General features: G+C 41.0%; 1 protein-coding gene and 2 non-coding genes across 8 annotated transcripts; 2 read left to right on the top strand and 1 right to left on the bottom strand.

Annotated features, from left to right (window-relative positions):
- Positions 1-19203: 19203 nt before the first annotated feature.
- Positions 19204-231384, bottom strand: map4k3b (mitogen-activated protein kinase kinase kinase kinase 3b). Of its 6 annotated transcripts, none has more exons than XM_052011028.1 (34): positions 230919-231382; positions 189534-189591; positions 141372-141462; positions 134392-134456; positions 132999-133054; positions 132128-132175; positions 120921-120963; positions 119079-119151; positions 115311-115442; positions 109784-109846; positions 109620-109701; positions 109422-109532; positions 75606-75684; positions 75321-75379; positions 74515-74577; positions 69060-69118; positions 65018-65056; positions 64691-64741; positions 63091-63133; positions 54137-54308; positions 51878-51999; positions 50485-50526; positions 45991-46075; positions 45827-45906; positions 45519-45579; positions 35514-35631; positions 34951-35009; positions 28625-28728; positions 26671-26842; positions 25820-25888; positions 24046-24138; positions 22668-22738; positions 21913-21968; positions 19204-20868 (listed from the first exon to the last, which is right to left on the bottom strand). In XM_052011028.1, the coding sequence occupies exons 1-34, from the start codon at positions 231018-231020 to the stop codon at positions 20781-20783; spliced, it is 2709 nt and encodes a 902-aa protein (XP_051866988.1). In that variant the 5' UTR covers positions 231021-231382; the 3' UTR covers positions 19204-20780. The 6 variants fall into 6 exon arrangements, with proteins under 6 accessions (XP_051866988.1, XP_051866985.1, XP_051866990.1 ...); XM_052011025.1 differs by having other exon boundaries at positions 54035-54308; positions 230919-231256; XM_052011030.1 differs by lacking the exon at positions 74515-74577 and having other exon boundaries at positions 230919-231384.
- Positions 149318-149431, top strand: LOC127568978 (U5 spliceosomal RNA). Its single transcript, XR_007956111.1, has one exon. It is a non-coding gene; the product is annotated as a U5 spliceosomal RNA (small nuclear RNA).
- Positions 150192-150390, top strand: LOC127568973 (U2 spliceosomal RNA). The gene has a single exon (XR_007956108.1). It is a non-coding gene; the product is annotated as a U2 spliceosomal RNA (small nuclear RNA).
- Positions 231385-264374: the final 32990 nt, after the last annotated feature.

A 264374-nucleotide genomic window follows, 5' to 3' on the forward strand; every position in this document is an offset into this window, starting at 1 on the left:
CATTGTATCAGCCTCTACCACCACCCCCAGCAGTGTGTTCCAAGCACCCACCACTCTCTGTGTAAAAAAAAAACCTACTTCTGACATCTCCTCTAAACTTTACTCCTGACCTTAAACTGATGTCCTCTGGTGTTGGCCATTGCTGCCCTGGGGAAAAGGTGCTGTCTATCCACTCTATCTATGCCCCTCATAATCTTATACACCTCTATCAAGTCACACCTCATCCTGCGTCACTCCAGGGAGAAAAGCTCTAGCTCCCTCAACCTTCCTTCATAAGACATGTTCTCTAATCCAGGCAGCATCCTGGTAAATCTCCTCTGCACCCTCTCTAAAGCTTCCACATCCTTCCTATAATGAGGTGACCAGAACTGAACAGAATACTCTAAGTGTGTCTAACCAGAGTTCTGTAGAGCTGCAACATTACCTTGTGGCTCTTGAACTCAAGAATGGTCAGATTAAAGACCTTTGACCTGAAACATTAACTTTGTTTCTCCTTCCACCATGCTGCCAGGCCTTCTGAATCTCTCCAGCATTTTCTGTTTTTATTTCAGTATTCTGGGTCTATACTCTCTGGAATTAGCAAAAATTTTACAGAGCTTGTCAGGATAGATGCTAGGATTGGGGTATCTACAACTAGAATTCAGTCTCTAAATAGGGCCAGCCATTCATCTCTGACATGAGAAGAAATTACTTCACTTAGAAGGTGGTGAATCTTTGGAATTCTCTATCCAAGAGGCTGAGTCACTGAGTATAGACAGATATTAAAAGATTTTTGGATATTAAATGAATCAATGGATATAGGGTGAGTGAAAGGAAGTAGCATTGAGGTAAGGGTCAGCCATGATCTTAGTCAAGGGCAAAGAAGGTAAATAGGCCAAATGGCTAACTCTTGTTTCTATTTCTTATGGCCTTAAATATTTTAACTACTTGAAAGGGTCCCAATTTGGCATTGTGGGATTAAAAAAATCACATTATCCCTGGAAGTGCCCAGAGTAGTACTATACAAGAAACAGCATCATCATGCCATGATGATATGGGTGACTCACAACAGGAAGGGTCTGGTCCAAAGTCACCAGTCATATGATTTGACCCAAAAATGGTTGCAAACACAACTTACTCCAGGTGAAATTGCAGTGCTGAAAATAACCCATGTCATGTGACCCAATTTCTAGGCAAATAGCTCCTCCTCTGGTTCAATATCCATTTTTGTTTGAATACAGTTCAATGAAGCCCACAGAAATCCTTTTTATATTAGAGGTGCTGTTTGTAAACTGATAAATAGGCTAGCCACAGTATTCTCTGTATAAAATTTCATAGCACATCTTTAGTAAAATTCCATGTTTAGTGTTAGTATTAGTGCTGAATGGCTAACTGTGTGACTCAACCCAAAGATAAAAGGTTTACACTCTCATCTCGATTGAGGTAATCAGTTGTGGTAGTGTTACAATAGCAAACCTTAGCCAGAGCTATTGCTGATTGCCATTTAGTGGTTTTGCTGGTGGAGAATGGTGGAAGCTGGACTTGATTACAACACATATCTGGTAACATAAGAAGATGGGACATAAAGACATAAGGAATAGGCCATACAACCCTCAACCTGGTCTGCCATTCAGCAAAATTATGGTTGATCTGACCTTGGACCATAAAATGAGATAAAATTTAATTTTATGGTCCAAGGTCAGATCAAATCTGAGATAAAATTTAATATTTGACTGTAAAGTTCTTTCATGTTATTTAAATTTACTTCTGTTTATTAACTTTTCATTTATTTTTGTATAATTGATAAACTGGCCAATGTATACTTGTTGTCTTTTTTGATTCTGGCCATCAAGCCACTGCTTGGATTTCTCATTTTCATCTCGATATACATCAAAATAGGGGTTTTCAATCAACTCTTCACAGTTACATCTGTCCACTGGATCCATTTTCAACCAACTCTAAATTAAAATGAACTCAGTCATTTACTGCCACAATAAACAATTTTGTAAAAGTAATGCCTCTGTAAAATGTAAAAGTAATAAAAAGTAATTTGTAAAAAAAAACAATGTTGATAAATGTGAGGTAAATTTGGAAAGAAAAATAGACGATCATATTATTATTTAAATGGTGAAAGATTGCAGCATGCTGTTGTGCAGAGGGACTTGGGAGTGCTTGTGCATGAATTGAAAAAGGTTGGTTTGCAGGTGCAACAGGTTATCAAGAAGGCAAATGGAACATTGACCTTCATTGCTAGAGGGATTGAATTTTCAGAGCAGGGAGGTTATGCTGCAACTGGACAGGGTACTGGTGAGGCAGCACCTGGAGTACTGCATGCAGTTCTGGTCTCCTTACTTGAGGAAACATATACTGGTCTTGGAGGCAGTGCAGAGGAGATTCACCAAGTTGATTCTAGAGATGAGGGGGTTAGCCTATGAGGAGCGGTTGAGTCACCCAGGACTATATTTGCTGGAATTCAGAAGAATAAGAACGGTTCTTATAGAAACATCTATCTCTTTCACAATTTTATATAAGATAGAGGCAGGAAGGTTGTTTCCACTGGTAGGTGAGACTAGAACTAGGGGACATAGCCTCAAGATTCAGGGGAAAAGATTTAGGACAGAGATGAGGAGAAATGCTCTTCCCAGAGATCAGTGAATCAAGGAATTCTCTGCCAGGGAAGCAATAGAGTCTACCTCATTAAATATATTTAAGACACAGTTAGATTTTTGCATAGTAGGAGAATTAAGGGTTATGGGGAAAAGGCAGGTAGGTAGATCTGAGTCCATGGCTGGATCAGCCGTGACCTTATTGAATGGCAGAGCAGGCTCGACAGGCCAGATGGCCTACTCCTGCTCCATTTCTTATGCTCTTATGATCCAGGATGTTTCTTCTGCATACAACCACGGAGCAGGAGGTAGGCCTTCAAATTATTCAATAACATCATGGTATATTTCTATTAATGCATGGTAATCTATCACCGCTTGCTTATAAAGTTTCCATCTAACCCCACCAAAACATATTCAAACACTCTGCTTCCACTGCTCTTTGATGAAAAGAATTCCAAAATCAGAAAAATCCACCTCACCTCTATCTTAAATGGGTGACACTTTATTTCTAAACAGTGACCCCTAGTTTTGAAATCTCTCACAAGAGGAACCGTCTTCTCCATATGCACCCTATGGATTTTATCCCTCAGGATTTTATATGTTTGAATCATTTCACCTTTCACTCTTCTAAATGTAGACCTGAATCTAATCAGTATTTTCTCACTGCTGCTCAATCTCCTTATCAAACCACTTTCACATTTTATCTTCCCTATCAGCACTATCTTTATTTTCTTTGAAATATTTTATGTCATAAAAAATCTGTATATAAATACTGATTGAGCAGACATTCTAAGATATACAAAGTATAATCCCATTTTTGTTAAACACTTCACAAAGATTATGTCCTTTCATAAAGCATGTTTAACACAGGTTTGTAAGGGGTGGCATTATACTGAAGGCTTCCTTTGTCCAGGTTGCACTTTGCTTGAGTGCTTCATGTGCTCAAGCAAAGCACGTACTCCTGGATTTTGAGTGTGCTTGTCAGCAACATTCACCTGAACTGCCCAACATACAGCTAGATGGATCCTGGATAGTAGTAAGTAAGGCCCTCGTTGTGTGATTCTTCCAACACACAGAACCTAAGCATGACTGCAAGCTGTCTTAGAGGCCGTGGAGGCTATACAGTCAATCTTCTTGAAATACTGAAATGCTCCAGGGACCCTTACGATTTTTTTTGACAAAGACATTCGACTTATAAAGATCGAGCCCCAGGTCACGAAATGCACAAATGGAAAGACACAAACAGAAAATGTAAGTTTTTAATTGTGTATAAAAGGCTTCAATTAATATCATCTGAAATGTTCTTCTTACAGGATTTTGCAGTCAATGATGTGCACCGCCAACTTGCAGTTGACAACAAAATATATTCAAAACGACCTTGCAGTGAACAGTAACTCATCACCTTCCCTCCACCATTTCCTCCACAATCCCAGCAAGGAATTCTGGGAACTACTAAGGGACCCCTCTTAAGCCACATCCGCAATTTTCTGGCAGTAAATTAATGTAAGTGTTTCACAGCCAACATACAGAGAAGTTTGGGTGGAAGATAATCAGTGTTGCTCAATGTGCACCAAGGCTGGCCCACACCATGCCCCGTCACAAAAGCTATCTTTCACTTTGTCAGGAAGTCCAAGGTAGAATGCAGGACATTAGGCCTAAGGTGCCAGATAAAGGAGGAAGAAGACTTCTCCCTCTTTACTTGATATAATATAGCTGCTCCTATCTGGGAATCTGGAAAAAAAGAGCCTGTACAAGTAAAAGTGACTTCAAAGCCCCACTGAATTGTAAAAACTCAATTATGTCTTTCAGGGAAGTAAGAGTAAGTGAGAGCAGAGGCATGGGAAATAGATAAGATACAGTCAAGGAAGGGCTCAGTCAACTATTGGCAGAGGGAAAGCCATCACTCAGGAACTTAGGTTGCGGGGGTTTCAGTGAGGTTCCAGACTCTCAAGTGTGCTATGATTGGGAAAATTTAAGCTGTGACCTTTCCTCAGAGAGCTTTGTGGTGGCTGTACCAAGCTGCAGCATGTACCCCAGCATTGTCACCCTTATCATATGCAGCATTCACTCATGGACAGCTCCTTGCATGGGAAGACCACTGCGTCTTTATCCAGAAATTCCTGGATAAAGATGCAATGGCACACTAACAGTATCTGAAGGATCTCACAAGGAGAGACCAACTCTTCACCAGCCAAGCAATGTCTTGTTTTTATATATATCAGCATAAATGTCACCTGATCGATGCAACCTTGCAACTAAATACACCATGCAAATACTTCAGGCACAATGGAATCACTAAGCTAATTAGCACATCATAAAACACAAAAAATTCTGCAGATGCTGGAATCATAACACCCTGAAATGCATCTATTTTGATGCTTAAGAATAAGTCCTTCAGAAGAAGGGTTAAAATTCCACAAAAATTCCATTCAAACTCTCAATGATTCCTTCACAGAAACCTTTAATAAAAAGTAAAAGATTTAGATGATCTGAAGAGAAAGCTCAGAACACTGAACTTACAAATCTCAGCTCCCCGCAACTAGCGAGGGATTGTGGAGGAAAGGTGATGAGTTGCTGTTCACCGCAGGGTCGGTTTAAATATATTTTGTGGTCAACTGCAAGTTGGTGGTGCACATCACTGACTGCAAAATCCTGTAAGAAGATCATTCAAATGATATTGATTGAAACCTTTTATACACAATGAAAAACTTACATTTTCTGTTTGTCTTTCCATTTGTGCATTTCTTGATCTGGGATTCAATCTTTAAAAGTTGAATGTCTTTGTCAAGAAATTGCCTCTGCTATACAGGATCTGTACATTACTTCCTTAATAGAATGGCTAAAATGTGGTCCCCTCACAGGATTAAGTTTAGCTTTGTTTTCATTATTTTATCATTCCTGAATGTTATTGACTTTTAGTTTCCTTGTAAACAACTAGGTTCAGATTTTCTTCTTCCCAATTCTACAACTCACCTATGCACTAGGGGCAAATTACAGTGGCCAATTAAACCACGAACTCGCACACTTTGCAATGGGGTCTTGTACTGTGGAGGGTCGTGGCTGTCACATGACAGTGACAACACTGACCCCATCTGGTCAGATGACAGCACTGCACCCACCTGGTCGGAAGACACACCGCTGTCAATCAAGGTTTGGCTCCACTCCCACCCATTAGTGCACACCTAATTATTGGATCTTTGAGCACCTTTGTTCCTGGCACACTTGACCATTGGCCCTTTTGAACTACCTGGGCTGGACCACCCCCAGCCCTCCAGCACTATAAAGAGTGCCGCATGTGCTTGGTTCTCTCTCTATATTGTCTCCAGGGGACGCTGAGGTAAGCTGTGCACTGCTTAATAGAAATTAGTTAAGGATCCCTGGGACCATAGATCCGATGCTTGCACAGAGTCACGGGGTGGCAGGCACCGTATTGCTTCTTCCTTGATTTAAATTTAAATTTTATTTACAGCCTGGTAACAGGCCCTTCTGGCCCAACGAGTCCACGCCGCCCATTTTAAACCCAAATTAACCTACCCATACATCTTTGGAATGTGGGAGGAAGCCAGAGCACCCAGAGGAAACCCACGCAGACACGGGAGAACGTACAAACTCCTTACAGACAGCGACGGGAATCGAACCCCGATTGCTGGTGTTGTAATAGCGTCACGCTAACCGCTACGCTACTGTGCTGCCCGTGTTTGTACCCAGTTTGCTTTGCGATCACCCGTGTACGTGTAAGTGTGCGTCTGTTCCCGTTCATCCTGTCCCACATTTGTCTTTGTGAATAAATCATTTCTAACTCCAAAGACTGTGTCCAGAGTCCTTGCCCTTTGAGACCTTACGAACTTGTCTTACAACAGATCTCTGGATTGCTCATCCAATAATTTAACTGCTGTACCACCATACATACAGGTTTATGTGCATCATTCCTTCTTGAGAGAATCTGGCTATCATTATCCATGTCCTGCATTATTGCCTTATCCCTTCTCTTTAACTTCTTTAATTGTCTTTCAGTTGAACAGCCACTCATCTCACTTTGGTTACTTGTTGTTCATTTCTTCATGTCACACTAACCGCTGTTTGATTCAACTGTAGCAATGAAACTGCTCCAATGAAACAGGGCCCTCTTTCCCCAGTAGCAATTTAACATTCTACATTGTACACACTCCAGAGGAAACCCACATGGTCACAAGGAGAATGTGCAAACTCCATACAGACAGCATCTGAGGTCAGGACTGAACCCAGGTCTCTGGCACTGTGAGGCAGCAGCTCTACTAGCTGTGCCACCCTATGGACAATTCAAGTAATGCAATTCAACCCACTATTCACAAGATTAATTTTTTATATTGCAAAGATAATCAACAGCCCCAAACTTCATAAAAAATAAGAAATAGTAGGTAAAGTAAATATAGGATTACTAAACAAGATATAGAAATGTATTCTAAAGGGATCAAAGGTATAAATGAAGATAATAATTTGTCATTACTGTTTCTCTATCAAAACCAATACCGGTAATTTGAACATAATGTTGAAAAAACTGCACCAATAAACTCCTTTTTAATGATAACAACTAAATCCATAAACTTTATTTGAAAACCATACCTTTAACATGCGGATTTCTCTCACAACTGTCACCAATTTTTGCAAGCTTTTCATACTTTTCCATTTGTTCCCAATAAATATTTGGGTATATTATTTAATTATTGTGCTACTGTAACCTTAAGTGCAATTCAAATTAAATTGATCCATATCTTGCAAATTAAAGCACAACATAAAAACAAATCTGATATTTAGTAGTGAAGCACGTCAAATTGTTTCCAAAGATGGGGTAGTTACCTGTAAATAGGGAAAAAAATACATATGAAATCACTAGAGTCTGCAGATGCTGGAATTTGGAGCAGAAAACAAACTACTGGAAGAACTCAGCAGGTCAGGAAGGATCTGTAGAGGGAAATGGACTCTACAGAGACTGTCTGACTCACTGAGTTCCTCCAGTAGTTTTTGTTTTGCATATGAAATCGCTGTAGGCTTCAATGCATCCACTGTTGGTGGAGAGCATACAAAGTAGAATGTTAAATTTCTATTTAGGAAAGAGGGCACTGTTTCATTCGAACAGTTCCATTGCTACAGCTGAATCAGGCAGGGGTTATTGTGACATGAGGAATTGAACAACATGGGCTGTAAACGAGTTTCTAAACTAAGTAAACAAAGTGGGATGAGTGGCTGTTCAACTGAAAGGATATTAAAGAAGTTAAAGAGAAGGGACAAGGCAATAATGCAGGACATGGATAATGATAACCAGACTCTGTCAAGAAGGAATGGTGCATATAAACATGTATGTATGGTGGTGCAGCATTTAAATTATTGAACAAACAATCCAGAAACCTGAGTTCAAGTCTCACCATATCAGCTGTGGAACTTTTATTCAGTTAATAATCCAGAATTTACAACAATAACTAGTCTTGGGAATGTTGACCACAAAAACTATTGGATTCTTGACAAAACTCATTTGGTTCATTCATGCCCTTCAGGGGAGGAAATCTGGCTTATATACGACTCCAGACCATCCCATGTTTTGACTCTGAAATAGCCTAGCAAGTCACTCAACTGTACTGGTACTGCTTCATTCAAAGACAGAAAGAATAAAAACCACTTGGTGTCATTCTAAGGCACAGAATTTGGACACAGCAAAGTCATACCCAGTCCAACTGGCTTTTCAAAGTCCTCCTCACAAACATGTGGAAATTGGTGTTTAACTTGGGACAACTGTCCCACAGATGAGTCTAGGTTCAACCTTACTTAGTCATGCTCACAGAATCATACCTTATAGACAGGTATAGGAGTTTCACACGTGACAGGGGGGGAAATATAAAAGAGGAAGGGAAATCAAACTGCTGATTAGGGAGAACTTAAGGGCAGTACCTATCCTGGAGAGATCTTCCAATGAGGCCATACAGGTAGAACTTAGAAATAAGAAAGGGCAATCAATTTACTGGGGTTATAATATAGGCCTCCCAATAATCAGTAGAAATTAGAGGAACAGTTATGTATGCAAATCGCAGAAGAGTGTAAGAGCAATAGGGTATAATGGTGGGGGATTTTAACTTTCCCTATAATGATTGGGATTTGTCTCTGCATGCTACTGTATCTAGGTCCCTATGAACATCAACATTTTCCAATCCATCCCCATTTAAAGACTATGATGCGTGCTCCAAAATGGATGGCCTCCCTTTTTCCACATTATATTCCACCTGTCACATTCTTGGCCACTCACTAAGTTTGTCTCTATCCAAATCAGAAATCAGATTTAGAATCAGAATCAGATTTATTATCACTGACACCTGACATGCTATTTGTCATTTTGTGGCAGCAGTACAGTGCAAAGACATAAAAATCTATAAATTACAAAAATAAATAAATAGTGCAAAAAAAAAGTGAGATTGTTGTTGCGACACCACCCAACCAGCCGATCTATCTCACTCCTGTAAGCCTCCTCATTGCCATCTAAGATTCTACCAACAACAGTGGTGTCATTGGCAAATTTATAGTTGGTGTTTGAACTGTGCTTAGCCACACAGTCATGAGTGTAGAGAGAGTAGAGCAGTGGGCTAAGCACACATCCTTCAGGTACACCTGTGTTGATAGTCAGCGAAGAGGAGGTGTTATTAATGACCCGCACTGACTGTGGTCTCCCTATAAGGAAGTCAAGGATCCAGTTGCAGAGGGAGGTACAGAGGCCCAGGTTTTGAAGCTTGGTTATTAGCACTGAGGGAATGCTGTTGCTGAATGCCGAGCTGTAATCAATAAACAGTAGCCTGACATATGTCTTGCAGTTGTCTAGGTGCTCCAAAGCCAAGTGGAGAGCCAGTGAGATTGCGTCTGCTGTAGACCTGTTGTGGCAGTAGAACTGCAGCAGGTCCAGGTCCTTGCTCAGGCAGGAGTTAATTCTAGCCATGACCAACCTCTTGAAGCACTTCATCACAGTAGATATTGGTACTGGTATTGGTTTATTATTGTCACTTGTACCAAGGTACAGTGAAAAGCTTGTCTTATAAACTGATCATACGGGTCAATTCATTACACAGTGCAGTTACACTGAGTCAATACAGAGTGCATTGATGCAGTACAGGTAAAAACAATAACAGTACAGAGTAAAGTGTCACAGCTACAGAGAAAGTGCAGTGCGATAAGGTGCAAGGTCACAACAAGGTAGATCGTGAGGTCATAGTCCACCTCATTGTATAAGGGAACCATTCAATAGTCTTATCACAGTGGGGTAGAAGCTGTCCTTAAGTCTGGTGGTACGTGCCTTCAGGCTCCTGTATCTTCTACCCGATGGAAGAGGAGAGAAGAGAGAATGTCCCGGGTGGGTGGGGTCTTTGATTATGCTGGCTGCTTCACCAAGACAACGAGAGGTAAAGACAGAGTCCAAGGAGGGGAGGCTGGTGTCCGTAATGCACTGGGCAGTGTCCACAACTCTCTGCAATTTCTTGCGGTCCTGGGCAGAGCAGTTGCCGTCAAGCCGTGATACATCCAGATAGGATGCTTTCTAGGTGCATCGGTAAAAGTTGGTGAGAGTCAAAGGGGACAAACCAAATATGTTTAGCCTCCTGAGGAAGTAGAGGCGCTGGTGAGCTTTCTTGGCCGTGGCTTCTATGTGATTTGACCAGGACAGGCTGTTGGTGATGTTCACTCCCAAGACCTTGAAGCTCTCAACCCTCTCGACCTCAGCACCATTGACGTAGACAGGTGCATGTACACCGCCCCCTTTCCTGAAGTCAATGACCAGCTCTTTTGTTTTGTTGACATTGAGGGAAAGGTTGTTGTCATGACACCATTCAACTAAGCTCTCTATCTCCTTCCTGTACTCCGACTCATCGCTGTTTGAGATACGGCCTACAACGGTGGTATCATCTGCAAACCTGTAGATGGAGTTAGAGCAGAATCTGGCCACACAGTCATGAGTGTATAGGGAGCAGAGTAGAGGGCTGAGTGCTGCTGGACGATAATCATTGCTAACCCTGCTCTTATTGGGCACTGGAATGATTGCTGCCCTTTTGAAGTAGGTGGGAACCTCAGATTGCAGCAGTGAGAGGTTGATGATGACGACCTCAAATACTCCAGCCAGTTGGTCATCACAGGTTTTCAGTACCCAGCCAGGTACACCTTCAGGGCCTGACGCCTTGCGAGGGTTCACACTTTTGAAGGATGTTCGGACATCAGTCTCCAAGATAGAGATCACAGTTATCGGATGCTGTGGGGATTTGCACAGGTGTAATGTTATTCTCCTTTTCAAAGCATGCATAAAAGGCATTGAGCTCATCAGGGAATGAAGCATCACTGCCATTTATGCTGTTAGGTCTTGCCTTATAGGAAGTAATGGCATGCAAACCCTGCTACAGCTGTCTCTAGCTTCACTCGGAATTGCCTTTTCCCTCTCGTGATGGCTTTCTGTAGGTCATACCTGGACTTCTTGTAGGATTCTGGATCACTGGTCTTGAACGCCACAGATCTAGCCCTCAGCAGACTGCAAATCTTTTGGTTAATCTAGGGCTTCTGATCCAAAGATGAATACCTGAATATGGTCCAGTCCACAGATTCAAAGCAGTCCTGTAAATGCTCCTTTGCCTCCCTTGACCATACCTTCACAGTCCTCACCACTGGTGCTGTGGTCCTCATTTGTGACCCCTTCCATTTGCAAATATACTACCCAAAGAGTTGTTGAGAGGTCTATTTTGAACTCTCCATTGGAGTAATGCCTCAGCATGCTTGGGTTTCCACAACAATCCCTGATGCAATGAGTGACAATCTGCAGCAAGTTCTCCAGGCACTCATGGTCACTCTCAACTTCCTAAGTGGCAGGATCAATCCAATGACTATTAGAACAGAATATACAGCACCTAGTAGACCCTTTGGCCCACAATTGCCAGTGCCAACCATGATGCCAATTTAAACTGTATATCTGCTTGCATATAGTCTCTATCACCCCCATCCCCTACCTGTTCATGTGTCTAAGTGCCTCTTGAATGCTGCTATCGTATCTGCTTCCACCACGTCCTCTAGTAACATATTCTGAGCTCCTAACACCCTTTGTGTAAAATACTAGCCTCGGAAATCTCCCTTAAACTTTCCCCCTCTCAGTGCCAATCAATAGAAAACTGATATTTAGCAAGATCAGCAGTCAGGCTGTTGGCAGGCTGTTCCCCTTCCCTGGGTGTTTGTCCAGATATCCATGATGGATTCACAAAAGAAGCCCTCAACCTTCTTGAGCAGCATCAGACTGCAGTCCTCTGCCACCTGAAGCACAGTCTGGAATTACTGAGCAGTATGGGTGAGTCTGTTGCCTGAGCATCAGTGGTGGAGGGGAATTACTGACCTTGTTAGGGAGATGGAGACACACAGCTCCTCCGTGCTAATGGTCTTCACAAGGAACTGTAGAGACAACAGTGTTGCAATTTGTTGCAACCCACACTGCACTACTTTTGATTCAATTTCTAACATGTTGCAGAAATGCTTCTATTTCTGGGGCAACAGAGAGACAGAGCAGGAAATGCTGATTTCTCATAGTTCCAGCAACCCACCAATGGTCCTGTCCTGTGAAAAGTTTACACCACCTTCGGGTGACTGCATGGGTTTCCTCACATGCTGATTGTAAATTACCCCCAGTTGTAGGCAGGTGGGTAGGAGAATCAGAGTGCAGCTGATTGGCACGTGAGTGAACAGATTACAGGTAAATAAGTAGGGCAATGGCACTGATGGGATTGTTCTGAGAGTGGCATAGATCCCATGGTCCCTATGGCCTCCTTCAATGTCATAAGAAAGGAAGAATATGAATAACTGCTGGTATTTAAAATAAATTTTCTTGACAACTTTGATCTGCGCCTATCACTGTCATTCTGTTTCTTCTCTCCAGACCTCCTTTCCAATGAAAGATCACTGACCTGAAAGGTCGACTCTCCACAGTTCTGCCTGGCATTAGCTACATGTGGAGCATGATGGCGCCGGAGCATGGTGACTCGTTGCAAGCTGCTCTTCTGCCGATCTACTCATTACTTTTACTATAATCCGGGATCGGACTATAATCTATATAATATAATATACACTATAATCTGGGAATGTCCCACCCGGGACATTCTCTTTTCTCTCTTCTTCCATCAAGTAGAAGATACAGGTGCCTGAGGGCATGTACCACCAGACTTAAGGACAGCTTCTACCCCACTGTTATAAGACTATTGAACAGTTCCCTTATACGATGAGATGGACTATGACCTCACGATCTACCTTATTGTGACCTTGCACCTTATTGCACTGCACTTCCTCTGTAGCTGTGACACTTTATTCTATACTGTTACTGTTTTTACCTGTACTACATCAATGCAATCTGTACTAACTCAATGTAACTACACTGTGTAATGAATTCACCTGTACGATCGGTTTGTAAGACAAGCTTTTCACTGTACCTCGGGACAAGTGACAATAATAAACCAATACCAATATAATCATTCTACACTTTAAAATTTAAATTCTGTGTCACTAACTATTACCTCAATGCATTGTGTAATGAATTCATCTGTATGAACGATATACAAGTTTTTCCACTGTACCTCAGTACAAGTGACAATAATAAACCAATACCATTTCTTTTGGCACTTTATGTTTTTGAACCAGACTTCCAGGACCTGCAGTTTTTTTGGCCCAGCTTACAGATGTCTGGTTGCTGCCTTCTTCAGTATTCTCTCATGAATCTATCCAAGCAAGTAATTGCTCAAGGTAGAGAGGTGTCTGAAGCCCAGGCAGGACATCCCTCTGCTCATGGAGAGGACATAAGATCATGGATAGCATTTCTCTGTTCCTGAGGGACAGCAATATGCTCACAGGTGCAACCTCTCTGTTCTGTCGGAGAGCATCTGGCTGAAAGACAGCATTCCTCTGACAATGGTGAGCAGCAAATCTCAATGCTCGATTAAAATAGCAATCTGCTGATGACTGGCATCTCACTGTCCCTGAAGGACAGCAATATGCTCTCAGATGGCACTGACCAGAACTCTGCTTGGATCTAAATGAAACTGCATAAATCTAAGCTTTATACAGACTTCACAATTTTGTGACCAGAAACGGAATTAAAATATTGCATATATAGCTTTTCATAATGTCAGGTACCTTCTGTACTTGCTGTGGCACTTGAAGTATGACAGAAATGTGTTGGCTAGGAAATGTAGGCTAAAGTATTATTCTTATACATTACCAGTGAACACCAGGTGGCATTGTGTTATGGAAAACAAAGGACACCAGAAGGTCATTCAGCCTATCAAATCTGTTCCAACGTTTGCTTTACCCATGTTAGGCACAATTAATTATTTTGCTGCTAAGTATATCCTTGTAAAGCTGCAGGATAAGATTGTCCTGTGATGCTGAATTCAGAGGTTGGGTCCTTCACAGGCCAATATGGAGTTTTTCCAAATCATTGCTTAATATGGGTTCAAAGGTCATTCATAGATTAGATATTTATTTATTAGTCACATGTGCATTGAAACACACAGTGAAATGTGTCTTTTTGCGTTGCTGAGAGTGTGCTGGGGGCAGCCCACAAGTGTCGCCACTCTTCCTGCGCCAACATAGCATGCCCACAACTTCATAACCTGTACATCTTTGGAATGTGGGAGGAAACCCAAGCAGACATAGGGAGAATGTACAAACTCCTTACAGACAGCAGTGGGAAACGAACTCGGATCGCTGGCGCTGTAATAGCGTTACACTACCATGCCAGCCCACCATTTGATCAGAAAACTAAAAAGTAAAATGCTCATCAGTTACAGTTTACATCTGAAAAATGCACATTATTTTGCATGTGGTCAGCTGCTGCATTCTCTGATGTTACCAGTAGTCCACCTCCCAGCAAGTAGAAGAAGGGAGGAGAAGCAGAAGGAAAATTCCTTGATGATTAAAGGTTCAAATGAAGGTAGCATTCCTCAGGTGTTCAGACCTGAAGGTGAAAGGAACAAAGGATTGGTTTGACCAGCTGCCAAAGAATATGGCTTCACATTGGCCGCAATTGACTCTGGCCACCACATCAGTCTGTGGACCAGCAGTGAGTCCCAGCAGATAGCTCCACTAACTACAACCATCGCTTTTCTTATACTGGCATCCTTACTGATGGACTCAGCAAAAAGATGTACGCAACACACAAACCAGAGTGAAGAGAGAGGGCAGCTTGGCCCAACTCCAAATTTGATGAGAAAGCATTTTGTTTCCCACTCATTGATTAGGGCTGCGTACGAATGTCCTTGCAGAGTAATTTTATTGAAATTTTATTAATCCATTTTCAAAAAGTGGATAGCACTGGCAAGCCTCACATTTATTGCCAATCACTACCTGCCCTTGAGAAGATGGTCGTGGGCTATTTCCAAGGAAGCGTACTGAAACAAACATGAGCTACTGCTGGAAAACCATCCACACAGTGAAACATGCCTTCTGACATGCCCAAAACTCACTTGTGTTCTGGAGCAAGGTGTTCTCTATAACCAAGTCCTACAAGCTGGTACACTCCAAGATGCAGGACTACATGCTGAGCAATACACTGAACCTGGGTGCAATTACTGCAAAGGTTCTGTAGGGAACTGTTGCAATTAAGGGCCCTCCCATCATTACACTCTAATTAGTGGGAATCTGTGTTAAAACCCCCAGAAATATGTTCTCAAGAGTTTTAAATAAATGATGATGTGCAAATATTAAGTAATTGGAATAACATTATTTGTGATGAAAACATTGATGTGAATGTTCTTAAATGTACAAAGACTTCCAAATATATTTGAATTAGGACTAAAGGAGGCAGTAGTGATGTGCATTAGAAATTGGGTAAAGTTCAGAAAACAGAATATTTTACAAAAAAAACCATCTTCCCTGCCAAAATCATGATTTCAGTATCAGGCCAGCATTAATTTCGTTGTCTGTCGACACATCAGTGGTGAATGTAATGATGACACGTGCTGACTAGTTGTTTTCCCTCCCTGGAACAAAATGCATGCTTATGTTGCGAGTTAATTTATGGTAGTTTGCATGACTGAAAGCCAGGCTGCATCTCTGAAAGTCATCAGCCTCTATGGTCAACAGATCATCCTACTCATTTCTGCCACCTTCAACAAGATACCACCTCCAGGCACATCTTCCCGCCCCACCACCCACCTACCAGCGTTACAGAGAAACTCTTCCCTTCATAACTCATATTTCCGCTCTTCCATCTCCACCAAATGCCCCCCTTCTCACCACCCCTTCCTATGCAACCACAGGAGATACACCTGCCCTTTCACCTCTTCCTTTCCCACCATCCAGGGACCCAAACACTCCCTCCAGGATGAAGCAGCCATTGACGTGCACTTCTTCCAATTCAGTATACTGACTGCATTCTGCGCTCACAATGCGGTCCACTCTACACACAGATTGGGTAACTGCTTTGCAGATGCACCTCCAGCCTACTAGGGTGACCCTGAACTTCCAGATGCATGTCAATTTAGTTTGGTCCCAACAAAAAGCTCAAAGAGTTGCACCTCATCTCAAATCACAACACTTAGTAGCCCTTCGGGGCCCCAATACTGAATTAAAGTATTTCACATCACCAGTCAGTCCTGTTCCGATGTCCATTCACCCATTATCCCTCTCTGCCCAACCTGGTGAGTATTTGGCTTTTATTTCTGATTTCCAGCAGCTACCGTGTTTCAGGTGAATCCACTACACCGCACTGATGCAAGATAACTAAAGCTGGAAAGTAGTCGGTCTGGGGATATACAACTTTACCCGACTCTGAAGCATCCACCCGAAGCAGCAGTAACGCCGGCGCGCAGCCAGGCGGAGTGAGCCGGCCCTCCGCGCCCGCCGCCAATCGGCGACCTCCCCCATCATGAGCCGTACCGTGTACCGAGACCGGCGATAAAAGCAAACGGCCCTCAAGGGCGACGCCTGCGCTTTCAAATGCGCCGATCACATTTTAAATGGTCGCGCCCGCGGACGAATACAAGAAAGGGAACTGTTTGTGGCCTTTACCCAGTGAAGCGGCCTACTGGCGTTTCCATGGAGACGGCAACTGCCGGAAAGCGAGGAGCGGCGGTTACTGGCGGCGGCGGCGGCGCCGGGAGGAGCGGCGGTTACTGGCGGCGGCGGCGGGGCCGGGAGGAGCGGCGGTTACTGGCGGCGGCGGCGGCGCCGGGAGGAGCGGAAATCCGAACTACCGCTGCTGGATTCAAACAAGAACAGAACGTGCTGGAAGAGCTGCGCCAGTTAACTGGTTGCTCTTTCTACAGACGCTGGTTGACCAGCCGGGTTCATGCAGCAGTTGTGATTTTGCTGCAGTGTTTGGGCTGTAGGACAGAGCGAGCAGATGGAGAGGGGAGACATTGGGTCTCAAACCAGCCCTGCCATTCAATTGATCATGGCTGATCCAGTCTTGCTCTCAACACCACTCTCCTGCTCTTTCCCCATAGCCCTTGACTCCCTTGTAGTTTAACCGTATGTCTGTTCCTGCCTTGACTATTTTCAATGACCCTCTCTGGGGGAAAGAATTACAAATATTCCTAGACCTTAGAAGAAAGTGCTCATTAATGTCGCTTCTCTTTCTACTATACTCCAATGTAGGCCCATTTCTTCATACATCAATCCCTTCAGCCCAGGAATCAACTTCGTGAACCTTCTGTGCAAATATATCCTTCCTTATAAACGATGGCCAAAACTGTAGGCAGTACTCCAAATGCAGTCTCACCAATACTCTGTAAAGTTCCACCCACACTTGCCTACTTTTATATTCCATGCCCCTTGCAATAGACCAGCATTCCATTCACCTAATTACTTGCTATATCCTTATGCCAGCTTTGTGTTTTATGTGCTAAAACCCCTAGATTACTTTGTACCAAAATATTTTATAGTGTCACTCTATTTAAATAATTTGCTTTTTCATTCTTCCTTTTACAGTGAATACATTTTCCCACACTCATCTACCAACTTCTTATTCATAAGGCCATAAGAATTAGCCCATTGGGCCCATCGAGTCTGCTCTGCCATTCAATCATGGCTGATTTTTTTTCAACCTCTATTCTACCTTCTCCCACCTTCTCCCCGTAACCCTTAACCCTATTACCAATCAAGAACCTATCAATCTCTGCCTTAAATACACCCAATGACTTGGCCTCCACAGCCCACTGTGGCAACAAGTTTCACAGATTCACCACACTCTGGCTGAAGGAATTCCTCCTCAGTTCTAAAGAGACTTCCCTTTATTCTGAGGCTGTGTCCTCAGATCCTAGACTCTCCTACTAATGGAACCATCCTCTCCACGTCCACTCTATCCAGGCCTTTCAATAATGTCCAGGGTAGAGGGAGAAAGTGAAGAAAGTAGATGTATAGAACTTGAGGACTAGGTAGAAAAGTTCTATAATATAATATATCATAAATGATGCAAGTTCAAATTAAATAAAACCATTCATATTTCAGATGGGGTTTATATCAAATACCTACTCAGATTCAATTATGACAGTTCTTAAGTAGTCTGGCTGTATGCAGCAATCAGATGTAGGGAACTAAACAATAAGCACAACATACATAAAATGAAGGACCATGTATTGTCACAAACTTGCTCTGTCATTCAGTAATATCAAGTTGATTCTGCACTTCAAATTTCCTGCCCCATTTCCTCTAATTACCATTTGTGTTCAAAACCTATCTACCCCAGCCGTGAGTAAGTATTACTGAAGTAGGGAATTCCAAATATTTGCATCATTCTACATTAAGAAATTGCGACCAAAACTATACACAGTACTTCAAAGGAAGTTTCACAAAGGCTTTCTAAAATCTCAGCAGGACTTCTTTACTTTCATACTCCAAGCCCCTTTTAATAAAAACTTACTTTCTGCATAATGAATTAGCCCATAAACATTTGCTGGTCTCTCAGCATTTAAAACATCTTTTTTCCCCAATCTTCACACTACAGTGAATTTTCCCAGTTTATACTCTCCCACCACTTATTTGCTTAACTTGTTTAATTTGCAGACTCTAGAGCAGGCAGCAGCCAGTGGAGAAGTCCAATGTGCAGAGCCACAAGTGGCCCAAGGATAATTCTATGACCCAGAGTGCATTCTTCAAAACCACAAAGCAATCCATGATCATGTTTTTTATGACTCAACATAGCAAAGTTTGTATAAAATAGTATGTTTGCTGCAGTCCTATATTAGGACATGCAAATCTCCATTGCACTGTTCACATTCCTTCCAGTCACTACTTAATGAAATGGATGCCAGTCATTGAAAAGTAGATTCTATTACTCAGTATTAAAAGATAAACTATTGAACTGACTTGAACATTGTTCTTTCTTAATGTTTTCACTGCACTCTGATCATCACCACACTGGGGCCATTTGAGGTCATGGTAAGTAGGTAGGTAAGTGCACAAAGACTTGCACTAGAAAAATAGAGTATGTTGGTAGGCAGTTGTTGATTAATTCTTTATATATTGCATGGTAGTCAGTATGGAAGTGGTTTCTGATATTTAGGGCTGCAACTAGGACAATTTTTAGCAAAAAGTAACAAATATAGAAATTGTTTCAGCCAGCATACTTTAAAAAACTTAAGTGTAACCCTTCAATGTAAACCCTTCAAATTTATTTTACAGTATATACATAATCAGAAACAATAGAATGAATCATGTCAGTAATTTGGCTAATCAACACAAATCATAGCTTTTGTTCCCAATGACCATAATCAAATGAAAACATGGAAATGTATAAAAAAAAGTAACATGCCTTACTGTGCAATTATGTTGATAATTTATACAAATATTAGACACTTCGAACTGACTGAGTCAGCAGAAAATCTCTAATACCAATAATGCTTTTGTGCTGAGTGTTTCCCACAAAAATAATATCTACATGAGGTAGAAACACTTAACTAACTTTTGTTGTGTGTAAAGGAGCATACAAGAGTTTGGGGAGAAATGCTGATGAATGCATGTAGATTTGGCAGAATGAGGCTTACACAAGGAACAGTTTCAATTAATAAACTGAAATCGGATGTTTCAAACCCCTACCATTTAGAAAAGTTAAGTCTTTGTTTAATTACAAAAGTTATTGGCAGCTGAACATGTATAACTGGATGATATTAATGCAATGGTATAGTGTTACATCAAAAGTTGTGTATAATTTTATGAACAAGACTTTCTGAAGATTTTGCATGTTGGTACCTTAGTTAGTTTAAGCTTTTTACAGTGTTTTCATATTCCCATATACAAAAGATACAGTTGTATTTGCTTTTGAAGTCATGCCAACATAGGCAGCATGACTTAAGAGCAGAAAAAAAACGCTACTATTGTATTTAATTTTCGCTCTGTAAAATGCAGATGTTATTGGGATAGTAAAAGTTTGCCAACCCAATCCAAATTTCTTTGTATATTTAAAACATGATAATATAAAAGACATCAACAGCCATTAAACAGTGGCACTTCTTTGCTACTTTTGAAAATAGGACAATTAGATCCAAATGGATGCCCCACAGATCACTAGATAACTACGTGAGTAAAATACATCACATTTTCTCAGCATTACTGTGCAAACTTAATACCAGTGTACTTGCAAGAAAACTGTTAAAACCAACAAGCAAACGAATGAAAAATTTGGATTACAACCCTTCAAGATTATTCCAATTCATATCTAAATTACACTTTAAAATACAACAGTGTTAGTCAGATGATTACATGGGTATACTGCTCGTTTCTTGCTGCAAAATATATACTAATCTCAACAGAATAAAGTAAAACCCAAATAATTCCTTAAAAGCAGTACCCATATTAAGTTTTGCATCATGCAAACCTTTACACATCTGTACAGTAAAGATACTTAACTGTACATCATATGCACTACTATCTACATTAAGAGTTAAACTGTGCAACTTCAACAAGATGAAGGATGCACTGGAAAAACTACACATTTATGTACAAAGATTACATACGGTAAACCAAGCACTTGTGTAGCATTTTGAAATTAAGGTGGCTGTGGCACTTAATGTCCCCCACGTTTGATACCACAATAAATAAACCATTGATTTTTTTGTCTATGACATAGACAGTACTGTGATTTCTGATCATTCTCAAACATTCTTCAATGCTAAAGAAACCAGTCATGAATTTTCTTTTGTGCACTCCCATGCAAAAATCTGACACCAATCAATAGCTGTTTTCATGGCCAGCCAAGATGTACAAGTTGCTATTGGCAGTCGGGTTGTCTGTTGGTCTACTTTCCAGCACCACAACTCTACAAGGAAATAAAAATCATAGTTTATTAAACCTTATTGAATCAGCATCCAAGTCAAATTTTATTCAGAAAAAATAAGTATAACTTCCCAGTGGCTTGTCCTTTGATCGCAGGCTTAACAGACATGGAATAATCTCTCCTGCAATGCTGAGTTTATATATCATACACAGTGCAACAGTGACAACCAACAAATAAACAGAGTATCTTCAAGCCCAATACGTGAGGGCTAGAGGACAGCATGAGAAATAGAAAGGTTCTTTAATATTTACTACGCAGCAACTCCAGAAATGCCATGTAAAGAGTGAAGACACAATTGTCTGTATCATTCTAGGTTCAATCAGACATGACTTATTTAGCCTTGTCTGTAATTCAAGTTATCAAAGGATCTTTTACAGTAAAAGGTAGAAAAATGCAGATCAATCTAATCATTATTAAAATTATGCATTAACTAAATGAAGGGTTAAATGCTAATCTCAATTTATGTTGATAGTCAGGTCGTAATTAAGGGAGAAGTCTACTGTTCATGGGCAGTTCCACTTCACTCCTTGGTTACCCCAGTAAGAGATGCCATTATACATGAGAGGAGCGAGAGAGAGAGAGACTCTTCTGAACTTAATTGCATCGAAGATGGAATATATTTTAGATTATTTACTTTTAACTCAAATAAACTATATTCCCAGTGTAAATCAAATTTTCAATAATAACCCACCTCATATTCCTATCTGCTGCATTATTCTAATTTTGCTCATCTATGCATCTGAGTATGCTTATCCCTACAGCACAAAATGATCTATAAAATCTTAAAGTATGAAATGCATTAAACATAACCCAGTGTAACTATTATTTGAGGCTTTCTTTGTTATCTGACAGTGTGCAAAAAACCTACATTTTATTTGAAAGTGTTATGTCTCCTTCACACATTGCCCAAAATTAAAATATCAATCTGTTCTGAAGAAGATTCAATGCAATGTATATCTAAATTATTTTGAAATACGGAACAAAAAATGTTTCTGCAGCATTATCAATGTCAGTACACTGGCTCACCTGTCAGAGCCTAAAAGTTTGAAGATCCTTGAATTGTCACAAATTTCTTGTGTTATCTAGGGGAAAAAAATCCAGCATTAACAGTAACTCTTGTAACATATTAACTAGATCTCTGCAATAAAACACATTTTACTGCTTATTAAGAGTAGTTAACAAACCTCAGTTTGTGTACAATTAATCCATCATTCTTTAAGTACAAAGTCTTGTTTTGAGAATGCACTGTATCTAATGTATTAAAGTGTTAGGCAATGTTTAGTGAGGTGACAAATATAAAAGAAAGTATTATTTCATTGTTCCATCTGGTTAAAATATGCTAGGAAGTTAACATATCCAATAAAAGCATTACTCAAAGCCCACTGGGAAATCAGTGGTAATTACAGAAGGGTCTACAGAGTTTAATGATGTTAACTGAACAGTACGATGTGGCAATGCACAAGAAGTGCTGGAGGAACTCAGCAGGTTACTGAACCGCTCAGTAAGATGTGGGTTCAAGTTTCCATTTCCATTTTGCCAGATCATTTTTTTCAAGTGCAGTTCAAGAGTAGGGTAAAGTACAATAAGTAACAAATAACAGAAACAAAAGGACTGCAGATGCTGGAATCTAGATGAAAAAACAAGATGCTGGAGGAACTCAGCAAGTCAGGCAGCAGCCGTGGAGAAAAGCAGACGAGTCCTGAAGAAGGGTCCTGACCCGAAACGTTAACCCCTCCAGCATCTTGTTTTTCTCAAGTAACAAATGAGAATGTTTTCATTACCTCATTTGACTTAAAACTTCTTCCCTGCATTCCGTGTTTCCAAAAAGCAAGCACACTATCCTGCAAACAAACTAACAAAGGAAGAAATGACGAATTATTGTTTGCTGAGTTTCAGCTTTTCAAAATCAGTTTAAATCTAAAATGTCAATAACAGATAAGACTTCAACAAAAAAAAAATTTTTACTTCAGGATTTGAAAGGCTGATCTGCAATGTTAAGTTAAACAGAAATGTATTTTGAAAAATAATTAAACCAATTTCACATTCGAATAAACTTAGGCACAATGATGGATTTTCTCCTCATTGCAAGACCTGTATTCCATGTGCCACATCTGGCATGGTAGTGTAGCGGTTAGCGTAACGTTATTACAGAGCCAGCGACCCGGGTTCAATTCCAATCACTGTCTGTAAGGAGTTTGTACATTCTCCCTGTGACTGCATGGGTTTTCTCTGGGTGCTCTGGTTTTCTCCCACAATGCAAAGATGTACAGGTTAGGAAGTTGTGGGCATGCTATGTTGGAGCCAGAAGCGTGGCAACACTTGCAGGCTGCCCCCAGAACATTCTACACAAAGGTGCATTTCACTGTGTGTTTTGATGTACATGTGACTAATAAAGATATCTTAACCAATTAGCAGTGGGAACAGATAAGCTAACCTAATCACTGTGCAGGTCATGCATCAAAGTAAACAAGGCATGAAATACAGATTACCATAAAGAATATTCTCACTCCACTCTTCATTTTGCACTTTCACATCATAATTAAAAGGTGCTTACTCTGGGATGACTCAGAACTATCAAACTAAAACTCTTCATGGGCCTTCGCCTCCTCCTCATTTTCCTTTTTTTTAAAACTCTGAACAGAAGTTTTCAAAAGATGGAATTACCAAACACGATGAAAAACTGTAGCTACTAAACATACATAGTTCAGATTGTGCCCAATTGTTCCATTAGTGACAGAATAACTAAACTGTTGAATGCAGACCAGATCGGCATAGTATCAGCAGATGTATCCTAGCACGGCAGGTGGATTTCTGAAGGCATAGTGAATAGGAATAAAGGGAATCCAGTATGAGCTCTCAATTTTCCCCACGCAGAAGCCTAATTTTAAGGGCATGCTTATGGTGGGGATGAAAATTGTATTTCATGTTTCATTTGTTTGGTGCTCATAACTGAAAACATTTATATTAAAAATGATTGAATACAATTGGTAAATAGCTCTAAGTGATTCCTTTTGATTAAAATGGTTCATCGGATATTAACAATGCAATATGATAAAACTGTGCTGAATTAGCTATAAATCAATTTTCACACATGTACTTTTCCACATTGTTTCACTGTGATGTTATTGTTCTCACAAAGGGTTAGCCAGAATCTCTTACCTATCGACTCAATTTGAAAAGTGAATGTCAGCTCTGAAGACAGTTTTCTGCTGGATTTCAATCTACCTCGAAGATTTACAATCTTTAAGCATCCTATAATGTTGAAATAACAGTATCGCATAAGCATCTGAATAACGTGGTTGAGATTTCCAAAGATAAAAGTATAAAAACAATTCCTTTATATATTCTGAGTACCTGCAAAAAGAAACCTTATTCCTGGCAATTAACTAATTAAGGAGATACTTACACAAGTAGACATTTCACCCACAGAATTAGAATTCTTTTTAAAATTTCAAATTTATGTTCAAAGTATCTTAGGCTAAAATCAGAATTTGCCTAATCTCCACTACATTTTAAAATGACTAAACTAAGATCATCTGGCTATTGGCCAAATTAGCAATATATAAATATCCCTCTGATTTTAAATATTATGGTCTCTATGAATGGAAGGTAAATGCACTTTATTATAGGAAAATAAATGTTGAAGTTTATCTTTGGCTCATCTGTTTAGTAAAATGAATTCTGTCATGTATGATGATATTTGATGTCAAATGTTAGGTCTGGAAGTCTTACAATGTCTCGTCTGATCAGAAGGTATGGGAAAATTGATTAATTTCCTTTGTTGGATACTCCCATGGGTTCTACAAAACTAACTTCAGTAGATAATATCAAGCTGAACACAGCACTACATTTGAGTCCTTTTAATAAAAAGCATCTTTGAAAGTTTCATACAAATGAATTTATTTATTTAAATGCTACGTTTTTGCATCTAATGTACACAATCAGACTATTAAGAACTATTCTTGGAAGAAGCTCAAAAAGAATGTTTCTTGCACTTATGTTCCAAAATACTTAACCAATTTTGTACCGTTAGATATCGAAAGAATAGCCCTGGGGCAGTCAAGGAGTTAGAAAAAGAGAGAGATTTAAAACAAAATTCAAAAACCTTTAAGGTCAGAAAGTAAAAAGCAAAATTGGTGTTACAGAGGATTACAACACTGTACTTCAACCTCAGACTTGAATCCAACATTAGGCAGCACAGTGGCACAGCTAATAGAGCTGCTGGCTCAAAACTCCAGTGACCTAGGTTCGATCCTGACCTCTGATACCGCCTGTGTGGAGTTTGCACGTTCTCTTTGACCACATAGGTTTCCTCCCACATCCAAAAATGTGCAGGTTGGAAGATTAATTGGCTACTGTAAATTGCCTTTGGTGTATAGGTGAGTGATAGAATCTGGGTGGGGTTGATGGGAATAAACTGGGATTAGTGTAGGTTGAATGTAAATGGGTGCTTGATGTTCAGCACAGAGTTGGTGGGTTGAGGGGCCTGTTTCCATTCTGTATGAATCTGTGACTCTGTAACTCAGGCTAATTAGATGAAAGATTTCATGTTAAGGGCGAGTATCTTGGATGAAATGAATTTGAGCAGTCTCAAAGCAGTGTCAATAGGAAAATATGGCTACAACTCAGAACAAACTGGTACTAAAGTTTTGCTCAGAAAGACCATTAAATTAACAGAAATGGCATAGCATGGGACACTGAGGATTGGTAAAACACACTTAATGGTGAATAATTCTCAAAAGTAGATCCTTACACCTCGTCACAGAATCACACAGGCCATTCAAGCTTTTACATCTGCAGTACCAATTCACTCAAAAATATTTACAATAAATAAAGAGATAGTTTTAACATTTGCTTTGTTTTTCAATACAGTATATGCGTTAAGGACAAAATTAAGAAATCAATTTAAAATTATTTTGCTTTGGAAACTTACGGTCCATGCAGACTATTATTGTATCTCTTTCAAGCTGGGTCACATGGATGACATTTGCCTGTGGTGTATCTGAAAAATATTATCAAAGTAATACACATCCACAGTATTTTATTTTAAAGAGGTTTCTTTAAGCATTTATTTCCTCTATGAAACAGACTAATGATGGCATCACCCAGGCTTTCCGGGGTGTTTCTGACCGTTAAAATTGAAATTTCCTTCATGAGCAATGTTATTTTTCTAAATGATTGCCATTTAAATTGTGCTAATAATTGAGTTAAACAAACATACTACATTAGGTTCTAGTTTAAAAAAAAGACAAGCCACAATTCTGAATCTTTAATAGAACAAATACAGTAAACTCTCAGTGAAGTTTCTTAACTCCTCTGGAGAAAGATGATAAATTATGCAAAGTAGCAGATAATTTATTTAATCCTAAAATTTACATAATTAAAACCTATCCATTTTTTCAATAAATAAAAGCTTGGTGAGCCCATGCAGAACAAGGCCCAGCATGTTCATAAGTTTTCCTCATTCCAATGGGTTCTGAGTGCACAGTTCAGTTTTTATTCTGCACAGAAAATTATAGAATGATTTTGAAAAGTAAATTTCTCTCTTCAAAATCAAAGTGATCATAACCTCAAGAAAATAAGCCATGCGCAACTCAAGTCAAATGTAATGGGTAGCAATCTGGTCCACTGCTCTGCCAAAAATGACACAAGAAAATCCCTCCAATTTCCTTTTCATCTTGAGTATCATCTGAACTTTGGTTGGTAATTTCAAGTAGTACAGAAGTGCGTCATAAATAATGATGTTTTTGTTTACTTATGTTCATCTATCCAGAACTGACATACCTGTTTCCGTAAACCAGGATGAAGTAGAGTTTGGATTGACAGTTTCAAATCGCACAACTTGATTAAGTTCTGTTCCTTTACTGACAGCAACACACAATAATGGGTATTCCTGTTCTGGAACCACCAGCAATTCAAAGACTTTCAATGGATTTGGCAGAGGAAAGTCAACATTCTAGGGCAAAAACAAAAGGCAAAATACATTTTTTCCCCAAAAGTTTCAATCTCAGTTCAAGGCATTGTATAATACATATTGTCTTACAATTGAGGGTACTAAGAGTAAAATGAATTGAAATTTTGGTGAAAGGAGAAACTGATGGGGAAAGTGAGCAGTTTTCATGCATAAAATCTTTTGACCCAGAACTTAAAATACACAATGCACTCTATTTTGTGATGGACCGCTTGATATGCTAGATCTCCTTTTATAGCATTAACTTCAACTATTTAGATTAATACCAGTTTATTTAGATTAATAATGGCTTATTTATACCCCTGTTTATTAGCTAAACAAACCAGGTCAGATGAAATGATCTTTCAAGATAATAAAAAAAGACCTGTTTATATTTGAGTATAGCCTATAGAAACTGTCCACTTCTGGTAAATGCACCAAATTTGAGGAGTGAAAGCAAAAGTTAAACCAAGACAGACTTAAAAATGGGATCTGAAGAAGGTACAAAATACGTTTGATAACTGTTGAAGGATTTTCCTTACCTCAATTATTTTTATTTCCTGATTTTCAATTTTGTGATAAAATAGAAATCAGCCTGAAACATTGGGTCCATTTCACCCGCCATAGCTGCAACTGGGACTGCTGAGTACTTCCAGTACTTGGATTATTTTTCTCAATTTTCTATGTTTACAGATGTTTAGCTGTCCACAAACTAACTACAGATGAGAAAAGGTGGGATTACCCCATGACAGAAAGACCCAACAGTAGCCCTTTCTTCCAGCATGGCTCACAAGTCATCGCGACTCTCAGCCTTTGGCACATGCAGCCACCCTGCCACTACCCAGGGATGAACCATCATTATTCCTTAAAATTCTGACCATCCAGGTTTTTCATTAGTTTCCCTCGTTTAACATTTCACATCCAAAGAACAACAATCATAAATTTATGTGTGATTTTCCATGTATCATGTGCCAACTGATAATGGAGATCAAGTTGTTTGAAAAAGAAGTTGGAACAACATAATAGTTCTATTTGGTACACAAAACTTCTGTCTTTGGCAAATATTTGTCATTTTATCTTTTTTGTCACAACCAGGTGGAAAGCCCCGAGGGCTCTTCCATATTGTCAAGTATCTGTATTTCCATATTTCATTATGTCCTTATGACACAAGAGGAGGTCGTTTCGGCCCATCAAGTCTATCCTGGCTCACAGAGCAATCCCATTCCCTACCACTTGTCTCTGCAGCCTGTTCTTCCCCACATTCCCATCAACTCTCCCCCACATACACACTCGGGCCAATTTACAGCTAACCTGTACGTCTTTGGGATGAGAGAAGAAACCCATGCAGTCACAGGGAGAATGTGCAAACTCTATACCGACAGTACCCAAGGTCAGGATTGAACCTGGATCACTGGCACTGTGAAGTGGCAGCACTATTGGCTGTGACACAGTGCTGTCCCATTGGGAAAAAGGGAGGATAATTTTCCCAGTAACAATAATTTTTAATGAACTATTTCTGTTGCAATGCAGAATTATTAAATGGTGAAAAATAGGCTCCCTGGAGACAGCTTAAAGTTCCTAATTATTAGGTTTATGCAAACATGCAGTTTCATAGTACAGATTCAAAAGTATCCATCAAAATAATAACCCATCCAACTCTTGCTGTTAGATCTCTTATACTGCAGTCCCCAGGTAAATTTCAATTGCATTTGACAGGGGAACTCACATACTAGAGCTTAGACTAGAATAGCAATGTGAGCTGCAATGTTTGTAACCTATTCCACTTACTTTGATCAACATAAACTTCTGCATTTGTTCAACCCACTCCAACAAAACGATGCTGGATTGCAATGCACCACAGAGATACTTGTGTCCTGTGTAAGGATTCCTTACTGTAACAAATAATATGAAATTGTATTTTTCCATTGCTGTACATAATTTACTGCATTAAGCAATCAACTAACATAATACTCTGCAAGAGATTACATTATCTTATCACCACCTTGTTTAAGATATCAAACAGTACTACTATGAAGATTTCAATTAAACAATATGCAGATGACCTTCATGAAGGAACTAGTTAGGGTTTCAGTAAAGCATAATAATGAATATGTAAAATTCATGTAAAATCTTTTATGATATGTGCTTGAACTCTGAAATGCAATTATAAATATATTTTTTAATTCTGGATTTGTTTAGAGACTCATCCTGGAGTAAATTCTCATTGTACCTTTGGTGGAAATGATTGGGGTAGTTCTAGATGAACAATAGAGAATAACATCCCAATTTTCCCAGATGGCTCAGCAAGTGTTCCCAATACCAGCTGAACCAGAGAGCAAGGTGGTCTTTTTTGATTCCCCATTTTTGCTGCCTCAGAAGGGAAATGTTAATTCCTGTTAAAATAGTCTCCAAACCATGGACTAAAGACATGCAATTCTTAAACATGCATGTGTGTGTATGGCAGGTTAAAATATGATGGGGTTTGGCTGTGTTCCCAAACTGATGACATTTAGCTGCCAGGAATAATCAGCATCTTCAAGTACAAAAAAATGGAGAAAACTAGCAGAAAAGAAAAACCTCATGCAAGTAGTTAAAGCATCTCACTGTTTTTAATACACAAAGCAAGCCTGATGAAATAGAATTTGGGGAGATGTACTATTCAAACAGCAAAACCCTGTAATAAATGTCAGTCATAATAAACACAGCATCAATTGAAGTGTGAATAGCTGAAAGGCAGGTTAGGGTCTCAGCACAAGATCGAACCAAGATGCTAAAGTCAACCAACTACCAGTATAACTTGCACTCTTTAAATTTTAAAAGATGTAAATGTTTTCATGAAAGTGATTATATGTTAAAAATATGTACAACTGTTTATAGGAATTGGAAAAACTGGACGTCCCCCACCACCCCCCCCCCCAAAAAGTGCCAAGTGCCTCTCGTCGTTGCTTTGACACCAACACTTCAAGTACCCACATATACTGTAGGTCCTCCTTCCCCACTCTCACATATGAACACCTAGCAAAACTGTCTTGGAGGTCCTGCCTTCTGGAAACCGTATTCAGCCTTATTAGTCCAATGAGGTCAATAAATATTTAGAACAAAGATCCAGAAAACTTCCATATGGTTCTGTGTAGATTGTATTAAACTACCAAAGAGAAAGGATTCTGCTCTTTTAACAGACAATTTAAGAAGGGCAGTAGGGCTAAGCCAGGAAACTAGAGGCCAGCGAGCCTTATGTCAGTTGTAAGGAAACTACTGGAAAAAGTTCTTAGGGATAAGATTTATGATCACTTGGAAAGGCAGGGACTGATTAGGGGGAGTCAGCATGGTTTGGTACATGGGAAATCCTGGCTCACAAATCTGATCAAGTTTTTTTTGAAGAGGTTACTAAGAACATTGATGAAGACAAGGTGGTAGAAGTGGTATACACGGACTTCAGCAAGGCTTTTGACAAGGTCCCGCACTGTAGGCTGGTCCAGAAAGTTACAGAAAATGGGGTACAAGCTGTTTTGGCAAACTGAATCCAAACTTGGCTTGGTGATAGGAAGCAGAGGGTAGTGGTGAAGGGTTATCTTTCTGACTGGAAGTCTGTAACCAGTGGTGTACCACAGAGATCAGTGCTGGGACCTTTGTTTGTCATATATATAAATGATTTGGACGAGAATGTCTGTGGTCTGAAAAGTAATTTTGCTGATGACACAAAGATTGGTGGAGTTGTAGATAGTGAGGATGGTTTCCCAAGGATACAGAGGGACACAAATCAGCTGGAAAGTTGGGTGGAGTAGTGGCAGATGGAATTTAATCCGACAAGTGTGAGGTAATGCATTTTGGGTTGTTTAATACTGGTCAGACATACAGTGGCATGCAAAAGTTTGGGCACCCCTGGTCAAAATTTCTGTTACTATGAATAGCTAAGTGAGTAAAAGATGACCTGATTTCCAAAAGGCATAAAGTTAAAGATGACACATTTCTTTAATATTTTAAGCAAGATTAATTTTTTATTTCCATCTTTTACAGTTTCAAAATAACAAAAAAGGAAAAAGGCCCGAAGCAAAAGTTTGGGCACCCTGCATGGTCAGTACTTAGTAACACCCCCTTTGGCAAGTATCACAGCTTGTAAACACTTTCTGTAGCCAGCTTAAGACTCTTTCAATTCTTGTTTGGGGTTTTTTCGCCCATTCTTCCTTGCAAAAGGCTTCTAGTTCTGTGAGATTCTTGGGCTGTCTTGCATGCACTGCTCTTTTGAGGTCTATCCACAGATTTTGGATGATGTTTAGGTCGGGGGACTGTGAGGGCCATGGCAAAACCTTCAGCTTGAGCCTCTTGAGGTAGTCCATTGTGGATTTTGAGGTTGTTTAGGATTGTTATCCTGTTGTAGAAGCCATCCTCTTTTCATCTTCAGCTTTTTTTTTACAGACTGTGTGATGTTTGCTTCCAGAATTTGCTGGTATTTATTGAATTCATTCTTCCCTCTACCAGTGAAATGTTCCCCGTGCCACTGGCTGCAACACAAGCCCAAAGCATGATCGATCCACCCCTGTGCTTAACAGTTGGAGAGGTGTTCTTTTCATGAAATTCTGCACCCTTTTTTCTCCAAACATACCTCTGCTCATTGCAGCCAAAAAGTTCTATTTTAACTTCATCAGTCCACAGGACTTGTTTCCAAAATGCATCAAACTTCTGACGCTGAATTTTGTGGTGAGGATGCAGGAAAGGTTTTCTTCTGATGACTCTTCATGAAGGTCATATTTGTGCAGGTGTCAGTGCACAGTAGAACAGTGCACCACCACTCCAGAGTCTGCTAAATCTTCCCGAAGGTCTTTTGCAGTCAAACGGGGGTCTTGATTTGCCTTTCTAGCAATCTTACAAGCAGTTCTCTCGGAAAGTTTTCTTGGTCTTCCAGACCTCAACTTGACCTCCACCACTCCTGTTAACTGCCATTTCTTAATGACATCATGAACTGATGAAACAGCTACCTGAAAATGCTTTGCTATCTTCTTATAGCCTTCTCCTGCTTTGTGTGCATCATTTATTTTAATTTTCAGAGTGCTAGGCAGCTGCTTAGAGGAGCCCATGGCTGCTGATTGTTGGGACAATGTTTGAGGAGTCAGGGTATTTATAAAGCTTTGAAATTTGCATCACCTGGCCTTTCCTAACGATGACTGTGAACAAGCCATAGCCCTAACAAGCTAATGAAAGTCTGAGACCTTGGTAAAAGTTATCTGACAGCTTAAATCTCTTGGGGTGCCCAAACTTTTGCATAGTGCTCCTTTCCTTTTCTCACTCTAAAATTTTACAAAACAAAAATAATACACTAATCTTGCTTAAAATGTTGAAAAGAATGTTTCGTCTTTAACTTTATGACTTTTGGAGATCAGTTCATCTTCTACTCACTTAACTATTCACAGTAACAGAAATTTTGACCAGGGGTGCCCAAACTTTTGCATGCCACTGTATACAGTAATCAACAGGGACCTTAGAAGCTTTGATGTACAGACGAACCTTGGGATGAAAGTTCCTAGCTCCCTGTAAAAGGCGACACAGGATAGCATAGTGAGGAAGGCCTTCGGCTTGCTTGCCTTCATAGGCAGGGGATTGAATACAAGAGTTGGACGTCATGTTGCAGCTGTATAAGACATTTTAGGCCACACTTGGAATATTGTGTGCAGTTCTGGTCACCACACTATAGAAAGGATGTGGTAGTGCTGGAAAGTGTGCAGAAGAGATTCACCAAGATATTGCCTGGAATGGAGGGCTTTAGTTAAAAGGAGAGATTGGATAGGCTGGGATTGTTCTCACTGGGAGGCAGGAGGCTGAAGGATGACCTTAGAGGTTTATAAATTTATGAGAAGCAGAGATGGGGCAGATAGCCACAGTCTTTCTAAGTAGGGGAGTCTAAAACTAGAGGATACAAGTTTAAGGTGAGAGGGGAAAGATTTAAAGGAGATCTGAGGGGCAAGTTTTTCACACAGAGTGGTGGGTATACAGAACAAGCTGCCAGAGGAGGTGGTAGAGGCAGGTAAAATCACAATGGTGAGGAATAGAGGGATATGGGCCAAGTGCAGGAAAATGGGATTAGTGTAGATAGGCATCTCAGTTGGCATAGAGGAGTTGGGCTGAAGGGCCTGTTTCTATGCTGTATAACTCGATGTGAGAGAGAAAGAGAGAGAGAGAACAAAAAATGGGAGGAAAAATGTTGCAGAGCTATGGGGAAAGAACAGGGAAGTAGCACTGGTTCATAGCATTACCAGAAGACAAACACCGGTGCAAGGGGCTGATTGAATGATAGAGCAAAGGGGAGGCCAATGATTTTAACTGGATAGTAGAGTATCAGCAGAGCTCAGTGTTGGATAAATACTGGGGACATAAATGAATTAGGGAATATACAGCTAATGAACAATGAACATTGAAGACAGTCAACTCCACTCCTGTATTTCTAATGTTTCCAAACTTTCCCCTTTAAAATGGGGCAATTTCTATTTTACAGAATAATAATTCATCCTGCTTCTATTTCCCACAAACAGGAAATGGAAACAGAAAATGTTGGAAATACTTAGGTCATGCAGCATCTGTGGAGACAGAAACAACTTTAACGTTACTGGTTGATGACATTACATCAGAACTGGGAAAAGTTCGAAATCAAACCTGTTTTAAGTTGCAGAGAAATGGCGAGGGTAAATCAGGGAAATGTCTGAATGGAAAACCCGCAAGTATTTCCAGTATTGTTTTAGTTAAGATTTTCATAATCTGCAGTGTTTTGTACCTTACAGTTCCAGCATTCATTTTTTACCCCCTGCATTTCCCATTCACACCTCCTCCAAACAGAATAGTTGTGATTAACAAGCCTTCACCACCCTCTCTACAGTGGCACCATCACTTGGGTCATTCAGTCTTTCTTGATCTCCACCACATCACAGATATTCCCTTGGCTGTTTCTAACCCTCCCCTTCTCTGCAACAATAAAGATGTTTGAACTTCTCCCACTTCTGAAGTCATTGACCTGGATAGTTAACTCCCATTCTCTCCACAGATGCTGAGTGTTTCCAGCATTTTGTTTTAATTTCAGTTTCTAGCATCTGCAGTTTTTTTCTTATTTTTACTACAGATAGGAAATTTGGTCTATTACATATCATGGAAAATTAGTTTAAGATGGTCATTCGGTCTGGAGTTCAGAAACATCAAGAGCTATTCTAAATTTGCTTTTGTCTTTTCAACCCCTGCACTTTAATCATCTTATTTTATTAAATAATCACCATGACACTGTCTATAAAGAAATAAGTTTGTGCAAATAGAATAAATAATTTATACAGAATATATATTTTCCTAAAGATCATTTGAGATAACTTTTCATGATTTAAGCTCATCTCCTTGACATTTTTTTTCCCTTGTAACATCATCCAGCTCTTTATTTTCAAATGTCAAATGATTAGCAAATATTATTTTGCAGAGGGATTTTGGTGTCTTTATTTACAAATCATCAAAAGTTCAGAGACAAGTACATTTAGCAAAGGAAAGCAAATAGTAAGTTGGCCTTTTCTACAAAAGGAATGGAGTATAAAAGATAGGAAACTTGGCTAAAATTTTATGCACTTTTGATGAGATATCCTCAGGAGTACTGAGTAAAGTTTTAGACTCCTCATCTCAGGTATAATGTACTTCCCTGAGAGGGCTGCAACAAAGATTATCAAGATTGATTCCTGGGGTGAGAAAACAGTTAAAGACAGATTGAGTAAAACTGCACCTGTATTCTCTTTTAAGAAGAATCAAAATGGATCACATTGAAAAGTACAACATTTTTAGAAGCAGGGTTTCTGCTGAGATCCCATTTCTCTCAGCAGAATGGGAGACCGGCCATTTAAGACTAACATGACAAATTTTGCTTAGAAATTTTTTGGAATTCCTTATCTTAAGTTGCTTAATCATTGAGCGTATTTGACCAGATCTGAGAATCAATGGACATGAGTAAGTACAACTGAAGATTAGACAGGAACTTACTAAACAATGGAGCAGGCACAAAATGGAATATTGCCTACACCTTTTTCTTATTTTCATATCCTCTACTTGACTAAAAACAGCATAGTAAATGGAAATATTTAAGTTAGAAATGTCCTTACCAACGCAACATTTTTGGCAGCCTTTTGTATCTGGAATTTTTGTAGATACTGCAAATTTCCTACAAAATAAATGTAAACATTTATACACAAATGTTACTATCAAATAGAAAAATATCAAATTCTATCATGCTATTATCACCCTTCCTCAGAGGAACCTTCAAGTCCACTGCATACGCAGATGTAACGCACCAAGTGCACCAATTATCTGGTACTCTTTCTGCATCTCTTCCGTCATCTCCAATTACAGTTTCACTGTGTTTAATAAATACAGTTGATAATTGTGGAACTCATTTCCCTTAGTGTTTCCTTCACTGGTGAAGTTTGGGCATTAATCAAGCTCAACTTTATTTCATCATTTTGCAATTACTTCATTTTTAAAATCAGCCACTGTTTGTCAGATTCTCTATATCTGATCTATTCAAGTGTGTGTTTGTTTGTTTAATAAAGGTACATTTTAACCCACTCATCTCCAAATCAGCTTGAAGGGTTTGCTGCAACAACCCAATATTTCCTAATACATCATCTGGAGAAAAAAAATAATTACAATAGGAGTCCCCTCTTACCTTGGAAGTATCCTGTCTGGAAGTCTGTATGCAGGAATAGAGACTGGCAATTTTTGCATTTGTCTAGCATATTCAAAAAGACCCAACAAGTTGTGAGAATAAAGTTGTGAAGCTTTTCCTAAAAAGCCAAAAAAACAATACTGTCAGTGTACTTGAAAAATATTAAATGCCATCTATACATTTCCTCAGGTAACACGATGGAAGCTCATTAAGGAATATTTAGGTTTTATATTTCTTTTGATTTCACACTTACAAGAAAATTCAAAACCTGTGATGATTTTTTTTTACAAATTCAGTTACAGGATGTGGAAATCAATGCCAAGACCAACATTTAATCCCTAACCCTAATTACCCTCGAGAAGGTAGTGAGCTGGTTTCTTGGACCACTGCAAATTGTGTGGTGAAGATATTCCCAAAATGCCCTCGGATGGGGAATTCCAGGGTATTAGCTCAGCGACAATGGGATAGAACATAGAACAGTAGTGCAGGAACAGGCCCTTCGGCCCATATCTTCACCAACCATATAACTAATCCCACCTGCCTGCACACGGTCTGTATCCCTCCATTCCCTGCCTGTTCATGTGTCTGTCTAAATGCCTCTTAAATGTTGCCATCATATCTGCTTCTGGCAGCGCAATCCCAGGGCAACTTAGAGAGCATCTTGCAGGGCGGCGGCCTTCCCAGGATTCCTCTATCTTCATCTTCCTTGTTGGTAGAAAGGATGGGTTGGGGACGTGCTGCTTGAAACTTTAGCAAGTTTCAGCAGTGCATTTGTAGATGGTATGCATGGCGCTCACAGGTGTGCTAGGGATGGAGGAAATGAATGTTTAAAGTGGCAAATTTGGTGCCGATTAAATTTATTTTTTATTGTGTTGTTCATTTTTTTCATGGAGACTTTCTTAGCTGTACCTATATCCTCTTGCAGTAAGTTTATATCTGATCGGAATTTATAATAAAAGCAGACAATGATGAAATGGTTAAAGGGAACAGAGAAACTGACTTGGGCCAGTTGCCAAAGGTCATGGCTTCACTTTCCTGCGATTGACTATGGCCCAAGACCAGTTCCAAACTGGTCACAGATCCTAATGGTCTGCAGACGACCGTGGATCTGAGCAGCAGAAGACAGTGACGTTGTCTATGTAGAGGGAAGCTTTGATCTGAGGGCCCCCCACTGCCTGGCATTGTCACCCTTCTTATGCCTGGTGTCCTTCTTGATGAATTTGTCAAAACAGTTCTATGCATCAAAAAAAACAAGACAAGGGAAGTCGGAGGTTGAGTCCCCAACTAAGTGGGTGACCTTGCCTTGACTCCATACTTGTTGGGGAAGCTATTTATTTCCCACCCATTGATTTGGACTGTGCTACAGATGTCTGTGTAGGGCAGTTAGATCCAATCCCTGATTCCCTCCCCATAGACCATTTTGGAGAGCACATCCATTATGCAGCAACATCAACCTGATGGAGGAACTCAGCCAGTCAAGCAGCATCTGTGGGGGTGGGGAAGGAATTGTTGACGCTTCTGGTTGAAACTCTGCATCAGGACGCCCCTGCCCCCACCACCACCTCCACATATGCTCCCTGAGCTGCTGAGTTCTTCCAGCAGATTGCTTTTTTATACCCCAGACTCTTGCATCTGCAGTCTTTTATGTCTCTGCACGTCCATCAAGTACGTGTGTGATATTCTATCAAAGGCCTTCTCTTGGTTACTCCCAAATCTTTTGCTACTCACTTTGAACTCATGTCTTCTGGCTATTAAACCTTCAGCCAGTAGAAACAGTTTATTTTTATTGAAGCAAAGGCAAAATGCTGCTGATGCTGGAAATAAAAAGAAAATGCTGCAAAAACTACAGGTCAGGTAACATCCATGGAAAGAAAGTGTCAATGTTTTAGGTTGATGAACTCTCGGCATTGACTAGAAACACTTTCCATTCACAGATGCTACCTGACCTGCTGAGAGTTTCTTGTTTTTTTTTTAAAATGAACTCTATTTCAATCTTTCATGACTTTTAGTATTTCTCCTCAAAGGAGAACAGGTTCCCAGCTTTTCCAGTCTTTCTACATGACTGTATCCCTCATTGCTGGAACTGAAAACCCTCTTCAAAACATTCCTAACATGTGGTGCCCAGATCTGAACACAGTACACCAGCTGGGGCCAAACCAATACTTTATATAAGTTAAATCTATTGCATTAAGGAATAAAGCAGCTATTGTACTTGAAGTCCAAGATACCAAATACCTTACTAACTGCTTAACCTGCCCTGTCATCTATAAATATATGTGTACAACACAGCTTGCTCTCTATGTTCTTACACCTCCTCTTCTCATTCTTCCCATGAAAATGTCTTGCATTACACTTCTCTGTATTTAAGTCCATCTCACGTATGTCTTTTCCAACATCCTGATTTCTTGTGGTCCATTAATGTCCCCCTTATTGTTTACTAAAATTCCACATTTCATTTCTTCTGCAGATGTTAATATTATATCTTATATCCCATCCCTTACTCCAGTCCAAACAAACAGATATTCAACGCAATGTTGTGGTCAAGAAATTTTAAGGCACATGATAGCATGAACTAAAAAGTTGTAGGTGTGTAGGTCTGTTCCAGTATCATAAAAACAAACAAGATAATTTGCTTGAGAGTCAGAATTTTGAAAACTCTGCTATGAAGAAAGCAGTTTTGGAAGGGAGAGAGGCAAAATTGTACATGGGATGGTAGGGGTTAAATGAGCAAGTCTGGAAGATAGAGGAAATGAGGGACTGAGAGAGAAAAAGAAGTTTTTGACATGGCTTAATAACTTGCACTTAATGTATGGAGTGTGGGGAATAAAGACGATGAAGTGAAGCCACAATCTTGACACGTGGGAGGATGATCCAGCCATTATCGGCAAATGGCTTAAAGATGGGGAAGCTAAACACTCCTGGTTGCAGAGTTTTCAGATGATATAGACAAGAGGGCAAAGGAGGAGGTGGTGGTGTTGGGCCCATTTCTCTGCTGTAAGACTTAGAACTATAAGTACAATGAAGGAACAAAGAGACATGTTATTTGCATTGATGACAGTATCTAAAGGCCCCATAAGAGTCAGAGGAAGATTGAAAAATACATAAGCAGGCAGATATTTAAGGTGCAAAGACAAACAAGGTAGTGATAGTTGGGGATTTCAGACACCCTAATACTAATGGAAACTGTAGCAGAGGAACTGGTATGGCAGGAGCATAAGTACTGAAATGCATTACAAAGAACTTTCTTATTCAGTACAAAGCAAGCCCAACAAGAGAAAGGACGATATTAGCTTTAGGGAATAAACCTGGGTAGTAAGACAGCAGTCACAATCAGTTAGATTTAGCATTGTTGTGGTTAGAGACAAAGTTAAGCCAGAAGTAAAAATTCCAAATTGGGGCAAGGTCAATTTTATCAGGCTGAAATATGACTTAGCAGAAGAGGACTGGAACTGACTCCCTGAAGGCAAATCAGACTCAAAGCACTGGGAGACATGCAGGGTTCAGGGAACGCTATGGTGTTCAGAACAACTGTGAGCCCGTATAAAAAAATTCCAGAAACCTATACGGGTGGCAAGGAATACACAGAGCAGGAAAAAGCCAAAAAAAATGGAAGCTTTAAACGAAAAGGTACCAATGGGCTCAACACAGACAAAAAGCCTGGAGTAGTGTAGAAGCAACAAAGGTGAAATTAAAAGGGAAAGAAGGTGCTTGAAAAAGTATTGGTAAATAAAGTCAAACGAAAAGCACAACATTTTGCCTAAAAGTATGTGCAGCAAAGGATTAGAGAGGAGATTGGCTTCAATTAGAGATCAAAACAGCAGCCCGATTGTGGAGGCAGAATACATGCAAAATTCTGAATTAATTCATGGCAAAGGGGGAATGGCATAGGCATGGGGATTGACATTCAGGATGAAAATGTGAAACACTGGGACAAGGAACATTAAGGGATTTAACATCTTTAAAATGGATAAATTTCTGTTCCTAGAGCCATTCCGTACCAGAAACAGGCCCTTCGACCCCAACCAGTCCATGCCAACCAAGCTAGTCACATTTGCCCGTGTTTGGCCCATAACCTTCCTAAACCTTTCCCTATTCACATGTCCGTCCAACTGTCTTTTAAAAGTTGTTATTTTACCTGCCTCAACCACTTCCTCTAGCAAACTCATTCCCTGTATGTACCACCCTCAGCGTTAAAAAACAGTTGCCCTTCAATTTCCTATTAAAATCGTTCCCCTCTCACCTTAAACCTATGCCCTCAAGTTCGTGATTCCCCAAAGCCTGGTGGGAAAAAAATGTGTGCATTCACCCTATCTATGCATCTCATAATTTTATACACCTCTATAAAGATCACCATCCGTCTCCTACACTCCAAGGAATAAAGTCCTAAGCCTGTCCAACCTCTCCCTATAACTCAGTTCCTCAAGCCCTGGCATCATCCTTGTACATCTTTTCTGCACTCTTTTCCAGTTTAATAACATCCTTCCTATAGCATGGGTGACCAAATCTCTGGTATAAATTTTATTCTAAACTCTGAAAAGAAGAAAGTGAGGAAATAGCCAAAGTCAACCTTTCATTTTCCAATATTTTGGCTATACATATGGTGTCAGAGAATTGGAAAGCAGCTGATATTTTTAAAAGCAAGATGGGGATTGACTGAGTAACTACCTTGCTTATTCCATCAATCCCCATCTGACATTGACAATAGTAAGATTATTGGAAAAATTTCCAAGCGAGAACATAGATCAGTGTTTATAGAGGCACAGAATAACAACATATTAGACAATCAATATGGTTTTTGTTAAGGAATTGGGCGTGTGACAAAATTAAATTTTATGTTAACAAGAAGCACAGAAGAAGATGGAGCATTTGGCGTAGTACACATGGATTTTAGCAAGGCAATTTATAGAGCCCCACTTGATCAAGGAAGAAAAAGGCCAAAGGATCCTGGGGAAAGTGGCAAGGTGGATTAAAAATAAATCCCAAAAGGGAAAAAACAAATGGTAATGATTAAAAGGAACTTTAGTGAATCGAAGGTTGTGTGTCATTGGGCTCTGCGTGGCTCAATAGTAGGGCCTTGTTTTTTGTGGTATATATAAATGAATTAAACTTAAATATAGAAGCCACTATTAAGTTTGTTGACAATATTAAAATCAGCAGCATGGTTAATAATGAAGCAAGAAAGTTCTAGGATACAGAAAAAATGAACTGGTTGAATGGACATAAAAGAAGGCAAATGGAATTCAGTCTGGAGAATCAAGGGGTAATGCATTTGGACAGGGCAAACAAAAACAAGGGAATCATCATAAAGGATAGGTAGATAAGGTGGTCAAGGCAGCATATAGATACTTACTTTTTCTTAGCAGAAGCATAGAACATGAGTGGGGAAGTCACGTTAGGGCTGTGGAAAAACATTAATTAGGCCATTCCGTGCACAGTTTTGGTTACCACACTATGGGAAGGATGTTTTTAGTACTAGACAGGATATGGAAGAGGTTTATAAGGATGTTGTCAAGGTTGTAGAATTATAAATGAGAAGGGCATTGCCTAAGTTGGGATTGTTTTCATTGGAACACGAAACCAATTATGTATTGTGCTTCAATTGCCCCCATCTATCCAGTAACTTATCCTTCAACTTACCTCATTAAAACACAGAAATGTACAACATGGGAGGAGGTCACTGAACCTATCCTGTTTGGACTTGTTTCCCAGCTCTTGGTCCACACCAATGCAGCTTATGATTTCAAGTGCTCACCCAGATAGTTCTCAAGTATGGTGAGGGTTTCTGCCTCAAGCAACTTTTCGGGCAGCGAGTTCCAGATGCACAGCACTCATTGACTGAAATAATTTTTTCTCAACTCCCCTCTTATCTTCCAACAGTTAACTCATTCTATGCTCCCTACTTACTGACCCTCCCTGCTACTTGAAATAAAGACCTTACCAAGTCAGCGAGGATGACAACGTCAAGCTGTTGCTTGACTAGTTTGTAGGACAGCTAACAAAGAGACCAGCCGCAGGCGTTTGTGAGGAGGACTCTGCAGGGTCAAAAAGGCTGGGAATAACTTCACTGTATCAGCATTATGCCCAGTCTTAATGCTTTTATGCTAGTCTGGAGTCACATACAGGCCAGGCGATGTAAGTATGCCGTATTTCCTTCCCTGAAGGAGATTAGCAAACCAAATGACTTTTTTCCAATCCAATAATTTCAAAGTCATTGATATTATATTTTTAAAATTCCAATTATTAACAGGATTTAAACTCCACAGCTGCCATGGGGGGGGGGTGGGTTAGATATAAAACTCAGTTAATAATTTGCATGTTACCATTACACCACCACTAACCACTAACATAACACCTTTATACTTAGAGCAAGACAAAGCTCCTGGCTCCAACAGGCTCTCATGCCACACAGAAAAGGTGAAAGTACCCTGAAAACATGTATTATTCAAATTAAAACTTAAGTATTTGAAATTAGTGGCAAAAGAGTCATAGAATCAGATATCTTCTTTCCTCTGCCCACACAGAATGTCTGCTTTTAAGCTGTATAATCCTTCTGGCACAGTGGGATAATATGGTTACTATTGGGAAGAGGTCAACATCTACAGGCTTCATAACAACTTCACACAGGAAGAAAGGAAGCCACTAAGTTGGCACATATATCTATGCTAAAGCTCTGCCAGGAATGTTATTTGGAGCAACAAGAGAGAACATGCCCTGGAGATCAAAAGACCTTCCCCAGAATTCTCTGCAAGGTTCCAGTTGCAAAATCTCTAAGCACAAAGCACACTATCCGGACCATGCCACCTTCTCGCACCTACCATCGGGCAGGAGGTACAGAAGCCTGAAGTCCCACACCACCAGGTTCAAGAACAGCGACTTCCCTTCAACCACTTTGATCACTTTTGCACTAAAATGGACTTTTTTTTGTTCTAATTGTGTTTTTTCTTGTAAAAATTGTGTTTAATTTATGTTTTTCTTGTGAATGCTGCCTATACGATGCCTTATGCCTGTGATGCTGCTGCATGTTTTTCATTGGACCTGTGCATTCATAGACGTGCATATAACAATAAACTCGACTTTGACTTTCATCAGACTGTCTGCCATCTGAATACTAGTTAGTATTAAAAATACCAGGTAAGCCACCAATACCCAGAAGAATTTTGTGCAGAACCTAGGACAACGTAACACAAAACCTCTTCTGTCATTTGTTACCTTGGCTATATTAATCAAATATCTGTTAATTGTCTATGAAAGCATGCCCCAGTGTCCCTTAAACACAGTCACCCTAATGCCTTTTGATGTCAAGACTCCCCATTCTGACACATAGATATGGTAAAACAACACAATTCTTTTTTGTATCATCTCACATAGACTGGAACCCTATGCGATATCAAGGAGTCAGAAAAAAGTGCAAGAGAAAAACAACGTGAATAAGCACTCCAAAAATTTACACAACCACCTCAAAAACCAATCTTACAAGTCACCATGATCCAGGTCACAGAATCATAAAGAGATACAGGACAGAAACAGGCCCTTCAGCCCACTGAGTCCGTGCTGATCGTCAACCACACATTTACATTAATCCCACTCTCCCTACATTCAATCAAATTCCCAGATTCACCTACGCACTAGGGCAATTTACAATGGCCAATTAAACTACCACCCGCACATCTTTGGGATGTGGGAAGAAACTGGAGCACCCAGAGGAAACACACACAGTCAGAAGCAGAACATGCAAACTCCACAGACAGCAATGAAGGTCAGGGGGAGGAGGGCAGAAATTTACCTCCCTCTACGTATATGACCCATCTTAGTCCCAACTCCGTGAATGCATCCCAAGCACCAAGCAAGTTATTAGTATACTTTTGTTGTGATGTTTGTTACTTTAAAAAATGCCGCAGCCTTTCTGCAAATAAGATCATATAGTGTGGCCTCCAAATACAATCAAGTTATTTCAGAGGGGCTCCATCATTCTTTTTCAATCTTTTTATTAGTTTCCAAATTAATACAGATTAATATATATCGATGATTGTACATGTAATACAAAGAGATCAAGAGAACAATCATGGCATAGATAATCATAAAGAATAATAAAAAATAAAAATCATAGACAAAAGTATGAGGAAATGGGGCAATCCACCAAAAAGCTCCATCTTCTGGGCACAACCCCCAGGGCCCAGAACAACCATTGACTAGCAAGCTGCCTCAGTTTGTTGGTCACACTGCATCAGATTTTGCTATACAGCGCCAGGGCCTTTTTCTACTTGGGGATGGTGGGGGGGGGGGAGGGGGGTGGAAGGGGTGTGGTGCTGGGAGGGGTGGGTTGAGTGTGTGCAGACCAGACATTACAGGGAGGGTGGAGGGGGGCTGGTGAGAGAGATAGACAGGGCATTGTACAGGAGGATGGGAGAGAAAACAGACGAGGTAGACCAAGTGTTAGTGCCCTCTAGGTTGCTGGTGGCAGGGACCCATCTGCCAAAGTGAGTACCAGGAACTACCGCAAGGGAACTAAGTTTATAGGACAATGCCGTGGCAATTACTGCGGTAAATGTTGGCAAGACTTTGGTTAATATGGCCCCTGGTAGATATACAAATGCTGATTTCTTCTCCCACTAAATGGTACAATATGTGGAACAAACAAAGCAGCGCGAGGGCTTGAACCTGTCTACCTCACTGAACCTCGCTACATGTGTCTGCTTCAGACCAGATGTACGTTCTGATGAAATATTTGGTCAGGACGGGTAGTGCCCAACCAGGCAGCATTCTGGGAGAATCTCTCCACAGGTGCAGCCTGACTTGATGAGTATTTCCAGCATTGTCTATTTCGAGATGCATAACTATCGTAAAGAATCACCTTTTGCCTCTCTTTATGCATGTCAGAACGGGCCCATCAGGAAAAAAAATGTTGTCAATTCAAGTCAGTTTCATATTGGTTCCAAGGGGTTTAATTTCAAACAGATCTGAATATAACCTTTTGGAGTTATGCGCCCTTCAGTGTGTAATTACATTAATTGTGGACACAATGGCTGCTCCAACACAACATAAAGAAACAAATACAACTAATAAATCCATAAAGTTAGTGATGAGAACTTGTCGCTACATGGTTGAGAGGAAATTCAGGTTACTTAGCTAAATACATGATTAGCAAGGTAGTAGAAGGATATGTTAATAGGGCAAGGAGAAGGGAGATGGAACAAAACGATTGGCATAGACTTGTAAAATTCTGTTAATTCAATAAATGCTCCTTTCTTCTATAAAAACGAATCATAGATACTCAACTAGATTGGCTTTTCCCAGTAAGGAAAAAGCCTCCAGTAGCAAAGGGAGATCTAAAGCACAAGAGAGCAACTCTAAATGGTACACAGAGAAAGGACAGGTGAAGTTCACTGAGCAATACTATTCTCAGAGCATGGGTGTCATCAGGAAGGCGATGACTTTACTGACCATCTCTAAAAGACAGTCTTAATAGTGAAGGAAAGTACAGGCTTACTTTCATGGCTCAGGAAGTGTGTACAGTGAGATATGACCAATAGTTCTTGGGATGTGTAAAATTCCTTTCCTTGTGAGAACTGCATAAAAGGTGTATAATGTAAGGGAATGTATTCTGTTGGAAACCGGAATGAAGGGGGTCAGACTAGATGAGTCCTATGAACTCTTTCTCTTGGCAAACATTTTGGAGGTCACTTCGAGAATTCTGTATGCAAAGATACATACCTCTGCAAGTAGCCCTGAAGCAAGAGTGCTTCAGACCAAATGCTACAAACAAGCTGTCTAAAGTTCAGTAAGCAAAATACAGAAAATGCTGACATAATGACAGAAAATGCTTGAAACATACAGCAGGTCAGACAGCATCTATGTCGCACCTCTCCTTTGGTGTTTACTTCAAGGTATACAAAGGATGTTAAATTGCAAATAATTTTTGCCAAAGAAACTTGAAAAGAAAAGTTGCTTAAGAACAGTTAAAAAGATTAAAACATTTCAGATATGAAAAAATTATATTCAACTTACCAGATATCGATAATAATGAATTGTTCATTACATACAACCATGTGCACCTTCTCTGGACAAGCTAGAATGAAAATACAAGCTCACTGAAGTAACAGATTATGTGATTTAGAGGTTAAAGTGTGTAAAATATACTTCCTTCCATCACCACCCCCACAGTAAAGAAAACCAATTTGTCTACGGGCTAGTTCAGCACACCATTTAATTTTTCAACTAAGATTCTAAAGCATCTACTAGGAGCTCCTCCATTGCAGTAAACAACAAGTTAAACGCTTAACACTAAAAATTTAATTTTAAGACTATTTGTTTACCTGCTCCATTGATGTTTCATGCAATTCATTAAGATTTAAAGTATAAATGCCTTCTTCAGCACCAAATATGAGGTACTGATCTACAAAAGGGAAAAAAATATTAAATGCAGAGAAGCAGAAAACAAAAGTAAGAATTGTTATTTAATTCTAGAAATAATAAATACCTCTTGTGTCTGGATTAATCCATGATGTTGCACAGTGAATTTTCAGAGGGCAACCATTAAAAACCTTAGAGAAACATGCACCCATCTGAAAAAGATTGATTTGATTTCCATTTTATTTAAAATTTTCTTGCACCAGCCACTTAAAATAATGTTTTCATTTGCAAATATATTAAGGTACCCCCACCAGACATTTTCTATTTGTTTGGCTCCTACACAACTAGATAATTAATATACTTGTGTAAGGCATACTTCACAGTATTTGATCTTTTCACCTACCATTATGATTCTAGACATTTCACAAGGAAACACAACAATAGGTACTGCACAACTTTCTGAAACAGCAATCACAATGTTTTAATTTTGCAATTAGTATAGCCCTGGGAAAAAGTACAGGAAAAAATGTTTACATTACAGCCACAGCAAAACTCTGTTGCAATTAGTGTTTAATTCTCATCCACCATGCTAGGTCCATGTACTACATCATGTTATTTGTTAAATGATCTAATTCTGTATTTGGATTCCTATAACACCTAATTCCAACTTTTACCTTTGTCTGCAAACTTATTTCATTATGTGGTATTACTACCTAAAAAATCAGAACAAAATCATATGAACTATATTCCAAGCTTGTAGAATATATTTCAATTCCAATTAATTTTATTTATAAATGTCATACATTTTGATAATGCCATTACTCTTGAAATTACCATCATTTTGGAGAGAGGCTGCCACCATACGTCACTCAGTTATCATCTTATATACATCTACCAAAGCAATTTTCATGGCTTTCTAGTTTCTATTCCAATTATTTTATTTGTGCTATTGAAACACAAATTCCTAATTCACATAAATGGTCTCACTAAATTCAGTACTGATCCAATCAGATCACAATCCTTATTGCAAACTAATTCCAGCTTCTCATCTATGAAAGTTCTTAGTCTATCTTCCCAGACTTCCAATCTCTTCCACTTTGCTGGTTTCCAGCACTGAAGGCCTGGACACTCAAAGTCGATTCAGAAAAAATTCACTATTATTAACTGCTCACTTTTGGGCTAACTTCTGTATATATTTTTTTAATTGGACATGGAGCCTAGAGAAGCTGTTTCCCATTTGTAATATTTTGGAAAACTTCATGTCATGGATTTTATAAAATTATTTTTACAATTCAAAACTCAAGATAACTACGGTAACACGCAATGTGTTGAAGCTGGTTGAATCTAATTGGAACAGTGAAACAAAGATGTCAATTTACAAATGTTTCATTCACTTGTGAAAGCGTTTTGTTTCAATACAGGATCTGCAGTACTGATCATGGTATGGCATGGCCCAAGAGGAGTATATTCAGCAACATACTTGAACCAGCTTGTTGCTCCAGGAATCCAACGCATCCTGCTTTTTCCCCACAGCCCTCCATCAGGTTCCCCCTTCCTACAATGAAATCTGAACTAGATTAAACTACTGCAAAAAAAATCAAAGCATTCAGAATTTGTGGCAGTGGGCTCCCAATGATTCAGCAAGCAAGTCATATAAGTGTTAAGGCAAAGGAAAAGCATTTTCAGAACAATGTGTTCCAGGCCACATCGAGTTCATGCTGGCTCCTTGTAGAGCAATCTACATGGGCCACTACAAGTTGTAACAGTGAATTACTTGGATCAGCAGCATTACAGGATCAATCCATTGAGTTATTTGGTCTTAGATGCCACCATAGTGGGACACTCCAGTTGACCAATTTTTCTTCCGGTATGGAATCCTGTTCCTGATTCTATCCCGACCATTGCTCGAAAGTCCGCATGTGATCATTGGGAGGAGGAACTAAGTGGATGGGGAGCACCACCAGAAACAAGAAGAGCTATGATTTTAGATGCAAGTTACCAGCCATGGGAAAAGCATCCAGGAAGGCTGTTTGTAATAGAAGCTGAGGCATTGGAATGGCATCATAGAACATCTATGAGTGGGTAAGAGTGGGGAAAAAAAGACAAGTTTAATGTGGCACCACATATGGTGACTTGAATAAATGAACTTATAGGTACTGACACTTTAAGACGTTAGACACTGAAATGCACTAGTACAAATGAAAAGGGCATTGCTAAATGTTTCATCTGATGTTAAATTAGGCGACAGTGAAATGCACTCTTATGGAAAGTGCCCTGCAACACGATGGTCCAGAGAGTGCATAGAGTTGTGGACACAGCTCAGCACATCACAGAAACCAGCCTCCTCTCCATGGACTCCGTCTACACTTCTCGCTGCCCCAGTAAAGCAGCCAACATAATCAAACCCCACCCACCCCAGACATTATCTCTTCTCCCCCCTCCCATTGGACAGATTATTTTAAAATTTCAAAAATAAACCTTATGCATAAAAAATATATACAGAGCAATAAACTTTTACATTCATGGCTGTTACATTGAGTAGTCTAAACTTTTTAAGAAAACAAACAAACATAGCACCATGCCACTCATGTGCCCCCTGGGGTGATACCCCTTTCATTGTTCGAGGAGCTTCCCCACATAACACACCCCTCCATCTGCAGTAGCAGAAGGAATCTATACTGTGGTCCTTTTCCACAGACACTTAGCATTGGCTGCACCGAGCTTCAGTGCATCCCTCAGCATGTAATTCTGCACCCTGGACTGTGTCAGTCTGCAGCATTCCCTTACAGACATCTTTCTGTGCTGTAAGACCAGGTTTCGGGCAGACCAACGGGCATCCATCAGGCAGAGGATACAAAAGCCTGAAAGCACAAACCACCAGGCTCAAGGACTACTTCTATCCTGCTGTTATAAGACTACTAATGGTCCCCTGGTATGATAAGGACTTTTGACCTCACAATCTACCTTATATGGCTTTATTCTGTATTCTGTTTTTGTTTTCCCTTGTACTACCTCAATGTACTGTTGTAATTAAATGATCTGTATGGATGGCATGCAATGCAAGTTTTTCACTGTACCTCAGTACATATGACAATAATAAACCAATTCAATTCAATTCAGAAATTCTGGAATTCAGATGTCTGGAAAGGCATCTTAAAACAGTGATATGAGGTAAACCAACAAGTGCTTTTTGTTTGAGGGCCTATGGCGACAAAATTCTGAATTCTAGAGAGGGATTGAATTTAAATTCTACTGCTTCCATGGTGGAATATGAACTCTTGCACTCTGGATCGCTAATCAAGCAATCCTGTGGCACTACTTTATCTGTTCTGTGGCATAATTACTGACGTCAAAAGAAGAAAGTAGTTTGATAAGTGGAGCACATCGCTCATTATTTATTATTCTGTTTCTGTGTTGAAGCTGCCAGTAAGATGGACTACTCTTTTACAGTAAAATGAACACATCCTGTGGTTAATTTATGGTAATTATTGTTCCATAGACTGGCAACTGCTCATGAATCACTGGCACCACCCAGCATCATAAAGACCAGCAGGAAATAGGTAGCTTTCTTTCTCTGTTTCCTTCATATTCATAAAAATTGATTGGTATCCCTCTAATGTTTGACATTTGATAGATACAGCAGTTTAATACAGAGATAATTTTAAAACTATATTTGGGAAAATATTTGTACCGAAATGATTTCTGTTCCCTTTTAAATGTTACATCAAGCAATTCTAAAAGTGCTATCCAAGACACTGCTGTCAAAATAACAGCCAGACTAATAACTCACAGTGTTATTTATGCAAAAGAGGTACAGCAACTTCAGGGTGGGGCAGATGCATGGTTAAATTAAATCAAACAGCTGCTTCCCCAGTTGTTCCACTCCATTAGCTTAGCTCATTGTTTACTTCACCACTGAAATGCACTGAATGGTATGGTCAGTGTACTTCCACACTGGATACAAACAAAACTCACCAAAGAAAGTTAGGTCAAGTTATTTCAAGTCTACAAACCATCTTAATGTGTTAAATACATCCAGAAATTCCCATTAGCACTGAAAATGATTGTAAATGCAGAATCTCCTTTCTTCAGGTTTTAGTTATTGTTAGTGATTACAAAACCAGTATTTAATGTTTGAATTTAAAGAAAACGTTTCACAAACATTTTGTTTCCACTCTTTCTACAGCTGATTGACATTCACCCACTCTAATTTACATTTCCTTTACAATAGTTGCACTCTTAACTTCAATTCTTCAGTGTGACTGGAAATACACAGTTGCTTGGTCTGTTCACTCAGGTCCTGAATGCTGGATTCCCATACCAAAATGTGTTACCATTGGCAAATATCATTAAATCCCCTGCTACATGAAATTATGCCCTTCAAAGTATCAACAATCCAAACCATTTGGTAATTTTGTAGTGAGCAAAGAAAACACCTGGAGATTGAATGTAAAGAGTTTTGGTAGATAAAGGCGATGCATTCATCAAACTCAACTCTGGGGTTCTTTCACCAGTTTCAAGTTGTAACAAGATACAGATCCAATCTACATCAATTTAACAATCCCTTCAACCAACCAGAACCAATTCCTTCTATCATGGTGCTTAATTATTGGACACTCACATGCACTTTTGGGGTTGGAGGAAGACCATTACTAATAGGTTTCTGTAAGGAAAGAGAGAGAAAAAAAGTAAGTACAAATCAGGAGTAAGAGCCACTTTCTGACAGCACGATCACACTAAACTACATCATAAAAGGGTGAGAATCTTCAGCAGTGAAAATTTTCAAGTATTGCTTTTTATTGCCCCATGCAGATTAATGGGCAACACATTACTGATGTTCAGATTCAGTTGCAGCTGACCTTCAACAAATCAACTTAAGAACTCTGGATAACGGTATTAAAGACTAGTTAAATAATGCATATTTCATGAGCTCAGGGAGTCCCTAAATGCTGATCAAAAGTCACAATTGAGATCTATTTGTGACTGAGACATTAGTAAAACTGCTACCATTTTTCCTTCTTGATCCGTCTGCAGGCTTTGACATGGCTCAACAGAAGATAAGAGAAATGATAATAAAAACTAAAACCAAAGAACTACTCAACATTGATTCAGACATAACAAGGGATCAGTGGGTGTTCAACCTTGCAAAGTCCTCCTTGGAAATATCTGGTGACCAACTTCTAAATTGGGAGAGCTGTCCGCTCTCACAAATTAGACAAGCAACAGCCCAACACAGAGTTGTACTCTGTATCTTACCTTCCAGCCAACATCTCAGGCTCTCTCCCATTAATCCATAACGTTAAGTTTTTAGCCAGAGTAAAATCAACTTGTCATGACTCTACTTGAACTTTTAAAAAGCTTCAAGCTTTTTATTACATGAAACTTTTAAAAAGCTTCATGTAATAAAAAGCTAGGTCTCATGACCCTCCAATACTATTTAGCCTAAGCACCATTTAGCACAGGTAATTTCTCTGTGTATTTCCTCATTATTCTTTTAAAGTAGGTTGCTGTTATTTTCACAATCTGATCTTCAAAAGAGCCAAAGATCATGGGTGTGAATCTCAACCTCAACCAATCATTACTGGGTAAGTTGATATCCCAAGATCAATCCGATGCATTTCACAATGGGAACATTTTGCAGTAGCTAAACACTCCTACTTGGCGTGGAAAACTACAGAAACTCTACCACACAGAAAGTTTGTGCACCACTCTTCCTGAGCCAATTAATCATAGCGTAGTGGGGAGTCAACAGTGAATCCGAAGGCGGAAACAGAAGTTGAAAAGAGGAGTACGAGGAAGGAAAATTGATATGCTGCTTTCAAGGAAATATCACAACATTTACTGCTGTGGATGTAATATTGACCTTTGTATGGATTACATACTTCATTTTCTCACTAATAAGGAAATACAAGGATATATTGCAAATGTAATTGTTCCATTATTGCAACGACTGAAAAGTGCAAACCCTTCCATTAATGCACATAACAAACTTTACAAAGTACTGAAATACTCACAGGGAGGTCCTTCTTATCCTTCCTTGGAGGAAGCCCTGGTGGATAACTACTTCTGTTTTCATACTGCTGTTGAGGACTGCTGTCTTTCTCCCCATTCACCTGCGTGGAGTTTACTCCATTTGCTGAACAGAGAAATACATGCTTTCAGTAAGCATCAACATAATGTCAGAAATTAAGTGTCCTGATGGTTGAAACACAAACATCCAAAAAATTTTAGATGATAAACTCATGTCCAAAGTAGCAAAACTACATTTTTGGCTTGCACAGGTCTATTGAGCCCTCCAGCTGAGAAACATCCTCTGACGGGTTTGCAGTTTACCTTCAAGAATGTATACAGCTGTTGAAGGAACTTTGAAAAAACACCTGTTGAGACAGTATTTCAGCAGCCACACATATGTTCATATGTAGGTGCCACACCCAAGAATGCTGCGATTAGGGTAACTAGAACTGTTTCGGATCTTAGCCTTTTTTTTTGTACCACGTCTTTCCATCGTCAGGGTTTCATGGCCCAGGGTGATCAGGCAGTTAGCTGGTGGGCGTCAATTCAGTAGAACATGCAACTAAACTTTCTCATTGCATGGCACAGAAAGAAAACATGCAGCGACAGCAAAGCAGCACTCAGAACATATTGGCCAACAGCTTCTGCATAATGTCAACTGATCAGAGAGTAAAGTACAATGATTGGAAGCAGAGGTGGCAGTATCCTGTTCCCAGTGTCAATATCTTCAGCAACACACAAAGCGCTGGAGGAACTCAGCAGGTCAGGCAGCACCTATGGAGAGATATGGGCAGTCCATATGCCTGACCTGCTGAGTCCCTCCAGATTCCAGCATCTGCAGCCTTTTGTGTCGTCAATATATTCAATTCACAGTTTGACAAAAATCAGTCACTTCTCCAATACAGGTAGATATAAGGTTGTGACCAACAAGATGCGGTAATCATACTTGAAGGCATGAGAAAATTTAAATACATTATCTTTGAAAATACAATACTTCTGAAAGCCTAATAAAAACTCAAGGACAGAGGGAAGTAGAAACTACCACGTTAAACATCTTTTGGTTTTCGATGTTGAAAAATGCATCTGTTTGGATTTATATTTATGACACAGTTCATTGAATCATTAAAGGTAATTAGGATAATTTACAAAATCATTTTTATTTTGTGGCTTAGAACTCTTTCAGTTCATTTTGATCTTCTGATCACGTTTCTCTCCACTCCTGAAGGCAGTGACTTTTTACCAGGGTAGGGCTGTATATGCACAAGTCATCCTCCTGTAATATTATCAATGTCCATTCAGTCTTAATGGCTTTGTAATACTCTGGTCCTCCAATCTGTCATATTCAAATTCCTTCATTGCCTCAACAGTCCATCTTTCTGTAGTCCCATCTCCAGTCTACAACCCTCCCACAACTGTGTAATCTCCAACTAAATTTGCATCTACCAATCCTCTTCAACACTGAACGAGTTCTGAAATTCCCTCCTTGAATCTGTCTGCTCTTCTCTCATCTTTTAGGATATTAAAACTCACCAGTTCAAGGAAGCTTTTAGATGTTCATCCAAAATCGTATTTGGATTTATCTAACTGCACTTCTCTGATGTTCATCTAATGGAAGGCATTATCTGAATTCATGTGAATACAGCCATAACGTGCAAGTCTCATTTCTGAACACTAATATCAGAGCCCGATATATCCCTACCTAGATGTACCACTATAATCTTGGATCAGACAGAATGAAAGACCACTTTCATTAGATAAAGGGGAGCCCTGGGCACCTGTTAACCGTGGACCTGCAAAAGTCTGTAGTCCCAGGAGAGGAGAGAACATGAAACAAAATTTAGGCCACTATATTGCTATTAAAACAAATATCAGAACATTTGACTGGTTTCTCAATATAAAATTCATAAAAGTAGAAGACAATTTTGCATCATTAATACTGAATGGAGAAGCAAGTTGTGGGTTATTCCAACATAACCAAATTATGCGTCTTTTACTGATGCAAAAGGAAAAGGAATTTTGATATGATGGGAAGGATGATGGAAACTAGGCTCAAAAGTATATATTTCAGCTGTATCTAGTTATGTTACATGAAGGTGAAGAGCTGGCTTAATTCTCATTACTTTGCAGAGAGGTGGTAATTGGAAATGCCTTACTCTCACCAGCCCTATCATGTAAGTCTTCCAGCCACCTCTTGAATAGCTTAAAGGCTCCTGTATACTCCTCTGCGTCACTCGAGCTCTCGTTATCCTTGTTGTCATTACCTAGGGCAGTGTTTCTGGTATAACTGCTGTTAGGAGGTAACCGGGGAGGGGGAGGTCTTGGTGGCACTTGTGTGCTTGGTCGTGCAGGACTGTCAAGTGGACATCTCTTGATTGTTCCTTGATTCTCCTCTTCATTATAACTGCTTTCCTGTGGTATGTAGATGGACTTTGGCTGAATATAATAAAAGGAGAACATTTGGTTAAAGAAAGAGTTCTTGCTTTCAGGTGCAAGGATAACAGAAAGAATATGAACAGGTGCACTACAATGCGCAGAGAGGGGCTATGTCAAAGTACAATGGTCCATGCAGAAAGCGCAATTGCATGTGTATACACACTACAGCTAACATTAAGAAATGTTAATGCAAGAATATCAACAGAAGATAGAATTAGGCTGACATACACAGTCCAGCCTCAAATGTGATAGATTTTCATTCATGCAAGGTGCTATAAATGGTTAATTTGCCTTTGGATTTATACCTCTCATAACTGTCTGCTGGAGATCAGCAGAAAACAGAGTGAGAATGTTTGACAAATAAAAAACAAGAACTTATAATTCACCTGTTTATCACCAAGTGGACATATTTATTTTGGTGTCTTTAAGATTTTATTTTTGGTACTGAAATACCACTAGGGGACAGCATTGTCTATTTAATGATTTTACCTTTAAATTTCTATTGAAATACTTAAAGGTAACAAAACAAAAAAGTTGCAATTCTGACAATTAAGGTATTTTTATGTTCTGCACATGCCATACTGTAACAGACTGTGCAGCATCAGTGAAAACATGCATGACATAAGAATGACATCATAAGACATTAATCAATGAGTTAATTGGATGTTTTGCTTTTAAAGTGTGCCCCGTCCTCCCTCCCTGTCGGTTTTAGCAAACTATCTCTGCTTTCAATTATTTTGGAATCATAACAATAACTTCCTTCTCAACTTGAATTAAAAGATCTTTGTGCATGACCCTGACAGACAACTTCTCAATCATCACTGCACGGATCAGGCTTTTGCTTCAACCATCCCTGTTGTTACTCAACACAATATGTGATCTCAGCATTCCTTTTCACCTAGCACTGATCTTAAGCTCAAAATCCAGTTAGCCAACAAATACAACTTTCTGCTTCTGGAACAATATCTACGTCTGTCCTCTTCTTCTATCCAACTGTTTGGAAAACTGGTTTTGATTACTCTCATCATCAGCATCCCTTTCCTAAAATCACTGTGGCTTACTGCTGCTCTCGATTAATCCATAAAGACACTCAAATAATTAGAAAATGTGTACAACTCAAATTATAATTTTTTATGAAAACTAAATTAAATATATCTACCAAGTTTTATCAATTATTACAGCTGCATTATTTAATAGAGAACTCTGCTATTGCAAGCTCTGCTTTCCAAAAGCATAATCAAATTTGACATATTGCTTTGGGCCATTTAAACTTGGTTTAAAAAAATCATAAAAATACAGTAACACAAAAAAATAGGAGTAGAGTAGGCCACCATTCAATACAATCATGGCTGATCTACGCCAGGCCTCCTCTTCTCTGCCTCCCTCCCCTTTAATTATCTCCAATGACTTAACCTCTACAACCGTCTGGGCCAGAGAAATCCAGAGATTCACCCCCCCCCCCCTTTGTGAGGAGTTCCTACACACCTCAGTTTTAAATCATTGACCCTTCACGTTGTAACTATGTCACCTTGCTGAAGATTCTCCCACTAGCAGAAACACCTCTATATCAATCCTGTCATGCTCCCTTGGGATGTTATATGTTTCAATAAGATCTCATTTGTGTGACCTCATTTGTACTCTGTACCATTTACTACCCTTTTTCCAAACACCAGCTCTCTTGCAATAAAGGCCAATATGCTGTTTGCCTTCTTAACCACTTGCTGCACTTGGTTGCTAATTTTTATGATTCATGCACAAGATCAAAATCCCTCTGTCTTTTGCTCACCTGCAATCTTTCTCCATTTCATAGAGTCACAGAGCATGGAAACAGGCCCTTCAGCCCAACTGGTCCATGCTGACCAAGATGCCCCATTTGCCAGCATTTGGCCCATAACCTTCTAAACCTTTCCAATCCATGTACCTATCCAACTGTCTTTTAAAAGTTGTTATTGTACCTGCCTCAACCACTTCCTCTGGCTGCTCATTCCACATGGATACCACCCTTTGTGCAAAAAAAGGTGCCCCTCATGTTCCTCTTAAATCTTTCCCATCTCACCTTAAACCTATCCCTTGTAGTTCATGATACCCCAACTCTGGGAAAAAGACTGAGTACATTCATCCTATCTATGCCCCTCATGATTTTATACACCTCTATAAGATCTTCTCTCAATCTCCTACGCTCTAAGGAATAAAGTCTTAGCCTGTCCAACCTCTCCTTCTAACTCAGTCCCAGTTTAGATAATCCTCATTTAGATAATACTCTTCCCTTTAGATCCCCTTTACCAAAGTGCATGACTTCACACTTTTGTACATTAAACTCTACTTGCCCAGTTTTTGCCTACTCAGTCAACTTATCTATATCCTGTTGCAGAGTCCTAAAATCCTCATCACAAACTTGCCCTTCCACCTGTTTTCATGTCATTGGCAAACTTGGATACCTTACACTCTGCCCCCTTCTCCAGAGCATTAATACAAATCGTAAATAATCGAGGACCAAGAACTGACGTTTGGGACACTTCACTAGTTACATCCTTCCAGCCTGAAAAAGACTCATTTGTTCCAATTCCTTGTCTTCTATGCGATAACCAATCTATGATCTGTGCTAACGCACTTCCTCCAATACCATGAGGTCTTAACTTATGCACCAGGGGGATCTTGACCTTATGCATGCATTGCATGAAGTTAGCAGACAGGTGCAGCAAGTGGTTAGGAAGGCAAATGGCATATTGATGCCTTGTCAAAAGGCATATTGGCACCTTGTCAAATGCCTCTAATAATCCAAATACAACACGTCTAGCAGATTCTTGTCCACTGACTCTGCTTGTTACATCATTGAAAAACTCTTGCAAATTTGTCAAACATGATTTACCCATCATAAAACCACACTGATGATTTGATTACATTAAGCTTCTTTAAATAACTAGCTATTTCTTCCTCAATTACAGACTCCAGCATTTTGCTAATAACAGATGTTAAGCTAACAGGCCTATCACCACCTGCTTTTTGTCTTCCTCCCTTCTTGAACAAGGGAGTCACCTTTGCGGTTTTTGAATCTGCTAGCATCTTCCTGGAACTAGGTGAGTTTTGAAAAACTTCAGCTAGTGGCTCCACTATTTCTTCAGCTGTTTCCTTTAAAACCCTCAACTGCAGGCCACTGGGCCCTGGCAATTTGTCTACAATTAGTCCCATTAGATTTCCCAATACCTTTGTCTCTCGTGGTAGTGATTGTTACATGTTCTCCCATACTATTTGAAACTAGTCAGTCAGATATCTTCAGGGTATCTGCATTGCCCTCCACCATGCAAAATACTGATTTAACTTAACCACATTTCTTTTTTTCCCCGATATCAAAAGGTCCCACACTTAACCAGTTACCCTCTTCTTTTTCACATACCTATGGAAACCCTTGCTGTTCGTTTCAATATTACTTATCATTTTTCTCTCCTGAACAATTTTCTCCCTTCTTTTTAGTTTCCTGTTGCTGTAAGATTCCCAGTCCTCTGGTCTATCACAAGCTCTTGCCACTTTCTATGCTCTAGTCTTTGACATTATTTTTGTTGGTCTCATTTACTAATCTCAAGTAATCCCTTTTTCTGATTGGGATACATTTCTGCTGAGTGTTATGAACTAGCTGTTAAAGTATCTGCTACTGCTCTTCCACTGACCTATCGCTCAGCCTATTTACCCAGTCTGCTTCAGACAACTCATACCACTGTAATTGCCCTTATTTTGTTAATAGCTGATTGGCTCACTAGCTAGTTAACAGCAGCCAATAAAAAGAAGCAAGGGTCAAGCAGAGTGGCCATTTTGAGAGTGAATACCAGGCTTCTGTGAGGAGGCTGAGCAATATGAAGGTAAGGTGAGGGTTGGTTCTTATTCATTTTTTTTCCCTGTCTCTTTATTTTCCCTCAAAGCTTTTTAATCATGACAGGTGAGCTCAGACCTGTGTCATGCTCCTCCTGTGCAATGTGGGAACTTGGGGAGGCTGCCAGTGTCTCTGATGACTATGTGTGCAGGAAGTGTGTCCGGCTGGAGCTCCTGACAGACCGCATGATGGCAGTGGAGCTGTGTGTGGATTCACTTTGGAGCATCTGTGATGCTGAAAATGTTGTGGCCAACATGTTTAGTGAGCTGGTCACACTGCAGTTTAAAGACCTAGGGAAAGATAGGGAATGGGTGACCAACAGGCAGAGCAGTAGCAGAAAGGTAGTGCAGGAGTCCCGTGCAGTCATCTCCCTCCAAAACTGATATACTGTTTTGGATACTGTTGGGGGAGGTGGCTCATCAGGGTAAGGCAACAGTAGCCAGGATCATGGCACTGAGTGGCTCTGCTGCACAAGAGAGCAGGAAAAAGAGTGGCAGAGCTATAGTGGGAGGAGATTCCATGGTAAGGGGAATAGACAGGAGCTTCAGTGTCCACAAATGGGACTCCTGGTTGGTGTGTTGCCTCCTGGGTGCAAGGGTCAGGGATGTCTCAGAGCAGCTGCAGGGCATTCTGGAAGGGGAGGGTGAACAGCCAGCTGTTGTGGTGCGTGTAGGTACCAACTATATAGGAAAAAATTGGGATGAGGTCCTACAAGCTGAATTTGGGGAGCTAGAAAATAGATTAAAAAGTAAGACCTCAAAAGGTAATAATCTCAAGATTACTATCTGTGCCATGTGCTAGTCAGAGTAGGAATAGCAGCATAGTTAGGATGAATATGTGGCTTGAGCAGTGGTGCAGGAAGAAAGTTTCAGATTCCTGGGGCACTGGAACTGGTCCTGGGGAGGTGTGACCAGTACAAATCAGATGGTCTACACCTGGGCAGGTCTGGGATCAATGTCCTGGGAGATTGTTTGCTAGTGCTGTTGGGGAGGGTTTACACTAATATGGCAGGGGGATCAGAATCCATGCAGTAAGACAAGGAAGCAAAGAAGAGACCAGAGCAAAATTTAGATAACAGGAAAGTAAGAGTGGTGTACAGAAAAGTCAAATGCAAAGGACACAAAGGTTACAAGATTCTAAAAGGACAATAAGTGTAAGGGCACTTTATCTGAATGCCCGTAGTATTCAAAACAAGGTCATGAACTTGTGGCACAAATCAGTACAAAGGGGTATGATTTAGTGGCCATAACAGAAACATGGTTGCAGGGTGGAGATGAGTGGGAATTAAATATCCAAGGGTATCAGGTAATACAGAAGGATAGGCAGGAAAGTAAGGAAGGTGGGGTAGCACTCTTAATTAAGAATGAGATCGGGGCGACAGTGAGAGATGAGAATGTAGAGTCCATCTGGGTAGAGATTAGGAAGAGTAAAGGGGAAAAAAATAACTGGTGGGAGTTGTCCATAGGCCACCAAATAATAACATTACAGTGATGCATGTAAGAATGGAGTGGCAGTTGTCATGGGGGACTTTAACTTCCACAAAGATTGGGTGAATCAAGTTGGTCGAGGCAGTCTTAAGGAGGACTTCATAGAATGCATCCACGATAGCTTTCTTGAACAGCATGTTAGAGAACCTACAAGGGAAATGCTCTCTTTGATCTGGTCCTGTGCGATGAGGCAGGTAAAATTGACGATCTTGTAGTTAAGAATCCTCTTGGAAAGAGTGCTCATAATATGATTGAATTTCACATACAAATGGAGGGTGCAATAGTTCAATCAAAAACCAGTGCATTATGCCTAAGCAAGGGAGACTACAATGGGATGAGGGAGGAGTTGGCTGGCGTAGACTGGAAACACAGGCTATGTGGTGGGACAGTTGAGGAACAGTGGAAGACTTTCAAAGAGATTTTTCAGTGCTTAACAAAAGTATATTCCAGTTAAAAGCAAGGAAGGGAGAGCTAGCCTTGGATAACTAAGGAAATAAAAGAAGGCATCAAGCTAAAAGCTCATGCATACAAAGTCACCAAGAATAGTGGAAAACTGAAAGAATGGGAAAACTTTAAAAAGTAACAAAGAACCACTAAGCAAGCAATAAGGAAAGGGAAGATAGATTATGAAAGTAAACTAGCATGAAATAGAAAAATATATAATTATAAAAACTTGTTATCTGAAGTAGAAAAGGGTGGCTAAAGTGAATGTAGGTCCCTTGGAAGATGAGAAGGGGGAATTAATATTGGGTAATGTGGAAATGGCCGAGGCCTTGAACAATTATTTTGTCTGTCTTCACAGTGGAGGACACATCTAACGTGCCAGAGAGATGCTATGGATGCGATAGGAGGTAAGGACCATGATACAATTGTCACTAGAGGCAGTGATGAGCAAACTAGTGGGCCTAAAGGTAGACAAGTCCCCTGGTCCTGATGGGATGCATCCCAGGGTACTGAAAAAAAAAATGGCGGAAGTTACAAGCAGAGGCATTTGTGATAATTTACCAAAATTCACTGGACTCTGGGCAGGTCCCAGCAGATTGGAAGACGACAAATGTTACACCACTGTTTAAAAAAGGATGTAAGCAGAAGACTGGTAACTATAGGCCAATCAGCTTAATGTCTGTAGTTGGGAAAATGCTTGAAGCTATCAGATGGAGTACAATGTTGGTAAATGTGAGGCCTTCCACTTTGGAAGGAAAAATAGAAGATAAGATTATTTAAATGGTGAAAGATTGCAGCATGTTGTGCAGAGGGACTTGTGAGTGCTTGTGCACAAATCACAAAAGGTTGGTTTGTAGGCGCAACAGGTTATCAAGAAGGCAAACAAAAGGTTAGCCTTCATTGCTAGAGGGATTGAATATAACAGCAAGGAGGTTATGCTGCAACTGTACAGGGTACTGGTGAGGCAGCACCTGGAGTACTGCATGCAGTTCTGGTCTCCTTACTTGAGGAAGGATATACTGGCTCTGGAGGCAGTGCAGAGGAGGTTCACCAGGTTGATTCCAGAGATGAGCGGGTTAGCCTATGAGGAGAAATTGAGTCGCCTGGAACTATACTTGCTGGAATTCAAAAGAATGAGAGGGGATCTTATGGAAACATATACAATTATGAAAGGGATAGATAAGATAAAGGCAGGAAGGTTGATTCCACTGGTAGGTGAGACTAGAACTAAGGGTCATAGCCTCAAGATTTGGGGGAATAGATTTAGGATGGAGATGAGGAGAAAGTGCTTTTCCCAGATTAGTGAATCTGTGGAATTCTCTGCCCAGGGAAGCAGCACAGGCTACCTAATTAAATATTTAAGACAGTTACATTTTTGCATAGTAGGGGAATTAAGAGTTATGGGGGGGAAAAGGCAGGTAAGTGGATCTGAGTCCATGGCCAGATCAGCCATGACCTTATTGAATGGCAGAGCAGACTCAGTGGGCCAAATGGCCTACCCCTGCTCCTATTTCTTATGGCCTTGTGTTCCTGAATAACCTGGAATATTGAGTTCCCAGTCCTGGTCATCCTGTAACCACATCTATTATAGCCATGAGTTCAAACTTGTGTGTTGCCATTTCCGCTCATCGATTCAACTATCTTGTTCCAAATATGCAGGCATTCAGATAAAGAATGTTAAGCTTTGACTTTTTACAATCTTTACTTCAGATTTATTTTCTGCTGCATACCTGTGCTTATATTTTCTGCCTCTTCCTGTCACCCTTTTTTTCCCCTTCACCATCCTGTACCAATGCTCAATCCTCTCTTTTTGATTTATTAAACTTCTGACTGTAGAACCCTCCTATTATTAGTTAAGAGCCCTTTCTATACAAGGATTGATTTCTCCTCTACACAAAATAACACCATTTTCAGGAATACCAGAACATTACCAAATGTTATATTCATCTCCTTCAAGATCCTCACAGAGCAATTTCCTGGTCTTTGCTGGCAAGGCAACATGTTGGGAGTGCCTGCACATGCTTATTGAAACCCAGGGGTCCTGAGTTAGCACTAGTCTCCAGTTTATCTCCACCAATGTACTCTTGACTCCAGCAGTGCAAATAATCCCTGCCGAGATTCCTCAGCATTAATGTGGAGGAAAAATTGTTCTTGGATCCTATGCCTGGTCATATTTGGCATGGGATCTGTTAGTCCACTTATCACAAGGGGAATGTAGGGCTGCAGGGTAGAAAGGCAAGACAATGTTCCTCTATGTTAAACAAATTAGTTGGGGTTTTTTTTTTGATTTGTTAAAATCAGTCCTAAGGTTTATGGCTCCTTTTCCAGAAAGTTTATAATAATTTTCAGGTCTTGATTTAATGTCTTGTATTCTTTAAATAGCAATTGGAAACATTTGACAACTGACAGTACTGGCAGCTGGAACAGTTGGGGTTTCGTCAGCTACTAAGGAGAATTTTGTGAGAAGGGGTTGGTTCTTTCCTGCATCATTAAATGCCCTGCTGTCACTCAGTTCAGGGATGCTTCACACCAAAATGAAAGGCCTGCCGTACTAGACTCAGTAAGTTCAGGTGATTGCAAGCAGAAATCCTGGCCTTTTAATAAGATCCACTGTACTCTTATGAACATTTTAGCCTCACAGTATCCTCAACAGTCTTGAGTGATACATCAATATCAGGCTAAATATAGTGTCAGGTTTCTTCACAACCAGAATGGCTCAGCCAATGCATCTTTCAGCTTAGGCTTTTGAAGATAATCCATTAAATAATATGAAATGTGAAAATAGAAATATCTTGCATTTAGAAAAATTATATTCACAAAAAATCACATTTTACAAGTGCCGCTGCTAGAGCACTGTCTGGTTTTGTTTTCTTACCATGACAGTGATATTGCAGCCACTGATGATTTTCTGCTATTCTAGGGCTACCATAAGTTCTAAATTTGGGTTGTGACATAAGACATAGTATGTAAGAATGTACCAACTTACCTTGGGAGGAAGAGGTGGTGGCACTCTGGGTTTCATTGTTGAACTAGAAATTCAAAATAAAACAAGTCTTAAGCAAGTGAGATAAAGTATTATATTCAACAGTTCATAGATTTTGCATGTCAAGATGTTCATTACTGTGAAAATGAATACGAACATAAGCTCAACTTCTGGTTCCACTAGATAATGAAATCCACATTACAACAGACAATCAACTATTGTTACAGCACAAAGTCCTCTTGTCCACATGAGACTTTGACCTACACTTGCTTATCTCAAATGAAATACCTGCCCCTCCATCACCTCTGCTGAATTTACAATATTTCTGAATCTTTGTTCAATGGCAATCTGCTCTTTCTGCCATACAAGACTAAATAGCTGAATTTTTTTTAAAATAAGCTTTTGTCTAAAAACAAATGTTTTCCTATCTTAACAAAATGTCAGCCAATAACAATTTATTTTGTCAATTAATTTTGGAAAAATGCTTTCATCCTCCTTAGTAGAAACAATTTGTTAAATTTCTTCTTGAGTAATGCTGAGCTTGTGTGGTATATTTAGAGTTTCTTTAGTCAAATAATTACTCTTAAGTAGTGCTTATTATGAAGGGCAAATTAAACATTTCTTTTCCTAATTCTCACAAGACTTGAATATTCTGGCACACACCATGCAGCCCAGCTACACTGGTAAATACAGAAAAAGTTATAGGACAATTGAGAACCAGATTTAAATTGTAATGAATAAATCCAGATAATGCTACCAGGGAGGCTGGTGTCAACATTCCTAAATCTAAATCATGAGAATTAAAGAACAGTTTTGGATTTAGTCTAATTTAAAATTCATTTAGATTGCAATCTTCAATCCAGATTATTGCTTCACTCAACATGCACTCCAATTATAGCACAGCAAGGAAACAGAGTAGCTAAGTCTCAATGTAAACCAAAAACCTTTGAAACTGAGAGTTACATCCATATCAAGCTAATTAATTCTATTGTCAGGTTTGTTCACATTGTAACCAGAATCTACCTAACACAACCCATTTATGATAGACAATTTTCCATCAGTGACCAATATTTTTTTATCAAAATATTTTATTGTCAGGTTATTACAGGATGTTTTTTTGAACCCTGGTCTCTGAAACTGAACTGAGAATTCTCTATCCCACTAAATTCCTGTCAAATAATGTAATGGTGATACTGGCATGCTTTTTTGTTGTTCTTGGTTCATTTGATTTTCGCCACACAGCACAAGCATTCTGGAAACTGAATTCATGTTTACATTGAACATAAGAAAAATCTATCAACTAATTCAGTTTTCAGGAGGCTACAAATGTTGCAGTAATAATATAAAGCAAAACAACAAACAATCTTGCAAAGTGATGAATATATTTTGAATGGTAATACAGCAAGGCCACCACACCATCAAAAGAAAAATATAGCCAAGCAAGATGGCAATGAACTATTAAGTTAACTAGACCATAGGTTTAGTTAGTTTGAATGTTTATTTTCAGAATGCCACACAATTCAAGAGATCATTCCAATTTAGCCTCTTACTTCCATTCAAAGCAAAACCTAATTCAACTAAACTAGAACAAGAAAAGACTTACTGTTCAGATTCATCATCATCACCATCATCATCTAAATGTGCCACGTGTCCCCTAAGGAGATGAACAAGGTACTTATGGCTCAGTGGATTTCAGTGGAATTATTTCAGCTATAGCAGAAGAATTCTGGCATGCACTACCTTTAGGGCTTGCTCTATATGGAGTCATCGTTGTATTTTATGTTTTTATTCATTTGAAGGTCTAAAAGTTAGACTTCTAAATCAATTTGACAAGCACTCAAGCAAGTAGTTATCTTTGGGTCACAATATGAAATTTTTAACAAGTGGAAGAGGATTTTCTATTTTAAAAAGGCAATAAGAGAAAATTTACCGCTGATGCAATTCCTCTTCCACTGACTTCAGAAGACTCCTTTAAATTTTAAAACAAAAAGGATTTTAAACATCATGGAATAGACAATAAAATATGCAGTTTTAAAATGAATATGCACCATATAAATTCAGAAAAAATTCATATGCAAAAATGGTACAGAATATCAAAGTTAGTGTAAAATATTTTGGTAACAAACAATGCTTAATGCTGCTATTTACTGTTATATTGTAGCATAGCCCTGATCAGAACAACTCATCTTCCAGAAAGAAAAAACAATTCAAGTGATTACAGTAACTATTTTACCTAGCCAATCAAGGAAATACAATTTGTCAGTGGAGACCAGGTTTTGATACTCAATAAATCAACTGTAAGACACTCTAATGGAACAAGCTAAGCGTATCCTATTGGCAGATAATGGATTTTCACTCAATTTCCCTTGCAACAAATCACTATAAACAAAGTTAATCTTCAGCATTTCATACCCTTTCTAGTTATAAGAAACAAATATTTTATAATTTTGCACAAAGTAATGTTCTTGAACTCGAGCATCAATGTACTGGGAACAAAGGGTCAATTCTCTCTTTTCAGAGAATACAGCAGAATATAAAAATAGAAAATACTGGAAAAACTCTGCAGATCAGGTGGCATCTGTGAAGAGGGAAACAGTTAACATTTCAATCAAAGATGCTGCTAACCTATTAGGTGTTTCCAGCATTTTCTGATATCCAGAATCTGCATTTGTTTTTATCTTCACAACAATGGTACAATTTGATTCAAAAGTGGAGTGGGAAGTGATCTCAAATTAAACTCCAGATGAATCCAAGGACCACTCTGCCAGAATGTGTATTCACAGATACATAATCAGCAGCTGAGGCTTCTAGTTCGTTAACTCTGGCACGCCAGATATGCCATTTCCAAGCTGGAAACTTAAGTATACACTGAATACATTATTTGTTGTGAAAGCTTGTGTCCTTATTAGGAACCAGCTTGCTTAAAATAGTTCAATAAGTAACCTATTAACAATACAAACAGATCCCAACCATCAGAGTAAAATCCAAACAGAACCAGATGTTGGAGATATGCAGATCAGACCGATTATCTGCAAATAAAACCTGATTAAGCTCCACAATGGAGAAAGCCTCCATCCCACCTCCCACCCTCCTTCCCCCCCCCCCCCCCAACATTTTGCAACTTAAAATGTTTTCATAAGTGATTCAGGACTTTGGCTTTTTTTTAAACAGTGCACGCCATGCTTTGACCTAAAGTGGAAAACTATTTTCTGAAATCAGTCTGAAATTTGTTTTTCACTAGTTTTAACCAATGTTCCACTCCAAAATGTTAGCCTCAAGTAATTTTCAAAATCCATTAGTTTCACACCATCTGATGTTATAGGCTCACTTCTCAGTCACCTCTTTTCAAGGTTGAGTAACTCATTTCCTGTTGTTCCTCATGTTTTTATGTGACTTCATCTAACATGTCATTTACTTCCAAATGGCTCTGCATTCCATTTATTTAATTTGAGCACTCCAAAGAGGTTGGTGCACTTTGCACTAAGTACAAGTTAGTAAATTATTTTAATTTCACCCTCACCTATTCCAATTATTAATTGAATGTTTATGTTTCCATTTTCCTTTTGTGTTCAGTTCTTTATAATTGTCTGCATTAAAGAATGCTTTGGGATTAAATCAATCTTCCCATTAGGTTTCAAATACAAACAAATCTGAAATATTTTCACTGCAAATCTAAAGTCGAATTATTGAATAGAAAGCAGAAACAACAGGAATTCTGACAGCAACTGATAGGGAATCCAAGCTCCTCAGTGTAAATCCTCTAAATAGTACTTTTAGCTTTTTACCTTCAGCTAATTATTCATGTTCAAGATTTTTTTCCTGAATTAGTACCCTTTCAAACTCATATCAGTGATTGGTAATTTGTAATTGGTTTATTATTGTCACCGGTATCGAGATTCAGGGAAAAGCTTTGGTATAAGTACTGCATATAAGATCATCATTAACTAGGAATGTAGCTCAGGCACAAGGGGCTGGTTCAAACCCCAGTATCTTTTGCATAAAATTGGGGAAAGATTCTCAAGGGCTCTGAACTCAAAGACACGGGCAACAATTACTTTTGTCTCATGATTGTTTGTCTGACATGCAAGAAAGCAACTGACGCTCCGGAAAATAAGTTTACTTGCTCATTTGCAACACGTGCTGAGTAGGCAATAACAAATCAGTATCCCGTCCCACATCACACTCCAGTTTCTTCTTTGTTGCAAGTGCAACAGCTCATAAAATTAACACTACTGAAACTAAATCCCTTAATACAGTGAAATAAAATCATAAATGCAACAAAATGTTTATAATCCTGTCATTAGGTTCATGTTTCAAAAACACAAACATGGTGGTTGGCACTCAATTTTTCCCTGATCTTAATTACAGATGATGCATCATTAGTTTGAGAGAATCTAGTTCCTTTATCACAAATGATTGCAAGCCACATCTTCAAAAAAAAATCAAAAGCAAATATTCATGAGACAAAATACATTTTATATCCAGACTTAAATCTATGAACATAATTCTGAACAAAAATAGTAGCAGATCAGAAAAAACACAGCACATTTAGTTAACTCTGGGTTTTCAAGAGTTGCTACATCAAGTACAATACTCCCAACTTTCATTGGAGCACTCTCCTTTGAATGATGCGGCAGAGCAGGATGTCATTCAACCAATTGCACCTTACTCCTCACTTTATCCAGTTAGTGCTCTAAATACTATAGCTATTTACCACATTAAATGCAAATGCAACACACCAAAAATAATTGTGCAAGATTGTGCCACCAAATCCAAAACAAAACACATTAACAAATTGCAAAAATTGAAGCTGATATCCAGTTTAAACAACTGAACACTAGTAAAGAACCTCACCATGTTTTCCCAGGTTTTATGGATATTACAAATAAACTTGCAATGTTTCATACATATTTTGCATTTAAATTAGGCCTGATTACATCCTGGCTGCCTCCTCTTCTGTTCACCAATTATTCCTTGCAATTATCATGCAAGCTGAGACTTACCAGGCACTGATCAGTGGGCTAGAGGAAATCAGGGCTCACATGCCTACCTTTTTTCCAATCTATTAACTATAATATTCAACTTCACAAACAGAAAGTTATAAATTTAAGAGTTAATTAAGTATAGTTCCAGATATAGAAACACATCAGGAATAATGATAATGGAATTTCTTAGTTTTTTTTTAACTGATGTGTGCTGATTGTAAATCATCTGAGTGAACCACTAATTCTTATGTAACACAAAATTGTACGGTTCAACTGTCAAATGCGTGATCCACATTATCAAATCATCAGTGCTTTTTTCGCTAAAGCAGATTACAATTAACATCAGTTTGACTCGGTGGGAATTTCAGCTGAGTCATGAGCCCAAGGATCCAAGCCAAACTCCAGAACTTGAACAATATATAAAACCTGCCTATAACATTGTGGTAACACTACACTGTCGGATACTCCAAATTTCAGATCAGACATGAAACCGTACCCATCTGTCCTCTCAGATGGATATAGAAAATCCCACAGCAATATTTAAACAGCCCAACGCCCTGACAAACAATCACTCAAGCAGTGCTTTCAAAGCAGATAAAATGATCACTTGTTGCTGTAAGTTGAGGACTTGCCACATGTAAACTGGCTGCAAGGATGGCCTACGCAATAAGTGACCACACTTCAATACAATCCATTCAAGCACTCTGGATTAGTACATAAATAAAAGCTCATTTCTGTGTGCTAACTATAGAGGTCACATGAAAGCACAACTGTACTTTCCTGCTCGTGACTTAGGAAAATATACATTTCCTCTGAAACATAATCATTGGTGCTCACCTATCCAATGTATAAAAAGAAAAAAATGGGGTATATTTGTATATACATTCTTCCATGACATTTATAAATGATGTACAATATCCATTTTTAAAATAACTTAGCCAGGCATAACACATTACAGTAAAGCAGAATTGACTGTATAATGCTTACTTATTTCCACTAAAAAAATAACTGCTTTGGGGTCCTTGGCCATATTCTAGCTGTAGATCCTGCAGTTTAAAGAAAACAGAAATCATGTAAATATGATTTATGTCAATCATAATGTAAAACACAAAGCAGCCTTACACAGCTTTAGCAAAGACAAAAAATAATGGAAGAATGATTCTGTGTTAGACAGGATAGAGTTGCAAAAAGACTGAAGCAAAGAAACTGAAATCCAAACTTTACAGCTATTAGAACAATTCACTGGCAAATACGTTACATTTGATTTGTTCACAATTTATGTACAATAACTAATATTAGGCATATTGCTCTAGTGAACCTCAAGAAGAAATCAACCACAAAAGAGAAGTTTAGCTATGAATAGGGCAACTGATTCACAAGGTACGGTGTCCAATAACAAAATGCCCAATTTTCATAGGTAAGTGCAACTTTCCCCAGCAAAATCGTTTGCTCAGTAGCACTTCAACCTAAACCAGCAGAACATTTTCTAGCGCCTTCATTCTACCTCGTCCAGCTCATTCAAGAATTAAGGATGTTTCTTGCAGCCTACACTGGTATTTGGCTGGGTAATACACCTGCCAAGGACAGAAGGCTGTAGGTTCCATTCGAATTCCAAAGCATTCAATTGAGCCTAACAATCCACTGCAACACTGACAGAGGCATATTGTGTCAGATGAGGTATTCAACTTAGGTGGACTTTAATTACCCTATGGCATTATTTTAGCGACAGTGGGGCAGTTCTTACAAGTATCCTGCCCATCATTTTTCTCTATCACCTAAATCAGATCAGGTCACTTATCTCAGCACGTTTTGCAGGACTTAACTGTGGGCAAATTGTTTGCCTTGGCCAGAGATCATGAACTCCATTATAAATATAAGTCTTTTGTTCTCCCTTTTTGTGCCACTTAAATGCTGACTAATTTTCACATGCTGTGAACCACGACAATCAGCTTGAGTCTTCACTTTTACCCCCAAATTCAGAAAGCTGGCACATTAAAACATCCTGCTGATTGATGAGTTAGTTACAGGGAAAAAGCTGAGAGAGGATGCAAAACAATTCCAATAACCCAACCTATCAGCCATCCCACATCACGTCATTTGCCCTAGCCATGAGCCAGATCATCACAAAGATTTTTAACAGAATTCATACCTAAGCATTTGAAAAGTGAGTACACAAACCTGCAACTTAAGCAATACTTTATTTTAAGGGGACATCAACATAAATACAATTGTTGGTATCGCATTGTGACCCAAGGAAAATCAGAAGGAAAATGCTTGATAACTTTAGCTCCATCTTTCTCAATTTTGTGTGCATTCTTTCACAAAGGCCATTAGTATTTTTGTCCTAAGAACTGTAAACAATTTAAAAACGTAAGTTCTCAGAAAGGAAGATTCTATGGAAGCAGTGATGCCCAAACTGTTAATTTTATTTTAAATTATGCTGCATTCTACACCATCTTTGGTTTGTTATTTTCATCCCGAAATTTCAATCCTTTTAACACCACAATACCCATCCTTGCAAAATTCAAATTTCTGCAGTAGGGATGTGGATAAATGGAGAGCAGTTACCTTTTTATGCCTTACTCTAATGAGCTCAGTCAGCAATAACCTCAGGCCACTCAAGAGCACAAGATGACACATTTAAACTCAATGCAACCTTTCATAGTATCACTAATTAAGAGTATCAAATCATTAACCTGTGTAGTGAAAGCTTACTAAAAAGTAGGGCTCATTTCAGCATCAAAGTCACTGAGCTCAGAGAAAAAGATTCTTCCCTGAACCTGCCATCAGTCTTAAGATTAACAGCACTACATTTGAGCACTGGAACATTAAATCTATAGCTTTAAAACAACTATTGATGTTTGCTGCCTTCCCCTTTAAATAAAGCATTACTGAATCATGACCTTACATCAGAGAAAGAATACGAACAATGGGACAAATGAGACCTGCAACTTCTCTTGAATATGGTGATAGGATGACATATCATTTCAACACCATTTAGCTCTTTTGGTAATAATACTTATTTTATTTTGCTTTATACCATGCTTATTTAGTATTTAGGTAGTTAACAGAGAAGATTAAATGCTTAAAATGTTGACTTTTTTTTCCTTTGAAGAGTAAATGAACTATCCCAATTGAAGCTTCAGTCATTTTTTTTTAAGTGAATGCTGATATGTTGAAGACATTTCATCCAAATTATTTGTTAATGTAATACAAGCTATTTAAAGGAAAGCAAAATTTGTTTAAAAACACAGGTATTTCCATTTTTTAAGCAGACGAGAATGGCAATTTCACATCAAAAGATGTGCATTCTTTAGGGATGCCTAAAATATATGGGCAACATAGTGCACAGCGGGAAATGCTTCTGCCTCACAGCTCCACCAAGCTGGGTTCAATCCTGAGCTCAGCTGCTGCCTGTGTGGGAGTTTGCATGTTCTCCCTGTAACTACATGGGTTTCCTCCGGGTGACCCTGTTTCCTCCCACAAGCCAAATGTGCTGGTTGGTAGATTAGTTGGCTACTGTAAGTCGGTTACTGTGTGTCGGTGGATGACAGGAGAAACAGAGTGGAGTTGATGGGCATTAGAGAGAGGATGCATTGGAGGTAAATAATTAGAGGAAGTTGATTGATGATATTCCTCTGCAAGCTGGTACAAACTCAATGGGCCATACATTTCCCGTGACATAGGAGGAGGAGATATGAAACTTAACGCAGCAAGTCGTCTAAACTGCTGACTCTTAATTAAATAATTATTTGTGTTCTTCCCTATTCCCACTCCAATGTTTTATAAGTCCAACAGTTCTAGTACTGTGTGGCATTATGTTCTCACTAAACTTAAGATTACTAAACGATACAACTGATTTTAAAACATTCAATTGTTGGCAAAGTCACTCTCCCAATCAGTATAACCACTCCAATTAACTTTTACTTAAAAGCACAGTATGAACCCTAGAACTTGCATTATACTAATTTGCGATTACAGGAATTACTCTGGAGAGTGCATTAAACACTACAAGGTGAAGACTCCAATTTCTATATAAAGTTTATGCTGTGATGGTACTTGATGCATCTCAGGTTCAGCCTCCTTCCAATGGATCATGATATAGCTCAGCATCACTGATCACTACTCAGTGATTATTCAGCTGCACTGAATGGCACCACCACAACCAACATGCATCTGTCTCACTGTATTTATAACGATTTGTAGAGTTTAGCTGTATTGATAGGATTAGCAATACCAGAATATTAACTGGCTGATTACTTAAAAAAACAAAAGGAAAACAAATATTGCCATTGTCAACAATAGGCATGGAGTCAAGTCACAAAGAGCTCTCTGCTCCTAGTCACTCATCTAATCGTAGATGAAGTTTGAAACATTGGTGTTCTGCAATCCGCTGAGAAACAGTTGCTGTCGAATACACACCAGTAAGGTGCACTACATTCTGGCATAGTTCAAGTGCGTGTGCTGAGCACATGGTCACATTTAAAATGATGTAGGCTCTGAATGTTTGAAGTGGCAGTGAGCAGAACATGTTGCTCAATCAAATACCATCTCTCTTCCATATACCCAACACATATTCTACTCACTGACAAAAAGTTTGCAAACTGATGTACAATAATCAGCTGATGCTTTATTCAGCAGTTCTGCTCATCTATAGTCATAGAGCAATAATGAAATCAGAGAAGTGTTAGAGTAGAAAACTTGAATGCAGAGATCAGTTGGATTTTCTCAAATTTATTATAACTCTAATACAATATATGGTGAAAGCCATATAAAAAAGTAACATTTAATGGTCCATAGAATATCTACTACAAGAAAATTAATGAAACAACTTTGCCTGTCCTTGGTATTCCAATCATGCATTAAATAATGGAGTAATAGTTGGTGTGCAGATCATCACTAGAGATAGAAGATTTCTGAGCAAATGATCTTCCAAACCAATTTATATGTCTGAAAATGTACTTGACAACTTTACTAATAGTGTGCTATATGTCTGCAGGGACATACATTACTCTTTCCAGGTAAAGATTAAATAAATATAAAAGGAAATCAAAACATAGCCATGTGAGTCTCTCCGGACAGGCTGGAACGCATTTACATAAGCACTCAAAAGTGTCTTGTATACTAGCAGGTCATAAATTAGAATTAACTGGTTAATATTGATATAGAAATGCAATGATTTCTAGTCACATCCTTGGTGAGTAGAATTGCCTCATGCTATGTATTCAGATAAATAATTGCACAATTATGATTTCAACCATAAATTTTAAAATTTGTCTTAAGTTCAATTTATCTAATGCTCAACTTACTACCAGAAAAAAAGATGATGTTCCCTAACCAATTTTCCAACCCTTTCCCTGGTAAGTTTCTGAGATTGAACCAGATCTTTCTCAACATTGATGATGTCTTTAACACTGAGATGGACTTTCATCCACATAAGCTGAACTGTGCAATATTTCAGAGGCAGGCGCAGGTAGCCATGATGATGGAGCTAAGTATCTGGTACGCATCCGCACCTTTGTTGCCTCAAGACATGGATATTTCAGCACTTTCTTCATTAACCTCCCATTTTCTATCCCTATAAAACTAAACTTATTCAAATTCTGCCACTTGTTTCCAAAGCTGCACCAGGCAACACTCTCCCATCATGACTGCTTGTTGATTTATCCATCTCATCTAACACCTTGCACCCTGATCTTCAAACCCCTCCATGTCATCAGCCCTTCCTATCTTTGTAACTTCCTCCAGTCCTACACCCCCTACAGATCATTGTGCTCTTCCAATTCAGGTCTCCTGTGCACTTACGATTTTAATCACTCCACCACAGCCGTCTGTTTCGCTATGTCAGTGACAAGTTTTTAGTCATCTGTGCTAACATTTCACTTTATAGTTCAGTCCCAATTTTTACTCAATAATGCTCCCAGATGTTGAGGAGACCGATAAGTACTAACCCAGGCAAAGGATTAAATTCACCAAGATAAAAGCACTAGACTAATGACAGCTCTCCCTTCCAAGTGTATAAATATAATGTATTTTTAAAGGCAAAAGAAATGTAATAATAAAGATTAGTAAGAAAGATTTTTTCAGCAAACATAATTTGTTCACCATTTTCAAATCTATTGGATAGGTTATTCCTGCTGAATAAAACATCAATACTGTACCACAAAAAAAAGATTCCTGTCAAAGACAGCGGTGAAATTAAATCATAAATAAGCATGGTAATGCAAGTACATGGATGTTCCCAAATGCAAATTCTAAACATCAGTTTATAAAAGTTCTAACAGCTTTACATTAAAAATTAAGAATTGCAGGATAGCAGTTGAATAGGTTTTATGTTGCCTTGCATGACCTATGAAAGAACCACAAAAGATGAGGTTTAAGAGAGAATGATTGACAGGAAACAGAGACACCTGAAAATGACACACAGGAATGTGAAAAATACCAGATTAGATCTTGCTGTGTAGTAGATCTCTTCTGAAATGTCGAAAAAATCATCACAGTTGGGCTGTTCAGCAGACAAAGACCAAAAAATCTGTTACTTATATCAAGCCCAAGAAACAACTAAAAGGAAATCAATTTGTATCAGATTTCCCTTAAATATAACCATCCAACCACAGAAACAGTGATATTAAGTGCACAGGTACGTGAATAGGAAAGATTTAGAGGGATATGGGCCAAATGCAGGCAAATGGGACTAGCTTCAATGGGAATCTTGGTGGGCATGAACCAGTTGGGCCGAAGGGCCTGTTTCCACACTGTATGACTCTATTAAGAACTGTGTTTGAGGTATAAAGGTGGATATTTCCAATTAAAAACATATTTAGTTTTAGCTTAGTAGACCAAGATATTTTGAGCATGATTACTGTTTATGAATTAGAAAGTATTTCCTGATTTATAATTATTCATAAGGATCCATGTTTGAAGGTTTACACATAATGCAATTCTTCATTGGATTGAATCTTAAAAATAAAGTTGCAGTACAAACTTGAGTGTCAAATTTCATTTAAAATCAAACTGACTCCTACTTTTGGGAATTCAGAAAATATAATCTTTTATTTCCATCACCACTTTAAATGCAACTTATCAATCCTTTATAAGCTTCAGAAAACACGAAGCTGTTTTCATCAGTTAAGATAGGGAATTAAAAACATCTAAGTCCCATAACATTTGTGAATATGGGTATGTGCAATTTTTCAAAACGTTCATTTAGTTGCTTAAACAGTGTCAAAGCCAGAGTGCCTTACTTACAAGTTCATGATGAGGCTCGGTTTCCTTTCGCATTGGTGGATCAAATTTTATTTGTCCAACTGCAAATAAATCCATAGTAAGACCATCATTCATTACACAAAAGTAGAAATGCAATTCAATGCAAAAGAATGGGGAAGGGAGGAAAGCAGCTCAAAGAAAATGGGGGAAGAGGGAGTAGATAGAGACAATAAGTTTAAAAAAAAAACTGAATTTCTTAAATTTCCAAAAAAATGTAGAGAATGCATCTTTTCTTCTGAATCCTCCATTGGGAGATTTAGAACTTACAGTTAATCTCTGACCGCGTCCTTTCTTCCCTCACATTTCTGCTAGTGGACTGAATTCGATGAGGAACCGATATTGGAGGCTGAAGAGAAAAAGCACACAGTTAAAGCTCTTTTTGTAGCTATTACTAAATCTGCCCCTACAAATCTTTCCACTGAAAAAAATTAACTGAACTTTTACTTCATGTTACACATAGCACAAATTCAAAACAGGATTATCAGGCCTAACCTAATTTTTTCTTAAAATCTGCTTTTCTGAAAAAACACATGCAGTTAGTTATTGCAGAAAACAGGCATGCATGGAATGCAGATTCCCAACATTGGGTCATGTTCATAATATGCATTTAATATCAACCACAAATGTGTTGCATATTTACTAAAGAATTGATAAAAGCTTGTTCCGCCATCACTTTAATTGCTCCACTTTTGATTTAAGCCATTTATTTGGAGGCCACTTCTTAAAAGGAGAAGGTATGATGAAAAACTAGCATGTTTCCACATCAATGTTCCCTTTATAGTTAAAACCAGCTGCCTTTAATCAAAAATTTACTTATACTTCACTTTTTAATAAAAATAGAAAAGGGCAGTTGCTGGACCTCAACATTTCATTTGCTTATGTCATGGCAAGTGTTTGAAATACAAATCTACGCTGTAACATGCTGCTTTAGAATTGATAACCAGTTGAAATACTGATGAAAAAGCTTAACAGTTTTAACTTTTAGCATAATTTTACAACACTGCATTGTCTTTGACTGATTTCACATCAAACTTAATGAAAAATAACCAAAAGATTCTGAGAACCTCTCTTTGATTTAAAAAAAAATTTAAAAAAAAGAGGAAGCACTACTGTCCAATTGGTTAAGATAGAGAACCAGCTAAGTTTAAGGTTTGATATCTACTTTGTGCTGTTTGGTTGAGTGACACCAACGATGAATGAAGATGAGTGAAGGATGGTACAATGGACTTCAGTCCCCAAGGTTAAGAAGGGAGAAAATGGTTATCATTTCCTGGAAAACCACATGTAGGTGGTAGAGTATTATGACTGGATTGAACATGGCTACTTAAACTGCTGATAATCACTGACTATGTTTACAGATATGGTAATTAAATTTCAACTAACGAAATACAATTTTTAATGAAAACAAGAAATTAGTCTGTTTTAATATTTTAGTACACCCAGTCTTCTGTTAAGTAGAATTGCAAGTGAATCAAAACGTATTAGGGACTACACCATACACTCACGAACAGGTTTCACACAAACAATCTGCTATTGATTTTAATTCATAATGACTCAGTACATAATAATGCAAACAGTTTAATATCAGTTGGACTCAACAATTTCTTCCAGATTTGCAGCATCTGCAGTTTTTTAAAAAATTTTCAGCATTTTAATCATCCCTGTTAAATAGCTTTTCATCAAAAGAAGAGAATATCAAACACGTAAAAGCAATAGGAAGCCAGCAAGTCACTGAACACCTCTCTCAAAATACAGGCAGTAAACGTTGACAATATATCTCTAAAAACAGGTCACACTGGGATAAAAACATCAATTCAATCTGTTACTTTACTCTGGCTCAACATACCACAAAATTTTACCATGTTAAAAGTGGATTTGTCTGCACAAATAGATTTAGATCCATCCAATGTTTCCATAATGGAGGAAGGAATCTTAAATATGCAAACAACCTACTGACACAAAAGCATTAGCATCATTGTATACAATTCATGCACAACAGCAATGCATTTAAACTGTATTTTAGAGAATAGTGGGTGTGACAATTTCCCAAGGACATTATTAAGCAATGCAAAAAACATGTTAAGGTACAACATAAAATACACAAAAAAGTGGAGTCAAATTTAGTAACGTACATACAAGCTAGCATTTGGTATAACAAATTCTCAAAGCAAAGAATTAGGTTAAGTTTCACTTCATTGCACAAATGTCTGAATTTGCCTACTGATGTGCATTCATCACAATTAATGCAGGCAAATTGGTATGACACTGTTCACTGCGTTTATTTTGTTAAGCATACAATTGATTCCAGCCTCACTTCTCCATTATTCTTGAGGAGGAACCTATTCCAGAAATGGCTGTGTTCAATACATAATACAGCAATTTATTTTTTAAAAACTCTTTAAAGAACAAATATTTGGTAAATTGGTACTTGGGAACTCATTCTCCCGTAACCGTTATAAAGAAAAACTACATGCTTGTAAGAGCATTAAACACATACATAGACACATCTGTGCATTCTACTATATCTTCCAAATTTATCCCATCAACTTCATTGTAATGAATTTCAGAGATAGAGAACATGCTGACACAACTATATTGCACGTTGACTGCTACTGACTGGAGATGAATTTCCAGGCAAGAGTAAATGGCTTTCCAAGGACCTCTGAATTAATGTGCCAGAACCAACACAAATTACAAATTTTAATTTTCAAGCATTTGCAATAACCCTGCACACCTTTATTGTGATTCTGAATGATTAAAAGATCACAGATTTTTCACAACAGCAATTCTACAGCACTTAATCTTGAATAAATGAAATATGAATAGTTTGAAAGAATTAACAATCCCTTCACAGAAGTGGAAGCATTTGGAATACCAGATAACGTGCAGCTGGTCAAGGTAACAATGAGGACTGAAATTTAGTTTGGTGGGGGGGCAATGGTGAAGACAGAGAAATACAAACAGTGGTACAAGCCACTATCAGCTGCCAGGAGCTCAGTTAGAAACTGACTATAATTAAAGCTCTCAGCCTGAGTTCATCTATGCAAGGTGAACAGATAGCTGAGTTAAAGTGACAAAACAGAGCAACTGCATTGTTTGGACCTTTGTCTATAGTTTTGTGCATGCAGATGTGCTTGGAGTATATGAAGCCTGGTGATATAAATGGACAATTTCCAGAGGACCAGCTGATTAGTTTTATATCCAAATCACGAGCTGATTAGTTTTATATCCAAATCTCCATTACTCACAGCTGCTTGTTCAGATATTTCAATTATATAGTTAATGTAATCAAGTGTGGTACAGCAGCAAGTAAGAGTGTTTTATTTGGCCACGCAATTACAGAAATAGGACAAGAAAAATCCAATACTGCCCAGTTGATCCTATCTAGCTATATCAACTTCCAATTGATCAAGATCATAAATACAGAAACATTTCAGACTCCAAAATTCACAGCAATGTATATGGAACTGTTTCAGATGGGTGAAAAAAAGTTTTATACGTACATTTTGAGCCTGATAATAACAATTTGGCTTTATAATTATTAAAATGTTTTAGTCATTTTTTTTAGAAACTTAGATGGCATGCCTTGCAATTAATTCTAATAACAAAATTGCAAGTAGCCATATTCCACGCACAGTAATTGATTTATTGAGGTTAAGGATAGCTGTTACAGCACATTTCTACTGAGCTGACAAGTAGAGAAATACTTCCCCAACAAGTTTTCTTTATTTTTAATCACAAAAGATTACTCCATTACTTCTCAGAATGTTTTAAGTCCACAGCCTTCAAGAAAAGGTAACATAAAAGAAGAAAAATAGAGTACAAGGATACCATAACATTATCTTATACCCAATACTTTGCCACACATTTTAGTGCTTATTAAGAAATGCGAAAACCTAAGACATCACAGAGATCTTTAACAAGGTGATGTCATAGATCAAAAGATTTTTGTTCTATCCCTTAAAGATTAGTCTTGAGATGGAAAAAATGTGCCAGAATTTTACTCCATTAGACCAATTCCAATGCATCTTAATAAATCTTTAAGCATCATAAAAGCCTAGTAGTTTTTTGCACAATTAGCCATATGCAACATATTTCAAATGTATGCAGTAGAATGGTTACAAACTTTAATACAAACTTATATTTGAGCCCTGGTTAAACCTTGATATAAAAATTTTCTGATTAGAAATGTTTTAAGTTTGTAATAAGGTTTGATTATTTGCATTTTTCTAAACAAAGTATTAAATTTGCAGTAGCGTTATCAATGGCAAGCTTTCGTTTATAAGAGTTTTGCTGCAAACAAGCTAGTTAAAAGCATAATTATAATTTTATAACTGGGAGGACTATCAAATGAGTTGATTAGAAGACTGATCTTTTTAAAACAGCTGTATATCTGCAGCAATAGGCCAGCTGCAGTAAGTTTCAAATAAGCAAATATACAGCCGAGGTTAATGGAATGCTTTGCTGGATATCAACAAAGTACCTTATTACGAGCAGCAAAACGTGGGGCTCGGCGTGCAAGAGGAGAAGCAGGAGAAAAGATCCCCAAAAATTTTAGCTGAGTTGGGAGAACAGAAAAAAAACAGAACAATCACAATGAAGGAGGATGTGAATTCATCTACGAATAAAGTTAATTATGTCAAAAATGAGTGGAAAAGACATTGTAATTCAATTTTTAATTTAAAGAGACTTGAGTTTACCAAATAGAAAATATTAACCACATATAAAACCATATAAGAACACCAGCACTCACAAACATTTAAACAGACAAGTTGAATTAGACTTGAACATCTTATTTCTCACACAAAATATGGTTTAAAACCATCATCTCAGATTTTAAAGTATCTGAACAGAACAGAGGGACATCAGGTCAGAGGGATCTGATTTTCAGCTTTGCTGCATCAAAGCAGCATAAGATTGAGTGAGGCATTCTACTTTAATTTATTCCATTTTCAAGGGACAAGTTAGGTTACATCTGAAGTTAAGATATTCGGCGTGAATGTTTACAGCGTGAATTTTGCAGTCAGTAGTTCTTGCTGACCTATAAAAGAAAGCTGCCTACAAAAGACCCAGCGATGTTTGTGGCAGAGATTTCCCTTTTCTGATGTCAATCACTGTCAGGCTTCAGGTCACAAGAAATACGAATTACCATGATGTGATCGAACAGCCAATCACTTAATTATCATAGCAAACTAAGAAAAAACAAATACAACTTTTTACCAACTTCTTAATGATTTTGGAGCACTAAATAAAGAATGGAAATTGCACAAGATTAATGTAAAAGCTAAAAAGGTAATTACTTTAAAATCCATTATGTTTTGAAATACTTAAGTTTTATTTACAGCATGGTAACAGGCCCTTCCAGCCCAACGAGTTCGCGCTACAATCTATCTATATATTATACACATCATTAGTTTTCTTCAGGGCCAGAATTTAAGCACAAGTACATAACTAGGAGCAGCAGTAAGTCACTTAGCCCTTTAAGCCTGCTCTACCACTCAAGTTCAAGACTGATATACTTTCGATCCATTTTCCATTACCATCTCCATATCCTTCGATTCTCTTTGTATCCAGAAATCTACTGATCTCTGTTTTGAACAAGTTCAATGACAGAGCTTCCACCATTCTCAAACGTAAAGAATTCCACAGATTCACCACCTGAAAGCAAAAATTTCTCCTCATCTCAGTCCTATTTGGCCTCTCTCTCATTCTCAGACTGTGACTGCTGGTTCTGCACACATCAGCCGGGGGAATCATCCTCCCTGTATCTGCCCTTCTAACTTTTAATAAGACCACCCCTTATTCTTCTAAATCCAGAGAGTACAGGCCTGTTGACCCAATCACTCCTCAAACCCACTGTTCCAGGAACCAGTATGATCAATCTTTATTACACTCCCTCTATGATACAGATATCCTTTTGTTTTAAGATAAAGGTAAGACCACCAAATCTGTACATAATAGTCCAAGTGCTATCTCACCAAGTCCTTATATGATTACAGTATGACATCTTTACTCCTGTAGTCAAATCCTGCATGTGCGCGTCAGCTTTCAGTGAATTGTGTATGAGAATACCTTGTCCCTTTGAAAATCAACTTTTCCCAATCTGTAACCATTTGGAAAATACTCCACTTTCTGCTTTGTGCACCAAAGTGGATGAATTCAGTTTTCCCACATTATATTTCATCTGCCATGTGTTTTCCCACTCATTCAGCTTTGTTAGATCCTATTGAAGCCTCCTTACAGCCTCCTCTATGTTCACAATCTAATTGTATCAGCAACAAGCTAAGTAATATGACATAACATTGTAAACTGCAAAGATGATGGTGATAAATTGCAACAGGCTGCTGGAATAGGTACATGCATGGCAGATGAAGTTGAATGTGGAGAAATGTGAGATGATGCATTTTGGTAGGAAGAATGAGGAGAGGCGGTACAAAATAAAGGATGTTGTTCTGGGAGGGTGTATCGATGTCCGAGTCATTGAAAATGGCAGGGCAGCTTGAGAAGGTGCTTAATAAGGCACACACAATTCTGTGCTTTACCAACAGTGATAGGACAAAAGGTAAACGTGCTGAGAGTTTATAAAACAGCAGTCCAGCCTCAGCTGGAGTACTGTGCTCAATTCTGGTCACCTCATTATAGGAAAAATGGAAGGCATTAACAAGAGACCAGAAAAGATTTATGAGAGAGGTTCCTGAGATATGGGATTGCAGTTACAAAGATAAATTAGATGGGCTGGAACTGTTTCCTTTGGAGAAAGCAAAGGGGAGATCAGATAGAGGTATACAAAATGCTGAGGATCTAGACAGAGTGGGTACTGGGAGGCTGCTTCTTTTGGTGGAGGGATCAAGGACGAGTGGTCACAGGTATGAGATGAAGGCAAAGAGAATTAAAAGTTACGAGGAAAAAATTTTCTCTTTACACAGTGTGGTTGGAATCTGTAATGCAAAGCCTGCAGATTTTGTGGAGGCAGATTCCACTGCAGCCTTCAAGAAGGATTTGGATAAATCTATAGTGTGGGAAAATTTGCAAGGCTACAGAATTGTCTCGATGGTTCGGGGGCGGGGGGTGGGGGGGCGGGGGGAGATGGAACTAGTGAGTCCCTCTGGTAGAGAACCGGTACAGAGATCAGGGCCAAGTGGTCTCCTCCTGTGCAGTAGCCATGCTATGATTCCATGGTCCCTTCAGCCAATCTGTTGATATAGATTATGAATAGCTGGGGGTCAAGAATCAATCCCTGTAATACCCCACTAGTCACAGTCTGTCAATCCAGGAAAGACTAGTTTATTTCTCATCCTTTACCTTCTGTCCGACAATCATTCCTCAACCCATGCCAATCCATTACCCCCAATTCCATATGCTCTAATCTTGCTGACCAACCCCCTTTTATCTATCCCTAACAATCATGTTCGCTCAAAGAAATCCAAAAGATTACTCAAATATGATTTCCCCTTCATAAATCCATGCTGTCTTTGCTCAGTCCTATCATTCTTTTCTTGGTGTTCCTTTGTTATATCATCCAGCATTTTCCCTATTAGTGATGTTAGGCTAACAGATCAGTAGCTGCAGGTTTTGTCTCCCATGCTTCGTAAATAGTAGCGTCACAGTTGTTGCCCTCCAATCTGCAGAAACCACTCCAGAAGTACTAGTAATTATGGCTTAGTATGTCACTAAAAATTCACTTAAACCTTGCGCAACAAAATAAAACATTTTCAGGGAATTTTTACAGACAGCCCAATTCATAAATGCCTTACATTCTCATTAATTCAACCAATTTCCCTCAATTCTAGTAGTGGAGACTTCAAAAGAGATCAGCCTGTGGTGAAGAGTTTAAAGATGAATTAGCAATTTGAGGAATTTGGACTAAATTACACATCTGTGGAAATCCAGAAATTACGGTACCTTTCAAGGTGAAGAAAGAAAATGAAGACAGTAATTTTGCTGGTCAATTTAAGAGCAAGTTCAGGCCAAATTATTTTTAACCTCATGCCCAAGTCACTCGATTTCCCCCCTTCTGCCCTTAGGTAGGAAGAGAAAACTAAGCAAGCAATAAATTCACACTTCCCTGGAAGTGAGGAATTGGAAGTAAAAACACTCCTGTGTACATTTTAATAAGAGGTTGTATTGCCATCATGTGAAAGGAAGCATCCTTTGGAGAAATATACACTTTAATTATAGAGAGCTAATTGATATCACTAAATCATTCACTCTAAGCACCCAATGGGACATATTATTTGCACAAATCTGGGAAAAAAACAACAGATACTAAAGCTCTCCTACTTTGTCTTCCAACTATTTCAGACATTTGAAAGCCTACTCTGAATTGTCAGAGGGCCATCCTGCAAACAGTACATACCATAAATTCCAAATCCACTATAATTCCCATGTTTGGAGATATTTGCTCTATGATTACTCAAGCAGAGAGAAGGAAAAAAAATCAGTCCTCACTATTCTGCATTAATCTTGTCAATGAATAAAGGCATAAATCACAATCCACACATTCAAAGCAGTCAAGATCCATCAATGATTAGCAGCCAAGAGTCATTAACTTCTGAAAAGCAATCGGTTGATTTATTTTTGATGAGGCGATGGTGTCAGTAGGCAGACCCTGGTAAAACCATTTAGGGATTGAGGAGCCAGTAGGCAGTCAGTTGCGAACAAAGGGAAAGCAGTAAGTAAATCCAGGCAGAAGAAGCAGAGGATGGCAGAGGGCATTCACTTAGGCAAAAGAACCTTGAATTAGGAAGTATCAATACCTTCAATTTATGGGGGGGACAGGAATATACTGATAAGAAAATGAAAGTGAATTCACGAGCTTAAACAGTATATATAAATAATCTGATGGTCGAACACATATGCTTAAAGGTAAATTATCCAAACTAGCAGGAAACACAAAAGGAGCTATTAGAAAACTCCTCAGGACAAAATATTTTCTGACATAGCATCTTCAGGTATGTACTGGTTAAGTAACTGAATCACACATATATTTATGTATCATAATGGCACAGATTTGATCTACAATCGATCCTAATCTGGTTTACATCACTAACCCAGGCAACAGACAAAAGGAGGTAAGAAAATAAATTTACACCTGATGAATTCCAGCAAGCCCTAAGGTGCATAAACACGCTTAATCAGTAGGTGTGCATAGAATCCACTCATGCCCTCCATGGTCAAACTCCATGTTTGAGAAAGCCTGTCAGGGAATAGGATCCTTGCCCGATATTCTTCCCTTTGTCTAACTTCAGGATACTAAACCTCATTATCTGTCACAATGCAAGACTATGCAAGACCAACCACCTCATACTAGGCCAGGATACAACACCTTACCAAATAAGTGACTGGGACCACCAAAGGGTTAAAATTTGGGGGAAAAAACCTCAAAGCCAATACAAACATCGGTTACAAGTAGCATGAAAGATACAGGAAGTCTCCGGGTTACGAACGCCCGACTTACGAAACAACCTCCGTAAAGCCTATTACTTTAAAAGAAAAATCGAGTTACACACAATGGTTCATACTAACGAACGGGCGGACTACTTTGCGCAACACTCAAAACACTGTGCATTTTAAGCGGTCCGTTGGCCCAAGGGAGAACTGTTACTGCATTATTATATTTATGATGTTTTAGGTAAAATATATACTATATACTAAGACAAACATTTGACTAATTGACGCTAGATGTGAACTGTACGTAACTGTTCCGACTTACATACAAATTTGACTTACGAACAGACTCAAAAACGGAACTCGTTCGTAATCCAGGGACTTTCTGTATATCGTTTCAGAACAGAAATCTCATGCTTCCTAACACACTATTTTTTGGGGGTGGTAATGCATCTCAAAAATAGAGGGATAGAGGCGGAGAAATGGATCGGATAATAAAAAAGATTTTAAATGGTTTAAGAAACAGTATTAATTATGTTTCCCTGAAAGCCAATCCAAACTGAAAATTTAATTTTTAGGTATAGAATGTGGTAAGTCACCGGCACCTCCTGTCACAAAGAAATGAAGGTAATATTAACAGAATAGTCCTGCTCTGTAAATAACTGAATTACATGCTTGGTTTAAGTGCTGAATGTAGAATCAGTAAGCTATCAAGACACTCAGAAAATGAAAACATTTTCTTTAAAGTTAGGTGCTCCTTCATGCCTTCATTTCCACTGAGCCAAAGTAGAAGGGGTAAAAATTTCTTCTCAATCCTTGTACTACCTCAATGCGCTGTTGTAATGAAATTATATATATGATGGCATGCAAAACAAAGTTTTCACTGTACCTTGGTACATGTGACAATAATAAAGCAATTTACCATTGTCTAATGCAATAAGGATAAACTTCTAAACAAAGCCAGTGGAAAATTTGGGGAGAACTGCAAGGATTATGCCACATTTTCCTCACAATCAAAGGTTACTGTGATTGATAATTCTCTTTGCTTAAATTATTGTCCTTTAAACACCTGCATCCCAGTTTTCTCACCTTTCTTTCCAGTTAATGGTGGCACACCCCCTTTCCTTTCCTCCCACACAGGGCTTGGACCAATAATCCAGAGATAAAGATTCAAATGTGAGCCAGCAGCTGATTTAAATTCAGTTAATAACCTGCAATTTTTTTTTGAAAAAAGTAATCTTAAAAATGATCATGGAATACCAGATTGTTGTAGAAAAACTATCTAGGTCACGAACATCCTTTCAGGGAGAAAAGCTGCTGTCCTTGCCCATTTTGGTCTACATACATCTCTAAGCCTTCAACAATGTGATTGATTCTTAACCATTCTCTATAATGGCCCAAAAAAGCTGTTTAATTGGATCATAGCCCCCAGATTAAAACAGAACCTGGGCACTGAACTCAGACCCATCAAAATCTTAGCCATCCCAGCCCACCTTGCAAAGTTGTCCTTTGAAACATCTGAGGACTAGTGTCTAAATTGGAAGAGCTGTCCCATAGACAGCTCAACTGCAATATCCCATTGCAGCATGCTGTTGTGCAGAGGGACTTGAGAGTGCTTGTGCATGAATCACAAAAGGTTGCAACAGGTTATCAAGAAGGCAAATGGAAGGTTGGCCTTCATTGCTGGAGGGATTGAATTTAAGAGCAGGGAGATTATGCTGCAACTGGACAGGGTACTGGTGAGGCCACACCTGGAGTACTGCATGCAGTTCTGGTCTCCTTACTTGGGGAAAGATATACTGGCTTTGGAGGCGGTGCAGAGGTGGTTCACTAGGTTGATTCTGGAGATGAAGGGGGTAGCCTATGAAGAGAGATTGAGTTGCCTGGAACTATACTCACTGGAATTCAGAAGAAAGAGAGGGATCTTATAGAAACATAAAATTGTGAAAGGGATAGATAAGATAGAGGCAGGAAAGTTGTTTCCACTGGTAGGTGAGACTGAAACCAGGGGACATAGTCTCAAGATTTGGGGAAATAGATTTAGGACAGAGATGAGGAGAAAAAATGCTTTTCCCAGAGAGTAGTGAATCTGTGAAATTCTCTGTCCAGGGAAGCAGTGGAGGCTACCTCATTAAATATATTTAAGACACAGTTAGATAGATTTTTACATAGTAGGGGAATTAAGGGTTATGGGGAAAAGGCAGGTAGCTGGAGCTGTGTCCACGACCAGATCAGCCATGATCTTAATGAATGGCGGAGCAGACTCTATGGGCCAGATGGCCTACTCCTGCTCCTATTTCTTGTGTTCGTATAGAAAGATCAAGGAGCAACCTCACATGGAGACACAAGAGACTGTAGATGATGGAAATTTGAGCAACACACAAAGGAACTGGAGGAACTCAGTGGGTCAGGCAGCATCTATGGAGGGAAATGAACAGTCTATGTTTTGGGTCAAGACCCTTCATCAAGACTGGAAAGACAGAGGGGAGATAGTCAGCATAAAAAGGTGGGGGGAAGGGGTGGAGCAAGAGCTGGCAGGTGATAGGTGGATCCGGGTGGGCTGGGGGGGGGGGAGGGGGAGGGGGAGGGAGGGAGGAGAGTAGGAATGATGCAAGAAGCTGGGAGGTGATAGGTGGAAGTGACAAAGGGCTGAAGATGGAATTTGATGAGAGAGGACGGTGGACCATGGAATAAAGGGAGGGAGGTGGTGAGGGGAACCAATGGGAGGAGTGTGTGGGTGATGGGCAGATGGAGAGGGTGGGGGAGGAGAAACAGATAGGGTGATGGGAGCCAATGGGATCAAGAGGAAAAAACAACAACCTAACATATATAATTCTACAAGCACACCTCTTAAAGGCATCCCATAACAATCCCTGGGTATCTCCTGTCCCAAGTATAGGTCAGACACTGGTCCACAGGCAGGAAGGAGTGGCTCTGAAAACCCTGAACATTAACTCCTGATCCCAGGAAATATCATGGCATCAGGTCAAAAACAGGTAAAGAAACCTCCTCATGATTACCACCTCCCGTCCTCCCTCAGATGATGAATTAGTATTCCTCCATGTTGAGAAACACTCTAGGAAGAAGCCAGAGCACAGAATGTATTCTGGACATGGAAATCTGAATGTCTGTCACCAAGAGTGGCTTAGCAGCACCAACAAAGAACTAATGAACAGACTCCTTAAGGGCCAAACTGTCAGATTGGGAATGCCACAGGTAGTGAGTGAACAGACAGATAATAGACTTGACCTTGCCTTCACAAATCTATCCATGGTGGATATATATGTCCAGGGCAACACTTTTGGGGACGACCATCACATCATTCCTTCCAAATCCTGGATCCAACCTGAAACTCCTTACCCAACAGCACAGTGCGAGAGTATTCATTAGAAAGACTAACCATTCAAGAAGATGGCTCACCACCACTCTCTCCAGGGAAGTTAAGGATAGGCAATAAACACTGACATTTTAAACAATTTTTAAAAAATTCCCTATTTATGAAGCACTCTTTGAACACCCCCAACAAAGCTTCAGTATTGGCAGGAGCTCAGCTGACTGCATCTTCACCAGAGTCAGAAGGTTTAATCCCACTTCAGACTCAAAATCTAGGCCAACATTCTGGTGCAGATTTACAGCATGTTGCACTGCCAGAGCTGCTCTTTTGGATTAATCGGAAGCCTCATGTGACCTCTTGCCTCATCTGCCCTCTCATGTCGATGTAACATCATCTTTCTCGGAGTACATCATTGACTACACTTCAAAATTATTTCATTGGCTGTAAAGTGATATAACATGTCCTGAAAGGGATGTAAAAGGTGCTATACAAGTTCAAGTCTTCCTTTCTTTCTGTCCATTTGACACTGCTGTTGCTCAGCATGAATAAAACAATGCAGACCTTTGTGGGGCAGTATTCATGATCTTGCAAAACTATCCACCATTATGCAGCCTAAATCAATAAAAGCACACTATTCTCTTTGAAGGGAGATTCTTGTGTGATTGCAAAATACAGTTGCCAATTGACACATAGTGAGATCCTAAGAACAATAAATGAAAAGTTTTTGGTAGCATTGGTTGACAAAAGATTATGGGCCAGGATAACAGATGCACTCTCTAATCATTTAAAAATAATTGTCATGGGTTCTTTTGCATCCAATCATACAAGCAAACTGATTCAGCTTTAAACCACCTTCAAAAGATAGCAACTCAGAGCAATTCTCAATTTAGCTTTAACGAGACAGCGAATGTTACACACAAGTCCTGGAATTGTGGCTTTGATTCAGAGACAAGTGTTAACACTGAGTCACCCTTGGACTTATGTACCCCTGCCCAAGATATATCTCAATATCTGTATTGTACAACACAGTCAAAATTAAGGAACCTCACGGTAAGTTTATACTACATAAGTACACTCGGGATCTTGGTGTGCTGGTTCATGAACCACTACAAGCTAACATGCAAGCACGGTATATTCAGCAAGTACTTTGGCCTTGGCTGCAAAAAGGCTGAAATACACAAGTAAGGAAATGATAATGCATTGTTAAGAGCACACCAGGAAGAAGGCGTGCAGACTTGGTTTACCCCACTGATACTTGCCTTGAAATCAATGCCGTGTAGATTCAATGAGTTAATTCCTGGGATAAGAGGTTGATGAGGATTGGCCAAAACTCAATGAAGAATGAGAGGATCTCACTGAGGTGTACAAGATTCTGAGAGCAAGTGGCAGGCTGAGATTATGATTCCTTTGGCTGAAGAATCTAGAACTAGGAGGCACAATTTCAGAAGAGATCGAGTGCTTAGGAATGAGGAGGAAATTCTCTATTGAATGGTTTGTAAATTTTGGATTTTATTTTACTTGAGGGCTGTGAATGTTCTTTCATTGAGTATTCTCAAGGGTGAGATCAAGAGATTTTTGGATTGAAGATAATCAAGGAATATGGGGATTGAACAGGAAAGTAGACAGGGTACAGGATCAGTCATGATTTTATTGAATGGTTGAGCAAGCTCAAGGGGTTAACTTTTACTTCCATCTCTGATGTTCTTAAAATATACATTCACAAGGAAACTTGTATAATAAAAATTTTAAATCTAACTTTAAAGCAGTCCTATCAAATGTATAAATGTACAATCCTGCATGCCATAAAACACATAAATAATTCAATACTGGTCAAACACAAAAGCTAAGACACATAAACAAAACATTTCTTCAGATTTGCTACACATCAACATTCTTATATCATCAAGTTACAGTCAACAGTAGGGTGACTGCAAACAGGAAGATGAGGGGTTACAACCATATTCTCCAGTTCTGAAGATATCCAAAAGTCACAACATTGTGTTACTTCATAAGCCACCACCTGGACTCCCTGTGTGCACAGCAGGCCTCCCCTTTGACCACATGAAAAATAATAGTTACGATTCCAAGCCTGTTTACAAAAATGGATCTTAGTTACCTACTTAGCTCATGACAATCTTTTGAGCGTAAAAATAAATAACATTTTGAAAGTATGAAAAATCGTGGAAGACATTCCCTTTAAAAGTGTGGCTCTGGTGAGGTGCTATCTTGGGAGTGTTATTCTCATTTCCAACTTCTGTCACATACTCAGCTCCTTCAGCAAAAAAGTCTGTGCAGAGAGGATGAGGAAGTTTATAAACACAAAATTCAAGTTGCATCATATCAGGACTTGCAAGTTCTTTTGGAGAACAATGTATACAGGGACTGACGACAACTATGAAGTGGTCAGACAATGAACATACATGATCATTCGCCAAACTTCCCCATCCAAATAAATTCAGCTAAAATAGCAAAAATTGTTCCAATTTAACATCCAGGCCCACCCGGTATACTGCAGTAATTAATATGCAATTGGTGTTAGGAGCCAACTGCACACTTGCCCTCTGCAAGGGCAGAGACAAGTAGAACGAGTTTTATTACTTGTTACGAACCAGCAACAAAAGTAACACACCGAGTCATGTATAAGTGTTAAAAACTACTTTATTAATAACTATTTATGATAATAAGAAAAATAAAAGTAAAAATGTTAGAATATTAGGAGTAAAAATGTTAAATCATAAACATTAACCCCAAAAACTAAACTCGTAGTGTGTGTGGCAAACTCCCAAACTCCAAGTCCAGAAATAGTTTTCAAAGTTCAGTTCAGTAAGCCCTAAGGTGAAACGTGAGCAAAGGCTTCTTCAAAACCACTGTTGACTGAAGACAAAACGTAGAGAGAAAATAGAGAGTAATTACAAAGTCCAAATGTTCCACTTTGGAACTCATACGACACCTCAGTCTACTCAGCAGCGAATACTCCACCACTTTCTTCCGAAGCATCTGCCACCCCGAAAGGCACTCAAATCGTGGCCGTCCACACAAATACCTGTTTCCTTCTACAGGTCAACAACAAAGTGAACTCCACTGCTTTGTTCCGAAGTATCTGCCACCCCAAAAAGCATCCGAGATGTGGCCTTCCACACAAATACTTGTTTCCCTCTACAGGTTAACAACAAAGTGGACTCCACCGGATTACTCCAAAAATCCATATGTGGATTGTACTGACAGTCACAGTTATTGTTTCTCATCAATCGATAGAGACTAGCAGGCTGGTGTCTCTCTCTCCCTCTCTCCACTGACTGCTTCAAAAACGTCATTACGTCCTTTGTCTTCTGTTGTCGTAACCACGCCACACACACACACACAATGCTCTATCTTAAAGGGACATTCACCAATAGTAACCTAGACTGTAACATACTATTCTTGATGATCCTGACCAGCTGGGAAACACTAAGTAATCACAAATTGCTAGAGTGATGTGTAACCAGAATCAATTGCCTAAAATGCTCTTGGTTCTACTCTTCATATAAACTAAGCTCCTCCTTCAAAATAAAGCCAAATCTTTTCTGTACTGTTATCTCCCAAGGAAGATGCAACTTTGAGAGTATAGCTTCATTACTGTGGACCCCTCCTTCCTCCTCTCTGCCACCTGTGACAACATATATGAAGTATGTGATACAGCAAGAACTTGCTCAAATTCAGTTCCAAAAATTCTGAGGCTATTAAGTCACCACACCAAAAACAAGCTTTAAGGAAGGATGTCATTAAGCTGGAAAGGGTGCAAAAAAGATTCACAAGGATGTTACTGGGACTGGAGGGCTTGAGTTACAAGAAGCTGGAACTTTTTTCCTTGGAGCACAGGAGGCGGAGGGGTGACCTCATAAAGGTTTATAAAATCACAAGGGGCATAGAAAACATGAATGGCCACATTCTTTTCCCAGGGTAGAGGAGTCTAAAACTGGAGGGCATAGATTTAAGGTGAGAGGGGAAAGATTTAAAAGGGATGAGTGGTGCAACCTTTTCCACTCAGAGGGTGGTGGGTATGTGGAAAGAGCTGCGAGAGGAAGCTATAGAGGCAGGTATGATTACAACGTATAAAAGACATTTGGGCAGGTACATGGATAGGAAAGGTTTAGAGGGATATGATCCAAACACAGGCGAATGGGACAAGCTCAGGAAGGCACCTTGGTCGGCATGGACGAGTTGGGCTGAAGAGCCTGTTTTCATACTGTACAACTCTGACTATATAGGCTGTAAAAAAATATTTATAGTGAGAAGACAGTGGTACCTTACTGTCCATGAAATCGAGCCATTCCTTGGATTGTATAGCTGAAGTAGCTGGGTGCTAATCTATCAAAGGTTTTTGTATTGCGAAGTTCAGCTGCTGGCAAACAGCAATTTCTTACACAAAGGTGGCATCCATTTAGGTAGGCAGCACTAGCTCACAATCTTTGAGTAATGAAATGGATTACTCCAAGGGCAGACTGGTTGACTACTTTGCAGAACTCCACTGCTTAGTCAGCCTCGATAACCCTGAGCTTCCAGTTGCCTGTCACCACCATCATATGCCTTCCCTTTTGTTTTCTTTCCTTCCATCATCACCCTCTTACTGTCACATAGATATAAGGTAACAAATCAGCAGTACTACAAGTAAATCATTGCTTCACCTGTAAAGTGTTTGGGGTCTTGGATGTGACTTAGACAGGATGTCTGGGACTTTTGATGAAAGGGAGGGAGATAAAAGGGCAAGCATGACATCTCTTGTGTCTGCACAGGAAGGTGCCATGGAAAAGGTGTTCGCTGCTGGAGATAGAGTGTAAGTTGTATAGCGCTTTGGTGCCACCATAGAGGGAGTACTGTGAACAATGTTTGGTCCCCTTATCTCAGGAAGGATGCAATTGTCTTAGATGAAATTCATCAAAATTATGCTAGTTTATTTCCTGCAATGAGAAACCTGTCCTGAGAGGAAATATTGAGTGAGCAGAAAGGGGAAGTGTAGGGGAACCTGTGTATGTTGTTGATATCACATTCAAGGTATTGGAAACCAAATTGGTAAATTGGTTTACTATTGTCATATGTACCGAGGTAGAGTGAAAAACTTTGTTTTGCATGCCATCCCTACAGATCATTTCATCACATCAGTAGGTTGAGGTAGTACAAGGGAAAAACAATAACAGAATGCAGAATAAAGTGTAACAGTTACAGAGAAAGTGCGGTGCAGGCAGACAATAAGGGGAAAGGTCATGACGAGGTGGATTGTGAGGTCAACAATCCATCTTATCGTACAAGGGGACCATTCAATACTCTTAACAGCAGGATCGAAGCTGTCCTTTAGCCTGGTGGGATGGTAGAGAGGATGATCCTGTGATTGTGTAGACGAGTAGGGTGTAAGAAAGGACAAGTGAACCCTATCCTTTTTCATTATGTTTGTCCCATTTCCATCACATCTGCTCTGACCCTTCCTTCTGCCAAAGAATCAGGATAGTGTGTTCCTGATCCTCATCTTCCACTCCACCTGAGACATTAACTCTTTCTCTCTCCACAGATACTGCTAGCCTGAGTATTTTCAGTATGTTGCTTTATTGCATATTTCCAACAATTGCATTATTTTATGTTTGGATTATTGAAATTTGGAATTCATATAGATTTGGGCATCCTCAGGCACATATCACTAAGAGTTTGCACAGAGATATGTCCAACAAGAGGAAACATTCTGGACTTCACCAAAAGGAGGTTAGAGTACAAGAGTGAAAAAAAAGGTCTCGCTAAAAATATATGGGGTTTGAGTGACACCATACCTGGAGCACTGTGCAGTTTTGGTCCTTGGAGGCAGGGTCCCAGCCCTGTGAGGACAGACCAAGTAGGGTGGACTATACTCGACAGAGTTTAGAAGATTAGAAGAATGAAAGGTAATTGCTATGAAACATACAGGGTAACTGCTGACAGACTGTTTCGCTTTGATGGAGAATCTAGAAAAAACAGCATAATGTTCAGATGTGGCAGATTCAGAGGTTTGTGAATCTTTAGAGGGCTATGGATGTTCACTCTGAGTGTATTCAAAGACAAATCATTAGATTTTTGGGAATTCAGGAAAAATCAAGATACATGGAAATCCAGTGGGAAAACAGAATTGAGGATGGTGATCTCGTCAAGTGACACAGCAGACGAGAAAGGACCTTCTTGCCTACTCCTTTTTAATTCTTATGCCTTAAAAAGATGGGTGTCCTTGCAAGGTCAATCAAGAACAATTAGAGCTTTTAATACTGGTCTCTGCAGCAATGCCCAAATCAAGCAAATTAAAAATGGAATTTATTTTTCAAAGACCTGAGCATACACAATGGGCTAAATAACTTCTTTTGTACTGTACAATTCCAACATTGGATTTAGTCTCTTATCAGCAACAATACAGCTACACCCAAAACAATAATAAAAATCTTAGAAGTTAATGGTCAGTAACAAAGTTAGGAGGGACTTTGGCTCAATGCATCAACTTTTAAGATAAAAATAATTACCAAATTGTTGTTTAATGAAGAAAGTACTATGAATAACATTTTTGAAATTAATCCCATTTTAATCTGTGGTCAAACAAGTAATGAAGATACCTAATGAAAGAATATGTTCCATTGAAAGTACTAAGTAGTCACTTGGTGGCAGGTTGAGCCTCTGTTCTAGATTAACTTCAGTGAGCCTATAGAGATCACTTGCATCCTGAGAAAAAACTTTAGATGTTGCTGTTCAGTCAGCATTTTGATTCCTATTTTACTGTCTTGTTTTCCCTTTTGTCTTTTGTCTTGCATTTTTCAACATTTCCCTCATTTTTTTTTCTTGTTTGGCTATCCACTTTCTATGGTTTTTCCATTTAAAACAGCCAAATAACTGGATTTAATTATTTCAGCTGTCCCATTTTTCATTGTATAGTTGTCAATGGCCTGGATAGAATCACACCTCTCCTGAGTACGACGAAGCCAGTGATCCCCAAAATTGTACATTGCACAGGGTACTGCTCATCTACAAACTATGACAATGGATAATCACATCTACAAAATATGACAATGGACAATGGCAAAGAAAGGGAGACACCAGCTGTTAAACTTAGGAAGAAGTGGAAGGTTGAGTGCAAGAGGCAGGGTTTGGAGTTGGGAAATGAAAGGTGAAAGTACACGGAATTGTAGATGCACTGAAGAAGAAATGTGGCAATAAAGGAGAAAGAAAGTTGGATGACATTAAGGGAGAGAGTGATGGATGATACTAAAGAGAGTTACGGAGCATGAAGTTGGCAATGATAGAGAGAGAATAAATAACAGCATAGCAGAACAGAGAATAAAGAGTGTTAAGGGAGATCTGGATGACACTGAAAGGGCTCCCAGGTTCATTGTTGACATCATTTGTTTTTGGAGCCAAGAATGCAGAATGAATCTTGTTTACATGATTTCAAAATGATAGTCTAGTCTCAAAAAGGAACCAAGATTAGGACAAAGCCTCAGAACTCGAGGACCTGGAAATAATTTCTTTTGTTCTCTAACCTGATTGGAAGGTGAGCTTTACAGGCAATGCCTACAAGCATCAACGACTGTAAAGCATGAAGGTAAATCCAGCTCTGAATGAGGGTAAATCAAAATCGATACAAGACCTGAGCAAAAGTAACTGCTTTTAAATAGGACAGCATGGAATACTTTGAAACAGTTCACAAGAATTATTTGGAAGTAACAGAGGTATCAGATCTGGATTTGTTTCATGGGAATAACAGTGCAGCAAAAGCATGCTCTAATACCTCACTGTGCGCTCATTCCTGGGAAGGCATCAGTGCTAAATAGGAGAGATACATTACTGACAACAATGCAGTGCCAGGAACCTGCACAAACCCTGCTCTCCCCATGCTGTAAGTTGCCATACTGGGAACCTGGTGCAAATCCAGCAATGAGTTCTCCCCTACAGCTCAAGTGCAGAGAAACTGCCAACGAGGGATAGCGTGGAGCGAGCTAGGGAGAACAGTACAGCTGCTCGGGCTGCACCCTGGCCAGCATGGTGAGTGTGGGCCATTACTGAGGACCCAGCCCCTGCTCCATGTGTTGACTGTTCTTCTTCAACTGCATGTATCGGAGGTGATGGATGTCTCTGTGTGGCTACGTAACTCTCCCTGGCCTAGAGATTTCTCTACAGTAAGTTTAACTGAAGGCGGGAAACAACAGCTTCCAACACGAGGTGGAGAGATCATAGGATCCAGGTAGTCTGTCAACACCTGCAGCAGCTGCAGTCAGACACCAGCATAGTCCACATTCGCCAGCCAGAGTGCAGCCCTGAGCCCCCATCTCAGCACCCAGTGGTCACATCACTCACCCCAGCTCACCCAACATCATCCTTCACAGACACCTCTCCACCAAGCCAGGAGATGACTCATTACTGGATTTGCAGCAGGTTCCTGGCAAGGCAGCAAGCCACTGAGAGGATGCCCTTTTTTTTAAGAAAGCACAGTGCAGTACATACCTCTGAGTGTTATAACAACTCAGCCCTCTGTGGGATAGGGCTAAATAGAGTACCAATTGTTTCATTCACCAAGCACCAGTATTTTCATTCTAATGAAAACAAAGTGCACTTGGAGTAGGAGGGAAATTAACATTACTTGTTTAACCAATTTAAGAATTTCCAGCTAACTTCTTAGATGCCGTAACTGTTACTTTCACTAACGTCTGACGCAACTATGCAAAAAAAAACCAAAAAGCATTGCTTCCTCTTTAAAACAAGACTGCTGAATCATTCCGTTTCTGGAACTGCTCTTCCAGCTTCTCTAGTTTTTCAAACAGTACCAACAGGTCTCTCACCAATCATGCAACATTCTTGCCACTGAACTAACATCTAAAACAGTAGAATCTGAGCTACAACAAACAGCATTTGATTAGGGTTGAGTTAAAACAACAAATGTCCCTCAGTCTAGGTTTGCAGAGATTTTCTGCAACCCAATATTGGACAGAATGAAGTCAGTGTTTTTGAACCTCACTACCAGCTCAGTTCCCAGCCATCTATTTCATCACTCTCCTTAGCAGTTGTCCAAAACTGACCCAGAACTATTAGCCATCGAGTTGTGATACTTGATAAGCTTCAGACCATATCTGCAACATCACTACGATAGTGTATTTCAACTTCTATTACACCAGCCTGCTCCACCCTGTTTCAGTTTATAAGCTGCTGAATACCTCATCAATGCATTCATTACCCCCATACTCCACTAATGTAATACTCTCCTGGCCAGCCTCCTTCATTCCACTCTCTCTCTAAGTTTAGGGTTATCCAAAACTCAGCTTCCTACATTCTAACTTGCACCATTCCTCCACTACCTCTGTTCACCAACCTTCATTGGCTTCCTCAGGTAAACAATGCTTCAATTTTAAAATCTGTTGTTACCCATCTCTACAATCTCCATACACCAGAAATATCTGCATTCCTCCAATTCCTTTTGATCACCCCGAATTTAACTACCCTACCACCAGCACCTATATCTTGGATAGCATGAACTTAAGTCAGCCTTAACTGTTATTTTCCTTAAATTTCTCCATCATTCTATTTCTTTCTCCATTAAAAAATATAGCTTTGAATATAGCCAGGACATCTTACATGGTGGAATTGCAAATTATGTTTAATAACAACTTTGTGAAACATCATGCAACATTTTGCTCCATTAACCAAGGCATATGGAGCATCCCCAGTGATGCAATTACAGCGATTGATCTTCAAATAAAAAGTGACTGGAACAACACAAGAAAGTGTGCTGTCCTTCACTTTTAACAGAACCACCAATGGTGAAATCTTGTTTGAAGCTGCATGTTTCTCCATGCTAGGTGATGATTTAGAAGGGCCATCTTGTTCCCAGTTACTATGTTCACGCAAAGGATGTTTCATTTTACATCTACCACACAATTTCTATTTGCTACTTGTTTTAATTAGTTTCCTTTAGTTATACAGCATATAATTGTTTACATTGCCTAAACATTCACAGCTGCCAAATAAATTAATGAAAAACAATTTTCTTCAAATGAGATCAGGCAACAACAAATCTGGCTTGGATACTTTTGGCTTTATAGTTTTCTTCTCCACTATTCCTGCATGCCGGCTGATTATATGCTACCTAGGCACAGACAGGCTCACTTGCATTTGTTAATAATGCAAATACACACCATAGTTTATCATCCTTGTCAGTTGAAAATTACACTTTGGTTTTAAAGGTTCATAATTATATAAACCAACCAATGAACAGCTTTGATGAATTGAAGCATTAGCACCAATTCCAATACTGGAACAGATTTAACTAGGATAAATCAGAATGCAATTGCTAATTTATAAGTATATTACCCATTATCAGTGTACTTAATCAATTGGAATAAACCGTTCAAATACAAGTTTTATTTGCAATTGGTTCAATAACCAATTGTGATGTACAGTAAAATCCTCAACTTTCGCAGGCAACCTCTCCATGGACAATCAAATGTGCCAGTTAACCCAATGTCGTACCAGGAGTCAAATGCTGCCCCAACATCAGTCCCAGGAACTGAGCTCTGTGCTGATGTCGGTCTGTGAATTTCCTTGGAGCTTTCCCAATGTCGGTCCGGGTTGCTGCCCCAGTACGAGCTTTGATGTGCCAGTCAGTGAAGTGGATAAGCTTATTAAGAGTGTTACATTATTAGTTATTATACTTTATATACGTACCATCTCTTTTTGCGTGTATGCAAAAATGGTAGTCATGGTTATTTCAGTTTCTGGACATGTCCCTCATGGAAGTTAAAGACATACAGTATATCAATTTATAGGATGAAAAAATTCATTGATACTATTAAACAACTGTTCAAAATGAACTGTGTATATTACCACAGACACTCCATCAAGATAATTAAGGGTGATTTTAACATGAAGATGGATTGGAAAAGCCAAGAAGGTATTGGATCTCAAGAAAGAGAGTTTGTGGAATGTCTACGGGATGGCTTTTTGGAGCAGCTTATTGATGAGCCCACCAGGGGATCAGCTGTTTTGGATTGGGTGCTGTGTAATGAACCTGAGGTGATTAGGAAACTAAAGGTAAAGGAACCATTAGGAAGTAGTGATCATAATATGATTGAGTTCAGTTTCAAATTTGAAAAGGAGAAGCTGATATCAGGTGTATCAATATTTCAGTGGAACAAAGGAAATTGCAGAGGCATGAAAGAGGAACTGGCCCAAATTGATGGGAAAGGTAAGCTAGTTGGAGGGACGGCAGAGTAGTAATGGATGAAATTTCTACAAGAAATAAGGAAAGTGCAGGATAGATATATTCCAAGAAAGAAGAAGGTTATGACTGTCAAAATGGCACAAATGTGGCTAACGAGAGAGGTTAAGGCTAAAATAAAAGCAAAAGGGAGGCATACAAGGAAGCAAAAATTAGTGGGAAAACAGAAGACTGGGAAACTTTTAAAAACACAGAAAGAAACTAAGAAGGTCATTAGGAAAGAAAAGGTGAATTATGAAAGGAAGTTGGCAGATAATATACAAAAGGATACTAAGAGTTTTTTTTAAATATATGAAGAGTAAAGGAGAGACACGGGTAGATATAGGACCAATTGAAAACAGTGAGGGAGAGACTATAATGAATAACAAAGGGATGGCGGAAGAACTAAATGAGTATTTTGCATCAGTCTTCACTGTGGAAGACAGCAGCAATATACCTGATAGTCAGGGGTCTCAGGGGACAGAACCGAGTTCAGTCAAGATTACTAGAGAGAAGGTGCTCGGGAAGCTATATGGACTAAGGACAGATAAGTCTCCCAGACCGGTGGAGCATTGGCTGATAGGCAGAAAGCAAAGGGTGGGAATAAAGGGATCCTGTTCTGGTTGGCTGCTGGTTCCCAGTGGTGTTCCGCAAGGGTTGGTGTTGGGGCCGCTTCTTTTTACACTGTATATCAATGATTTAGATTATGGAGTAAATGGTTTTGAAGCTAAGTTTGCAGATGACACCAAGATAGGTGGAGGGGAAGGAAGTATTGAAGAAACAGGAAGGTTGCAGAGAGACTTAGACAGTTTAGGAGCGTGGGCAAAGAAATGGCAGATGAGATTCAATGTTGAGAAATGTGTGGTTGTACACTTGGGAAAAAGAGATAAACGGGCAGATTATTATCTAGAAGGGGAGAAAATTCGAAGTACAGAAGTGCAAAGGGACTTGGGGGTCCTCGTGCAGGATACCCTAAAGGTTAACCATCGGGTTGGATCGGCGGTAAGAAAAATGAATGTTATGTTGGCATTCATTTCGAAAAGTATAACGTATAAAAGTAAGGATGTGTTGATGAAGCTCTATGGGGCACTGGTGAGACCTCATTTGGAATACTGTGTGCAGTTTTGGGCCCCTTATCTTAGGAAGGATGTACTGATGTTGGAGAAGGTTCGGAGAAGGTTCAGAGAAGATTTACGAGGATGATTCCCGGAATGAAAGGGCTTACATACGATGAGCGATTGTCGGCTCTTGGACTGTACGAGTACAGAAGAATGAGAGGGGACCTCATAGAAACATTTCGAATGTTGAAAGGACTGGAGAGAGTAGGTGTGGCCAAGTTGTTTCCCTTGGTGGGTGAGTCCAGGACTAGAGGGCACAGTCTTAGAATTAGAGGGTACTCATTTAGAACAGAAATGAGGAGAAATTTCTTTAGCCAGAGCATCGTGGATTTATGGAATTCGTTGCCACATACAGCTGTGGAGGCCCAATCATTGGGGGTGTTTAAGGAGGAGATTGATAGGTATCTAATTAGTCAAGGTATCAAGCAGGGATATGGGGAAAAGGCCGGGAAATGGGGATAGATGGGAGAATAGTTTAGCTCATGGTGAGGTAGCGGAGCAGACTTAATGGGCCGAATGGCCTACTTCTGCTCCTTTGTCTTGTGATCTTTTGGTAAAAGAGAGGAAGGGGAGAAGATTCTAAATATGACTGAATTTTTCTTATGTTGCACCCTATCTCAATATTAATTGTCATTAGCTTGCTCAATACACAATGTCATAGAGCCAACAGTACAGAACATAGAACAGTACAGCACAGAAGCAGTTCTGATTATCAAATGACAACTCTGCATATTAAGTACAAATGATGAATTAGCAGGTTACGTTAAACTCAGGTAACTAGGTGGCAAAAGATAGAATATTGGAGCCATTATAAGTTGTTTAAAAGCTTTTATTCACATAGACACAAACCCCAGATGAAAAAGTAACTGAGAATGTAAGGGTTAATGTTGACCAGCTGCTGTGGCCTAACCACAGCATGAATATAGTAGAGATGCATGATGTCCAGGTGTCTTGTGTAAATCAAAGATGTAGTTAGTTAAGGAGTATCCGACTTTGCTAGCTGTTTGCAATAAGCAGTTATCCTTGGAGCTTGGAGCTGTCTGTGACTTCAGATTGTAGCATGATGAACTACTGCTGAGTTACAGAGTGCTTAAAGAAAAGAAAATAATGGATAATGAAGAGAAAGTAAATCATTATAATTAAGCAAAAAATAAATCGTTAGAATAGCTTGGTATGTGAAACTTAGCATGTAGGCTTCTTTGTTTTTAGTATAAAAGAGGGACCCTGGCATGTGAAACGTTGAGTGAGGTTCAGTACAGAGCCTGGGTTACACTGTTTACTCTTTCTCTGTATCCCTCACTCCTGCTAGCGAAAGAAAAATAACGTGCTTGTTGTATGCTCCTTGGTTCTGTTTGTGTTTGCTTTATTACAGCGCAGTTCAACTCTCACATTGGCGTAGTCGGCAGGATCTTGCTGGGATACTGGGATAGCTCCGGACTGAGTATGTGGCAGGCGGCGTTCGGAAGGTCAACAGGAGAAACAAAAGCGCCTTCAGACCCCTTGAGTCAGACTCCTAAGTTGACCTCCGGGAACACTGTGGTCCCTCATCCGAGGTAGATCTGGTTCCCTGCCGAGATCCGAAAAAGAACCAAGTAAAGAAAAGAAGGAAGCGTACAGGTTAGTAAACGTTCATTTGGTGATGTGTAACACTGGGGCACAGTGCTGGTGAGAAGAGGTCTAAGTACTTAAAGTTCATATGATATAAGTTCATTCTGAATTAAAGTTTGTTTGGTATAAATAAGGTTGTATGGAATAAGTAATAAGTTTGTTTGGGATAAGTTTGTTTGGAAATAAAGTAGTACTACAGAGTTCATTTGGAAACATAGTCTGGGATAAATTGTAATTCGACCTGTGGCAGTGAGGCCAGGATAAGTTGTGATTCAGACATCAGACATTTAGTAGAATGGGACAAACTTTAGATAAAAGCGATGGGGGCGCACGAATGTGTTATCTGCACCCAGAATATCAAAAGGAATATAGACAACTGTCAGCAGCATTAAGTCATTTGTTTAAAAGACATCAAGAGAGATACTTAATTTAATTTCTTTTTTTAAGGCTCTAATTTCATGTAAAGTGCACTCTTTAATTTCAAGACTGCTTTTCTGTTTCTGGCAGAAATTTATGTTTTTTAAATTGATACTTTAATGTATAAGTCTTTTTGAGTTATTTTTGTCTTTCATATTATGTAAAACTTTTTGAGAATTGAGCGCCATTGTTTTGAATAGTTAATGAGCAACATTACATACTAAGGAGGGCGCACTCAAAGACTGGGAGGTGTTAAAAGCTGGGAGTGAATGGTATGACAACAAAGAAGCGCAGAGATAACGAAGTCCAGGCGCAGCGCCAATTGATTAATAAAATGGCTAAAGGCAGTAAGACCAATAATGACCCCAGGGACCCATTGTCAGGCACAGTGACCCTATTCTTGCAGAATGATGAGGATGAGGAATTGGAAGACTCCTTGTGGGTGAGACCACCCCCCATATGCCCACCAGGGAGCCCAGACTTTACCACCACAGGAATTGGCACAAGCACCCTGTGGTGTGGAGCAATTAAAGACGCCGAGGGAGAAAAACCCTGATATTAGAATGTACCCTGTTCGAGTACTCCCCAATCCCTGAGCAGCTGTTCAGGGCCAACCAGATACTGTGCAGATTTATACACCATGGAAAACCTTAAAATCTCTTTTCCCTCTGTCATGCCATATTGAATCCTGAGGAGAATATTAAGTGGAAGGCAGTAATGCTGCCTCCTGGAGGAGGAGGAGGTCCTATTGCTACATATGATGATTTAAATCAACAAAATAATGATCTGAACAAGTTAATGTTATGTTAACGGCCCTCCCGGAGAGTTTGAAAAGACCCATTGATATGAGTAAGGTTCTGGAATGTAAACCTACTTCTAAAGAGACAGCCCAGGAATTTTGGGAACGTTTTACTACAGCATATCAGACATGTGCTGGAGGTCAGGCATACAAAAGGGTTGCTCAAATATTTTTAATGAACTGCCACCAACAACCCCTTCAGACAGTGACCCGATGTCATAGGAAGGGCTCTGCCGTTAATAGAAAAAGGGGGAAGTGAAGAGCCCATTGTAATGATGAAGGTGCAGGGTGTCTCTCTTCCATTTTTGATTGATGCAGGGGCAACCTTATCCACCCTGGATCAGGAACTTGTGGAGGAATATGGATTCCCTGTAGCTACTTGTACTGTTCGAATGTCTGGACTGGAAGGTAATCTCAGAGACTATCCGACCACAGCATCCTTACAAGTGACTTATGATTACACTACTCATATGTTACCCTTCACAATTACATCAAATTTGGGTTGCAATTTGGCTGGAAGGGACTTGCTCAGAGGACTTGGAGTGGAAATATTGTGCACCGATAGGGGGCTCTATGTGAGTTCACCCTCTGTGCAGCCACAAGCCCTAGTGGCAGTCAGCCCTCCCCAATGGTGATCAGTGGACCTTCTCCCAGTGCCACTCTTCTCTGACCTGCCTAACCCTCATATCACCCTGTGCTATGATCCCACTGGTCACGACTGGGAGAAGGAGCACTTCTATAAGCCGTATGAAGGACACACGGTTAATGTACGCTTGACAGGGAAAGTTGAGGGACAGCAAGGAACAGCCCTGATTGCAGAGGTGCCAGATATGATATGGAAGCAAACTGGATTAATCTATCCACGTGTTACACTCACTGTTAATAAGGGACATATGGCTAAGGAACTCAGTGTTTTGACACAATGTCTGGTGAATCTTGCTGATCCTAATTTGACTACTAAGCAGGAGTTCCCTCAAGGTGTATTGACCTACTGGACGACCACTCAAGAAGTTTTTGGCACATTGAAACATTACCGGTCACAGGACAAGACGGAGATTCCCGATAAGGTCTGGTCTGCATCTCTGTATGAGGTAGGAAAAACCAACTGTGCGCCGGTACACGTATCAGTAAAACCCAACATCCAGCTACCGTCCATACCACAGTACCCTTTGAAGCCGGAAGCACGTGAAGGCATTAGGGAACTGGTGGACTCGTTGGTATGTCAAGGCATCCTCGTACCCTGTCGCTCCCCCTGCAACACACCAATTTTCCCGGTCCCGAAACCTAGACGTTCTGAGTGGCACCTATTATAGGATTTGCGTGCTATCAATGACATTGTGATACCGATGCATCCTATCGTGCCAAATCCAGCCACTATACAGAGTCTCATTCCTGCGGCATCTACGGTGTTTACGGTAATCGATTTACAGCATGCCTCCTTCGCAGTTCCTCTGCACCCAGGCAGCCAGTACCTTTTTGCTTTTACGTATGAGGGACAGCAGTATACAGGGACGAGACTGCCGCAAGGCTTTATTCATTCACCTACATTATTCTCACAGACTCTTCGTAAACAGCTGACATCATTAACTCTTCCCGGTGGCTCCATCATCATCCAATATGTAGGTGACCTGTTGCTGCCAGCCCGGATAGAGCAACCAATGACAAATATACTGAGTCACTTGTGAAGGCACTGTACGAATGGGGATATGTCATTCCCTGACAGAAGGTAACACAGGGTAAAGAAGAGGTAAAGTTCTTAGGAATCATGTTAAGTGCCACTGAAAGAAAACTCACCCTGGCTCGTACTACTCCCATTACTAATTACCCTGCCCCTCAAACACCGAAGCAAATGCGGGCCTTTTTGGGATTGGTTAACTTCTGTCGACAATGGATTCCTAACGCAGCGACATTAACTAAGGAACTTTCACCCGTGAACTCCGTTAATGCGCCACAGCGTTTTACTCTGTCTGATCAACAGCTTACAATGTTTAAAGAGCTGAAAGAAGCCTTGCACTCTGCTCCTGCACTTGGACGACCTCTTTATGACTGCCCATTCCAACTTTATGTTACAATCACGCAAGGGTGCGCCACCACTGTACTTACCCAACATCATGGCGATGTCCAGAGACCGGTTGCCTACTTTTCTGTCAAACTAGATCCTGTGGCACAGGGTGTGCCACCATGCACCCAGATTTCGCCAGCTTTAAATGACATTGTTTATGCAGCCACTAATACTACCCTACACCAGCCGGTCCAAGTTTACATGCAGCATTCGGTCGCGGCCCTCTTGACATCAGAGCAGACCCGCCACATGACTCAAGCATGACTGGGTAGATATGAGGTCTCCCTGTTGGCCAATCCATACCTGACCTTGCACAACTGCACAACTGTTAATCCAGCCTCTTTTCCGACACACCCACCCTCTGAATTGCCAGAGCCGGATCATGATTGTTTGCAGAGAAATCATCTCCTAACCTCAGCTCATGAGGACTTAAAGGACCGTCCCATTAATGGAGCCACAGCCTGGTTTGTGAATGGCTCAGCCTTTGTAGATTGACCAAGGCCAGCGACGATCTGGTTATTCTATCGTACAGGGTACCGATACAGTGATAGAGGCTGCAGCCTTCCATCATCCTCTCTCCACACAACAAGCTGAACGTTTTGCTCTGACACGTGCCTGCATTACAGGAAAGAATATTTCCCTTAACATTTACACTGACTCACGATATGCGTTTGGAGTCGCCCATGATTTTGGCGCATTGTGGCAACATTGTGGATTCCTGACCTCCTCGGGTGCCCCCTATTAAAAATGCTTTGTTTGTATCTAACCTTTTGGCTTCCTTGTCCCAACCTTCCCACCTGGCGATAATTAAGTGTGATGCGCATACTAAAGCCCAAGACCCCATTTCCCTGGGAAATGCCTATGTGGATGCTACTGCAAAGGCTGCTGCTATTCATGAACCCCTCACTGTCTATTCGGATAGTGATAGACAACTCTTGAATAGAACGGCCCTGCTTGACATGGGGAGTGTAGCGAAACTTCAGGGGGACGCCCCTGCAAATTAAATTCAATTATGGAAACAGCAGGGGTGCACTAAAGATCCTGACACATGGTTATGGACCACCCCTGCTGGACAAGTTTGTGTACCAGATAAATTTTTTACCTATGTTACTTAACTATATACATGCAATGACACATTTGGGTACGGAGGGAATGGTAGGAGTGGCACTACAAACGTGGTGACACCCTAATCTGAGAAAGGAGGCACAAAAACGGGCACAAGAATATAATATTTGCCAGAAAAGTAACCCTGGTAAAGCAGTTACGTGTCCTCCGGGTAAGACAAGAATGCCTACGGGCCCATTTGTGTGCATACAGATTGATTTTATAGAATTGCCTAGAGTGCACAGCTATAAGTAGATGGATGGAAACAATACCAGCAGTAAATGCTACACCAGAAGCAATGGCAGGAATTACAATGCAGGAAATAATACCTCGGTTTGGGCTCCCTACCATTATTAGTTCAGACAATGGGCCACATTTTACTGCCAAAGTAAATAAGGAATTATGCCAGCATCTTAGAAGAAAACAACAATTCCACTGTGCTCATCACCCACAGGCAGCTGGAATTGTGGAAAGAGCAAATGGTACATTGAAAAATAAGTTGGCCAAATTAACTGAGGAGACAGGGCTAAATTGGTTGAAGGTACTCCCCCTGGCCCTCTTTGAAATTAGGATTACCCCGCACACTAGCACAGGACTAACCCCAGCGGAAATATTATTTGAAATACCACTGTGCACACCTTGGGCTGCAGATAAAAATATAGAAGTGTGTCTTGACCTACATGCCCTTAGTGAAAGAATGATTAGTTATGTACAAAAACTAACCAAAGTTCTTGAGACTCTACATTCGCAGATACATAACACTCAGAGAAAAGTTAAAGGACAACCACGTTGGATACATCACTCCAATTGTAAGAAGATTGGCCCTGGAAAAGGACAGCATGACACGACAGAGGACAAGCGAGACCCCTGATGAGACTTCCAAGTGGCGAGAATGGACAATTTGTTTTGGGCATCCTTGTAATGAATACCTTGATGCAAGGGGGAAAATGTTCAAACCATGTAGCTAAATGGGAATGGCATGACAATACTTATCTATGCATGTCCTTAATGTATGCATATACCAACTTATAGTGGTCAGGGGATCCCTATGGTAGCAATACCTTTTAACAACACTGAACATAAGGCATGGAAGTGTCACACTAACAGGACCCAGATGAGCACTGGCACAGAGGCATGTCAGCCTATGGCACACACATTTACTAAGTGGTATAAGCCCAAATATAATCAGTCCAGAGAGCCCCTGCATTTTACACTGACCAAGTTTACCAGGGGAGGAACATGTGCAGAATATCACCCATTTAGCAAACCACATCAAGGAATGGATAACCAAGGTATGGGAAATAGGAGAACAGTTTCACAATTACAATTCCCTGGGACCATCTTAGTGGCCTTTTAAGGGGTGGTGAACAAGATTTATCCAGGGTATATGCATCCTCGCTGTTATTCTGTTGATAATATTGCTTTTACGGTGCTTTTGTATGCTACACTCCTGTCTTATGTCAAATTTGCTATAAGTGGTTATCATGGAATGATAAAAGGAGGGAATGTAAAAGTAACTGAGAGTGTAAGGGTTAATGTTGTCCAGCTGCTGTGGTCTAACCACGGCGTGACCATAGAAGAGATGCACGATGTCCAGGTGTCTTGTGTAAATCAAAGTAGTAGTTAGTTAAGGAGTATCCATCTTTGCTAGCTGTTTGCAATAAATGGTTATCCTTGGAGCCTGGAGTTGTCTGTGACTTCAGATTGTAGCATGATGAACTGCTGCTGGGTTACAGAGTGCTTAAAGATAAGAAAATAATGGGTAATGAAGAGAAAGTAAATCATTATAATTAAGCAAAAAATAAATCGTTAGGATAGCTTGGTATGTGAAACTTAGCACATAGGCTTCTTTGTTTTTAGTATAAAAGAGGGACCCTGTCACGTGAAACGCTGAGTGAGGTTCAGTACAGAGCTCGGGTTACACTGTTTACTCTTTCTCTGTATCCCTCACTCCCGCTAGCAAAAGAAAAATAAAGTGTTTGTTCTACCCTCCTTGGTTCTGTTTGTGTTTGCTTTATTACAGTGCGGTTCGACTTTCACACAGATGATGCACCTGAGAGAGGCTCACCACCATCACACTCCTCCCAAGCTTGCTCCATGTCAATGGATACAAGAGGAGATCCTGCTGAGATTCTGCTCTTTAATCAGTCTCTCAGGATTGAGGATGATGTACCCACTCTAGTTCTGAGGAGTGGAAGATGCCTGGACACAAATACTTTTAACCTGGGGTGGTCATTGCACTCCAGCTACCACACAGTCCTAACAGAGTGAGGTCTTGCTTCAATGGCAACAAGGGCCAAGCCGATTTTACACCAGGCTCCGCTGCACAGATGTCACGCAACCACATATGCAAGCACATCGTGACCACACACAAACAGACGTAGCCGCACAATTTTTCCTCACACCCTTTTCCTTAGCCCCATTTCCTTCAAACCCCCACCCACCCCACCCTAATCCCCTCCCATCTTCAGTCTAGCACGACTCTCCCTACCTGTTCCCCTGCATCGACCTCCTCCCTCAGTTTAGCCCCATTCTCAACTCCTTTCCCGCCTCCCCCCTTCCTTTCCCTCTCGACTCCCATTCCCCACAATGCCTGGCTCCTCTACTCTCCAGCTGTGGCTGCTCACTCTATCCCACTGACTGGCATTCCCCACTTGTCGATCCCTCTCCCTGACCAGCTGAGTACACCAACACAAACGACAGGTTACTCTACATAACAAAATTAAATTACTTTCATCAGAAATCACTTTCTTAACTGGGACATTACTATTCAGTCTTTTTTAAAAAATCATAAGTAAACTTCCACTCAGCGCTTAAGCACATCTGTCTTTAGTTAAATATGCACCTTGGTTTCAATGTGCACAAAACAAATCAAATAGCAACAATTGCACAAAGGACTTTACTCAAAGATAGATTTCTATTTTCTTTAACAGCTTGTAATAATCTTGCTTTACAAATTAGTCCAAAGCCTGCTATACAGATTACAAAAATAAAAAGTCATAAGTTTCATCAAAAAATATATTTTACCTCAGGATCATCATCATCAAAGTCATGATAACTGGAATGATCTGGGTTGTTCAATTTATCAAGCAATTCAATAGCAAGGGTACGACTCAAAGACTGTGCCACAAATGGGTGCTGAAACACAATTCAAAAGTACAGTATAAGGAAATTATTGAAATGTTAATGCACTCACAGTAATGTAACAAAACATAATAAACTTGCCTGCAATAATTTCTCAGCAGTCGGTCTTTTCTTAGGATTTTTCGTAAGTGCCAGTTTTACAAACTGATGAAAATTAGTAGACCTGAAACAGCAACATTTTGTAATGAACCAACTTGGAAACAGTAGATCTATAAAAGAAAGACAAACGTCTAAATGGTGCCTACCATTTTATCTTGTCCTTCAACTTTGGGGGCTGGAAGTTGCTTTTTGTCATCAAAAACAAAGCCCTAAAATAAATAAGACAGCCCTGAGTTATAACTTTGTACATGTACATCATTTCTTGACAAGAAGAGGCTAAATATGTAATTTCTTTGTTTCGAATGGTGAGGGTGGGGGGGTAGGAGAAGAACAAAAAAGGTCAGGCAACTACCTTTGTAACCAAAAAGGTTACCAGAAAGTAACATCTGAAATATTAAAAGGATTTAATAATCTGCAATTTAGGAGAAGATATTTGTTCACTTAATTTCACTTCAATAATGCCACTACATTTCTGCACAAGATACTTATCCCCGTGAGGTAAATCCAAAATTAACTGGCCAAGGGGATACACTTAATTTTCTGCTTTCATTACAACACAAAAGCAGTTACAGCTTGAATAGTCAGAGATGAGAATACAGACTCAATATGGAAATGATTTATGTTTCAAAATTCAAGGATTGTGCTGAAGCATTTTTATCTTCAGCCATTTCAAAACTGAACTGACTCACCCCAGGTGGCCAACCCCTGTTATCCAGATAAACTAGCAGAAAGTGTGCTTACCACATGTTTAAGGGTAATAGGAATTATTAAAGCCAGAGAGCAATTTAATTGAAGATGCATGTAGTAGGTGTAGTATTTTTCTAAAAAAGACATTTGTTCCTCTGCAACAGTAACATTAAAATTGAAATAACCTGTTAGTTAGCCCATACCTATGAGGAATGAGGCAATATAGGTCAAAGACAAACCAGGTATGTTTTACTTGAGTCAGATTCATCAAATTACCAAAATGTTTATTCTTGAGCATATAACATCAGGTTGGTGCTTACATATTTCAAACTGATCAGTGTCATTATTCCACATGATATCTGGTTTCAACAGGAAATAGCACTTTTGTGGATTTGATGAAGCAAAGAGGCTATGAACAAGGCTTTAACACCAAAGGATCTGTATGTACACACCCTGAAAAAATGATGCTTTCTGCAAGCTGAGAAAACGATGACAACGTTAGCTTTCTTAGGCCATTCAATGAAAGTACATATTTCTTCAACTAAGATTAAAGTGTTTTCAGTTTTGCTTTGCTTCTAGGACTTTACAGATTTGAAGGATAACCCTTTTATCCTTCAAATGTAAAAAGTCAAGAACCAACTTTAATTTCTCAGTGGAGGATAAATGCTTTGAATCAACCAAGTACACAAGCTCCTTAAATAATCTGGCAGCTTTTAATTAAAGTCCTTCTGCACAAATTCCAGGAATGCTTGTGAATACAAGAATAGGAATTCCATCCTTCAAGCCAGTCTCACTAGTTGGATCAAGACCAACAAGAGCTTCACCTTCCTTTGCTCTCCCAATGAAAATTGGTTGCCTTCAGTTCTGAAGATTTCAAATAACCCAGAATACACAACTATCTGGGAATGGAAAGTTCCAGATTTCCACTAAACCTCTGTGGAAAACTGCTTTCTGATTTCACTTGTAAATATCCAAGTTGAATTCTAGCCACCCAATCAAATTCCTTTATCGTTTCAAACACCTCAAAGAAATCACTTCTCAATCTTAAACTCATAAATGAATGTATGTAAACGTGGTTCATACTTTAACCTTTTAAAATTTGAAAATATTCTGATGGATGTGCTAGTGGACAGGTAAAAGTGCTAGTGGACAGGTAAAAGTACTGTCTGCTCACATCAGGGAAGTGAAAGATCATTCCTGATTTTAAAGGGTTAAAGTATGAGCTACGTTTACATACATTCATTTATAAGAAAATTACATGTTTATAATATGTGAGCAGTAAGGTCATGTTATGGGCATGTAATTCTATTAGTATTTTATTTTTATGTAATTTTGTAACTTTTTCAAGACATGCTTATACATGTCACAGAGTAAACTATAAACCCCATGTAAAAACAATGGAGCAAATGGAATAAACCTTGTGGGTCAGGAGATCAAATTAATATATCACAATTGATGAAGAAGTTTCATATATTGGTTCAAAATGGATTTTGTCGATTTAGCACACGCTGGAAAAAGGCACGTTTATGGATGCAAACAGACTTCGAGCTAAATTTATCACAGAAGGCAAGTGTATCCCTTCAGATTAGTTCAATAATTTATCACTGCATTCCATTTGCTCACTGTAATTGGCCTTAGCAACCCTGGGACACTATATACATCTTTTATTCTTTCTGAAGAAACATGTTCATTACATTTCCTGCATTCCAGATCTAGTCCCTTCTCCCTCCTTTCTAGCACCCAGATCCAACTTCCACATCCAATGGATCACCTCAAGCATTTCCAACACTTCCAATATGATGTCATCAGCAAACACATTGTCCTTCACCTCTCAGTGTTCTGAAGAGATCATTCTCACCATAACAACCTTCCCCACCCTGCCTTACCAAGGCACTTCCCTGTACAACCCTTTAAACTACAGGATATGCCACAACTACCCTTGTAAACTTTCTGCAACCGAGGAAAACCCCATTAGTATGAAATAATGATTTACTTGCAACTTCCCCCAATTTAGTACCTTACATTCAGTACTAACAACATGGTCTTCTCAACAGGTAAGTCACTAAACACACATTGAGTGACTGAACACAGAACAGTACAACACCGTAAGGGCCCTTTGGCCCACAATTTTGTGACGAACTATATGAACACCTCCTCCATGATCAATCTAAACCTTCCCTCCTGCACAGCCCATAACCCTCCATTTTTCTTACTTCCATGTGCCTATCTAAGAGACTTAAGTGTCCCTTTTGTATCAGCCTCTACAACACCCCCAACAGTGCATTCCAGGCACCCACCACTCTCTGTGTAAACAACCTACCTACCTCTGAAATCTTCCCTAAACATTCTTCCTCTGACCTTAAATGGATGTCCTCTGGTATTGGCTATTGCCGCGCTGGAGAAAAGGTGCTGGCTGTCCACTCTTATCTATGCCCCTCATAATCTATACACCTCTATCAATTCACCTCTCATCCTGCGTCGCTCCAAAGAGAAAAGACCTAGCCCATGTCCTTTCCTCATAAGACATGTTCTCTAATCCAGGCAGCATCCTGGTAAATCTCCTCTGCACCCTCTCTAAAGCTTCCAAATCCTTCCTATAATGAAGTGACCGGAATTGAACACAATACTCTAACAGTGGTCTAACCAGAGTTTTATAGAGCTGCAACATTACCTCACGGCTCCTGAACTTAATCCCCCAACTAATGAAGGCCAGCACACCATACACCTTTTTAACCACCCCATCAACTTGCACCGCAACTTTGAGGGATCCATGGACTTGGACCCCAAGATCTCTCTGTTCCTCCACCCTGCTAAAAATCCTGCCATTAACCTTGTACTTTGCCTTCATGTCCATTCTTCCAAAGTGTATCACTTCACAATTTTCCAGATTGAACTCCATCTTCCACTTCTCTGCCCAACTCTGCATCCTGTCTATATCCCGTTGTAACCTACAACAACCTTCTACACTATCCATAAACCTTCCAACCTTGGTGTCATCCACAAACTTACAAACCCTCCACTTCTTCATCCAAGTTATTTATAAAAATCACAAAGCGTTGGGGTCCCAGAACAGATCCCAACAGAACACCACCAGTCACTGACCTCCAGGCAGAATATTCTCCATCTACTACCACCCTCTGCCTTCTGTGGGAAAGCCAATTTCGAATCCACACAGCTATTTCACACAGTTCAATTCCCGCTGCTGTCTGTAAGGAGTTTGTACATTCTCCTCGTCACTGCGTGGGTTTCCTCCAGGTCCTCCAGTTTCCTCCCACATCCACAAGATGTACTTCAGGCGTACTTCAGATGTACTTCAAAGAACTACAGGTGGCATGGGCTCGTTGGGCCAGAATGGCCTGTTACCGTGCTGTATAATTAAAGTTTTAAAAACTTTTCCATACTGTCTACTTTGCAAAACGTCTCCATTCAGTCTGCAAATATGACCAAGCCTCTGCCAATCTGTTAATTTTTCTCTCCATTCCACTCCCACTCTTACCCTCGTTCTTTGGTCCCTGCACTGTTGTCAGCCAGCTACTTTGCTCAAATGAATTAAATGCGAGTTCAAGGAATACCTTCTTCCCACTAGACTCAACACAGCCTTCCAACTCAACATCAAGTTAAAATTATTTCAGACCGTGATGCTTTCAACACTGTAGTTTTAGTTCAGATTTCCAGCAGGCACACCATTTTCCTTTTGTGATTTCAGATAATGATTCTGTTTCTTCTATTAGGCCTATTGTTTTGTTTCTCTCCCTGTCCCATTACCACCTGTTTTTGCTTTGCATTCTCAGCCCTTTTCTCATTTGATTTCTCCTGCCTTCCAACCCATTATAGTAAAACTCCAATAGTCTGCAAGCCAACTATTTGGAAATCCCAATGGTTCGGCATCTGTCTCATCAGGTGGTACTTGCTGCACTCCCTTGACGCTCACTGGACCCTGATCCCCAAGGTCTCTTTCAACTCACCTGGTTCACTGGAAAACTTATAACAAAACTGTATAACATCTAAAAAAGATTAATAGTGTGTTGTGGTATTAATAGAAATAACATCCAATAGTCTCTCACTCTGGTATCTTGGTCCCAAGCATGCCAGATTGTCAGAGTTTTATTGTACATACTTGCCTATATTAATCTCCTCCCATCTCCCTAATCTTCTTAAAATGTTTCTAACTTCATTTAGTTATGAAAAACCAGTGACTGTGACATTAACTGTTCTTTATCAATACTGCCTGACCCGCTTCCAGCATTCAGTAATTCATTTTTGCAAAAGATTACAAGTCAACAAGTTACTAAATTATTTCCAAAACCAACATATTCTATATTATAAAAAAAAATTCACTAAACTGCTAAACATTGGGAGTCCTGTATTTAAGATCAACATTTTCATCAAATTACATAATTTTTCTGCTGTATGTACAAACATACATATTTCATTCTTCATTTCAACCAAGATTTTAAATTTCCAACACTACATAAATGTGGACTAATAAAATGTAGACAACATCACCAGCACTTTTGTCTATTTCCCTGTAAAGAACAGTGGAGTCCAATCACAGGATACTGTAACACAAGCTAATACAATGATCAGTTTTCTGCATAGAAGCACCTTCCTTTTATAAGTAAACTAAATTTTTGACAGTTTTAATATTACAAATCTCAGACATGCCTTCACATATGACAAATCATGCATGAAATTTCACTTTTATTACCAGTAATACCGTAGCCTAAATAATGCATTACTAGTAAAGTGGCTACACCATGTCGATTTAAAAGAGGGTCAATAACACTGTTCCAATCACTAAGAACAAAACTTGCATTTGCTTTGCTGCAGAGATTATGTTTATTACAATTATACTTTCAGAATCTATGACTTCTCAAATCAAATTGCCAAAAAAAGTTCATTACAAATCAATATTCAAGTTACTGAAAATATTTTGCCAGTGTGAAGATAGGGTTGAAAATCAACAAGGCTATTTTCAGTTCTCACCTCATTGGATGCAAGTCAAACATTGGTGGCTGAAGTTCAGCGAGCTCAATACCAGTTATACCAACTGCCCAGATATCACACAGTTGATTATATCCACCTTTCCTCTCCACAGCTGCAACTTCTGGGGCCATCCTGGAGAACAAAGTTCACACATGAATTTGTTCTGTATGTTTCCACAGAAAATTAAATTAATAAACAAAAGAAATCAGTATTTCAACAACTAACATAATTTCACTTACTATTTGATATTTGCCATAGAAAATGTTTCATGAACTTACCTCCCAAGTAAATACTACAGTGGTGGGTAACATTACAAGATCAATTCCACACTTTTTGGTAATGATGCATATTTCAGTGATCAGTGAAATAATGCTATTTTATGTATCACACATCCACTTCAATTAACATCAATGGAGTTGTTAATGACATACAACTTCCAATGCTAGTTCTAATCAACAACTCACCTGGCCCTTCTGAAAGGCTCTAAGAGTCAATTTCACCCAGAATGAATCGGAACCTTAGGCAAAAGAGCAGTGATTTTGTTTTCTCTGCACAGCTATGCCATTTTCTGTGATACACACTGCTTAGGATTCAGAAGGATCTAAAATGTCATGGTATTTCAGATACATTTCAGATAAACAGGCGTCAAATCTACACAGACAGCAACGGAAATAGCCGACGTTCATTGGCAAGCATAAAAAATACAAGTACATTACAAGCCTTTAATCGAACAAGTAGACATGCAGAATATCAATAAATAGTATCTCAAAGGATAACTAATAGACCTCCTTCATACAGTTGAGATTATGTGAATAATATCGAATAAAAGCAAAGTTTAACATTTTTTCTTCCATGATGGGCATATATACTTGGCAAAACCCCTGAAATGTGAAGAATATGAAGTTAAGACTGCCAGGCAGAGGATTCAGGATTTTTTTCAAATAACAGCATCCTTTAAGGTGCTTTGGGGGAAATTGAGATGTTGTGACAGTACAACACAAAGGTCACCCTCCTATGATCTCCTCATACTCCAACAATGTATAAAGGTCCAAAAGTTGATTACTTGCATTGATAAGCTAAATCAGCCTCCTAATCCTTACAACCATGCAGTAAAGCCCACAGAGCTATTACAAGGGGATGATAAAATGGGACGGATGCAAACACTTCCCCAATACTGCAGAATTTCCCCAATACTGCAGAATTTCCCCAATACTGCAGAAACTATAACAAAATACCACATTAAAAGGATGAAGGCCCTATTTCAAACATGCTAACTGCTGCTCAGAGATCTGCAAAAAACTTTAATGTGTTAAACACCAAGGCATGAGCCAACTCCCAAAATCCTCAGCTAAACCATAACAAAGAATACATTTCACTATCCTTCCGGTTATATCACTGGATTACCTAACATCTACATCAAACTGACCACCAAAAAGGCATAAAGTTCCTGGGGTGCAGTGAACAAATATTTAAAACTACACTTTGCACTTCCTTCATTATAAAACCTACAATCTCACCCAAATGAAGAAGCAATGCTTAAACAGGGTAAAACATGCTCTTTACTTAAATAAAACAAAGGGGAGAACCTGTCCTTTCACCTCTTCCCTTCCTACTATCCAGGCACCCAGACTGTCTTTCCAGGTGAAGCGGCAATTCACCTGTGCACCTTCCAATCTAGTGTACAGCACAATGTGATCTCCACTACATTGCAGAAACCAATGGCAGACTGGGTGATCACTTTGCAGAGTACCTGCACTCAGCCTGCAGGAGTGACCACAAGCTCCCTTACCTGCCACTTTATTTCGCCATCCTGCTATCACTCAGACCTATCTACCTGTGGCCCTGCACTGTTACAACAAGGCCCAACACAAGCTTGAGGAACATATCATCTTTCATCTAGGCAAGCTGCAGCCTTCTGAACTCAATATTATATTCTCTGCCTTGAGGTAACTTGCTTTCTTTCTACCTGTATCAGAACTGGCCATTGCTGCCAGTCATCCACCTATGATCCTAGCTCAGTTTTTCTCTTTCCATTGGTGTGGAACTGGGCACATCCCACATATGTTAGCAACACATAAACAAAGAAGCATTATGTGCTTAAACTGCCACATTAATGCATTTGGTCTCACCCAATCAGAGATATTCCCTTTGTCCTACACATACCTCCACTACCTTTCCTACTACTGAAAACTAATTTTTTTTCTCTCTTTCCTCGGACCTGAAGCATTCCCTCTGTTTCTCTTTCCACAGATGCTGCCTGATCTGCAGAGTGTTTCCAATATTTTTCTGTTTTTATTAAAGGAAAAAAATCTTGGGCTTGTCCAAAGAATCACTCTTTCCTCATACCAAGGCTCATCAACAAATGCAAATGGCATCAAATACATCTTGTTGCAGATACGGTTCATTATTTTGTAGAATATTTCATTTTGTTAACCCTTACACATACTGAGAACCAATCTAGTTGCATAGAACAGAACAAACTTCCATGCTTGATATTGGCACAGAAATCACAGACAGCATTTAATTATTAGGGGATCAGTTGAATATATTCTGGCTTTGAGTGCAAAAATCTGGACCTTGGTCCCCTTCTGACAAGCTTGGTAACAAGGGATAGGAAAAAAAACACACAAGGAAAAATGCAAAAAGAAAGAAAGCTATGAAAATCCATATGAAAATCTATGCAGATAAAGGAATGACTATCTCATCTTCACAGGATGTGGAAACCAACTTATCCATTTATAGAATATTCCTTGAACTAAAGATTCAAGGAATACTCCTGTAGGCCACACATGCTGACAAGTTTCATACTATCAGTTTGATTGCACATGACTTACAGATTATGGAAAATCACTTAAAAGAACAAAAGCAATGTCCTGCTAAAAGTACAGTTTGGGTTTTGCAAAAAAAAGTCCTTTTAAACAATGTCTGCCTGTTCAGGTAATTGCACAAGACCCCACAGCACAACTTAAAGCAAGGAAAATGTCCCAGTATGTTGAGCAACTGGCCATTTATCTCATTGCGGCACTAGCCATCCACTAGAGTAGCTTGTACATTGTCTTCATTGGAACAGTTAATAATTCCTGATTCATTGATTACAAAGCTAGTTGGGATGTTCTGAAGGTGAAGGATGCTAAATAAATTAAATTGCCTTCTATGAATGCATTCTGATTCATTGAAGAACACTAGGAAAGTCAGCGGGCCAGAAAAATGAAGACTTCCCTGGATCTGCTGGCAGTCTAAGATCTCACTGTCTTGTGTTTTGTTAAGATAATTCAGGTTCAAGTGTGAACAATTATCTTAAAATAAACAAGATTAACAAACATTTGACCTACAAGAGAGTCAGGGGATAGGGGGAAAGAGTGGAAAAGTGGCATCCAGTTTAGCGTTGGATCAGGCACGATATTATTAAATAGCGGAGAGGGTTCAAGAAGCCTGCTGACCTACTCCTGTTCCTCTTTCTTACATCCTTATAAAGAGGGAATGTAAAAACGCATGGTGACCAGCTGAAGGATGACTTTGGTTCCAGATTATAACAAATAGCATGACACAGATGTTTAAGAACAAGGAAGTACTAAAATGATTAAATTAAATTATGAAATTTGAGGTCAAACAGTGGGATATATGAGAATCTATAAAATTCAAGAGACATTAATTTCTGTATTCAGCTGTAGATTTTAATGATATCTCCTGTGCTTATTAATCTCTTCAGTATCAACACACCATAATCACAAATAAAGAAACCATAAAAAAAAGGGAAATCAACATTACCAATATGGAGTACCAATAAACGATTTTCTTTTTGCTATAGTTGCAGTGATCTGCGCAGAAACTCCAAAATCAGCTGTAATGCAAATGGCAGAATATTTATTGCATTAAAAAGATGTTCCATTTTATGTACAGTATGGAGTATCAGAACTACTTTTAGCCCTTTCACTCTTCCCTGATGGGTCATCGCCAAGAGCTTGTATCTTAAATGTAACACTCAGCTCCTTACTGCAACCATGATGACATCAGATTATTGTGGTGCCTCTACTTGCTCAGGAGGCAACAGAAATTTGGTATGTCCCCTTTAACCCTCACTGATTTTTATCGATGCACCATAGAAAGCATCCTATCCAGATGCATCACAGCTTGGTATGGCAACTGCTCTGCACCAGACCACAAGAAACTGCAGAGAGTTGTCGAGATAACTCGGCACTAGCCTCCCGTCCATGGACTCTGTCTGCACTTCTTGCTGCATCGGTGAAGCAGCCAAAATAATCAAAGACCCCACCCACCCCACACATTCTGTCTTTTCTCTCCCCCCACCCCCACCAACCAGGGAAGATCAAAAACCTGAAAGCACAAACCACCAGGCTCAAGGACAGCTTCTATCCCACTGTTATAAGACTATTGAATGGTCCCCTTGTATGATAAGATGTACTCTTTACCTCTCAATCTACCTCATTATGGCCTTGCACCTTCTTATCTGCCTGCACTGCACTTTCTCTGTAACTGTAATATATTATTCTGCATTCTGTTATCATTTTCCCTTAGACTACCTTGATATACCCGGGTACATGTGACAATAATAAACCAATTTACCAATTTAGTTCACCAATTTGTGATGCAGCAATGTGCATTAAAAAAAAGTGAGAAATGCTTTTCCATTCACTTCTGATTAAGAAACCCAAGTCACATTGAACTGTATATATGCATTGTGATTCATGCTTTTTAGAATAAAAACAACCATGAACATCTGGGTTATGAAGTTAGACACACTGAGCACTTGCCTAAGAATTAATGATCAGCAGTTTGTTTTACTGAAAATCTCCCACTGAGTCTTCACATTATTCCACATTAGAAAATCCACTACTTACAAAATGAAAAGCAGAAATGCTCTCAACTCATGAGAAACTCGTGCTTAAAAATAATCATCACTCCAGTCATCAGATTTCAATTGATTAGCCTACAAACATTTTAAAGGACTCTTAAAAACCAAGGTCCTTCATTAAAAGCTGTTTTTATCAATGTTTCAAAATTATATGCAGCTGCAATAGTTACAGTGAAGCAAAAAAGCTCCCCTTGCACAGTAAGTTTAAACAGGGAATTACTGGGCCAGCTCCTACTAAGCTGGAACTAATCGGTATTCAGACTCATATCTGGAATTTCATCCCTTAACCTTTCTCTTTTTGCCTTTAAGCATGTCCACAATACTTTTGGTCATCTGGCCAATATCATGATATTTCACTCAGTGTCCAATTTAGTAAACATTCCTGCAACTATAAATGCTTTACAAATAAAAATCGTTACATCGTAGATTTATAAATAAAAAGTTATATCTCTTTTTCTATCCTGAATTGGTTCAGAGCTTTTCAAAACCTGATTTTGACTTCTGTTTCACTGCTGGTGATCTGCTTTACAATTAAGAAAATTCTGATTTTCCTATTTTCCTTTCAGTCCTCAATTTATTTACTCTAGTATTTAAACCGTGCACTTGGAATAACTTTCCTGAATATGAACAAGCTACAATATGAAAACCTCAATTTAATTTGCATAAAAAATTTGCGACAGCCAGCAACAATCATTCATTAACAATTTAATAATTCTGAAAAGAGAATATATTCTTACCTAATTTCACATGGCCATTATCTGTCAGAAGAATATTTGCTCCCTTTAATGGGAAAATGTATATTAAAATTCAATATACTGAATACCTTGCTTACATATTTAACAATATCATATAGTCAGTTTCCAATTGACATCAAGAAAGTAAAGGTATTGTAACTAAGGTTACACATTTTATAGCTATCTCTGGATGTTAATTGTTTGATAGTTTGATGATTCATGGAAACAAACTCAATGGACAAAGAATGTACATACTGTATCATATTCTAAACGCTGACTTTTTCTCTTTCCAGACATTGCTGCCTGATCTGCTGAATTTGTCTAGCACTTTCTGTTTTTGCTTCAGATTTCCAGCATCATTTTTTTTTTGATTTTCGTATCATATCATTTGTTCTTAATGCAATTCAGGAATGCAAAACAAATATAAATGGAAAGCAAAAACACTGCAATTGTTGGATATCTAGAACAGACACAAAGAGTACTGGAAACAACAAGTTAGACAGCAATAAAGAGATTCCAATTTGGACAGAAAAATCAGTGAAAATTTAACTGAGAAAATCAAAACATCTCACCTTAATAAAATACAATATCATGACTAATATGGATGAGAAATGTATGCGACTTCAACATCCTGATAAGGTCGACCATTGAAATAATTTCTATTTCACAATATAGTCTGGCTCTTTTTAAGCTTGGTTACAAAGCCAAGGCCCTTCCCATCCATATTACTGCACTATCATGGCACTGATGAAAACGTGGTTCACAGGGGAAGAAATTTCCCTCTACTGAAGTCTCCCTGCTTGACTGTACTACCTATCCAACCTGCCATGTTGGTTGTGTGGTCCATACCAAAGTAATCTGGTGTCCTCTCCTCTGAGAATTTGTGTTTCACTCTTCAAAATCGTTAAAATCTAAAATCCACTCAGCCCCACCAAAGTTCTCTCCAGGTACTCATTCCTTTGCTCACATATTCTTCTTCCTCCAAAATTTCAAACTCCACATCACACCTTGCGACTGTTCCCCTGCATTCACTGCTCTAATGTCTGCCTTTAATATCCCCCTCTATACAAACTCTGCTAACGGCATTCACAACCACCCAATCTTTGCTATCTCATGTGGCTTTGATTTCCATCATCTCAATCACAGACAAGACGGTCTCTAACTCTATTAGCATTCACTTCCTACTCCACATTCTTCCATGCCCACTCTTATGAATCTTTCTAATATCCCCTATAATGCCACCTTCAAACTGCTACCTAGCCAATCTTTGGCCTTCTACTCACCAGGAAACTTCTGCACCTACTGATCAATTCAATTTCACCCTTGATCTCCACCTAAGACTTGGAGGTCTACATCACCAGCCAAGTCCATTCTCTTCCCTAGCACCCAATGTTCCTCCACCTTTATTGTATTAATTCACAACTAGCCATACAACCCAGATTTGCTGGACTATATAAAGCATTACTTGATGCTTCTGGCAAAACAGCTCATTACTCCAAGATCATTTTGAAAAGATAACCCCTATCTACTTTTCTTCCCTCTTAACCGTCTGCGGAAAGCACTCTCCCTTGACCTTTTCACTGTCATCACAACGAGAAGCATGGGACTTCTTGGACTGAGACCATCTGCCCAGTTACCTTCTTGGCATCAAGAGATTGCTTGTCTTAAATGTGTATTTTCTCCAGTTTCTCACTTATCCCTCATTCCTCCCCATCCCCATCCCATGGCCTTTCCAAGCTCAATTTCCCATGACATACACTTCCTGCTCTCCATATCCCACAACTAAGCTGATCATACAACTTTCTTTCCCGACTTCCACGTTATATGATTTTGTTAATGGTTCATTCTGCTCAAATTAGTAGTGCTTCTTCTCAAATGTAGCATCTTCATCCATTCTCTTCCGACCCTTTCACCTGTGCAATCTACTGCTTCATTTCCAACCTGCTTTTCTTCTCCAAAGTCTTTGGAAGTATTGTTGCTTCTCAGATCAGTGCTCACATTCTCTGCAATTGTCTGCAATGTTTGAACCTCTTCCTCTCTGCAACCTTTAACACAGTTGATCATACGATTTTCCTCCAATGTCTTTCCTTGACATCCAGCCAAGTGAAATTGCCATGTCATGGTTCCACACTTATCTATCTAGTTGTAGCCAAAAGATCTCCTGCAACTGCTTCCATTCCCCACACTCACAAAATTCTGAAATTAATCAAATATCTATTCTTGCACTCTCCCATTTCTAACCTACATCCTAACTCTTGGCAGCACTATCAGAAAACAAAACTCCAGATTCCTCATGAACATCAATGGCACTCAGCTCTACCGCACCACCATCTCTCTCCAGTATTGTTAGCAGACTGCTTGTGCAATATCCTGCGCATGAGCTGTAATTTTCTCCTTAGTAATCAAGACCAAGACCACACACCATACTCCCTTCTCATCATTCCCATCTACTTGTCTGGCCACTGTCTCATCCTGAAACAAATTTTTTGCATCTCAGTTTCTTTGAAATTCCTGCACAATCTATGCTTAATTTTAAATGGGTTGTTAGACTCTTGAACTACTTGAAAGAGCCAAGACAACAATAGCAGTGAAAAGGGATTAATAAAATTCAGCGGTTTAAAAAAAACAAATTTATTCAGTGAGCTTCCACTGTGTTTGCTGAAATGAAACAGAATTCCCTAAATATAGCGCAACCGTGATATAACGTGCCTCATTATATTGTTGTGTCGGGTACACCGTAGGTATTACAATCTCCCTCAAGACAGTGCATTTTTATTTCTGGGTCACAGAGAGGCCATAATATTCCCAGCAGAATGCAACAGACCTTTGTTTGTCACAGTTCCTCTGACAACGGCAGTGCTGAGAAACAGATTTTGGAAAAGGACCGAGTGCTGGGGAACTGTTCTACAAAGTGTTGCTCTGAGATTCGGCAATGGAGATTGAGTGGAGAGAATGGGGATGGGCACTGGAGAAATCTGTTCAAACTGCTGGTGTATGTACTGTGGAAGCTTAAAACATGGGAGTTAAAGTTGTCCCCCAACTTCAGCATTATTATAAAGGTTGTATGTACAAAGTTTAAGATTTCTGTGATAAGATACTATATGGTTAGCTAAAACATCCACTGTTCACAATTTTCCATGGTTGGCAATTAAAGTGTAATAATTACAGTTCATCCAGGTCAGGTCTGGTGTATAATATTACTACATAACAGACAACTGACTTAGACCTTAAACAACTTTTTTAAATTTCAAAAATAGACTATTCTTAATACAAAATATATAAAGGAGGAAACAATGCAAAAAACTTTTACGTTAATGGTCGTTACATTCAATGCTGTAAACTTCTAAAGAACAAAACACAAACAAACATAGCACCATTGCCACTCACGTGGCTCCCTGAGGTGATACCCCTTTCATTGTTTGAGGAGCTGTCCCACCCAACTCCACCCCTCCATGTGCGGTAACAGACCGAGCCTACACTGTGGTCCTTCCCCAGAGCGCCTAAACACTGATTGCACTGAGCTTCAGTGCATCCCTCAGCACCTACTCCTGCTGCCTGGACTGTGCCAGTCTGCAGCATTCCCTTACAGACATCTTGCTGTGCTGGAAGACCAACAAGTTTCGGGCAGACCAAAGAGTATACTTCACCGAGTTGATGACCTTCCAGCAGCACATGTCTGTCTCGGTGTGTGTCCCCAGGAACAGCTCATAGACCAGAGAGTCCTCTGTTACACAGCTGCTGGGGATGAACGGGGACACGAATCTTTGCATCCATTTCCACAGCTTTGCAGACCCACAGTCTGCAAAGAGATGGGTAACCATCTCTTCCCCACCGCAGCCATTCTGAGGGCAGCGTACATTGGGGGTGATGTTTCTTCTGTAGAGAAAGGCTGTAATTGGGAGGGCACCTCTCACTGCCAGCCAAGTGAGGTCTTGGTTGATCAGGTCTCGTGTTGAGGCACTCTGCCAGATTTTATTTTATTCAAAATAAACTTTATTCATAATAAAAGACAAACTATATACAATTACAAAACAGTGCAAACCTTCACATTCTTGTACAGATCATTCATTGGTGTTACCTTTTTATATAAAAAACAGCACCGATGCCACACATGTGGCTCCCTGGAAGCTACCCGGTCCCATATTTACAATATTTAGGGGCTTTCTCGCCTGTCCCCGCCCTTCCCTCTCCAGTGGCAGAAGAACCCTAAACTGTAGTCCTTCCCCACCGAGCTTTTGCGTTGGCTGCGCCCAGCTTCAGTGCATCCCTCAGCACGTACTCCTGCAGCCTGGAATGTGCCAGCCCGCCGCATTCCGCTACGGACATCTCGCAGTGCTGGAAGACCAACAAGTTTCGGGCAGACCAAAGAGCATCTTTCACCAAGTTGATGACTTTCCAGCAGCAGTTGATGTCCGTCTCTGTGTGTGTCCCCGGGAACAGCCCGTAGATCAGAGAATCCTCTGTTACACTGCTGCTGGGGATGAACTGTGACAAGGACCTTTGCATCTTTCACCACACCCTCCTCGCAAACCTACAGCCTGCAAAGACATGGGCGACCGTCTCGTCCCCAGCACAGTCCTCCCAGGGGCAACGCGCGCTGGGAGTGAGGTTCCAACCATACAGGGAGGATCTGACTGGGAGGGCCCCTCTCACTGCCAGCCAAACGAGGTCTTGGTGCTTGTTGGTGAGTTCTGGCAATGAGACATTCTGCCAGATGGTCTGGACAGTCTGCTCAGGGAACCACCCCACAGTATATATTGAGTCCTTCTGCTGCAGTGCCTGCAGGATGTTCCGTGCTGACCACTGCCTGATGGACTTGTGGTCAAAGGTATTGGTCTGGAAGAACTTTTCCACGAAGGACAAGTAGCACAGCAGCGTCCAGCTGACTGGGACGCCATGTGGCCATGGGACCAGACCTATCCTTCGCAACAGCAGGGACAGACAGAACCTCGGTACGTAGTGACACTTGGTGCCCACATACTTGGGTTCCACGCACAGCCTGATGCAGCCACAGATGAAAGTGGTCATCAGGAGGAGGGTGACAATGGGGACACCTTTACCCTCATTGTCCAGGGACTTGTGCATGGTGGCCCGTCAGACCCGCTCCATCTTGGATCCCCAGATGAACCGGAAGACAGCTCGGGTGATTCCCAAGCCGGAGGAGTGAGGAACAAGCCACACCTGCGCCAAGTACAGCAGCCCTGAGAGCACCTCACACCTGATGACCAAGTTCTTCCCAGTTATCGACAGGGAGCACCGTTCCCACAGTCCCAGTTTCTGCTTCACCTTCCCAATCCGCTCCCGCCAATTTTTGTTGCACACCCCAGCCCCTCCGAACCAGATCCCCAGCACCTTCAGATAGTCAGGCCTGATGGTGAAGTTGCCCAAGAGCATGGTCTCGCTCTTCGCGTGATTGACTCTGGCCCCTGATGCCAACTCAAACTGGTCGCAGATGCTGGTCAATCTGTGAACTGACCTTGGGTCCGAAAGAAGACGGCGACGTCGTCCACATACAGGGAGGTTTTCACCTGGGTGACCTCACTGCCTGGCAACGTCACCCCTCTGATGCTCTTGTCCTTCCTGATGGATTTGGCAAAGGGTTCTGTATAGCACACAAACAAGACAGGGGAGAGAGGGCAGCCCTGCCTGACTCCAGACTTGATGGGGAAGCTGTCTGTTTCCCACCCATTGATTTGGACTGCACTACAGATGTCTGTGTAGAGCAGTTGGATCCGGTTCCTGATTCCCTCCCCAAAGCCCATTTTGGAGAGCACGTCCAGCATGTATGTGTGTGATACCCTGTCGAAGGCCTTCTCCTGGTCCAAGCTGACCAGGCAGGTGTCCACCCCTCTGTCCTGTACATAGGCGATGGTATCCCTGAGCAGCACAAGGCTGTCAAAGATCTTTCTGCCAGGTACAGCACAGGTTTGGTCCGGGTGGATCACCTGTCCCAGAGCAGACCTGACCCTGTTGGCGATGGCCTTGGACAGGATCTTATAGTTCACATTCAACAGTGAGATGGGTCTCCAATTTCTGATGTCCGCCCTCTCCCCCTTCTGATTGTAGATGAGGGTAATGGTGCCCTTCCTCATAGATTCTGACATACTGCCAGACCGAAGCATAGCATTGTACACTTCCAGCAGGTCCGGGCCCATCCAGTCCCACAGAGCCAAGTACAACTCCACCGGTAAGCCGTCACTTCCAGGAGTTTTATTCGAATCAAAGGAACAGACGGAGCCAGTCAGCTCCTCCAGGGTCAGTGGTTGGTCCAGACTCTCCCGCTTGCTGTCATCTAAGACCTCCGTGATAGAGGACAGGAACTTCTGGGAGGCGGTGCTGTCTGTGGCCTTTTTGTCGTACAGACTGGCATAGAAGGATCTGCAGATCCTTAATATGTCCGTCTGTGAGGATGCTACTGAGCCATCCTCTTCCTTAAGGCAGTGGATCACAGAGCTCCCCCTGTGCAGCTTTTGGAAGAAGAAACATGAGCACATCTCATCCTACTCCATGGAGTGAACCCTGGATCGGAAGATAATCTTGGAGGATTCAGAGGTGTGGAGCTGGGCTTGCCGGCTCTTCACCTCTCGGAGTTCCTCCCTCACATCCACCCCCCTCGACTGCAGAAGGAAGAGTTGCTGCAAGTCTGTCTGGAGTTGGCACAGTTCCCTCTGACTCTGTCTTGCTTTCTGGACCCCCCTGCAGATGAAGAACCTCTTGATGTTCTCCTTTGTCGCTTCCCACCAGTGCACAGAGAAGTCAAAGAGGGGTTTCACAGTTCTCCAACCTGCGTAATCCCTCTTTAGTTCCTCCATGCTCTCTGGGGTCACCAGCTTGGCGTTCAACTTTCACGTCCCCCTGCCTGCCTGCCTTCTGGTCCTCCTGTAGGTGACAGGAGGCCCAAAGGAGACGGTGGTCAGAGAATAACACCGGCGTGACATCGGTGGATCTGACCATGATTGGCTCCGACACAAACAGGAAGTCGATCCGGGACCGGGCTGAGCCGTCCGAACTCGACCAGGTGTGTTGCGGCTGTGCTCCGCCTGCAGGGGTGCTGAAGGCATTGTGCAACTTGGCATCCTTTACCATTTCCATCAGGAGTCTGGAGGTGCCATCCAGTCTGCTGTCAACTCTGCCAGATCGTCCAGCCGCATCGATGATGCAGTTGAAGTCACTGGCCAGAACGACCGGGCGGGATATCGCCAGCAGCGGTGGAGCTGCTGGAGGACGACCAGCCGCTCGCTCCGCACGGGTGAGGCATACACATTAATTAGCCAGAGCAGAGTGTTCCGATACATCATATCTGCCACGAGGAGCCACCCCCCCACCACCTCTCTGACCTCGGTGATTGAGAAGTTGCACCCCCGCATCAGAATCCCCAGGCCAGAAACGCGACAATCATTGCCCCCCGACCATACTGACAGTCCATGGGACCACCATCGCGACCACCTCCGATAGTTGCGGAGGTGTGGTAGCCCGCACTCTTGTAAGAAAGTCACATCTGCCTTTACCTTGGCGAGGAACTGCAAAGCGTTAACACATCACGCGGTGCTCTTCACACTGCTCACGTTTAGAGATGCCAGTTTTATCTCCATGGCTCTTTTGGAGTTCAGTTCCAGTTACACAGTCCATTTTCATTTGTCCTGGGCCCTCACGCCCACAGCTTTGGTGAACTGCCTCACTGATTCCAGGCTCAGATATTGAGAGTGGTCTTCCCCTGGGTGTGGGGTCCCTTGTGGCGAGGCTGGTGGTGCCGCTGGGAGGGGATCCGCCTGTGCCCCTGTTCCTTTCACTGGTGGTCCAGAATCTTTCCTCTCCTGGTGCTGGGTTGCATCAGATGCAATGCTGCTCCCAGTCTCCCGGAGCTGGGGGTCAGCAGGCAGGGTTGTTCCCTCACTTGTTCCTGTCTGTTGGTTCTCGTCCATGTTCTCGCCTCCATTTTGCCATTTCCTCTGCCTCCGTCGTCAGCTTCTGCTGTTGCTTTCGTCCTCTGACAAGAAGAGGTTGCTGGTGTCCATCTGTTGCATTACTCTTTTCTTTCCGGTACCCTTGTTTTCTGTGGCCCGTTGTCTCTTGGGTGGTGTCTTTTGTGCTTTCTTCCTCTTCACAGTCTGCCATTCCCTTTCCTGTCCCTCCTCCACTCCCTCTTCCATTGACTCCTCCTCTTGGGGAGAGGGCTGGGAGTTCACGGCTGGGGGTTGGGAGCTCGAGGCAGTTGGGCTGTCCTCACCCCCCCACCCCCTGGTCTCGGCCTCTTCTGAGGCCCCCGTGCTGGTGGGAGGGTGTGTCAGTGTCCCCCGGCGTGTTGGTGCTGACACCCCCTCTTATCGCCTGTGAGTAGGTACAGACCCGTTTTGGGCAGGCCTTGTAGAGGTGGCCTGCTTCCCCACACAGATTGCAGGTTTGCTTTCTTGACAGTCCTTTGTGTGGTGACCTTCCTGCTTGCAGTTCTTGCAGATGACTGCGCTGCACTGGGCCGCCAGGTGTCCAGGTTTGTTGCAGTTGCGACACACCCTGGGTTGTCCCGTGTACACCATGTATCCACGGTTCCCTCTGATGGCAAACGCTGGGGGGGGGGGGGGGAGGGGGGTGGATGATGGATCCATTTGTGTCAACTCTCAACTTGACCTTCACCTGGCGCTTGCTGGTCTAGATCCCAAACAGGTCCTTGACGTCGACGCAGCTTCCCGCTCTGTCAACGTAACGAGCCAGGAAGGTGAGGACATCCACCACGGGCACATGTGGGTTAAACATGTGCACCGTTACCACACGTTCCTTCTGGGTGGGAAGGCTGAAGAGAGGCTGCACCTTCAGCAGTGACAGTGGAGCTTCATTCCCCTTCTCCCGAAAGTCCTCCAGCAGCTTCTGCCATCCCACCGGGTACTTGAAGGTAATGTCGAAGTACCCATTACCCGTGAAGTCCTGGAGGCAGTACATGTCCTTTGCCTTGAACTTGCACGTATCCAGCAAGACCTTCCTGATGAAGGGGTCCCTTGTGAAAGGGTTCCCATCGCTGAGGTCCTTCACCGTCACTCTGACAGTATTGCGGATTCCTCCTCCCGAGGTGCTCGTCGCTGCCGCCATCCCGATGTGGTTGCTGAACAGAGGAGTTAGACTGGTTTCCCAGTCAGCATTAGGATCCTCCTCTGTGTCAGCAGGTTAAGCTCTCATCAGGCGGCTGCTTAATCACGAAGAGTCCTCGATATCTTCTCCTCAATGTTGGTGTCTGCAGAGATCTGCCACGATCCACCACGGTTATTATAAATGGCATTATATTTTGCATTTAGGTTCTCCCCAAGAACTCAATTAGTAACCAGTTTACTTCCACATCACAGCAAAGGTGCTTCCAACATTAAAAAATTTATTTAAAAAAACTCTAAGTGAGAAATGTTATATATCAACCTTTTGAAATATCATCTTTATTCACAAAACATAAAGGCTGTGAACACCAAGTTTGACCCTAGACTATCCACGCTCTTGTTCCCTAGTATGCTTATTTAGTTTACCTTTGAATAAAGCAAGATCACTTGTCCCAGTTACTCCTTGCAATTACGAGTTCTCCATTCCTGTCACTTCTTGGTTTAAGAAGTTTCTTCTACATTCCTCATTGTAATAATCATTACAATGCTTATGTTAATGGTTCTTAATTTAGATCACACCTACACGTGGAAAGATCATCTCCAAGTGTACCCAGCAAATTATTTCAAACCTTTAAATTATTCAACCAGGACACCTTGCAGCCTCTCTCATCTCCACATAAAAAGAGTCCTAATAATGAGTCAAATATCACCCTTGTAAACTTCTCACTTTTTTCCTTAAACAATTTATTCAATGCTTTTGGTCTGGTCTATAATAGAGGGAGAGCAATAAAAGTTCACAATCTCAAAATAAGGGACTGACCAATAAGCCAAGACAAAATTCTTCACACACAGCATGGTGTATCTTTGGAATTCTTTACCCAAGGGAGCTATGTGGAGGCTCAGTCACTAAGAACATTCAAGACAGTATCCAAAAATCTATTGCTCTCTCGGGGAATAAAGGGATAAGAACTGGTGTGAGAATACAGCAATGAGATAGAAGAGTAGCCATGATCTTATAAATGGCCTACTCCTCTTCTACATAGGTCCTATTTCCCTTTCATAGAACGAAGATCATGGATATGCGCAGTTCTCCAAATACAGTATAACCAGTGATTGATACATTTCAGTTCTATCCCCTGAGAAATGAACTCTAGTTCTTTGTTGTTTATGAAAAATTGCAGTAAGAATCTATGCTGTTACTTTCCTGACTTGTGTAACTATATGTCAAACCCCCTTCCACCACATAATCTAAGCAATATGTGGCCTCCTCAATCTTCCTACCCTAATGTAAAATGCACAATTGTCTATTTTGAAATTCCTTTGATAATAACACTAAGCAAGTTTACCAGTAATCATTTTGTATTTTATTGCTTTCTTCCTTAGCAAGAACTAAACCACCAATTATGGTACTAAATACAATTTTAAATTTGCTCTGATTCCAGAGTCAAGATTGTTTTTGTAAATTGAAACTGACTTTGTTACAGATACAAGTCCATGCATAACACCATTTCAACTTTTTCCTGCCTGAATTGCTACCTTTAGCACCTATTCTTTCTAGTTTGCTTTTCATTCTGTGAGAGGACTACCCAGGATGTAAGAAGTGACTTGAATGAAAGAAAAATAGCCTGGACTTCTGGGATGAAGGGATTCAAGCAACTTAACAAGTATTATGGACCAACTATTTTGGGATCAGCCCTGCCATACAACTGTGGCTCAAATTATTTGATAAACCCTTAGCTGGAACTGAAAGTTCAAGGACAAAGATTAAGTGGCCAGCTCTGAGAACATTGGAAGTGTCTAAACTTGTGATACCCACCTATATTCTGAGCAAACTTTGAGGTCCAATATTGAATATTTATTTTGGCTTGGCAAGGGAGGAGTGGAGGAGGAGGAGACAGTCAGGGGCAACATTATTCCACAGAATTATGGAGAATCACGGGCAGCAATCCAACACCAAAGGTTTTAAAACTATTACTCTTGCACTTTTCTCACTAATCAGGTCAGCTGTACACAGAAATTATAGAAATGAAGGAAAATAGCTTGGCATGTCTCTCAAAGTTCAATGTAAAAGTGTTCAACAAACAATCATTCAACAAAATAATCAAAAATTATCAGCAATTCAATTAAAGTTACCTTTATGTCTCTGTGCATTTTTCCTTTGCTATGAAGATAATATAAACCCTAACAAAAAAAAAGAATACTTATTGAATAATGTTTAGCTATCAGCTTCAGCTAATCAAGCAAATTTCAAGATATACATGAATATATTTTTCTGTTGAATGGAAATGCTAACTGGGGGTATTTGCTGCTCTATTTAAGAGACTCAAGAAAGCCCTGATCAATATTTATTTCAATAAAGAATCCACAGGAAGTGGAGACAAATCCTTAAAAATAGACCAGGCAGTTTAGGAGTGACAGTAGCCAATACCTTCCCACAACTAGCTGAAATTTAGAACAATCATACGCCACTCCCCAAAAAAAGCTATTTCAGTTTGATCAACATTTCACAACCAAAGCTGTTAAGTTTTGGTTAGATGAGTGCATTAAAATCACAGAGGTATGAATGGTAAAAGGAACAGCAATGATCTAATTGAGGCCAAATAGTCTCTTCCTATCCTGTTACAAACAATCAAGATTTTGTTTGACTGTTCTATAATGCTATAGTAATATTAAGTACCAGCTTAAGTACTTTGGAAAACTATAGGAACACAGGGAATTAGATATGCCCAATTCTCCCTTCAATGGAGTCTTGGCATACCAATGTTGTAGGCAGGATATCAGGTACATAAACCATATCCCCTAGTTAAATGAAGCCAATTACACTGGACACCATCCTAATCCCAAGCACACTAACAGATAATAATCAAGCCTGGAACCTTCCAGGCTGTAATCACCATGTGAGATCAAAACTAAACCCTTGACCAATGTTCCAAGTGAAATTAGGTTACCTACATAACTCTCAGGAACTTCACAAAATATTTGCAGAAAGACTGAAACAACTTACCTGCAATGTTTCTCTGCACACATAAGCTATCTGTAGTTCTGATAAAGGTCCTGTCACTGTTCAAAACAAAAGCATTTAATCAAGGTATGATACTAGTTTAGGTCCATAAAACATGTTCAACAACTAAATTAGATCTTCTCTAAAAATTATAACAGTGCATAAAGGATAAGGCTGCCAATTTAAACTATTTGCTTCATTTAACTTGGTCCCTTTTCAAGATCCAATCTGCCAGCTTTTCCATCTTCTTCTACCCCTTATCTCTCCATTTTAAATGAATTAGAAAGTTTCATCCCTTTGTGAACGCTTGACAATGACCATTCATTGAGTGCTTTAAAGTTAGAATGAAAAAAAAATCTTTTTCAGGGATCATATTGATGCATCAATAGATCTGTTACACCCACTTCTGCAAAGACTTTGGCACCCAATGTTTACATACTGCCTCCAACTCCTACCCAGAAGGTTTTATGTGTTGCTTTCAATTGTTCAATATCTCTAAAGCACATACAACTCACCATAATAGAATATAGAGACAACCTATTATTTGGAATGTCAATAGCACACTAACTGGCTCGAAGAATGTGCACAAGAACTCAGCACATTTGTCCAAATTATAAGATGTTCACTTGGCAGCTTGTATGCCCAAAAATTACATCTCATACAAATGAAACTAAGACCCATAAGCTGCTTCAATATCTGATGGGAGCAAAAATCCAAAGGATTTATGAAGATTTTTATTAAATCACAATAAGTTGTTGTGATCTGGAACACATTGCCTGAACATGTATGGAAACAGATTTAACACTGGCATTCAAGAGAACTAATCAAATGCATGAAGGGAAAACATTTACAGTTATAGAGAAAAAGAAAACAGGAATAAGTCTAATTGGATTGCTGAACCAAAGTACTAGTACAAGCTCTTGAAAATGTGTAAGAATTGGGGCAAATGTCATCCTTCTGCACTGCACCATCCTACAAACCCATGCTGCACTGTAATACTGAAACCCTCAGTCTGTGATGTCAGACTATCAGCTCCATAGCCCTTCAAGCAGTTTTCAAGTAATAAGGTTTATGAAATTGAGAGCCAAATTTGTAGCAATAGCAATCACTTGCTAATTTACTAAAAATACTATGCAGCATTACAATATATTTACTAAGGTTAGAAAGTGGCTCCCAAGTCAACAAAATGTAAATGTATAAAGGAATACACAAATTACACCATATTGTTACATTTGATAAAAATTGTTATGTTTCATAAAAATGATATTAGAGTCTATTATGAGTGAAGAAATTAGTAAAACCATAAATGCCATGAATGTGGTTTTCATTTGTAATTGTAATTTTCACACATTTCTATTTTTCAAACACCATTTTAAAAATTGATTTGCATACTCACCATGATAAATATCTTGTAATGACCCACCACCACAAAACTCCATACAGATCCATAACTTGTCGCGCCTGAATTAAAGGAAAAAGACACTTCCATTTCCCAATTCTTAATAATCATATGTTTCATGGCATTGCACACAGTGGTAAAAACAGGACTTTTACTACAACTTTCAGGAGCACTTCTAGTACTGGGGTCAAAACAGTCTGGCATTTCTTTGAAATAGTTTCCCAGGTCTAAGAATGCAAAAAAAGTGACAGCACCCTCTCCACCGTTCAGCTGCAGTAACATTACAAGGGCAGCTTCTAAACACACAAAAGCAGGATCATGGTACTGAGGAGAATTGGAGCGGGAGATCACATGGTCTGGAGACATTAAAAGCCAGTCAAGGGATTAGGAAGCACTGGAAAGATACAATGGGGACATGTAATGTGTTCCCTTAGATAGTCATAAGATCTCACAGCTGGGTTTAGGAAAGGAATGCTGACAGAGATCATGAAATTCAGGCAAAGGGGAGTGGAGAGGGGAGGGCAGGGGTAATCATCAGCTTGTCTGTGTTTGGGAGGTATAGGGAAGCTGGGCTCTACACCTTTTTCAGAAAGCAAATTCCAAAATGTGACTGGCTTCTTTCAAAAAAATTAGACTCCAAAACCTCCAAGTAGTAAAGCACATCAGTTCCCCACAGGATCACTGCCGTGTGATTCTGGACTTCAGATTCTTGCCTTCACGCATCCAAGCATTAATTTTAACAAGCTGACCAAATATGTGGACAGAAAATCATCTGCTGATACATGCATTGGTTTAGTGACTTATAATATTGAATAAGCACATTTTCATAAACATACAATGTCACCCTCACAAAAATACTCAATGTTCATCTGCATGCAATTCCCAATTTTTATATACAATTGGCTCGGGTAGATTGTTTGGTTGTCCTGTTTTCCATAAACAACAGCTTGTACTTGTATGGTATCTTTAATCTGGTAAGACCTCCCACGGCACTGCACAGAAAAAATTAGCAAACATGATATTTAAGAGGCCAGAACTGGAAGAACACACATCTTGGAGGGCTGGAAAAAATTGCAGGAATGGAGAGGGCAAGCATACAGGCAGTTCTGAAAACAAAAAAAAATTATTTTAAAACCAGCTGATGCAGATCCAGAAGCACAGGCATGATTATTGAATAAAGTGACACAGGCAGCCAAGTAGAACTAAAGGCTGAACAAAGGAGACCTTTGCTGAGGTAGTCAAGTCTCAAGGTAACAAAGTATGGGTGAGGGTTTTGGCAACAGATTGGCTGAGATAGTGTAACAGCAGGCAGGTGAAAAATCAATGGTTTTGGTAGTGCCCCAGATATGTAAGCCGAAGGTTAAGGTCAAAAGTTACGCATTCTGAAAGTTCAGACATACTGTATCAACTAGTTCCTCTTTTACCACTTGGGTGGTTCCATCCTCAAGATATGTCAAACACAACTTGCCCTTCATAAAGTCGTTCCTAATCATAATGATTTCCAAAGTGCCTTGCTGCACATCTTTAATAATGAATTTTACCTACAGATTCTGTTCCCTGTGATACAGTCTTTTTGGACTGTTCCAGAATCCAGGCAACTTTGAAAGATCATCACTAATCATTCAATCATATCTGCATTTGCTAAGAGCGCTGGAATGCAGGCTATTAGGGGATTTGTCTGATTTTAATCAACTTAACTTCTCTAGCAGTTTCTCCTTAATTACTGTCATTAAAACCTTATTTCCTTTCCATTTGGCTACAATTATCATGTATTCTACAGTAAAGACAGCGATAGATTTCTTCCACTGCTCTGTGATTTCATTCCCATTATTCTCTCCGCCCTTCTCTCCAAAGGAGGCACGCTTATGTTTACTATTGCATTTTCGTTTTGCTATTTCTTGCTAATTTATTCCCATAATTCATTTTCTTTCCCTGTATCAACCTTGTTGTTTCCCAAAACTCCCCTTAACTTAAATGTTATAAGCTTCTTCTTTTAAACTATCATCCTTAACCTCCTCAGCTGGTCATGCTCTGATCACTCTTCTACAAATAAGACCATAAGACATAGGAGCAGAATTAGGCTGTTCGGCTCATTGGGTCTGCTCCATCGTTCAATCATGGTTGATTTTTTTTCAACCCCTTTCTCCCGCCTTCTCCCCATAACCCTCAGCTCCCTTACCAATCGAGAACCTATCTATCCCTGCCTTAAATATACGTAATGACTTGACCTCCACAGCCCTCTGTGGCAATGAATTCCACAGATACACAACACTCTGGCTGAAGAAGTTCCTCCTCATCTCAGTTTTAAAGTGACATCCTTTTTTTCCTGAGGTTGTGCCCTCAGATCCTAGACTCTCCTACTAATAGAAACATCTTCTCCACATCCATTCTATCCAAGCTTTTCAGTATCCAGTAGGTTTCAATAAGATCTCCCCTCATCCTTCTGAACTCCATCAAGTACAGGCCCAGAGACATCAAACGTTCTTCATTGGTTAAGCCTTTTATTCCTGGGATCATTCTTGTGAACCTCGTCTGGACCTTCTCCATGGCCCGCAGATCTTTCCTTAGATACAGAGCCCAAAGATCCTAAACTGTGAAATTACTTTTTAACCTCTCCCTGATTGCACAAGCCAAAATTTAATGTATTTGGTTCCCTATTAGGTTCCAAGTCATACTATTCATAAAGCTGTCATGAACACATTATATTGTCCTCCAGGTCACTTTTGCCAATCACCACACACATATTTCACCATTTTTCCTTCCGTTAACATGATTTACTTATACACCATTACTATTAAACATAGAACATAGAACACTTAACATAGAAAACCTACAGCTCAACTCAGGCCCTTTGGCCCACAAAGCTGTGCGGAACATGTCCCTACCTTAGAAATTACTAGGCTTACCCATAGCCCTCTATTTTTCTCAGCTCCATGTACCTAACCAAAAGCATCTTAAAAGACTCTATCGTGTCCGCTTCCACCACCGTTGCCGGCAGCCCATTCCACGCACTCACCACTCTCTGAGTAAAAAACTTACCCCTGACATCTCCTCTATACCTACTCCCCAGCACCTTAAACCTATGTCCTCTTGTGGCCACCATTTCAGCCCTGGGGAAAAGCCTCTGACTATCTACCCAATCAATGCCTCTCATCATCTTATATACCTCTATCAGGTCCCCCTTCATCCTCCGTCGCTCCAAGGAGAAAAGGCCGAGTTCACTCAACCTGTTTTCATAAGGCATGCTCCCCAATCCAGGCAACATCCTTGTAAATCTCTCCTGCACCCTTTCTATGGCTTCCACATCCTTCCTGTAGTGAGGTGACCAGAACTGAGCACAGTACTCCAAGTGGGGTCTGACCAGGGTCCTATATAGCTGCAACAATACCTCTCGGCTCCTAAATTTAATTCCACGACTGCGGCTGCTTTGAGCGTCCTATGGACTCAGACCCCAAGATCCCTCTGACCCTCCACACTGCCAAGAGTCTTACCATTAATACTATATTCTGCCATCATATTTGACCTACCAAAATGAACCACTTCACACTTATCTGGGTTGAACTGCATCTGCCACTTCTCAGCCCAACTTTGCATCCTATCTATGTCCCACTGTAACCTCTGACAGCCCTCTGTACTATCCACAACACCTCCAACCTTTGTGTCATCCGCAAACTTACTAACCCATCCCTCTACTTCCTCATCCAGGTCGTTTATAAAAACCACAAAGAGTAAGGATCCCAGAACAGATCCGAGGTACACCACTGGTCATCGACCTCCATGTAGAATACGACCTGTCAACAACTACTCTTTGCCTTCTGTGGGCCAGCCAGTTCTGGATCCATATTGCAATGTTCCCTTGGATCCCATACCTCCTTACTTTCTCAATAAGCCTTGCATGGGGTACCTTATCAAATGCCTTGCTGAAATCCATATACACTACATCTACTGCTCTCCCTTCATCAATGTGTTTAGTCACATCCTCAAAAAATTCAATCAGGCTCGTAAGGCAGGACCTGCCCTTGACAAAGCCATGCTGACTATTCCTAATCATATTATACCTCTCCAAATGGTCATAAATCCTGCCTCTCAGGATCTTCTCCATCAGCTTACCAACCACTGAGGTAAGACTCACTGGTCTATAATTTCCTGGGCTATCTCTACTCCCTTTCTTGAATAAGGGAACAACATCCACAACCCTCCAATCTTCCGGAACCTCTCCCGTCTCCATCAATGATGCAAAGATCATCATCAGAGGCTCCGCAATCTCCCCCCTCGCCTCCCACAGCAGCCTGGGGTACATCTCATCCGGTCCCGGCAACTTGTCCAACTTGATGCTTTCCAAAAGTTTCAGCACCTCCTCTTTCCTAATATCTACATGCTCAAGCTTTTCAGCCTGCTGCAAGTCCTCACTACAATCACCCAGATCTTTTTCCGTAGTGAATACTGATGTAAAGTATTCATTAAGTACCTCCGCTATTTCTTCCGGATCCATACACACTTTCCCACTGCTGCACTTGAGAGGCCCTATTCTTTTGCATCTTATCCTCTTGCTCTTCACATACTTGTAGAATGCCTTGGGGTTTTCCTTAATCCTGCCCGCCAAGGCCATCTCATGTCCCCTTCTGGCTCTCCTAATTTCCTTCTTAAGCTCCTTCCTGTTAGCCTTATACTCTTCCAGATCTCTAACATTACCTAGCCCTCTGTACCTTTTGTAAGCTTTTCTTTTCCTTCTTACTAGATTTATTATAGCCTTTGTACACCACGGTTCCTGTATCCTCTCGTGACTCCCGTCTCATTGGAACATGCCTATGCAGAACTCCACACAAATATATCCTGAATATTTGCCACATTTCTTCTGTACTTTTCCCTGAGAACATCTGTTCCTAATTTAAGCTTCCAATTTCCCACCTGAGAGCCTCATAATTCCCTTTACTCCAAGTAAACGCCTTTCTAGTCTGTCTGTTCCTATCTCTGTCCAATGCTATTGTAAAGAAGATAGAATTATGATCACTATCTCCAAAATGCTCTCCCACTGAGAGATCTGACACCTGACCAGGTTAATTTCCCAATACCAAATCAAGCACAGCCTCTCCTCTTGTAGGCTTATCTACATATTGTGTCAAGAATCCTTCCTGAACACACCTAACAAACTCCACCCCATCTAAACCCCTCACTGTATGGAGATGCCAATCGATGTTTGGGAAATTAAAACTTCCCATCACAACAACTCTGTTATTATCACACCTTTCTAGGATCTGCTTCCCTATCTGCTCCTCGATATCCCTGTTGTTATAGGGCGGCCTATAAAAAACACCCAATAAAGTTATTGACCCCTCCCTGTTCCTAACCTCCACCCACAGAGACTCCGTAGACAGTCCCTCCATAACGTCCACCTTTTCTGCAGCCGTGACACTGTCTCTGATCAACAGTGCCACTCCCCCACCTCTTTTGCCTCCCTCCCCGTCCTTTCTGAAACATCTAAAACCAGGCCCTTGAAATAACCATTCCAGTGCCTGAGCCATCCAAGTCTCTGTAATGGCCACCACATCATAGCTCCAAGTATTTATCCAAGCTCTAAGCTCATCCGCCTTGTTCACAATAGTCCTTGCATTAAAATAGACCCTGTCCCTGTTTCATTCTACTGATAATTATCAAGTTCACTTCTTTGCTCCATAGGTTTGACCTTTTCCTTTAAACCTATAATTTTTCCCACAACTGACCTTTGCTTCTCCTTTCCCCCACTTTCTTTGTTTAAAGCCCTGTCCGTAGTCCTACTTATCCAATTTGCCAGGAGACTGATCCCAATCCTGTTCAAGTGGAGCCTGTTAGAAAGGAGTGCTGTCATGCACCTCACAACTAGTGCCAGTGCTCCACAGGTCAAAACCACTTTCTACCTATGACTCAAGTGTGTTTCTTTCCTTCTCTCATTACTTCCCAAGTCCAATGAAGCTTTCTGCTCTTCCTGAGCTACAGTAATATTACCTGAAGATATTGGAAATGCAGGCACATGTAAGAAAAGAACAAAAACACTCTGCCACTACTTTTCATCCTTTCTTCCTCCATCAATGTGGCCCCACCACAAGTTTTGCTCCTTTACCACAGAGTCCATCTCTTAATAAACTCAAAATCAGCAATTCCCCCAAAGCTGCCCACTTCTTGAACTTAAGACTCACTCACTTCTTGAACTTAAGACTCACTCACTTCTTGAACTTAAGACCCATTCCTCCATAATTAAAATTTCTTGCATACAAGTTACCAACAAGCCTCAATCCACCCTATACCAACAACAATCTCCTTCAGGGTGATGGAAGCAACTACAGATGCTGGAATCTAGAGCAAAAAACAAACTGCTGGAGGAACTCAGTAGGGGGAGCAGCATCTGTGGAGGGAAATGGACCGACAACGATTTGGTCAAAACCATTCATCTGGACATGGATTACAAATGAAGGGTCTCAACCTGAAACGTCCCCTGTCCATTTCCCTCCACAGATGCTGTATGACCCTCTGAGTACTCCAGCAGTTTGTTTTTTGCTACAATCTACTTCAGGCTCATTCGCCCCTGCATCAAGACACAACCTCAAAATTCTCTTCTCCGCTCAAAGCTTTAAAATCCTTCTCAAAAATCTTCCAACAAGCTTTTGGTCACTCTTCTATACTCTAACTTTTATTGCTTTGTGTTTACTTCCTCAACTTAGTTTATTAATGAGGAGCTTTGGGATTTTTATTGAATTATTTTGCTGTTGGACACCCAAATTTGAAACTGAGGTTCATTAACAAAACAACTGCAATAAAATTATTTGTAGTTATAATGCATACAGTTTGCTCTTTGCTGAAACATGACCACACTTGTACCAACTGTAGCATTAAAATAACTTCAAATGCAGGTACGTACCAAAGCATAATATAAAACAATAAAGATAGTCATTACATAACAAGTGATGAGGAACAATATGAAATATGTAGATTGCTGCACATACCTGAGGTAACTGCCAAAATACGCGACAATGTTTGAGTGTTTACAATCTTTCATCATTATAATCTCCTGCTGTACAATGGCAAAGTCTTCACCTGAAAAGGAAACATTTTGGTTAAATATCAGTAGACAAATTAATGTCAAACTTCCACTGGAGTATACAAATTAGAAATCAATAGGTTAATATCCATTCCATACAAAGAAAGTAAGTATAATTCTTACAGCTAATCCATGCCTGAAAGATCAACTTGTCTAGACTCTCCATTTGATGCTAACTGACCTGGGTAACTATGAGGCCTACAATGATTCCCACTTGGCCAAACGATCCATTTTGCTTAAATGGAAGCATCCAATACCCCCTACTACTTTTCAATGGTTCTCTCAAACTATATCATGTTTAAACTTAGAAAAAGTTAGGAGTGGTACTGTTGATCCTTCGCTTAAATTTGAAGATATTTGGCGTCCATTTACTCAATATTTTCACATGATATAGATCCCCTTTCAATAACTTTCCAACTTAGAGGAACGGAGTTGATGACATAATATTGCCCTGTTTCTACTGAGAAACTTTAGTCCAGATTTTTTTTCTTTTCTTTTTTTTTGTTTGTTTTTTTTGAAATTTTTCTGTTTAGTTTAGTTTGGTATATTGTTTATAATTTTTCTTATTGATTTGGTTTTTTTTTCTTTTTTTTAATTTATATAATAAATCTTTTTCTTTCCTTTCTTTTATATTATATTAATTTACTAAGAGATCGTTGGATCTACAGATTTTTTATATTTTATTGTTCTTTATGATTATCTATGCCATGATTGTTCTCCTGATCTCTTTGTATTACATGTACAAACATTGATGTTATATATTAATCTGTATTAACTTGAAAACTAATAAAAAGATTGAAAAAGAAAAGAAAGACAATGATTCCCACCTTGTATAATTTAGTGCTTTTTATTTTCAAATAATACAGGCGACCCCAGCATTAAAGCAGTTCAAATAACGGATATTCACCCTTATGGAATTCACAAATCGCTACCAAAAAATCTGGGATACAGAATAAAAATTCGCTCTCCCAAAAGTTATGTGAAATAAAAACCCATAAAATTTATTTTTTACGACCCTCATTTCTTGACATATGCGCAGATGATGCTGCTTCACATTACGGAAAATCGTGATATGGACCACTTTCTAAGAACACAACCCCCCACCCCCCCCCCCCCCCCCAGAGTAATGTGGTGGTCACCTGTACAATAGAATATTGATTCATGACTTTTGCTGTCATTAATAATCTGTTTCACCCTATACTTTTGAAAGGAGTTTTAACAGTAAAATATCCCAAGGCACTTCAGAGGGTTGAAATCGGACAAATGCAAAGAAAACAGTGATCAAATGTTTGATCAAAAAAGTGGGTTTGAAAGAGCATCTCAAAGTAGATAGCTGAGGGCACAGTTCTCAAAAGTGGGAGGAGACCAGTGCCAAAATTACAGTACAGCAAACATCTCCAAATGGGCACAAGGTTGGATTGGAGACATTAGCAACCTGGAGCAGTATGGTTCAGCAAGCAAAGGAATGGCAAGTGATTTAGGATTCAGGCAATAGAGTTTCAAAGAAGCTCAATTTTAGGAAGAGTTAAAGATAAAAATAAGCATTGGAACATTAGTAAGCGACAAAAGCACATATGGGCATTTCAGCAGTCGGTGAACTAAAATGGGGAGGGGGACAAGGAGAGGTGGAATCAATATGAGGAAACTACTGCTTTTATACAGCTCTCTTTACACCATACTTGGATTTATACAGATCTTAGAACAGTACTGCACAGGAACAGGCACTTCAGCCCACAATGTTGTGCTGAACTAACTAAATTAGTAACCAAATGCCCAACTAAACTAATCCCTTCTGCCTACACAATATCCATATCTTTCCATTTCGTGCATATTCACGTGCCCATCCAAGAGCCTCTTGAATGCCTCTATCATATCTGCCTCCACCACCACCCAGGCAGCACATTCCAGGCATCCACCACTCTCTGTGTAAAACAACTTGCCCCGCACATCTCCTTTGAACTTACCCCCCTCACCTTAAATGCATGCACTCTGGTATTAGACATTTCAACCACAGGAGAAAGGTACCACTGTCTACTCTATCTATGCCTCTTATAATCATATAAACCTTTACCAAATTTCCTCTCAGCCTCCGCCGTTCCAGAGGAAACAACCCACCTTGTCCAACCTCTCTTCATAGTACATGCCCTCTAATCCAGGCAGCATCCTGTTAAGCCTCTTCTACACCCTCTCCAAAGCCTCCACGTCCTTCCTATAATGTGGCAACCAGAACTGAATGCACTACTCCAGGTGCAGCATAACTAGAGTTTTATAAAGCTGCAACACAACCTCCCAACTCTTGAAATCAGTTCCTCGACTAATAAAGGCAAGGATGCTATATGCCTTCATTACCACCCTATAAACCTGTGTAGCCACTTTCAAGGAGCTATGGACTTGGACCCAAGATCCCTTTGCACATCACTGTTAAGGTCTCTTTACATTTGATCTCCCAAAGTGCAACACTTCACATTTAGCCAGGTTAAACTCCATCTGCCATTTCTCCACCCATATCTGCAAGTAATCTATATCCCACTGTATCCTTTGCCAGCCTTCTACACTATCCACACCACCACCAATCTTTGTATCGCCTGCAAACTTACAAAACCAACTATCTACATTTTCATCCAGGTCAGTTATATATATCACAAACAGCAGAGGTCCCAGTACGGATCCCTGTGGAACACCACTTGTCACAGACCTCCAGCCAGAATGAGTCCCATTGACCACTACCCTCTGTCTTCTACAGGCAAGCCAATTCTGAATCCAAATGGCCAATTCACCGTGGATCCCACGCACCTTAATCTTCTGGATGAGTCTCCCATGAAGGACTTTGTCAATCACCTTACTAAAAGCTATGTAGTCATATATTAATAGATGCAGGTCTAGGTTTGGAATTATGCAACATACAAGTGCTAGATGGCATACACTCAAACAAGTGACACATTTATTTCCGAAAAAAATCATCTTTCCAACTGAATAGAAAAGAATGAAGTCCAAATGTCACTTTTGATCTCCATTCTTCCAAAGGGATTGTCTCAGGAACATGTAATTTCCCCTCCATGACTAAAAAAGTAATTCATCTGATGTACTACTTTGGAAGGATTGGAGTTTGATATTGTGCTGTGAAGGAACAGTGGTCCTTTAAGCAGCTACAAGGTACTATATGCCAAGGTTCTACCTGTCCCTGGTGTTGCAGAGGATGGGTCTGGCCCCATTGCCACACAGCATCCCAATCAGCTGGACATTGCTGCACTAACTGTTCTTTGTGGAAGAGTTCTTCCAAGCAAACACCTTTAACCACAAGTCCATCAGGGTGCAGTAAGCACGGAACGTCCTGCAGATACTGCAGGACAGGGACTCTATGGAGACTGTGGGGTGGTTCCTCGAGCAAACTGTCCAAATCATCTGGCAGAATGCCTCATCACTGTCCTAGGGACAGCTGCAGTGGGGAAGAGACAGTCACCCACCTGTTTGGGGACTGTGGATTTGCTAAGAGGTTGTGGAGAAGAATGCAAGGGTCCTTATCTAGGTTCATCTCAAGCAGCTGCACAATAGAGGACTCTCTGATCTAAAGTCTGTACCCAGGGTCACACACCGAGGCAGACATCAACTGCTGCTGGAAGATCATCAACTCGGTGAAAGACACCCTTTGGTCTGCCCGAAACTTGTTGGTCTTCCAGCAAGGGAGTGCCACATGCTATGGTCTCAAAAATAATGAACACCTCTAAATGTATTGACCATGAACGTAAAAAGTTTTGCGGTGTTTTTTTGTATATATTTTTTATTATGAATATATAGAGCTTATTTTAAAAATTTTATTAAAAGCTTATTTAAAAAAAACAAGTCCTACTTGTTGGTCTTCCAGCACAGCGAGATGTCCATAAGGGAACGCTGCTGACTGGCATATTCCAGGCTGCAGGAGTACATGCTGAGGGATGCAGTGAAGCTCAGTGCAGCCAATGCAAAGCTCTGTGGGGAAGGACCACGGTCTAGGGCCCTTCCACCACCAGATGTGGAGGGGCTTCCCCACAATGGGGGCGACATAAGCGGCAATGGTGCTATGGTTTTTCAAGGAAGTGTTAACACCACTAAATATATTGACCGAATGATACTAAGGCCGTAATAATTTTTTGCAGTTTTTCCTTTTGTATATATATTTTAATATGAATAGTTTATTTTTGACATTAAAAAAAGTCCTAATTAAAAATACTAATAATTCAGGAAAAATAATCCCACAAATTCTGTCCACTATCCAAGTAACAACTGCTATGGATTGTTAAACACAGGATATCCTTCTGAATTTATTGGAGTAGCAGCCAATAACATATATAAAAAAAAGAACCAGTTTTTTCACTATTTCAAATATGGCACTTATCAATACTTTAAGACCACTGAAATCAGCCGTAGATAATATTTGTTCTGTCAATCAATGTTTGAGGCGTTTGTGCATCTAGAGAACCATCCCTCAATATTGGTATTGGTTTACTATTGTCACTTGTACTGAGGTACAGTGAAAAACTTGTCTTGCAAACCGATCATACAGGTCAATTCATTACACAGTGCAGTTACATTGAGTTAGTACAGAGTGCATTGAGGTAGTACAGGTAAAAGCAATAACAGTACAGAGTAAAGTGTCACAGCTACAGAGAAAGTGCAGTGCAATAAGGTGCAAGGTCACAACAAGGTAGATCGTGAGGTCATAGTCCATCTCATTGTATAAGGGAACCATTCAATAGTCTTATCACAGTGGGGTAGAAGCTGTCCTTAAGTCTGGTGGTACGTGCCCTCAGGGTCCTGTATCTTCTACCCGATGGAAGAGGAGAGAAGAGAGAATGTCCCAGGTGGGTGGCGTCTTTGATTATGCTGGCTGCTTCACCAAGACAACGAGAGGTCAAGACAGAGTCCAAGGAGGGGAGGCTGGTGTCCGTGATGTGCTGAACTGTGTCCACAACTCTCTGCAGTTTCTTGTGGTCCTGAGCAGAGCAGTTGCCGTACCAAGCTGTGATACATCCAGATAGGATGCTTTCTAGGTGCATCGTTAGAAGTTGGTGAGAGTCAAAGGGGACAAACCAAATTTCTTTAGCCTCCTGAGGAAGTAGAGGCGCTGGTGAGCCTTCTTGGCCGTGGCTTCTACATGATTTGACCAGGACAGGCTGTTGGTGATGATCACTCCCAGGAACTTGAAGCTCTCAAGCTCTCTACCTCAGCACCATTGATGTAGACAGGAGCATGTACACCGCCTCCTTTCCTGAAGTCAATGACCAGCTCTTTTGTTTTGTTGACATTGAGGGAAAGGTTGTTGTCATGACACCATTCCACTAAGCTCTCTATCTCCTTCCTGCAGCCTGTTATGGCATGTAAGCCCTGCCATAACTGACGGCTGGTCAGGGACTCTATTTTGAGTCAATATTGCCTCTCGGCATCCCTGATAGCTTCCCAAAGGTCATACCTCGATTTCTTGTACAGATCAGGATCACCAGATTTGTGTGCAGCAGTCCTCTCCTTCAGTAGGGAGTGGATCTCCGGTTCATCCATGGTTTCCTGTTGGGAACACCCATATTGTCTTATAGTGGTAAAGGCAAGCTGTTTTGTATTCCCAAAGGTACTTAAATATTCAGAGGTGTCTTGTCAGTTGAAATGCATTCCTGTTGTAAATAGGTAATTCTATGGAACCACTTGACTATACTCAAATACTGAAGTAAACTATGTAATAGTAGATATTGAAACTGCATTTAATCACCTTCTGTTATCTTCTTACTCAAAGAGTAAAAAACCTCACTGTTCTCAGAGAGATTCTAACACCATGGGCCAAACGATTTGCTTAAAAGTGAGATGATTTATCCATGGCTAAGAATGGCATAGACAAGACAGCAAAGTAGGCCAAAAGGCTTGAAACATTTTAGGAGGAGGAATTTCTTTTTTCAGAGGCCAGTGAATATTTAGAACTCTCTCAGAGAGCTGTGGAGACTGCATCATTGAATGATGAAGAACATGGGTGTTTGGGCTACAAGTGAGTGAAGGTTTACAGGAAAAGACAGGAAGGAGGATCCAAGGTCAAGATCAGATCAGCCATGAGCCTGTAGCAAACCTAGGCATGGAATGGCCTGCTGCAAAGCAATCATCTGCTTAAGCTGTAGTTCAGGATCAGATTTATTATCACTGACATATGACGTGAAGTTTGTTGTTTTGCAGCAACAGTACATTGCAAAGACATAAGAATCTATAAATTACAAAAATAAATAAGTAGTGCAAAAAAAAGAATAATGAGGTAGTGTTCATAGATCGTTCAGAAATCCGATCATGGGTAGGAAGAAGCTGTTCCTGAATCATTGAGTGTGGTTCTTCAGGCTCCTGTACCACCTCCCTGACGGTAGTAACGAGAAGAGGGCATATCCCGGATGGTGAGTGTCCTTAATGATGGCTGCCGCTTTCTTGAAGCACCGCCTCTTGAAGATGTCCTCGATGGTGGGGAGAGTTGTGCCCGTGATGGAGCTGGCTGAGTCTACAACCCCCTGCAGCCTCTTGCAATCCTATGCATTGGAGCCTCCATACCACGCTGTGATACAACTTGTCAGAATGCTTTCCACTGTACATCTATAGCAATTTGTGAAGAGTCTGCAGTGACATAACAAATCTCCGCAAACTCATAATGAAGTAGATGGTGTGCCTTCTTCATGATTGCATCAATGTGTTGGGCCCAGGATAGATCCTCTGAGATGTTGACACCCAGGAACTTGAAGCTGCTCACCCTTTCCACCACTGACCATTTAATGAGGATTGGTGTATGTTGTCCTGACTTCCCCTTCCTTAAGTCCACAATCAGTTCCTTGGTCTTGCTGACGTTGAGTGCGAGGTTGTTGTTGCAACACCACTCAACCCACTGATCTATCTCACTGTTGTAAGCCTCATACCCATCTGAGATTCTGCCAACAACAGTGATATCATCAGCAAATTTATAGATGGCGTTTGAGCTGTGCTTAGCTATACAGTCATGAGTGTAGAGAGAGTAGAGCAGTGAACTAAGCATGCATCCTTGAAGTGCGCCTGTGTTGATAGTAAGGAGGGGATGTTATTGCTGATCTGCACTGACTATAGTCTCCCCATAAGGAAGCGGAGGATTGCCGAACTCTCAACAGCCAGGAAGCCAAATGCTGCAGACCTGTTTGGGGAGGCCAGTCACCTCTAAAAATCCTACCCAAAATACAAAGGCTTGACAATGAGACAAGGGGAAACCTTTGGGAGGAACAATCTTAATAATTTTCTGCCTGAGATGTGTTGAGGCCACATCATTGCATTCCAGGGTGAGGGAGATGTATTTTTGGTCTACAGGAGAGTGAAAGGAGGCGGGGTCAGATCAACCATGAGCTTACTGAAGGGGATCAGGTGGGAGGAGCCAAATGGTCTTTGCTTGCTCTTGTTTTGTGGTCTGAGTGTTGCCAGCATTTTCCATTTTTATTTCTGCAATTTTTCTCTGCATCACATGCTAACCCTGGTTTTGTTTCCCATAACATATTAGAAAGAGAACTACTTTGACTTCAGTCTGTACTTGATCATGTTCCATCAACCCTCTGATATCGAAAAGTTTCAGGGTCGGTTTCTTGCAGCAAGCGAGTGCTTCCAGTGAGGCCCCACCCACCTATTTACATACCAGACTGCTTTGCGCGGATGGAAATGACTAACTCCTTCTTGTTTTCCACTCTGAGAGTTATAAGTAACTTTTTAAATGTTAAAATAAAATCTGTTAAATCATGTTCCCGCTGCTGTTGTGGTTTTAATTATGAATGAAGCTGGTCATATTTACCTTAGAGGGGTAGGTGTATAGTGAGGGGAGAGTGGAGAAGATTATTATTCAGTACACTCTGGTTTCTCTTCAGATCGTATAAATCTTTCGCCTTTTACTAAAGATTTCCGTGGGGAGGAACATTCAGAGTTTTAACTAATTTTTTGATGCCCTGCTTAGGTAGGGCTTGTATTAACTGAAAAACAGAAATAAACCTTCAATATTTTTCAATTAGCATGTTTTAATTTGTGATAGTTATTTGAATTTATTAATTCCTGTAAGCTGTGAATTCCTGCACTGCTGCAGTTGTGTCCTCAAAGGTTGTGTCGTGCTGAAAGGTGGATCATGCAAGTGGCTCACACCATAAATTTAATGAACTGATAATACAGACTGAATGACACCGCTTAATGTTAGAATTCAAGAAAACTTGGAAGTTACTTAATTAATTGAAATATTTGCCTATTTTTATAAGAAGTTTATTTTTGAAATTGTCCTCAACCTATGGCCAGTGCCAGAGAATGCAAACACAAGTATCACACTGCAAAGGTCTTTGTCGAGGTTCGTCCCAAGCAGCTGCACAACAGAGGGCTCTCTCATCTATGGCTTTTCCCAAGAACACATACCGAGACAAACATCAAATGCTGCTGGAAGATTATCAACTCAATGAAAGATGCACTTTAGTCTGCCCAAAATGTGTTGGTTTTGTGAGGAAGGACCACAGTCTAAGGTCCTGCTGCAACTAGACATTGGGGATCTAAGCCCTAGGTAGAAGCTCCTCCAGCACTTAAAGTTTGTATCATTCAAGGAGGCCACATGAGTGGCAATGGTGCCTTATACATAGAAGGTGCTAACACTACAACTGTATAGCCCCAATAACACTGAATGTATAGACAACATCGTTACAAATATAAAGGTGGCTATGTGCTGTTTTCTTTTATACTCTGGTACACATTTTTTTATGAATAAAGTTTATTTTCTTAAATAAAGAAAATCTGTTCTTATCAGTTCAATATCTGACATATGCCTTATCAAGGAACCATGTATTAAATGGATTTTTGGAACAGAGTGATGGAATATGGGCTTGCTCCATCCACTTCACTCCACAAGTTCACCCAGTATTGCAGTGCCTCTAGGAATAGCACTCTTCCCGCTTGGGAGACTTTTTTTAAAAAAAAAGACTGAACTCCAGCAGGACAGTAGTTTTTTTTACAATAACTGCTGCTGCCATCTGGCTCTCAAGGCTGCATTGCTTACAGGATACTTACTCCAATGTCATTTCAAAGGCTTTGTGGGGAAGGACTGCAATCTAAGGGTCCTGCCATCACTTGACACTGAGGGGCTAAGTCCAGTGTACCAGCCCATTAAACAGGTGCATTGTTCAGAGGCTACATGTGGCATTGATGCTTTTAATTGACACTTTGGCTGTAAAGACAGACATGTACTCTTTGTATTGTACTTCCTGTGCATATTTTTTTTAATGAGTAAAATTTATTATTGAAATAAGAAAAAACATTACTTCATGGTGAGGTTGTGCCCCCAGTGTTGCAAAGGATGGGCTTGCTTTGTTGCCATTAAATGCTCCATTCAGTTGGACCTTGCTACACCATCTGAATCAGAATCAGATTTATTATCACTGACTTATATGATGTGAAATCTGTTGTTTTTCAGCAGCAATACAGTGCAAAGACAAAATTACTATAACAAATTACAAAAATAAATAGTATAAAAGGAATAACAAAGTAGTCCTTGTGGGTTAATGGACCATTTAGAAATCTGATGGTAGAGGGGATCGTTGTGTGTGGGTCTTCAGGCTCCTGTACCTCCTCCCTGATGGTAGTAATAAGAGGGCACGTGCTGGATGGTGAGGGTCCTTAGCGCTGGATGTCACCTTCTTGAGGACCACCTTTAATCTCAGACACTTGCTTGCATTTGTGTCTGGGATGTGCGTGTGGAGGTTTGTGGTCTGCCTTAGCTTAATGGATGTCTTTTACCTGTGGCTACCTCTACTACAACCACTTAGATAAGTTAAGAAAAGATATCTTTATTAGTCACACGTACATCGAAACACACAGTGAAATGCATCTTTTGCATAGAGTGTTCTGGGGGCTGCCCGCAAGTGTCACCACATTTCCAGCGCCAACATAGCATGCCCACAACTTCCTAACCCGTACATCATTGGAATGTGGGAGGAAACCAGAGCACCCAGAGGAAACCCACACAGACACAGGGAGAACATACAATTTCCTTACAGACAGTGGCTGGAATTGAACCTGGGTCACTTGTGCTGTATAGCATTATGCTAACCACTACACTACTGTGCCTGCCCACTCTTTGCTCTCTGCCAATCTCTCACCAGCTTAGGATACTATTGCGGAAAATTCTGGATCCCACTACTAACAACCAAGTTCAAGAACTCATGGTAGACTGAGCTCAGGCATTCCTTGAGCATTTTCAAGACCACTTGGATTGTCTGCCCCGAGTATGCCGCATAGATCTGATAGTTTTGCTTGCATATTCTTTGGCAGACTCTTCAGCTTTCTGAATTATCATCATTATGGGAAATAACATCAGTTGCTGTCTCATTTCCCCGTTAAAAATCTGATATCTCTTCTCATTATTGGCATATTCCCACTTGCCAGTCTCCCAGGCCAGTGCTTCCCAAACTATCTCATTGCCTTCCTCTTTGGCCATTACCATTGCCACTACCCTGTGAGCACACCCACCTGTTGGGCGCTTTCCCTCTCAGTGCCAGCCAAGCAAGGTCTTGGCCCTGATGCTAACAGGTGAATTCTGGTGATGAGACATTGTGCCAAATGGTTTTGACTGTCTGCTTGTAAACCAATTCCTCGGGATCCACTAGTCCTTCTCTGCAGAGCCCGCAAGACATTCTGTGTTGACCACTACCTGATGAACTAGTTGAAGGTGTTTTTCTGCAAAAACTTCTCTGAGGGACACACCAGTCCTCAATGAGGGATCAATGGTGGAAAGGGTGAGCAGCTTCAAGTTCCTGGGCATCAATATCTCAGAGGATCTATCCTGGGCCCAACACATTGATGCAATCACGAAAAAGCATGCCAGTGGCTCTACTTCATTATGAGTTTGAGGAGATTCGGTATGTCACCAAAGACTCTTTACAAATTTCTATAAATGTACGGTGGAGAGCATTCTGACTGGTTGCATCACAGCCTGGTATGGAGACTCTAATCCACAGGATGGCAAGAGGCTGAAGAGGGTTATAGACTCAGCCAGCTCCATCACAGGCACAACCCTCCCCACCATCGAGTAGATTTTTTTTAAAACTTTATTTACACCACAGTAACAGGCCCTTCCAGCCCAACGAGTCGGCGCTTCCCATTTAAACCCATGTTAACCTACCTGTACATCTTTGGAATGTGGGAGGAAACCAGAGCACCCAGAGGAAACCCACGCAGACACAGGGAGAGAGTACAAATTGAACCCCAATCACTGGCACTGTAATAGCGTCACACTAACCAGCACACTACCGTGCCCACCATGAAAACAGATATTTTAATTTTTGTAAAGTGGGACACCTTGCTGAGGAACTGCATGACAAACATGTGGTATCGCCCAAGTGATATCATAGATCAGAGGTTAGAATACGAGGAAGATTGGAAGACAGTGGAATTTTAATTGATGTGGGGATGTTGGTATATTTGCCTGTCCCTGTTCAATGACTTCCAGTGTGGGATATCCTTCAGGATTATGGGGATAGCAGCAATAAGAACCAGTTTTCTCATTATTTCAAATACAGCACTCATCAATACTTTAAGAGAAATGAAACCAGCCATTAGGCATGTGTAGTATGAAAGCACATGGCTGTCACGTGACCGTAACAACACTGACCCCTCTGGTCGGAGGGCAGCATTGCTTATCGGATTGGAAGTGGCACCACTGTCAATCAAGGTTTGGCTCCACCCCGCCCATCAGGTGCGGGCACAGGGATTGGCCTTGGAGAGCACCTTTGTTCCTGAACCTGCCTGACCATTGGCCTTGGTAAACACCTTTGTCCTTGACCTCCAAGTCATTAGCCTGTCTAAATCACCTGGCAGGGCTCCACCCAGCCTCCCAGCACTATAAAAAGTGTTGCGTTCCCCTGGCCCTTTCTCTTTCGACTTCCCCAGGAATAGTGAAACAATGCTGCAGAGACCACTGGTAAGAGTGTGCACCACCATGTGGTTTGGGAACGTCTTAGTCAGATTTCAGGGAGTGTTAGGGCCAATGCTTGTCTGGGTCAAGGAGTTCAGGCATTGAAGTGTTTATCCCTCGATAAGCTGTACCTTGTTTATTGTGTGCTTGTGTGCGAGTCTGTATGTGTATCTCATCCTCGTTGTGATTCCCCCTCACATTCGCGGTCTCCTGCATGTGTGTGTGCGAGTGTGCATCTGTTCCCATTCATTCTGTCCCCGCATTTGCCTTTGTGATTAAACTATTTTTAAAATCCAAAGCCTGTGTCCTGAGCCCTCCATCTTTAAGATTCCAAAAGAACCTTTTCACACAACAGCATGGGACATCCTCATTGTAAATCATGCAGGGAGACAATAGGAAAATATTTACGTTAATCAGACAACAAGTGGGGAAGGGGTCCAGTCTGGCTATCCTACCACTTAACATACCATCATAGACGGAATTGTTCTATCAAACAGTAGTTGGGGTGCTTATGCATCTAGAGAGCCATCCTTCAATATAGTAGTGGCCATTTTGGGTGTCTGGATTGCCATTAAAAGATACTTGAATATTCAGAGGAGTCTTGAGAGTTGAAATTGCTCCCATTGTAAATATGCAAATCTACTTGTCTACACCCAAAATATTGAAGTACACAACTGCTAAAACTATTTAATCACCTGTCATTATCTTTGTGCTTAAACAGTATAAAACCTCAATGTACTTTGAGTTCTGAGAGATTCCTCTGGGAGATCGCTTGTCGTTCTGAATAAAGACCCGTTATATCTACAGTCCAGTCTCATGTGGCTCATTCAATATAACATTAACTAACTTGCCTTATGCACTATTTTGGAAGAATTGGAGTTTTACATTGTGCTATGATAGAACAATGTTCCTTTAAAGCAGCTACAAGTCCTAATTAACATTAATATTTCAGCAAAAAAAATTAAATAGTGTTAATCATCCAAGTAACAACCTTTACTTATCCATTTCTAATGTTGCCTAAAAGGTCTTTTCATAATTAGAATTTGAGACAGCAAACCATCTCATCAGGTTACAAATAAACAACCATTAACATGCTTATCAAAGCTTCAACTTAAGTCTAATTTTGTTCTAAGCAGTAAACATCTTTGAACATAGCATTCAAATTTCTTCAAGAAAATATGACAACAATCCAAGGGTGCATATTTCAACATCCTAAGCAACAATAAACATCAGTAGTGCTCAGTGGTGAGAGCTCCCCCAAAGAAAGCAGGGATCAAGAAAAAACGTTTGGCTTTAGTTTGAATGTTAGGTTGTAAAATTACTCAGGCATAGACTGATGAATTTCAAAATCTTGTTCCCTTGGGGGAAAAATTATAAAACAACATTCATCAACAAATTCGCCTTCACTGAATGGTTAGCGTGATTATGCAGCTGAATTGTATTGCCACATTGCTTTTGGCTCACTGCAGCATTCTCGGCAAATGTCTTTAACTCTTTCTGCTTGTCTGATTTAAACACTAAAGCCACCATTGTCATTCTTGTGAAACATTTCAGTTGTGTCATGAAACAGTTGCCTCAAATCCTCAAAAGGGAAAAACTGCACCAACAACAGACCCTCCCAAGCTGCAGATTCAACCATTACTAACGAGTAAGTCCACTAGAAGAAATTTAGTACAAGAATGAGCAAGAAGTCAAATTACAGACAAATTCCTGGGCCATAAATAGCCTTTTCCCAGCCTCACCCCAGACCAAGGCTATATACAGAACAGGCTGGTGAATGCAGTGAAGTAGATGCCATGTACAAAGACTTCAAAAGACAATAAAGCATTCATTTAACAGACATTCAATAAATGGATGCACATAGCATTGAAAAGATGGTGGCAACTTGGATGTGAAATTGACTAACAAGTAGGAAGCAGACAGAATTATATAATGGGGCATGGTTAATCAATAATCATATTGGAAAGGATCTTCTATGGAAGAGTGAGCATTCCATCACTAATTTCATGTCCTACTTCATTTCTTGGGTCTTTTATTTAAAGACAATACAGAGGAATGACAGTCAAGTTAGCTATGGTGGATTAAAAGAAACTAGTTGAGCTACGGCAAACATTTGAAGGTTCATAATTCTCAGTCAAAAAAAAAATATATATTCAATTGAGGAATTAACAGCACTAATGTAAAGATGATACAACCATATCTAACTAGAGCTGTAAAACTTGCAATTGTATTTAAGAGACTTAAAAAAAGGAGTAACAAGTTTGAGTATTAGGAGGGCTTGCTACTAAATCACCAAAGGGATACAAGAAATTGATAATGATAAAGAAAATACAACAGTAAACTATAAATAAAGACTGCAAAAGAAATAAAATCAAAAATATGGCTCCTTTACATTGTAGAGTAGTTATAATATGGAACAGGAAATGACAAACACCTTAAAAATGCTTGAGTCCAACTTTACTGTAGCAATGACAAAGAATGTACCATAAGTCATGGCAAACCAAGGATCTAACAAGACTGAGGAATTTAAAAGTAATTAAATTAAGTACCAAGAAAATGATAGGGAATGAAAGCCAACAAATTCACAGAAGCTGATGGTCTACAACTATGTTTTATGTTAGAAAAGACAGATTGCTGTGGAGACAGTGAGTACATTGGTTATGATTTTCCAGAATTCCCCACATTGTAGATTCTTCATGTGGATTGGACAACTGCACGTGTACCAATGCTACTCTAGAGAGGTATGATAAAAATGGAGATTACAAGATTACAAGTCAGTTAGCCTAATAAGTAAAAGGAAATGATAATTGAGCACTTCTTGGGGTGGTGGTGGGGGGGGGGGGGGGGGGGGTGGTGGAGGGAATAGAATTTATGGGGCATCCATTCAAATGGCAGCATAGATAGGAAACAACCAGAAAATATTGTATTGGGATTGTTGAAAGGCATTTGTTAAGACTGTACATAAGAGGTTATCACAATATTAATGGACAATTTAAATAACTAAGTATAAATGAATCTGTAAATCTTCAGTATAACTAGTGGAATCCCTTGACCTCAACTATTTACAATCTACGTCAACAACTCGATGACAGGACCAAACGTGATGTTTCCAGGTTTACCATTAAAACACAGATAAATGGGAAAGTAAGCAGAGAAGGAGCCAGAGAGGGTGCAAAGACTAGTTCAGAGATTCCGCAAGAATGTGGCAGAAAGAACTGGAAAAACATCCCAAAGCAGTACATAATGTGGACATTGGGGAGATTATTCTTCACTTGCCTCAAAATAGTCCATGAGCAACGTCTTAAATTTTTCCACAGAAGTCTATAATTAGAGTGGAAATTAAACCTTGTTGCAAACATCAAGTTTGAATATCTAACTCATCACAAAGTGAAACAGAGAGAGAATTCTCACCAATGTTTGAGCGATGCAATAACACGGTCAGAATGTTTCTTTTATTATTTTTCTTGCAATGCGGGTGTCTTTATTCTCCACCCACAATCGTCCATGAAAATATGCTAAAGGACCACCTGAAATGTCGTTTTGATACCATTTTAGTACAGCTCACTGGCTTGTACCTCAGAGCCCAGTTATGAGTAAACCACATTCATGAGAGACTGACATCACACAGATCAGAACAGGTAGCTACAGGTTTCCTTCTCTAAAGGGTTATAGTGAATCAGTTTGTTTTGTTACAAGAGGATTTTTGCTTCCAAATTTACAAAATGATAATTCAAATTCTCATTGTCAGTGTGAAATCTGAACTTTTTCTGGATTATTAGTCCAGGTCTCTTGATTAATAGTCCAGCAACATTTCCACACTAAATGTTGGTAATTAATTGATTTATTTGGAAGTGGGGGAAATCATGAAAAGATTGGTTAAACGACAGGTCCACTCCAGATTACGGCAGGGTTCCATTCCCCCACAGCAAAAGATGCCTGCAGCCCCACAGCAGCCGGTAAATTCATCCCACCAGTCTCCCAAACACTCGCTCATCTGTATGGGCTGTACATAAGTCAGGCATTCACATGCTCGGGAGGTCCAGTATATAATCATGATGGGTAAAACAAATCCAAAAGATGGTCTGATTTTTGTTGTTTCAAGTTGGTGTTTTCTGCACAACTATTATGATATGGAGCTATTGTTTACAAGAAACACATCTCACAGTAAGACAAAATAGATGACAGTAATATGTTTGTAATTGCAAAAAAGCAGAAACCTCTAACCCAACTTACTTGGTATCAGATACCTTTAAACTCTGAAAAAATATTCTATTTTAGGCATGGATGCCACATTGTAGGTAACTGAATCAAATGCAAAAGAACTGACCAGCTTGGATGATTGTTTTGATTCACACAAAAAAAAACACATTAATACTGGAGAGACTGGAGTTTTTGCATTGCTATTACACAGGGAGTTTCCCCATTTCATTGACCATGTATTGCTGATGCCAGACAACTGAAATTAACATTTTCTCCCAAGAAAATAGTGGCAACCATTTGGCTCACCCTTTCAGAATAGATACAGAAGTCCCTCTATTGTACAATTCAATTGGTCTTGGATGATTCCCAAGTTTTCATTTCCTCCACTCTATCTGGGAATGTCGATCACATTGTATGACATCCCAAAATTAAATCCCACATTTTACTTTTGCTATTATAGAACTGTCGCTTCTAAAAGCTTTCAGGCTTTTTTCCAAAGACGTCACATGTAAATGCCTCCAAGATCTCTTTTTAGATGCCTTTTAATACTGAAAAAATTTAAATGATTCCCATCCTTCCTCACAACTTCAACCTCTCAAACTAGAAACCAATTTCATGGCTCTTCAGACAGTATGAACACCTTTGTGTGTGGGGAACCAGAAGCGAACACAGTCCCCTAAAGCACAGCACAGTATAATGGTATCACTGATTATTCATTGAAAATTGAAAGAAGGGTTTTCCCTCCTTTGTCACTTAAATTTTCCAGAACCTTTGGTTGTTGTTATTAATCTATTAACTACTTCAAACTTACTTTGCTGGAACTCTAGGATTGGCCAACCCCAAGCTGATGCACTTGAAGGAACAGATCAGCCAAGTTATTCTGCCTGACTCGTGCTGCATGCCCTTCAGAATCAGCACCCACATATCCACAGAAACAGTTAAGATGACATATAAAACAAAAAAATGCAGGAATTACTCAGCAAATTAGGTGTCTTTATAGAGAAAAAGGGGTAACATTTGCAACTGATGATCTACCATCAGAATAGCTTAAAATCATTTACTTGAAAAGTTAACCTTCTTCATAGATGTGTCTATGTAATTTACAGCATTTTCTGTTGATATTTCAGAGTTCTAGTATTTGCATTATTTTGCTTTTATGGAATTGCCAAAAAAGACTGCAACTATTCAAGGGTAAAGATGGCCAAAAGCACATATTGAGGCAACAAAGTGCACCCTATAATGGAAAAACTCAAAGTAGTTACTATCCACAACCCAATACAAATTCTTCTTCATTTTCCAATATGCAATCAGGTTCCTTGAATTCCCACCTCTAACCTTAATCTTCAAGAGTTAAGAGAGAGCAAGAGACAAAGCTGGGTGCCATCACAAAAATACAGAAGCTCATCTGCCAATAATCAAATCAGGTTTATTATCACTGACATCTGTTGTGAAATTTATTTTGCAGCAGCAGTACAGTACAAGACTTAAAAATTACTACAAGTCACAAAAATAACTAAATAGTTCAAAAGAGGAATAACGAAATAGTCTTCATGGACCATCCAGAAATCTAATGGCGGAGAGGAAGAAGCTAGTCCTGAAACGTTGAGTGTGGGTCTTCAGGCTCCTATACCTCCTCCCTGATGGTAGTAACGTGAAGAGGGCATGTCCCGGAAGGTAAAGGTCCATAATGACGGATGCTGAATTATTGAAGCACCACCTCTTGAAGTTGCCCTCGATGGCGGGGAGGGTTGTGCCCGTGATGGAGCTGGCTGAATCTGCAAACCTCTGCAGCCTCTTTCAATCCTGTGCATTGGAGCCTCCATACCAGGTGGTGATGCAACCAGTTAGAATGCTCTCCACCATACATCTGTATAAATTTGCAAGTCTTTGGTTACATACCAAATTTCCTCAAACTCCTAATGAAGCAGAGCTGCTGGTGTGCCTTCTTCGTGATTGCATCAATGTGTTGGGCCCAAGATAGATCCTCTGAGATGTTGACACCCAGGAACTTGAAGCTGCTCACCCTTTCCACCGCTGACCCCTCAATGAATACTGGTGTGTGTTCTCCCGATCTCCCCTTCCTGAAGTCCACAATCAATTCCTTGGTCTTGCTGATGTTGAGTGCGAGGTTGTCGTTGTGACACCACTCAACCAGCTGATCTATCTCACTCCAATGCAAGTGGAATCTGAAAGTTTTGGCAGGAAGAGGCCATTTGGGACCCCTTAACAGTACAGAAACTATACACAGCATGGGATTCCACAAACTCGTTTAAAAGCATTTATTCCTTTGTCTTCTTTACTCCCCCCCCTCCCCCGAGTGCATTTTCTCACATTTCCATAGACTGAATTGCGTTGGTCACTTTTGTGCTCACTTGCTCAGTAATATCTTCCATTAGATGACTTCTTCACAATCTACCACAAGGTCAATTTTAATATCTTTAAGTTTCTTAATTATGATTCTTACATTTATCTATATACTACAAAAAAGGCCTGACATTGAACCCTGGAGAAATATAATGCAAAAGCCTTCCAGTCATAGAGGTATCCTTTCCTTCTGCAATTAAGCTCGAAGTACTGTCATAGCCATAAAATGTTAAAGTTCCATCAATCAACCTCACAGCTACAGTGGACCCAAGACTTGTGTGCAGTTACATAGTAGTACCACTAGGTGACAGCAGAGCAACTGACGATCCTCGGCACATGACATTCATAGGATGACAAAAGGTATCAAGGAAATGTAATTATAATTCAAGAGAATCAGAATCGTTACAATAGAGGTGATCATTCGGCTCATTTAGCCCTTGCCACCTTTTTGCAAGAGCAATCCAGTTGGTCTCGTTCTCCGTTTCTATTTCTGCAACCTCTGCAAGTATTTTCCCTTCAAGTTCTTGTCCAGTTCTTTGTTGAAGCCTTAAAGCTTTCAGACAGTGATATGCTCCCATCATGCTTTCAGGCAGTGAATTTCACAACATCATTATTCACTGCATGCAAATTACTTCTGCCGTAGGTGAAAATCATCACCTTAAATCTAATTTTCAGCCCATCCACCAATAGAAGAAGTTTCTCCATTTACTTTCACCAGGCCCTTCATGATTCTGAACACTACCAACCTACTCTGCTCTAAAGCAATTCCAGTTCTCCAGTCGTCACCTTATAGAAGTCCTATTCTAATAAATCTTCCTTGCAATCTCTTAGGCCTTCATATTGTTCTTAAACAGTGGAGCCCAGAAATAGACTGCATTACTCAGAGAATCTAATGTCATACCACCTGAACTTCCAGAAATCAAGATACAACAAACCCTATACAATTTAACATCTGAATTATTTCAAACAAAATTTCAATTTGGGACATCACATTACAACTGTATAGGACATTGCTGAGACCGCACCTGGAATATTACATGCAGTTCTGGTTGCCATACTATCGAAAGAATGTGGTTAAGCTAGAGCGGGCGTAGAAGGAGGTTGCTAGGACTGCGAGGCGAGTTATGAGGAGAGACTGGATAGGCTGGGACTGTTACTCTGGAACTGCAAGTAAACTGGCTCAAATTTAAAATACCAATTCTTGTTGGCAAAAGATTCCATGGTCCCACCCCTCCTGATCTCTGCAATTTTGACCTCTGCATTCCTGCCAACTCTCTCGTCTTCCTTGGAAGCAGTCTTTTAACTGCTTAAGCTCCAAGTTCTAGAATTTCTTCCTGCAATATCTCCACTCCTCCCATATCATGAAAAAAAATGCCCCTTCAAACCCAATTCTCCAACTTTTTTTGTTTTAGCCACTTGTCCTTGCACCACCTTCTGCATTGTGCATCATGTTTCGTTTTTGTTTTGGAGATGATGCATCCTAGGATGTTCTACTTTAAGGACTGGATATAAATTCAAATTGTTATAGAAAGGCAAAATCATGAGCTGAATTAAAGCAAATTATGTTCACCATTATAAACTAGTGCAAGATGTTTCAGATCTGCGCACAGAAAGCAGAATTATCCATTGCCCAATGAAATAATTAACATTTTGCATAACATTCCTGATCTCAATATAGCCTAAAGTTCTTTATAACCCATTAAGTATTCTGAGTGCAATTGCTTGTGATTAGGGAATGTGTCAGTTTATTTCCATACAGCTGACTCCCACAATCAGAAATGAAATAAATGACCAGGTTCTGATGACAGATCATGGACCAGAAATGTTAACCGCTTCTCTCTCTTGCCATAGAATGCTGCTTAATGTACTGTGTATTTCTAGCATTTAACTAGATCAACTGGTTCAGGTGTTGGTTGAGAAATAAATTTTGAAGGAGGTCACTAAAACTTCCTTGCTTTTATTTAAATAGTGCTATGGAACCTTTGGCTCCACTGACAGGAAGGCATTGCTTCATTTTGACATTTCATCCAACAGATGATACATCCAACAATACAGTAAGTCTGTTATAATTGTACAATGACAAAATTTCCTGGTATGACTTTTCTCCTACACAGCCATTTAAATTGAAGTTGAAATCATTTCAAGAATTCTGGTCAAGCCAGTTAATGCTGCAGCAGATTATTCAAAATCCCTAATGGCTACTGATTAAGCAGGTTCTCACTTGGAAGTGATCAATCTGAAAGAAGTTTAAATATGAGCGGTACAGTAGCATAGCGGTTAGCACAAGGCTATTACAGCATCAACGATCAGGGTTCCATTCCCACCGCTGTCTGTAAGGAGTTTGTACGTTCTCCCCGTGACTGTGTGGGTTTCCTCCGGGTGCTCCAGTTTCCTCCCACATTCAAGAGACATATGGGTTAGTAGGTTAACATGGGCAGCGTGGGCTCATTTCATCTCATAAGAGTGTTTGATTATTGCTGACATGTATCGTGTGAGAACTACACATCAATACTACTTTTCATTTGATTTAATGTATTCCAATTTTTATTCTTTCTGTTGTACATGGAAGAAGATCATATCTGTTCTGAAATGTTACTGCAAAGCAAATGTCAAGAAAATGGTGAAATAAAACCCATCAAACATTGCAACTGATACTGTGACTATCTATACTTTGTGTAGAGGAGATACTTTTTTTTTATTGTTGTTGTTAAGAACATCACCAGCATTCCAGTCATAGAATCAGAGATTCACAGCATAGAAACAGGATCTTCAGCCCACTGTGTCCATGCCAACCATATCTATCCATACGAATCCCACTTGCCTGAATTAATTCCATATCCCTCTATGTCCTGCTCATTCAAGTACTTGTCCAGATGCCTCTTAAGTGTTGATACTGCCTTCCCACCTCCTCTGGCAGGTCATTCCAGATACCAACTACTGTGTGAAAATTTACCCCTCAGATCCCCTTTAAACCTTCTCTCTCCAGCTTTAGACACCCCTACCGTGGGAAACAAACATTGTTTATCTACCCTATCTATGCCTCTCATAATTTTATATACCTCTATCATGTCACTTCTCAGCCTCCTTCACTCCAGGGAAAAGAGACCCAGCTTATCCAATCTTTCCTTATAACTCAAGCCCTCCAAACCAGGCAACCTCCTTGTGAATCTTTTCTGCACCCCAGCTTAATCATATCCTTCCTGTAGTGCAGTGATCAGAAATGCACACAATATTCCAAGTGCAGCCTAACCAACATTTTGTACAACTGTAACGACTCTCATACTCAGTACCTTGGCTGATGCCATAGACCTTCCCCACCACCCTGTCTACCCGTGTTGCCACTCCCAGGGAAATGTGCACTTATACCTCAAGGTCTCTCTGTTCATCAACACACCTGCTATGCACTGTATATATCCTGCCCTTGTCTAACTTCCCAAAATGCATGACTTCACACTTGCCCGAGTTAAATTCCATCTCATTTATTACCAGATGTCACTGATCCTGATTTTGCAGGGTAATGACTGTTAGCTTTTGCTGGTATTTCTGTGTAACTAGCAGCACTTTGGATTTCTACATGAACACATATATAAATACAGAAATCCAGCAGTTGCCATCAGTAATTTGCTAACAGATAGCAAGTTGCTCTCAGGTATTAGACTTCTCATGAAGTTCAACACAGAAGAGGGAATCTGGGCCAAATGAGTTACTTGTAGAGCATTGGTCCCCAAACTTGTTTTTAAAACCAAGGGCCATTAACAAGCATGTGCTTGCTCTCCTAGGCCTGATGGAGAAATCATTCTCCAAAACCCTCAGTGTAATTTATGTGCTTGTTTCTCACCAAATAAACAGCCAATGTCTGGGGTCATACTGGAGGCAGCAACGTGCATTTCCAACAGGCAGATGATCATTAGATAGTCTTGATCTGAACCTTGATTTGGCAATTCTGTTCACAAATTTATGTGCTACTGCTAAACATGGTAATAAAGCTCTGCACAATTCTTTTCAGACATGAAAATGTGTCACTTTGGGTTGCTTGTATTATGCAATCAAATTGCTTTCACTGTAGTTATTCTTCAAAGCACTGTTTGTCTGAACATTAAGGAGTTCTATTTGTACAGATTCTGGTACTGGAATTAACAATGACAGGAAACATACTTTCTAAAAGCTGTAATCAGCATCACATCAGTGGAATCTCTCTGAAAACTGCTCTTTTAGCAATGTAAACTTTTGCACCGCCAGGTCACTTGGAAATTCTGTTCCTAGTGTTTGGCCCTGTTTTGAGAGCTGCACAAGCTGGAAAATGTTACCCTCAGCTAAGTGCTTACTAATCAACTGCAGTTTTATCTCAAATGTTTTTACATTGCTTTATAAATTGAAGATTTGTTTCCCTTTGCCCTGCAATTCATGTTGAGATCATTTGTGTGCTGAGTCAGATCAGTTAGAAAAGTGAGCTTTTATAGCCACTGACTATCAAAAAGTTCTTTCTGCCTTTGTCAGCCCCCATGAATGTTTCAATTTCAATAGGCTGTTCCAAAAATCTTTGGAGGCATTGCTGTGATTGAGCCACCAAATCTCACAGTGCTCCACAAGTCATCAATTTCTTTCAAGTAGCTTTGAAACTGTGGTGGAGTACACAAAAGCAGATGGAATTTACCAATGATATTAAGATTTTCATATCCTTACTGAGCTCTAGTGCCTTTACCATCCGACTGATTTTGCTATACCCATTGATTCCACATGGCTGTTAATTCCACCCATCAAATGGCACTTTCCCCATCATGTTCCCTGCCCAGTCAGTGGTGATGCACTTCAATCCAGGTTCTCTCTAAATCCAGGTGTCAAAATGTCTGCCCCTTTAGCAGTCTTCTTCATACTTTGCAGCCCTGCCAGTTCCTCAGCAACATTAAACTTGTCGTAACAGTGAATAAGTACAAGCAACTAAGCTGTTTCAATACTGTCATTACTCTCATCCAAATCAAGAGAAAAAAAACCATCATTTTGGGCATAACCTTGTAAATGTATCAATGATATCACCACCCAAGTCCTATACTCCTCTAGTAGCTCTGCTTGTTGACAGATTCGCCACTTCAGGGAGATCATTTTTCCTTAGCTACTTGTAGCACTGCTTGATAGACTCTTCCTCTGTAAAAAGCTTGCCACCTGCTGCTATCAGCTGAGACACTCAGTCGCTGGCTCAGAGTAATGCTTTCCTCCCATTTCCTCTTGGTGGTTTTGCTGGCCTGTGATGGACTCCTTTTCCCCAACTGCTCACATTTTCGTCCTGCGTTCACCTATATATTCAAATAACTTGTCCTGGTCTCATAATGCCTTCTAAACTTATAATCCTTGTAAGCAGCAATGGCTCCTTGGCATCTTATGCAAACAATTTTTATGTGAGGGACATAGTAATATTTGTCTGACCACTTTACATTAAATTTGCAACACTCTGCATTGATCCTTTATTTTAGAACAGCTAAAAAAAATTGAAGTCTGAGACAGAGTGGAACTAATGAAATGAATTATTTTCAATAGGCTAATTTGCTACTTGCTTTTCATTGGCTGGACGTAATAGTTATGCACCTTACAACTGAACCAATGAGAATAGAGACATCAATACATTATGGGCTGGTTTTTGTTTCTGCTGTGCTGTCAATTTTTTTTTACCTATTTCCACTGGCTAACCCTTAATACTCACTAAGTTGATCTGTGCATTCAATCTTCCTTTAAGCATATGTCAGGGAACCACTAGAAAAATTAATTGGGCTTCATTTGGTTCACTGGCCATACCTTGGGGGGCCCCCTACTCTATAATTAAAGGTGCAAGTGTTATTCTACACCAGATCTGCTCAGACAGAAAGGGTATTCTCCTTTTGATTTTGATGAAAAAATAGATTTTCAAACCAAGTTATTAAAATCTCAATTAGCTTGTTGATTTATATTAAGTTTTAAAGTGTTTAAGGATTTTTCCAGTCTAGTATACTGCATTCAATGTTCACAATGTGGTCTACTCTCCACTAGAGAAACCAAACACAGATTGGAAGATTGCTTTACAAAGCACCTGTGTTCAGTCTGCAGGGGTGACCCTGAGCTTCCCATTACCTACCACTTCAATTCCCCATCCCACTCGACCGTGGCCTCCTAAACTGTCACAGGGAAGCCCAACACAAGTGTGAAGAACAGCACCTCATTTTCTGTTGGGGCATATCACATTCTTCTGGATGCCACTGAATTGTACAATTTTGGGTAACTTCATTTTGCAGTCTGTATCAGTCATCCATCTGTAATCTTAGCTCAGCTTGTTTTTTTTTCCTTTTTTTCCCTCTCTGGGAGTGGAGGACATGCCAGCCTGACCTTCTGGGCGTGTCCTCCCCTGCATTTCACAACTCCCACATTCATTTCTCTATGTTCTTCTTTCTATGTTTTCACTCTCTGACTGCTCCCATTCACTCATTGACCAGATAACCTTGTTTACAGCTTATCCCCATGGATGTCCCTGTTGACCCGAACCAATTTTTATAAATGCACCTTAGAAAGCATCCTATCTGGATGCATCATAGCTTGGCATGACAACTACTCTGCCCAACACAGCAAGGTAATGCAGAGAGTTGTGGACACAGCTCAGTTCATCACAAAAACCAGCCTCCCCTCCATGGACTCTGTCTACACTTCCCACTGCCTTGGTAAAGCAGCTAATATAATCAAAGACTCCTCCCACCCCAGTCATTCTCTCTTCTCCCTCCTTCCATCGGGTAGAAGATACAAAAGCTTGAAAACACACATCACCAAGCTCAAGGACAGCTTCTGTCCTGCTGCTTTAAGACTCTTGAATGGACCACTTGTACAATAAAGATAAACTCTGGGCCTCACAATCTACCTCATCATGGCCCTTGCACCTTATTTGTCTACCTGCACTGCACTTTCTCTGTAATTGTAACACTACATACTGAATTCTGTTATTGGTCTTCCTTTTGTACTACCTTGATGTACTTGAGTTTTGAAATGATCTGTATGGATGGCATGGAAAACAAAGCTTTTCATTGTATATTGGTACATGTGACAATAATAAACCAATTACAAAGACATTCCCCCTCCCCACAGCTTTACAGGCTTTTGTCTCTTCAGTTCTGATGAAGGTTCTCAGACCTGAAACACTGACTCTGTTTCTCCTCCCATAGATGCAGCCTGACCCACTGAGTAGTTTCAGCATTTTCTGTTTTTATTTTAGGGAACTAGCTGAACACAAATGGTCCAGTGCATCAATCCTCCAGTTGGTAGTCCCCTGCATGATCTGTGCAGGTGTTAAGACCCTGTCATTAACCACGTATGCAACAGAATATTGCATTTGAGATGAAGAGGAGGGAGGTGGGGAGAGATAAAAATGAAGTATACCCAAAATATGCTCCACTGCATAACCTCAGTGTGAAAATACATTAACCTTGTATTCAATCCAAAGGACACCTTTTTCAGCTGTGGGTTCCACAGAACAAATGACATTGAATAAAACTATTAGAAAATAAATTTTCCAGCTCTTAAACTTAACTGGCATTGGCCATCATTTGAGTGCTGTGGGCCAAAGCACACAGCTTTGTCAAACATGATTAGCCTGACTTTAAGTTTTCAAAGCAAATTAATGATTATCGCCTTCAATACAACACCTGATCAGAAACTTATCTGGATTAACGAATAAAAGTAATAGAAGCCTGAGCAGGCCATTTGGCCCTCGTACCTGCTCCACCACTTAACAAGATCATGGCTGATTTTTTACATTAGTGCCACTTTTTCCTGCATTAACCCTGTCACCCTCGATTCCCCAAACATCTGAAAACTACTAATCCATTTCTTGAATGTACTCAGGTCAGAGGCTGGATATCCTACAGCAAGTGACTCATCTTCTGCCAATCCAGCACCTTTCCATCACCTATAACGCAGGCAGGAGCATGAGCTCCACTTGGAAGGATGAATGCAGCTCAACACTATCCAGGGCAAAGTAGCCTACTTGAGTGGCACCCTATCCATCACCCTACCATTCATCCCCTACACCACAAGTGCACTGATTCTGCAGCATTTACCAACTGCTCTGACTGCTCACCTCAGCTGCTCCAACAGTACCTCCCAAACCTCTATGCCTTTAAAAATGAGGTGCTAGCATTGAAACAGATGCATGCTAAAGAGCATGCAGCACACAGAACTATCTGATCCCACAACCAATGGATCAAAAGGTATGTAGTCATGCCAAATCTGGCCAAAACAACAGCTTCTCCCCCACTGCCATCAGATTCTTGAATCAACCTGAAAAACCCTAACACTACCTCGCACTATATTTCTTTTTTCTCCCTCAACTAATGTCATTATGTTTATTTTGTTGTGAAAGTTATGTATAATTTATTTTGATTTAAATTTATGTTAACTTGTGCTTATCATATTTGTAATGTACTGCTGCAAAAAAAATATAGTTTATGGGTATGTATGCCTGTGACAATAAATTTGAACTTTAATATTAAGGGAGATTAAAGAAGTTGAGGGATTTTTTTTCAGATTAGCTACAAAATCAGCACATTCCACTAGTATTACAATGAGTCTTAAAAATAAAGTATTCATTTCCATTTCTTTAAATAATACTCATTGCTAACTTGAATCATTTTATAGCAGAATTACTTGATCATTCTTTCATTTTAAAGACAAAACTGGCCATAAACAGCAATAATAGATTCTCAGTATGGGTCAAGAAGCTTAGTTACAATGTTACACTACCTCAGATTCATTAACGTGCTTCAGAATCTCTTTGTGATAGCAAACAAATCTGCATGCAATCACAATGCTCTTCGTAAAATTACAGCATCATGCCAATTTCAGTAGCTGAAATAAATTCAGATGTATAAGCTGCTAAATCAGATTTCAATGTGCTCCATCAATGTCAAATTAAAATATTTTTCATGATTCGCTGAATAAGCAGGATAGCATCATTCCCAAGGTGCGACTAGAAAGCGAATTGCAGTGGGGTCCCACATGGCCCAGTGCTGGGTTCCTTGTTTTTCATGCCAATAATTCAAGGATTTAGACTTAAATGTAGGGGCACCATTAGTAACTTTGCAGATTACAAAGTTGAAGGCGAGAAAACAAGCAACACATGGAATTCAATCCATAGAAGTCATACGTTATGCACTTGGGAGGGCAAACAAAGCCAGGGGATGCGTAATGCACAGTAACTGAGAAATATAGATGAGCAATACATAGGAGTGTGTGCCAAAAGTAGGAAGCAGGCAGGCAGAAAAGGTAATCACGAAGACCTGAAGGCTACTTCCCCTTGCTAGCCGAGGCAGAAAGCAAATTGCAGAAAGGTTATCCTGCATCTGTATAAACATTAGGCGACAGCTGGAGGACAGTTTTGTTCTGATTACATTACAGGAAGGACGTGAAAGCACTTGTGATGTTTTAAAGATGTACAAGGATGTTACTAGGAATGAGGTGTTTAGTTAGGAGGAAAGATTGGATTGGCTGAGATTACTTTGAAACAGAAATTTATGGTGGTGCGTAACAGTATGAATTAAGGGAATTAATGAAGACCTTAATTCCCTTACCAGAGAGGTTTATAATTGAAGGGGTACAAGTCCAGGGTCACAAATGGACAAGATTAGAGGGAGCATGTAAAGTTTCTTTTAAACCCAAAGAGTGGCGAGAGTCTGGAATTCACTGCCTTAAGTAGGGAACTGAGACAAAGCTTTAAGAAACAGCTGAAGAGCACTTGGTATCAAAACCTAAAAGGACCTAGACCAAAAGCTGACAAGTGCATTTAGAGTCATACAAGCACTTTAGCCCAATAAGTCTGTGCCAGCTATCAGGTACCTATCTATACTAATCCCATTTTCCAGTCTTCTACACTGGCATTTCAAGTGCTCAAATTAATTTTGAGAGATCACCTGCTTCCACCATCTTCTCAGTCATGATTTACAGATTTCAAACATTTAGTAGGTGAAAAATTCTTCTTCAAATCCCCTTGAAATCTCCCAGCCCTCACCTTAATTCCATACCCTCTGTTACAGACACCTCTGCTAAGGGGGAAAGGTTTCTCACTAATCAACCCCACCCATGGCCCTCATCATTTTGTATACCTAATTACTTTTGATGGCTATTTTTGGTTGTTATGGAGCAATTAGAAACAGGGATGATCAAGAGACTAAAACTGAAGGAGACGTTGCTCAACTGGGTCCACCAACATAGAAGTGATGGGTGAAAGGGAAGTAGTGCAAGTTAGGACACAGGCAACAGCATTTTGAAGTAGAAGTTTGAGGACAGAGAAAGGGAAACAGGCCAGGTCTATCAGAATTCTACTTCTACCAAAATCTTTTTCTCTAGTCAACCTCTCTACTTTTTCTCTTTCTGTTCTTAACATATTTTATTCATGCGCAAAGTAACTAACTTGAGGAAAGTGGCCTTTGGCCCTATTGTGCTGGTTTTGTTGCATTAGGAAGGTTATTTTAGATGCCCAGATTTTCAAACAACTATTGGTGAAAAATGAATTCTATTTTTTCTTCAAAACAATAATAAAGCCTCAGACCTCTACTTAAGTGGTCTCTCAGGATCAATTGTGACTGCATCCACTCCAGTTCTGTGAGCTTTGAAGTGGTTGATGTAGGACCTGCAGATTCAGCTACAGGGAAAGGAGTGATGGGTGTGGGACAGAGGAGCTTGATGGGGCAAGCAGCCAGGTGAGTGTTTTGGAAGGTGGTGCAACCCTTCCACTACCAATGCTGGAATTCGTGAGCTCCTGGTGCACGGACAAGGTTTTCAATGCCATTCAAAATACACCATCTCCATCTTAAGTGGTCATGGGACAAGGATTCCCAGGAAATGTTGCACATTTTTAAGGAGGCTTCAAAACATCCTCTAACCGAGCTGGTAATATTTTATCATGACAGAACTTGGAATAGAGCATCTGTTTTGGGAGCCCAGTATTGGGCATGCAAGCTATACAATCTGTCCAGCAGAGATGACCACGTGTAAGTAGGGGCTCAATGTGGGAGATATTGGCTTTGAAGAGGATGCTCACATTGATTCACTTATCCTGCCAGTTGATTTGGAGGATTTTGCAGAGACAACAATTGTACTTCTCCAGTATTTTGAGGTCCCCACTGTATTTAATCCACGTCTCTGAAGGGTTGAGGAGGATGGGAATCAGTGTTATCCAGTTCAACCATGAATTAAGTGTGGGGTTTGAGGTCTTCATCTACGAACTCCCTTTTCCTGTGCTGGCAGACAGAAGGAAATGGTGAATTATCATCATCGATGTCTACCTCTGCTAAGAAGTGGCTCCTGAGATATGGGAAGTTGTCCAAAATTTCCAGGGTGTCATTGTGAACCTTTATTGTCACAGAACAGCATTGTAGAACAGGGGCCAGGCTGGGAGAGGACCTTTGTTTTGTGACCGTTAATTGCATGGCCCATTCTCTTGCAAGTTTCAGTTGAACAAATTGACAAAGACATGGAGCAAAGCCTCCCAATATAGACATATTCAAACATCATTTGCATACCACAGTTCAGCGATTACATTTTGCCATATTTCCTTACAATACAAAAGGAAGCTACTTCAGCCCATAGTCGAAGCCAGCTCACAGAGCAATCCCATTCTCCCACTAGTTTCTTCAGTAACCCATTCTCCCCACATTCCCATCAACTCCCCCCCAGATTCTAACACTGACCTGCACAGTGGGGGCAATCTATGGTGTTCAATTAACCCATCACCCTGCACATCTTTGGCTTGCGAGGGGAAACTGGGACCCAGAGGAAACTCATGCAATCACAGGGAGAAGTGCAAACTAGACGGTACCAGAAGTCAAGATTGAAGCTGGGCTGCCTGTTGCTGAAGCTGGGTGACCTTGGTTCTGGAGTGAAGACAATGTAGGTTAAACAGTTTCCTACTTGTCCTGTAGATTATCTTCAGTTCACTTTGTTGGAGGCAGGTGCAATTTTGCAGCATGAAAGATTGAGAAAAATGTTGAGACAATGAACAACCTTGACACCAATCTACACTGAGATTGGTTTAGTTGTGGACCTCTCAGTTAAGATCATGGCTGTGTGCCATCATGAAGCAGGTGCACAATGGAGACAAGTATCAACATGCAGCCAAATTTGAGAAGGATATTCCACAATCCCTCTCAACTAATAGAGTTTTACAAGATTAAAGAAAAGCCCATGTATAGTAGTTGATGCTGCTCCCTGCATGAAGTGTTGAGCAGTGAAGATCATATCCACTGAGCCTCAGATTTTAGGAATTCACACTGGAATTCAGGAAGCAGTTTTCCGGCCACTGGAGAAAGATGGTAGAAGACGATCCTGGCAATGACACTATCTGTTACAGACAGCATCAAGACCAACCCCCCACCACCCCCCAAACCCCTGGAGAGACCACAATCAGATGTCTTTCTTGAAAATGGTCATGATTAGCAAGTCCAAGGTCCCCTGACATGTTCTCCTCTTCCTGGCCATGGGAGACAAAGCTGTGAACTTGTGACTGACGTTCCTCTCCGCCAGGGATGCGACATGTTCCTGAGCCCTTGTTTTTCCAGTGGGCATTCAGCTTTGACTTCATGTTGGTAAAGGCTGATGACAAGGATAGTCTACATTGTTTGCTATGGGATGAATTCAAAAGCGCATGTACAGGACAGAGTTATGGTTGAGAAGTTATTTGAAATGTTCCTTCCAGCAGACACTGACTGATTCTCTGTTCTTGACAAGTTCATCTGCATTCTTGGATCAGGATGGGTCCTTGAGTGCATGTGGTGTAGACTCCCTTACAGCACTAAAGAATCTGCACAATTGGCGGTTATCAGCAAGTTGCTGGAACTCCCACACTCTTTCCATCCACAATCTGTTCTTTGGATCACAGGTTTCCTGTTGGACATTAACCTTCTGGTAAATATCTTATAATTAGCAATAGCTGTCCTCAAAGGAGTTAAGAGTGTGCAACTTTCTACCATAAGGCAATGTGAACAGTACATATGCATTTAAGAGCAAGCTGGAGGTACACAAAACAGAAAAAAAGAGGCAAGAGGAAAAGAGATCAGTAGAGGACATTGTGACACATAAGCATGGTTTTGACTAGTTTGTCCAAATGAACGACATCTGTGTTGCAATTCCTACACAGTCCTATATAACATCGTGACCACTATTGTAAAGCACTTTAACATTGAGGAAACACACCCAGGCAATCACAGAAGTGTCATCAAAAGAAAAATTAAATGTCAAACCACAAAGGGCAGCTGACTGAAGACTTGTCAAAACAGGTAAGAAACCTTAAAGAGGTAGAAATGTACCTTGGCATTTTTTTTTAAATGCCATGGTCACCACTGGTGAAGCATGAGCAAGAGGATAGAATTAGAGAAGCAGTTATTTAGAGGCTTCCGGTTTGGAGATTATAAAGATAAGTAGGAACAAGACCTTGAATTGAAAACAAGTTGAGAATTTAAGGTGTTGCTTGACCAGGAGCCAATGTAGGACAGCAAACAGAGGAAAGTTCAAGAAAATGAACTTGATGCAAGTTAGGGTGTAGGCAGCTTGCATGTGGGCAGTCATTTGAAACATTTGAAGGAAGAAATTTAACAGATGAAATACAGGTAGGAAAGCAAACAGAAGCAAATGTCAAGGAGCTCTCGGCAGCCTCTTAGTCCTTATGCTGACACAGATTTCCCTTTTGCAAAACTCTTAGGTTTCAAAACAAAATCAATCATTACTGATAAGGAAATTGAAAATGCACTAATAAAGCAACAAAAAGAAAACTTTAATCCAGGGGAACTTAGCTTAAAAAGTTTGTAAACCACTGCATTAACCCCATTAAACTGGATGTAGCTGTTACAGATAAACAAAACTGGTATCATTTCAGTCTCATGCAAATCAATCTACCCTCCAATGCAATACTAGAGTGTTAACTTTGGTGGATAGATGCAATTTCTAAACCACTGCTTTGAGTTACCATAGTTCTATAACAAATTCTATCACACTGAATAAATTTGTATTCACAATGACTGCAAATTCAGTTCAATTTTAAGCATAAATATTCAAAACTTTATGGAGATGTTTGATTGTTTTAAAAGGGCAAAATCTGCGCATAGAAACTCATACCCCATCTCTATTTTGGGGGTGATTGACAGTTAAGTTGTAGAAATGGATAATTTGTCACACTGACTCTAGCTTTGCCTCTACAACAGAAAATCAATTTGCATTGGTACAATGAGCTGCCAACTTATTGAAATTGGAGATTCAGAAAATATTTTGTAAGGATATCTAATAGGCAGCCAGTGACAGACCATTAAGTGATTCATTGCTACACCTAAGCCAACTTTTGTTCTTGATAAAATAAGGTATAAGCAGAGGAAAAACAACCTCTCTCAGTGGATTGCTCTTAGACCACGATAATGCCCTTGCCCTTTGCTGTGTCCAAATCTTCACGGAACAGGATCAGAGTTGTCTCCAAGATGTTCAAGGTGTTTTACAACAACCTGGAGTGCCACTTTGAGTTCCCTGCAGCCAGCCCAAGAACCAAATATACCAGGATGTAGATAGCCAATCTCATGGAGCAAACAAAAATCATTCCTTTAAAAAAAGTTGTGAAGATAGGCAGTGATAACTTCAAATTTTAATGTATGGCAGCATACACAACACATTGTGGGTCAACCAAGAAAGATTGTGATTCAAACTGGTCAGCAACTTGGAAGCTTGTAATATATCTGAATTCAAAGAAAATTTAATTCCCCTTGGTAAATTCAGAAACCTCCAAGCATGTCAAAGATTGTCCACAGTAACAAAGACAATTCTCCACAGAAACCACTAGTTTATCTGAAAAGTGACATTTGGCTCTAGAACACTACAATGCTCATTGGTATGCAAGTTAAGAAAATGCATTGATGAAAAAAATATTAGAAATGCCCATATAGTCATTATGAATTAACCATAATGATATTACATACATATTATACACCTTTACCATAGCAAGAAATTCAACACCTTTTGTGGCTTTTGATTGATACCAAAACCTTGCTGATGTGAGTACTTTTAAGGAATGGTAAGGAGGTACAGTGTGAAGAAGAGAAATTTAAACAATTATTTTGTATACATCTTCATGGAAGACAAAACAAAAAGCCTTCTGAAATAGTAGAGGGTCTAGGAAGAACGAAAAGATGAAAATAACTAATTAGTGTAATAAAACATACCAGAGAAACTTATGATACTTAAAGCCAATTCCCCAAGGTTTTCAAAGATGTGGCTTTGAAGATAGAGGATACACTGCTTATCATCCTGCAAAATGCCACAGAGTCTAAAACTGTTCTCACTAAGGTAGAAAATACAACTCCACTAGTTATGAAAGTGCAAGAGAAAACATGGAACTATGGATGAATTAACCTGACTTTGAATGGGATAGGGGCATGAACTTCCTGGGGAATAACAAAACAAAACATTGTTACCACTAACACATGCTTGGTACCCAACACACTCCCAAATTCTAAAAGCATCATCATACATTAACAAACATGTCAAAATGTTTCAATACCTAAAAGGCAATTATTTTATGTAACAAACTGTTCTATTTAGAAGCAGTGATCAGTTTTGAAATCATATGATGCAGCTCTTATGGAACAATACATAGCTGGGAATCATTCAACACAAGTGGTTTGGAAATTGATGACTATATTTATAAGGAGAATGCTTGGTTACTCAATATGTACACATACATAGACAAATCTGTACAAGAAATTGAAATGAGGCCGAGGCTGCACTCACAAGCAAGCAGATCTGTGGATAATTAGAATAGTCTAATTGGATGGGGAAGAATTAACATAGATTTATCAACATGGAATCTGGAGCAAAAAACAAACTGCTGGAGAAACTCAGCAAATCGGACAGCATCTGTGGAGGGAAATGGACAGTCAACGTTTTGGGTCAAGACCCTTCATCTGGTCCAGATGAGGAGTCTCGATCCGAAACATCGACTGTCCATTTCCCTCCACAGATGCTGCCTGATTTGCTGAGTTAATCGAGCAGTTTCTTTTATGTACACAAAATAATTGTTTAATTTCTCTTCACACCATACCTCTCCTTTTTAAGTCATTCCTTGAAACCTACTCACATGAGCAAGATTTTGGCATTAATGAAATGTCACAAGAAGTTAAGGCTATTGAACTTTTTACTGCAGTAATGGTGCTGTATTTATGGTTAAAGGTGTTTATCAACAGGAAATCGTGTTTGACAAATTGGTCAGTTTTCTGAAACTGTAACTAACAAGTGAAACCAGTGGATATGGTGCTTTTAGACTTTCAAAAGGCCACGTGCCACATGAATAACATGCCACACAAGAACTTGCTAAACAAAATCAGAGGTATTGTACGGCTATGGATTAAGGACCGGTTAACTGACAAAGGAAAGTAGAAATAAATGAGTCAACGTCTGGCAATAAGTGGGTGCTGCAGTGTTTAGTGTTGGGAACCCAATGGTTCACAATCTACAACAACAATTTGGATGAGGGGACCAACTGCAATATATATCCAAACCTGGGTGGGAATAAAATGGAATATTATCTGGAAAAATGTGGTCAGCTATTTTAGCATAAAAAAACAGAAAAGTATTGTATTTGTTTAAATACTGAGGGAATGGAAAACTATTGGTGTTCAGGGAGACCTAGATGTCCCTGTACATAAATTACTGAAAGTTAATATGCAGATACAGTAGCCAATTAGAAAAGCAAATCATATGTTGTATTTTACCAACTGATGATTTGAGCACATGGGTAAAGATGTATGACTACAATTAGACGTGACCCTAGTGAGATTACATCTGATATATGGTGTATGGCTTTGCTCCCCCTATCCCAGGATCTATTTAAAGAGTCATAGAGCAATACAGCATGGAAACAGGCCCTTCCACCCAAGCAGTCCTTGCGAATCACATCGTCCACCAAGCTAGTCCCATTTCCTGCGTATGACCCATCTCTCCAGGCCCCTCTCCTCCAAGTACCTATCCAAGTCTTCTTAAATAATACTATTGTACCTGCTTCTACCACTTCCTCTGGAAGTTTGTTCCATATACTCACCATCCTCTGAGTGAAAAAATTCCCTCTCAGGTCCCTTTTAAATCTTTCCCCTCTCACCCCAAATCTGTGCCCCCTAGTTTTGGACTCCCTTACCTTAAGGAAAAAACGGTTACCATCCACCTTATCTATGCCTTAATAATTTTAAACATTTCTATAAGGTTGCCGCTCATTCTCCTACATTCGAAGGAATAAAGACCTAGCCTGGCCAACCTCTCCCTATAACTCTGGCCTTCTAGTCCTGGCACATCCTCAAATCTTTTCTGCACTCTTTCCAATTTAACCACTTCTTTCCTATAATAGGGTGACCAAAACTGTACACAGTACACCAAGTGCAGCTTCACCAGTGACTTATACAACTGCAACATTATGTCCTAACTCCTATACTGAATGCCCTTACTCGAAGGCCAGCATGCTAAACACCTTTTTCACCACCCTGTCTATCTGTGATGCTGCTTTCAACAAACTATGCATTTGTACTCCTAGGTCCCTCTGTTCCATTACACTCCCTAGTGCTCTACCATTCATAGTACAAGTCCTATGCTGGTTTGACTTTCCAAAATGCATCACCTCACACTTATCTGTTTTGAAATCCATTTGCCACTCCTTGGCCCACTTCCCTAACTAATCAAGATCCCCCTGTAATCTACAATAACCTTCTTCACTATCAACCTAATTTTGCGTCATCTGCAAACTTGCTGATCAAGCCTTGTGCATTCACGTCCAAAGCATTCATATAAATAACAAATAACAAGGGTCCCAACACCAACCCCCGTGCCACACACTAGTCACCAGTCTCCATTCCGAGAAACAATCTTCAACCACCATCCTCTGCTTCCTACCTCTGAGCCAATTTTGAATCCTCTTAACTAGCTCTCCCTGGATTCCATGGGACCTAAGCTAACAGACAGCCATGCGGGACCTTGTTGAAGGCCTCGCTAAAGTCCAAGTAGACAACATCCACTGCCCTACCCTCATCTACTTTTTCAGTTACCTCTTTAAAGAACTCTAAATGATTCGTCAAACACTACTTCCCATCCACAAAGCTATGCTGGCTCCTCCTAATCAGACTCTATCCAAATGTTGGTAGATCCTGTCCCTCAGAATTCCCTCCAGTAACTTCCCCACCATTGATGTCAGGTTGACCGGCCTGTAGTTCCCTGGCTTGTCCTTGCTACCCTTCTTAAACAATGGAACAATGTTAGCCACTTTCCAGTCTTCAGGAACTTCACCAGTGGCTAACGATGAAGCAAATATCTCCGCAAGGGCCTCTGCTATTTCTTCTGTAACCTTCCACAAAGTCCAAGGATGTACTCATCAGGCCCTTAATGCTACCAGGGGGAAGGCTGCAAATACCTCCTCCCTGGTAATATGGATGTTCTCCAAAACATCTCCACTGGTTTCTCTTATCTTTTGAGCAATCACGATTTTCCCCTCAGTAAACATAGAGGAGAAACATTCATTAAAAATCCTGCGGCTCCAGACAAAGGTGGCCCTGCTGATCTCTAAGGAGATCTACTCTCTCCCTAGCCAACTTTTTACTCTTAATATATCTGTAGAACCACTGGGGATTTTCTTTATCCTTACCTGCCGGATCCAACTCGTATCCTCCTGATTTCCCTCTTAAGCGTATTCTTAATCTTTTTACAGTCATCCAGGGATTCACTCATCCCAATCCCCTAAACCCAATACATACTTCCTTCTTTTTCTTGACCAGAGCCTCAATATCTCACATCAGCCAGGGCTACCTAACTTGGCAGGTTTACCCTTCAGCCTTACAGGAACATGCTGCTTCTGGACTCTTGATATCACACTCTTAAAAGCCTCCCACTTGCCATTTGTTCCTTTCCCTTCAAACAGGCTCACCCAATCGACCTCTGCTAGATTCTGTCTAATTCCCTCAAAATTAGCCCTGCTCCAGTTTAGGACCCAAACCTGAGGACCTTTTCCATCACTATCTCAAAGCTAATAGAATTATGGTCACTAGAGCCAAAATGTTCCCTGACTGCCACCTTAGTTACTTGCCCTGCCTCGTTCCCCAAGAGGAGGTCCAGTATTGCACCCTCCCCAAGTAGGTCCCTCGATGTATTGACTCAGAAAAATGCCCTAGACACATTTCACAAATTCCACCCCTGCCAGGTCCTTAACATTCTCTGTGGGCCAGTCAATACCGGGGAAATTAAAACCTCCCACTAATACAACCCTGTTATTCTTACAACTATGACTAATTTCTCTACACACCTGCTCCTCAAGTTCCTGCTGTCTATTGGGGCTGTTACATCCTCCCTTATCAAAAAGACAATACCCTCTCTGCACTTATCTGTACCTCTGTCACACCTGTACCATCTGTATCCTGGATCACTAGCTGCCAGTCCTGCCCTTCTCTCAGCCATGTTTCTGTTTTGGCAATGATATCCCGGTCCCCAGAACCAATCCATGCTGAGTTCGTCTGCCTTACCCGTTAATCCTCGTGCACAGAAATAAATGCAGTTTAACTGGGTATTCCTTTCCCTGCCTTTACTGTGCCCCTGGCTATCCTGATTACTAAACCTGTTCTCACAGGCTACTGCTTTATCCATGACTTGCTCCTGCTCAGAGTCCCACCCCTTGCCAATCTAGTTTAAATCCTCCCCGTGTAGCACTAGCAAATTTCCCTGCAAGGATATTGGACCCTCTCTGAATCAAATGCAACCTGTCCCTCTTCTACAGGTCGCTTCTATCCTATAAGAGATCCCAATGGTCCAAGAACCTGAATCCCTCCCCCTGCACCAGCTGCTCAGCCACAAATTCATCTGGCCTACCTTTCCATTTCTGACCTCACTTGCACGTGGCACCGGGAGTAATCTGGACATCACTACCCTCAAGGTCCTGCTTCTTAACTTCTTACCCAATTCCCTATACTCATTCTGCAGAACCTCATCCCTTGTTCTATGTCATTGTATCAACATGTACAACAACATCCGGCTGTTCACCCTCCACTTCGAAAATGTTCTGCACCCGCTCAGAAACATCCTTGACCCTGCCACCCAGGAGGCAAAACACCATCTTGGCTCTCTTCTGCAGCCACAGAATCTCCCGTCTGTCCCCCTAACTATCAGAATCAGGTTTATTATCACTGACATATATCGTGGAATTTATTGTTTTGCGGCAGCAGTTCAGTGCAAGACATAAAAATTACTGTAAGTTACAAAAATAAATTAATAGTGCAAAAGAGGAATAATGAGATATTGTTCATGGACCATTCAGAAATCTGACGGCAGAGTGGAAGAAGCTGTTCCTGAAATGTTGAGTGTGGGTCTTCTGTACATCCTGTCCGATGGTAGTAACGTGAAGAGGGTCATTAATGATGGATGCTGCCTTCTTGAGGCGCCACCTCTTGAAGATATCCTCAGTGGTGGGGAGCATTGTGCCTGTGATGGAACTGGCTGAGTCTACAACCCTCTGTACCTCTTTTGATCCTGCATATTGGTGCCTCCATACCAGGCTGTGATGCAACCAGTCAGAATGCTCTCCATCATACATCTGTAGAAATTTGCAAGAGTCTTTGGTGATATACCAAATCTCCTCAAACTCCTAATGAAGTAGAGATGCTGGCGTGCCTCCTTAGTGATTGCATCAATGTGTTGGGCCCAGATACGTCCTTTGAGATGTTGACACCCAGGAACTTGAAGCTGCTCACTCTGTCCACCGCTGATCCCTCAATGAAGACTGGTGTGTGTTCTCCTGACTTGCCCTTCCTGAAGCCCACAATCAATTCCTTGGTCTTGCTGACATTGAGTGAGAGATTGTTGTTGCGACACCACTCAACCAGCCAATCTATCTCATTCCTGTACACCTCATCGCCATCTGCAATTCTGCCAACAGTGGTGTCATCAGCAAATTTATAGATGGTCTTTGAGCCACACAGTCATGAGTGTAGAGAGAATAGAGCAGTGGGCTAGGCACGCATCCTTGAGGTGCACCCGTGTTGATTGTCAGCGAGGAGGACATGTTACTGCCAATCCGCACTGACTGTGGTCTCCCTATAAGGAAGTCAAGGATCCAGTTGCAGGAGGAGGTACAGAGGCCCAGGCTTTGATGCTTGTTGATCAGTACTGAGGGGATGATGGTGTTGAACACCAAGCTGTAATCAATAAACAGCAGCCTGACGTACGTTTTGCTGTTGTCTAGGTGCTCCAAAGCTGAGTGGAGAGCCAGTGTGATTACGTCTGCTGTAGACCTGTTGTGGCAGTAGGCAAATTGCAGCAGGTCCAGGTCTTTGCTCCAATCCAGCCAGTTGGTCGGCACAGATTTTCAGTACCCTGTCGGGGCCTGACACCTTGCAAGGATTCACCCTCTTGGAGGATATTCTGACGTCAGTCTCTGAGACAGATCACAGGGTTGCTAGATGTTGTGGGGATTAGCACAGATGTCGTGTTATTCTCCCTTTCAAAGCGTGCATAGAAGGCGTTGAGCCTCTTATCATTATCACCCTGTCAGATTGCACCCTTTCCCTCTGAGCCACAGTGCCAGAGATATGACTGCTGATGCTAGCCCCTGAAAGATCATCCCCCTCAACAGTATCCAAAAAGGTATACCTGTTAGTGAGGGGAATGGCCACAGGGGAATCCTGCACTGACTGCCTACTCCCCTTGCTTTTCCTGGTGGTCACCCATCTACCTGAAGCCTATACCTTGGGTGTGACCAGCTCAGTAAAATTCTCATTTATGATGTTCTCAGATTCCCAGATGATCTTGAGTACATCCAACTCAATCCCATTTCTCCAATTCCTTGACGCGGTCCGTCAGGAGCTGCAGTTGGGTGTACTTCTCACAGATGTAGTCGTCAGGGAGACCATGAGGTTCCCTGACTTCCCGCATCTTGCGGAAGCAGCATTCCACTGCCCTAACTACCATCCTGTCTACACTGAGTCAAGTGCTAAGGATGAATAAAGAAATTTTAAAAAATCCTTACCTGCTCCTCCCCACCGAAGCCTCTCTAGCCAAAGCCTCAAGTGTCCACTCTTACACTGGCCCAATCTCTCAATGACCACCCCACTTAACCTCATCTTCCTTTCATTGGTTAAAGTCCCCTCCAATTAGCCAATCAACGAGACTTGGCTTTTTCCAAGTTCCTGCTCTCACTCTCAGCTCCCAACTCTTATCAAAGTGAAACTAACCATTTGTGACAGAGGGAGTGCAACAGATTCTCATTCCTGGGATTGGGATGAGGGATGGTTAAGTGGAAGGGAAGGATTAAACAGGCTGGGTTTATACTCTGCAGTTTATAAAGAATGAGAGATGCTCTCACAGAAACAAAAAATTCTTACATGGCTTGACAGAACAGATGAACCCTTGGGTGCCTTTAACCAGGAATCTGCTGTTCAGGATAAATTAAAAGAAACCTCTCCAACCAGAATCTTTGGAATCCTCTACCCAAAATAGTTGCGACAGCTCAGTCTCCGAAGAAATTCAAGACAGATCAATAGATTTTTGGACATTAAAGGAATTAACAGATATGGGGTTAGCAGAGGATAGTGATGCCAAGGTAGAAGATCAGCTATAATCTTATCGAAGACCAGAAGAGGTGCAAGGGGACAAATGAACTTCTCTTGCTTCCATTTCTACATTCTAGGAAGAGGTTTGGGGAGGAAGCAACAGAGCTCAGGGCTAAGCAGTTGAAAGAATGGCTACCAAAGGCAGAGATTACAATTAGGGATCAGAAAGGTTTGGAGGACAAGGCTTGTAGGACTGAAGAAAATTAGAGTTATGGGTGACTGGGGAGCATTAGTTTAATACCATCAAGGGATTTGAAACTGATAAGATTATTAAAAAAAATAGCCACCAGACTTGGAATCAATGCCTGTCCATAAGCATATAGGCAATGATGGATGAGACTCTGAGTTCGATACAGACAGGAGTTGAGGGTGATCTCAAGTTTATATACAACTTAAGGAAATATAGTAATAGTAAAATTCAGAAGTAACAACCAGCATATGACTGCTTTAGTGGCAAAATGACTCATCATGTGTTGTAACAGATGTCCATGTTAGAGGAAGAAACAAATTGTCCTGAAGCAAGTGCAGTCAGGACCTCAGCTTAAGTGTCAAAAGCATCAAGGTTGCAAACACAGTCTGATTCAGTCTCAGCCAACTGTCAGCAAGAAGGGTAGAACTGTCTGATATTTAGGGAATAGAATTTGTGGTGGGAAAGACAGACAGTTTCCAGTTTTCAATTTGTGGAAACTCCTGCTCATCAGCAGTGAATGTCAGAGAAACAATATGACAAATTGGAGATAATGGAAGAATCAAGAAAAAAGTTGATGAGACAAGGGTGAATCTTGTTGGTGCAACATGATAACCAATGATGCAGTCATGAGGCAGGGTCTCAACCTGAAACATCAACTATTCCTTTGCCTCCACAGATGCTGTCTGACCCACTGAGTTCCTCCAGCAGCTCGTTTTTTTGTTATAGATTCCAACATCCAGTGTCTTGTGTCTCTGTGATACCCAATATTTTCAGTTTATTTCAATGAGGGGAAAGCACACAGAATGTAATGAGCAGTAGAATGCCATCCAGCCTCTTGAGTTTACCATACAATAAGGTACTAGTTGATCTATTCTGACCTCAACACATCCCTGCCCAGTTCTCATAAGCACGGTTCACTGGTGTATGTAATTACCAAGAGTTGCAAGTCACAGAGAAAAAATTCTGACTCATCTCAATAAAGAAACCAACCCCTATTCCTGAGATTATTGCCCCAAGTTCAGGACTCTTCTCCCCTTCTCAGAGAACCTTAGAAGTTTCAATGAGATCACCTCTTATTCTTTTAAGCTCTATATACAGACGTTGGATATGGGAGATGATAGTGCAGGAGCAGGAAAAGAAGCCATTTCAGGCAATTCTCTCACCATAACTGGAAAGCTGAGAATAAAACCAGGCAAGGGTGACCTAAAATAGAGGAAAGGCACTGCAGGAAGATGGCAGAGTAAAATCTGGCAAAAGCTGTAGCCAGAATAGATGCATTGAAGGAATAATTTATGACGATCGCAATTAAGATATCATTTGTATCTTTTCAGTACTGTGTGGAACAGAAGCCAATGAATACAAAGGAGGAACAGAAAGTCATGAAACAGTTCTCACTAAAGTATTTGTTCCTTCTTAAACAATAGTACATTTTCTCCAGGGAAAGTGAAGAACTCGACACCATTGATCTTGCATGTAAAACAGTGCAAACAGTGTGATGTATTTGAATTGGATCTGGACATTCAACCAAGTACAAAAGCAGGATGAACTATGATTTAGAGTCCATAAGTGAATTTCAGAAATCATTCCTTCCACTTCGTCACATCTTCTTGTCAACAATTCGTCGTGGTCAGTTGACAGTGGTTTGACATTTATGTTGCAAGTATATTTAACACCAAATAGGTTTCTTTCACCAATGACTACAATTTTTTTTTACAATAATTCTTGCCTTTCTGAAAAAAGCATTTCAAAACCAACAATACATTTCATAATTTGTCCTTTCAACTACCTAAGACCATAAAACATAGGAGGAGAATTAGGCCATTCAGCCCTTTGAGTCTGCTCTGCCTTTCGATCATTGCTGATTTATTTTTCCCTCTCAACCTCATTCTCCTGCCTTCTATCAACCTCTGCTTTAAATATACCCAAGGACGGTCTCCACAGCCGTCTGTGGCAATGAATTCCACAGATTCACCACCCTCTGGCTAAAGAAGTTCCTCCTCATCTCTGTCCTAAAGGGATGCCCTTCTATTCTGAGCTATGCCCTCTGGTCCTAGACTCTCCCACTGCTGGAAACATCCTCTCCACATCCACTCTATCCAAGCACTTCAATATTCAGTAGGTTTCAATGAGATTTCCTTCCCCACCACCCCCCCCCCAACCTTCTAAACTCCAGCAAATACAGGCCCAGAACCATCAAACACTCCTTGTATGTTGACCCTTTCATTCCCAGGATAATTCTTGTAATCCTCTGGACCCGCTCCAATGCCAGCACATCCATCCTTAGATATGAGGCCCAAATCTGCTCACAATACTCCCAATATGATCTGACCAACCCCTTTTAAAGCCTCAGCATTACATCCTTGCTTTCATATTCTAGTCCTCTCAAAATGAATGCCAACATTAAATCTGCCTTCCTTATTACCAACTCAACCTGCAAGTTAACATTTAGGGAAGCCTGCACTAGGACTCCCAAGTCCCTTTGCACCTCCGACTTCTGAATTCACTCCCCATTTAAAAAACAGTCTACACCAATATTCCTTCCACCAAAGTACATGACCATACACTTCCCTATGCTGTATTCCATCTGCCACTTCTTTGCCCATTCTCCTAAACTGTCCAAGTCCTTCAGCAGACTCCCTGCTTCCTCAACACTACCTGCCCCTCCACCTACGTATCTTTGTATAATCCGCAAACTTGAGCACAAAGCCCTCAATTCAGTCATCCAGATCATTAACATACAACATGAAAAGTAGCAGACCCAACACCGATCCCTGCGGAACACCACTAGTCACAGGCAGCCAACCAGAAAAGGCCCCCTTTATTCCCACTCTCTGCCTTCTGCCAGTCAGCCAATCTTCTATCCATGCTGGTACCTCTCCTGTAATATCATGAGCTCCTATCTTGCTTAGCAGCCTCATGTGCAGCCCCTTGTCAAATCCAAAGATCCAAGTAAACAACATCCACTGACTCTCCTTTGTCTATCCTGCCTGTTACTTCCTCAAAGAATTCCAACAGATTTGTCAGGCAAGATCTCCCCTTAAGGAAACCATGCTGACTTCGGCCTATTTTATTATGTGCTTCCAAGTATCCTGTAACCGCCTCCTTAATAATGGACTCTTAACATCTTACCAGCTATTGAAGTCAGGCTAACTGGCCTATAATTTCCTGTCTTTTGCTTCCCTGTCTTCTTAAAAAGTGGAGTGACATCTGCGATTTTCCAGTCCTCCGGAACCATTCCTGACTCTAGTGATTCTTGAAAGAGAAATTCTACTTCACGCACTGGGTTAAAAATCAGAACTCTAATGGATTATCAAACTTCAATGGGACAATATCAATTGGTAAAATGTAAGCTCTTGTATACCAATGGCAAACTGGAGACCAAAGGAAAGAGACCTACTCTGTTCCAGAAAAAATGACTTGCTCTATTTCAACGGAAAGAACTTGCGGCCTTTTCAAGTATTTTTAGACAGATCAAACCTACTTTGTCTTTTTCCATTTTTACTAGAACTTGACATTTTTGTAATACTTTATAATACAATCATTCTTCAAAGTGTACTTGGAATGATTAATCATAGCACTGCAGTAGAAAATTTCATTTCAGTATCCATTTATCCATTTTTTTTTCAAATTTTCCCTTTTGTCAGTTTTTTGTGTTTGACCTTTGACTTTATTCAGTTTACTCCATCGAGATTTCTGTTTCTAACTTCTTTATTTTGACGAAAAACACTATGATGCTGGAGGAACTCAGCAGGCCAGGCAGCATCCGTGGAGAAAAGCAGGTGGTCAATGTTTTGGGTCGGGACCCTTCTTCAGGACTGTTCTTCATCTAGATTCCAGCATCTACAGTGCTTTGTTTTTCTTTATTATTTTGACTTTTATCTTGAATTGCTTGCTAATCTGGCAACAGTTTAGACTTCAACTCCATTTCAATCTTCAAAGATGTTCACTGTTACAATCTCCTACAATCACTATTTCTTCAACAGTTTGGAAGTAGCTTTTCTGTTTTAAGCTCAAGAGATTGAACCTGGAAAGTGCACGGTTTCTTTTTCAGAATATGTGCATTCCCTGGCAAGGCCAGCATTTACTGACCATCCCTCGGCAAAGCCAGCATTTACTGACCATCCCTCATTGCCCTTGAGATGGTAGAGGAGAGCCACCTTCTTAAGCTGCAGCAGTTAAGGAAGGGAGTTTCAGGATTTAAGCCTAGCAAAGGTAAAGGAAACACAATGCTTTCCAACTGAGAATAGTGTGCAAATAGCAGGGAATGTGCACCAGCTGCCCTTGGCCTTCTTACTAGTAGATGATGGAGGTTTGGGAAATGCAGTTGGAGTAGCCTTGGCAAGTAATTGGAATGCACTTTCTAAATAATACACATCACAGCCACTGTGTGGAAGTGCTGGTGGAATGAATGACTTAGGTGGCGAAAAAGGAGCCAGTCAAGTAATTTGCTCTCTCCTGGATGGTGTTGAACTTCTTCGGTGGTGATGGAGCGACACTCATCTGGGAAAGTGGAATTACAATCCAGACATGTGCCTTGAAGACAGTCTAAAGAACTTAACTACCTTATATGAACCTGATGATACCCAACCACGTATCAGAATCGGGTTTTGAATAAATTGAAATTTGTCAGGCTTGAATGATATTGGACTGGCTTGGGTCCTTACTCTGTGTTTGGTATCAAAAAAATTAGATGTCCTTCGGCTCAAATGGGCTGGTTCAGTGGAGCTTTAATTATACACTCATGCAGACATTTAATGGATAGGCTTTAGAGTGTCAGGAATTTCAAGAGGAGAATCTGGGCTAAGAGTGGATTCAAATTGAGTGCCTGGGTTCATCCAATGTTATCCTTATTCTGTTACAATGTCAACACAGTGTAGTTAAACACACAAGTCTGGAGTCACACACTGATCCCATGAAGTGTACTGGCATCAGGTCAAACATGGGCAAAAGTAAGCTCCCCTTTGCCATCTGTTGATGAATCAGTGCTCTTCCATATTTAAGAACATTTGAGTGGGCCAGACCAGCAAATTTCCACCCCTGAAGGACACCTGTGAACTAGACAAATTTTTACAAAAATCCAGTAGTTTAGTGAACACCATTACAGAGCCTAGATTTAGTTTTAAATTCAAGATCATTAAATTATTTGAATTCACATCCCACAGCCGCCGTGACGAGGCTTGAACACACACCTCTAGATTTTGGTCCAACTCTCAGAATTACACAAGTAACTTAACCACCTGTGAGTTACACTTTCAATTTTCATTACAAATTACTTCCAAAATTCACAAACAAGAACTTTCACAATCCCCTACAATCAGGCAGGAGAAAAACCTCTTTTCTTTCCACAAAACAGCATTACTCTGGTGCATTTTAATGTGACACAACTGAAAATGGATTGTGGCCCAAGGAATGAGTGCAATTTCAAATCTGGCTTAAAGAGCGCTAAAAATAGGATCTTGTAATTGGAACACGGCACTGCACCAGTTTTATCGGCAAGGTCCAATTCATTGATCTTCTACACCCATTTGTTCTATTTTAGTTGTTGTCAAGTAGTAGAAACACAACCTCTTCATCGCTACAATGGTTTATATCTTTTTTAAAAATCAGTTCTTCCAAGTACAGATTGCAACACCTTTCTTTCTTGTGACTGCACCACAAGATTACATATTATACATGTGTAATTATTAGTAATTAAATCATTTAAACTTTGAAAGGCAACCATGGGGACCTGTCATTGTCAAAAGGGTCTTGGAGATAGTGAACATTGTTTTGGATCTCTACACAGAGAACTTTGATTTAAGGAGGGAAGGTGGGAGTGGGAAAGTGAGAAGTAACTTCTTCATGTAGAGAATGTTTATGACTTGGAACTCATTGCATGTGGATAAGGACATAATCAGGGCTTTCAAAAAGCAATTAGATAAGCACAAGAGAAAATATTTAGCATGTTGTCAAGAAAAGGAACCTACTGGATTGCTCTACAAGGACCTGGCAAGAACTTGATGGGCCAAATGGTCATCGGCAGTGTAAATCATTCTATTTTATCTGTTTTAATTGAACCTTTTTAGCTTTTAACTTACAATGTGTCCCTCTATCATACAGTCATATTTCTTTATCCAGCTCTTACAGGTCCTTGCTGATTGCTCATTTTCCTATTATTCTATGTGAATAGATGTTGGAATTTGACAGGAGGAAGGCAAAACAACCATGGAGTAAGAAAAAGCCACCTGCCTATTTAACCCATTCCTTCCACCAGACAGACGGGAAACTACAATAGCAGACACTGTAATCTTTGGTACCACGTTGACTGGTGTAACACTGCTGGATATTTTTCCATTGATCCAGGGAGCACAGAAACCACAATTTTAACAGAGGATTTGACCATCAGATCTTGTGCTTAAATATCTAAATTCCTGTTCTTGACAACTGATATTTGGATTAAAACACCGGTGTTATTTATGCAACAAACTAAATGCAACCATTAATGAAAACATTTATAGAACTGCACCACTGGAAAGATGGAGATAAAAATGAGCAGAAATACAGTATATACACAAAATATGCTTTACTAATAGTACTAGTAAATTATACAGTATTTATCATTTTTACATCTAAAAAATTACTCAAGGAAAAGGTTTGCTAAAAAGGTACATAATCTTATGAATGCCCACCAATATTCACAGCTAATATTATTCTTCCTGGTGTTTTGTGAGAAGCAACTTAAAATACAGTTTATTACTTCCAATCAGAGTGATTACTTACCAGGCTCCAGCTTAATAACTTTTATAGCTGCTAGCTCTCCAGTATTGACATTCCGAGCCTAAAATAGAATACAAGAAACAAGGTTTTGAATATACAGATTAACAATCCATGTAAATCTTCAAATTACAGTTACAATACAACATTGGAATTTCTGCAATTGGGATGTCATTCTTCAGGCCAAAATAAGGCAAACAATTAGTAACAAAAAGAAAACAAGAGCAGTAGGGAATCAGTCTCCTCACTATGCTCAACAAAGTGTGCAAACCTAATCTGTATTTCAATTCCATACCAAAGTTGGAAAATTATACCAAGAGCAAGAGTTCTAAATATCTTCCTCCTTTTGAGTTAGCAGATTTCACCCATCAACTCCAACCTGTATACAAGCCAACATTAACATTAGATATTTTGACAAGGAAGTTCCCAACTGCTCCAAGTTTTTCTCACCTTGATAAAGGTCAGTACTTCTCACAACAGAGGGACAGGCCACCAATCCATATCTCAATCCATTTTAACTTTATAATTTATTTTTGTTGAAGACAATGAACACTTGCCCTTGCAAGTCTTAAGCACTCCAAGGTATAGCAAATTTTTATCCCGACTATGCACTTATTCTCCCACAAGAACAAATCTCAGATCATTAACATTCTGACTGCAGTAACCATTTTGTTGAACAGACTATTTATTGCCAAATGGAGATTGATAAAGAATTTTTAAGTGCCGTAATTCCATAAATGACATAACCTGAGTTGAGACCATCCACACAAGCCCAATAATGTGAATCCAATCCAATTTATACACATTTCCCTCCAAAGCATTATTGCAAAGAAAAACTAAGATTAAACTTATAAGATGTAGATATTATTGGCATATAATAGTAGCTATGAGTCAAAGTAAACAAAATTGTACTTGTGATCATTCTGATTCAGTCTTCATTAACTAAGTTTTAGTGGTTCAGCATTTAAACTGGCAGTTAGAGTAGCTCACCTTTTATGACTACGTTGGCAGAATTACTAATACAGTAATTATTTTAATACCCAGTTACAATGGCTTGATCTTTAAAACAAAAGGTATGTACTTTTTTTTTTGCAGTCAGCAGCACATATTGCTGACTGAAAGTTGCCTAGAAAGGCTGAAGACAAAGATTTCATCTCCCATATGCAGCTGCGGTCAGGCATCAGGTGTCAGTGTTCTGTGGCATACAGTCAGTGATGTTATCTACTAGGTCAAGGCCTATCAAACTGAAGAATTATCACACAGTGATACAAGCTGCGTTGTAATATTTTTTAAGAAGGCATTTTACTCAGCCCAAAATCAAGATTGAAGCATACTTAATGATTAAGTGCTGATACTTCAAACTTGAACTTTTTAAAATTTTTAAAAAAATTTAAAATACTTATGAGATAACACTGACACATGCAAAATCATCTCAGGGCCAGAAAGACTGTTATCACTAACTAAGGCCGAGTACAGTTTTAAAAACTCAGTTGAAGCTCATACAAAGTGTAATTTAAAAAACAGTAAGAATAGTTTGTATGTACGACATTCTCTTCTACCGATTCTGAAGAAAACTGCAAAAACCCTGTGGAAAAGCACGAAATTGCTGCCAGAAACTTCTGGATTTCGTTTTGTAACTGTGCACACATATACTCCACACATTGCTGCCACATTTCCTCCACAACAGGTATATTGCTGGAAGCCTTCCCATTAATTTTCACACCAAGAACTAAGGGGCAAAATACAGTGTTTATGTATTTTTTTAAAAACGTATAGCTTTCCAGTTAGGACCACTCCCTGCTTCTTTGCCACTAACCATACAACCTTCCCCTTCCCGTTTATCTATTTCCTTTTTGACAGTTAATACTGAACCCTGCTTGATTCGTCTGCCTACTATGAATGGAAACAGGTTTTGTTGGAATAAACAGAAACTTGCATGATTTTGAATAATTAAAATCAAGTCTCTTAACCCTTCTTTACCTTGAGAGGATAACCTCAGCCTCTCCACTCTTCAAATAAAAATACCTCATTGCAGATACCATTTTCATAAACTTTTTTTAAAACACATCTTTTTCAAACCAATGGCACATTTCCTAAAACTTAACATAATATAACTGGCTCTATTCGGAGGCACAGAGCACACAAGCAAAGCTGTTTAGCATAATTTCTTTGCTTTTCTGCTCTTTGCCTCCTAATAAAGTCACAGAGTTATGCAGCACAGAAACAGGCCCTTCAGCCCAATGAGTCCATGCTGGCCTAGTTGTCTACCCGAGCTAGTCCTGTTTGCCCGTGTTTGGCCCATATCCCTCCAAACCTTTCCTACTTATGTACCTGCCTTTCAAACATTGTAATTGTACCCACCTCCACCACTTCCTCTGGCAGCTCGTTCCATACACCCACCACCCTCTGGGTGAAGAACCTGCTCCTCAGGTCCCCTATAAATCTTTCCCCTCTCACCTTAAACCTGTGCCCTCTGACTGTGACCGTCCATCTTATCTATGCAACCCACCCCCCCCACCCCCAATAATGTTATAAACCTCCATGAGGTCACCCCTCAGCCTCTTTCGCTCCAGGGGAAACAGTCCCAGCCTGTCCACCCTCTCCTTTCTTCAGTAATCAGTCCTCCCCACCCCAGTCAGGTGGGTGCACCCCACCAACCCCTTCCCCTCCAAGACACCCTCTCCTCCATTCCCTCCCCACCTCCCTCAGACCCCCTCCCCCCTGCCAACCCCCTCGGACCCACTCCCTCAAAACCCCTCCCCCTGCCAACCCCCTCAGACCCACTCCCTCAGACCCCCTCCCCCTGCCAACCCCCTCGGACCCACTCCCTCAGAACCCCTCCTCCCTACCGACCCCCTCAGACCCCTCCTCCCTACCAACCCCCTCAGACCCACTCCCTCAGAACCCCTCCTCCCTGCCAACCCCCTCGGAACCCAAGGATTCCTTTTTTAAAGAAATAAAATGCCTTTCCAGCTTGTCCTACCATCTCCAATGTTCTGTGATCAAACAAAAACACTATGTCCCAAGCACATTATTTAAGTTGGGTATACGAAATTGATCAAAAGTTCTTTTATTTAATCACTCCTACATGAACTAATCGGCAGAAACACTAAATCAGTTCTGTAAAAAAAAAACAGTAGATGGGCAATGCGACAAGATGGCAGTGGGCAGCTTTTGAGCGGTTAGCATAACACTATTACAGCGTTAGTGACCTGGGTTCAATTCCGCAGCTGTCTGTAAGGAGTTTGTACGTTCTCCCCATGTCTGTGTGGGTTTCCTCCGGGCACTCCAGTTCCCTCCCACATTCCAAAAAAAGATGTACGGGTTAGGAACCGTAGGCATGCTATGCTGGCGCCGGAAGAGTGGCGACACTTGTGGGCTGCTCCCAGCATATTCTCAGTAACACAAAATGATGCATTTCACTGTGTGCTTTGATGTATATGTGACTAATAAATATATATCTTATCTGTACCTGAAGATCATCTCAGGCTTCAATGGAATATTAAAGGATGCCCAAGTTTGGCTAGTTCAGTCTTAGACAGTGGAAAGGGAAAGTGGTATAGGACCTGCATTCGTAAGAGGTATTAAAAACCATGCTGGTGGTCTACTTCATATTTATTTGAAAGAAATTTCATCTATTAGAGTATATGATATGCAATAATGGAGAGAGACAGTAATGCGTTGAGAGAGAGTGATTTGGGACAGCTAAGTTAGCAACTTTGACCTAAATGCCTTGCAGTGTGGTGCGAACCCAGAATACAAAACTTTTTGAAGTTGTAAAAATAAATGCAGCACAATAAATTGCTCAATAAAATAACACAAATAAATTACTTTTAATAATTCTCTTTTCTCAGCTCACTAAGTATTCCCACATGTAATTCTCTCACATTGTATTTTTAAATGGTTTTCCACCAGGTACAGAAACATTATTCTCTGGGTTGTACTTTCTGCACTATATCCACTGAGAAAAAACTTTGGCTTGTATTGACTACTTAAAAAATTTAAACTAGCATCCCTAAGAGTTTCTAAATGAGTTTTAGACCATTTAAAACAATGCAGTGTGCAGTTGATCTATCTGCTGCACATCGGGAACCCCCAGATTGATTTCCCATAAAATGAATGATTTTGCCTGATGTATAATTTATTAGAAATTCTGTCAAATACATAGCTAATTTGATTGTTGACAGACTTGAATCAGTAATAGGAATGACATCATTAAACTGGAAAGGAAGAGGAAGAAACTTAAAGAAGAAATAGTGACACACCTGGATAGAAATAGTTCCATCAGGCAGACACAGCATGGATTCAGGAAGGGCAGGTCCAGTTTGACAAACTTGATAGAGGGCAACAGGTGGATGTTGTATACATGGATTTCCAGAAGGCATCTGATAAGGTGCCGCATAAAAGACTTATCCATAAGATAAGGATGCATGGAGTTGGAGGCAATGTATTAGCATGGATAAAGGATTGGTTAACCAATAGAAGGCAAAGAGTTGGGCCTCTCTAGTTGGCAATCAGTGGTGAGCAGGGTGCCGCAGGGGTCAGTGCTGGGCCCGCAACCATTCACGATATACATTAACAATTTGGAAGAGGGGACCAAGTGTAGCATATCTAAGTTTGCTGATGACACTAAATTGAGTGAAAAAGCAAATTGTGCAGAGGATGCGGAGAGTCTGCAGAGAGACACAGATAGGTTAAATGAGTGGGCAAATGGAGTACAACATTGGTAAATACGATGTCATTCACTTTTGAAGGAAAAATAGATCAGATTATTATTTAAATGGTGAAAGATTGCAGCATGCTGTTGTGCAGTGGGACTTGGAAATGCTTGTGCACGTATCGCAAATGGTTGGTTTGCAGGTGCAACATGTTATCAAGGCAGCAAATGGAATGTTGGCCTTCACTGCTAGAGGGATTGAATTTAAGAGCAGGGAGGTTATGCTGCAACTGTACAGGGTACTGGTGAGGCAGCACCTGGAGTACTGCGTGCAGTTCTAGTCTCCTTACTTGAGGAAACATATACTAGCTTTGGAGGTGGTGCAGAGGAGGTTCACCAGGTTGATTCTGGAGATGAGGAGGTTAGCCTACAAGGAGAGGTTGAGTCACCTGGGACTACATTCGCTGGAATTCAGAAGAATAAGAGTGGCTCTTATAGAAACATATAAAATTGTGAAAGGGATAGATAGGATAGAGGCAGGAAAGTTGTTTCCACTGGTAAGTGAGACTAGAACCAGGGGACACAGCCTCAAGATTCAGGGGAGTAGATTTAGGACAGATGAGGAGAAACTACTTCCACCCCCCCCCCAAAGAGTAGTGAGTCTGTGGGATTCTCTATCCAGGGAAGCAGTAGAGGCTACCTCATTAAATATATTTAAGACACAGTTAGATAGATTTTTGCACAGTAGGGGAATTAAGGATTACGGGGAAAAGGCAGGTAGCTGGAGCTGAGACCACGGTCAGATCAGCCGTGAACTTATTGAATGGCGGAGCAGGCGTGACATGCTGGATGGCCTACTCCTGCTCCTATTTCTTATGTTCTTATGAAAGAGTGGAGAGAAGATTTATGAGGATGCTGCCAGGACTCAAAGGACTGAGTTACAGGGAGAGGATGGGCAGGCTAAGACTATATTCCTTGGAATGTAGGAGATTGAGGAGTGACCTCATAGAGGTATATAAAATCATGAGGGGTATAGACTGGGTGAATGCACACAGTCTTTTTTCCAGGGAAGTGGAACCAAGAACTGGAGGGCATAGGTTTAGGATGAGAGGTTAAATATTTAAAAGGGACCGGGGGGGGTAATTTCTTCACACAGAACGTGGTGTGTAGATGGAATGAGCTGCCAGAGGAAGTAGTTGAGGCAGACACAATAAAAACATTTAAAAGACATCAGGATAAGTACATTTAAGAGACGTTTTCAGGAATATGGGCCAAACGCAGGCAAATGGGACTAGCTTGGTGGGCACCATAGTCGGCATAAATGAGTTGGTCCATGGGGCCTGTTTTGGTGCTATATTACTCTATGACACTAATTAAGGAATTCTGAAAAATTTGTCTCACTCAAAGACAAGAAGCACATAAAACATCAGTTAACTTAGGCCAGAGAGATTGGATTGAAGGTTAGGATGCTAAAGTTGCATCTGTACCACACTGGAACCGGAGAGTCTCGATCTGATACCAACAAAACCAAATTTTCAGGAATACTCTGCATGTACATTATTGCCCCAAACCAGGAAATCCTAAATGTCAAGCTCCACTAGAATCTACAATTTTAATTAAACAGAAAATGACAGACTAGCTATAGCAATTCATCTTTTTATTGATATCTTTAGAACACTGTAAGTAAACATTTACAACCAAGATAAATTCTGAGCAAAGAAATTCAAAGTGACTACAAATAACTATAAAAGCAGCCTTACTAAATGAAGGGCAATTTTCTTTGCAGCAAGTCTACCCAAAGACTGAAGCCTGGATTTCTCATTTTATTTAACTGGTACTATCCAGTCTGCTTATAATTATATTTTGATCTCTAAATTAACAATTATATGTACTTTATATATTTAGAAGAAATTTTATTTTACTTCATAGCTTTCAACTTTCAATGCAAAACTACATGGGCATTGACACTAGTATCACGGTTGATTCTAAGAGAAAACCATAGCCTAGCTGGAGAAGGGCTATGTAGACCATAAATCACTCAAAGACCAGTTGGCCTACAAAGCCAATTTCTGTGCTGTTAGTTCTACATTACATTGGAAACAAGGATAGATTACTTGCTATTCAAATGACAGAACTATATATAGCCAATCTTGCTGGAATAACTCACTTGCATTAAACCAGAAAATGCTGCAAATAATCAGCAGGTCAGGCAGCATTCTGGAGAGAGAAACTCAGGTCTGACAAACCCAGTGAGTTCTGGTGATTGGTCATTGACTCATAACATTAACTCTTGTTTTTCTCTTCACAGAATGCTGCCTGACCGATTGAGTATATCCAGCACTCTGTTTTTACTTTAAGTTTCTAGCATCTGAAATTTTAATTGTGGTTTTCAATAATCAATTTGCATTCTTTGTTAAATGAATCACTTCACCCCTGCCATAAAATGGGGATGTAATGCTGACTAGATTGAGTTTTATATGTAAATCTACATTTAAAAAAAAACTTTAAATAATAGATTTAAATCTCAATTCCTGCACATTGCCCATTTTGTATCATGAAGAAATTGAAAAATTGCAGCATCTCAAACTTCCTTAATCATTTTTGTTGCCAAAACTAAGTTACACATCGGTGATTTAAGATTTTTTTTTAAAAAGTTTGTTGCAAAATTCAGCTGAAAAAATACAGCCACATGTATGAAGGAAATTGGTAGGACAGTGCGTGGAACAAACACAAAACAGTAAAACTGTTGGAATGCAATTTCAGTACTCATACCAACTGCTGAAGAACTGCTAAAGTAACAATAGAAGCTCTTAGCACAAGCAGCAAAACAGCACTGGATCACACACCAACTTTTTTTAAAACATTAAATACCATTTTGAACAGTCCAGACGTAGGGTCTCAACCCAAAACTTTGCCTAGCCATTTCCCTCCATAAATGCTGCCTGACCTGAGTTCCTCCAGCAGTTTTTTTTTGCTCCAGATTCCAGCATCCGCAATCTCACATCTCCAGTCTACTTTTCCCAGTTCCTGCCTAACATTGTTGCAATCAGCCCCCCCCCAATTTAACACTTTCAATGAGGACCAGTCTCATCCTTACCCTACAAGTCTAATACTTGTAGACTTATGATCACTGTCCCCAAAACGTTCCCCGACTGAAACTTTAGTCACCTGGCCAGGCTCATTCCCCAGTACAAGGCCTAGTATGGCCCCATCCCAGTCTTCAACTTCCTATAGTTTCTGGCGAAAATTGTCAGATGGATTAAATTGTTCAATTTATACTGCAGCAAAGGCATATTTTCTACAAAGTATATAGTGGAACATAGACTAAAGTACCAATTAATCACTAATAACAGGAGTTACTTAAAAATTAATAGATACACTCTGTTCCAATTTGGACATCAATCTGGCCTTCAACTAAAAAGTAGTTTCTATAACCAGATGAGTACAGGTTTTCATTCAAAATAGACTTTCCACATACAATGCAATGGTTATTGTGCAGTTTAATAAGTAACCTCTACACAATGAATATGAATTACAGGAAAATGTGCCTCAGCCAAAAGATTAAAAATGATATACACAGCCATCACATCAATTTACAGGTTACATACATACATACATACACACACAATTAAGTAGCCAAATAGCACAAAGATGGAAAAACTCAGCAGGGCAAACTGCATCAGTGACAGAACATTGTGGGCCAAAGGGCCTGTTCCTGTGCTGTACTGTTCTATGAGTTTCTATGAGTATAACTGAAGAAAGGGTTAGTAAAGAGGGAGGAGAGAAACAAAGGCAGTGTAGCGGTTGCTACCGCGGAATAAAACAAGACTCACTCGGAGGATTGCCAAACAGAACTGGTTTATTTTCCCGCCTTGCGCGGGCCCTTTAAGGGAGAAAACTCCCGCCCAAAAAACCGGCAATGATGTAAGTCCTACGTCATCAGGACTTTCCCGCGCGCGGGTTCTCCCCGTCGCTCGGAAAGACGAGGCCCGCCGCCATCTTGGGCCTCGTCGCTCCGACACCGTGCGACCCGACTGCCGAGCCGGTTCGCCCGACTAGACGGTGAGTCGCCACACAACCCCCCCCAGAACCGGCGAGACAGTCCCCAAGGTCCGTGGGCTGTGCCAGCTGCCGCTTAGGGGGGGCGGCCTCTGCGTCGCGGCGTGGCAACCTCGACAGGCTGTTGCAGATCCAAATGGGCCGGTTTGAGGCGGTCCGCCGTGAAAACCTGTTCCCTGCCTCCAATGTCCAAAATAAAAGTGGATCCGTTATTCCGTATGACTCGGAACGGTCCCTCATATGGTCGTTGCAATGGCGCCCGAGGTGTGCCCCTGCGAACGAAAACAAACTTACAGTCCCGTAGTTCCTTGGGCTGGCAGGATGGGGCTTGACCGTGCCATGAGGTGGGAATTGGGGCCAAGGCGCCAAGCTTCTCGCGCAGTCTTTGTAGGACTGCTGGGGGTTGTTCCCCTTGGTCCCGAAGGGCAGGTATGAAATCCCCGGGGACAACTAGTGGCGCCCCGTATACAAGCTCAGCTGACGAAGTGCGGAGGTCTTCTTTGGGGGCAGTGCGTATGCCGAGCAGGACCCAAGGCAGCTCGTCAACCCAGTTAGGACCCTTCAGGCGGGCCATCAAGGCCGATTTTAGATGGTGGTGAAAACGTTCCACCAACCCGTTTGATTGAGGATGGTAGGCCGTGGTGGTGTGCAGCTGCGTCCCTAGCAGGTTCGCTAATGCAGCCCAGAGACTGGAAGTGAATTGGGTGCCTCTGTCTGAAGTGATGTGGACCGGAACGCCAAAACGTGAGACCCAAGTTGTGAGCAGCGCTCGGGCGCAGGAATCAGTTGTGATGTCAGTCAGGGGGGTTGCCTCAGGCCACCTCGTGAACCGGTCCACGATAGTAAGGAGGTACCGGGCTCCTCTTGAAACCGGCAGAGGGCCCACGAGGTCGACGTGTATGTGGTCGAACCTCCTACGGGTAGGCTCGAACTGCTGTGGTGGGACCTTGGTGTGTCGCTGGATTTTTGACGTCTGGCAGTGCGGACAAGTCCTGGCCCGCTCACTGACCTGTTTGCGCAGGCCATGCCAGGCAAACTTGCTGGCGACCAGTCGGACAGTAGATCTGATGGACGGGTGCGCCAACCCATGTACCGAGTCAAAAACGCGTCTCCGCCAGGCTGCAGGGACTATAGGGCGGGGCTGACCAGTCGCAACGTCGCAAAGTAGGGTCCGCTGACCTGGACCAACCAAGAAATCTCGGAGCTGTAGACCCGAGACTGCAGTTCTGTAGCTGGGCAGTTCGTCATCGGCTTGCTGTGCGTCAGCCAGGGCCGTGTAGTCGACACCCAAGGATAGGTTGTGGATGGTTGGTCTGGAAAGTGCATCAGCAACAACATTATCCTTTCCGGAGACATGTTGGATGTCAGTTGTGAACTCGGAAATGTAGGATAATTGTCTCTGCTGACGAGCTGACCAGGGATCGGAGACTTTGGAGAAGGCAAAGGACAGAGGCTTATGATCGGTGAAAGCGGTGAAAGGCCTGCCTTCTAGAAAGTATTGGAAATGCCGGACCGCCAGATACAGCGCTAGAAGTTCCCGATCAAAAGCGCTGTACTTCAGTTCGGGCGGTCTAAGGTGTTTGCTGAAAAACGCCAAGGGTTGCCAGCGGCCTTCGAGTAGCTGTTCCAGTACCCCACCCACCGCGGTGTTGGACGCGTCTACCGTGAGGGCAGTCGGGACGTCAGTCCTGGGGTGTACCAGCATCGTGGCGTCTGCCAGGGCATCTTTGGCCTTAACGAAAGCAGCCGCAGCCTCGTCAGTCCAGATGATGTCCTTGCCCTTACCAGCCAGCAGCAAGAACAGAGGGCGCATGATACGGGCTGCTGCAGGGATGAAACGATGGTAAAAGTTGACCATCCCAAGGAATTCCTGTAGGCTTTTGACTGTGTCAGGGCGGGCAAAATGGCGGATAGCATCCACCTTGGCGGGTAGGGGTGTTGCCCCGTCGCTGGTGATTTTGTGGCCGAGGAAATCGATAGAGTCAAGTCCGAATTGGCACTTGGACGGGTTAATCATGAGGCCGAAATCGCAGAGGCGGGAATACAGCTGGCGGAGGTGGGAAAGGTGCTCCTGGCGGTTACGGCTGGCGATCAGTATGTCGTCCAAGTAAATGAACACTAAGTCCAGGTCTCGGCCTACCGCGTCCATCAGCCGCTGGAAGGTCTGCGCAGCGTTCTTAAGGCCGAACGGCATCCGAAGGAATACGAACAGGCCGAATGGGGTGATAATCGCAGTTTTGGGGACATCATCCGGATGGACCGGGATTTGGTGGTATCCCCTAACGAGGTCCACTTTGGAAAAGATGCGGGCCCCGTGTAAGTTCGCTGCGAAGTCCTGGATGTGAGGGATGGGATAGCGGTCCGGGGTGGTGGCGTCATTCAGCCTGCGGTAGTCACCGCAGGGCCTCCACCCTCCATGTGCAGGAGGGACCATGTGCAGGGGGGAGGCCCAGGGGCTGTCTGACCTGCGAACAATCCCCAGCTCCTCCATGTGACGGAACTCTTCCTTTGCCAGGCGGAGCTTGTCTGGAGGTAATCGCCGTGCTCAGGCATGAAGGGGTGGCCCTGTGGTAATGATGTGGTGTCGTACCCCATGTGTGGGCCTAGAATTTGTAAACGAAGGTGCCAAAATCAATGGGAATTCGGCTAGGAGCTTGGCGAAATCGTCGCCAGAAAGGGAAATGGAGTCCAGGCGCGGGGCTGGTGGGCTGATTTCTCCCAGGGGATAGGTCCGGAGAGTGCTAGAGTGAACTAACCGCTTCCTTCGCAGGTCGACTAACAGGTTGTGGGCCCGAAGGAAATCGGCTCCTAGGAGTGGTCGGGCGACGGTGGCAAGGGTAAAGGTCCAGGTAAAACGGCTGCCGCCAAAGTGTAATTGAAGGGTACGGGTGCCGAAAGACCGTATCGTTGTACCGTTGGTGGCATTGAGTAGAGGACCTGGTAGCCTGTCACGAGTGTCGCGGCCTGACAGGGGCAAAATACTGACCTCCGCTCCAGTATCAACGAGGAAACGCCGTCCAGATTTCTTGTCCTGAACGAAGAGGAGGCTCTGTTGGCGGCCAGCCGCCGTAGCCATCAGCGGCGGCTGGCCCTGGCGTTTCCCTGAAACTTGCAGGGTGGGCGGCATCAACGGGCCTCCGCACCCCACCTCTGATGGTAGAAGCACAGCTGGTCACCCGTGTCGTCGTCTGCGTTCCTGGGGCGTGGCTGCTCGGTTGCTGGGGCTGGGCGAGGCAGGCGTTGGGCTCGCGGCCTGGTGATTTGACTGACGGACGAACCGCTCTCGCGCTTGGCCCTCCACAGGACATCTGCCCGGGCGGCCACCTCACGGGGGTTGCTGAAGTCGGCGTCAGCTAACAACAAGTGAATGTCATCAGGGAGCTGTTCGAGGAAGGCCTGTTCGAACATCAGGCATGGCTTGTGTCCCTCGGCCAATGCCAGCATCTCATTCATTAGGGCGGATGGGGATCTGTCCCCCAGGCCATCCAGATGAAGCAGGCGGGCGGCGCGCTCACGACGGGAGAGGCCGAAGGTCCGGATCAAAAGGTCTTTGAAAGCCGGGTACTTATCTTCCTCCGGAGGCGACTGGATGAAGTCTCCAACCTGGGTGGCTGTCTCCTGGTCCAGAGAGCTAACCACATGGTAGTACTTCGTGGAGTTGGAGGTGATCTGCCGAAGGTGGAATTGCGCTTCGGCCTGGTCAAACCAGACGCTGGGCCGAAGTGTCCAAAAGGTGGGCAGCTTGAGGGCCACTGCGTTGGCTGCTGCGCTGTCGTCCATTTCGCGGGTCCAAAAGCCATTTGGACCGTCGGGGTCACCAATGTAGCAGTTGCTACCGCGGAATAAAACAAGACTCACTCGGAGGATTGCCAAACAGAACTGGTTTATTTTCCCGCCTTGCGCGGGCCCTTTAAGGGAGAAAACTCCCGCCCAAAAAACCGGCAATGACGTGAGTCCTACGTCATCAGGACTTTCCCGCGCGCGGGTTCTCCCCGTCGCTCGGAAAGACGAGGCCCACCGCCATCTTGGGCCTCGTCGCTCCGACACCGCGCGACCCGACTGCCGAGCCGGTTCGCCCGACTAGACGGTGAGTCGCCACAGCAGACAGACATCAGAACTACTGGACATCTTCTGCTTTTATTCCAGATTTTCAACATCTGGAATATTTTGCTTTTATACATTTTAAACAGCATATTTTTAAAATAAAAATGAGTCCACAAAATATAATTAAATTTTAAAACATGTTTTTAGGGGTCTAATAAGCAAGAATGCTCTAGGATGTCACTAGTTTACCTATGGGTAGACCTACAAGTTGCTGAAAAGAAACGTAGATGCCAATGCTGAGCAACCAAAGTAATTATACCAAAGGACACTTTTTGCATTTCTTTGCAATTGATACCAAAATCAGAATTAACCTTTCAGAAATAGCAACTCAAAATAATGAGATTTGGCACCAATGAGATGAATTTACCTCAGAAACGAATGCCAAAAACCTAGTAGCATTTGAATGTTGACAGATATAATCAGTAATTAAAGAACTTTGAAAAATTTATCCAACTCAGAAAATAGACACAGAAAATTAGTTATTTTGAGCCAAAGAGATTCGATAGGTTAGGATGCTGAAGTTGGATCTGCATCACCCACTAGAACAAGATAATCTCCATTTGATACTAACAAAATCAAATTTTCAAGGGCAGTATTGCATCGAACCAGGAAATATCACATTCCATTGATTCCAATGGAATCTGTAGCCTTAATTACCATCAGCAAAATGGCCCTTAATCTTGAGCTGTCAAATCCTCCAAGGTACAGCTGGCTGAGTTAATCCTAAAATTCCTAATCATTAATAAAGTTCTATTTCAGATATTTTTATTGATGTATTCTTAAGTATTAAGGTTCCTTTAATGAAAATTTTTATACAGTGGAAATGCAGCCAGAGTTTTTACATTGAAACCAATGGGAAAGCCTTTTCAATTTACATATTTTCTCTCACAAAACACATTCCAGGGACATGACATTTTTGTAAATTGTCAAATAGCTATATGGCTGGAAAATACACTTCACGCAAGGATTGCTACATGTACAAATGAAAAACAACAATAATCATGATTTAAGCCAAGAAAAGGAATTCGTCTGTTAACCCACATCAGAGCAAAATAAGTAGCTAAATTCAATAGAAAAGAAGAAATATTAAGGATCAAAAAAATTCTGCATCGAGCAGGTATTCAAATGAAATAACTACTGCCTCAAGTAAATCAATTCAAAGTGCCCTGTGTTTTGAGCATGGTATCAACTATACTTAAATAAGTGAAGAGCAAAATGGTTACAGATCACATAAGTAATAATATTAAAACACCAGGATCACAATTAAATGGAAAACTAAAAATAATCAATCAAATAACAAATTACATTCAAATGAAAAGGATAAAACTTAGATTTGGGGGACTAAAATCTTGGTACAACTTTGACAAAGAAAAAGGCATTAAGATAGCTTTGTTCCCAAATTGTTTCGTTTTCCTAAATTCAGATTCATAAACAAACTTGTTAACAATAAAGTTTGACCCAAATATCCATTGCTTTGCAGATAAGCAATAGAAACATTTCTTTCACACTCTAAGTGCCATTTAAAAAATGTATTTCTGCACAATTAACCAGCACATAATTCCTTAAGCCTGGTTCAAAATTCTGTTCATAATAACAAATTCATTTAAGTTGGCAAGTTTCCCTCAAATTTTTCCTTGGATTAGTGGAAGGGGGTGGGGAAGAACACAAAAGTAAATGAATCACTGAGATAGATTACGTAAAAAAGAGTAGAAAACAGATGTAGGAAATTAACTTGCAATACCAAAGGAAGAAAAACAGGATAGTTTTCTGCTTTCTTTTGCTGCTTTGTACCAATATCCTGCATCCCCTTTAACTTAAGATCCTGATTAGATACTGGGGTTTCTAGTACTCCAGCATCTCAGACGTGCCCCCAAACAACAAAAATGAGTAACATAATCAATTCAAGGATACAATCAAACATTCACCCAACAACACATTCATAAACATTGGAAAGCCATCTAGATCAACCACAAAGATTGGTGGAAAGCACATTTTTCCCTCCTAATTCACCACTGTGTTAACTGTCAACGGTAAAATGCCCTTGGCGTAGGTGAGTGATAGAAGGATCAGTGGCGTATTATTGGGTAAGCATGAAAGAATAGGTTACAAGGAAACAAGTAGGAGAATGGGATGGTTCCAATAGCTGGCACTGACTTGATGGGCAAAATGGCTTCCTTCTACATCAGGAAATATATAAAAGACAGCATCCCTACGCAACACAAACAATTCCAGATGTAGAGAAAGTTCAATTAAAATTGAATTTTTAAACCACAACTAAGTGGGAATGCATCTTAAGAAATGGTTAATATTTCTTCCCCACCAAAAAAATGGCTGATGTCCCATGCTGCATAAAATACAACGCAGAGGGCAAAGAGAAGGGAGTATCAAATTTCTATTGAAAGTAAACTATCCAAATGACACGTCAATAAAGGCACTGAAATCAAATTTAGCTGAGTGTCTCATGACAAAATGCCATAGACAATTTAAAATACCTGCAATGTATCAATCACGTAGCTCACAGTTTTCTGTTATATGTTGGTAAATATATAACAACAATAATAATGCTTTAGTGAAATATTTTAAAACACAAGCCACATTTGTTCTGGCATTTCAAAGTCTGGCATAACTTCAATTTCAAGTTCTCCAGAAGACTAATGTTTTTCAGCATTATCACTAAACACATATTTGAGCTGATTTTGACGCGAAAAAGAAAAACATTCCACTAGTTCACAAATATGGTTGGCAGTATGGAAGCAGATTTCAAATCACCGAACATATTTCATGAAACAGCTAAAGCAATGAGAAATTTCAACATCACTGATTCAATAAGAGTTGGGATGTCATGTTGCAGTTGTACAAAACATTGGTCAAGCCACACTTGAAGTACTGTGTACAGTTCTGGTCACCACACTACAGAAAGCATGTGGTAGCGTTAGAAAGAATGCAGAAAAGATTCACCAGAATATTGCCCAAAATGGAGGGCTTTAGTTATGGCGGGATTGGATAGGCTGGGTTTATTCTCATTGGAATATAGGAGGCCGAGGGGTGATCATACAAGGGTTTACAAAAGTACAAGGGATACAGTCTCTTGGCTAGGGTGGGGGATAACTGGAGGGTATAGATTTAAGGTGAGAGTGAAGAAATTTAAAGGAGGTCTGAAGGGCAAGTTTTTCCACACAAGACTAGGGTTATATGGAACTGCCAGCCAAAGGAAGTGGTAGAAACAGAGATAGTTATGTTTAAGAGGCATTTGGATAGGAAAGGCAAAGAGGGATATGGACCTAATGCGGACAAATGGGATTAGCGTAGATAGGCATCGCAGTCAGTATGAATGAGTTGGGCCAAAGGGGCTGTTTCCGTGCTGTACAACACTAATATTTTCATGCTTGGAGGAGAAGTACAAACTCAAATTGTTACAGATAAAAGTATTACTATTTTCTTCCCAAATTTTGCTCCATTTCTCGTACTGGAAGCTTTTAAAACCACTAAAACAAAACAAGGGGATTATAAAACAATGCAAACATATACAAAAGCTGCATTACTTGAAATTAGCCCTTAACTGTCTGCTGACTATACCGAATGTCATATGAAAAAGGCTCAAAGCTACACATGCTCAAACAGAATCAAATCATGGATTTTGAACGAATTAGAGGGAAGACATTTCAGACCCCAGTATCATCCATGTGAAAATAAATTCTCATTTCCTGTATTCCTTCCCCATATATGTTAAGTATGTGCCATCTGGTAACTAGCCTCTGTTAAATGAAATAAGTCCTTCCTAATTGCTTCGTCTGGGGCCCTCAATTTTATCCACAATGAAATCCCCCCTCAGCTTCTTCCATTTCAAAATACATGATGAAACAGCCTTTCCTCATTGCTTATTTTCCAGTCCATGCTCATGAATTGTTCTTGTAATCAATATTGCAATCATACTTCACATATTGCAGTAGCATTATTGGAGTCAATGTTCCTAAACTATGCTTTAACCAACACGTTATACCATTCTTTATAGCATACGTAACATACCTGCTCTCTTTATGTATCAGCCAAAAAACAAGTATCCTGACTGTCACAATAAGTACTGTATTTACCAGTCCTGCTACCTTCAGGTATCTGTGGACTTCCATTCCTCTACTCTTCTCAGTATCACTTATTTTGCATTCCCTTGCCCTTCCCAAATGCATTATGTCACACTTCTCCAAAAGGAATTCAATTTTCCCAATTGCCTGCAATTCTATATCTTGCTCACCACACAGCCAATTCTGGTGCCATCTGCAAACTACTTCATCATGCCCTTTACACTTAAGTCTAAATACATGTGAGTAAGCACAGAGGCCTACAGCAATTTTGTTGCAAGCAGCCTTCCATAAAACACAAAAATCTTTATTCCCCATTTCCTGTCACCAAACTAATTTTGGATTGAATTTACTATTTATCCTTGATCTTATGGGCTGTTATTATACTGACTAGTGGGCCTCTGTCAGAAGTTTCTCCGAAACTTGCCTCTCCAAAAATAAAATCAGGTTCATCAGGCATAAATCTTCACTTAACAAATTCATATATTATTCTTGATTAATCAATCTTTTCCTAAATGACAACTACTGTGGTCCTTCAGAATCTTTTGCCCAGTTATGTAATCAGCACTAAGATTCCTACAACTTATCTATAATTACTCTCTCTAGTATTTTAATAATGGTTCATTTTTAAGCAGTCCTCCAGTATCTTACCTGTGGCTAAGGGATTGGAACAAATCTCTAGTATTTCCACCACTGAATCAGATGTAGTTCATTTGGAGGCACCCTAGACACAGAAGTGGAAAGTCCCACTTTACATTCTAGATGCTTGAGCACAAAATCTAGGCTGATACTTCCAGACATGGGAAGCTCCAAAATGGCAAAGATATCTTTTTTTTTTGATGAGGACCTTATCTGCTCTCTCAGTTGGACAAAGGATCCGATGGTACCCTTGAAGATAAGTAGGGAGTTCTCCCTAACATCTTGGTACATACTTATCCCTTAATCAATAATATATTATAGGTGGGCGATTACGATGTACAAATTGGCTGCTGCATTTTCTATATTATAACTGTGGCTTTGGAAGTACCTAACCATCTGTAAAGCACTATAAAACATGCCAAAGGCACCACACAAGTACTTGATTTTTTATTCTTATTCCTCCCAACAACCAGATATACATTTTTTCTAGGCCTGGAAGTTTTACTTTCAAAGATACTAAATCTTCACATTCTCATCATTTCTTCCCTCATTACATTTATCTCAGACAACAATTTATATTCTTCCCCAACTGCAATTTCAGCATCATCTCCCTTTTCTGTCAATAGAAACCATACCTATACCTTACACTTAACTTTTACGGTGCAATGCAATCTCAAAACAACTTGCCATATTACCTTGCAATTGCAGATGTGCAAGAGGTATCTCCATGTTCCCCATGGTAATGTGAATTTTAATTGCTAGGTCACAGGAAGGCAATAACAGTCCCAGCAGAAATGTAAAAGACTTTTGTTTTTGGAAGTCCCTGTGATAACAGCCTTACTAAGGAGGGAATAGCAGATGAGGATTGGCAATCCAGTTCCAAGGATGTGTTTGACAAATTGTAGCTGTAAACCTGGGAGGAGAGAACGAGGGCAAGAGTAATGCAAATCTGTTCAGTGTATGTAATGTACTATATATAAAAAGAGGGGTTCCAAAATTAAGTAAATGTTAATTTCATTTATAACAGAGATGGCTTATAGTGTGGGTATTAAAGTTGTCCCCACACCCACTATAGCAAGGTTGCACTGTATCAAATAGAGCCTGCTCTTTGTTTAATTCTCATCCTTAAGTGGAGGAACTCTACACCTCAGTGACTCAGGCAAATATCATTGGTTGCATCGCGTCTTATATGAATCACCAAGACCCAATTCCTCAAGGAGGAATCAAAACATGAATGAAGAGGAACAGAACTTGCTCAAGTATTTTGAAAGTATTTTGAGGGTAGGCACGGTAGTGTAACGGTTAGCAGAACACTGTTACAGCGCCAGCGACCTGGGTTCAATTCCAGCCGCTGTCTGTAAGGAGTTTGCACGTTCTCCCTGCGTCTGCGTGGGTTTCTTCCGGGTGCTCCAGTTTCCTCCCACATTCCAAAGACATACAAGTTAGGAAGTTGTGGGCATGCTATGTTGGCGCCAGAAGCATGGTGACACTTGCGGCCTAACCCCAGAACACCCGACACAAAAGATGCATTTCACTGTGTGTTTCGATGTACACGTGACTAATGAAGATATCTTAAAAATCACTTCATGTTCCAAGAGCTGGGGGCGTGGGGGGGAATGCAATCATTTATTTTGCACTCTTTATACAAAGAATGGTTTACACCCATTTTTTGGGAAGGGCAAGGAAAATGAAATCTTCATCAGAGCCCAAATCTACATTCTTTCTGAATTTGTCAAAAAAGTCAAATCAGTTTTTGGTTGAGACAATAAATCAAAACGCAACATAAAATATTCCACAGAACCACCCAATGATGATTGGGGAGTTCTACTGGTATCCTGGCCAACACAAAAACCAATCTGGTTATTTACCTTATTCATGTTTGCAAGATCTTACTGAGTGCAAATTAGCTTCTACATCTTCCCAAAAGAAACAATATTTCAAAAGCAATTCATTATCTATAACTCACTTTGGGATTTCCTTAACCACCTGAAAGGCAATAAAAGTTATTTACTCTTGATCAAAAAAGATATATTTGTATTAAAATATACACCTGTCCATGGACCAGAACGAAAAGCCAGGAATAGTTTTCAACTTGGTTCGTCTCCGATTTTCTGGACATCTTTGATCTTGTCAAAGAGCCAGTTACTGTAAAAATAAATACCAAGTCTTGCAGATTAACATTAATGGCTAAGCACACAGGAAACTTATGTGCTTCAGAACTTTAAAGGCAACAGACCCGCAAATGATCTTCAACTAAAGTCAATGTCTTTACCAATTTGTACTGACAGAACAGCCATTGTACATACAAACATACAATAGGCTTCAGTCAAAATAAGATTCATTAAATTCAGTCACAAAGCAATATGCAGCTGAAGTTTTCATCTGTAGTTCTGAATGAGAAATTCAGGGCTTTACAATACGGTACAATTTTCTCCTCTTCTGAGCAATGAAATCTGATGACATCCTAAGATTCATCTGACCTGGTTTATCTGCCACAGCTAGCTCAATATGTGGTCCCTCCATTTTCTCAATTCTTTAGACAGATTACTTGTTTGGAAACCTAGCAGCTCAGGCAACTTTAACAACTTTGTGACTCCCATAATTGAATCACACAGCTCGTTGTCATATAGCTCATCTCCACATTATCTCAATTGAGAGAGATCGTAACCAGCATTCAGATTTAAGCACAAAGTCTAAACTTTATAGTTTCATCATACAACACTTCCATCTTCCCTCAGTCATTTGCTGAAATGCTGAAGGTCAGCCAGTAATTTAAAATAAGGTACTCAATTTCTACAAGAACTTGTATTGTGCAAAACAATTTTTCAGTTGTTTTATCAACAACACTGAGCAGTTGCTCTTATGCTACAATTCTTAAAATGGTCCCAACCAAATATCCAACATACATGACAAATCTGTTTCCCAACATTAGTGCTACTTTCACTTCTCAGTCAGATTACGAACAATTGATCATGTTCTGGGGAAGATTAGTGAACATGTCTGGAGTTAAACTCAAATATGAACAGCAAACAACTACAGAAGAGAAGTAATTTTAATTGCTGGCTACATTTACAGCAGCTTGAGTCACTACTGGGTCATCTCTTCCAAGGCAAACACTCTGATCAGAAGACAGATTTCTCAATACAAAACGTAAAACTCATTGTATGTTTTAAGGAAACAGCCCAACCTTTTCTGATAAGATAATCAAACCTCAATGAAATTTTCAGATCACGTCACTCAAGTTTTAGGAAAATGTCAATTCAATTGTTAATTGCTTTTCAGGCCTAAAAGGCCTAGAAATAATCACATTATTGGCTCACAGATGAAGTACTGCTGCCATGTATGAAATTAATGTTGTTAAAGCTTTAATTGGTGCTACAAAGCAGTGAGAGAGAAAATCACCTACATTGAACTTGAAAACTTCTTGCACCAATGCTGAAATGCAGCAGCATGGGGACCCAACAAGAATATCTTGCAGGTCAAATTTAAGATCTTGCACCTAATTCTGGTATTAATCTGCAGTTCTTTTCCTTCAATGTTACAGACACATTCAAGATGAGGACCAGAATGTTTTTATTAGATACATGTATCAAAAGATATATATATGGGGTTAGAAAAATGGTGCTAAGATATAGATTAATTATTTCCTTAAAGAACAGGAATCAGGTTCAATAAACCAATTGACTACTTCTGGTCCTGTAGCCCTCCTTAAAGTACAATTTATTCTGGGATGCACAAATTGAAGAGACCATCTTAAGGCTTGAAGTTCTGACTTTAGGATGAAAATGTTGTGCTCTCCAAGAACTCAATTCTGAACCAGTGCACAATGTTATGTTATATTAACGCACTTAGCTATTTGAAGTCCTAATTAAAAATTAATGTTTGGCATTAATTATACCCCCTTGGTAAACCACAGCTGATGGGAGCACCAATATAAGCAGCGGCTGGGCAAAAAACTAATTAGATTTACAACTTCTTTTCAGTGGTCAAAATCAATCTCAACTGGAAAATGAATGCCCTGACTTCACAGGCAATGCTCCATGTGGAGACAGTTGAGCAGATGAAACTGCACCCCAAGATAATTTACCGAAGCAAGAGTTTTTTTAATTTTGTATCCTTAGTTTTGACAGGTTCCTACACTTTCTCAAAAAGTTTTATCACTTTTTTTTTAAAAACTTGACTATCATTCTTTTTTCTCAGTTCACCTGTTCCGCTATCAAAGTGTGTACTGGGATTATCCATTTACTTCCTCAACATTATTCACACAGTGGGCAGATATGGCGCAAAGAAGGATTAATAAAAACATTTCAACAGCACTGAAACACATTTGTGCATTTATATATTGCTTTTAGTGCAGAAAAAATAAATTCCAAGGTGGTATACAAATAGAATGAAAACAGGTGCCAGAGAACAAACAAGAAATTTGTGGGCTAGCTGAAGGTGGCAGCTTTCAGGTTCTTAAAAATGGAGAAAACAAAAGACCTCAAGATCACAACAGAGGCAACATAAGTGTCTGTCACCAATGTGAGGAATTTGTTGAGGTAAATATGAAAAGATAAAAGAAACAAAAGCAGAGCTATGGTGGGATCAACAGGAATGAATTTGGAACGTGTTGACAGGTAAGCAGAAGTTTGAGAAGTACTTGTGGTGTGCTCAACCCAGAGTTAATAAACATTGGCAATTTTGAATGAACTTGGAGTGCAAGGGGGTAGGGGAGGAGTGGGGAGACAGGATGTTTGCAGCAAAGCAGCAATGGAGAAAATAGATTCTAATTGACGAAGTCACTTGACCTACAAAGAAAAATTATCCAGCTAAGAAGCCAGAAATAGCAATAATTAATCAAGAGGCCTACAAAGTTGATTTTCTTTTCACTCCACAGATGCTGCTTGGCCTGTGGTGTATATATTGTCTACAAATGCACTGGAATTACTTGCCTTGGCTACTCTGACAGCACTATCTAAGCTTGAGATTGCTATCACCAAGAAGGGAACATCACCACTAGCAGAATCCCCTACAAATCATACTTCCAAGTCAGGATAACATATCACCATTCCTTCACTATCACCACTCCTTCATTATCACTAGGTTCAAATCCTGAAAATCCTTACCCAGCACTGTGGTAGTACTTTCTATTAGATTGCTGTGGTTCAAGAAGATGGCTCACCACTACTTCAAGAGCAAGTAGGGACAGGTAATTAATTCAGGCCTTGCCAGTGATGCACAGATCCCATAACAAAAATCAAATTTAAAAAAAATTTTAAAATTCAAGTTTTTGGAACAGGGCTTGACTGAGCTCACAGGCCTTCGATGTAGAGACAAAGGTGTGATCCAGGCTGACACAGGAAATAATTAAGTGTACTGCAAAAGTATCTTTTACTACAACATTCTTCATCCACAAAGGATGCACCCATACTTTTGTAAAACAACTCCCCTGATCCTACAGGCAAAATTCACATATCACTACACAAATAAACAGAAAACCAAATCCTACCACTTTGCTGTACAGCAAGGAGGAACATCAATGTGAGTATTATGACATGCTAATGACAATTTCAAAGGGATAATAAGCTGTCATGAGATGCAAAAATTCCCTTATAAAAATTTAAATGATGCAAAGAGTAAATTTGCAAACATTCTTTTGTCAAACTTGTCATTTCAATACTGCAACACCGGGAAGTCTATATTCTCTGCCGAGTAGATAGATGAATTTTGAAACAGAGTCACGGAGTTGCACAGCACAGAAACAGACCCTTAGGCCCATGCTGCCGATTTTGCCCATCTACACTAACCCCATTTGCCCACATTAGGTCAATATCCTTCTGTACTTTGTCTATTTATGTGCCAGTCTAAATGTCTCTTAATATAGCGATTTTATCCCATTCCACCACCTCCTCTGGCAGCAAATCCCAAATATCAACCATTGTAAAAAAAAATTTACCCCTCAAATTCCCTTTAAAATTCCTTGCTCTCACCTTAAATTTATGATACCCTATTCATAGAACATAGAAGACTACAGAGTACAGGCCCTTCAGCCCACAATTGTTGTGCCGAAATCTTATCCTGCTCTAAGATCTATCTAACCCTTCCCTCCCACATAGCCCCCTATTTTTCTATCATTCACGTATCTAAGAGTCTCTTAAATGCCCCTAATGTATCTGCCCCCACAACCTCTGCCGACAGTGAATTCCACGCACCCACCACTCTGTGTAAAAAAAAACTTACCCCTGACATCCCCCTTACATCTTGACCAATTAAAAATTCAGAGTTCCCTCCCAATATATTATTCAATAACAAGATGATTAGGAAAGAAACACAATCCTTTATCTCAGCAATTAGTAAATTCAGACAAATCCAAACTAATTAAATGACAATATTCAAAACTAAACATTAAAAAGGCAAATGCCTGCATAGTTCACTGCATTCCCAACTACATTTCAACAGTATTAATGGTTTATGGAATTATTATTAAAAGCTAAAATGTCAGAGCCAAAACAAATTAGGTTCCTCCAAATGGACTAATGTAATGGTATAAAAGACCTGAAGGAAACTATTTTTCTCATGAACACCACAGACCGCCACTGGCTTATAGTCAAGTCAGAGGAAAGACACCTTGGAACTAATAACAACATTTGATCTCAACATAGCAGATCTCTCTTGGCATTACCGCAAGGGATAGAGTAGCAATGAGAAAGAATGCTACAGTCCACTGAAGAATGCAATAGCAGATACACCAAGAAGAATTGAAATAAATAGCTCATTCGGTAAATCAACTTGATTGACTGGTTGAATGCTTCCAACATTTCTGCATTCATTGCAACAATCTGATGCCTGGTATCAAAGATCTGAATAACAAGTTGGAGCACTTCTCATGATCAAAAGAAATATCAGATTTATAAGAAATCAAATTATCCATAAAATTGGGAATACTATTAGCATGTTAGACTGCTAGAATAGAACAAAAATGCATGGATTAATTTATGCAATGAGGGTACTTGGCTCAGAAGATTTATGCTCCACATAAGCTCCTACTGCACTTCATTTCCCTCCAACAAATATGTATTTCAATTCCTTGCATCCTCATGTATTTCTCTTTAAATGTATAAAGAGAGAGTAGCGCACATTATTTGCAAGCATGAGATGAGATCACACGTAGTCCGGCTAAAATAGAAATTAGAATGATACACTAAGTGTTTCAGGGTATGATCAATGATAGAACTGGACTCAGTGATAAATCATCAACAGTGGAAAGAACTTGAAATAATTAAAAGAGTGAAAATTGCTGAAAATGCTATTAGTTCCATATCAAACCACTGGCATTTCTTGCTGTTAAGTCCAGCATTCCTGAGCAAACTCTGAAATCTTGAATTTGCTAGCCATTGTTCAAGAGCAATTCTCCAACAGCACGTTGATGTTGGACTCCACAAGGAGGTCATTGGCAGAATGCTACAGTTCCCCACCAGTTACAGTGAAGAATCTGCCAATTGAATTTGCATTAGATTAGGCTTTGCATAGGAATAGTCACCTATTCATTTGAATTCAGAATTATGGCTTCAAAGTGAATAGAAAGTAACTTATTTAGATGTATTTAGTTCCCAAGGGTTTCTAGTATATTTCATTGTATCCAATCTTTTTTTTAAATTGTGTGATAATTTTTGATATTTACATACATTGAAAATTAGTCAAAGACAGTCTCAGATATTTCAAACCAACAATTTAGAGCAGTCAGCCTGGGAGCTTGACTTTGTGTGGTCAAAGCCTTTCTGGGGAAGGAGTCATCATTTTCAATAATGAAGGCGTGTAGAGAGATGCCCTGGATACCCACTGCAACATCACAGATTTATCTATGCTCACAAATCCAAAAACTACAGACCATCATGACATCAACCACACAAGGATTTGTTTTAAATAACAGTTGGGCCACACATTCAATGTGCTTCCCCAAGTTCCTTTGTCTGATGTTTGATGCAATAAGGCCTTGCTGCCTAGCAAGTGTAGACGTGAGAGCACACAGTGTGGGCTGTTCACCACTCACCGAGGCAGGCTGGGCTAAAGCATCCAGTGGATCAGATGCAGACATTGGCCATATGTTGTGCACCACTACTATAGTTAGAATGGCCAAAAGAGGATGGGATACCACTAGAAAGCAATCTCTAATGCATATGACCAGGATCAACTGACACCAATGTACATAAGAGCTTTTGAGGTTGGCAGGATATCTCTTGGAGATTTTCCAAGTACACCACTAGTGCTCCGACAATCATGCACACAAGCAACATTGAGTTTACATGAATTGCAGCCATTAGGAGGACAAGCAAATGGAAGAAACTGGAGGACAGATATTACTGATTGATTCATATAAAAAAGCTCAACGATTCAGAAACAAACCATCTCTGCACAAGTGTGGAAAGGAATTTGAAAAAAAGAAGCCCCAAACAACTATTCATATCACAACACAGCAAAGGAAAAGTTAACTATTAAGGTGTGTTTTAATCCTGTGTAGTATCATTGAAACAATATGAATCCTTTTCAAACTTTTAAAACCACAATCTCACCCTTACAGGAATGGGCTGGTAAGCCTGTTCTGCAATTCAATGTAATCATGGCTGATCTGGGATCTAAATCTTCCATGTGTTTATTAATTTCAACCAATAGATGACTTGGTTATGATTTTTAGTCTTTGCCCCTTTGTTCTAGACTCCCCAGCCCTACCAGCTCACATTATTATCTTAAAAACTTCAAAACTTATCAAATCAATCGTTCTAAATTAAAACTAAACAACACCGTGTCTCTAAATACAGTGATATTTGACTGCACCACCTCCTCTGGCAGCAAGTTCCAGATATCAACCACTATGTGTAAAGAAAAATGTGCCCCTCAAAACCCATTTAATTCTCCTTCCTCTCACCCTAAAACCTATGCCTTCTTGTTTTTGATACCCCTACTATGCAAAAATGATTCTGACCATCTACCCTATGCCCTTTGATAATTTCATATACCTTTATCAGGTAACCCCTCAGTCTCCTTCACTCCAGGGATAACAAAACCCAGCCTATTCAATCTCTAGTAATTTCTAGGTCTCATGTTCAGCACAACTTTGTGGGCCGAAGGGCCTGTATTGTGCTGTAGGTTTTCTGTGTTTCTATAACTAAAGCCCTCCAAACCAGGCAACATTCTGGTGAATCTCCTCTGCATTCTCATCAGCGCAACCACATCCTTGCTATTGTGTGGCAAACAGAACTGCACACGATACTCCAAGCACAGTCTAACCAGTGTTTTGTGAAGTTGCAACATAACATCCCAACTTTTACATTCTATGCCCTGACCCATTAAGGCATCTAACACAATCTCCTTAATACTGACCTACTCCGGGTTATTCACGTACCTCTCCCCAAACTCACTACTTTATGTATCCTTCTCCTAGGTGAATATAGATGAGGAGGATTCATTTAGAACTTCACCCACATTGACTGGCTCTACACATAGATTACCCCTTTGATCCCCAAGGTGAACCACTCCTTCCCTGGCTACCCTCTTGCTTTTAATAAAGAATATCTTGGGATTCTCCTTAATCTTACTTGCCAACAATATTTCATGGTCCCTTTGTGCCTTCCTAATTTCTTTCTAAGTTCTCTCCTACACACTATATTCCTCAAAAGACTCCCTCAATTCCCACTGCCTAACCTTCCATACATATCTTTTATTCCCTGATCAAACCTTCAATATTCTTTGTCATCCAAGATTCCCTAATCTTGCTATCTTTGCCTTTCACCTTTATCAAAACATGCTGGCTTTAACACTCAGACTCCCACTTGTCAGTTATTGTTTACCTGCAAACAACTGCTCCCAATCTATTTTTGCCAGGTCCTCTTATGCTATTGAAATCCGTTTTTGCCCAATTCAAAACTGAGGCCAAAATTCATCCCTTTCCATAACTACCTTGAAACACGGTCCTCAAAGTGCTCCCCCACCAACACTTCTACCACCTGCCCAGTTTTATTTCCCCAGGCAAGATCAAGTATCGACTCTCTATGTGTTGTGTCAAAAAACTTTCTTGGATGCACTTAACAACTTCCACTCCCTCCAAGCCCTTTGCACTAAGTCAATATTGGGGAAATTAAAATCTCCCACTACTATAACCCTGATGTTCTTGTATCTTTGTGATTTGCTTTCATGCATCCCCAAATTTCTACTTAATAGGACAAATTTAGCCAAATCTAGTTTCTGTACTTTAATATCTAAAACCTCTCAGTTAGTTACAAGTGACAACCAGAATGTTCCAATCTCCTCTACCATTCATGCCAGTCATTTCCTGGTCAGTCTGGTACCCTATAATTTTAGTTTTTCCACACATTTCACCAATTTTTTTAAGTAAGATTGATGCAATTGGATCAAAGAGGGGTAATGTTTATTTGTTTCTGTGAGCATCATTGGCAAAGGTTGCTTTCAATGCCCATCCTTCAATACTTTTGAATCATTTGGCATGCTACAGGAGCCTGAAGACCCAGGCTCAACAATTCAGGAACATCCTCTTCCCCTCTGCCATCAGATTTCTGAACAATCCATGAACACTACCTCAGTATTCCCTTTTTTGTTTGCACTATTTATATTTGTAATTTATAGACTTATGTCTTTGCACTGTACTACTGTCGCAAAATAACACATTTCACATCGTATGTCAGTGATAGTAAATCTGATTCTGATTCCAAAGTGCTATTGGGAATCAAACACTTAGTCACAGCTCTGAGTCACATGAGGATGACAGGTATTCTTATCTAAAGGTCACAAGTAAATTAGATGTGGTTATTACAGCAATCCGAAGTTTCACATTGTTACTGTCCTTGTTAAAATTTATATACCCAGCATGTTGGGGGAAAATTAACATTTTTTTTGGATAGGCAGGATTGTCATAACCAAGAATACATTGACCAGAGGAGTGGCTGGCCCTAGTGTGCAGAACTTGTGTACTAGGTTCACATCCATTTAGTATAGTTCATGTCAAACATTCAAATCAGACCTAATACCCCGTAATCTACACTTGTCATATACTACGTATACACAAACCTCCATCCCTCAGATTTGAACAATCTTCTGCTGTTCCATTGAGACAAGTGACTCAGCAGGAACAAAGGCATCAAAGATCAAACCAATGCAATGGATAGTACTGGGTGGATATCTGGAAAAGGATTCTGGGTGTTGGTGCGAGGATGAAGTTTTATTTTTAAATTGTTTTAGGGTTTACTTTACCATAATAAAATACTAATAGAGCAAACTAAACGTGCTTTCTATAGAGCAAGGTTCCACAAGGGCATGAGAGCAGAGACAAATGAAGAAAAATATGAAAAGTGCGCTCATGTAAAACAAAAACACAGAAACATGATGCACATCCTCCAGAGAAAGGTGCAAACAAGAAGTGTACCCAACATAGTTCTCATCCTTGATGGCCACATTTGTGTGTGGGTGTGGCAAGCTGTGCATAAAGACAAAAGAAACTGCAGATGCTGGAATCTAGAACAAAGAACATGATTCTGGAAGAATTCAGTGGGTCAAGAAGCATCTGTGGAATCAAAGGGTGTAAGTTTCGGGTCAAGACCCTGCATAAGGACATAAACCCTGAGTACACAAACACCAAGTGTTACTATATACCGACGTTCTCTTTGTTCCAGGTTTGCAAAGGATGGGTCTAACCACATTGACTCAGAACATTTCTTTCAGTTAGACTGTGCCATACCACCTATCACTCACAGAAACTTTATGCTGAGGAATACTTCTGCCCAGTTAGGAATATCAACACCCTGCAGTAAGAGGAAATGGTGGCTCCCCCAGCAGACAGTAAGAAGTTATTTGGCAGAATGCCTCATCACCAGGAATCTTAAACAAGCAAATGAGAAGTGCCTGTCAGATCTTTCATACACAGCTGGAGTCTTGGCTCCACTGCACTCTGCCATCAAGGCAGCTAGGATGGGGATGAGATTGTCATCCATCTCCTTCTGGAGTATGCACATATGAAAGCTTTGGAAAGAAAGCCAGTGCTCTTTCCCAATAACACAAAAGAGCATGAGAACAAGGTTCAATGCAAACAGTCATGTAACAGAGAACTTTGTTTTATGGACGCACACCAAGACAAACAAGAACTGCAGTTGGAAATTAACAGCTTGGTGAAAGCTACCCTTTGGTCTGCTCTACAACTTAATTTTCCTGTGCAAGGAACTGTGACCAAATGTTGAAAGCAGACATGTTCTAAGATCCAGGAGGATATGCTGAGGGATGTACTGAAGCTTGGTACAGTCACTGCAAAGGTACTTTAGCAGAATGACTACAGATTAAAGTCTTCCCACCATTGCATAGTGAGGGGCAGGAGTGATGCAACAACCCTCAGACTCATTGTCTCGGAATGCAAGAGCAAGTAAAATTGATTTTGTGTATACACTATACATTTAGTATACAAAAGATGAGTACATTGTATATATTTGAAAATATTATGAAAAAACAATTCATTTTTTAGTAAAGAAAAGGAAAACCATGCAACAGAATGTTGTTTCACCTTCAGGAAGGAAATTTTTATGAAAAATTAAATCTTGATTGGTAGTAAGTAGCAAAACCTTCCAAAAGGAATATAATGAGGCCATAATTTCTGATCATTATATACCATTCTCAGATTCTTCACAATAATGTGACAAAAGGAATCGCCCATAACTGTTTGGCTCCAGAAATTACAGCCTTAATTCATCAGCTGACTATCAGAGGAGATAAGAGTAGCTACCAATAACTAAACACTAAACTACTGATGTTCGGGGGGGGTCAAAGAAAAACCCTGAAATGATTGTAGAGCAGAGCGAAAAATAGGCGCTGCTCTGCAAGGCACCTTCACTCCAATCATCATTTTCTTCAAGCTACAGAACCATGCAGCACAGAGGGCCATCCAGCCTATCAGGCTGCATCAGACCTTCAGTAGAGCTGTCCATGCTCTTACCCCACCCCCCTGTAATTTTCTTACCACAAATGTTTTACTACTACTTCCAACTGCAATGGAGAGGGTAGGACCACTCAAGGATAAACAAGAGACTTTATTTTTGGAGGCAGAGGATGTCGGCGAAGTACTAAATGAGTACTCTACATCTGTATTCACGAATGAGAAGCACATGGAGGATAGTGAGACCAGTATGGGGTATTCTAATATGCTAGAGCATTTTGAGATCAAGAAAAAGGTGCTGGGTCTCTTGAAGAGCATTTAGGTGAATAAATCCCCTGGACCTGGTGGGACCCAGCCCAGGTTATTGAGAGAGGCAAGAGAGGAAATTGCTGGGGCTTTGACAAAGATCTTTGTATCCTCTCCATCCACAGGTGAAGTCCCGGAGGACTGGAGAGTAGCCAATGTTGCTCCTTCATTTACGAAGGGAAATAGGGATAATCCAGGAAATTATTGGCGGGGGGGCCTCATCAGTGGTAGGGAAACTATTGGAGAAGATACTTAGGGATATGATTTACTCACATTTGGAAGAACTTTGGGTAATTAGGAACAGTCAGCAGGGCTTTGTGTGGGGCAGGTTACAAACTTGATTGAGTTTTTTTTGAGGTGACCAAGGTCAAACTGAGGGTAGGGCAGTGGATGTTGTCTACAAGGACTTTAGTAAGATGCCTAACAAGGTCCCTCATGGTACGTTGTTTAGGAAGATTAAGATGCATGGATCCATGGTGACTTAATAGTTTGGATTCAGAATTGGCTTGCCCCTAGAAGACAGCAGGTGGTGGTGGAGGTGTTTTATTCTGGCTGTAGGTCTATGACCAGAGGTGTTCCACAAGGATCTGTGCTGGGATCTCTGTTGTTTGTGATATATATTTTATATAAATGACTTGGGCAAAAACATAGATGGGCTTGTTAGTAAGTTTGCAGACAACACAAAAATCAGTGGAGTTGCAGACAGTGAAGAAGGTTGTCAAAAGATACAGCAGGATATAGATCAGTTACAGCTATGGACAGAGGAGTGGCAGATGGAGTTTAATCTGGGCAAGTACAAGGTGTTGCACTTTGAGAGGTTAACTGAAAAGGAAAAAGTATGCAATTAATGGCAGGACCCTTACCTGCATTGATGTACAGAGTGATCTTGGGGTCCAAGTCCATACCTCCCTGAAAGTGGCAACACATGTAGATAGAGTGGGGGGGCATAGAATATAAGAGTCAGGAAGTCATGATGCAGTGTACAAAACTGTGGTTAGGCTGCACTTGGAGTATTGTGTGCAGTTCCAGTTGCCCCTTTACAGGAAAAATGTGAAGGGTTTGGAAAGGATACAGAAGTTTACCAGGATGCTGACTAGATTGGAGGGTATTAGCTATAAGGAGAGATTGGACAAACCTGGATTGTTTTATCTGGACTGTAGGAGGTTGAGGGGACACCTGATAGAAGTTTATAAAACTACAAGAGGCATAGATAGGATAGACAGTCAGAATCTTTTTCCCCAAAGTAGAAATGTCAAATACTGGAGGGCATAGCTTGAAGGTGAGAGGGGGAAAGTTTAAAAGGTGGTGTGTGGGGCAAGTTGTTTTTGTTTTAAACAGAGAGGTAGGTGCCTGGAACACTGCCAGGGGTGGTACTGAAAGCAGATACCATAATGATGTTCAAGAGGCTTTTAGATGAATATGTAGAGAATGGAGGGATATGAATCATGTGCAGGCAGTCTAATTTGGAATCATGCTCGACACAGACATCGTGGGCCGAAGGACCTGTTCTTGTGCTGTATTGTTCTGTGTTCTATGTTCTGCGTGTCACTACCAAACCTGCTTCCACACCCTTCAGACAGGACAGTGCAAGTCACAAACAATTCTGAGAAAAAATATTATAATCTTTCATAAATCATTTATCAGCATTCATAAAGGGTCTTGTCATTGACCCTTTTGTCAATGAAAATAACTTCAATGAGCTTGAAGTTATAAAATCACGAGGGGCATGGATAAGATAGATGGTCACAGTCTTTTTCCCAGGAACGGAGAGTCTAAAACTAGAGGGCATAGGTTTAAGAAAAGAGGGGAGAAATTTAAAGCAGATCCGAAGGGAAAGTTCTTCCACACAGAGGGTGGTGATTATGTGGAACAAGCTGCCAAAGGATGTGGTAGAGGGGGGTACAATTGCAATGTTTAAAAGACATTTGGACAGGCACATGGATATGAGAGGTCAAGCGCAGAAAAATGGGACTAACTCAGGGAGGCACCTTGGTTGGCATGGACAAGTTGGGCCATGGGGTCCATTTCCCTGCTGAATAACTCTATCTTCCCTTGATCACAGAGCATCACCACTTCTGACAATTCAAAATTCAGCTCCTTTTCTAATAATGCTATCTTACAACAAGAAATGAATGACTTTCAAGTTTAACTTAACAAGTGGTGGGTAATATTTAACTACATAAATTCAAGGCAATCACTGTCCCAAGATAGAAGTCATGGCATTCCCAAGTTCCCCTCAGAAAAATCACTCAACATCTTGATTAAAACAGCACAGAAAAAGCAGGATACTCCAATGTGCAACTCACAGCCAAAAAAAAATTCAAGAAGCTTGACATCACTCAGGATGTCTAATTTGTTTGATTGATATCCCTGCTACAGAACTAAATATTCCAGAGACACAAAGGACTACAGGTGCTGGAATCTAGATGAAAAACACTATGATGCTGGAGGAACTCAACAGGCCAGGCAGCATCCTTGGAGAAAAGCAGACGGTCAACATTTCAGGTCAGGACACTTCTTCAGGACTGAAGATAGGAAAAGGGGAAGATGCAGGTAAGAGATAGTGATAGGCAGGTGTGGGGTAGGAGAGGAGAGCAGATCCACCAGGGGATGGGTCAATGGTAAGGAGAGAGGGAAAAAAAGTGGGCTAGAAAAAAAAGAGATGGGCTAGGAAAGGGAAGAAAATAAGAGGCATGGTTGGGGAGGGGTTGTGGGGGGAAAGGAGTGTGGGGATTACTTAAAGAGGGAGAATTCAATATTCATGCCATTAGGCTGCAAGGTTCCAAGACAGAAAATGAGGTGCTGTTCCTCCAGTTTGTACTTGGAATTCTCCTGGCAATGGAGGAGGCCGAGGACTGACATATCTGTGATGGTGTAGGAGGGGGAGTTGAAGTGACTGGCAATGGGGAGATACAGATCACAGGTGTTCTGTGAAACTGTCACCTAGTCTGTGTTTGGTGTCACCAATGTAGAGGAGGCTACACTTGGAGCACTGAATGCAGTAGATGATATTAAGGGAGGTGCAGGTGAATCTCTGTCTCACTTTAAAGGACTGTTTGGGTCCCTGGATGGAGGTGGTAATAGGGGCAGGTGTTGCGCCTATGGTGGGGGCAGTGGAAAGTTCCTGGGGTGGGAGGAGTGAACTAGAAAGTTGCAGAAAGAGCAGTCCCTGCGAAAGGTAGAAGGGGGTGGGGAGGAGAAAATATGCTTGGTAGTGGGGTCCCGTTTGAGATGGCAGGTGGCGGAGAATGATGAGTTGGATGCGTAGGCTGGTGGGATGAAATGTGAGGACAAGGGGGACCCTATCCCTGTTGAGTCTGGGAGGGGTGGGGGTGAGAGCAGAGGTGCAGGAAATGACAGAGAATCGGGTGCGAGCTCTCTCGACCACAGTTGGGAGGAAGCCCCAGTTAGAACAGTTAGACATCTCGGATGTCCTGGAGCAGAAAGCCTTATCATGGGAGCAGATGCAGCGGAGGCGGAGAAATTGAGAAAACGGGATCGTGTCCTTGCAAGAGACAGGGTGGGAGGAGCAGTAATGAAGGTAACTGTGGGCATCAGTGGGTTTGTAGGTGTCAGTGGATAAGGAATTTCCTGAGATGGAGATGGAAAGATCAAGGAAGGAGAGAGAGGTGTTGGAGAGTGTCCAAGTGAATTGGAGAGCTGGGTGAAAATTAGTGGCGAAATTTATGAAACTGTCAAGTTCCACACGGGTACAAGAGGTGGCACCAATGCAGTCGTCGATATAGTGGAGAAAGAGTTGAGGAATGGGGCTGGAGTAGGCTTGGAACAGACACTGTTCAATGTAGCCAACAAAGAGGCAGACAGAGCTAGGACCCATACGAGTGCCCATAGCTACACCCTTGGTCTGTAGAAAGTGAGAAGAATTGAAAGTGAAGTTGTTCAGGGCAAGGACAAGTTCAGACAGGCAGAAGAGTTCAACCTAGCCTCTCTCTTTTTTCCACCCCCTCCTTACCTTTGATCCATCCCCCAGTGGATCTGCTCTCCCCCGCACCTGCCTATCACTATCTCTTACCTGCATCTACCTATCACCACCTTGTGCCCACCCCACATCCCCTCTTTTGTCCACCTATCACTGCTCTGCTTTTTCCCCTTAAATATTGGGCTCCCCTTTTCCTATCTTCAGTCCTGAAGAAGGGTCCTGACCCGAAACATCGACCGCCTGCTTTTCTCCATGGATGCTGCCTGGCCTGCTGAGTTCCTCCAGCACCATAGTGTTTTTTCAACTAAATATTCCAACCTTCCACCAGCAGCTTGCTGCAATTACAGTACATGATACCCAGAATGCAAAGCACTATTTCAACAGAATCTCTCTACAATATCACACCACCACTTCCCAACTGAAAAAGCCAAGAAAAGCAATGTCAGAGTTCCCAGGACCACTGAGTGGCATTTGAAGCTGCACACTATTCAGAATGGATGCACATGGCCATTCCTTCATCAGACCTGGATCTGGAAAATTCCTACCCAACTTAACTGTGGGTAAACCATCAGGATATTTTGAAGACTCATCACCAGCTCAGGGAATCCAAGGATTAGCAATGAAAGTAGCCTAACATCACCAATATCCAAAGGACAAAATATTTAAAAGTGAAATTTAGGGAAAGGAAGAATTTTGCAAAAAAATAAACAAAAACTTGTTTTAATGAATAAACTTACCTTACCAATAATTGTTAAATTTAAAATGTTTTGAATCATATAATAACCCAAATGAAGCAAAGTAAATAACCTGCTCTATTAGCCCCACATTATTGTTTTTGTAAACACATCCACATACCTACTTTGGGACACGTTTGGACTATCAACACAACAGGGTCAAAAAAAGTTTTAAATTTTCAAAATGGAGTTTTTTTGTGCATGGAAGTCAAAAGGAAGAGACATCTCAGCTCTGATAGTCCCTTGTTACAGAATAATCTAATGGGCTGACATTTTATTCCCATAAATGTAACTTCCATCGACACTCAAAGTACATCACTAAAAGTACACAGAGTTTATTCTTTTTGGACAAAATATACCATTCTTTCCACCTTATTTCACTGCTCGTGCAAGGATAACCATGTTTCCTGAAACATATTACATGCCCATTCACCTTCCCACTCACCCCACCATAGCTGCATCAAACATACATTACTCACAATCATTTACCTATTCTCAAACGTAAAAGAAACACTGACTTATCTAGGGCAAATCACATTAGCCTACAACTCTGATTCTGATCTGAATTAATTTGATAAATCTATTAAGTCACCAACGAATAAACTAAGAATCTCATTCATAATTGTTGTTCAATGATCCCTGCTGGATTAATACACATGTCTGGCTGCCAGATGACAATACTGTTGACACTGATAGATATACAGCCTCTCAATTCACTGCCTGATCTTAAACATCACAAATGGCCCCAGGGTGAGACAATGGAAAGTAACCCCCACCCCCTTCTTCATTATCCTGTGAAACTGTGATTCTGCAAATCTACACAGTATGGCAGTTTAAATATGGGCAGGCACAGTAGTGTAGCGGTTAGCGTAACGCTATTACAGCGCCAGCGACCCGGGTTCAATTCCAGCCACTGTCTATAAGGAGTTTATACGTTCTCTCCGTGTCTGCATGGGTTTCCTCCGGGTGCTCCGGTTTCCTCCCACATTCCCAAGACATATGGGTTAGGAAGTTGTGGGTATGCTATGTCGGCGCTGGAAGCGTGGCAACATTTGCGGGCTGCCCCCAGAACACTCTCTACACAAAAGGTGCATTTCACTGTGTATTTCAATGTACATGTGACTCATAAAGATATCTTATATTTCTTATAAATTATTGGTAGGGTAATGCAAGTACGTAATTATATCACTACACAATTCAAGCACACATTATTTGATAAAACACAAATGGATCAAGCAGCAGAGTATTCTCTACTGTTTTTCATTTCATCTGACTGGGCAATATATCAGAAACATCAATAACTTAAAACATAAGGAACACAGGAAAAGGAATAGGCCATTCAGCCCATAAAGACATTCATTCTACCAACTTATGGCTGATACTTTAACTTCATCTAGCTGCAGTGATTTAATAATGCATAATGCCCTTGCTTAAGAAAAACTCAGTTTTGAAATTTTCTAATTTACACACACTCAACAACATTTGAGGAAAGAGTTCCATAATTACACAACAGTGAAAAAGTACTTTTGACAACATCACTAAACCACTCAATTCTGATTTTAAGATTACTCCCTCTTCTGGATCCTGAACCAAAGGAAAAAAAGTTTTTAACTTCTCTCATACCCTTTAATCATCTTAAGCACTTGAATTGGATCACTCTTAAATCTTCTACATTCAAGAGAATACATTATGCATTTTGTAGTCAAAATGTGCCCCAGTATCATCCTAGTGAACCTACTGTGTACAATTTCCATAACCAACATATCTTCCATGAGATACCACCCAAAACTGAATGCAGACAATACAACTTCCACCCTTTTGTATTCAGCCTTCAAAATCAGCTGGCATTGCATTCATCACCAAGTTATTGTTTGTACTTGTCCACTACCTATTCCGGATCTCCAAAATCTCCCTCTCACTTGATCCTTTTCATACTGAATCAGATTGGAGTAGAAAGTATCTTCAGCAACATTAGATATTTTACTGTCTTCTATCATGCCCTGGTCCAACCACATAGACACCATGACCAAGAAAGCTCACCATTGCCTCTACTTTTTGAGGAGGCTAAAGAAATTTGGCATATCCCAATCAACCCTTACCTATTTTTATCAATGCATCAATGAAAGCATCCTATCTGGATGCATCACAGCTTGGTATGGCAACTGCTTTGCCCATGACCACAAGACACTGCAGAGAGTGGTGGACACAGCCCAGCACATCACGGAAACCAGCCTCTCCTCCGTGGACTCTGTCTACACTTCTCACTGCTTCAGTAAATCAGCCAGCATAATCAAAGACCCCACTCCTGACATTCTCTCTTCTCCCCTCTCCCATTGGGCAGAGGATACAAATACCTGAAAGCACATACTACCAGGCTCAAAGCCAGCTTCTATCCCACTATTATAAGACTGTTGAACAGTTCCCTAGTATGATAAGATGGACTCTTGACCTCTCATTCTACCTCATTATGACCTTGCACATGTGACCTAGCTGTTGCACTTTATTCTGCATTGTTACTGTTTTACTTTGTACTACCTCAATGCATCATGTAATGAATTGATCTATATGAACGGTATGCAAGACAATTTTTTCACTGTACCTCAGTAAATGTGACAATAATAAACCAATTCCAAATATTGCAAATGCTAGAAATCTGAAATAAGAGCAAATGCTGGAATATGTGGTGAAAGAATTAGTTAATGTAGACAAAGGGTCATCGACTTGAAAATTTAACTCTCTCTGCAGATGCTGTCTTACTTGTTGAATATTTCCAGCATACTATTCAGCTGCACAATAGAGATAACACTGCAACAAACCAAGGTAAAGATGACTGGGCAAGTCATTTATCAATCAAGCCACAATCTGTCAGTACCCATTATTGATTCCATGCATATAATTTAAATATAGTTATCCTCCACTCACTGCATTTTACTGCAGAAACTGCGCTACTTTTATTTGTACAGATTGTTGTAGCTTCCATTTCCCCTGCTCTTTAAACAGACTTCACTGTTTACTGTGTCATATACCCTGCCACACCTCCAACACTTTTAAGATGACAGGGTTTTTAATAGACACACTGCTTCTGTTGTTCTTCATTTTATCCACTCCCACGCAAATTAAAACTAGCTTCTTTTCTTACTTCCCTAGTTCTGATGAAGGGTCTTTGACCTGAAACATTAACTCTGCTTTATTTCCATGGATTGCTGCCCGACCTGCTGAGTATTTCCAGCATTTCCTTTTATTAAAGAATTCCACCATCTGCAGTTTTCTCCCATATTCCTTCATAAATCAATGCTGGTTCTCCCATCAAGTCATTCATCTGCTTGGCCTGTCACTGGTTCTATTAATATCCCTATAACCAACAATAAGATTATAGATCTATGATGTCCTACATTTTTCACTCTTTTGCCATTAAATAATTGTGGCTAAAACAAAGTATAGCAATTTATAGGAGGCAAGTCACGCATGAACCCATTTGACTCCCAATACCAGAACCATACAACTTAAACCACCAGTGCACAACTAACAAGTTGCAGCTTTTAAGTAGTAATATTCTAAACAATATCCCCATATATAAATAATTCAAAATCTGTTCTGTTTTCTAACATCATTGTGCAACATGTCTACTATTTACATTCTATAATATCTATCAGGTGACTTTTATTTAAAGGGAAATAGCTGGGGAATGCCTTTCATGGATTTACAGCCATCATGTCATGTTCCAGTTAAGCAAGATTCCTTCACAATGGACACAGAAGTATTTTGGAAATTACCACTGTTGTAAACAAATCAACAACAAAAAAAAACTCAAACCAGGCAAAAGACATGACTTCTTTTCCCCCAAAAGGATACACCTGGCCAGGAAATGTCAGCATTTCTCTGCAAAAGTGCCACAAAGTTCAAAGATCCTACAATAAATCCTACATAAAAAACCCAGGATTCACTCTCTGTTCCATGCCAGTGACTTCCTCATTCTGACACTGGATTCCTGATGTTGGATGAGGCACACCCTTTGCAATGGAGAATTAATTAAAAATGTAAATTCTCATACTTGAGTTTACTTACTGTTATTTAAGTGCTCATGTTTTAATTTGTTAAAATTTATATTTAATTGTTTGATTTTTAAGTTTTTGAATGCCAGTCAGAAACATCAAACACTTTTGAAGGATTTGGCAGCCAGCTAAACCAGAAGGCTTGGCACAGCACAGGTTTTTCACAACTGCCTCAACAGTCAGCATTGTTCCATTGTTCCCATACTCTACCCCTCCATGACATGATAGCATTACATTGTTCGAGGTCTTGCTAACAAGGACTGGGCTAGTTGACAATGGTGGACCTGCCAATACTTCACAGCAGGTTGGCAAAGTACATCTGTGAGAGGTGTTCAAATTTGTTGAGAGTCGAGTTTCAGTCAATTATTGAGCACACAGACATTGACAACCAAACGTAGAACACTATACACCAGGATATTAAGAGGACTTCAAATATTTTCTCAGATCCTGCACCATGTACCCATTTTAAGATTTAATTAATGTTTTATCTTCAATAATTGCCCTAAACTTGCTGTATTGGCAACAAACAGCAAAATTTTGGAATAAATTTTAAAACATTTGTGCTCCTTGATCTTTTGAGCTTACGTTTGTTGTGGGAAACAAAAGCAAAACTTGCTGCAAGGAACAAAGTGGCAGATTGAATGCAGCAAGGCCAAACGGTGAAAAATCTAATGAAACTAGGCCCAATGCAGAATAGAACATATTATTTAAGAGAGTTGTTCAGCAGCAACAGTTGCGATAACACATGGATGGGCTGCAGAACATTGACAGCACATCTAGATTGTGCTTGATGAGTCTATTCCAAAATCATTGCATAGATATACAAGGTGATCTCATAAACTGCAATCTCATGGCTTTCCAACAAGCTAAATAATAAAAATTATGGCAACTAAGAACCTGTCTGGTGGTCAAAACACTTCTAGTTACTTAACTGGAGGTTTAAGATTTCATGGAATTCCTAGAGCAAGTCAATAAAAGAAATATTGCCCTTGGGCAACCCACTAAACAAATGAATACCTGACTGGTTCAAAGTCCTAACAACTGTTTTGCAAGATGCAAGTGGTTGGCATAAGGTTACTAATTCAAAATACTTGATCTAGCTATCAAGTTTAAAAAGATGGGGGGGGGGGGAATATGGTAAACAGCTGCTCAACTTTTCTTTTGACAAGGGTCTCCATGCAGCAACACAAATCCTTGCACAGCACAAAACATCTACCATAATATTTTGTTTTTTTTTAATTTATCCATGTATAAAATCTCAGGATCACCGTCATCACTGGCTTAAGTAAATTCATTGCATATCCTGAGTAACCTTGATAAGATTGGCCAAACTGAAGATTCAGTGCTGGCTCAGGAATGAGGCAGAGGCCAGATCCAAATATGGACTGTAGGCTTATTTCCCTAAAGGGCAACAGTACACAAGTGGACAACAACTACAACTTTTTGTTCCCAGACTTTAAAACAAAACGCTGGATTAACCTTCAAATACCCCCTGATGAGACCTGGGCTCCTACCACCTGGATCATTAGCCCAGTAACATAGACAGTACATTGTGTATGTTGTGTGGAGGAGGGAGAGAGGGTCGGGACGCTGGGATTTCCCTGGGCCACTCTGGAGATGCGCCAGTCCCTGCGGCGCAAACACTGAAACCAGCAATCGGCGCAGCCGCGGCCGACGCGCACTAATCCGGCGGCGAAACGTCGCTCCCACCAAGGCAGCCGAGAGAGAGAAAGATAAACAAGACAGGCCACCCGCTACAAGGGGGCGGGGAAGCGCCGACATGCCAGCTAATGGTCCGGCCCATACCCACCGAGGGGGCACGAAGGCCTGCCCCGAAACCCCCTGGCGCTTCCCCCACCCACCCCTTCCCCGGCCTACTGCAGCCCGGGGCTCGAGTCCCCGGCGCACACCGACCTTGTAAACATCGCCATAGGTGCCGCTGCCGATCCTCTGGATCAGCTCGAAGTCCTCCTGCGGGTTCCTCCGGGACAGATCGAAGCTGCCATGGGAAGTCATGATGGAGCCGCCTCCTCCTCCTCCTGCCGCCCCCACCCCCCCGAAACCCGGGGGCCCGAAACAACTAGAACAAGTGCGGGGCTTCGGCGACGCCTTCCTGCGGCCGCTGGAAGCGCCTCTCGTTCATTCCAGCCCGCCTCACATGGAGCACGCCTAACGACGGAGAGGGGCACCACCCGCCGGCGGCGGTCAGGCCGCGCTGCCCTAACCCACCCCCCCACCCCGGGCAGGGTAACGGCGGCAACAGCGCCCGCCCACCCGTCACCTCCGCCTCCTGGACGCGGATCCTCCGCCCTCACAAATCACGATCGGCCACTACCACCGAACATGGCTTCCGAGAGCGGCCGTCCCTCCGCGCATGCGCGCCCTCCCCTTCTCGACCGGAGCAGGGCGGCGTCTTTGGGCTGGGCACTGCGAAGTTGAATTGCGTCCCGGGCGAACTCGTACATGTCTGTATTAATAGACGACACGCGTATGCACATCTTAAGCATGCATATTAATTCTGTTTATTTATATATACGCGCACACACAGACAGAGGATTCTGAAAATAGTTCAGTACAGAAGGCCATTATGCCCACTCTACCTGTGCTGGTTCTTTGCAAGCGATGTCCCATTAGTGAGCCATTCTCTTTCCTATTCTTTACCCATATTAGTGTACGGACAAACATCCATATACATTTGTTATGTATTGTCTGAAATGAGTGTCTGTATTAATAGGCGAGACACGCTTGCATATCTTAAGCATGCATGTGAATTCTGTTTACTTGTATATGCACAGAGAGAGAAAATCTGAGAATAGTTTAATACAGGAGACCATTATGCCTACTCGTGCTGATTCTTCGCAAGAGATATCCCATTACTGAGCATTCTCTTTACCCATATTAGCACACGGACAGCATCCGTGTGCATTTGTTCTGTATTGTCTAAAATGAGTGGTTAGGAGAGCTTGGAAGATTTTAAATTATCAAATAATATAGAGACACAAGAGACTGCAGCCACTGGAAATCTGCACCAGTTCTGATGCAGGGTTTTGACCGGAAACGTCGACAGTTCCTTTCCCCCACAGATGCTGCTCGATCCACTAAATTCGTTCAGCAGATTGTTTGCTACGATCAAATGATACATTTTTTATGTATTCCGTCGACGCACAAATAGCACAGGGAAAGGGCAGGGTCATTGAGGGTCATTAATCAACACGCGAGTTAGTCATATGAGTGACCCTATCCATGTCCCTGGCTACCCGGCCTGAACCCAAAGAGACCCAACTACATGTCGGATTCGGATCAGTTCCAGTGTTTCTGGCCATGAACTATTCGGATTGGGATCGGGTCGGGTTACGCCAGGCAGTCGGATAACAAGAATGGAGAGAGAGAGAGAGAGAGAGAGAGGCTGGAGGCAGGCAGTGTGAGGAGGGGGGTGGGGGAGAGTGGGCACGCACGCAGATGGCTGCCGGGTCGAGTTGGAAACAGTGGCAGGTAGTCGGGTCCCCGAGCCCCAGGGTCACCATTGTAGAGACGTCGACTGTACTCGGAAGCTGCTACATATACAAACTAATTGTTTCTTTAATCCCATCCATCCACTTGCTGCCTTCCATATTATCGCGCTGGATCGTCTCTAATTCTTTGTTCACCCACATCACTCGAAATTTATGGCTAATGACGAAAGAGTATACCTTTTAAGTAATTAATTTGCCTCGGTATTTACCAGGAAAACTAACGCTGTTGAAGGAGGATTTGAGAACATAAGAAATCAAGTCGAAATAGGCCATTTGGCCCCTTGTGCGTTTTCCTCCATTTAATAGCTGATTTTTAGCTTAGCAAAACTACCTGGGCTAACCCCATATCCCTTGATTCCCTTCACAACTAAAAATCTGTCAACCTTGGTCTTGAATATACTCCGTGACTGAGCCTCTGCGGTTCTCTTGGGTAGAGTATTCCAAATATTCACCACCCTCCAGGTGAAAAAAATTCATCTCTTCTCACTCCTTCATGGGCAACCCCTTACTTTGAGACTGTGACACTTGGTTCTAGATATCTCAACTAGGGAAAATATCACCTTTGCACCAACCCTATCAATTCTTGAGAACTTTGTACAGATCAATGAAATCACTTCCCAATCTTCAAAACTGCATAGTATAAGTCACTATTTCAGGAATCAATCTGGTGAACGTTGTACTCCTATTGAAAATATATCCTTCCTCAGGTTGTGAGACTGGATCTGAACAAAATATTCCAGATGTACATAATTGGAGCAACACATCTCTTCTTTACTCAAGTCCTCTTGCAAATTAAGACCAACATACTGTATCATTGGCCTTCCTAACTGTTCACTGGACCTTTCAGTATTAACTTGAAGTGATTCATGTACAAGGACACCCAAATCCCTCTGAACACCAACACATTTCAATCTCTCACCATTAAAAAACTTACCATTTCTATTGTTTTATATACCTGAGCATGGCCTCACACTTTTCCATATTCCATCTGCCTTGTCCTTGCATCCTCACTTAATCTGTCTCTCCATCCTCCACATACCCAACAATGCCACCTAACTTTCTATCATCTGCAAATTTGGACATTTTATACCAGATCCTCTCATCCAAATCATTGAAATAGATTTTGAACAGCCTGGGCTCCAGCACCAATCCCTGCTGCACTCCAGTAGTGACAACCTCCAAACCTGAAGTTGATATGTTTAATCCTATTCTGTTTTCTGTTGATTAATCAAACCTCAATTATGCTAGTCATAGATGGTTATACAGCACGGAAACAGTTATTAAAGTTATACAGCACAGAAACAGGCCCTTCAGCTCAACTCATCCATATCAACTAAGTTGCCTAACTGAGCTAGTCCACTTGCCTGCATTTGGCCCACATCCATTTAAACATTTCCTATCCAAAGTCTTTTAAATGGTGTAACTGTACCTGCCTCTACCACTTCCTCTGGCAGTTCATTTCACATATGCACCACCTTCTATGTGAGGAAGTTGCCCCTCAAGTCCCCTTTAAATCTTTCCCCTCTCACCTTAAAGCTAAGCCCTAGTTTTAGACTCCTGGGGAAAAGACTGTGAAGATTCACTTTATCTATGCCACTCATGATTTTATAAACCTCCACAAGGTCACCCCTTAGCTTCCTGTGTTCCAGAAAAAAAAGTCTTAGCCTATCCAGCTTCTCCTTATAACCCAAACCCTCCAGTCCTGGTAACATCCTCGTTAATCCTTTTTTTATCCTTACAATTTAATGAATCCTTTGTATAGCAGGGCAACCAAAACTGTATGCAGTACTCCAAGACTTACCAAAATCTTGTACAGCTATAACATGAAATCCCATCTCCAGTACTGAGTATCCTGACCGATGAAGGCAAGCGTGCCAAACACCTTCTTCATCTCTGTTTACCTGTGTTGCCACATTCAAGGAAAGGAAAATAGTATATTACCCCAAATATCGTGCATTCTAATTTTGTTTAGTAATTGGTAATTGGTTCATTATTGTCCCATTACCGAGATACAGTGAAAAACTTCGTTCTGCACACTATACAGAAAGATCATTTCAAACACAAGTATATTGAGGTAGTACAAAGGGAAAAGCGATAACAGAATGCAAAATACAGTATTACAGTTATAGAAAAACTGCAGTGCAGGTAGACAAACAAGGTCCAAGAGCCATGACAGAGTAGATTGAGAGATCAAGAGTTCACCTTTATCGTATAAGAAGTCCATTCAAGAGTCTTATAACAGCAGGGTAGAAGCTATCCTTGAGCCTGGTAGTGTGTGCTTTCAAGCTTTTGTATCTTCTGCCTGATGGAAGGGGGAGAAGAGCAACCGTCCATGGTGGGAGGGCTCTTTGATTATGTTGGCTGCTCTCCCGAGGCAGCAGAAAGTGTAGGCAGAATCAATGGAATGGAGGCCAGTTTGCCTGATAGACTGGGCTGTGTTCACAACTCTCTGCAATTTCTTGTGGTCTCGGGCAGAACAGTTGCTATACCAAGTTCACTATGGTGCATCTATAAAAATTGATGATGGTCATCGGAGACATGCTGAATTTCCTTAGCCTTCTGAGGGAGTAGAGGTGCCAGTGTGCTTTCTTGGCCACAGCATCCTGGTCCAGACCAGGACAAACTATTGGTGATATTTACACATAGGAACTTGAAGCTCTCAGCCATCTGCACCTCAGCACTGTTGATGCAGACACAGGCATGTACTCCCCCTGCTTCCTGAAGTCAATGACCAGTTCCTTTGTTTTGCTGACATGAGGGAAAGATTTTTGCCACTAGGATCTCAATGTCTTTCCTGTACTCTGTCTTGTCATTGTTTGAGATCTGGTCCACTGTGGTGGTGTCGTCTGCAAACTTGGGCACACAGTCATAAGTGTATATGGAGCAAAGTAAGGTTCTGAGGACATGGCCTTGTGAAGCACCAGTGTTGAAGATAATTACGGAGATGTTGCTACCTATCCTTACTGATTATGGTCTGCTGGTCAGGAAGTCAAGGATCCAGTTGCAGAGGGAGATGCTAAGGCCTGGGTCTAGGAGTTTGGAGATGAGAATGTTTGGAATTATGCTATTGAAGGAGAAGCTATAGTCAATAAATTGGAGTCTGACATAGGTGTCTTTGTTATCCTGACGTTTGCAGAGAGTCAAGGTTGTCTGTGAGGCTCGAGTTAATCTGTGCCATAACCAGCCTCTCAAAGCACTTTATGATGAGTCATCGGGCGGTAGTCATTAATATACATTACCTTATTTTTCTTTGGCACTGGGATGATAGTGGTCCTCTTAAAGCAGGTGGGAACTTCAGATTGGAGTAGGGAGAGGTTAAACACATCTGCGAATACTCCCACCAACTGATCCACGCAGGACCTGAGGACATGGCCGGGGAGACCATCCAGGCCAATCACTTTCCACGGGTTCACTCTCAGGAAGACTGATCTGACGTCTGCAATGGTGACTGTGGGTACAGATGCGTTGGAGGCTGTCGGGGCGGGTGGTGTCCTTTCATTGCCCTTCTGTTCAAAACATGCGTAGAATGTTAATAGTCTCACGTAAGGCATCTTATCAACAACCTTCTGAAAGTCAAAATATATGACATCAAATATTGCATCCTTGTCTACACTGCTGGATCCAGATCAAAGACCACACACAGATTTGTCAAGACATTTAAAATAGAATGGGAGGAGATAATAAAACGGTCATGATTGCAGAGGGTAAAATCTTAGTCCGGATGGAATAACATCCCTGCACATTAAAATTTTGGGGTAGAGGAGACAGCTAAGGCACTATTACAAACACTCAAGAATTAATTTTAAAAAGAAAACTATTTCAACAGAAATGTGGTTTCTGCTAAATAAAAGGGAGCTGGGAAGAACCTAAGCAACCTTGCAGCAATTAGTGGTAAGAAAAGTGAAAGAATTCTGAATAAATATGAAATAGAAAAGCTTAGAGAAACTGAAATGTACTGGAGAGTAGTTAGTACAGATTCCAAAAGAGAAGATCATGTTTATTGATTTTTGAAGAACATGCAGGATGGAGAAGCACAATGCATTTAAATTTCCAAAAGATTCTTGACAAGGTACCGCACAGAAGACTCAGAACTGGCAGAGTGAAGTAGAGGGTAGGTAGCTATGTAGATAATAAATCAGTTACAGAACAGAAAACAGAGTCATGTGGCTAAAAGTGGTTGCTCCAACTGGCAAAATATGGGGTCTGTTTTTGCACAAGGTTTGAAGCTGAGACCACAGTCACTCACAATTTGAATCAACAATTTGAACTCAGGAACTGGAAGAACCATTGCAATATTCATATAGATGACATTAAGTTGGGGGATGTACTTACTGCATACACAAGTGACTGCAGATGTTGGAATCTGGAACAAAAACAAACTACTGGAGGAACTCAGCAGGTCAAGCAGCATCTGTGGAAGCAAAGCGGTTGTCAACATTTCAGGCCTGGACGCTGCTGAATTGTCTAGTGCCCATATAGTGATTGTAGAATACTTGCTTTAATGCCCTAAGCAACATCACCTAAATTCACCCTACATTTGACCTTTATTCCAGTGTTCAGTGGGCACTGGCAGCAGATTAACAAGTGATCATGGGTAAGATGTAAATATTTTGGTACCAGAGTGGTTCAGAATCAGACTTATTATCACTGACTTAAGTGATGTGAAATTTGTAGTTTTGCAGCAGCAGTATAGTGCAAAGACATAAAATTACTATAAATTACAAAAACTAAATAAATAGTGCATAAAGAAGGAATAATAAGGTAGTGTTCATGGACAGTTCAGAAATCTGATGGCAGAGGGGAATAAGTTGTTTCTGAATCATTGAGTGTGGATCTTCAGGTTCCTGTACCTCCTCCCTGATGATAGTAACGAGAAGACGGCATGTCCTGGCTGGTGAAGGTCCTTAGTGATGGGTGAATGATGGATAGTTGAGACAAATGGGATAGATGCATTCAAGGAGAGGCTTGACAAGCACATGAAAGAGAAAAGAACTGAATGACGTGCTGTGTTCCATGTTCTACAATATACCATTGGGATTAGATAAGGAAGAGTAGGCAGAGGTTCATGTAAACCAAACACCAGCAAGGACCTATGATGCCAAATTGAGTCTGCTTTTGTGTTGTAGCTACTTTGTAATACTTCATAACATGCATTCAAACATATGCATTTACATATAAATGAAAGAGGAAGAGTTATGTTTGAAATAGCAACACTTTACTTTCATTACAGATACTGCCTGACTTTCTGAATGTTTCCTGCATGTTTGTACTGAATATTTATTCAACCATATACAAATATTTATTTATACAACCAAAGAGTCGAAGGTAGCATCTATAATAAGGCTCACAGCTAGATATCTATTGTATGAAAAATAAAGTCAGTTTATTCAGAAAGTACAGTGGCTTAGAAACGTAATTAGAAAACAGCATTTGAGTTTTTTTTCTATTGTGTAAGTTGCACATAACAAGAGTTTTGCTTGTTTTAAGTTATTTGCTCCCATTTCCAGTGGAAGTCCACCCATCAGGAATTTGGACCAAGCACTTTGTGTCATGGTTCATACTAACACAAGTGTAACTTCCCTATCATACTTCATACATGTGATGACATCATCAGAAGACAGCACATTTCTGAATTACAGGCAAAAATTGGCCCAAAATGTTGCAGACTATACTCTTCATTTTTCACTCACAGTAAGATAAGGATTACGTCAGACAAAAAGTCAGGATCAATGCATGAGTAAAGAAGTCCCCACTGGAACATCATGTTTACCTTCATTTACTCCCTCGTATTGACTCCTATGTGCTGCCCATTTGCAGACAGGCAGCAATTATAAAGATCGCAGCATCTCTGCAGCTCAGTGTGAAGTGGTCCAATCACATCATCAGGTCCACTTGCAGCCCAGGGCTGGATTAGGCCACTCCATTGGCCAATGCTGCTTCATTCAACCCTTCCTCAATTCATTCCAAACTTCTGCCTTGCCCCCTAGGAATCTTATGTTTCAGTAAGATCACTCCTAATTCTTCTAAACTCCGATGAGTAGAGTACCAACCTCTAACCTTTCCTCCCTGGACAAGCCCTCCAAACCTGGGATCATCCTGGTGAACTTTCTCTGAACCACTTCCAATGAAACAATATCTTATCTTAAATAAGGGGACCAACATTGTTCACAGTACTTGAGATGTGATCTAGTGCCTTCTATAGTTGTGATTTCCTTACTTTTATATTCCTAACCCTTTGAAATAAGGACCAACATTCCATTAGCCTTCCCTATTACTGTCACAATGTTGAGTGAAGAGCAAGCTCGCAGAGAACCCAAATGCAGCACACTGGTACAAGACTGGAATCAGGATGCTTTCTCAGAACCAAACACAGGCAGCAACTGGAAGGAATCTGGCCTCAGGGATCTGAGGTGGAGTCCCAACACGAAAATTGGATATCCTCAAGAGGAACAGTGAAACCAGGACTGCTCAAGAGCTGACAACTCTAAGCAGCCAGGAGACAAAGTATACCCAAAGGTTGACCAATATTCTGACCATTAGTGCTAGAGAACCCCAGGTACTTATGCTAGGCCCCTGATGGGGCTCAGGTGTGTGTCGTTATGCAATTAGTCACGCAGGGAATCCATGTGCTGCCCAACAAGGCATCATCAATGGAGCCAAATTGAGGCCAGTACTCAGAACCATGACAATTACATGCTGCAATTGGATACGAGCTTTCTGTATTCCATCCATACGGACCCACAAATACCTTTGTTCTCCAGCTTTCTGCGGCATTTCTCCATTTAAATAACAATCTATTATTTTGGTTCTCCTTCCAAAATGAACAACATCACAATTTCCTCACGTTATATTCCATTTGCGGGGACTATTGGAAAGTGTTGGTTTAGCCTCTTTGTAAATGCAACTTTTAAGACTAGTTGATGAACAGCTGAAGGCCTTACCCAAAATCTGTACTCTAAAAGCTGTCGGCTTTTCTTTTACAAGATATCAGTTTCCTGTTTGAGGGAGTTGCAGAATGGGTTCTACTAGTACATACACAACCTCTTTTAGATAACAGGATTTACTGCCGTGAGTAACTTCCCCTTAACTCCTAGATTGCATTTTACATGCACACACTGTTAGCTAACCTTTCCTGCATGAATATTACTGGATAAATAGCTCTATTAAATAATTGCATGGGGCAAATAAAAAGCAATGTAAGATATGGCAGCTAATAGGCAATATCGGAAGTCCCAGAGGATTTGTTGAACAGGCAGAAATCTGAGATCGTAAGTAATGAAATCCTTTTGACTTCAGTAACCCAGAAGAAATGTTCACCAAAGTGCAGCAACTGATGACAGTCATTTTTTCACACAATATTAAACTTCATGATAAATTGGACTGTTTAGTTGACATTCAATGCCCTGAGGCTTCAGATGAAACATTACAGTGATTGTGGACCACTGAGTTCTCTGTAGGAATAACATAATGGAGCAGTATTAACCTAATCCAATGTGGGTCAGTATTATCCCAACCCAGTGTGAGTCAGTATTATCCCAGTCCAATGCAGGTCAGTACTAACCCAGTCCAATGCGGGTCAGTACTAACCCAGTCCAATGCGGGTCAGTATTATCCCAGTCCAATGTGGGTCAGTACTAACCCAGTCCAGTGCGGGTTAGTATTAACCCAGCCCTCTGTGAGCCAGGATTATTGTACTTTCAGTTCAGGTGTTTAACTAACACAGTGTGTATCGCACTTCATCATGTGCATTTCCAGATTCTTATTCCTGAAGAAGGGTCCTGACCCGAAACGTTGACTGCCTGCTTTTCTCCACGGATGCTGCCTGGCCTGCTGAGCTCCTCCAGCAACATAGTGTTTTGATCTGTTCCCTCTCTGATTACTTTGGAAATTTGTGTTGTATAGGTGCATCGCTTAGCACTGATATGCTGTCATTTATTGTGACTATGAGTACAGTTGACGGTTGTCTATTCTGAAATTATTGCGTCATATAAATACTTATAACGCAAATCCAGCAATTTCCATGGATGACTGTTTGTCTTGTGATTTAATAATATGAGATTTTGATGCCAGGACAAATTTATTATTGTCATGATCCATTAGAGGTCCTTTGTCACTGTGTGCAATAGTGTCAGAACCAAGAATGTAAAGTTCACAGATAAGTTAGCGGGCTACACAGGGCTGGAGGAATGCCACTGGGACTCATTAACCCCCACCAAGCAACACAACTCTGTGAGCTATGTACTGCTGGAATAGCAAACAACATGTTGACAGGATTTCCCTCGTCAACCAAGAGAACATTCATAAGAATGTACCCACTAGGATGGATACTTTTTTAAAATGATAAAGCAGGACTCAACAAGTTTAAATAAAACAGTAGTTGGGGGGTCAGGAGTTGGGGGTCTGTACTAAGGGGCAGCAGTTGGGGGTCTGTAGTTGGGGGACAATAGTTGTGGGGCATCTTTAGTTTCTGGGTCAGTAGTTGGGGGTCAGTAGTTGGGGGTTAATAGGGGATCAATAGTTGGGGGTTTAGTTGGGGGTCAGTCATTGTGGGTCAGTAGTTAGGGATCAGTAGTTGTGGGAGGCAATAATTGGGGGGGATTAATAGTTGGGGGTCAGTAGTTGGGGTCATTTGTTGGGGGGTTAATAGTTGGGGGTCAATAGTTGGAGTTTAATAGTTGGAGGTCAGTAGTTGGGGGTTTAATTGTTGGGGATCAATAGTTGGGGGCGCAGTAGTTGGGGGTCAGTACTTGGGGATTAGTAGTTGGTGGTGAGGAGTTGGTGGTTAGTTTAATAGTTGGTTAGTTCAATAGTTGAGGGTCAATAGTTGGGGTCAGTAGTTGGGGTTCAGCAGTTGGAGTTTAATAGATGAGGGTCAGTAGTTGGGAGGTTAATAGTTGGGGTCAGTAGTTGGGGGTTAATAGTTGGGGCACAGTAGATGGGGGTCAATAGTTGGGGGCCAGTAGTTGGGAGGGGGTTAATATTTGGGAGGTTAGTAGTCTGGGCTTCAATAGTTGGGGGTCAATAGTTGGGGGGTCAATAGTTGGTAGCATCAGTATTTGGGGGATCGGTGGTTGGGGTCAATAGTTGGAAGTGTGAGTAGTTAGGGGGTCAGTAGTGGGGAGTTAATATTTGGGGGTCAATAGTTGGGGGGATTAATAATTGTGGGTCAGTAGTTGGGGATAAGAAGTTGGTGGTTAGTTCAAAAGTTGGGGTCAATAGTTGGGTGGTTAATATTAGGGGGTCAATAGTTGGGGGGATTAATAGTTGGGGATCAATAGTTGTGGGTCATTTGTTGGGGGTCAGTAGTTGTGGGTTTAATTGTTGGGGGTCAATAGTTGGGGGCACAATAGCTGGGGGTCAGTAGTTGGGGATTAGTTTAATAGTTGGTTAGTTCAGTAGTTGGGAGTCAATAGTTGAGGGTCAGTAGTTGGGGGCAGTAGTTGGGGGCTTAACAGTTGGGAGGTTAATAGTTGGTGGTTAATAGTTGGGGGCACAGTAGATGGGGCTCAATAGTTAGGAAGTTATGGGCATGCTATGTTGGTGCCGGAAGTGTGACGACACTTGCGGGGTGCCCCTCCAAAATCACTATGCAAAATATGTATTTCACTGTGTGTTTCAATGTACATGTGACTAATAAAGATCTTATCTTATCAGTAGTTGGGGGCTTAATAGTTGGGAGGTTAATAGTTGGGGGGGTCAATAGTTGGAGGTGTGAGTAGTTAGGGGCTCAGTAGTTGGGGACTTAATATTTGGGGGTCAATAGTTGGGGGCTGAGTAGTTGGGGATCGGTAGTTGGGGTCAGAGGCATTGGTAATCAGTTCAATAGTTGGAGATCAATAGTTGGGGGTTAATATTGGGAGGTCAGTCATTGGGGAGTGAGTGGTTAGGTGGTCGGTAGTTGGGAGTTAATAGTTGGGGATCAACAGTTGGGATCAATAGTTGGGGGTCAGTAGTTGGGGGTCTATATTTGGGGATCAATAGTTGTGGGGTTAATAGTTGTGGGTCATTTGTTGGGGCAGGTGTTGGGGGTTTAATTGTCGGGGGTCAATAGCTGAGGGCACAGTAGTTGGGGGTCAGTAGTTGGGGGTGAGGAGTTGGTGGTTAGTTCAATAGTTGGTTAGTTCAACAGTTGGGGGTCAATATTTGGGGTCAGTAGTTGGTGGTTAGTAGGTGGGGGATAAGAAGTTGGTGGTTAGTTCAATAGTTGGGGGTCGATAGTTGAGTGGTTAATATTAGGGGGGCAATAGTTGGGGTGAATAGTTATGGGGTCAGTTTTTGGGGGACTAACAGTTGGGGGTCTATAGTGTGGGATCAATAGTTGGGGGCCAGTAGTTGTGGGTCAGTAGTTTGGGATCAGTAGTTGTGGGGGTTAATAATTGAAGGCCAATAGTTGGGGGTTCAGTAGTTGGTGGTCAGTAGTTGTGGGTCAAGTTGAGGGATCAGTAGTTGGGGGTTAATAGGTGTCAATGGTTGGCAGCTCAGTAGTTAGTGATCAGTAGTTGGGGATCAGTAGATGTGGGTCAGTAGTTGGCGGATCAGTAGCTGGGGGGTTAATAGTTGTGGGTCAGTTGTTAGGGGTCAATAGTTGGGGATTAATAGTTGGGTGTCAATAGTTGCGGGCTCAGTAGTTGGGGTCAGTAGTGGGGGTGAAGAGTTGGTGGTTAGTTCAATAGTTGAGGGTCCATAGTTGAGGGGCAGTAGTTGGGGGGTCAGTAGTTAGGGGATTAATTTTTGGGGGTCAATAGTTGGGGGTTAATAGTTGTGGGTCAGTTGTTGGGGGTTAATTGTTGGGGGTCAGTATTTGGGGATCAGTAGTTGGAGGGTTAAGTAGAGGTTAATAGTTGAGGGTCAATAAATGGGGCATCAGTAGTTGGGGGTCAGTAGTTGTGGGGTCAATAGTTGCGGGATCAATAGTTGGGGGCTCAGTAGTTGGAGTCAGTAGTTGTGCATCAATAGGTGGGGGAGACCTGGTGGTTAGCTCAATAGTTGGGGGTCAATGGGGGGTGAGTAGTTGGGGTGATCAGTAGTTGGGGCTTAATAGTTGGGGGTCAATAGTTGGGGTCTCAGTAGTTGGGGTTTAGTAGTTGGGGGTCAGTAATTGCAGGTTAGTAGTTGCGAGATCAGTAGTTGGGGGATTCATAGTTGTGGGTCAGTAGTTGGGAGTTAATAGTTGGGGTCGATAGTTGGGGATCAGTAGTTGGGGATCAGTAATTGGGGCCAATAGTTGGGGGATCAATAGTTTGAGGTTAATAGTTGGGGGATCAATAGCTGAGGGAATCAGTAGTTGGGGTTTAATAGTTGTGGACCACAAATTGGGGGTGTCAATAGTTGGGGTCAATAGTTTTGGGGCAGTAGTTGGGAATCAGTAGTTGGGGGTGAGGAGTTGGTGGTTAGTTCAATAGTTGGGTGTCAATAGTTGGGGGTTAATAGTTGGGGGTTAATAGTTGGGGGTCAGTAGTTGGAGGATCAGTAGTTGGGGGTCAATAGTTGGGGTTCAGTAGTTGGGGGTTAATAGTTGGGGGTCAATAGTTTGGGGCACAGTAGATGGGTCAATAGTTGAGGGTCAGTAGATGGGGGCTTAATAGTTGGGTGGTTAGTAGTTGGGGGGTCAATAGTTGGAGGTGTGAGTAGTTAGGGACTCAGTAGTTGCGCAGTTAATATTTGGGGGTCAATAGTTAGGGGCTCAGTAGTTGGGGATCGGTAGTTGGGGTCTGAGGCATTGGTGGTTAGTTCAATAGTTGGGTGTCAATAGTTGGGGGTCAATAGTTGGGGGTCAGTAGTTGGAGGATCAGTAGTTGGGGGTCAGAAGTTGGGGATCAGTAGTTGGGGTCTGAGGCATTGGTGGTTAGTTCAATAGTTGGGGGTTAATAGTTGGAGGTGTGAGTAGTTGGGGGTCAGTAGTTGGGGGTTAATAGTTGGGGCTCAATAGTTGTGGGTCAGTAGTTGGGGATCAGTAGTTGGTCGTTAGTTCAGTAGTTGGGGTGTGAGTACATGCTTGCAGTGGAGCACAAGCCTCACTATGGCCCTGAAGATTAGCTTGCCCGCCCACCCATGTCTGTCATGCCTTGCAGTGAAACACAAGATCAGAGCTGAGCTCCAGCACGAAGCTGGCTGGCTTCCAAATTCATTTCCTGGCCTTTGAGCCTGAGACTACTGAAGGTGGAGTCCCCCTGGTTTCCTGAACGACAATAACATGCTCTGTGGTGCAATTTGTATTGCCATTGTCACGTTGACTTAGGGGCACTGTTATATTTTTACACTCAAGAGTTCAGTTTAACGCCTGAACATCCTTCATACGTAAATACACGCATTAGAAAGGTGCCATGTGAAGAATCCCATACCTGTTTGAGTGCTGTTATCTATTTAGCTCCTCCAGGCATTTAAAACACGTAATGGCTATTAGAGTCAAAGAGTCAAACAGCACAGAAACAAGCCCTTCCACCCAACTGGTCCATGCCGACCAAGATTCCCATCTAAGTTAGTCCCTGCATTTGGCCCATATCCCTCTAAACCTTTCCCATCCATGTACCTGTCCAAGTACCTTTTAAATGTTGTTAATGGACCTGCCTCAACCACATCCTCTGGCAGCTCATTCCGTATACTGACCACCCTCTGGGTGAAAAAGTTGCCCATCAGGTTCCAATTAAACTTCTCTCACCTTAAACCTATGCTTTCTAGTACCTATCTCCAACCTTGGGAAAAAGATTGTGCACATTCACCCTATCTATGCCCCTCATAATTGTATACGTCTGTAGAAGATCACCCCTCAGTCTCTCTCCTACGCTCCAGTGAAACAAGTCCCGACCTACTCAACCTTTCTCCAGGACTCAGTCCCTTGAGTTCCAGCAACATCCTCGGAAATTTCCTCTGCACTTTTTCCAGCTTAGTGACACCTTTCCTATAGGAGAGTGACCAAAACTGAACACAATATTCCAAATGGGGCCTCACCAATGTCTTGAACAATTACAACACAACATTCTTACTTTTGTACTCAGTGCCCTGACTGATGAAGGCCAGTGTGCCAAAGACCTTCTCCACCACCCTGTCTACCTGCGATGCCACTTTCAAGATGGCTATTACTTGAAACTTGAAAATTACTGGAAAATGGCTTTTACTGCCTAGTAAACATTTATATTTCACTAGCACTGCTTACTGTAAAACTGAAGCAGTGATAACTGATGTTAGAACTCCAGGGTCTAACTGGGAGGTATTGATGAGATTTGCTTCAGGTCTTCAACTGTGCAGGGATCAATGAAGGTCACCCTGACATCCTGGTCAGCCAAATGGAGAGGCACAGCCATGTGCATTACAGTCGCGGTGCCTGACAGTTTTGTGGAATAGATCTTATGAGACTCAGAGTCTCATGGGCCCCATTTTCCTCCTGTAACAGGAAGGTATAGAACCATAGAACCATACAGCACAAAACAGGCCCTTCGGCCCACCATGTTGTGCCATCCATCAAACCACCCTCACACTACCTAACCCCTTCCTCCCGCATATCCCCCCATCCCACACTCCTCCATATGCCTATCCAACAAGCTCTTGAACCTGTTCAATGTATCTGCCTCCACCACCACCCCAGGCAGTGCATTCCATGCACCAACCACTCTCTGGGTGAAAAACCTCCCTCTGACATCTCCCCTGAACCTCCCACCCATAACCTTAAAGCCATGACCTCTCGTCTTGAGCATTGGTGCCCTGGGAAGGAGGCGCTGACTGTCTACTCTATCTATTCCTCTCAATATTTTATACACCTCTATCATGTCTCCTCTCATCCTCCTCCTTTCCAGTGAATAAAGCCCTAGCACCTTAAGCCTCTCCTCATATTCAATACTCTCTAATCCAGGCAGCATCCTGGTAAATCTCCTCTGCACCCTCTCCAACGCCTCCACATCCTTCCTATAATGAGGCGACCAGAACTGAACACAGTATTCTAAGTGTGGCCTAACTAGAGTTTTGTAAAGCTGCATCATCACCTCGCGGCTCTTAAACTCAATCCCGCGATTTATGAAAGCCAACATCCCATTGGCCTTCTTAACTGCTCCTTCCGCCTGTGAGGCAACTTTCAATGAACTGTGAATATGAACCCCCAGATCCCTCTGCTCCTCCACACTGCCAAGTACCTTACCGTTTACCCTGTACTCTGCACTGGAGTTTGTCCTTCCAAAGTGTACCACCTCACACTTCTCCGGATTGAACTCCATCTGCCACTTGTCAGCCCAGCTCTGCATCCCTCTGTAAGCTCCGACAGCCCTCCACACTATCCACAACACCGCCTATCTTAGTGTCATCCGCAAACTTACTAACCCAGCCCTCCACCCCCTCATCTAAGTCATCTATAAATATCACAAAAAGTAGAGGTCCCAGAACCGATCCCTGCAGGACACCACTAGTCACTGCCTTCCAATCCGAGGGCACTCCTTCCACCACAACCCTCTGCTTTCTACATGCAAGCCAATTCCTAATCCACACAGCCAAGCTTCCTTGGATCCCTTGGCCTCTGACCTTCTGAAGAAGCCTACCATGAGGTACCTTATCAAACGTCTTACTAAAATCCATGTAGACCACATCCACTGCACTGCCCTCATCAATCTTCCTGGTCACCTCCTCAAAGAACTCTATCAGGCTTGTGAGGCAAGATCTATCTATGTGAGGCAAGGTATATCTGGTGAGATGGAAAATACCTCCACCAACGTTAACTGTATCCAACCCAGGGCCAGACCACAGAGGCTCCTAGCCGAGGGAGTCTCCTCCCCACTCCCACCCCCTTTACATCCATGAAATGACAGCAGCAGACCAACACTCTGTCTGAATAAACTGATCCCTAAAACTCAACCCCATTGGCCTGGCAACCTCTGCAGCAGCACATTCACCCCCCCACCCCACCCCAACCTCCCAAAGGGTACTTGCTGTTATCAAAGATCTCAGTCAAGAAGGAAGGGCTGAAAAAGTTGGGCTCATTGTACATGGAAAATAGGAGACGGTGAGTTGCCCTAATTGAACCTGTTCCAAGGCAAACAATTTGAATGCAGAAACCAGAAGTTAAAAATTAACAAATAAGGAAGGAAATTCGATGAAACATTTTTGCCAAGGATTATAGAGATGCAGACAAAATTACTGAAGAAACAGTCTGTATAAATAGAATAGAGACAATTTATGGCTTTCTGAAGGAGTAAGGATTTAACGATTTGGTCCCAGAGTGGATAGCTGGCCTTCTGTAACTGAATGTGTTTTACTGCTACAGAAATTTCTATCAACATTTCCCAGTGTCCCAGTATGCACCATCTGGTAAGTGTGCAAACCATGTGGATAAGGACTAACCTGGGATTTACGCTGAGCTGTCTGATTTCAATCATCTCCATATCGCCAGGCAAAGGAAAGAGGATTATCATTGTGTCCCTTTCCTTAATAGATTCCTGTAACTCCTGGAGCAAATGGATGAAGCAGTGTCAAATTCAGCTGGGTGCATCAGTGGCCAGACTCACTGCCTGTCTTGGAAGTGAAAAGTGGGCATGTATGTGAAGTGCTGGAAAGCCACAGACATTCAGGTACTACATCTAAGGAACTGTATTGATAGCAAAGTATTCATGCAGCTGGATCCATGCAACTTTATCCACGGAAAACATTCCACGGAAAACTATCTTATGGACTCATAAAACATCGAAACGGACCCTTTGGCTCAATGAGTCAATGCTTTCAACCACCCTCTTACACTGATCTCATGTTATCCTCCCCACATTCTCATTAACTCCCCCCAGACTCTACCACTCACCTACACAGTAGGGACAATTCACAGTGGACAACTAACCTACTAACCTGCAAGCATTTGGGATGTGGGGGTAAACCAGAGCAGCCAGACAAAACTTTCTTCATTGTGACAAACTGAAGCAGCATTTAAAATAAACACCTTTCCTCTTGTCCCATGGAAATACTTCCCTAGATTCTCACCTTTGCCATCATTGTCTTCTTAATTTTAGAGGATAAAAATAAGTATACAGCATCCCTCTCTCAGTTTGAAACTGTCAGGATGCTTTTCACTCTTTCTGTCGCTACATGTGTCATTGTGTTGCTCCTGTTCAGTCATTGTGCTGGGCATGAGTTTGACAGCTTGTCCTTGTGTATATAGATGGTCAGCATCACACAGAATGAAGCAGCAGAAATCTGCACAAGCAAAATTATCATTCCAGGAATATCCAATTTACTGTATTTACAGACAAATGAGTGTGCTTTGGAACTGCAGATCTTTGCTGCAAGATTTAGAAGCTGAGAAAGAGAGGTACCAGGGAATTTGAGAGGAATTCAGCTCATCTTTGAACTTTGATTCTTTTGGTGCTGGTTGTTTGCATTCCTCAGTATGCTACTTAGTTGTTTTCTAACCTTTTAATCCTGATAAGTTATAATGATAATCCTTTCATTATAAGGGGGGGAATCACTTTAAGTTACCTGAAATGTACAGAAGAACAGTTTCTCTACTGAATGGTCATTGACCTGAAACCTTCTATGGAGACATTCCCTGACCCATTTAGTATTTCCAGAATTTTTTTTCAGATTTCCATTGGCATGTTGTTTATTATGAAATAGACCTTCTTAAGATAACTGCTACATCCACTTAATTAACACATTTGACTGCTGTGTTCTTCAGTTCTTTGAAGGATTTATTTAACACAAAGGTTACATTATCTTTGGCTGCTGTCACCAGTGAAAGCAATTGTGCACATCTTGAAATGCTCAGGGAACATCCTTAGAGCTGTTTGAAACAAGTGAATGGCAAACTACAAATGCTTATAGAACAGTTAGCGAGAGATACTGTGGTGTCTTCACTCATAATGAGCTCAATACTGGTAACTGTCATCTGTCTAACATCTGTGTCCATGTTTAGCCATTTGATTGGTTGCTATAGTCAGGTGATTCCTCCCTATATCCCCTGACCAACATTCCTTCTCTCTCACATCTGGTCTGACAATAGTTCCTGGCAATCCCAACACTCAAAAGACACCCAACGGTTATTTGCTTACTTGTAATGACACAGAAGGAGGCTATTCAGCCCATCAGGTCTGTGCTGGCTCCCAGCAGAGCAATCCCACTAGTCCCATTCCCCTGAGGCCCTGCAACCCATTGTCCATCTCTCCCGAACTCCTTTGATTCTATTACTACTTACCTACACTAGGAGGGAACTTACAGCAGCCAACTAACCTACCAGCATATCTTTGGGATGTGGGAGGAAACCAGAACACACCAAGGAAACCAACGCAGTCACAGTTCGAACATACAAACTCCACACAGACAGCATTCAAGGTCGGATCGCACCCAGGTCTCTGGAGGCGTGAGGCAGCAGCACTACCTGCCGTGCCAGCTCTTGAATATGCAAATATACAGAGGAAGAACTATAAACAGTGTATCTTCCGCTCTGCTGTGTACCTGTAGGGTACCTTTACGAAACAATTTATGTCACAGGTATGACTCCTGATATATTATTATGGTTTAGTTGGGGGTTACTGCTTTCAATAAAAGATATTCTGTTTACTCCTCTATCTCTGTGTGTTTGATTATTCAAGCAGCAATGCAAAGAAACCCACAGATGTTACACAGCTGTCAGGTTTGGGATCTTGCTGCTTATGGGAGTAGCAGGACAGTGATCCAGTGTGAGGGAAATCGAGGACAGGGTTCTCCATGCAGGGAAGTGACAATGGCTGGCGTTGGCTGCAATGGAAATGCTGGGGAGCTCGGGATATGAGGGGACTCAACCACTCGCTCTATGGATGGAACTTGTGGAAATGTTCCCCAGGGCAAACAGTCTCAGAGGGAACAGATCAGCTCAGCGACACACAAGAAGAAGAAGGCAGTTTTGCTGCTGGTGGTAGGGCAAGAGACGTGAAGCATGAGTGAGTCTTTCATAGAGTCACACAGCATAGAAACAAGCCCTTCGCCCCGCTGAGTCTGTGCTGACCATCAGTTACCCATTCACGTTAATTCCACACTAGATCTATTCTATTCTCCCCACATTCCCATCAGCACCCCCCAGATTCCACAACTCACCCACACGCTAGGAACGATTTACAGTGAACAATTAACCTACCAACCTGCGCTTCTTTGGGATGTGGGAGGAAACCAGAGCACCTGGGTGAAAAGCCATGGAATCACAGGGAGAACGTGAAAACTCCACACAGACAGCACCGGAGGTCAGGGTTGAACCTGGGTTGCTGGAGCTGTGAGGCAGCAGCTCTACCAGATGCATCACTGTGCCACCGTTATCTGAACCATAGATGAGGGATCCTATGAGGGCATAACAAAAAGCTTGAAGGGGTATTTTAAGCTGAAGTCGTTGGAAATGTTCAATCAAGCTCCAAGCTTGGTGGTGGAATCAGGGACCAGAGGAAAGAATTGGTGAATACAGCGTCAGGCTGCAGCCAAAGGCAAGAAGGTACAATTTCCCAACCTCTTTAGACCAGACATTGCACGTCGTTTAATGTGCAGACTGATAGATGAGAGGATTCAGGCCAAACTATTTGAAATGCTGAACGTTACATCCAAGAGAGTGTGTAGGATGGAGATGGAGTTTAAAAAGATGAGGCAGTTCTGTCAGGGCATGATCCTGAGGTAAAAGTATGGAAAAAGGCCCCCAGCGATGTCAACAGTGCTTTAGTCTTTGCGGTAAAGTCCCATGGACGTCTGGGTTTGGCAGGGCACCGGTAGCTCGGAGGCCATGCTGTGAATGCTGTGGTAATCACTTGGCTGCAGACTGCCTGTCCTAGGTAGCGCTAGGGTAGAACAGGGTAGGGAAGGTATATAAGAACATAAGACAAAGTGCAGGAGTTGGTCAGCTGGCTCTTCATGCCTGCTCCACCCTTCACCAAGACCATGGTTGGTCTTCTACCTCAAGGACATTTTCATGCATGAGCCCCATTTTCTTTAATTCTCTTAATATCTAGAAATAGATCTAGATAATAGAAATAGATCTTAGAGCAGGATAAAATGTCGGCACAACATTGTGGGCCGAAGGGCCTGTACTGTGCTGTAATGTTCTATGTTCTATAAATCTATCAAGTCAAGTAAAGTCAAGTTGAGTTTATTGTCACGTGCACAAGTACGGTGAGGTACGTGTACAATGAAAAACTTGGAAGTGGCCCAAACAGCGATGAAATGGCTCCACATTGATAATGCTGGACTTTTCTTAGGGAAGATGTTCCTGCTGATAATTGGCTCTCTCTCAAAGTGGTGAATAGCCGGTGAATACCGGTGAATACCGCTTCATCAAATGCTAGACAAAGTTTCAGTGTTCACGGATTGTCTCACATGTTGGTATCAGACAGTGACATTGCTTCACGAGTGTAGAGGTTTTCAAGAAAGGAAATGGCATATATTACGTGACATATGTCCCAGTTCATTCTTATAATGGATTAGTGGAGAGAGCTGTTTAGACTTCCAAAGAAAGAATCAGGAAAATGCAAGACGGCAGCAGTGAAACTAAAGTGTTTTGGTTCCTGTTCAGTTACCACATTACACTGCAATCTACGACTGGATAGTCTTCTGCAGAGTTACTTGCGGCAAGGAAATTGAGGTCTCCTCATTCCCAATCTGAAGACCAAGGTACAGAACAAACGATTAAAAGTGAAAGAATATCACAGAAAAAACACAAAACAAAGGAGTTTCGTAACTCCAGTTTTGGGCTAAAGTAGATTCCCGTTGATGTTGAGAGGAAGTACAGGGCTATTGTCATATTTGGTCATATGGTCATAAGGTCATACAGGGAAATGGACAAGCCATCACTAGCACGTAAACCAGATTTACAAGGGTCACTGGATTACCACAGGTCTCAGAACTCTGAAGTACCTTTGGATGATTGTGCACTGTCCAGAAGTTGTTCTGAGGAGTTGCTGGTGACTACATCTTCTGAGATGGCTGGATCAGAAGAGGGTTCCACTGCAGAAATGGGGACTAAGAAACAACTTGTTTGGCCGTAAGTAGGGGTCAGGCACTCTACCAGCATATTTTCAAGATTTTATGAAATAATATTGCATTGGTTTGTGGTTGGTCGTGGGGATAATGTAGCAATGTAAACTGAGAGGCCGGCAGAGGTCAGAGTGCTCCTGGGGGCTTGTCTTATTCTAACTGTCTTGATCTTTGATCCACTTTGATTAATCTTTGAAAGGACTGTGTTTGCAGACGTGCACTCAGCAGGCTTGAAGGAAGTAGATACACTTCCCAAAGGATGAAGCTCAGTGCCAGTGCAATGGGATGATAACTCAGCCAGCTCCATCACAGACACAGCCCTCCCCACCATCGAGGACATCTTCAAGAGGCAATACCTCAAGAAGGTGGCATCCATCACTAAGGACCATCACCATCCGGGACATGCCCTCTTCCCATTACTGCCATTGGAGAGGAGGTACAGGAGCCTGAAGACCCACACTCACCGATTCAGAAACAGCTTCTTACCCTCTGCCAAAAAGGTTTCTGATCAGTCCAGGAACATTACATCGTTATTTCTTTTTTTTTGCAGTATTTACTTATTTTTGTAATTGATAGTAATTTTATAACTTTGCACCGTACTGCTACTACAAAACAACAAATTTCACATCATATAAGTCAATGATAATTAACCTGATTCTGATTCTGATTCTGACATATCCAGTCTGTGTTAGGTTTCCCCTGTGTAGAGACCGTATTGTGAGCACTGAATGTAGTCCGCCGTATTGGAAGAATTGGACAGTTGGAAGGGAGGAAGCTAAAATGCAGTAGTGGCATTTACACAGAGAGGTGCCAAGGAAGGGGTGGGGCCATGTAGGAGCAGAGCGTGATGGTGCTCAGTGACACACCCTCTGGAATGCTGGAAGGAGAGCTGAGGATGTATTGGATGGGGGAAGGGAAATCAGACTGTAGATGCCAGAAACAACACAGCAAGATCCACGGAATGTGGAGGCCGGCAGGGCAGAAGGTGCTGACAGAGTTTCGGGGGAGGTGTGAGGGGTGATCGGAGTGGATGGTCAAGTTCCACATGTTGTATGTTAGGTGCCGACCTCTTCCTGGGCAGCCCCTGAAGATGGAGGGACATCTCTCTGATCGGTAGGTTGCAGCCTCCTTTGGTTTTGTTTCAGGTTTCCACCATCAGCAGTGTTTTATTTTTGTAAAGCTGCTTTCACGTCTTAGATCACTGAATAATCAATTCCCAGTGACAACAGAAAGACCAAGATGGTGAGAGCTATCTGCAGCATAAAGCAGATTTTAGCTTTGCTTTTTGCACTACTTCAGTTTGCACGATACTTTGCACCATTCCATTGTTTTGCGCTTGTCGCTGTATTTATTGTTGTATTTATTATTACCATGTATACTGTTTACTCTGTGAGCTTCATGCAAGCAAGGAATTTCATTATACCCTGAATCTGAATTCATAATCAAATCAATAAAGTGGATATGGATCAATGATTGGTCCAGAGCAGAAGTTATGATTTTGATATCACAATTTTGGGAGCACAAATAGAGACGGTTTTCACTGGAAGGGAGATTGATGAATAAAGTTTTTTTTAAATTCTGTAAATAAACTATATTCATAAAATATATATACATACAAAAAAAACTGCGTGGCTCGGTTTATGCTCATAGTGTTGTTCATTCTATACATTCACAGTGTCAACAGTTCTATACATTGGGTAGTGTTTGCACATTTTGTGTACATAGCACTGTTGCAACTCACTTGTCCTCCTGGGATGATAACTTTTTTTAATTTCAAAAATAAACTTTATTCATAATAAAAATTACATACAAAGGAAGAAACGTATAAAAACAAAACCCTAACATTCATGCCGTTACATTCAGTGGTGTAAACTTTAAGGAGAAAAACACACAAACATAACACCATTGAAACTAATGTGGCTCCCTGAGGTGGTACCCCTTTCATTGTTTGAGGGGCTTCCCCACCCATCTCTACCCTCCGTGTACAGAAGAAGCCCAGACTGTGGTCCTTCCCCACAGAGCCTCAGCATTGGTTGCACCGAGCTTCAGTGCGTCCCTCAGCATGTACTCCTGCAGCCTAGACTGTGCCAGTCTGCAGCATTCCCTTATGGACATGTCTTAAATTGGTAAACAGATTTGATCGTTGGCAAAAGACCCAGCTTGGCCTCCTTACCTCAACTGGCAGCCACATCACAGTGACACATGCAACCAGCATTGTGAAATCTGCACTAGCCAGGCTCAAACACCGCATCCAAACATAGAAAAGAAGTAAACCGAGCACTCTACTCCCTGCCTTCACACTGTAGATGTGCATACTTTAGTAGCTCAGTCATGTGGGAAATGCCATGGCCAACTTTGCACACACAGAAAGCTCCAATAATGATCACACTATCCATGGGCAGGATGTCGGGAGATTTCCCCTGCTCTGTGAATAATACATGGCACCATTTTGTTAATTGGTATTGGTTTATTATTGTCACATGTACTGAGATATAATGAAAAACTTTTGTTTGCGTGCCATCCGGACAGATCATTCCATACATAATTACATCAAGATAGTAAAAAGAAAAAAACAGGATGCAGAATACAGCGTTACAGTTACAGAGAAAGTGCAGTGCAGGTAGACAAATAAAGTGCAAGGGCTACAACAAGGTAGGTTAAGAAATCAAGAGTTTGTCTTTTAGTGAATGAGAGGTCCATTCAAGAGTCTTATAACAGTGGGATAGAAGCTGTCCTTGAGCCTGGTGGTCTGTGCTCTCAAGCTTTTGTATCGTCTGCCCGATGGAAGAGGGGAGAAGAGAGAATGTTCGGTGTGGGAGGGGTCTTTGATTACGTTGGCTGCTTTCCCGAGGCATCAGGAACTGTAGACAGAGTATATGGAGGGGAGGTTGGTTGTAATGGACTAGGCTGCATTCATAACTTTCTGCAGTTTCTTGTGGTCTTGGGCAGAGCAGTTTCCATACCAAACTGTGATGCATCCGGTTAGGATGCTTTCTATGGTGTATCTGTAAAAATAGGTAAGAGTCATCAGGGACATGCTGAATTTCCTGCAGGACACAAAGCGCTGGAGGAACTCAACGGGTCAGGCAGCATCTATGGAGGGCAATGGACAGGCGGTGCTTTGGGTCGAGACCCTTCATCTGGACTTCAGATGAAGGGTCGCGACCCAAACCATCGCTAAGATCCGAAAAAATCGAGGGCAGGAGGAGATTACAGAGGGGAGACCCCATGACGTACTTAATTCCATCTCGAAAACCAGCCTCCCCTCTATTGACTCCATCTACATTTCCCGCTGCCTCGGGAAAGCAGCCAGCATAATCGAGGACCCCTCCCACTCTGGTCAATCTCTCTTCTCCCCACTCCCATCGGGTAAGAGATACAAAAGCCTGAGAACACATACCACTAGACTTGAGGACAACTTCTATCCCACTGTTATCAGAATCTTGAACGGACCTCTCATATGCTAAAGGTGAACTCCTGATCTCCCGATCTATTTCATCATGGCCATTGCTCTTTATTTGTCTACCTGCACTGCACGTTCTCTGTAGCTGTAACATTATATTCTGCATTCTGTTCTTTCTTTTTACTACCTCAATGTACTTATGTATGGAATGATCTGCATGGATGGCACGCAGACAGAAGCTTTTCACTGTATCTCAGTACATGTGACGATAATCAACCAATACCAATACCAGAATCAGAATCAGGATCAGAATCAAGTTTATTATCACTGACATGTCATGAAATTTGTTGTTTTGTGGCAGCAGTACAGTGGAAGACATAAAGATATAAAAATTACTATAAGTTACAAAAATAAATAAATAGCGCAAAAGAGGAATAACAAGGTAGTGTTCATGGGTTCATGGACCGTTCAGAGATCTGATGGTGGAGGGGAAGGGGAAGAAGCTGTTCGTACAAGGACGAACATTTTGAATCTGTGGCATTTCCAGTCCAGAAGCCAATGTGGGTCAGAGAACCCATATGTGAACAAGATTACTCAGCAAAGGTTAGGGAATGAATACGAGAGTTTCCTTCATCCTTATTACTCGGGCCGCTGACTATTTCAACCCACTGTTCCTTTTTCTTTATGCAGCTATTGCTGAGTGTTCCTTCAAATCATATTATTTATTACATGACCCAAAACCATTAATTGGACATGACAGCTAACCTAGCATAAGTGTTTGCACTGTTTTCCCTCCAATATTTTGCTGTGTAATTTTCTTCCATTAGGGACAGAAACAGGCTTTGGGTATTTACAGGAAATCAGAATGTCTGGCATGTATGTTTGCTGTGTTGTTTCAGTGCACTGTGATTTACTAGTATTTTGTGTCCAGGCATTCTGAGCTGTCTGGAATGTTCTTACTCATGGTTTATGCCCTAACCCTTATCCACTGAGTGGTTAGTGTTTACTTCTGGCCTACTTACAGTAGTGTTCCTTGGCATTACTTTTGTAATTCTTATTGATTTCTTCATCTGGGTTTTATTTCCCTTTTGACTGTGTTTCAGTAAGATTTAGGTGATGTGTATACATGTTTTTTAGTTTCTGCTGTGAAATGATAGGATTGAGCACTTTGCATGCTTTTGGTTTTAATCACCTCGAGTCTCTTTAGGTGCTGAATTCCATCATCTTCTTCTCATGCACTTCCTTCCACACATGCCCGTGTTCTCTGCTAATTCACCAACATTCAATAAACGTCTTCTCACAGCACAACAGCTTGGGTTCACGGAACCATAGATATCACAGACACCTTCAGAAGACCATCTGGTGTCCATGACAGCCAAGAAAAGAGCTATTTAGTCTAATTATTCACAAACACAAGGCCTTCTAGGATTGGAAACTCAACCAGGCCTCAAGTAAAAATTATTACTAACAAAAAGCTGATGCGTTCAAGAACAGGCGGTGGGTGGAGAGGGTGCAGGACGTCCTGTAACTCACTGATAACCAGGAGCTGCGTGGACTTGTCAGCAGTGACACGACCATCTCTGGACCAGGTGCCCAATGGCCCACTTCGTTGAAAGCCAAGAGCAGAGGCAAGCTTGTCAACGACAGAGAGGTACTTGAAAGAACTCCTCAGCTAAGACCTTGTCCTTCACAAAGAGCCTTTGATTCCATCCCATTGCAAACCATGGGAATGGAGGGAAATGGATCATGTGTAGGCAGAAGAGATTTAGTTTAATTGACATTGTGTTCAGCACAGACATCATGGGCCAAAGGGCCTGTCCCTGTGCCGTGCTGTACTATGTTCTATGGTGCAACACTCCCAACATAGTAAAATGTCCTGCACTGTTTCATGGGCGTTCGATCATTGACATCAAACTAACAAAGGAGACATTAGGACACGTGGCAAGATTCTTGTTAAAGCACCAGGTGTTAAGCAATACTGTAAAGGATTATGAACAGGTTTATGGAGGGAATTCTAAAGTGTAGCACCTAGATCGCTGAAAATATAATATTATGTTCAGTTAACAGTGCTCCATTTAATAGTACCTAGATAATAACAGTAGATGCATAGCTCCTTTGTTTCTTCATTTTTTTTTTAGCTTCCTGTTGCTTTGCAATATAAACATTATATTGGTTCATTCTATGCACTCTTGCCTCTGAAACAGAACGCTCTGAGTTTCAAGCCCCAATTTAAAGACTTCAGTGACGGTGTGAAGAAATGCTGCCCTGCTCCAGGTACTGTCATTTAGATGAAAGTTTATACCAGCTTCTTGTGTGCAAAGCAAGATCCCACTCTGTTATTTCAGGGAGAGAGAGAGAGAGATCTGCAGCAGAACTCAGTCACACCAGAGAGAATTTAAAAAGGTGGGGGTGGGGGTGGGGGTGGGGGTGGGGGAAGAGTGTTACAGCACAAGATTTAGGGAGGGAATTCTAAAGCTTAGAGTCTCAGCCACTGGAGGGTCATCAGTCAACACTGGGATGATTCTATGATTCATGGGAATACTCACAAGGGCAGAGTTGATGAACTACATGTTACAGAAATGGAGGAGGTTACAGAGACATTGAAGGGGGGGAGCCACAGAGGAATTTAAAAAGGGGATAAAGATCTTAAAATAAAAAGCTCTCCTTCACTGGGCATCAACCACAAGGGTGAAGGGCGAACAGGATTTGATGCAAATTCAGACAAGGGTGGCCATGTTTTAGATAACCTCAATTATACGGAAGGTAAGATGAGAGTAACCAGCAGGGAATGCAGGGGAAAGGTCAGGCCAGCAGGTGGCCAGGGAATGGGACGAGGGTTTCAGCAACAGATAATGTACACAGGTAGCATTGTGATCTCAGTGATGGCAAGGCTGTGCGGCCCAAAGCACACCACAAGGTCACATTTCACACCAAAACGACAAGCAATATGGCCGTCTCCCCAAAAACCACTCAATTTTGTTTATATGTCAGCCAGTAAATTTTTGAACAAAAAGCAATGTGCTGCAGATGATAAAAATCTGAATGAAAACATATCAAACGTAAAAGAAAAACACAGGGGGTCGGGCAGCATCTATGGAGAGAAGAAGGCCAGGTTAATGCTCTGTGCCCATTACATGGAACACAGTTATCTGTCTCACCCTGTGCCGTCGAATGTAGTTGTCCTGTGTATTTCTTTCAATGACAAGGACAGTAGTTGACTGGGAGTATCCTGACTTGCCCTCCATCACCCATATCTCTGAACTACATTTTCTCTCAGAACATTTTGATATTAAAATTCTCATCCTTCCTTCGGGTCATTCTATGACCTTGTCCCTCCCTACCCTAGAAGTCTCCAAGGTCTGATTGTCCTCTTGCTCTTCCCTAATGTTAATCCATTATTAGTGACTTTAGCTGCCTGGGTTTTAAGCACTGTGATTTCTTCCCTAAACCCTCCCTACCTCTCCACCTCACATGGCACAATGGAGCAGCTTGTAGAGTTGCTGCCTCATTGTTCCAGCAACCCCGTTTCAATCCTGACCTCGGGTGCTGTTCTCTCTGGGTGGTCTGGGTTCCTCCCACATCCCAAAGACATGCGAGTTGGTAGGTCAATTTGCTGCTTTAAATTGCCCCTAGTGTGTAGGCGAGGGGTAGAATCGGGGGGAGGGCGGAAATCTGGGGGTAATATGGGAAGAATAAAATGGGCTTAGCATGGGATTAGAATGGTCAGTAGGCTGAAGGGTCTGGTTCTGTGCTGTATAACTCTCTAACTCTATGGTACCCCCTAAAGTCTTCCACCTCGAGCAAGCATTTGGTCACCTGTCCCAACATCAGCTTACATGACATCAAATTTCCTTCCGGTATCACTCCTGGGAGGTACCCAAGGACATCACAGCACATTAAAGCCACTATAAAAATAGAAGTCATTGCTGTATGTGGCATTTACTCACATGTGACACAATGACATCATACAAAAGGCTATTCAGCCCACAGCCCACTGAATTTGTGCTGACCCTCTTGTTAGTCTCACTTCCCCACTATGCCTCCTTAGCACCACAAATTTTTTCCCTTCTGAGCTTTTATGTATGACCATCAGGTTCTTGAAACGACTTACACAACCCTAACCCTACCTCAGCAACAGAACACCATGGACCACTTCTTGCACTACCATGGACTTGTCTCTGTACTTTTTTGCACTAAGGTCTTGTTTTTGCACAGTCTCTTTTTACTCTCTCTTCACTGTCTTGTATAATTTATGTATAATTTATATTCTGTGTGTTGTCTGTATCTATGTGCCTGTGATGCTGCTGCAAACAAGTTTTTCATTGTACCTGCACCTCACCGTACTTGCGCACATGACAATAAACTCGACTTGACTTGATGTATCTAATGTTTTTGAAAGCTATTATTGAATCCCCTTCCCAAAAATAGTACACTCCAGATTCGAGCAACTCATCACATAAAAGTGATTTACCTCATGTCACCTCTGGTTCTTTTACCAATGATCTTACATCTGTGTCTTCTAACCTTCTCTCACTGGAAACTGTTCCTCATTTTTTTCCAGCCTTTCATGCCAGACTGTATGACAGTAAGATCACAGACAACACAGCCTCCCAAAATTTCCTAACACGGAGGTGTTAGATAACAGCAAGCGGGAAAGTCTAGATCAGCCTCTGACCCTGGAGCAGGTGACTGGGTCCATCTGTTCCCTTGGCATGAATAAAACCCCTGGAAGCAATGGCTTACTGGCAGAGTTGTACTGGGCTCTGTGGGACTGGATGGACCCGAACCTGCCGGAAGTGTAGAACACTCTGCTTCTGGCTGGCAGCAGGTCAGACTCCATGAGGAAAGGCATCATCACCTTCATCAACAAGCAGAAGGGGGAGAGAGAGGACATCAGGAATTGGAGACCCATTTCACTGTTGAATGTAGACTATAAGATCCTGTCCAAGGCCATGGCCAACCTGGTCAAGTCTGCTCTGGGACAGGTGATCCACCCAGACCAAACCTGTGCTGTACCTGGCAGGAAAATCTCTAGACAGCTTTCTGTTACTCAGAGATACCATCACCTACGTGCAGGACAGAGGGGTGGATGCCTGCCTGGTCAGCTTAGACCAGGAGAAGGTCTTCGACAGGACATCCCACACGTACGGGATGGATGTGCTCTCCAAAATGGGTTTTGGGGAGGGAATCAGGAATTGGATCCAGCTGCTCCACACAGGTATCCAGAATACATTTCAAACCAATGGGTGGGAGACAGATAGCTTCCCCGTCAAGTCTGGGGTCAGGCAGGGTTGTCCACTCTCCCCCGTCTTGTTTGTGTGCTGCTTTGAACCCTTTGCCGAATCCATCAGGAAGGACGAGAGAACAAGAGGGGTGACGTTGTCAGGTAGTGGAGGCACACAAGTCAAAACCTCCCTGTACATGGACAATGTCACCGTCTTCTGCTTGGACCCACGGTCAGTTCACAGATTGATCAGCATCTGCGACCAGTTCGAGTTGGCATCGGGGGCCAGAGTCAACAGCAGGAAGAGCGAGGCCATGCTCTTTGGTAACTGATCCGACCGATCCAATGTCCCCTTCACCGTCAGGTCCGACTACCTGAAGGTGCTGGGGGTCCGGTTCGGAGGGGCTGAGGTGTGTAACAAGTATTAGCTGGAGCGGATTCGGAAGGTGAAACAAAACTTGGGTCTGTGGAAACGGCATTCTCTGTCAATAACTGGGAAGAACTTGGTCATCAGGTGCGAATGTGCTCTCAGGGCTGCTGTACTTGGTGCAGGTGTGGCCTGTTCCTCTCTCCTCTGCCTCGGCAATCACCCAAGACATCTTCCAGTTTATCGGGGGGTCCAAGATGGAACGAGTTTGATGGGTCACGCTGCCCTGAGAATGGGGGCAAAAGTGTACCCAATGTTGCCCTCATCCTGATGACCACCTTTGTGTGTGGCTGTATCAGTTGGTGTGTGGACCCAAAGTGGGCACCAAGTGTTACTACATGCTGAGGTTCTACCTGTCCCTGGTGTTGCGGAGGATGGGCCTGGCCCCTCTACCGTGCAACGTTCCAGTCAGCTGGACGTTACAGCACTACCTGTCCTTTATGGAATAGTTTTTCCAAGCAAACACTTTTGACCACAAGTCCATCAAACAGTGGTCAGCGCGGAATGCACTGCAGACACTGCTGGACAGGGACACTATGGATTCTGTGAGTTTGTTCCCGGAGCAGATGGTCCAAACCATATGGCAAAATGCCTCATCGCCAGATCTGACTGCCACACCAAGACCTTGCTTGGCTGGTGGTGAGAGGTGCCCTCCCAGTCAGAGCTTTCCTCTACAGACGACATATCACCCCTAATATACGTTGCCTTCGGGACGGCTGCAGTGGGAAAGAAACGGACACCCACCTCTTTGTAGACTGTAGATTTGCAAAGGGGGTGTGGAGAAGGATGTGAGGGTCCATGTCCCAGTTCATCCCCAGCAGCTGCGTGACAGAGGACTCTCTGATCTACGGGCTGTTCCCGGGGACACACACCGAGATAGGCATCAAGTGCTGCTGGAAGGTCATCAATTCAGTGAAGGAAGCCCTTTGGTCTGCCTGAAACTTATTGGTTTTCCAGCACAGCGAGATGTCCGTAGGGGAATGCTGCCGACTGGCACATTCCGGGCTGCAGGAGTACGTGCTGAGGGACGCACTGAAGCTGGGTGCAACCAATGCTGAGGCTCTGTGGGAACAACCACAGTCTAAGCTCCGTCTATACATGGAGGGGTGGAGTTGGGTGGGGAAGCCCCTCGAACAATGAAAGGGATAGCACCTCAGGGAGCCACATTAGTGGCAATGGTGCTGTGTTTGTTTGTGTTTATTTTAAAGTTTACATGACTGAATATGACAACCATAAATGTTAAGGTTTTGTTTTTTACACTGTTTCTTCTTTTGTATTTATTTTTTATTATGAATAACATTCATTTTTGAAATATAAAAGAAGTTCCTCATTTGTTTTCATCTTTGCCAAACCCATTCAAGATGTTGCCTGCCTCCATCTTAACCTTCTCTTCAAGGAGGCCTTAGTTTCTCTCATCTTCCTGCCATTGTTCATCCCTGGATTCCTCCTTGTGTCCTTCCTAAGGCTTGACATCCTTCCTAAATGGTGGCATCAAAGTTAACCACAAGAGCAACATCCCAGCCAGTGCTTTATAAAGATTTTGCTTAGCTTCCTTGCATTTGTATTCCATACCCCTGCTTTTAATGCAAAGGATCCTTGCATCTACTTAACTTGCCCTGCAACCTCAGGCAATAAAATATCTTAATTTTATGGGATCTCAATGTAATCTTAAATACTAGCACACTTTATAATTTCACCTGTGCACCTTTAGTAGCACATTACATTGTTTTTTTGAAAGAAATTCCTTTCAAGCATTTTAAAAAATTTAATTAATTTGCAGTGAAATCCCAGTTCGTATGGACAGAGGGGAAGGGGGTGTGTTGATATATTTATAGCAGTGTAATCTGTTGTTTCCTTATGGTGTTTTGCCTTGATTTTTTTCAGCGGTTGTCATAGCGATGGTGTCAGGACCTAAATGTGCGATGGGTGGGATTTGAAAATTGCCCCAGGCTGATATTTATTTCCTTGCCACTCTCAGGTAATACATCAAGTAATTTTGAATTGTACCCAAAAAGCAAACAGAAAACCCTACTGCAGATGCAGGAAATCTGAAATAAAAACAGAGAAATAACTCATCAGGTTAGGCAGCCTGTGAGGAGAATTGACATTACAAATCAATGACCCTTCCTCACAACTGGAAAGGTAATTTGTAGGGAAGGGGGAGTCGTGGAGAGAACAAGGGGAATGTCCCAATGTAAGGCCATTCACTTGTAATATCAATTCTGTTTCTCTCTCCACAGATGCTGCCTAATTTGCTGAGTATTTGCAGCATTATTTCAGATTTCCAGAACCTACCGTCTCCATACATGCTTTTTCCCCTCTGTACTGCCTTGAGTTATCTCCTCTATTAACACCTCCTCCAGACAGAGCTGTACTCAACAATAATCCATCACCCTCTCTTAGATGGGCACCAACAGCATTTGTGTCCCGTGGATGACCTTGGATTCCACCCCCCCCACCATCACAGCCAGTCCCTCTCTTTACTCCACCCTCCCCCCGCCCCCCCCCCACCCCCCCCCCCCCCCCCCCCCCGTGCAACTTAGAACACTTCTTTTCTCACCTCTCTGGTTCTGATCAAGGGTCATTGAGTTGAAACGTTAACTCTTTCTCTCTCCACAGATGCTGCCTGACCTGCTAGACACCTCCAGCATCTCCTGTTTTGAATTTTGAATTGCACCTAATCCGTAAAATGATGGAAAGGTATCAATTACTAAAATGTAGAATCAAGAATGTACTGTGAATTTCGTATGCAAATTAGTGGACCAGCTGGATAATAAAGGAAGCATTGAGTTTATGTCGCACCTCTCATAAACTCAGGTTGTTCCAAAGTCCATTACAGCCAAGTACTTTTGCT

The sequence above is a fragment of the Pristis pectinata genome, chromosome 3, assembly GCF_009764475.1.
Source record: "Pristis pectinata isolate sPriPec2 chromosome 3, sPriPec2.1.pri, whole genome shotgun sequence".
NCBI lineage: Eukaryota > Metazoa > Chordata > Chondrichthyes > Rhinopristiformes > Pristidae > Pristis > Pristis pectinata.

What these genes read in the sequence shown, in the direction of transcription:
- map4k3b (XM_052011025.1), bottom strand. Translation starts at nt 231,020, where the DNA reads ATGACTTCCCATGGCAGCTTCGATCTGTCCCGGAGGAACCCGCAGGAG. An exon ending in GAAGAGGAATTGCATCAGCG is followed by an intron (nt 64,742 to 65,017) that starts GTAAATTTTCTC and finishes TCATCTCCTTAG; the next exon opens with GGGACACGTGGCACATTTAG. An exon ending in AGAAGTTTATGTTGATCAAA is followed by an intron (nt 26,843 to 28,624) that starts GTAAGTGGAATA and finishes TTTTTGCCCTAG; the next exon opens with AATGTTGACTTTCCTCTGCC.